The sequence below is a fragment of the Amblyomma mixtum genome, chromosome 10 (assembly GCF_055824585.1).
Source record: "Amblyomma mixtum isolate Tamu chromosome 10, ASM5582458v1, whole genome shotgun sequence".
Classification (NCBI taxonomy): domain Eukaryota; kingdom Metazoa; phylum Arthropoda; class Arachnida; order Ixodida; family Ixodidae; genus Amblyomma; species Amblyomma mixtum.
Window position 1 is genome coordinate 59,297,227 of NC_143021.1, and position 283,048 is coordinate 59,580,274.

At 48.0% G+C, this 283,048-nt stretch overlaps 5 protein-coding genes, 1 non-coding gene and 2 pseudogenes across 6 annotated transcripts in view; 4 read left to right on the forward strand and 4 right to left on the reverse strand.

Annotated features, from left to right (window-relative positions):
• Positions 1 to 37,749, forward strand: part of LOC149325891 (uncharacterized) — a 94,906-nt gene extending 57,157 nt beyond the window's left edge. Inside the window, exons 2-7 of the mRNA XM_089564404.1 lie at positions 19,572 to 19,681; positions 23,487 to 23,552; positions 27,939 to 27,980; positions 28,845 to 28,898; positions 36,327 to 36,459; positions 37,616 to 37,749. Coding sequence (XP_089420530.1) covers positions 19,572 to 19,681; positions 23,487 to 23,552; positions 27,939 to 27,980; positions 28,845 to 28,898; positions 36,327 to 36,459; positions 37,616 to 37,749 — 539 coding nt within the window. The remainder of the gene's footprint in view (positions 1 to 19,571; positions 19,682 to 23,486; positions 23,553 to 27,938; positions 27,981 to 28,844; positions 28,899 to 36,326; positions 36,460 to 37,615) is intronic.
• LOC149325892 (uncharacterized) lies at positions 14,758 to 16,097 on the reverse strand (annotated as a pseudogene).
• A 19,372-nt stretch (positions 37,750 to 57,121) lies between the features above and the next one.
• Positions 57,122 to 57,195, reverse strand: TRNAT-AGU (transfer RNA threonine (anticodon AGU)). The gene has a single exon. It is a non-coding gene; the product is annotated as a tRNA-Thr (tRNA).
• Positions 57,196 to 57,499: 304 nt separating this feature from the next.
• Positions 57,500 to 61,178, reverse strand: LOC149325894 (uncharacterized). Its single transcript, XM_089564405.1, has 4 exons — positions 60,912 to 61,178; positions 59,830 to 60,000; positions 58,516 to 58,820; positions 57,500 to 58,151 (listed from the first exon to the last, which is right to left on the reverse strand). Exons 1-4 carry the CDS (start codon positions 61,176 to 61,178, stop codon positions 57,500 to 57,502), a joined length of 1,395 nt encoding a protein of 464 aa, XP_089420531.1.
• A 2,269-nt stretch (positions 61,179 to 63,447) lies between these two features.
• On the forward strand, positions 63,448 to 240,158 carry LOC149325895 (histone-lysine N-methyltransferase PRDM9-like). Its single transcript, XM_089562818.1, has 11 exons — positions 63,448 to 63,603; positions 69,299 to 69,314; positions 94,966 to 95,013; positions 98,640 to 98,686; positions 117,239 to 117,371; positions 119,090 to 119,191; positions 131,492 to 131,568; positions 152,886 to 153,071; positions 224,715 to 224,985; positions 236,536 to 236,686; positions 239,649 to 240,158. Exons 1-11 carry the CDS (start codon positions 63,448 to 63,450, stop codon positions 240,127 to 240,129), a joined length of 1,668 nt encoding a protein of 555 aa, XP_089418944.1. The 3' UTR covers positions 240,130 to 240,158.
• LOC149325896 (uncharacterized) lies at positions 77,670 to 90,151 on the reverse strand. The gene is made up of 3 exons (XM_089563367.1): positions 90,123 to 90,151; positions 83,581 to 83,785; positions 77,670 to 78,626 (listed from the first exon to the last, which is right to left on the reverse strand). The coding sequence occupies exons 1-3, from the start codon at positions 90,149 to 90,151 to the stop codon at positions 77,670 to 77,672; spliced, it is 1,191 nt and encodes a 396-aa protein (XP_089419493.1).
• Positions 114,120 to 116,103, forward strand: LOC149325897 (uncharacterized; annotated as a pseudogene).
• On the forward strand, positions 160,288 to 205,056 carry LOC149325898 (uncharacterized). Its single transcript, XM_089563368.1, has 4 exons — positions 160,288 to 161,812; positions 202,150 to 202,313; positions 202,683 to 202,822; positions 204,939 to 205,056. The coding sequence occupies exons 1-4, from the start codon at positions 160,288 to 160,290 to the stop codon at positions 205,054 to 205,056; spliced, it is 1,947 nt and encodes a 648-aa protein (XP_089419494.1).
• Positions 240,159 to 283,048: the final 42,890 nt, after the last annotated feature.

Consider the following 283,048-nt stretch of genomic DNA (forward strand, 5'->3'; position numbering starts at 1 on the left):
AAATAAAAAAATCCCCTGTGCCCCTTGGTTTCTGTGGCTGTTGGCTTCATTCATATTTATAACGAGCCCCTCATTCCACTTCCCTTGTTTGCTTAATTGCTTAGCGAGGGCCTCGGTTCTGGCAGCCTTGACTCCATAGGAAGCATAAGAGGGTTCTCACGCAGCTTCCACCCTCTCCGTTCGATGACGTTCCACGTCACTACCTGCGGTAACTCAGGACGTTCTACGTCCACCGCTCATGAACGCGGGTGGCGCTGATGAACACTCTCAAGGTTAGGTTACTTGTAAACATAAATACCCCCGAGAGCAGAAGATTTGACAGCCGTCGCCGTAGCTCAGAGGTAGAGCACCGGACGCGTAATTCGGAGGTCGTGGGTTCGGATCCCACCGGCGGCAGTGGTTGTTTTTTCTTCTGCTTTTCTAATCAATTAGCTTTAAGCGATAACATGTTCAGTAATATTCTAAATTGATCAACACCACAAAATAAATAAATAAATAAAAAAATCCCCTGTGCCCCTTGGTTTCTGTGGCTGTTGGCTTCATTCATATTTATAACGAGCCCCTCATTCCACTTCCCTTGTTTGCTTAATTGCTTAGCGAGGGCCTCGGTTCTGGCAGCCTTGACTCCATAGGAAGCATAAGAGGGTTCTCACGCAGCTTCCACCCTCTCCGTTCGATGACGTTCCACGTCACTACCTGCGGTAACTCAGGACGTTCTACGTCCACCGCTCATGAACGCGGGTGGCGCTGATGAACACTCTCAAGGTTAGGTTACTTGTAAACATAAATACCCCCGAGAGCAGAAGATTTGACAGCCGTCGCCGTAGCTCAGAGGTAGAGCACCGGACGCGTAATTCGGAGGTCGTGGGTTCGGATCCCACCGGCGGCAGTGGTTGTTTTTTCTTCTGCTTTTCTAATCAATTAGCTTTAAGCGATAACATGTTCAGTAATATTCTAAATTGATCAACACCACAAAATAAATAAATAAATAAAAAAATCCCCTGTGCCCCTTGGTTTCTGTGGCTGTTGGCTTCATTCATATTTATAACGAGCCCCTCATTCCACTTCCCTTGTTTGCTTAATTGCTTAGCGAGGGCCTCGGTTCTGGCAGCCTTGACTCCATAGGAAGCATAAGAGGGTTCTCACGCAGCTTCCACCCTCTCCGTTCGATGACGTTCCACGTCACTACCTGCGGTAACTCAGGACGTTCTACGTCCACCGCTCATGAACGCGGGTGGCGCTGATGAACACTCTCAAGGTTAGGTTACTTGTAAACATAAATACCCCCGAGAGCAGAAGATTTGACAGCCGTCGCCGTAGCTCAGAGGTAGAGCACCGGACGCGTTATTCGGAGGTCGTGGGTTCGGATCCCACCGGCGGCAGTGGTTGTTTTTTCTTCTGCTTTTCTAATCAATTAGCTTTAAGCGATAACATGTTCAGTAATATTCTAAATTGATCAACACCACAAAATAAATAAATAAATAAAAAAATCCCCTGTGCCCCTTGGTTTCTGTGGCTGTTGGCTTCATTCATATTTATAACGAGCCCCTCATTCCACTTCCCTTGTTTGCTTAATTGCTTAGCGAGGGCCTCGGTTCTGGCAGCCTTGACTCCATAGGAAGCATAAGAGGGTTCTCACGCAGCTTCCACCCTCTCCGTTCGATGACGTTCCACGTCACTACCTGCGGTAACTCAGGACGTTCTACGTCCACCGCTCATGAACGCGGGTGGCGCTGATGAACACTCTCAAGGTTAGGTTACTTGTAAACATAAATACCCCCGAGAGCAGAAGATTTGACAGCCGTCGCCGTAGCTCAGAGGTAGAGCACCGGACGCGTAATTCGGAGGTCGTGGGTTCGGATCCCACCGGCGGCAGTGGTTGTTTTTTCTTCTGCTTTTCTAATCAATTAGCTTTAAGCGATAACATGTTCAGTAATATTCTAAATTGATCAACACCACAAAATAAATAAATAAATAAAAAAATCCCCTGTGCCCCTTGGTTTCTGTGGCTGTTGGCTTCATTCATATTTATAACGAGCCCCTCATTCCACTTCCCTTGTTTGCTTAATTGCTTAGCGAGGGCCTCGGTTCTGGCAGCCTTGACTCCATAGGAAGCATAAGAGGGTTCTCACGCAGCTTCCACCCTCTCCGTTCGATGACGTTCCACGTCACTACCTGCGGTAACTCAGGACGTTCTACGTCCACCGCTCATGAACGCGGGTGGCGCTGATGAACACTCTCAAGGTTAGGTTACTTGTAAACATAAATACCCCCGAGAGCAGAAGATTTGACAGCCGTCGCCGTAGCTCAGAGGTAGAGCACCGGACGCGTAATTCGGAGGTCGTGGGTTCGGATCCCACCGGCGGCAGTGGTTGTTTTTTCTTCTGCTTTTCTAATCAATTAGCTTTAAGCGATAACATGTTCAGTAATATTCTAAATTGATCAACACCACAAAATAAATAAATAAATAAAAAAATCCCCTGTGCCCCTTGGTTTCTGTGGCTGTTGGCTTCATTCATATTTATAACGAGCCCCTCATTCCACTTCCCTTGTTTGCTTAATTGCTTAGCGAGGGCCTCGGTTCTGGCAGCCTTGACTCCATAGGAAGCATAAGAGGGTTCTCACGCAGCTTCCACCCTCTCCGTTCGATGACGTTCCACGTCACTACCTGCGGTAACTCAGGACGTTCTACGTCCACCGCTCATGAACGCGGGTGGCGCTGATGAACACTCTCAAGGTTAGGTTACTTGTAAACATAAATACCCCCGAGAGCAGAAGATTTGACAGCCGTCGCCGTAGCTCAGAGGTAGAGCACCGGACGCGTAATTCGGAGGTCGTGGGTTCGGATCCCACCGGCGGCAGTGGTTGTTTTTTCTTCTGCTTTTCTAATCTATTAGCTTTAAGCGATAACATGTTCAGTAATATTCTAAATTGATCAACACCACAAAATAAATAAATAAATAAAAAATCCCCTGTGCCCCTTGGTTTCTGTGGCTGTTGGCTTCATTCATATTTATAACGAGCCCCTCATTCCACTTCCCTCGTTTGCTTAATTGCTTAGCGAGGGCCTCGGTTCTGGCAGCCTTGACTCCATAGGAAGCATAAGAGGGTTCTCACGCAGCTTCCACCCTCTCCGTTCGATGATTTTCCACGTCACTACCTGCGGTAACAGGACGTTCTACGTCCACCGCTCATGAACGCGGGTGGCGCTGATGAACACTCTCAAGGTTAGGTTACTTGTAAACATAAATACCCCCGAGAGCAGAAGATTTGACAGCCGTCGCCGTAGCTCAGAGGTAGAGCACCGGACGCGTAATTCGGAGGTCGTGGGTTCGGATCCCACCGGCGGCAGTGGTTGTTTTTTCTTCTGCTTTTCTAATCAATTAGCTTTAAGCGATAACATGTTCAGTAATATTCTAAATTGATCAACACCACAAAATAAATAAATAAATAAAAAAATCCCCTGTGCCCCTTGGTTTCTGTGGCTGTTGGCTTCATTCATATTTATAACGAGCCCCTCATTCCACTTCCCTTGTTTGCTTAATTGCTTAGCGAGGGCCTCGGTTCTGGCAGCCTTGACTCCATAGGAAGCATAAGAGGGTTCTCACGCAGCTTCCACCCTCTCCGTTCGATGACGTTCCACGTCACTACCTGCGGTAACTCAGGACGTTCTACGTCCACCGCTCATGAACGCGGGTGGCGCTGATGAACACTCTCAAGGTTAGGTTACTTGTAAACATAAATACCCCCGAGAGCAGATTTGACAGCCGTCGCCGTAGCTCAGAGGTAGAGCACCGGACGCGTAATTCGGAGGTCGTGGGTTCGGATCCCACCGGCGGCAGTGGTTGTTTTTTCTTCTGCTTTTCTAATCAATTAGCTTTAAGCGATAACATGTTCAGTAATATTCTAAATTGATCAACACCACAAAATAAATAAATAAATAAAAAAATCCCCTGTGCCCCTTGGTTTCTGTGGCTGTTGGCTTCATTCATATTTATAACGAGCCCCTCATTCCACTTCCCTTGTTTGCTTAATTGCTTAGCGAGGGCCTCGGTTCTGGCAGCCTTGACTCCATAGGAAGCATAAGAGGGTTCTCACGCAGCTTCCACCCTCTCCGTTCGATGACGTTCCACGTCACTACCTGCGGTAACTCAGGACGTTCTACGTCCACCGCTCATGAACGCGGGTGGCGCTGATGAACACTCTCAAGGTTAGGTTACTTGTAAACATAAATACCCCCGAGAGCAGAAGATTTGACAGCCGTCGCCGTAGCTCAGAGGTAGAGCACCGGACGCGTAATTCGGAGGTCGTGGGTTCGGATCCCACCGGCGGCAGTGGTTGTTTTTTCTTCTGCTTTTCTAATCAATTAGCTTTAAGCGATAACATGTTCAGTAATATTCTAAATTGATCAACACCACAAAATAAATAAATAAATAAAAAAATCCCCTGTGCCCCTTGGTTTCTGTGGCTGTTGGCTTCATTCATATTTATAACGAGCCCCTCATTCCACTTCCCTTGTTTGCTTAATTGCTTAGCGAGGGCCTCGGTTCTGGCAGCCTTGACTCCATAGGAAGCATAAGAGGGTTCTCACGCAGCTTCCACCCTCTCCGTTCGATGACGTTCCACGTCACTACCTGCGGTAACTCAGGACGTTCTACGTCCACCGCTCATGAACGCGGGTGGCGCTGATGAACACTCTCAAGGTTAGGTTACTTGTAAACATAAATACCCCCGAGAGCAGAAGATTTGACAGCCGTCGCCGTAGCTCAGAGGTAGAGCACCGGACGCGTAATTCGGAGGTCGTGGGTTCGGATCCCACCGGCGGCAGTGGTTGTTTTTTCTTCTGCTTTTCTAATCAATTAGCTTTTTTTCTTCTGCTTTTCTAATCAATTAGCTTTAAGCGATAACATGTTCAGTAATATTCTAAATTGATCAACACCACAAAATAAATAAATAAATAAAAAAATCCCCTGTGCCCCTTGGTTTCTGTGGCTGTTGGCTTCATTCATATATATATATATATATATATAAATTGTAATGTGGAAACTCGCACAGTTAGCGTGGACGGCCACAGTCCTTGTCCCAGCGGTGCTGCTCAGCAGGCGCAGCGTTCGCACGCGCAACACCCGAACTTCGTCGGCTTCGCCTATGTTCTTCCTCGCCTTCGTCGGCGCTAGCGGCTGGGGCATCAAACTCCAACTCTCTTTCTTACAATACCCCCGGGGTGAAGAGGCGCCATCCTGGCGGCCTAAGGGCACGAGACGATGGCTGGGTCGTAGTAGGGCTTCAGGCGGTCTAAGTGCACAATTTCACGACCGCCGCGGCGATGATCAGACGAAGGCGTGATGGGCTCGACCAAATAATTAACTGGGGATGTCTGCTGAATAACTCGATAGGGGCCCTGGTAGTTGCTCAGCAGTTTTGTAGACTGTCCGGAGCTGGAGGAGGGCACCCACAGCCAAACCAAGGATTCAGGGAGGTATGACGGCGGCAGACCGGCAGAAGCGGCGCGGGCGCTTTTCTGGCGGTGCTGATCGTGAGAAGTAAAGGAACGGGCGAGTTGACGGCATTCTTCGGCATGCGCAGCGGCTCGAGAGACGGTTGTAAAGACGGACGAATCGGGGCGGTAAGGGAGTATGGTGTCCATGATGGAGGAAGGCTCGCGTCCGTAGAGAAGAAAATGCGGGGAAAAACCAGTAGTGGCTTGCGTTGCAGAGTTGTAAGCGTATTTATTTATTGGTACATACTGTCAATCCCATATGGGATTATAACAGGAAGGGCATAAGTTGAACAGTCTAAAGCACAATAAGGCAAGCAAGCATAATACAAAGGTAAACACAGCGTTGTGGGGGTAAGATGTTTAACAAGAAACTCAAGAATAGAAGTAAAGGGGTATAAACTTTCAAATGGACGGAACAGAAAACAGTAATCATGGAACAGAACAGACACTGGAAGCCAATGAATCAATATTTTAAAAATAATAGGCAAAAATGGAAGGTAATGCAATGGAAGAACATATAGGAAAGCACACACAATGAACACGATTTGTGCCTGACTGGAAGGCGGGTACATATGAAAAGTACGTCAAGCATTTATTCCGAACCCAGTTGGTGTTCGACGAGGGCTACAAAGGTATTTAATGATGAGCAGCTTGTGATGGTTGGGTCAAGGGTATTCCATTCGCGTATGGTTAGTGGGAAGAATGAGTGTTTAAAGCAGTCGGTCCGGAAAGTGTACTCGTTTAAAGTATGAGAGTGCTTATGGCGTGTGGGCCTGGTATCTGTAAAGGATAAATATTTGGAAGTGTCAATATGCAGCTGAGTATTGAGCAACTGGTGCATGAATCTAAGACGTGCTAGTTTGGCTCTCTTCTGCAAGGTAAGCATACCAGCTTTATGGAGTAGGTCAGTTGGTGAGTCAGTTTGGCTATATTTATTAAAAATGAATCTGATTGCCTTCCTTTGTACTTGTTCTAGTTTAATTACATGTTGTTTAGTAGAGGGTAGAACGCGGTCCCAGTCGGAGTGATCGGTAGAAACGTACTTGGCCATCATGTCGCCGAGGGTCCGGTTAAAGCGTTCGGTCATGCCGTTCGTCTGTGGGTGGTACGAAGACGTCGTGCGATGAACGATATGACACTCCCGAAGAAGGGCTTCCACTAGGCCGGACAAGAAGACGCGACCCCGATCGCTGAGCAATTTCTGGGGCGCACCGTGACGAAGAATGATATTCTGTAGTATGAAACCGGCTACGTCAGAGCCCGTCGAATCTGGCAACGAGGCAGTCTCGGCATAGCGCGTGAGGTGATCAATGGCGACGATGATCCAGCGGTGCCCTGCGGCAGTGATGGGAAGAGGGCCGTAAAGGTCAATTCCAACACGGTCGAATGGCCGGGCGGGACACGGTAAAGGTTGCAGAAGAGCAGGGGAGTGCGGTGGTGGATTCTTGCGACGCTGACATTCCAGGCAAGAGCGTACGTACTTTCGGACGAAACGGTACATACCCCGCCAATAATACCGAAGGCGCAGGCGGGTAAAAGTTTTCAGCACACCGGCATGAGCACATTGCGGGTCGTCGTGATAACTGGCACAAATTGCAGAGCGGAGATGCCTGGGGATCACGAGCAGCCTTTTGCGACCATCGGGGAGGTAGTTCCGACGGTACAGCAGCTGGTCACGCACGACAAAGTGATGAGCTTGACGACGGAGCGCTCGAGAAGGGAGGCGGGCTGATCGGTTGTCGAAGAAATCCAGAAGAGAAGTAATCCAAGGATCCTTGCGCTGCTCAGAAGCCATATCAATAGTGTCAAGAGAAGGTGTGAGGCCGGAAATAGATGGCGGCTCTGGCTCAGAGGTCACAGGGGAGCGCGAGAGAGCGTCGGCGTCGGAGTGTTTACGACCGGAACGATAAATGACCCGAATGTCGTAATCTTGTAAACGCAGAGCCCAACGAGCGAGGCGGCCAGATGGATCTTTGAGTGACGACAGCCAACAAAGGGCATGGTGATCTGTAATGACATCGAACGGGCGCCCATATAAGTAAGGACGAAATTTTGTGATCGCCCAAATAATCGCCAAACATTCTTTTTCTGTGACGGAATAATTAGTCTCCGCTTTTGTGAGCGCACGACTGGCGTAAGCAACGACGTACTCATTGAAACCAGGTTTCCGCTGAGCTAGCACGGCAACGAGACCAATGCCGCTGGCGTCTGTGTGCAGTTCTGTAGGCGCGGAAGGGTCGAAATGGCGCAAGTTCGGAGGAGAGGTGAGGAGCTGGCGCAGCGTTGCAAAAGCTTCGTCACATGCAGGGGACCAAGCCGACAAGTCGTGGCTACCAGCGAGAAGTTGCGTCAGCGGGGCGATAACGGCAGCAAAATTCTTGAAGAACCGGCCAAAGTAAGAGCAAAGGCCAAGAAAGCTTCTGAGTTATTTCAGGGATGTGGGCTTCGGGAAATCAGCAACTGCACGGAGGTTGGCAGGGTCCGGGAGTACACCATTTTTGGACACGACGTAGCCTTGGATAGTCAGCTGGCGAGCGCCGAAGCGACACTTTTTCAAGTTCAGCTGCAGGCCAGCGTCACTGAGACAGCGAAGAACACTCTCCAGGCGAAGAAAATGAGACGGAAAATTCTGGGAAAAGATGACAACATCGTTCAAGTAGCAGAGGCATGTCTGCCATTTAAGCCCACGGAGGACGTTGTCCATCATACGCTCAAAAGTGGCAGGCGCGTTGCACAGACCGAAGGGCATCACATTAAATTCATACAGCCCATCAGGCGTGATGAAAGCTGTTTTCGGGCGATCGACGTCGGCCATCGGCACCTGCCAGTACCCAGAGCGCAGATCCAACGAAGAAAAGTAATCCGCTCCCTGCAGGCAATCCAGCGCGTCATCTATACGAGGCAGGGGGTAGACGTCCTTCCGAGTAATTTTGTTTAGCCGGCGGTAGTCTACGCAGAATCTAATGGAGCCGTCCATTTTCTTGACGAGCACGACTGGAGAAGCCCACGGGCTGTGAGAGGGCTGGATCACGCCGCGGTTTAGCATATCGTTCACCTGTTCATCAATGATGCTGCGCTCGGCGGAGGAGACGCGATAGGGGCGTTGACGCAAGGGTCCATGGGTTCCAGTGTCGATATGGTGGCGAACCGCTGTTGCACGACCCAACGGTGCTTGAGGAGAGTCGAAGGATGCGCGGAAGCGCTGCAGCAAAGCGATGAGCTGGGCGCGTTGGTGAGGTGGTAGAGCGGCATCGACAGAATGGGAAAACATATCCGAGGAGGACGGGTCGGCGACGTCGGCGGGAGGGGTGAGGGCGTTGATGTCATGGGCATCAGGGTAATCAAGGACAGGAGAAGCGTTGTCGAGATCAATGACATCAAACGTGCCAATCGATTCTCCCCGAAGTAAAGTGGTGGGGAAAGGTAACGGGTTCGCGACGTACAGAGCGCCACAACCACCAGAAAGGGTGAGCACGGCATGAGGGAGCAAAACAGACTTGCGGTGCGCACAAAGAGGAGAGGGTGAATAAAGGACAGTAGCGTCAGAGAGGGCAGCACAAGTCAGCGGCACAAGAACAGAAGAGACAGCTGGCACGTCGACGTCGTCAGCGACGAGAATAGGCGCGGCGGTAACAGGGGAGGCGTCCACAAGAACATCACACAGCGGCGACAAATCAATTTCAGCACGTGCACAGTCAATGATGGCGCGATGCGCGGACAGAAAGTCCCACCCGAGGATGATGTCATGAGAGGAGCGGGCGAAAACGAAGAACTCAATGGTGTAAGAGAGACCTTGGATGACGAGGCGGGCAGTGCACGCTGCGAGAGGGCGAATGGGGTCAGCGCTGGCGGTGTGAAGCGAAAGGTCAGAAAGCGGCGTCATCACTTTTTTTTAATTTGTGGCACAAGTTGCGACTAATGATGGACACGGCAGCACCAGTGTCAATAAGTGCGTCAACAGTAAAACCTTCAACGATCACTTCAATAACGTTCATAGGAGCGGCGATAGGGCTTGAGACGGTCGTTGACGGCGCAGTTCTTGCCTCCGGAACTGCGGCGCTAGTTTTCCGCTTGAAGTGGTGGAGACCGGCGGCGCATAGGAGAGATCGAACGGCGTCGATGAGACGGTGACCGATGGCTTCAGTTGTAGGAGTCGGAGCGAGGCAGTGAGGGATTCGGAGGCGGCAGAGGAGAAGAGACAGGGACGGAGGGCAATGGAGCGTCGTACGTTGGCGAGCGCCCGTAGTCGTTAGGACCGGATCCGCGCGTTCGGCACCAGCGGGCCACATTGCCAGCGTGACCGCAGGCGTAGCACATCGGGCGGTTATCTGGGGTGCGCCACGGATTCAGAGGGCGGGGACCGGTGCGAGACAAAGGATGGTGAGGGCGTGGCAGCGCAGGGGCGAGCTGCTGCTGAGAGTACACGTTGACAGGTGGAGCATAAGTGGGAACAACCGGCTGAGGTCGTGGCCGGATGACCGCTTCCGCATATGTCAGCGGTGCAGTCACCAGAGGGGCTGGATTAGTAGGCGGCAGGACCTCAGCTACCTGCTCCTGGATGACACGCTGAATAGAAGGCGACAGCGATGGCGTTGGAGCGGGTTGGGAGGTAACCAGCGATAACTGACGAGCCACCTCCTCCCGCACAAACTGCTTGATGTGCTGAAGAAGTGTCGGCTGATCGTGGGCAGGACTGCCTGTTGCCAAGCTCGAAATGGTGGCATCTGAGCAAGTGGTATGGCCGGTGACATGTCGCTGTTTGCGGAGCTCGTCGTAGCTCTGGCACAAAGACACGACGTCGGAGAGGGTTTGGGGATCTTTAGACACCAACATTTGAAAAGCATCATCCTCAATCCCTGTCTCGGATTTTTTCAGCCTCGCTCATAGATGGATTGAGCCGCTTACACAAATCAACGACGTCCTTGATATAACTCGTGAAGTTCTCGCCGTTCTGCTGGGCACGACTGCGCAACCATTGTTCAGCACGAAGTTCTCGGACAGCGGGGCGGCTGAAAACGTCAGTCAGGCTGGTTTTTAGAGCCGCCCAGGTAGTAAAATCCGCCTCGTGGTTGCGGAACCATAAGTTGGCGATGTCGGTTAAGTAGAAGATGACGTTCGTGAGCTTAACGACGTCATCCCATTTGTTGTATGCGCTGACGCGTTCGTAGGAGGCGAGCCAATCTTCTACGTCGGTGTCGTCAGTGCCGCTGAAGATCGTCGGGACGCGCTGACGGACGGCGCCGGAACAGATGACAGGCTGGGCAGGTTGGACCGAGGTGTCGGACGTCGTGGTAGAGCTTGGTAGCCTGGGCATCGTGACGTAGATCCACGGGGAGAACAAGCAGCACCTCCACCAAGTGCAATGTGGAAACTCGCACAGTTAGCGTGGACGGCCACAGTCCTTGTCCCAGCGGTGCTGCGCAGCAGGCCAGCGTTCGGACGCGCAAAACCCGAACTTCGTCGGCTTCGCCTATCTTCTTCCTCGCCTTCGTCGGCGCTAGCGGCTGGGGCATCAAACTCCAACTCTATTTCTTACAATATATATATATATATATATATATATATATATATATATATATATATATATATATATATATATATATATATATTGTTACGCCCAGTGGTTTATTAAGACTGGGACGGAGGATCGAAAAACAGCTGGGTCCGCTTGCCGAGCACGAGACGCCACCAACTTCGTTCTCCTCATCTTCGGCTTATCCAGCAACGCCGACCACGCAGAATGGGTACTGCCTTTTCATGGGCGTCACACTTCCCCCTACGCAGCCGAAGCCCGCTGGGCGAGATAAGAAGCGCCGCGCGAATGGTAGGGCTTCAGCCGGGCAACGTGGGTGACTTCGGTTCGCGCTGAACGACGGCCGCTTGCCGTGAGACGAGCTATGCGGTAATTGAGTTCGCTAATTTGGTCAATAATGACGTAGGGTCCATCGTAGTGGCACAGCAGCTTCTGAGACAACCCTCGCTTTCTGATAGGCCGCCACAACAAGACTAAATCACCGGCACTGTAAGTAACGCGACGGCGGTGGCCATCGTAGCGCGCTTTTGACCGATCTTGGGAGGCGAGAACACGAAGGCGAGCAAGGCGCCGGGCTTCTTCGGCGAGACAGAGTGTCTCAGCGATAGTGGGATCTTCATGAAGCTCGTCAGAAAATGGTAGTGTGGTGTCCAGGGTGTAGCGTTGGGGGCGTGCATACAGTAAAAAGAAGGGGCTGTAGCCAGTAGTCTCATGGCGCGTGGTATTGAACGCATACGTGATGAACGGCAGGACGCTATCCCAGTTCTTGTGCCTTGAATGAACATACATTGACAGCATGTTAGTGAGCGTGCGGTTCGTGCGCTCAGTGAGCCCATTCGTCTGGGGATGGTAAGGTGAGGAATGGCGAAAATGTGATGCGCAGGAACGGAGAAGCTGCTCCACGACGTCAGCGGTGAACTGCCGACCACGGTCACTAATGATAACTTTTGGAGGTCCATGACGGAGAACTATGAATCGGCGCAGAAAAGAGGACACATGATACGCTGTAGCCGAGGGTAGAGCTGCCGTTTCACAATACCGGGTAAGGTAATCGACGCAAACCACTATCCAGCGGTTCCCATGATAGGACTTTGGAAACGGGCCCAGCAGATCTATGCCCACTTGCTCAAACGGTGCTGCAGACGGTGTCACAGGGTGAAGCTGACCAGATGCAAGGCTAGTAGGTCGCTTGTATCGTTGACACTGAGTGCAGCTGGCGACGTACCGCTCAGTCGTGGCCCGCATTTTCGGCCAATAGAAGCGCGCCTGGGTACGATGCAGCGTCCATGCCGAACCAAGATGTCCAGATGTAGGGTCATCGTGCATGGCCTGCAAGACAGAGGAGTACAGGCTCTTCGGAACTACTAGCAGAAAGCGCTGGCCCGTAGACGAATAGTTTTTCTTCCACAAAAGTGGCTGACGTTGGAAGGGTCTGCAGCCTCCGCAAGGAGAGACTGTAGGGTTAAGTCTTCCTGCTGTTCCGCTTTGAACGTTGCGACATCAGGAAAAACAGGTGACACTGACGCGACGCAGTGGTCCAACGTACCGATGTTAGACTCCGACTCAGGAAGGGGCAGCCTCGAAAGACAGTCCGCGTCAGCGTGACGGCGACCACTCTTGTAGACGACTGTGTAGTCGAACTCTTGTAGCAGGAGAGCCCACCGTGCAAGGCGTCCGCACGGGTCGCGAAGGTTAACGAGCCTGCAGAGGGCATGATGGTCGGTGACGATGGTGAACGGGCGTCCGTACAGATAGGAACGGAAACGCTGCGTGGCAAAGACGACGGCTAAGCATTCTTGCTCAGTGACTGTATAATTGCGCTCCGGCTTGCTGAGCGAGCGACTCGCATACGCAACAACGTGCTCTTTGTTGTCCCACCGCTGGACGAGAACAGCGCCGAGGCCAACACCGCTGGCGTCGGTGTGAATCTCTGTGGGAGCGGAGGGATCGAAGTGGCGAAGTACAGGGTGAGGCGTCAAAAGGGATTTTAGTTGGCGAAAGGCGGAGTCGCACTCAGGTGTCCACTCGAAAGCCACATCTTTCTGAAGTAGACCTGTCAGAGGGTAAGCTACATCCGCAAAGCGATGAATAAAGCGGCGAAAGTAAGAGCATAAGCCCAAGAAACTCCGCAGCTCTTTAACAGACTGTGGTGGCTTGAACGACTCGACAGCTGCAGTCTTGGCTGGATCAGGCCTGACGCCGTCTTTATCAACGAGGTGTCCAAGCACTAACGCTTGACGCGCACCAAAGTGGCACTTTTTAGAGTTAAGCACAAGGCCAGCTTGGTGCATACAGTCGAGGACGAGAGCTAAACGGTCGTTGTGCTCACTGAACGTCGTTCCGAAAATGACAACGTCGTCGAGGTAGCACATGCAGATTTCCCATTTCAAACCGCGGAGTATAGTGTCCATAAATCTCTCGAAGGTGGCGGGTGCATTGCAAAGGCCAAATGGCATCACATTAAACTCATACAGGCCATCAGGCGCAATAAAGGCTGTTTTTTCTTTGTCTGCGGGATGCATGGGGATTTGCCAATACCCCGACCGAAGATCAATAGAAGAGAAGTAGGACGCTGAAAAAAGACAGTCGATGGCATCGTCGATTCGAGGTAGGGGGTATACATCTTTTCTCGTGACGGCATTCAGACGACGGTAATCCACGCAAAAACGCCATGATCCATCTTTCTTCCGAACAAGAATTACTGGAGCAGCCCAGGGACTTGAGGACTCTTGTATAACGCCTTTGGTTAGCATCTCCTGCACTTGGTCATTGATTACCTTGCGTTCAGACGGTGACACTCGGTAGGGCTTTTGGCGGATCGGATGTGACGTACCAGTGTCAACCCTATGCAGGGTTCGAGACGAGGGGATGGAAGATGGGCCGCCGGGCTGCAAAAAGTCAAACACAGTGGAGTATCGCTGGAGGATGGTCAACAGTGCACGGCGCTCATGCCTGGAAAGCGAGTTGTCGATCATTCGGAGCAACTGCGACTCGTCGTAAAACTCTGGTGCTGCTGCGCCCAAGGCATCGGTAACCAAGGCAACGGATACCGGCGTGTATTGGCTGCATGACGCAAGCTTCAGGCCTTCAGGCAGAACAACAGATTCCGTCGAACTGTTCACTGTCCACAGTTCAGTTCTTCCGTTGATGACGGAAACCATGGCATGAGGAACCAAGATGTTCTTCTTCATGCAGTTCAAGTGGTTCGGTTCCACAGCCGCATCAAACACGTCGAGAGCGGTATCGGGGCAGGAAACCGGTACGCACACAGCCGAAGAAGGAGGCACGACAGTATCTCGGGCAACACAAAACACTCTCTCTCCACTGCACGAGCCTTCTAGAAGATCAGTGGTGGAACATTTGCCGACGTTGAGCTCACCTGTGTGACAGTCGACGTTAGCGCCACACATTTGCAAAAATTCTAGGCCAAGAATAACGTCGTGCGTCGACCGGCTGAGCACCACCATTTCCGTGCTGAAGACTTCACCACCCAAAGAAACCTTAACACTACACACTCCAGCTGTTGGCAACGGTTCACCACTCACGCCACAAAACTGGACATTTTTGTCCCATCGAAACAAAACTTTTCTTCCTAGGAGGCACTTAAACGCAGAACTCATAACCGTAACAGTAGCACCGGTATCCACTAAAGCCATCACAGGTACACCATCCACTAGCACATGTACTTTGTTCTTTAACATAACTAGAGGCAGGGGTATCACTTCCGGCGGCAGACTTCCAGCGACCTCACCCCCATCGGTCGCGGCGACTAGTTTTCCGGCGGAGGCGAGGAGGAGCGGCGTCGGGGTGATGGAGATCGACGTGTACGGAAGGCTGGAGGCGGCGTCACACTTCTATCAGATGCCGGCGAATGATTCCGCATTTGTGCAGGCCATGAATTGCCGGAATCAGGCGGGCAGGACGGCTATCGAGAAGGACCGCGTTGGTAATCCGAACGCCGAGGATAGGTCGAGGAGCCGTAACGGGATGGTTGTCGGCGGGGACAAAATCGGGAGATGTGTCCGGGTTGACCACAGCGGTAACACACAAGAGAGAGACCGGGAGCAGGCTGCGCCGGCAAGTAGTCACCATACGAAGGACTGGGCCGAAAGTTCTCGTCGTATGTGGCCGGCACAGGCTGGTAAAAGCCGGACCGTTGCTCCGGGGGCAATCGCGGTGTGTTGTTCGGCCGCAGCCCTCGGGGTACCCGGTGATCCTCAAAGTCCGCTGCGTTAACGTCGGATGGCGGAGTAGGACGCGTGAGATACACAGGAGGGAGCTCTGATGAATTTCGAGTGAGTTCCAGTGACCTGGTTAACTCTTCGCGAACGATCTGGCGGATTGTGGAAGCCAGATCGCATGATGATGGTGCGTCTACAGCTGCCACCGTCGTCACCCCGGCCAAACGTCCAAATGTCGGTGTGATGCGACGCATTTTCAACGTCTCGAACGTCCGGCCGTGCTTGATGACGTCAGACACGGACTCGAGACTTTCTTTTCCGATAAAAAAATTGTAGACGTCTTCGGCGAATCCTTTGAGCAAATGGCCAACTTTGTCGTCCTCTGTCATGGCAGGAGAGACGATCTTGCATAGCTTCACGATTTCCTCAATATACTTTGTGCATGTTTCACCGGGGAGCTGAGCCCTTTGCGCAAGTGTTTGTTCATCCCGCTTCTTCTTTACGACTGAATCACCGAAACACTTCTTCAGCTCCTCTACAAAGCCGTCCCAAGTCGTGAGAGAATCCTCGTGGTTGTCAAACCATGTTAGGGCTGTGTCGGTTAGTGAAAACACGACGTTCGCAAGCCGGGCGGAGGAGTTCCACTTGTTGTAGCGACTCACCCGTAGGTAGTGGGTGAGCCATTCATCGACGTCGTCGCTAGATGAACCCGCGAATGACCGTGGCTCCCGGTAATGCTGCCACGAATTGCTGGGCACAGACCTCGAAGCGTCGCCGTCCAGGGACATCATTGGCACAGAAGGCGGCAGACCAACAATGCGACGACTGCGGCGAATGTGAATCTGGGGATCCGTCTTCGGAGGAACCTGAATACCCGGCACCTTCCACCAAGATGTTACGCCCAGTGGTTTATTAAGACTGGGACGGAGGATCGAAAAACAGCTGGGTCCGCTTGCCGAGCACGAGACGCCACCAACTTCGTTCTCCTCATCTTCGGCTTATCCAGCAACGCCGACCACGCAGAATGGGTATTGCCTTTTCATGGGCGTCACAATATATATCTTAATTTAATACCGACAGTTTCGGACGGAGGACCGTCCTTCCTCAGGGTATACACAAGCATTCTTGTGTATACCCTGAGGAAGGACGGTCCTCCGTCCGAAACTGTCGGTATTAAATTAAGATAATTGCAAGGTTGTGACCCCTTCTTCTACAAGTCTTCCTGGCCCATTGAACGACAAGACCTATATATATATATATATATATATATATATATATATATATATATATATATATATATATATATATATACATGTAGAAGAAAAAAGAAAAAAAAACGCTACTACAAAGAATTTTTCATATTCTTGTGTAGTAGCGTTTTTTTTCTTTTTTCTTTTTTTTTTGACATTCCTGCGGAATCCATGCCTAGAACTTTCTCCTGGAACGTTCCCTTCTCGTTGTGCGGCTGCCAGGAGCGTCGCGCGTGTCGCCACAATGCGTCTTGAGAGCAATTTTGGAAAGTCTTGTGCAGTAAAGTTTTTTTTTTGTCACAGCCCTGTGGCAGCTGTACGCTGTAGAGGTTCGCGCTTGTCATCGACTTTTCTGTCGTTACCTGCCTCCGAACACCTGCCGCCGTTTCAAGTTGTAACCAACATTTTTTATTTTTTTATTTTTTATTATTTTTTTTTTCTAAACCTCTCCCCTCACCACTGTTTGTGTTTTTGTTTTGACACTTTTTCTGTGCCTCGCGGATGCTATAAAAGCTTGTTTCAAATACTGTAATGCACTCGAAAAAGGCTGGTCCTCCAGCCGAAACGTCATGAATTAAATCTTGTCATGTTTTTCAAGTTCTGGTGACTTTATCTTATATACGAGGGGGGACCCAAAAGAAACCGAACTGAGAGCGCGCTGCCATTCGTAGACGTAGTAGAGAGTTCTACCGCTAGATGGGGTTAGTTGAGACCTTCACAAAACAGCTGTGCAGACGACATAAATTTATAGGCAAACATTTGAGCGCAGTGTTGTGTTTCGCTTGCAGTTATTTTGTTCCGCCTGCGAAATCTTTATGGCAAACATAAAAGAACAGAGAGTGTTTTTGAAGTTTTTTTTCCTGCTTGAAAAATCGGCAACGGAAGCTTACCAAATGTTGCAACAGGCTTTTAAAGAGGATGCTATGAGCCGCACACAAGTTTTCGAGTGGTTTGGGCGCTTCAAACGTGGTGAGATGAGTGTCGAAGACCATGCTCCTTCTGGGCGGCCTTCAACGTCTCGAAACGATGAAAGTGTTGAAAAAAATCCATCAAAAAATGAACAAAGATCATCATTTCACGATCGACCAAATTTTAGAAGAGACAGGGGTTAGTTGGAGCTCCTGTCAGCGAATTTTGACTGAGCAGTTGCAAATGAGACGTGTTTGCGCTAAATTTCTTCCTCGCATTCTCACACAGGATGAAAAGAACATTCGATTAAATTTGAGTACGGATTTAAAAAATAGATTGAAAGTGATCCAAACTTCTTGACCAAAGTCATTACAGGTGATGAGAGTTCGTGTTACGGGTATGACCCAGAAACTAAGCAAGCGTAAAGCCAGTGGAGGTCTCCCTACTCTCCGAGGCCAAAAAAAGCACGATAGTTGAAGTCGAATGTGAAGGCAATGATCATTGTCTTTTTGATGTTCGCGCAATTGTGCACGAATAATTTGTTCCCTCTGGCCAGACTGGTAACCAGCACTTTTATTTGGAAGTTTTAAGACGTCTGCGAGAGGATGTGCGAAGGAAACGCCCGGAACTTTGGCAATCAGGTGTCTGGTTCCTTCATCACGACAACGCCCCCGCACACACGACCTTACGAGTGACCCACTATTTGGCCTCTCGGGGATGGACTGTCGTTCCCCACCCTCCATGTTCACCAGACCTAGCCCCGGGGGACTTTTTCTCATTCCGAGAATGAAGAAAAGTCTAAAAGGGGAGCGTTTTGGTGATTTGGAGGCCGTACAAACAGCTTCGCAAACGGCACTGGACGATATCAAAGTTGAAGAGTTCCAGAGATGCTTCAAACAGTGGGAAAAAAGACATGACAAGTGCATCGCATTTCATGGAAAGTACTTTAGAGGTAACTGAAGGAATTTCGAGCAGGAGTTAATAAATAAAGTCTTTATACAAAAAATCCGGTTTCTTTTGGGTCCCCCCTCGTATATATATATATATATATATATATATATATATATATATATATATATATATATATATATATATATATATATATATATATAGAGAGAGAGAGAGAGAGAGAGAGAGAGAAACGGATAATTTAGGTAAACATTCATTGCGAGCCGTCGTTTCAGAGAGAACCTGTCCGGGTTGGCATATGTACACTCCACCTCCCCCCCCTTGACGGGTCTCCAGCCTTCTTCTTGCCTACCCTCGTATTAAACCCCCTTTCAGTACAATCTGTTTTGTGTTCACTTTGTTCTTTCCCAGCTCCACGTCTTCATATAATCTTTCGATCATCTATCATGATTGCTGGCTGTACACGCATACACTTGTAGCACCTTGAGTTCGTAGATCATATTAAGCATAATTACGACAGCTGCCACCTTCTTGTGAATACTATACAATTCTTCTATGTTATGAGGTATATCATGATGGATGAGTAATCCCAAATCTAGCCCTCATCTTTCGGCTAATGCATGATAGCATAGTACGTGCCCACCCTTTATTCATCTATTCGCCCATCTGACCTCCTAACCTCACTGAGGCATTTGAGAACACATTAGCCGCTAGCCCTACGTACAGAATTGCTAGTCCAGCTCCACTAATTAAGGCGCTGGCATTAAACGTTGCCAGGTTTAATTTCCAATTGCGACCTGGCCGGAGGAAGAGGTTCTTGCCATCCTCAACTGCATCACAGTCCTCACCTCCGCCTTCGTCTGTTGCTCCACAGCTGCTGGGTACTAAGGGTGGACGGTTAATTGGTATATTCTAATAGCAGGCTCTGTCCATGTAAGTGCGGCCAAATGCTAGCAACAGTGATTCACAAAAACATTTTTCTTAACCAGTCACCGCCAATGTTCCTGCGTTTTTTCCTGCGAAATTGAAGGTTTTTTTACTGAGTTAATTTGTCTTGCGGCTAGAAAGAACAAATAGTAACTATACTACTTACGAATACGTACAAAGCCACCCAGTACAGTCTCTTTGCGTCGGGAACTGTAATAAATGCAAGTCTATATTAGCGTGCAGGTAGCTCTTATAAGATGGTCGTAAGCTAGCCCTTCAGCAAAAGCATACTAAGGTTCCATTGCAAATTTTCCTTGGTATGACCTATAAAATCAACGCTTCATTGTCGTTTTCGTTCACAGCTTTCATGTACGCAAATGATGTTGCACGCGCAGTCAATCACTTCATGAAGACCTGCGTGCAGTACTTAAAGTGCATCGAGGCCAGACCAACCGCCACCCAAGTAGCACAGGTGATTCCTTGCTTTTTTCAGTAGAAAACTGCTGCAAATACCATTTTTGCGCGTGTGTTTAACCATGGTAATGCATGGAGCTGCTCTTCTGGGAGATGCTTTCTCGACAGCTTGGGACTTTCGCTGATAGTACTTGTGAGGCTTCAGGATCATGTAAAAAAAATTATGGAGGTTATTAAAGAATTCAATAGCCTCGCTGTATTGAATATTTTAAACATAGCTAGGTATAAAAGACAATTGATCAATGGTTGCATCAGATATATTGGGTAAGCTGATGTGAGCAAAATAACAAATCTAAAGCGTCCGCACCTGCCCACGATATCTTCGGTGAAATTTTTCGCAGTTCTCGTTGAAAGCGCATGACCCCTTCAGTAGCGCTGTGATTCCCAGCCGGGAAGATTCATCTGTTTGTTGCGGCGACGTGCTAAATGTCAGCGTATTCATAAAACAAAAAAAATTGGGTATTCAATAAATAAATGATTAAACAATGTAACATTTCTGGCCGCTTCATTTTCCGTTAAGCTTTGAGATCTGTTGGTAAAATATTTGTATGGGCTAGTTATCCTCCTATTAGCTGATATCTACTATTATCAGGGCTACAAATGACGTATTAACATGTGCTTCAATTTTGTGAATAAAATTAGGTGATCCACGTAAGACGTCAAACACACTTCTTAAATATCACCATGGTTACTTTTAGTCCACTTCTAAACTTCAGTTCCCAAGTCTGGGAGTACACGCATAAGTGCGCGAAAAGGTGAGAGCAGCCAAGATCGTGTCACTTCGTACACACGGCAATTCTCAAGCACAGTGCCCGCACAAACCGCTATCAACATTGGAAATTGATGCATAGCAGAAAATCTCGTATGATTCCTTTTGTCGCGATCACTGCAACCATCGCAACGAATGCGACTACCTGCACACCGCCACTTTGATTTCAGCTCTTATAAAGCACGGTGTGCGTAGTGAGCTTTCGTGGACACTTGTCACTGTGATAGCTCATGAATAGACAGAAAATTCACCGTGAGGTGCTGTTACTCGCCGGTGTCGGTAATGATCCTCGAACGAAATTTAACGCTGGCAACACCACAAAAAGCAAACAGGAGCGCTTGCAGTTAACACAAACCGCTTCAAAGACAGAAACACTTCGAGACACCGCCTCCCCATTAGGTGATTGTGCCGTAGGTCTTGCGTCAGATTGAAGAGGCGCTCTTGCAACTCGATCAGCGTAGATAATTACAGAATTCAATTACAGAATTACAGTCGCAGTCGCTCTGAACACTCGGAATATCGACATATGGCCAACATAATAAGTTTCACGGCAAAGCTACCACCACCTACGCCTCACTCTCCCTTTATCGTAAAGTTCTCAAAAAATACATAAAAGTCTTAAATGAATGCGAGAAGGAGCCTAGCTCCCCAGTTCAATCGACTGGTGGTCTTCTTGCTCTAGCCTGAGCCGTCGACAGGGGCACTATTTCGGTGGAGGCAACGCACAAAGCGCCCGTGTGCTGTGCGATGTCAGTGCACGTTTAAGATCCCCAGGTTGACAAAATTATTCCGGAGACCTCTACTACGGTACCTCCTGCTTCCTTTCTTCTTTCACTCTTCATTTATCCCTTACTAACGGCGCGGGTCGCGTGTCTACCAAGATATGCGAGACAGTTACTGCGCCCTTTCCTTTCCTCAAAACCAATTTTCATTTTCCTGAGACATCACATAAAAAAGGAGCCAATAGCTGCAGTTCTGCGTGCGGGTCCGGCCGGCGACACGATTTCAATTGTCGGCCGACCGGCGTGCGGGTCCCCAGCCGGCTTGCGGGTCCCATCTTTTCCTTAATCGCCGCACCGGTCAGACGCCTTTGTCAGGCTTGTGCGGCGCTCCGTCGACCGCATGGTTCTGTATCCGCACAAAAAGCGATCGTGCTACGGTCTTCATGGCTCTCGCTGCAGGTGCTGCTTCGGGATCCCGAGTGCTGTTCTCTCTTACACGAGTGCAACCTAACGTCTATGGCCCTTGATTGTCGGTATCTTGCTCCTAGCTTTGAGCCAATCTTCAACTCCTAGGTGAGATAGACGCGTCTTCACTTAGCCTTGTCAACAAATTCTTGAGGGCAGGGGGAGGGATAATAGGGGGGCGTACAGAAGCAGTGCTTTCGCACTAAAAATTTCCAAGTGCCAGCGCAGTAGGGTTCAGGGCCAATACCAAAGCATCCTCTCAGACAGACACCAAAGGGCTGCCGTGGGCACTGTTTTCAGCGGTAAGGTTCTCGCTTTTTATTTTGTTTTCTTTATCATTGTTGAAAGCAAAAAATAATCAAAATAACTTGTTTTAAACTGCCGACTATATGTTTCGTACTTGAATATCAACAAGAAATGCTAAAATTCAGTCAATCAAAAGAACAATCTGGTTCTCGAAAGTAGAGTGTACCTTAGACTGTATACATCTGCTGATCTCTCTGTCATGCTGATGCTCTGTCTCTTGGTTTCTGTTGCTGTTGGCTTATCTCATATATATATATATATATATATATATATATATATATATATAAGAACGGGGTGAAGATCGGATGGATCCGGTAGAACATAAACGTAATTCGGTTGACACACGGTAGAAAAACAACTTTATTCATAAAGTTGTTGTTTTTCTACCGTGTGTCAACCGAATTACGTTTATATATATATATATATATATATATATATATATATGAGAGAAGCCAACAGCAACAGAAACCAAGGGACAGAGGGTATGTTTAATTAATTTATTTATTTTATGATTTTGATCAATTTAGAAAATTACTAAATATGTTATCGCTTAAAAGCTAAGTGATTAGAAAAGCAGAAGAAAAAAGCAGCATACTTATAACGAGCCCCTCAATCCCGTTCCCTTGTTTGCTTAATATATATATGGCTACCTTAAACGGGTTATTTCAAGAAAACCCGCTCTTAATTTTCAATTAGGCTTACCTGCGTAAAAAATCCTTTTTGCTACACAGCGATAGCAGCAGCGGCGGACTTCAGAAATTTGTAAATGGCGTTAAGCATTCCTAAACACGAAACTCTTGTCTATTGGTCTTAGGGGACATGCTGTGAAAGGTATTCGTAAGTGGCCATTAAATAATTGCCAAGCCGTTTGGAGAATTCGAAACACGCGATTACGCTGAGCGCTATCTTCGAAGCAATTCTGGTCCCCACGTCGCACGTCATTGGCAAACCGCTCGTCTATGATGCACGCACAGGACTCCAACCAGTACACGTGATTTCTTGGCACACGCGCCACATCACATAATGCGCTGTAGTCGGATACAACTTAAGTCTGCAGTGAAGCTCAGCCCACATTCAGCCTCCGCGCACAGAATTCCTCCACGACAAAAAAGTAGTCCGCTGCTTATACGTTCCTTGTTACCTGAACAAGAAGCTTATCACAACAGGAAAATTATGAGCTCTAGAATTTTAATACGTGGATTGTTTGATATAGTAAAACATTAAAAAGCTGATTTCGTTTGCTGTTGCAAGTGAGCAGCGGAGTAACACAAGACGCCACGGACCGCGGCCCTGCTGTTTTTTAAGTTGTATCGTACTATAGAGCCGCGGACCAGACTGAGCGGAGGAGGTCGCGAGACGCGTGTGCAGCTGGTGACGCGTCCACGTGGGTGTTCCAGGGCACACTCCACAAGCGCGCCTCTTCGAAATGCGTGCCGGAATGCCAGAATTTGTTGCTTCAAGCCGCTCTGTGCTTTCTGTAGAAAACAGAAAATCTGTAACTTTTTTTTAACAATGTTGATGCTTATTCTGGTTTCTTCAAGATTTTCGACATCTTCTGCGACATCATTAATGAATGCAAGCACAAAATGAAGACTACCGACATACCGGTAGGTATACCAATATTTTCTTTAATTGTGCCAGAAGAGAGAGTAGAACAAAAATGAACGTTTCCAGTGACTGAGCGCATCTGCATTAAACACGCCGCAAATGAAGGAGTAGAGGAACCAAGTTTTCGTAGTGTTTTCTATCTTTAGGATGATGCGTAGCCCGTTACAAATCATGGACACACAAATTCAGTTCCGGAGAACTTCACTACGGCGTTCCTCACAGCCTGAGTCGCTTTGGGACGTTAAACCCCCATAAACAACAAACAAACCATTAGATTGATTTGGCTAACTAGCGGTAAATAATTTATAATTGAATTTGTTTCCTCTATGCTGCTCCGGCTTTAACAGCCAAACGACGGCGGTGACGTCAAAGACGGACTCAGGTCACGTGAGGCGCAAGAAATTGCAATATGGCAACTGATTTTTTTTGTTTAATTCATACAAACATTCACGCAAGCTTGCGCAGAAGTTGTAATGAGCCCAAATGAAAAAGCAGCGATTATTTCGCAGTGTGGACATGCCTCAAGAGGCCTCCTATTGTCTTGAACATCTTAACCATCGTTCGAATATTTAAACCTCAACGACATTAGAAAAATTTCAGTTATATTATTATGCAGCTGGTGCAGATGATTCCACGTAGTGTCTGATGCACGCCATTCCCCAGCTCGTCAGTCCAAACAAAACAACAGGCATACAAAGTTTTGTGTGTCTACTACTTCGACGGAGAAGGCCCACTACTCTCACGCATGCACTATCGGGATATCAGATTGTGTATTTTAATAGCCAACTGGGCCAACTGGGCATCGTAGCCAACTGGGCATCGGGTAGCCAACTGGGCATCGCCTGGTTAACCTCCCTGCCTTTCCGTCCTTTTCTCTCTCTCTCTCTCTCTTTACTCCCTCAATGCGCTCAAGTGTGGTTAGATGAATAAAACCTGCTGCACTTCTCTGTATTGTCATGTATGACTCATCTTCGTTCGCGCATAATAAATCCGCAAAACAAAATACGAAAAGAGCAGACTATGACAGAGAGAGCGACGGTCTAAGCATTTGCGGAGAGTAGAGAAAGAGCTGGAAACAGGGTGTGCATTGTAAGCTGTCGAGTCAACATGCAAGAAAGTAAGCGCTCATGAGTTCGTCACCCACAGGAAGTCGGGATGCCACTAATTCTCTCTGTGCGTGGCTGCAACAGGTGCGTCCCCATGATGTCTCTTGCTCATGATCAACATCTGGAATAAAAACGCTCGTGACGAGAACACAGTAGGCGCCCGTCTGCAAGATGTCTGCAAGAGCGCTAAAGGGAAACTTGCACGCTGTCTCGATATTAAGAGTTGAAAGACATTTGCACATTAGCAGAGACTTTCAGCCTAACGCAGCTGCTCACTGACTGACTGACTGGCGTGGCTTGGTATTGATGGGGAAAGCTCTATATTCTGCTGCTCCTTTGTTGGCATCGCTACTGAGAGCCCAGGCTGGGGGAGGGAGATTTGGGAGGGGATGGGGAAAGGAGAAGTCGCTGGACGACGCAACAGTGCGCATTATGCAAATCGCAACTCGCGGCAGCTGGGGACGGGGGGCCGTGAAGTAATCCGGGTTTGTGGAGGGTAGTACAGCCTTAGGTGAGGTTGCTTCTTCACGATAAGAACACGAGTGGGCGCACACATGCACAGTGACGCGCTGGAGCAGATGAAGATAAGAGTTCGTACGTGCAGACTTGAGGGGAGGTCTGGTTGATTATTGTTCTGAGATTGAAAAAAATGATCAGGATATGGAGGCAGATGAAGCGCCGTCGTAGGGCAGCTCTCCGTCTTACGAGTAGACCTGGAGGCGATGAGGTAATAGGAATGCCGCCGCAATCAGTGTCAGCAGAGCCGGCTGCTGGGACGTAGAGAGGAGGTGGGCCGCCGCCGTCGCCTGCTTCGGAATCCTTCATGAGGTAGCACGGAACGACGATGCCAAAGAAGTTGCTGACGGTCTAGGGAAGCCTAGCTAAAGGTGAGGACGCGGCTGCTAGGCGAGAGACGGGCGGAAAAGACTCTGGTTGGTGAGGTGCAAGGGCGCTTTGCGGCACGTGAGGGTTTACGCGTGGGCGTGCCCGTAGTTCTAGAGCCAGGAGCACGATCGGCGAGGCGAGGCGAAGGCAGGAGGATGGGTGCAGAGTCGGACGCATCGCACATTCACGGAAGGAGCAGCGGCAACCATCCGCAATTCTCGCAGGTTAAACATTACAAGCGAAATAATCAAGTGCAGCCATGACAGCGTGCGCAGGCTGGGAGAGGAACACATGAAGTGAGCGTACCGCCTGAGGTAGTCGGAGAGACACGTGGATGAGCCCCCTCTCCCTGGAAGTTCAGCAGCAGCAGCAGCAGCAGCAGCCTGACTATGGCCACTGCAGGACAAAGGCCTCTCCCACGTCTCTCCAATTAACCCTGTCCTTTGTAGTTGCGGCCACCGTATCCCCGCAAACTTCTTAATCTCTTCCGCCCACCTAACTAGAAGTTAGCGAGCGAATAACTAACTGCTTGACAGGGAGCCGGTATTTCGGAAGCGTGAGCGACACATATCCGCTCAAGTGAAGCGCCAAGACACTACCCATGTTCAGATATCGGTCAGGGCACTAGATGGTAATTAAGTAATTAATGGTAATGCTTCAGTAATTTAGTCAAGCATGTTAATGAAATACATTATTTTTAACACACACAAACGCAAACCAGCATGCCACTTATGCATTTCACAGTCACCTCCTAACTTGAAAAGAAAAGTGAAATATTTCGAGGTAGTCATGCACCAATTGTCAAATTAGTTAGCACAAGGTCTACCCAATGCACGCAACAATGCAAGGACAATTTACACTTAAGGCCTACGTATGCAGGTAAATTCCCCAAATTAACTCCTTCCGCATGGTTACGTATGCAGTAATGTGATGTTTAACAAATGCTCCGCCTCAACATGACGCCTGTATTGCATGCGACATTGCTACTACTTGGCTACCCGAGCGTGGACCAGGAACCGTTGTCAGCTTCACTGTCCCGCTACGCTTTTGCCGAATGAGGCACCATGGGTCACATCTCTGTGAAACCATGACGGAGTTTTGCGGCGGCGATCAGCGCGCTCTTGTCTGCCCAGTCACGCGAATTAAACTGGCCTTTTTAGACATGCTTTTGGAACACGGAACTCTAGAATAATTCAATCAAATGCAACATTCGAGGAAGGCAACCGCAATAAACGTGAGAAATAATCAAGCCTGGATACCCTACAGACTATATACAGCACTGAATAATTTAGGTTATGATGAGATTATTCCTTCAGTTCGGATTAATCCTTCCCACTGAGGAGATATCCCCTAACGTTGCGCTCGTGAGGTGGCGTTATCTAGGTGCCAAAATGGCTTTGATGTATTGATTGATTGCTTTTTAAAAATGAGAATAGACTGATTTTGAAGTGCCATTTTTGTTCTCTTCAACTCTTTCATCCTCTTGTTTTCTGTTTATGCCTAAAATGCTCTCGGAAGTGAAGTTTTTTTAATGACCCTGCCGTATACCGAAGACCTTGCCGTATCTGCCTTGACCTTGCCGTATCTGCCTTGACCTTGCCGTATCTCTGGCTCCGTAATTTCTGCTGTTCAATCTTGTAAATACCTTGGTGTCACAATTTCTAATTCCCTGAACTGGGCGTCCCACATTTCTAACATTACTAAAGACGCCAACCGCGTCCTCGGTTTTTTACGTCGTAACCTGCGTCTAGCACCTCCTTCTATAAAACAGCTTACCTACATAACACTCGTCCATCCCAAATTGGAGTACGCATGTGTAGTTTGGGACCCTCATCAGTCAAATCTTTCTCTCGCCCTCGAATCCATTCAAAATCGTGCAGCAAGATTCATTCATTCGAACTACTCCTATCATTCAAGTGTCACTAATATGAAGTTGCAATCTAATCTTCCATCCCTGGATTCGCGACGTAAAATAGCCAGACTATGCCTTTTTCACACGTTTTACCACTCATCACTTGGAAGCTGTGTCATCGTCCCTGCACACCGAGCTTCTCACCGCCTTAACCACGGCAAAGCAGTCTACCCGCCATCAGCACATACCACTGCGCATCTGAACGCTTTTTTCGTTCAGACAGCAAAGGACTGGAATCACCTTCCTGCCGAAGCAGTTCGCCACATTCATCCAGACCGCTTGAAGTCATTCATCGAAAGAATAACATAACGCCTGTAATAAGCCCACCCCTCATGTAATACCTCAACTGGGGCATTTGAGGTACAATAAATAATAAATATATAAATAAATAAATAAATAAATAAATAAATAAATAAGCAGCGCACAGCTGCACTTCTGTATGAAAGGTTGGCGCGCTCGGTCGTACACTTTCACGCTTGCAGATGCTTGTGGATTGCGGCAGGCCACTGACACAAAAGAGGATGGTAAGCGGCCAATATGCATTCATATTTTCCTGTAGTACAATGCTAATCAACCTTGTTTGGTGTAGCGCTTCTTTCGCTGTTTGTCATGTAACACTTCACTCTCTTAAATACAACGAAACGACAAAATATATGACTGCTAGCTGTGTCCAGCTATAGCGCAGTGCTAAGAAAAACTGTATGTCCGGACTGACAAGAAATCTTAGAACAATAAAATTCATCAAGCCACCTGGCTATCTGAGAACGTTAGGCACTACTTGTTTTTATTTTTAGGTAGTCTTGGAGTGTGTGCCTGTGCATCATGGGCGTAGACTTTTTTGGGCATTCCCGAATGAACTAGGTTGCATTCACCGGAAGTGAAAGTTGACAACACGAGGAGTTTTCGTGGCGTATTTTGTACTTTTTCGTCGTGTACATAATGATTAGACTCGACTCCTGAAATTTTGTAACCATTTAAATTTATGACAGTTGCAGTTCGTCAAAATATAGTGGCCAAGTATTACGCGCATTATTGGTTGTATTGTTGACCGGCGATTGCAGATAGATTAATTTATGATGAGAGCACTTACTTTGAAAGGAGGCGGTTGTCGTTGCAAGGAAGCTTGTCTGTTCTATACAGAAGTGAGCGGCTTTAAGGTATCCTCCGGGGGGGGGGGGGGGGGTATAATGATGGACAATGTAGCGCAACGGCACCTTTAAGATCTCAGGACCTGCCACTAAACTTATGGATCAGCTGCGAAGTAACTACAAAAACTTTGCAGTCAAGCTGTAGCCAGTCCTCTTGCAACTCTGCACTGTTTTGTGCTTGATGTCTAACAATCTATTTCTTGTATTTTCCTTTGATACTTAATGCTCTTTCCAATTTAGGCAGAAACCAAAATATTCAAGGAGCAAGAATTGTCTTGCTTGGAAAGGGTAGTGGTGAGTATTTTAATCTTTACGGCATAAAGGGGTTTGCGGGATGGAACCCTCCCCTCGCATCCACCCTGCAATAGAGCCTCCTATGGGTCCAAACTGTCAAAGGATTAGGTTTACGCACGCATGTGCGCTCTAAGAAATTGTACTCTATCAGAGTATACCGGCTACTGTACTCTGTCTAGCAGCTGTTAATTCGCCTCAGACTTCGTAAGGTAGAAAACGCTTCCGTCGGTAACCAGTCGAACTGACTGCCTGTGCTCTCTTTTTGTTACAACAAAGAGTCGGAGGATGTTGAACATCATCCCTTGTGTTATGAAGCTGAGCTTGACCGTCACCTCTAACATGCACCTCATGAAAAAAAAGAAACATCCAGCATTGATTTCCTTGCACTTTAATGAAGAGGTTAGTCTTTAGTGTCTGGAAAAGGAATTAAACACCTGAGCAAGGGTTCACACAAAGGGCTTTTCTGCAAAGGCAGGCACTTGCATACATGAGTACGAGTATTTCGAAGACATTGTCTTGTCACAGGTTTTTCGAAGCATTTATTGCGCTACGGCGGAGTGGAAACATTACACGCCGGTCGGGTGTCCCAAGAAAACCGTCTGGTTCATTTCTTTCAAAACAGAAATCTTCTGAGGAAACACTCTTTGCACAAATGATATACACCTAGGTTCAAGGGCAATGCTTCTGACAGAACTTCGTAAAGATCCGCGATTCTTCACGAACCATCACAAAATAGTTCATATTGCAGCGCTGCTACGTTGTTAATGCTAGATGTGGACACAGGTCAGGCTACACAGTATTTTTAATAAAAATAATTAGCAACAGGATGCCAGTTATCTCCGTGCACAACAGGCGAGCCTGCAGCTCACCGTTGACACGAAATGGTGTCCGAGGGAAGACTTTCTGCGTTATGCAGCTGTTGCCTGTATTGTTCAGGCATTTACTGAGATGCGCAAACTCTACCGTGGCAGCGATTATTAAATACTGGCCAAGTGTGCCACTGTAGTTCGCAGAATGTACGTTGGAATGCGCAATGAGAATCAACATGACGCATATGTGTTCAAAAGGAAAAACGCTTTTTCTAGCTGTAGTAAATACGTAGTGCACCCTTCTAACGCAGGAAAGTTCACCAGTTCGGTTCCCATCTCGCCTGCAGCTTTCGTTTTTCCAAACGTTTTCTTCGAGAAGCAGTATACCTCCTCCAGCTGAAGTTAGGCGCTTTGTTACTGATTTCAAATACGGTCAGCGAAGATTCGAGAAGTCAAAACTAAATTGATCACTATTAATTACTTATGCCTATTAAGTAGGTTTTAGCAATGAGTAAACTGGATTTGACGCGAAGAAACCCGGGTAATAGTCCATTCTATTGATCTCGAGGACCCGCTTTCTTCGAAATACGTAAAGTTCGAAAAGCTGTGATGAATGAGCGTACTCGGCCCATCGGGCACACAGCGAAGATTCGAAAAGTCAGAATTAAATTAATCACTATTAATTACTTATGCCTATTAAGTAGGTTTTAGCAATGAGTAAGCTGGATTCGACGCGAAAAAACCCTGGTGATAGTACATTCTATTGATCTCCAGGACCCGCTTTCTTCGAAATACGTTAAGTTCGAAAAGCTGTGGTGAATGAGCGTACTCGACCCATCGGGCACAAATCTAGTTGGTTGCTTAATGAGATCTTGATATCGGAAACCTATGAAGTAGTTGGAATATTGACTTTAGCCGTGTCCTTCTCTAAATAATAAAAACAATGTCCGCGTTTATGACTACAATTTTATTCTCTGATGACCACGCATTTACGAGTACGTCAAGTGGTGCGAAAATCCCTAATTGTTGAAGATCGAAACCGATTAATGAATCCCAGAGCAAACCTCATTTTACCAGCGAGAAGTTGTGGCTAATTTACTTCACAGAGATTCGCAGTGCAAAACATGAATATCAACAATAGAACTTTCCGTGTAGTTCATAAATGACGTCATGAAAAAAGCGGCACCGTAGTGTAGATTACATAGGCGATAACATTATTCTTAACATAAACTGCAGGAGCTCACAGTGTTTATGGCTTCTGTGGATTAGCTCGTTTCCTTCATGCCAATGAGCGAAAAGGGATCATTAATGGAAGATCATCGTGCGTATATGTTATTATAGTGGTTTTCCAAACTTCTACAATTGAAATATATACCGGACAAGAACGAACGACTAACCAACCGATTAAGGTGATCAGGGTAGAAGTAAGATTTGATGTTAGCAGTCGCGAATAATTTGAGACCAGCTGTATACCATCATTCCGGTCACGCGGGTAAGCAATCAAATCGACTTGGGGCAGTGCAGTAAGCGTTTATTTCGGGTGTCCGTATAGATTCGGCAGTTATCGGCCCAAAAATTTGCACTCACTTTCCTTCTCGAGTTTCAAAGCTGGAGGAGATTTTGTTTTCTGCTTTAAGATGGTCATCGACAAACACTGAAGCAGGGTTTGTACCATGGAAGCCAAGATCACCTTCTGTTAAGTCGCGCGTTCCGCGCCTTGCTCATGAATTCTTTTTTTTTGGTCTTTGTGCAGAAGCAGGCTATTGTGTGCTATTGGCACTCGGTGAATGATGCTGATGTTGGATTCAATGAGGAGACAATCAATTTCGCTCCATTTGCCTTCATTATACGGCGGTGCAGGGAAGACCAGGTTGCAGGGAAGACCTTCAACCTCCACGTTTTTCTGAATACTGCTCTAGCTCGGCTGATTCCCTTAACACAACGCAGTATTCAGTTTCTAAGCCTGTATTGCAGCGACCAGGTTGCTCTGCTCGGCCCGGATTTATTGTCTAGAAGAAATGAGCTTATTTATCTTTTCAGCCAGAAAGAAATTTCCGCTTTCATCGCCTGAATGTATCCTTGGTATGTTTGTATTTCGCCTGAAATCTTTCAGCAAGCTTCGCAGAAAAAATATCCAGTCTGCCACCAGAATCGGCCTTAAGGTTATCAAATCTTAGCTAGCCCAGAATTGCTCGGCATTTTATGTAACACCCAACAACTGCGTAATGAATGTAACAGGCACTGACGACAGAATACGGGAAACAACTCAGCGCAGCAGCCGCAGCTGTACTTATTGCAATGAAATCAAAAAGGGTTAGCTCCAACTTCCGAGAGAGCGAGAGCAAGGAAGGAAAGTGCGAATGAAGGTTGATGATGGCATAATACAATGAGTTTCATGGGTGATGTCCACACACACACAGACACACATATTGGCTGGCACTCGCATCATGGTCAGTAGAAGCATGTGAAATTCATGTCTTGAACACACACACCGACGCATGCCATTAATATATACTGGAGTAGGAGCTCCATGAAAACACAAAATGTGCTCTCTCACGCATGTCAGACAATAAATTAGTAAACCGTGTAAACTGTGTAGACAATGTAGGTAGTACACAGGCGGCCACAGATGGGTATCCAGGCCGGTTTCACATAACTTGAACATGGCTTTCATCACACACCACCAATCAGCACGTTTCGCCCTGGCGCCTACAAAGGTTTCTTCAGAGAGAGGGAGAGAGTCCAGTTGTCTACGGTCCCTTTGAACATTCTGCTTTCATCAGTGTAGTTCGGACGTTCGCAAAGAAGGTGTCCAGTAGTCTCTGAAGTGTAGCACTGTTGGCCAACTTTCGGAGCTAGCAGTCGCTTATGGCATGGCTCATTCTGCTGCAGCTGCCACTAAAAATGAAGCTCTACAGTTTACGCCGTAACTTTTGTATAGTCGAAGTATCCAGCCTGCAGCGCCTGCTGGTAGGTCACACCGATTTTTCAAGGGCAATGCTGAGATCGGCTGCATAGACGAGCTACTCGAGTTATGACACCGAGTGCACAGGCTTGTAAGCTCGACGACCACGCTTTGAACTGCGGCGGCGAAATCTGCGAACGCATCAAACAAGCTTTTCATGTTGTACCTTCAGGTGCGACCGCTGCTGCGAAATTGACGACAGGAAGTCACGCGAAAACCATACGAAAAAAGCTATCTCGGAGTACCGTCTATAGATGCCATCAACAGGAAACGTGTTTAAAATGAAGCAGCGTGGTATCGGGGATAGCCCGCTTGTGTAACATCATTTATTGTAGTGCGGAAGCATGTCAATTCCTCTACGGTGATATCTACGAGAACGGCCCTTGCAGTTTGGCGCTGTGCCTAGCAGAGACTGCAGAGGCGAAACAATTGGGAAGAGTATCCCTTTTTTAGAGCGTATCCGCACTCTTAGTACTAACGCAGGAATCATAGTTGTTGTTCAAAACTTCTCACAACATTGAAACCCTCTTAAACGTGGGCTATGTCCAGCACTACCTAATCACACGAACACAATCTTCACAACCTGGTGTGCAGGGACCCATATAAGGTAACGTTGTGTATGCAATTTTGGTAGATTCGATAGGCTAGGAAGGGAGTGCTGCCTTGTTCGACTTGAGGACACGAAGCTCGTACGCCAAACTGGTGGCTTTGGTGAAGAAAGAAGTTCCGCTCAGAGCGCCCCTCGATGCTTGTGAGGCTTGTCGCAGCTTCTCGTTGTTGGCGTTCGTCTGCCGTATAGGCCTCGAGTGCCCAACCCTAACTAGTGCATGACTATACGAATAAAGCTTAAAATGAAAATCTCCACGGTAGCGCCTTGAAGACACCGGTCATGTTTAGTAATCTATAGCTGGGCAGCTGGACTATAAGCGAGACACAAAAGTGTGAGAGCTGAAGGCCACCACAGATCTAACAAGGGCACCGTCTTACCTGCAGTTCGCCAGCGTCCCTTGCTTCTTCCCCTGCTTAGCGTGAGCCGCGTTCGCAGATTCCTTTTTGGTCTCATCTGAGCGATCTACCTTATCACCTCCAAGCGTGGCAGCATAAAGCTGACACCATCGACACAGCTGTGCCCGTGTATCCTTTTTCGAGCACTACTAACAATTTCAAGTTGGGAACGAAACAATGAAGCGCAACGAATACAATGACAGTTATGAAACCCGCTTCTATGCCAGTTCATAGGGGTGAACTGCCTGTTCTCAGCTCAATAAATATACTAACAGGGATTCCGTGCGTTACGCGCACTCTCACGTGGATATGTTTTTCATAGAAACAAGCGAAAAGATAGTTGAAGGTTTAACGAGTTACCAGTAACATCTTATCGTTGCAAAAGGGAAAACACAACAGACAGAGAAAAAGTCAAGATAAAAGACCGCTAGCTGTTGCTGAATCATTTTTTCATAAGCCTGCGCATATAACGGAACGCTAGGAAAAACAAGAGGAATAACACAGAGAGGTAAAAATAAACACTTATCGCGTGGACGGAAACATGACACAGTCAGTCACGACACTGACCCAATCTTAACGTCTGTCAGGAGCAGCCAGCACAGAATGACTAAATGGTAAAGACCTGTGTGGGCCCCGTCTCCTTGTCCTTGACTTCTTTTCGAACGTAGAGATTCTCATTTTCGGCTCTATTCGTACTGTCGTGCAGAAGTTCGGGTTGGGGACTCGAGGACTATACGGCAGACGAACGCCCACAACGAGAAGCATTGAGAAGCGGCAAAAGCATCAAGGGGCGCCCGGAGCGGAACTTGTTTCTTCACCGAAGCCATCAGCCTCGTACACGAGCCTCGGGTACACCAGTCGAACAAGGCAGCACTCCGTTCTTAGCCTGTTGAATCTACCAAAATTGCACACCCTTACCGTATATGACCCCCTGCTGATCAGCGGTTGGCAGGAAACGAGGCAGCAGACGCAGCCACCCGCACGCTCTCTCTTACTGTGCTCTTTTCTCCTCGCCACGCTATCAGGAAACCGATTTTGATCCGGTCGGTACCTTCAAAGATATTAGAGCCTACTATTAAGATAGTCGTTGCCTTTACCGTTACCCTTGTAAGGCCTCAAGAAGGCGGATGAGCGGCTCGTTCACCGCATTCTCACCAATACATGCTGTCCTAGGCAGCATTAAAACATCTTAACCCCTCCTTTAACGGCAGCCCCCGCACTGTAGAGCGGTGTCTTCGGACACCTATCACATGGTGTGGGCTTGCACCTCCAACCCAGCTGTTCCCCAACGCCAACCCAGGAGGACTGGGAAGCGATCCTGCTCTGCTGCCACGACTTACAGGCCCAACAAGTCTTAGTCGGGCACGCCCGGGCGGCGGCCACCGCCAGTGGGGTCCGAAAGTAGGGCCTCCACCTAGTGCTTGTAAGGATCGGTCCCTTAAGGGCTGATCCAAGCATACCACCTATCCATTCCCAATAAATGTTTTCACCACCACCACCAAGTGGCTGTTGCTGCAGACGCGGCATTATGTCTTCCCTTTGTTGTGCTCATACAGCTGTTGAAGAAACTAAAGCGCACCACACAGGATGAAGGGGGAATAAGTAACACAAAGCGCTTTGCGTCTCGCTTCTTGCCGGTTCTTCTCTTGCGCGCTGTTGTTTCTGCTATCATGCATCCGTACCGACTAGTCCAGCTTACTATTGGTTTAAGTGTATTCAGTCATTGAGTTCACAATCATAGCTGCCCTATATTGCCTTTTATCTTACCCCCATGCGTTGCGCTGTTGCACCATCACACACAGATTGAACTGAGGTGCTGGCGGCATTGTCTCAGGCGTCGGGAAACGAAGCTGCTTGGTTTGCATCGGCAGGGCTTCACAACTCATTTATAACACTTCGTAACATTGGTGTCCATGCGCTGCGGCCATCTCTTTCCCTCAGTTTCGGGAAGATGTTCGACTTAGTCGAGAATGGAAGGTAAAGGGATTTCATGTTCAAAACTCAATAGCCGGAAATTTGTTCTCCGATGGAGGCAAATCATGACAGAATTTTTATACTACTCTTCTGCCTATGTTTCAAGGAATGCCGGAAAGCGCTATTTTTGCTCGTCTGTCATCCCGTACCACCAGCTCAATGGGTTGAGAAGACCCGCTCAAGACTAATAGATTCATCATTGAGGCTACATGGAGAATTTTCGCAGTTACAGTGAGCCAGCATTTCGGGCGTTATTGCTTTAAGAAAGCTTGTTTGGCAATTTTACTCGTTTGTTGATGTTCGTGCATTCTACAACTACATTGTGAATGTTAGGTTTCGGTCGTCCATAGCATTTTTTTTTCTTTCTTCCTACTCAGGACTGCTCCATGGAAGGAGTACCAAGCTTTCAAGTCGCAAGTCTTCTTCGTGCCTACGTTCGCAAGCTGGTCGGATAAAGCACACAAGTTGGCAGCTGGACTTCCAGTCCCTAAGATTTCTATGATATACCACGTGGCACACACTGACGGCAGAAAATAACATGGCTACACAATAAACCGTAGCGTCTGCCTGATATTGGCAGAAAATACGGTTTACAGCTGGATTAGGCTGCTCATCTGAGAAAAAGCTGTATTTTAATCTCCACCCTGTCCTGGACCCTTTTCCCAAACATTTCAGCACTACAAAGACAAGAACAAGGCTAGGGAGAAAACTTTCACCCTTTCCATCCCCTGTGAGTACCCGGCAGCACTATCAGCCCCGCACCACCTGCTTGCGAAGCAAGTGCTCAAAGCGCAAGGCCAACCGTGTGGTAAACAAGGGCTATAAATGTGTTTTAGCGCGCATGATAGATTTAGAACTTTTGCCCGCAAGCGATTCCTCTTTGGTTTTTAAAAAGGTGGTCACCCCCAGTCAAAGGTGCAGTTTCCGAGGGCTAGTTGGGTCATGTACGCGGCTTTTTCAGCCTGCACTACGCCGGAAGCACACTCGCACCTATTTTAGGTTTGGGCACAGGCAACCCCAAAGTTTGGGCACAGGGAACCCCATGCCCTTTGGGGTTGCCCCCAAAGGCAACCCCAAAAGGCATTCGCGGTGAAACCGGGAGCCCGACAAAACCCGTAAGACAGTAACACAGTAATCAAAGCGCGGGAAGAACGCAGACAAAGACGAGACGCGACAAGCGCTAACTCTCAACGCAGCGGATTTATGGCAGATCCGGAGCATATCTACGCAACTGATATAGCCGATAGAAAGATGAAAAACCAACATGCCACATGCCGTCATGCCATGACATCGAGCTCTTTCCTTCATAATGCCTCAGACAGCCTGCTGACGCTGGATCACATGCCTGTGCTATCTCACACACTTCCTTGATTTGTCTAGTCAAGTCCTTATGGTGCCGATACAAAATGACGATCTTATCGAACAGGGGATGGCAAGGTGGTACTGCCTCACATTTTTTGCAACGGGCCGCCAGATGGCTGTCTGTGGTGATGTTTCCGACTTTATTGTTGGGCTCTAGGAGGCGCCCGTTCAAACACCTGTCCGTTTGCCCTATGTAGTGCCGACCACATGAAAGTGAAATTTCGTACACCACTCCCTTCCTCCAAAGCACGTAGGCATTCCTGTGCTTAATTCTGCACTAAGGTTTCCGCGTTCGGGTCTGGAAGGTCTTCTTGACCGCTCTGAAAAGCTTTTTAAGTGCCGTGATAACTGCTTTTAGTCCAGAACGTTGCCCTACTTTCTATAGATTGAGCGAGACCTCATGGTGGTAGGCAACCATGACTACCTTTTCTTTCTTTCTTTTTCTTCTATTTTCCTTCTTTCCTCCGTTCTCAGTCCATCGTTAATGTGTCACACAACTTTTCTTCGGCGATGCAGGCCTTCGGCAACGGAGACAATGTCGTGTTTGGGATAACACGCCGCCCCCAAAAGTTCTACCTGCTTTGTTACACTTTCTTTCACAGCATGTTCGCATGACGTGCGGAGAGCCCTCGACAAGAAGGCAATAACAATGCTTCTCTTTAGCGACGTTGAATCAGCAGAGCTGTATGTCAAAGAAGGCTTGTTGGCTCTTGGCTCATACATCCAGCAAGTATGACCGTGGTTGAAACACAGCCGCGGATCGAAAAACCCAATTCTATCCTGCGCGCGCAACTCATGAGAAAACGTTAGGGGCCTCAAGCACGCATCACAAGATTCTAAAATACGCGATACATTGTGTACAGCAAAAGCAGGTCCACCTAAAACAATGAAAAAATCACCAACGTACCTAAAATTTTTAAAATCCTAAGGTCATCTAGCCGCTCAAAAAGGGCCTTGTCACTATAAGCTACAAAATGGCTGAGGCTTAACTTGGTTAAGCCTGGAGAATGCGAAGCATCATCGTGTCGCGTAATCTGGAGGCGCACAACCACAGCGACGGCGCGAGGTGGGCCCCCGTTTCTCCACTGTCGTGACGTCATCGTGTCACGTGGTGTGACGTCATGTATCACGTGATTTGGAGGCGCACAACCACAGCGACGGCGCGAGGTGGGCCCCCGTTTCTCCACTGTCGTGACGTCATCGTGTCACGTGGTGTGACGTCATGTATCACGTGATTTGGAGGCGCACAACCACAGCGACGGCGCGAGGTGGGCCCCCGTTTCTCCACTGCCGTGACGTCATCGTGTCACGTGGTGTGGCATAATCGTGTCACGTGATTTGGAGGCGCACAACCATAACGACGGCGCGAGGTGGGCCCCCGTTTCTCCACTGTCGTGACGTCATCGCGTCACGTGGTGTGACGTCATGTATCACGTGATTTGGAGGCGCACAACCACAGCGACGGCGCGAGGTGGGCCCCCGTTTCTCTACTGTCGTGACGTCATCGTGTCACGTGGTGTGACGTCATGTATCACGTGATTTGGAGGCGCATAACCACGGTGAAGGACTGAAGTGGTAGCTAAAGTAGTATGCTTCGCATAAAACAGATCGCTCAAAATAGGCGCAATACGGGATCCAATGGAAACACTCTGCTTTTGCAGGTAAGTGTTGCTGTCAAAGGCAACAAACGTTGACGTCAAATACAAAGATAAAAACTCTAAGAAAACCCGTACTCATGCCACAGCCGTTCTGGAAACCAACGACACCACACTCGTCAATTATAGTCTCGAAGCAGGACAGAAGACCACTATGCGAAAACGAAAAGGGAGCTACATAGACATGTCTTGAAGATAATGCCTCCCAAGAGGCCAAGCGCAGGGCACCTGTATCCAATATGCCGATGTCCCTTTTACACTTCTCACTCATCCAGTAGGGTGCTTTGAGACTTAGAGGCCTCCTATGGTATTGGCTAAAGGAGATTCCGAGCGTTGCAGCCCCAAGCGAAGGGACCAGTGCAAGGCCGGCGGATTTACTCGTATCTATTCTACCGATGGGTAGTCGGAGACATCAGTGATAGAAGTCTACCAGGGCCGCTAGAGAGGCTCCACAGTGATGCTGTCCACGCTATAGATGGGGCGTCCGCGGTATCTTCTGGCAGAAACCATGCAGACAAGCACTATAGGCCCCCTTTTTAGACGCAACGTCCCTAAAAGGTTGAGTACGAAGCCAGTGCATGTCTGAAACTGTTAGATCACCGGCGGCACTGAGATCCGAGCCCAATGCCTCTTATGTGCGACGCGCATGCTTTATTTCAAGAAAACCGCCTCGGTAGCCGTGTGGTAGAGTATCTGCCTCGCATTCGGAACGTGCTCTTTTCGAGCCTGAGTGCCGCAAAACACTTGCGGTTTTCTGAAATGTACAAGCGGTGGCATGCTACTCGCATTTTCAGGAGTGAAGTAGTTGGAAAAAGGATGTTTCGTTTGCTTCTGTTTCGACGGATCGCTGTCGCATCGAAAGTCTAAATTTGCCATAGGCGGTAAAGCTTGTTTGTTGCTCTTTTTAGTGGTCAGAACATTCCCTTTGTGTGCGGAGGTGCTCGGTTTGATCCCCACTGAATTGCTGGAACCCGCCGGTTCTTAAATGGGTACAAGACTTTCTATGGCCTGGGGCTACAGTTTTCATGGCACTTGGGACGAAGGTTTTCATGGCCCGCTCCACTAGTCCTCCCGAAGAGATCAAAGGTCTGCCGAGGACGGAGCTGGTTTAAAATCTACCATGTTCGGCAAAAGTTCATTTATAGACTACATCATAAATACTCACTATAAACAGTTTATCATGAAAACTAGTCGTGGTGACAGCCATGCAGTGCTTTTTAAAATTCGAAAATGGAATTGAAAAGCGAGGAGTCACTGTAAACATCAAAATTTATTTTAAAGACTTGTGCTGGTCGCCGAATGAAAGTGTTGCTCGGATGATGACACAAAATATGGCATTCAGAGCAACACTTGAATACAAAAAAGCGGTGAAATTTTACCGCAGCTAAATGCGAGTGGACGTGCGAAAGCGTACGTTTAGCCTGATTTACTCATGGCTTTGCTTTACTGGGTTTCACGTCTGGCGGCGTCATTACACTCAGCTTCAGCTCTGATCGAGGCTAAGCTGATATGACCTGTTCCTGCCGCAGATGCAGCTTGATGAGGACGAGGATGTGCAATGCACAGCGGGAGAGTGCGTTCGAGCTTAGCACGTGGCGTGATCTGCTGCGGCGGTAGCATAGTGTCCTCGTGTAGTGGCCAGCGCAGCCGATCTGTTCATGCTGATGCGGTTTCAAACCCCCGTCACGGCAGTATTTACATTACTTCTGCATTATTTCTACATTATTTCTACGCTAGGTTTCGCCTAGATCAATTTGAGATCAATCTTCACACGAACTCGGTGAGACGGTTGGACCTTGTCAAGTAGTGCTGTCGTGCTAAAATATTTTCAATAAGAACAAGTGCCCTCAGCTTGGTTGAGAAGCCGTAGGATGAGCCCAGACTTCCTTGGAGAAGCCAACCGGATAAACGCTAGCGAAGCTGCAGGACGGAAGATTTTCCGCGAAGGAGTCGCCGTCTCAAAGTGGTGTCAGCTTAGTCCAGATCGCTACCAGACCACGCACGGCTGCGAGAACACGGCGCAGCATCTACCTCAGACTTCAGCATCTGCCCTAATCATGATTGAGAAGCATGTGGTGCATATTTCCACATTTAACCTGAGCAGCCCACAAAAATTGTACCATCAGTTTCAAGGTGTTGCTACGCTTCAGCGGTGAGAGGATATCATGCTGCGATAGGTATTATTGCACTACATAGTCTGGCAAGGACGTAACATGAAAACCATGAGTCTTCTTTTACACATTGGAATTTATTGAAGAGGTAGCTCCTCCAGAATTTCACCAGCGCTGCGACTAGGAACAGGAACAGAGAAGGAAGACAAGGACAAGCGCTACTAACAACTGAAAGTTTATTTGAAAAAACACAGATTATGAGCACACAACTGACAACCCAAAGCGCCTGCGCTTCCCGCAAAAAGCACGCAAAAGAAAGTTAAGAATCTAGATACAAAATTTCACACTCATGTAAGTGTACAGATGGTGTGCTAACGCACGTGTCGCTGTTCTTGTCAATGTGATAGGCTTCACACAACTCCCTAGTCAGCTGATCTGGATGTCTGAATTTAATCTTAGCCCTGTTAAGCAGTGGAAAGCATGCTTTTTTTTATTAGACACACCGGGTTTGTTCAGATGACAATCTCTGTAATGAAGGGACAGATTTGATGAAGGAGCACCATTCAAAGAGGTTTTATGCTGACGTAAGCGTGTATTTATGCATTTACCGGTTTGCCCAATGTAATTCTTGCCGCATTTAAAAGGTATGTCATATACCACTCCCTCTGCACATGGCACAAAGGGTGACTCATGATCCACCTGGCATGCATTTTTTCTTTGGCCTCTTATTTGCTTCTGTTCCCGGGCTCTTTTGTCAACAATAGCACAAACCTTGCCTAGTTTATTAGGGACCGAAAAACGCACTTTAACCCCATATCTAGTGCCAACCTGCTTAGCCTATGGGATAACTGATGAATGTAGGGTATTACCGCATACTTCGTTCTGTCATTGCCGGAATTTTCCTGTGCTTCATGCCTACCAAACGACTTCATCTTCTTCAGGATCTTGTTGCTAGCAAGCGCTATCACATCTTTGGGGAAGCCCGCTGAGCTTAGCCTTTGAACCTGCTTATCGAAACTGCTGCCTAAAGTATGAATACATGACTTAGTAAGTGCAGATCCTAAGCAAGACACTGCTATGCCGCAGTGTTTAGTACCTGCACTCACTAAGTCATGTATTCATACTTTAGGCAGCAGTTTCGATAAGCAGGTTCAAAGTCTTGCAACACGTGCCTCGGAGCATATGCGCTAATTAACCGTCGTAGCCTGACAAAGAGCGGGTACGCAGGTCTGGAAGTAACTCCCCTTTTTCTTCCTATCTGTGGCCTGCGTCTCTCCGAGGCTGCGCGCCATGGCAGACGCTGGAGACCCAAGAGCAAGAAAGTTTCCTCCAGCTACAAGTTTGGGCCAATCAGCTACCGGGCTGCTCCCAATGATAACGTCCAAAAAGGCAGTCCTTCATGATTGGACGAAAAGGGCGGAAATCTACGCTAACGACGGCATTTAAGAGCTCCCGCCTTCTTTGCTCCGAGCATTCCTCATTTTGACGTAAATATGTAAATACGATGTAAATATGTGTAAATACAATGTAAATACGATTTAACTATGTGAATACATTTTTCTTGCCTTTTTTCCTTCAAACTCCCGGTCTCCACCTCATTGCTCCAGCCGGTCGGCGACTGCGGATCTGCGTCCCAACAAACACTGCGGACCCGCGTCCCAACATGACTCATGAAATGCCTACTGACAGAGAGATCCGATTTGATTACATCCGTTCTAAAATTCTTGGAAAACCTCGTTAGCTAGAGCTGTTCACGTCGCTGTAATTAACCATGTCTACCCTACAAATCCGCTCAATAGAAACCCGTAAAACGAGGCATTAGCAATCTACGCCTGAAAGATGAGCTCGAAAACTCATGCTCCCCGCCCCTCTCTCCCGTAATCAGGGTCAGATTTTATGAGCAGCTTGAAAATTCCTCAAAGCAGGCGATCCAGCTGATATAGGTGTTTCTGTCCCTGAAAACTTGCTGAAAAAGAGACATCAGATAGAACGACAGTCGACCCAATCAAAAGGCAAACCGGAAAGCAAGACAGCTCTCATTCTTTATTTTCAGTGTATATCCGACAAACTAAAGATAACAGGAGAGAAGGCGAATGTTAGCATCGTTTTTTCACCCCTAGAGAAAGTAAGGGTTCTGTGTAAAGGAACCTTGCCTGCCGATAACAACGACCGAAAAAGCGGCAATGTACCAAAAACCACAAGGAAAAAATTGTAAAATGTATGGAGAGAATTGTGTATAATATCCTGCTTTCTTGTGGCAAGCATTAAAACTTCCTCTTGGGCGAGTTGGTAGTTCATCTTGAATTAGAAATGTTATAGCGCCAACAAAGAAACGGAGAAAAAAGAGAGGAAACACACTCACAAGCTGTCAACTGTCAACTAAATTTATTTGGCGAAAGCCACACCTTTTATAGGCCGAAGGATCGTGAGAGAAAAAATGACAAAAACAAAACAAGGGTTGAGTCAGAGCCATCAAATCGCGAGCGCATGCGCGGGTAGACAAGGGCATCACACTTCCGTTTATCTTCCATCTAATCAACAAGTAGCTGCATTAAAATAGTCAATCAGCCTGGAAGAGAGATAAAGAAGGTTCGCTGATGCACTCGCTGCCAAGTTTCTGTATGTGGTAGGCTTCTAGGCTTATCCGTGCTGTCCTGTCTTTACTTTTACCAAGAACATTTGTCTCCTCAAACCGGGCCACACATGCTCCACGCTTACTTACCTCTGCAACAAGATGCTTGTATTTATCGCTTTTGTTTTCTAAATTTAGGGCGTCTTGGATCTTGAACAAGTTGCTATTGTGTTTGGGACAGAACAAAGAGGCACAAGGAAAAAGAAATGTAGTAGTTCTGGGGGATGCTTCTGTGCCCGAGAAAATACTGCATCTTTTGCACAAGGGTCCCAAATATGGTTTCCAACCTGGTGTTCCAGCACATGAACTGATTGCAGTGAACCGCAAAGTGGCCCTTAAGGCGAAAGACGAAGACCGCGACCGCCGCCTTCTTGAACTTAGAAAAGCGCAATAAAAAGACAGGGACAAGAAGAAGAAGAAGCACGCAGGACAAGCGTTTGTCCTGCGTGCTTCTTCTTCTTCTTGTCCCTGTCTTTTTATTGCGCTTTTCTAAGTTCAACATGTATTAGCAACTCGCCCAACTTTCTGCATTGCTTGAAGGCCTTCTTGAAGGCGTGGACTGCCTGCGGAAGTTTGCTCCAGAACATTCTGACTTACGTACACACAGTGCCTTTAATGGCGTGGTGTCATTCTTCAAGAGCAAGAACCTGATGCTTGTACAAGGTGATAAGGAGGGCGGGTTTGTTGTTTTACCCCAAGAAATTTACAGTCAGAAAGCGCAGGCAGCTGTGAACAAGAATTTTGTACCTGTTAAGAAAATGCAAGTTAGGATTAAGACAAGGTTCGTTGAATTTTGCAAGAGGTTAAGCCTGAATTCACTCGCCGCGGACATCACTAATAGCAGGCGTAACAGCCTGACCCCTTTTTTCACGGCTAAGACGCACAAAGCGAAAATTCCGTTTAGGACCATTGTCAGTGAGCAAGAGTCGTAGCAGATAAACGTCAGCCAATTCTTGTTAAAGAAGCTTAAAAGCCTTGTCTTGGACGATCCCTTTCTCACCAAAAAGTCAATCGATGTCGCACAGTTTATTAAGTCTAATGAAGACATTGGCTTTGGTTTTTCTGTAGATATTCAAGACCTTTTTTATTCCGTGCCCAAATAACAGATTTTACTTTCTGTTAGGGAATGCATTGAGGAAAACGGCGACGTGTCATTCCAGAACTTAGCAGGATTGTCTATGGATAATTTTTTAGCCTTATTGCAGTTTTACTTGAATGCTACTTTTATTGTTTTTAACGACCAGCCTTTTTTGCAGCGAAACGGCATTTGCATAGGGTCATGTGTAGCCCCTATTCTCTGCGAGATTTTTTTAGGTAAGGTACATAAGCGGCTGGATGACAATTTCAAGGCGGGGGGGGGGGGGACAGTTTTAAAAGTTTTTAGATATGTAGATGATTTTTTGGTAATTTTAACAAAGCAGGAGACCATCACCTACCCCTCTACAATAGGTGATGTTTTAGATACTTTTCACAAACACGGTCTTGGTTTGTCTTTTAGCCATGAACTGCCCGAAGCTTCGGTTTTACAGTTTTAGACCTTAAGTTAACGTTCTGTGAAGGACACGTCTGCTGGGGCTATTACCCACGGGCAAAGAAGGAGTTGTTGCCGTATGACTCGGCGCACTCCAAGACTATCAAGAGAGGAATAGCGTCGCTATGCTTGGAATCTTCTCTCCAAAAATCGTGCCCACATCAGATGTTCCAGAGCTTTAATTATCAGATAAGCAGGCTTGTGGCTGCAGGGTTTCCCTGGTCGGTTCTGACAGCAGTCTCTGAGGCCATCCTTCAGAAGTTCAAACGTGGAACGAGACAAAAAACGGCTGATGCTCTTCAAAAGGCCCCTAGGCCAGAAGTTGTGCCCTACCTCCACAGTCTCGCACAACCTCAAAAAAGTTGCTGGCAGGCATGGACTACCAGTCTTGTTCTCGGCTCCCAACAAGTTGGGAAAGCTCTGTCCGCGCATTTGCAGTGCAAAAAAGCGCGAGTGCCTGAAAAAGCATCAGCAGCCATTTGTAAGGTGTTCCACTGGAGTGGTTTATTCCATCTCCTGTCTTGTGGAAAGTTTTATGAAGGCCAAACTGGAGAGAGAGAGAGATAACTTTTATTTTTCAGCTCAAGTCCGAGCCTTCTTAGTTGCCCGTTTGGTGGGCGCTATTTATCGGCGGTGGCGGAGTAGGGCCACGTATCCCTTGGATGCGTCGGATGTGGGCGGCGAGGAGCGGCCAGAGGGTGGGCTGCAGAGAGGTTGGTGGAGCGGTCCATCGGGCCCACGTGAGGTGAAAGGGGGGAGGCAAGGTATGCGAGGAAGGTATGGTGGGAGAGTTAGTTGCGCGGGGGCATAACCAATATGTATGAATGTTGGAGGGATGCTCTCCGCACACGAGACAGGCGGGTTTGCCCGGTTTATGAAGGATATAGTGGGAATACAGTTCGCAGGGAAGGGAGTTAGTCTGTGCCTGTCTAATTAGAGTGGCGTCAGCACGGCAAAGGAAATGGGAGGGTGACGGAAGGGTTCGTCGCATGTGCCGCAAATTGCGAAGGTGTTCGCGGCGGTCCTGTCGGTGTGTAGCGCGGTCTGCCTTGGGATTATAATGAGCTGGCCAGGCAGTCGGAGGGCCCGGTGGTATTTTTTCACGGGCCAGAGCATGAGCAAGCTCATTCTTCGGTATACCTTGATGACCAGGAATCCATTCAAGGCGGACATGGAGCGTAGGGTGGGCTGTTAGGTATTGCAGCAAAGTGTCTAGGATATGGGGAGGGAGTTTTTGAGATTCGAATGAGCGTATGGCAGCCTGAGAGTCTGCACGTATGGTGATGGTGGAGGACAGGTGGTCGTGAAGCGTAATCGCCACTGCTATGGCCAGAGTTTCTGCGTCGGTTGAGGAGGGCACTCCTGTGTGGAGATGTGTGGAGGTGCTTCGAGGGCCGACTACTGCAGTAACTACTTGGTGCTCGAGGATATGGGCATCGGTATAGTAAGTGTCGTGGCCCAGTACGGGTAAATGGTTCGCCAGTGCTTCACGCCGCCCGGGATTTATCGTTGGAGACATGTGGCGTGGAATGGGTTTTACAGTAAGACGCGGGAGGCTTTTCCACGGGGGAGCAGATGGTTGAAGCGGGGGTAGTTGGGAAATGGTGTGTCCGAAAAGGCTGAGGAGGTCTCTGCCTTGCTCGGAGGTAGAGAGACGGTGTATCTGGGCTCGGTGGTGTGCTGCTGCGCGTTCTTCGAGGGAGTTGAAAATGGCGGCGTCTGCGATCAGAGCATTTGCGGCGTAGATGGGAACTCCCATGGCTAATCGAGTGAAGCGACGCAGAGAGGCTTCCAGTTTGCTTACTTGAGAGGATGTGAGGCGTTGATAGGGGTAGGCGTACATGACCCTCGAATAAACGAGTGCTTCTATAACTCGACGGAGTTCGTGTTCTCTGAGTCCATGCTTTTGACGAGATATGTGGGACAGCATGTGGCGAATTTGGTTCAGTTGTTGCAGGAGTTGGCTAAGCCACACGTTGCACTTGCCATCTTGTTGAAAAGTGAAGCCAAGGATCTTGATGTGGCTCCGTCGGGGAATAGGGGTTTGCGCGAGAGAGAGTTGAATGAGTTCGCGGTAGGAAGAAGCGGTTTTTTGAGGAGCGTTAGAAACCACGATGTACTCCGACTTTTCGGCGGAACAACTCATACCTATGCGGCGTGCATGCTCCTGAACGACGTCGAGGCCTTGCTGCAAAGTGGATTCTAGTTCCCCGGCGTTTCCTGTGGTAGACCAGAGAGAGATATCATCCGCATATATAGAGTGGCGTAGGCCGGGAATTTCAGCGAGTTTTCGGGGCAGTTCTTTCATTGCCAAGTTGAAAAGCATAGGTGAAAGAATGGATCCCTGTGGTGTACCTGCGGTGAGGGGAAAGGGGGCGGAAGGTGTGCCGTCGGGGCCAATGATTCGGAGGGTCCTGTCTGTAAGAAAGTCTTTGATGTAGTTGAACATGCGGACCCCAGGGTGAGTGTCTGCCAGGTTGGTGAGAATTGCGGAGTGGGCGACATTATCAAAAGCCTTTTTGATATCCATGCCGGTCAAAATTCGAAGCTGTGCGCTGCTTGGAAAGGCGTACAAATCCTCATAGATTTGCCGTCCAATGTCTTGTGTGCATACGTGGGCGCGGAATCCGACCATAGTGGGAGCAAGACAGCGATTGGTATGCAGGTGCCATTCGAGGCGGGTAAGGGCCATCTTCTCCATCAGCTTCCCTAGGCAAGAAGTCATGGATATAGGTCGGAGGTTAGTGATGAGCGCAGAGGATTTTCCTGGTTTCGGAATCATAATTACGTGTGCCTCTTTCCATGCAGCGGGAATTTTCCCGGAGCGCCAAACAGTATTAATAATCTGAATAAGTTCGTCTAGTTTTGAATCGGGGAGATTACGGAGTATACCATAGGTAATTTTATCTGGGCCGGGTGCTGTGTTTCGCTTAAGGGAGCGTAGAGCAGCCTGAAGTTCGGCGAATGTAAAGTCGGAATTCATTCCTTGTTCGTCTGCTTCTTCTTCGGTGTAAGGGTATGACGGGGAGCTGGCAGGAGAAGTAGAGGATGGGTAAAATTGATTTCGGATTTGCTCAGCCAGCTCTTCTTGTGAGACGGAGAGGGCCAACTGTAGCTTTTGAAGTGTGTTACGAGGTTTACCCTGTCCAAGTAGGGTGCGCATAATGTGCCAGACTTTTGGAGTGTGGAGTCTCTCGACCATGTCATCACAGAGCTGAAGCCAGTTGTTCGTGGCTAGTTGGTCAGCGTATTCTTGGGCTGCTTGCGTTAGTTCAGCAACTTTTCTTTTCAATGCGTGGCTAGATCTACAGTTGCGCCAAGCTTTTATGGCCCGGCGACGTTGTTTCCATAGCCCAAGTATGTGTGTGTCAATGTATGGATAGTCGGGAGATCGGTGGATATGTTTGGTGTGTTGGGAGACGGTCTCCATAATGGCGCTACACCATTTTTCGGGGTCCTCGAGTGAGACTGATAAGGAGTCGAGGGCCGGCCGAGCCTTTGGCCAGTCTACGAGCATAGTGGGAGGTAGATGTGTTCCGGGTGGTCTGGAGGGTCGCTGGGACGTGAGCGTTATCTGAAGAATACAGCGATCACTCCCCATCGTGTCACCCGTATTACTCCAAGAAGCGCGGAGGTCGCTGCGTATCCATGCGAGGTCGGGGTTTGTGTCGGATTGTGCTCCACATCCGAGACGTGTAGGCATGAACGTGTCATTCAGGAGGGTGAGGTGATGAATACTGGCGAAGCGGTCGAGTTTTCGTCCGGAGGCTGAAGTACGGTCGTATCCCCATGCAGGGTGTGGGCAGTTGAAGTCACCAAGAAGGACGAAAGTAGTAGGGACATTAGAGGCAGGAAAGGCCGTATGCAAAGGTGGGATGCTGGTTTTGGAGTCGGAGGGAGTCCAGTAGCAGTTTAAAATCGTGATACGGTGACCCTGATAGGTGGAGTGTGTCAGGACATGCTCTTTCGTCCCGGAGTTGAGGTGGGATGTATCTTCTTGAATGGTGGGTATCGTGCGCCGTATGTATGTAACCGTCAAAATCTGCGGAGGAGGGGGCGTTTGATGTCCTTTTCTCTTCATGACTATACTTGGCTGAGTAAAATGGTCGTAACCTGGCAGAGAAAAGGCACCGTGCGTTTCCTGCAGTGCGATGACGTCTGGGTTAACGCCAGTAATCCGCATGTGTTGCAAGAGGGCATTTTTCTTGCGACGAAAACCGCGGCAGTTCCACTGCCAAATAATTAGAGGGTTTTGGGGTGGGGATGTGTGTCGCATGATATCACTCATCATGCCGGTCTTCCTCCATTGTGTCGAGGTTAGGCACTAGAGGGGCGCTTGCGCGCTTTCGAGGGGGAGCATTGGAGTCTGCGTCGGGAGAGGGTGGGGCAGAGGACGCGAGGGAGAGGAGATGGTGCTCTAGTTGCTCGACGCGAGCCGTCAGTTGTTGTAAGGCCAATAGGACGGGAGCAAGGGATTGCTGTATGAGAGCAATAGCGTTGTCGGTAGGGAGGGGTGAAAGTGGAGTAGGTGTGGAGGGACGTGAGTAAAACCGGTTTTGGAAGGACGGGGGAGGGGTGCGATGGATGTGGGAGATGGACCGCTCACCTGGTGACTTGGTGGAGTCTGTGACTGCATCACGGAAGCTTGCAGTTTAGTAGAGGAGGTGGAGGTGCTGGTTGCCGCACCAGAAGTGGTGGACGGTGGCCGCTTGGCAGAGGGCTTGGTTCGAGATTGACTTCTTTGCGTGGTCTCGTGCCCCGGGCTGTTGCTGCTGCTGCTGCTGCTGCTGGAGAGCTCAAGGGCCTCGTAGCGGTTCGAGGTAGGCAGGGGCGGCCAGATGGTCGCGTCGGCTTTAGGGGGTGGAGGGGCGGCGCGGGCGCGATGGCGTCGTTGGGCGCGGTGCCACTTTAGGACTGCAGCGTCGGCGTCTTTCCTTGCGGGGCATTCAGGATGAGACGGTGTGTGGTCGCCCTTGCAGTTCCAGCAGTGTGGTTCACATTCGTGTGGGGTAGTCGTTGGGTCTTCGTCAGGAGGAAACGGTTGGCTGCAAATCGAGCACCGAACAAGGCTAGGCTTGTTAGGACAGACGTCGGCACGGTGTCCTATGGCGTGACAATGCGTGCATTGTTTGCTGTGCGGCTTTTGCGGGTAGACGCGGTACACTCCGCTGTAGAAGACGGCATAGCGTGGTAGACGGGGCCCTTCGACGGTGAGCAGAAGTGTGTTGGTACGTCCGAGACGGCGGGCGCTTAGGAGTCGGGTGCCGTCAACACGAAGGTTAGCGGCAAAGTCTTCTTCGGTAAAGTCCATGGTGATGCCGTGTATAACACCACGGGCATTAAGGGGGTCGTTAGCTACGTACGAGGTGACTTCGTACTGTGTGTTGTTCAGTGAAACTTGCTTGAGTTAGAGCAGCTTGTCAGCAGCGGCTGGGCGGTGGGTATCGATGGCCAGGATGTTTTGCGAGGTGCGGAGTTTGATGTAGGTATTGTCACGTTCAGTCTTGGTTAGGCGGGCGGAATCCATGACGGACCGACAGAGCACAGGGAATAAAGTGTTGCCGAGGTTGAGGTGGTTCGCAAATTTCATGACGATCGTGGCTGCGGTGGCTTGCCGGGGCGCCGCGGGAGCACAGTGCTTGTGATTCAGCGCCTGGGCTGCTGACTGGCTAGGCGAGCTCCCCGCCATTCCGGCTGCGAGCATGCTGGCGAGCGCGGGGGGCGTTGCCCCGGCGGTGCAGATGTAGGCTTGGCTTAGCGCGCCCGGCGTGGGCGGCCAGCCAGATGCTGATGTGCCAAAAAACGGCGCAGAACGCTTGGAATTTTGATTACCAGGCGTACAGGCGATGAAGTAGCGCTCCTGTAGAACGGTTGGTGGCGATCCGAGGTCAGGAACCTGGACGTAGACGTGATTTTGCTGGAGCTCGGTGTGCGCACAGCCGATCACGGTGGCGCTGGTGGCGCACTCCCGCCAAACTGGACGTTGTGTCAACGACCGTCTAGGGGAACACGCCCTAAATTTAGAAAACAAAAACAATAAATACAAGCATCTTGTTGCGCATGTAAGTAAGTGTGGAGCATGCGTGGCCCGGTTTGAGGAGACAAAGGTTCTTGGTAAAAGTAAAGACAGGACAGCACGGATAAGCCTAGAAGCCCACCACATGCAGAAACTTGGCAGCGAGTGCATCAGCGAACCTTCTTTATCTCTGTTCCAGGCTGAGATTGACTATTTTAATGCAGCTACCTGTTGATTAGATGGAAGATAAACGGAAGTGTGATGTCCTTGTCTACCCGCGCATGCGCTCGCGATTTGATGGCTCTGTCTCAACCCTTGTTTTTTTTGTCATTTTTTCTCTCACAATCCTTCGGCCTATAAAAGGTGTGGCTTTCGGCGAATAAATTCAGTTGACAGCGCTTGTGTGTGTGTTTCCTCTCTTTTTTGTCCGTGTCTTTGTTTGCGCTATAACATTTCTAATCCAAGTTGTGGCAAGCAGTAAGACGGTCCGTCCTAAAGGTGCCTCAATGAAAGGCTTGGTGAACACTAAACAGCACAAGAAAGCATACACTGGCGGTAATCGAGATTTGCGTTGTGAGAAGTTTGGCTGTGTGCCCTTCCTGGTCAAATGTTCTACCCTGACCAAAAGCATAGATAAGGTTACTCGTGAAATAAGGGACGCAGCTCAAATCGCTGCTTTGCAAGATGATTGTGTTAGCACACCTTCTATATATATGTGGGATGTTGCGAGCGACGCCTTCCTAAGTTCCGAAAACTGGTTATTCAACATTACATTGCCTTGTTTTATTTTACGTCTTCTTATGGCGCATGCGCTGTTAGCAATTAATGTTCGCCTTCGTCGCCTGGAAATATTTCAGTCTGTAGTTAGCGCCTGCTGTGTGTACATTTGTTCGTTGCTCGTTGTCTTTGTCTGCGCTACCCACCATGCCATGGTTGACGGATGCCTGCTCGCCCATGTTTCCACCCCTGGCATTTATTAATGTTTGAAAAAATAAACAAAGAGAAATCTCTGTTCTTAAATCCGTGCCGCGTCTTGTTCCGATGTCCCCTAATACTTATTACTGAAATGAAGAGCCCACTGGCTTTTATTGATCAATTCCTGTGCAGGCATTGAAAGGTCCTAGCTCATATACGCTAGTAAAACACGTTGTTGGGCTTGTTGGTGCATAACGCTGATGGAAGAAAACACCAGCCAAAAACCAGACGAATACGAAAAAGAGACTATCCCAGTCTCTTTCCTAACTTCTTCTCGCTCTCCTGTGTTCGTCTGTTTTTTGGCTGGAGCTTTTTTTTTTTTCATCAAATACGCGAATGTCCGGCGTCGCGAAGAAGAAAGGCCGAAAATGAAAACGCAATCTTCACATATAAGAAAGCGTCTTACCCGCGGTAGCCCAAAATTGGAAACTGACGCTACATACAAGGCTACAGCACTCATGAGCGCGACTACGAGTATAACTGAGATCCGTAAGTTTTATAAAAACTACAGTTTAAAGCATTACAGCGCTTTGAAAATCTATTTCGGAAAAGAGATGGCGCTGATATCTATCCCTTATATCACAACCACTTTTTGCTGCTACCTGCTATCCCGTTAAAACAGATGCTTGGGCAAGTTGGTAACTCATCTTCACCGGAACAGCGCGCACTAAGACACGGACACGAAGGGAGACACGACACACACGAGCGCTCGTGTGTGTTGTGTCTCCCTTCGTGTCCGTGTCTTAGTGCGCGCTGTTCCGGTGAAAACTGCTATCCCGAGCGTATTCGCATGCCTGTCTTTTTAGAAGAGTTTATTAAATGTGGAAAAAACAGGACTTACCTGTGTAACGGTCCACAGTGCAGATGAAAAAGTATACATCACGCCTTGAGTGTCCAGGGCCTACAAGAATCCTGCGTATGACGCTTAGCTTTGTACGTAGTATATCAGGATGATCAAGTTAAACTTCACGCATTTTTAAAATCTAGGAGAAATTCACCACTGCACATGAGCTTTTTGTCGAGGACGACATTAAATAAGGTGAGCATTGTCACCATTAGGCACTCAATTAATTAAAACTGATCAAGAAGCTTATTTTTACCTGCAGTAAGCTGGCATGTTTATGCTGGAAGAAGCAGTAGCATTTCTACATACTCGTAATTCTATTTGGTATAAATCTCCTAGCACGCATGTGTTCCGAGTTATTGACTTCGAAATATTTAGCTTTGTCTGGCTAATTGTACATGCATGGCCTCGACAATAGTTGCGCAATTCCTCCCGCCGTGACGCGTATTTCCTCTGACAAAGGCAAAGAGCGACGGAGAAGCTGGTAACGGTTCTCGTTTCAATATCGGCTATCGAAACTAAACAAACGCCCCACACAAGAGCTGCTTCACATTAGGGAGGAGTCTCTCGCCAACTAAAACCGCCTTAACATGTGTAATTGTGCGAAATCAACGAAATATTTACGGGCGAATGTATCGGAGCAAGCGCGGCCTGGAAGAATTCTACTATAAGAAGTTGCCTATAGAAATTCGACGGCCTCTATTTTTTTCAGCAAAACAGTGCCGCTAGCGGCAGCGGTGAACAAGTTCACTTCCAAATATTATTAATTATGTGCATGACAGTGATAATTATCACCTCACTATGTGTACTCCTGGCTATATAACTTCACTGTAGAGATGGATTTCACACACCGCTCAGCGCCTAATTTTAGAAAAGATTTTGATCATCATGCAGTACACCACTCTATTCCGCTGTATGGAGAGCTGGCAGGTTTGAAAGGAGCATAGTGCTGCTGTCAGCACTCAACTGAGCATCTTTGCTAAACTGAAATAAAACTTCCTGCCAGAAAAACGAGGTCTCCTCTCGCCATAGTCATCACACAGGAATATATACCAGCAAATGAACGGCAGTCACCAATTTTTAAGCACTGATCATTAAAGAGAGCAAATCAAACGGCGATAGAAGAAGAACGAAACATCTTGATTGAAGGACAGCGCAGAAAAAGACGACACACTTGAAGGAACAAACGACGAGCGTTTACTAACAACAAATGCGTTTATTCATAGCACTCGGAATAAATACGGGGTAGGAAAAAGCAAGACACAGAAGCTAAGGAATAAAAACACATCAAAGATTATCTGTGACACTCTAGAAAAAAAATTCCTTTCTCCGTCAGGGGAAGGGATGGCTCACTGATACAGTGATCAGTCTTGGCAAAGTGGTATGCTTCAGCAATCTCTCGTGTCTTTTTATCCCGATTAGTAAAGATTAGTGATGTTTGGACCACGAGGTCTTCACAGGTTTTATCAGTTTTCCGGTGTTTTCGCACATAAAATGCGAGATGAGTGCCTGTGCCAGTCTTTATATCTCTTTACGGTGTTCAGTGAGGCGCGTATTGATCAACGGCCTGTTTGGCCGATGTACACCGCACCTCATGACACAGGAATCTTGCAGACAATATTTTTCTTGCAGGCTACCATCGGCTTTACATGTCTGTTGTCGCATTCTCTGCGCGTGCTCGCGCTTTTCTTTTCGGTGGACTTTTGTTCTTCCGCACGACAAATTCGCCTAAGTTTTTTCGGAGGAGAAAACAAAATGTCAACGTTGTAACGGGCAGCCACCTTTTTAAGACCATTAGCCGTGCAATGAATATAAGGGACGACTGCAAATTTCCTCCGTTGTCTATCCTCTTGGGGATGCACGGATTGTCCACCGACATTTTTCACCAATTGCGCCATCTTGTCGCACGCTCAGGAAATGGTTTACTGTGGATTGCCAGTGGTGTACAGCAGGGAGACCTATGCTTCGACGCTGGTAAGAGGACTTTAATAAGGCTTCTCTAATGCATGACTTAACAATACCGTTCTTCACAAGTTTCGAGTGTCCTGAGGAGAAGTGCAGGAGTGGTTTGTGCGACCTTGGGCTGTATTCCCAGCAAACATGGTGTTCCAGAAGTTTAAGGCACAGGTCTAGAAACTGTAGCGAATTGCCCTTGGGGACTTCAAAAGGGAAGTTGAGACGAGACCGAATGCTCGTTCCTTTTAGTACACTTTTAGTACGCCTACAAGGAGGCCGTCGAAGGTTCCCTTTTCAGTGAATACAATATAGTCGTCGACGAACCAACAAACCTTCAGCACCATTACACTTAAGTCAAGATCAATAAATCTGTCAACCCTAGACAAGAAGATGTCACTTAGTACCGCAGGGACGCACGAGCCAGTGCACACACCCGACTTTTGTCGATACACGCTTCCCTCCCATTCCGCATGAGCTGAAGAGAGGCAAAATGCGAGTAGTTTAAAAGAAAGCATCGACCGTGATTCCGCATATTGTGATGAAGGCCACTTCGTCATTATCGGTGATGTGCGTACGGACTGTGCGCATGAGCTCGGCTTGAGGCAACGAATAAAACAAGTTTTCAACGTCATTGCTGAAGGCGCTCCAGTGGCTCGGATTCATGCTCTTCAAAAATTCAACGACTTCAGAGTTCGCCACGCGGTAAGGATCAGAAAGAGGCAAGGATGAGAGGTGGTTGAGTAAGTAGGTAGACACCACCTTGTGTCAGGAATCAGTTTCAGACTCAGTGTTGCGAAAAGAAATATCCAATTTATGTGTCTACGCTGAAAATAAAACCTGAAGGTTTTTCTTCATTGCTTTCTCAATAGAATTAGCGAACGTGCCATGTTGAGGCAATAAATACACGTCGAGCCAAATAAAACAATAATCACCGCAGCAACTCCTAACATCCCCTAATCAAGGACGACCCTAAATGCAAATTAAAAAAACCAGAAGGGACAACTATATAAAAAGGAAACGGAAGAAATCAGTCGTATAAACGAGGTGAGGGTTATGCTGTACCAAGAACTCTAGTTTAAGTTCAGGTTAGTGTCACAGAAGGAACAATTATACATGTACCCCCTTTGTCAAAAGTAAGCGGTCACAGGTGGTTTGTTTCTCAGCCGCGTAGCGAAGCACTTACGGCAGGCCTTAAGCTATGAATCTGTATAGACTGAGGTGAGCCCTTGTCCTCAAGCTCTCACACCTTCCGGTCCTGAGGGGTGCCATAAAGGCTCCTTTATACGGTTTAGAAGGAATAACCTGCTCCTCGATTGCTTTTGACAAAGGAGGTACGTGTTACTTCAATTGGCAATTTAATACGCTTCACTTAAATCACGCAAGACATCATTTCTTTATGTTAACAGAATATGCATGTTCCTCAATATTTGCGCCCCGCGCTGACCAAGGCAGAGGTCAATCCCGGTCATGTCCCTAGGAATTGTCATATTTCATGATCCTTATTAAGTCGGAACAACGAGTATTTTGGCCAATGGGCACTTGCTCAGGGCCCATCGGAGTATATTAAGCCACATTTCTGCAGCACTTATTGTACTCACACGCCTAAAGCCGCACACTTTGATGACGGCACTACCAAGTTCTCCACACGCTCGTTTCTGGACGCCAATGACACAGGCGGAACGCTTGGCCAAGGCGGGAAACCGGACATCCACATCTTTTTTTTTTTATGCGCAGCATACTACTTTAGCTACCACTTCAGCCCTTCACCGTGGTTATGTGTATCGTTATGTGTGTCGCACTAAGGATAGAGGCAACTACATGGTGGCAGGAACAAGAAGAACAGGAAGGGTTTATTAGCACGCCCTTTTATAGGCGATGGAGGGGGGCGGGGCAGTAGCAGTGCCAAGCGTACAGTTTGCGGTAGCACTGATAAGACAATGCGCTGACACGATAAGGCAGACAGCGCATGCGCGATACATCTTCCGAGGGGTAATGAAAACGACAAATGTTCAAGCTATTTGATTAAAAGCAGCGTCGTACTGAAGACGTTGAGGTGGCTTTGCTGTCCGTGCCGACCTTCTTGGAACCGGTGTGGGCCCAGGCAGAGTTAGTGGCATATGGTTCCCACAGCCTCCGAGCGCCGAGCTGTCGGTGGCGGACTGTTGCCGAGGGAAGTCAGCAGATGTTCGTGCTGTGGCACCAGGCGAGATATTCGGAGCAGATTGGCCGGAGTTATCTGGCTCACGCTCGGACGAACTGCTGTCGTCATCACTAGTGTCTTTGTAATAAGGGAGTAATTACTCATTGGCATCCACCCGAGCGCAGCCATACGGCTACAAAGGAAAGCTATACAGCTTTCTCAGAAACTTCGTAGTTAAAGAAAAATTCGTCCTGGTCCGGGGTTCGAACCCAGGACCACCGCTACACTGGAGCAGTCGCTCTACCAATTGAGCTAACCAGGACGGCAAGCTTATGGTAGGACGAGAGCGAATTGATCAAAAACTCGAAGTGGGAACTGTGTTGGTCAAATGTTTAGGGGAATCCCCCAGGGTGGAGTGTAAATTTGTAATAAGGGAGTAATTACTCATTGGCATCCACCCGAGCGCAGCCATACGGCTACAAAGTGTGGTCCTGGGTTCGAACCCCGGACCAGGACGAATTTTTCTTTAACTACGAAGTTTCTGAGAAAGCTGTATAGCTTTCCTTTGTAGCCGTATGGCTGCGCTCGGGTGGATGCCAATGAGTAATTACTCCCTTATTACAAATTTACACTCCACCCTGGGGGATTCCCCTAAACATTTGACCATCACTAGTGTCTTCTGCACACTTCTCACGGGTTTGCAGAAGATGCCGCCTATTGCGCCTAAACACCCGCCGATCCTCGGTTTGCACTTTGTAGGACCTGGGAGCCGCAGTCCCAACAACAGTGCCTTTTTTTGACCATGTTTTGTCCTGGATCCTCACGACAGAACCTTCAGCCAAAGGTGGCAGAGGCTTTCCGCCACACTTATGATGGTGCTTCTTGACCACAGTTGTCTGCACAGCGCCAGAATCTGGAAGGTTAGCTCTCAAGCACCTGCCTTGAAGAAGTTCCCCAGGTGATCGGCCGTCCTCCAGTGGCGTACAGCGGTAGGCCAGCAGACCTAGCCAGAAGTCTTCCTGTGATTGTTCACATTTCTTCGTGATCCGCTTTACCACCTGGACATCTTTCTCTGCCAGTCCGTTGGATTGTGGGTAGCGGGGGCTGTATGTGACGTGAGTGAAGTCGTATGCTCTTGCAAAGGCTGCAAACTCGTGACTGGCAAATTGTGGCCCGTTATCGGTGCACACTTCAAGTGGTACGCCGTACCTCGCGAACATGGCACTGAGTGCAGCGATTGCCGTCCTTGCAGTAGTGTCGACAAGTTTCTCGACTTCTGGGAAGTTAGAAAACGCGTCAAATGCCAGGATGTACGAACTTCCCCCAAAAGAAAAAATATCAACACCAACGCGATACCACGCACATCGAGGAACTGGGCGCATCAGCATTGGTTCTTGCGCTTACTTGTAAGCAAATTCGCGGCAAGTCGGGCAACCCTTGATATACACTGATGTCACTGCTGAGACCGGGCCAAAAAACAAGACGACGGGCTCTTTCTTTGCATTTCTGTAGACCCAAATGCCCGGCATGAATTCTCGCTAAAATGCCACGCCGCATGGATTTTGGTACCACCACCTTCGTGCCTTTTAACAATATCCCATTTACGACGGAAAGCTCAGACGAAAATGGTTTAAGTTCCCCGTCGACATTCTTGCCAGTTGCCAGGCAAAAAATGACTGCCTGGAGGTAGTCATCGCGGGCAGTTTCATTTACCAGCTGTTGACATGTTGCCTCCGTGACCATGTAGCCCAAGGCGGCAACTGCATGTACCTCAACGTCGTCAGTTGCGCCAGTGGTGTCGTCTCGAGCAACCGGCGATGATCGTGACAGCATGTCTGCCAAGATGAGGTGCTTTCCTGGGACATACTGCAATACAAAGTCGTATTTCAGGAGTTTCAAAAAAAAACCTTTGGAGGCGGGGGGGCATGTCACAAATTCCTTTTGCAGCTATAGATAGTAGAGGTTTATGATCTGTCTCGATGAGAATCTTCTGTCCGTAAATGAACTGGTAAAACTTGTCGCAGCCAAAAGAAATGCTAAGCGCCTCTTTTTCAATCTGAGCATAACGCTGCTCAGCTTGCGTTAGCACACGAGATGCATAAGCCACTGGCCGCCATTGGCCGTTGTGGCTCTGCAAAAGGGCGGAGCCCACGCCGTCTTTCGATGCGTCGCAAGTTATCTTAGATTCTTCTCGGGGATCAAAGATGGCTAACACGGGAGTCGTGATTAAAATCTGGACGACACTTTTCCACTCCCTCGTGTGGTTTTCAGTCGACTCGAATTCTGAGTGAGACTTGATAAGGGCTCGCAGCAACACGGTTCGCTCAGACAGGCGCGGAACGTATTTGCTAAAATAGTTCAACAAACCGAGCATGCGCTGAACATCGGATTTGTTCTTGGGCACTGGCGTTTGCAGCAAACTTTCCACAAGCTTTGGGTTTGGCGAGATGCTCTTGCGTGTGATGATATCGCCTAGGAACTGCACTTTGGTGACGCAAAACTTGCATTTCTCTGCGTTGAACGTTAGGCCGGCTTTTTCAGCTGCTTTCATTACTGCCACTAGTCTCTGGTCATGTTCTTGCTTGGTTTCGCCCCACACCAAAATATCATCGATGTAACCGTGTAGACCGTGAATGCCATCGAAGACTTCACTCATCCGCTGCTGAAAAACTTCGGGAGCAGATGAGATACCGAAAGGCAACCGGAGATAACGGTATCTTCCAAAGGGTGTAGAAAAAGTGCATATTTTGGACGTCTTTTCGTCAAGTGGTATCTGGTGAAAACCAGAATTTGCGTCCAAACAGCTGAAATAGGCTGCGCCGGCCAATTCCCCTTCCATGTCCTCGCGCTTTGGGAGCTGGTAGTGCTGCCTTTATACGTGCTCGTTTATTTTCCTTGGGTCCATGCAAACCCTAAGTTTGCCATCCTTTTTCTTAACCAAAACCAATGGGCTTACCCAGTCTGTCGGGCCATCCTGTTTGACGATGACGCCTGCACGCTCCATTCTACGCAGCTCCTCCCGAAGTGGTTGTCGCAGGGACAGGGGTACCCGTCGAGCTGGTTGAACAACTGGAATCGCGGATGGTTGCATGACCATGCTGTATGGTTGCTTCAGGCAGCCTAGCCCCTGAAAGACATGTTTGAAATCCTTGTGAGCTTGGTACTCCGAAGCATTTACAGTAGCCACCGTGCGATGGACAAGTCCCAGAGCTTCGCTTGCATCTAGTCCCACAATGGCTTGACGGCCATTCTTTACAACAAAGAACTTCACAGTGGCGGAAGCGTTACCGATAGTACTTCCTGTGTCGTTCCGAAGTGACTTATGACACCCCCGGTGTAAGCTCTCAGAACCGCACTTGTGGGCGTTAACTGCTGTGACTCCCGAGTCTTGCGGTACATACAGAATGGTAACAGACTGGCCTGGGGCCCGGTGTCTACTTTGAAGCAAATATTTTTTCCGGCAACTTGTGCTTCCACTATCCAGTCTTTGCTGCTTCCTTTTTCAGTTCCTGCTTCTAGAATGTCAAAGTCGTCATCGCTGCTGTCTTTACTAACTTGTTCAACTTTAGATAGGCCTTCACAGCAAACCGCGAAGTGGTGAAGTTTTCGACATTCATAGCACTTTTTCCCGTAGGCTGGGCACTGTGTGGGCCTGTGCCGCCGGTTGCACTTTTTGCAACGGTACTGCTTCTTGCAGTCATCACTTTTGCTTCGCGATGGTGGCGCGTGCCTTGAAACAGCATCGACCCTGTCATCCGCGGCTTTCCAGACCTCGTTTCATTGTGCGAGAGACTCTGCTACCTTGCACAATTCTTCAGCTTTCAGCAACGTTAAAGATTTCTCTCGAAGCATTTTCTCGCGCAGCTTTGAGTTATTCGTGCCAAACACGATCTGATCCCTGATCACCGAATCATGCTGATCGCCGAAATTGCATTGCGCGGCTTGCTTTTTGAGGTCCCGGACAAACTTCTCGAAAGGTTCTCCATCTGCCTGCTTCCTTGAGCGAAACACATAACGTTCGTGAACTTCGTTGCTCACCTCGGCACAGTAGGACTCGAATTTTGCAACCACTGTTGCGTAATCGTCTTTGCTTTCGGCTGCCTCGAACTTGAATGTGTTGAACACGTCGAGCGCTTCATCACCGGCTATGCTCAGCAGGAGTGCGGCTTTTTCAGAATCGCTGCGAGGTTGCTCCTTCGTTGCGGTCGCCTGCAGGAACAGGTCGAATTTCGGCTTGAAACGTTTCCAATTTTCAGAGAGGTTGCCGGTCAGTTGCAAAGGTGGCGGGGCCTTTAGAAGTTCCATAGCTGTCGCAGAATCCTACTTCTGACACCATGTATCGTGATGTGTGTCGCACTAAGGATAGAGGCAACTACATGGAGGCAGGAACAAGAAGAACAGGAAGGGTTTATTAGCACGTCCTTTTATAGGCGATGGAGGGGGGCGGGGCAGTAGCAGTGCCAAGCGTACAGTTTGCGGTAGCACTGATAAGACAATGCGCTGACACGATAAAGCAGACAGCGCATGCCCAATACAGTTATGCGCCTCCAAATCACGTGATACATGACGCCACACCACGTGACACGATGACGTCACGGCAGTGGAGAAACGGGGGCGCACCTCGCGCTGTGACTGTGGTTTTGCGCCTCCAAATCACGTGATACATGACGTCACACCACGTGACTTGATGACGTCACGACAGTGGAGAAACGGGGCCCACCTCGCGCCGTCGCTTTGGTTGTGCGCCTCCAAAATTACGCGACACGATGATGCTTCGCACTCTCCAGGCTTAACCAAGTTAAACCTGAGCCATTTTTTTGCTTTTTCTCTTTTAAGGCGGAAGCCTTTAATGTCTCATCGTTGTAAGCGGCAGTTGTCGACAGAAAATGTCACGCTTTTCAATTGGTGGAACCGGTCGTGACGTCACAATGCGCGAATTTCAAACGGGGCCAATTGTACTTTGGCTGGTAACCATGCAACCAATTGAAGGGATCGTATAGTGATGCTCCAAGTAAGTGGGACTGAGCTTAGTTAATTGCTTAATTAGCCAATTAGCCTAATTAGCTCTACTAGTCAGGCCATATAAATAAATAAAACCGATTAAGAAATTGGTCGAGCTCAGGAATCGAACCCAGGTCTTCGGCGTGAGAGACGAGCATGCTATCCACTCCGCCATGCCAGCGCAATGGTTTGGAATGAACAAAGGCGCGTCTAGTGAATACGGTGTCTTCACTCACTCTCATCCTCCTCCATTCCCTTCCGGCGAGGTTTAGGTGTCCACCGACAAATGAGAGACAGATACATTTCCTTTCCTCAAAAACCAATTTACCGACGAGCGAGGCGTAGAACCGAATGGGAGATGGCGTTCTGTGGACTCCTTGGCAGCGTTGCAAGACGCTGTCGCGTTCCACTCTTAGGGGCGAAGCTTAACATCTTAACCACACATCAGTGAGCACACTTTAGGTGAAAAAAGTGCCCCCCTGAATTTTGTGAGACAGTTACTGCGTAATTTCCTTTCCTCAAATACAATTTTCATTTTCTTCATTACGGCTCCTCTTTATCTATCTTCTTTCACTCCAACTTCCTCCCTTCCTCTACGGTGCGGTTTAGGTGTCCACGGAGATGACAGAGAATTACTGCGCCATTTCCTTTCCTCAAAAAGTGTTGCGTTCAAAGGGCAAGGCAGCGCGCCGAACGGGTGGTGGCGTTCCGTGGACTCCCTGGCAGTGCTACAACGCGCTTTCGCGTTCCACTCCTAAAGGCGAAGCTTAAGCGTCATTAATTACCAGTTAATTAGTATTCAGGCATTAATCAGTAATTAACCATTAATTAGTGATTTGTCATCACTTAGTAATTAGTACTCAATTATATGTGACGCCACCAGTGCCACAGAAACAGCGAAGGTGGTGCGGAAAACGCTTCCGCCTCTGCCCACTTTAGACAGTCAAAGTGCCCCCTGAATTTTTAACCCATCCTAATCAGCGTACCTTGGGTACTGAAGCTCTGATGTGTGTGTGTTATTTTGTCACAACGTTTATGTTATATTGCTTTTTTTCGCAACAAACGTTCCGTTGCAACAGAGCGCGTTTCTGATGGCTTCTTCCTCTCTCCTCGCCTTGTGTTCACTCTAAAACGATGAATAGAAGCAAATGTTAATGTCTTCATGAATGTTTCCGAAAATAGGATGTCCCTTTAAATAAACTGTATTTTTATTAGCGATGTCTTCTGAAATCTCTTTCAAAATCTGGAACCGCTTGAAAGATTCGCGAAACACTAGGACGCACGATCAAGGACTAAATAACACGACAGGACACACGAACCCAACGCAGGAAACGCGCAACGTGAATTTTTGTTGTACTGAAGAAGATAATGGCGCGTACCCACGGGGGATTGGTCAATACGCTGGCGGCGTTTGACAGGTGCTCAAACCGTCCAACTCATCCAGCTTTGGGCCTCACAACAGAGCCAATGCCTCATAACAGAGGTGGGAGAGGAAGAAGAAGACTGGCATGTTACTCAGGGGTGTGCGCGGTGGCTCCGCGTTTTGACGCCTGCTGAAGCGTTGGCGGTAGAAATGGATGCTAAGAAAGGTACCGGCCTCATTCGAGAGTACCTCAATTTGGAGGAATGCAGCAATATGCCCGAAACGACGAAGCAGCGCAGTGCCAATATAACGGAAAACTACGATCTGATGTTGAAGCATGGTAAGCGGCCTCCACATTTTCGTGCTGTGCTAGAGATCAATGCACTGTCTACACGTAGTAATGTGCACAAAACCACCGGCTGAACCAGCCAGTCATGTAACTATGAAACGGCTGGATAAAATACTTGTAACAGTGGCTCGCGGGCTGTTAGCCAAACATAAACAATGTCAGCGCTAATCGCAGTAGAAACTACGCAAAAGAGGTGGGCCCCGGATATTGAAAGCCATTACCTGTGCCTTTTTTAAGCGTGATTATGGACTCCGCATTGCAATTAGGATGCGCTGTAGTTAGCAAAAAAATATTTGAAATTAAGGAGGAGCAAACCTACAATGAATCATTCACTGACACTGCTTACTTCATTTTTCTGTTATTGTTTTGAGCTATCTTATAACAAAATATCTTGCCTTAAAACAATTAACAATAAAAAGACGTCCAAACTATGAAGTAAAAGCCATCCTATAAGACTAATTAGGCAAAACGACGCTCTATTCTGGCATTTTTTTTAACAAAGAGTCCTGATGAGTTTCGCATCTTTAGAGCTTTCAGAAACAAAGTCACTCGCTTTTTAAAACAGGACAGAATTACCTTTACAGCGTGTTGAATACTGAAGTAATTAAATTTACCGACGTTCCGTAGGGAAGAATTAACATGGTTCTTGGACGCGAGTGTCGAAATCCGCTTAACCTAGATGGCTTTTTATTAAATGGCGCACCGACATCGTGTTCATCGCTCGCTAACTCTTTTAATGATTTCTTCGTCGCCCTGGTGACCAGTTCCAACAATTCACACAGCCTAAAATACAGGAAATATTCTTTTCGTGACCGTGCACTGTTTAAAACCAATTAACGCAGCCGTAATTCACGCTATGTTTCTCACCTTCAACAACACCAAGTCTTGCGACACAGATGGGTTATAGTTACGCCCCATAAAATACGTCATAGACATTATCAGCCCCATTCTTGAGCACGTGTACAACCTCTCCATTACTCATGGCCAGTTTCTCAAATTTATGCTATAGCGGAACTAGGCGTTCTATTTAAAAGACTGCAATAAACATAGCCTAACCAATTACAGACCACTTTCTATTGTTTCAGTTTTTTTCAAAAGATTTAGAGATGCTAATGAACAGCAGAATTGGCGATTTTTGTGAAAAGACTAAAACACTGACTTAATCTCAGTCACGGCTTAGAAAGGGTCGATCAACTGAATCAGCAGTTCTCACAAAAAAAAACTCATTTTGCAAGCACTAGAAAACAAATCGTAGCAGTAGGCCTATCTACTCACATCTCGAAACTATTTGACCTCATACATCGCGCTAAGTTGCAAAATAAACTAAAAATTCAAGCACTTATAAGACTATTCCTTAGTTTTCTGGAAAGCTATCTGCATCATGGGCACCAAAATGTGCTTATAAACGATCACATGCCCGAAATTAGACAAATTAACTTCGCGGTGTCCCGCGACAGTATCTTCATCCTATCGGTGTTTAATGTATAGACGCTAACTACATTGCCAGCATTGCCAGCATACATTGCCAGCATAGATAAAGAACTTGAGTATGTAATGTATGCAGTTGACACCAGCTTCTTTTTGACTGGCGTAGATGTAAATGGCTTAGTGGCAAAAGGAAATGAAGTCTTAGGTAAACTGCATCTGTGGTCTATCAAACATGCTCTCTTAATTAACTCAAACAAATCAAACGCTGTATTTACCAGAGCCAAAACACGAATTATTACCTAGAAAATGCTTTGATATTGGTTGTGAATCAAATACAAATAGCTGAGGCAGTGAAATCCCATGGCGTTTACTTTAAGAATACATGCTTCAGGATGCTCATATGGGGCATCTACAGACCAAACTGTCTCGTACAGTCGGAATTCTTAGAGAACTGCAATATAATGTTGCCTGACAGAGCCAAGCTTCTTTTGTATCTCGCGCTATTCGAATCCAATATAAGATATTGTACGTTAATCTGGTGTAGCACTACAGCCACTAAGAGTAACAAACTCTTAAAGCTACAAAATAAAGCGCGCTGAAAGCAAGCAAATGTGACTTCTTTTTTGTGTACTCAAAATATCAAAATACTCAAAATATCACAGAATCAAACTTTCATCGTTTTTTAATTTCACCTCTTCCAACTGTACAAATCCTTGTCTGAACGTCAAAAGCTGTTCTTAAAAGACACTACGAACTTGCGTGAAAACACACACGCTCTTAAAACTCGCTATCATGAACTCTCGTATGTTGCATGTCCTCGCACTAATTACGGATTTCAAACATTAAATCATGCTTTGTATACTTTGCTTAACCAAATTGGCCCACTCAATTTTTGCGTTTTTTTCTCTTCGTACCAACAGATAAAAGCTTTATTTTATAACAGCGATTTTCACCGTATGTAATATTTCTTTTTGTGCTCATTAATATGCCTCTGTACCTTCTAGCTTTGCCATTGCGACGCCTTGATTGCTCTTTGCGTTGGAAACTCTGTGTTGAAAAATATTTGTGTTGAAAAGTCTCTGCGTAGGAATGTTTTTGCTTGGGGGTGCGATGTAAAATATATTGTTTTTATTAGTAGTAGTAGTAGAAGACCTTTATTCGGCCAAAATTTACAGGCCGACCATGTCGACCGCCTGGACGACCAGAAGTCGCTGTTCTTCCTCCCCTTCAGCGCCAAGCCAGTCGAGCCAGGTGGTGATGGATAAAGAAGGTGGGGGGTAGGAACCCGACTGCTGAGCAGCCGGGCAATAGAAGAGGCAATGAGCAAGATCTGCATAGGTACAGGGGCAGTTGGGACAGGAAGGGTCCGATCGATAACGATAGAGAAAGAGGCGAGACGGGGTGATGACTGCATTCATTTGAACGTGCCGAAGAACGCGAGCCTCCGGCACCGTGAGTGATGATTGAGGGGGAGGGTAAAGGCGTTTGTCGAGGCGGAGCTCGAGGTAGACCTCTTTTATGGTGCGGCGAAGGGTGTCTCCCACCGTCCTCCGAGGGCTTGGGCCAGGGGATCAACGGTGCCCGGAAAAGTGTGTCGCGGGCGAGCTGATGACCCAGCTCATTTCCGGCAGTCCCTGAATGCCCAGGGACCCAGCGGAGGAAAACGGCTGCAACAGGAGGAAAACAGCGGAGGAAGGCTGCAATGCGGAGACCGCTCGTTCCACCTCCTCTTGAAGAGAGGGAAGGAGCGCAAATGACTGGAGGGCACGCGCAATGGCGAGGACCTCGAGGGACAATGCATCCGGAGGGCGTAGAAACGGCCCGCTGGTGTGAGTTTCAGGAGCGGGGAGGTGGGGGTGGTACAGGGCATAGCCGCAGGAACCTCCAGGAGCCACGAAGGAGTCATCCGTGTAAGCTACACCCTGAGTATCAAAGAGAGGGGAATGGTGCTGTGCGGCCGCATGACGACGGCCGGCGTGCAGAACGGGGGACATGTTAGACGGAAGGGGGAGGATACGAAGATTCGGAGCCGGGGTGCGAATAGGAGAGGTAAACGGGGCGCAGGGTATGGGCGAGATACCCGCTTGAGTCAGTAACCACTGGCCCTGACGCGTAAGGGAAAGGCGGGCAAGCTTCGAGTCATGATGGAGAGAGAGCAGAGATATCCTTTCGGTTGCGCATAAGCTGTGTATTCGTATTGTTCAATTTTCCTTTTGTTCAAATTGTGAACAAAGTGCTTTGTACGAAACTACATACCTCTTCATTATACCTGCCGCCGATGCAGCCTACGGGAAGGGAGCGTCGTCAAGCCGCTATATTGCGGCTTTTAAGCATGAAATGCTTTTAGCCCCCGTTGTCGGCAGTGTGGTGACGTCACGCCGAGACCGAGAGCCATCATCCGGGCACTGAATTCCAGTCATCCGGGCTCTGAAACGAGAACATCCGGGCACTGAAATCCACTCATCCGGGCACTGAATTCCAGTCATCCGGGCTCTGAAACGAGAACATCCGGGCACCGTACGAGACTTAACGAGATTTAACGAGACTCTCTAAGCCCTCCTACGCAACCGGCATGCAAGCGCCGGTTGGTCTCTAAAGGAGTCACAAAAAATAACTGCTGCCAGTGCCTTCTCAATGTTTATCAAGATATCAGTCGCTGTGCGTTTGATAATGCACCATATTATAATTTCCGATTTCTAATAACGCGTGCAAAAAGCACATAAATGCCACGATACACTTCGTTGTCATACGTGATCTCTTAGGGGCTTCGCGCATCGAAGCAAAGCCGCGCAGGGGCCCGGGGGAGAAGCGCTGCGTTCAAATGGCAACGCATCGCGCTGAACGGGTGGTGGCGTTCCTCCCTTCCTGTACGTAGAGTACTCTACCTGTACGGTGCGGTTCGGGTGTACACCGAGATGACATCAGGCTCGTAAACATTTCGTGCTTACTCTTCTCTCGGTTACGGGAGAGGCAGAGATTTTTTTTGCCTTCTCCTCAGCCATGTGATGTCTACATGCCTGAAATAAAGTTGACGACTTGATGATTCAAATAAGTTTGCTATTTAGGCGGACGATACTAGCATATTATTAAGGCGAAAGCCTTTAATGTCTCATCGTTGTAAGCAGCAGTTGTCGACAGAAATGTCACGCTTTTCAATTGGTCGAAACGGCCGTGACGTCACAGTGCGCGAATTTCAAACGGGGCCAATTGTACTTTGGCTACTAAGGCTACTAACCATGCAACCAATTAAAGGGATCGTATAGTGATGCTGCAAGTAAGTTTGACTGAGTTTAGTTAATTGCTTGCTAAACCAATTAGTCTAATTAACCTTTCTAGTCAGACCAGATAATGAAATAAAAATGAGTAAGAAATTGGCCGAGCTTGGGAATAGAACCCCGGTCTCCAGAGCGCGAGTCGAGCACGCTACCACTCCGCCATGCCAGCTTTTTTTTGTCTTTATTGCTACTCCGCCATGCCAGCTCGATGGTTTGGAATGAACAAAGGTGCGTCTAGTGAATATGGTGTCTTCGTTCACTCCCATCTTCCTCTCTCCCGTTACGGCGAGGTTTAGGTGTCCACCGAGATATGAGAGACAGATACATTTCCTTTCCCCAAAACCAATTTACCGACGAGCAAGGCGTATTTGTCCACGTTTCAGATTGGTCCAAATTGTCGTGACGTCACCGCGCGCGAATTTTGACGGGTGTCCACCGAAATATGTGAGACTGTTACTGCGCAACTTCCTTTCCTCAAATACAATTTTCGACCAGTGTCTACTGAGATATGTGAGACAGTTAACGCGCAATTTCCTTTCCTCAAATACAATTTTCATTTTCTTCATTACGGCCCCTCTTTCTTCTTTCACTCACACTTCCTCCCTTCCTGTACAGTGCGGCTCAGGTGTTCACCGAGATGACCGAGAATTACAGCCCCATTTCTTTTCCTCAAAAAGCGTTGCGTTCAAAGGGCAACGCATCGCGCCGAACGGGTGGTGGCGTTCCTTGGACTCCGTGGCAGCACTACAACACGCTGTCGCGTTCAACTCCTTAAGGCGAAGCTTAAGTGTCATTAATTGGCAGTTAATTAATGCACCAACAAAATGTGCACTGAACAATCGCGTAGCAGATTGCAGCACTCACGCTTTCGCCTTTCACCACTTTAGCCGCTAAAGTTCCTCCTAATTTTTTTACTCCCATACTCCTGTGGGTTTAATAGACTGCGCCAATCAGACGCTATAACACTTACTAAAACCAGCGCTAATAAAACAAAAGCCGTCTCTTTTAGGTAAAAAAATCAAAACGTCGCTCATACCGATAAACTAGTGGTGAGAACATCAGTAATTGGCATATTTCCTTTGCTTGGCTTTATATTCGAGTAATATTCAATCGGGAATTTACATGTGCACATGGCGACTAACAAAATTGTCAAAGCACTGGGAGCAGCCTGTAGATAAGAGTCCTCTTACCAACCAGAATGGGATTAGTTGTTTATACTTCCGTCATTTCTTGGCACCTTAAATATTGTCACCCGATCTGTGACAGTACCTTTGTCTCTAACGTAAATAGGCTACAGCTGCCCATACAATTCGGTCCACATCATGTCCGACTCAGTATTAAGCCGGAAGCCTTTAATGGGTCATCGTTGTAAGCAGAAGCTGAAGGCAGAAATGTCACGCTTTTCAATTGGTCGAAATGGTCATTACGTCACAGTGCGCGAATTCCAAATGGGGCCAATTGTACTTTGGCTAGTAACATGCAACCGATAAAGGGATAGTATAGTTATGCTCCAAGCAAGTGGGACTGAGTTTAGTTAATTACTAAATTATTCAATTAGCCTAATTAACCTTTCTAGTCACACCAGACAAATAAAACCGAATAGGAAGTTGGTCGAGTAGGGGAATCGAACCAGGGTCTCCGGAGTGCGAGACGAGCACGCTACCACTCCGCCTTGCCAGCTTTTTTTTTCTTTATTGCCTTAAAAGGCGTGGGAATACAGTGCATTACAACATATGTGACTATTTACATGGCTACAGCACTCCTCGCTTCCAGCGACCATTCCAACTTCTTCAGTTGCAATAGGTTCTGGAAAAGGGATACAATTTCTTCGTCAAAACCTCGGTCTTTTAACAGATAGTAAATTTTCAGGACACTCTCAACAAAATATTCATACACAGATCTGGCTCCAGGATCGCAATGGCGATATGCCATGGCACTACGCCACACTGCATGCAAGCCAAGCAGAAAAATGGCGTCATATGGAGCTGCACCGTCTTCTACAGGAAGAAACCTAATGCCGTGCGGAGTGAGCGGCAAATTATTCTTTATGGTTAGCTGCAACACGTCCCAAAAGAAGATTGCATTATTACAGTCAACAAAAACATGGTCACTTGTTTCCTCCTTCCTACACAGAGGGCAATGGGTGCCCCACGGGACGTATATGTCTCTTTCATGTAACCAGCTTTTAACAGGTAAGGTACCTCTGCGCAGCTGAAAGAAGAAAGTTTTCGCTGAAGGCGTTACCCACATTCTTCTTACCCTCTTTAACACATTTTGTCCCGGTGAGGCCCGAAAGGCCGACCGATATAAGGGAGCGGGAAAAAAGGACCTGTAATAAGTCTTTCTTAAGTTGCCTTTCCTTCACAGTTGCCAAATATTCTCTGGAAAAACGGGTGACAAGGAATCGACAAGATGCGACAACCTCACGGAGGTAACGGGACACACTGTAGCGATCACCTCCGGCAGAGGAGATTACAAAGTCTGGGAGTGCATTTGGCAACATAAACTGAACAAAACACTGGAGGAAAGGGTTTCTTCTTTCGCGGAGAAACATGAAGCGCAGGACCACTTGGCTTAAAACAATTGAGAGAGGGACAGACCCCCTTCGGCGACTCGCCGAAAAAGATTCGTTCGGGAGCTTCTCTCCCAACTGGACTGCCATATAAATGTCGCAAAGATGCGATGGAACTTCTGTATATTCACCCGTGTACAGTACAACACCTGCAAGATGTACATTATCTTTGCTGCTAGAGTGAGTGAGTGAAAACTTTATTGTATCTTTCAAGGGATTCGCGGTTGTGAAGTCTCCGTCGTCTTCTCTGGCGCTGGCGACTTGAAGCTTCTCGTCAGCAAGGGTGGGCCCCTATTCCAAGGCTCCACTGAGTCGTGCCGCATCAGTCGCGTGCTGCACTAAGGCCCTTTGGGTCGCGAGCTCGCCGCTGGTGAGCCGACTCTCCCATTGCTCCGCACTCGGATGTTCGTGTTGGTGGAATGCCTTGTTGCGTTCGCATTCCCACATGATATGATAAAGTGTAGGTGTGGCATCGCACCAAGGGCAGGTGGCTCTGTATTGTGTCGGGAACATCTTATTAAGTATGTGTAGGTTAGGAAAGGAGTTGGTCTGTAATCTGCGCCAGCCGGTCGCTTCCTCCTTTGTTAGGGCTTTGTGTGGTGGTGGATATCTAATTCTAGCTCCCCTATGCAAGTGCAAGGTCTCTGCGTATCCCCTCTCGCAAGCCTGTAGGCGGAGCTCCGGAGCATTTGACTGCCCTGCTCGGAATGCGTTACCTCGAGCTAGGCTGTCTGCCCTTTCGTTCCCCACTATGCCCGCGTGGCCCGGGATCCAGATTAGGTTATGCCTGGGTTTCTCCTCGGCGGAGGTTACCCCGCTGAGTATTTTAAGGGCTGTTCTGCTGATCCTGCCCCTCGTGTAGTTCCTAAACTTCTCCTTCGAGTCCGTCAGTATGTTGAGAGATCGGCCCGTTCTGTAGCCTTCTGCTGCCGCCAGCGCAACGGCAATCTCTTCGGCCTCCGCTGTGCCGGCGACCTTTGCCGTGGCACGCGTGATCATGTTTCCTTCCTTGTTTACCACTACCGTCGCGGCTAGGCGTTCTCTCTCGCGCAGATATACGGCAGCGTCCGTGTATACGGTGTTGTCTAACTAGGCTAGCGTTCTCTCCAAGTACTCGGCCCTCGCTTTACGTCTGTTTTCGTGAAGATTGGGGTCCATGTTTTTCGGCAATGGTCCTACGTTAATGGCTTTCCTAAGGTGGTCCGGTACGTCGGCGTATCTGTCTACCTTTCCGCTCGTGTCCCGACCCAACCTTCTTAGGAGCGCTCGTCCCGTGGGGGTGCCTCTGAGTCTCGTGGTTTGCGTTCCCAGCAGAGCTTCGGTGAGCTCGCTGAAGGTGTTGCTGATGCCTAGCTGGAGCAACATTTCGTTCGACGTGTACTTGGGTAGGTGAAGAGCAGTCCTGTACGCCTTCCTGAGAATGATGTCGGCTTGCTCTCTTTCCGCCTTGGTCGTCGCGTCGTACGGCAGGGTGTACGTGAGTCGGCTGACAATTAGGCTGTTAACTAGCTTGAGAGTGTCTTCTTCTCTCATTCCATATCTCTTTTGGGAGACTCTGTTGATCATACGGCCCACCTGCTCTGCCGCCTTACTCAGCAGGCTGATGGTGTGGCTGCATTTCTGGCTTCCTTGCAACCACATGCCCAGGATCCTTATCATGTTCTTTTCCGGGATGTTCTGTCCCTCAAGAACGACCTCCAATATCGCTTGGAGAGTAGGAGCGCCGAGGCGGAGACTGCTGCCACTCCCCAGAGACGACCTTAAAATAGTGCTTCGGCCGAGGGGACTCGCTGTTAAAAACCTGCAGACGCACCAAGTGGCGCGGGCGGTAGTCGCGGCTATCGAACAAGGATGTAAGGCGGAGGACCTCATCATCCGACTGCGCAACGGATCGAACATCATCATCATCAGCACCAACAACGAAGAAGCGGCCCAGAAGATTAGGCGCATCATGCAGCTGAGCTTCGGGGGCAAGAGCTACGCCGTCAACGCACACGTGGCAGCACCGGAAGGAACGCTGCGCGGGGTCGTCCACGGCGTGGACCCGGGAACCTCACCGGAAGAACTCAAGACCAACCTCAGAGTCCGCACGCAAGGCGTGAAGATCCTGGCAGCCAGAATGCTCGGGAAATCCAGCACGGCCGTCATCACCTTCGACGGCCCCATTCTCCCGAAGCAGGTGCTGTACTACGGCGGGGAGATGTGGTGCTACCCGTACCGGCCCAAGAGACAGGTGTGCTACGCCTGCGGCCAACAGGGGCACCGAATGGACGTCTGCCCGAACCCGGACACCAGGACCTGCAGGCAGTGCGGATGCCAGAATCCGGCGGCAGGGCACCAATGCACACCCAAGTGCCTGCTGTGTGGCGGCGATCACGCGGTGGGCACGAGAGACTGCAAACAACGCCTCAAGTCAGCGAGCGAGCTGCGGTGGGGACCCCAGCAGCAGCAGCGGCGCAGCCGAGGCCGCAGCCGGGGAAGAAGACCAAGATGGTTCCGGGACGAGAGCCAGGACCCGGGCCGGAGCAGCCGGGGCAGCAGCCGGAGCCAGAGCCGAGGGTCCAACCGGGACGGGTCCTACCCACCCCTGGGCAACGCCGGCAAGCAACAGCCGCAGCAAAAGTAGCAGCCGGGCCAACAGAAGAAGAAGAGCGGCGGAGGTGTTAAGGTGAGCTGGGGAGACGGCCCTCCCAAATAACTTTTTGCTCCGCACTCTAACACTAACAACATACAAGCCACACAAGACAAACAACTATTAGAAGAGATTACGAGCCTCAGGCGCGAACTCGAGCAAAGTCGCGAGGAAGCGAGGCAACTAAAGAAACAACTAAATAACATTATCAGAGAGAAACAAGAAATGAGGGCGGGTTATTCGCCGGCTAGAACGCCAACTCCACCACCTCAGGCGATGGACATGGCGCAACAAAACCACGAAGGGGGAAACCCAATTGATATAAAAAACCTCATAATGGCTCTACACGGACAGATGCAGAAAATGCAAAGTGAACTGCAACAGACACAACAAAAGTTTGCCCTGCAAAAACAGAACTTTAGAACTTATGTTAAAAACCAGACCACGCAAAGAACCACCAACGACGTCAGAGACAGACTATTCAACGAACGCAGGTTCGGCGCAGAGACCCCCAACACAAACAACAATAACAAAACATGGCAGAACGCCACCAACAACTAGAACTTTGGCAATGGAACTGCAGGGGGTACAAGCGTAAGCAAGGCCTCCTGCAGCAATTCATATACACCAGAGGAACCCCACCGGATGTAATTATGTTACAAGAAACAAACAACACCCCAACACTCAGGGGCTACACATGTCAGGAAAGCGGTCGCACTGCGACCCTCATAAGCAAACAAGTAGTAGCCATAGCACACAAGAAATAGAGGACACCCAGGTCGAACACGTAATTACAGAGATAATTCCCAAAAAGAAAACAAATTCCAAAAGCACCTATATCGTAAATCTATACAGCCCACCCAAGCAAACAAATGGGAACTTTATTAGGCTCTTTGCGGAGGCGAAAAAGTTGGCGGGATAAAACACCTTAATCATAGCGGGCGACTTTAACGCCAAGAGTCCGAGATGGGGCTATAACAGAGAGGACAAAAAGGGGCGCGGCATCTGCACGGCGGCAGAGAACGTACGATGCGAGCTGCGAACCGACGAGAATCAACCGACTAGGCAGGGGAACAGCGTCAGTCCAGACACGAGTCCCGACCTAACCTTCATAAGGGGCGCCAAACAAGCGGAGTGGGAAAACCTACTCGAGAACCTTGGAAGCGACCACCACATAATAAGGATCTGCACGGTGGCGGACAACGTCAGGAGGAAGATCGGCGCGGCTCGGCTGACGGACTGGGACGCCTTCAGAGCGCACTGCGAGCAACTCGAGGGCGACATCGGTTCTGCGGAAGAGTGGAGCCAACAACTCAGACGAATCCAAGACCTATACACAAAAAAAGTAGACAGAACGGAATAAACGCCGGAGGTAGAAAAGCGGCTCCTCAACCTATGGGAGGCGAGACGCGGGCTCACCAAGCGGTGGAAGAGACAAAAACTCAACAGGAAGCTAAAGAGGAAAATTGCCGATATAACCAAGCAAACGGAGCAGTACGCGACGCAGCTGGCCAGGCAGGGGTGGCAGCAATCAGCAACTCGCTGAACGGCACCCTCAGCACAGCCAGAACGTGGCAGATCCTCAAGGCCCTCATGGACCCGAGCAAAAACAAATCCGAAGGCAGCAAGTCGATACAGAGGCTGGTGCACCAATACGAAGGCACGGACGAACAACTACTCGAGGAGGTCCGGATCAAGTTGCTGCTAGAAAAACATTGCATACCGTGGCACGCGCGAACACTCAAAGGCCGCGCCCACGCCATTTAGATGTCATCTCTCTCATTTCACCGGCCTTCTTGCTACAGACCGAATCGCTTTCACGATAGCAATTAAGAGGCACCCCAAGATATGTGCTAGGTGTAGTGGACCAGTGAACATTTTCAAATACTTCTGGCGTCATGTCCCATGCGCCATGCCACAAACCAATGCACTTATCTATGTTTAACATGCTCCCACTCTGGGCACAAAAATCCTGTGTTGTTTTCAGTATAGCCGTAATGCTTTCCCTGTCCGATGCAAAAAAGGCAACGTCATCAGCGTAAGCAAGCACATGAACTTCACACGTGTGGAAGCCGAAACCGCGTATTTCTTCATTCTGCAAAATTTTCTGGCAGAGTGGTTCAAGGAACAGTGAGAACAACAGCGGCGACAATGGACAACCTTGGCGTACAGATGAGCGTACATCTATACGGCGCGACAGTTGGCCATTTATGACAAGATTTGTGGTGCAGTTTCTGTACGCCATTTTTACACCATCGCGTATAACTTTACCAACACCAACATAGTCCAACAAATCAAAGAGGATGTCATGTGGCACCCTGTCAAATGCCTTAGCAAGATCGATCTGCAAATGGCTACCTGTAGGTATTCGCTATCGCAAAGTTCTAAAACACTCCTGGCCACATGGATATTCGTGTGTATCGTCCTGTTTTTAATACCACATGTTTGATGGGGGCCGATTAAATCCTGGATTACAGCCTGTAGTCGTCTCGCAAACACCTTCACCAGCACCTTGTAGTCTACGTTTGTTAGTGTGATTGGTCTGTATCCGGTTACCGTGCGAACTTTGACTTCCTCTTTGCTTTTCGGAATCAAAACTGTGTGAGCGCGTGTAATAGAGGGCGGCAATAATCCGCACTCGAATGACTCCACGAATACCCCATGCAAGGCCACAGCGACACCAGTTTTAAACTCTTTGTAAAAAGCGGCATTCAGTCCATCTGGACCTGGCGATTTTCTAAGGTTTAGTTCGTCGATGGCTCTTTCGACTTCACCAACGGTGATATCTCTTCCGAGTGTCGTTGTAGTATCAAGGTCCAGTCTAGGCATTACTGTGAAAAATCCTTCTTCAATCCCCGGTTTATCCGGTAATCTGTGGCCGAACAGTTCCGTGTAGTAATCCTCAAAGTCGTTCTTAATACCAGCTTGGTCGTGCGTCGTTTTCCCCTTGTAATCTATCTCTAATATCTCTTTAGCTCTAGCGTATGCTTTTTCGTCTGATAAGGCACGCTTAGTTTGAGCTTCACCCGCCAGTAGCTTTCCTCCCCGTGCACGTATTATTGCTCCTCTATACTTATTTTCGTCTAGTTTCTCAAGCTTTCTTTTTATTGCTAGTATTTCCTGTCCGAACCCGCCGGGGTGTTGGGCTTCTATTTGAAGCATCGCTTCTAGCTCCTGTCTAAGGCTTTTCTCTTCCTTCTGCACAGTACGCTTCAACTCGCCCCCTCTTTCTATTGGTTTGATTTTAACCTTTTGTTTAAAAGTTTCCCATCGTTCAGTTATGGACCTTTCGTCTGAAGTTAAAAGCACGTGTAATTCTTCCTTCGTTCCCAAAACAAACGCGTCATCTTTCAACAAATCCGCGTTGAGTTTCCACAAGCCCTATTCAACCTTCTTCCTTTTCTTTCTACCTAACGATACCATAACCAAACTGTGGTCACTAAAGGAAACTGGCACCACCACATAGTCCTCACAGTTAGGAGCACGTGGTGACGATATGTAAAAACGATCCAATCTAGCATGGCTAGATCCTTGATAATGAGTGAAATGTTGACGCTTGCCACCTGTTGCCAAATAGGCCCCATCCAGCAAGTCTACCTCATTTATAAGGTCTGTCAGATGTACCGCACTTGCATCTCTGCAGGTGTTGCCTGGCGTTCTGTCCTCCATTTCGCATACAAAGTTGAAGTCGCCCATAAAAAGGAGATGCCTGCTGCATTTAAACAAGTCAGCAACGTTTTCAAAAAAACCCAGTCTCTCTTTAGCTTTTGTCGGCGCATAGATGCACAAAGTGCGAACATATAAATCTCCGTGTTTAAAGTCACACATGACATAACGTCCCTCCAAACAACTAGTGACACTTTCTACCACAAACCCAGCCGATTTCCTCAAAACCAAACAGCAACCGGCCGATGTCCCAACAGCGTGGCTGACGCGCACATCATAAAGTCCACAGAACGGGCTCACCATGCAGTTAGTGCTGCCCTCGCTTTCCACTTTTGTCTCCTGTACCGCGACTACATCCAGCTCCCTTTCCACCATTAGCCTTTTCAGTTGGTACTGATTCCTCTTACTTCTGAGGCCGCGCACGTTCAGTGTGGCTAGCCGGAGAGGCGCGAGCACAGGAGCCATTTTGAAAGCGAGGGCTCACCCAAAGCAAGGCGATTACTCGCCTGCTCAACTCCTGCTCGGTTCCAGGGAAGGGTCGCCGTCGACGCGCGACAGCGATGACGCACGGGAAGGGCGCACATATTTCCCTTTCTTCCCTCTTGCAACCTTCCATTCCTTCTCGAGCTGGTTGAGCCGCTGCTCCCCCACTGCACCCTCCGCTTTCTCCAGGCGCCTCTTTGTCGACGCTGGCTGGGCGTCCATGACGTCTGCGGTGTCGGTGTCGTTTTTCCCGGAATCCTGTTCTTTGGGTCCTTGAATTCCGCTGCTCGAAGCTTCGTTTCGTGGGGAAGCTGCGGCGCTCCCCGGCTGTTGACCTTGGCTCGGTGCTGGCTCTTTCACCGCAGCCGTGCTTGCCTGAATTTTCCCTTCCTCGTTAGGCAAGACTTCGGCTGGCGCTTTATCCTCGCCGCTCGCTGTTTGCACTGTACTGCCTTTTGCCCTGTCTTCCCAGGAAGCTGCCTTCTCAGCCTCCTCTTCGTCCATCAGGTGGCTGGTCTCCTCAGCCACCCTGGTTGCCCCAGCTACGACGGCGTACGTACGAACGCAATCCATGCGTTCATGTCCAAACGCGCGACATTTGCTGCATCTTGGCGTCTGGCACTCCCGGCGAATGTGGCCCTTGAGTTTGCACTGCAGACAAGTCGGCGCCCGCCCGGGCACGACGACGAGTGCGGTGCCATCGGCTAGTTTGAAAAGGTCCGGGAGGGAATCCGGGGTGACGCCTTCCTTGAGGACAATGCGAGCAACACGGGTCGTCGATTCCGCAAGCTCGAGCCCACTCGCACGCCATTCTTCCAAGCGGATGTCGATCACGTCCCCAAACTCGCCCAGGACCTTTTGAAGGGTCTCATCCGGCACGTGGAAAGGAACCAAATTGATCTTCGCGGTTATCTCTCTACGCACCGGATCGATGACGGCACAGTACCGTCCCTTCACTTCGAAACCACCGGCTTGCACCAGTGCGTCTTTGTCCAATATCATTATCGTTAGCACTCCGCACGAGCAAACGGCTCAGCTAGTGCGGCACATTACCCGTCTCAAATTCGACGGAAAGCCTTATGATGTAAACGCTTACGTGGCAGCACCGGAAGACGTCCTGCGCGGCGTGATCCACGGTGTAGAGCCAGGTACCCCTCCCGAAGAACTTAAAGCACACCTACGGGTCAAAACTCAAGGAGTGACCATACTTCAGGCAAGGATGCTCGGAAAATCCAAGACGGCAGTGCTCACGTTCGACGACCCAGTCTTGCCGAAATTCATCATTTATTACGGAGGTGAAGTACCATGCTACCAGTACCGCCCCACTAGGCAAGTGTGTTACGTCTGCTTCCAGCAAGGACACCGTTCCGACGTGTGCCCCACACCGAACATTATTGTGTGCGGACTGTGTGGAGTTTCAAACCCGCCCGCCGACCACGAGTGCACGCCCAAGTGCACAATCTGTGGCGAGGCACACCGGACCGGATCCAAGGAGTGCCGAGAGAGATTGAAAAAAGCCAGGCCAAAACCCACAGGAGAAAGAGGACGCAGCGACCAACGCGGGCGACAACCCAAGCGATGGCTCAGCTCAGAGGGAGAGACATCGAGGAGCCGATCGAGGTCCAACTCCTTCCCGCCTCTACCACCAGCCGGCCCACAGGAGGGGGAGAAGCAAGAGAAAAAGAAAAAGAAGAAGGTTTCCCAGACAAGCGGCAGCAAGGTGAGCTGGGCTTCTGCCACTGCTTCGCACTCGGTAGGAAAGGGTAGTAACATAGACAACACAAACAACAAAGACAGTCGCGTCACAGAACCGAAGGACGCGAACAGCGATGCGCTCAGACGCGAGCTAGAACTCGCTCGAATCAAACAAAACGAGCTCGAACGCAAAGTTGAGGAACTCACAAAAACACTAAAGGACCAACAGCGGGAACTCGACACGACTAGAGCCCTTCCAAAACAACAACCACAGGCATCGAATGAAGGAGACCTTGAAACACGAATGCAACAGATGATGCAGCAGATGATGCAGGGTATCATGCAGCAAATCCAATCGCAAATGCAACAGATGCAAGTACAATTCCAAGGGCAGATCGCAGAGATCAGAAGCGCTTTTCGAAAACAAAAACATACCGAAAACATTAGGGACAAAGCGTACAACCGTCCAGCGCTAACAGCTTTCGCAAGCGAACAAGGCAACAGCAGTGACGCGTAAACATGATCAATACGTATCGGCAAGAACAAGAACACAGATATTTGGCAATGGAACTGCAGAGGCTACCGCAAAAAGCAGGCCCTTTTAAAACTATATATAAACACACAACTGACACCTCCTGATGTAATTGCGCTCCAAGAGACTGGAATCAAGCCGACCTTACAAGGGTACGAGGTTTACGAGAGTCAAAACGAAGGTAAAGCGGCCGTCCTAGTCAGCAAAACCATTACCGCCATCAGGCACGATACCATCGCCGACACCGACATCGAGCACGCGCTTGTTGAAATTATTCCGAAAAAGCGACAGGGAAGCAGCACGTTCTTACTTAACGTGTACAGCCCGCCGAGACAAAGAAAAGCCAAACTCTTCGAACTGTTCTATGGAGCGCACAAGCTGGCCAAAAAAATGCACTCATCATCGTAGGAGATTTCAACGCCATGGACAGGAGTTGGGGATACCAGAAACAAGACATCAAGGGAAGAACATTAGTGGAAGTAGCGGAGTACTTTGGCTGCAGTCTAATCACAGATCCTGCGACCCCCACGAGAATCGGAAATAGCGTGAGCACGGACACATGCCCGGACCTCACCTTCGTAAGGAAGAGCAGGGAGTCACAGTGGGAAAACATGATGGAAAATCTAGGCAGCGATCACTTTATCCTCCGGACACGAATAGCATCCGACACCATAAGACGCCAGATTGGACAGGCGAAAATCACTGACTGGAACGCGTTTCGCGGGGCTTGCAACAAATCTGAAGGCGGTATCCAATCACTGGAGGAATGGAGCGGCATGCTGAGAGAAACGCGACAACGATGCACAAAAAGTCTAAGGAGAACGACAGCAACGCCTGAAGTAGACGCCCACCTCCTCAGACTATGGGAAGCGAGACGCAGTCTCACCAAAAGATGGCGGAAGCAAAAACACAACAGGAAACTAAAACTAAAGATAGCAGAAATTACGGCAAAGGCGGAAGAATATGCGATGCAACTCGCGAAACAAAATTGGGAACAACTCAGCGACTCGCTTAGGGGAACTCTAGGCACGGCCAGAACCTGGAATCTCTTAAGAGCACTAATCGATCCGACCAAAATAAAATCAGAAAACAATAAAGCCATCCACAGGTTCATCCACTCCTTCGAGGGATCAGACATCACCCTACTGGAGAAGGCACGAGAAAAATGTTTCGGCGATCACAACCCCCCGCGATACCAAGGAACGTATCGAGGAGCCGAAAACGAGAAACTCGACCGCCCCATAACTGTGGAAGAGGTTTACGCGGCCATAAGAAACACCACCAGAAACACGGCAGCCGGAGCGGACAGAATCGACAACGCCCTAATCCGCAACCTGAGCGACGACCTCATACAAGAGCTCGTCAGCTTTCTTAACAAACATTGGGAGGCGGAGACGGTTCCCGAAGATTGGAAACACGCCGAAGTAATAATGATACCTAAACCTGGTAAAAAGCTACAAATTGAAAACCTCAGGCCCATATCACTCACGTCGTGCCTTGGCAAACTTTACGAACGGGTGGTAACTTTAAGACTGCAAAATTACATGGAAGACAACGACTGTGTACCACATACCATGTTCGGCTTCAGAGCGAAGCTCTCGACGCAGGACGTTCTCCTCCAAATACAAGAAGATGTCCTGCGAAACGTACCTCGGACGGGAGGAAATGTCATAATGGCCCTGGACATCAAAGGGGCATTCGATAACGTCAGCCACGAAGCGATCCTTACGGGCCTAGACAAGCTGGATTGCGGGCGCAGAATCCACGGCTTCGTCAAAGCCTTCCTGTCCGACAGAACTGCCACCATCGGCATAGGAGACCTTCGATCGGACAAAATTCGCACTCCAAATAAGGGAACACCCCAAGGGTCAGTTATCTCCCCCTTACTTTTCAACATAGCTATGATAGGCCTAGCTCGAAAACTAGAGAACATCGAAGGCATCAGGCATGCAATGTATGCTGACGATATAACAGTCTGGACAAACACGGGTTGTCTCGGAGAGAAGGAAGAAAGGCTACAGCAAGCGGCCTCTTGTGTAGAGCAATACCTCGCAGAAAGAGGACTCGCATGCTCGACCGAGAAATCGGAACTGCTGAGAGTCTGGAGAGGCAAGCAAAACCGGACCGTCCCAACCAACGAGGACCTAAAACTCAACGTCTACCTTGACGGGACACCCATACCCGAAAAGACAACAATAAGAATTTTAGGCATGTGGGTTCAATCCAACCAGCGCAGTACTCACACTTTTACCCTGCTCAAAGCAACAACACTACAAGTCTCACGCATGATCACCCGCATCACCAACAGGCGACATGGCATGCGTGAAGAGGACACACTCAAACTAGTCAGAAGCCTTGTAGTTAGTAGAATCACGTACAGCCTACCCTACCATGCCTCAACAAAAACGAAATACAACAAGCGGATGCCCTGCTACGCAAAGCGTATAAGACAGCGCTCCGACTTCCGCGCAACACGTCAACCGAAAAACTCATGGCCCTGGGATTACATAACACCTTTGAGGAGCTACGAGAGGCGCAGCTTGAGTCGCAAAAACTCAGGCTGTTGCAGACAACGACTGGAAGAGCGCTTCTGCAGAGGCTCGGATACCGCGAGCAGATGCGAGAAATGACGAGGACGGCAACGATCCCCGACGAGCTTCGCAAGACCCTCAAGGTAGCGCCAATACCAAAAAACATGGATCCCAACCTCCATCGAGGCAGAAGAGAAGCGAGGGCCGACTTCATCGAAAGAACATACGCTCCTCAAGCCACGACCGTGTATGCAGACGCGTCTTGGAGAGGAGGAGACACCAAAATCGCTGTGGCGGCGGTGGTCGATTCGTCTTTACGCGAAATGACCAGCGCGTCTCTCCGAGGCTGCACAGCTGCAGAGTCCGAGGAAGTAGCCGTTGCTCTAGCGGTGGCGGAGGGCTATAGAACCGGGCGGTCGCTAACAATACTCACCGACTCTCAAACAGCCTGCCGAAATTACATGAATGGCAGGATAGGTCGTCACGCGCTCCGTATACTCCTCGCAGCGAGCGACAGAATTAAAAACCAGGAAGAACAAAGCGACAAGATCCCACACAAAATTGTGTGGGTACCGGGGCACACGGGGGTGGCAGGGAACCAAGAGGCCGACAGGATAGCTCGAGGATACATTACTTTCCGAGCATCCGATGAGCCCGCGGAACTCGCGCCAGCACCCAGGGATTACTCGGCCATACTACAAAACTACAGAGGCAGAAGATTGCGGTATCCCCCACCGCACAAATCTCTCAGCAGAGAGGAAGCTGTCACTTGGAGACAATTACAAACAGGCTCTTTCCCAAACCTACATATACTAAACAAAATGCACCCTACCATATACGCGGACAAATGTCCCTGGTGCGACGGAAAACCTACTCTCTATCACATCACATGGGCCTGCCAAAAGATAGACGTGGTCCCCAAAATACAAAACCCGAGTGCGGAGCAGTGGGAGACTCTGCTGTCCAGCGACCGCTGTGAAGACCAAGAAGGTCTGGTACAGCGAGCTCAACGGGCGGCAGTGGCCAGCGGAGCCCTGGACTGAGGGCAACCGACCACTGATTAGAGGCGGAATACTTCGACAGAGAAGCCTCCTGGGGGTAAAATCAAGGAGAAAACGTCTCTGAAGATGCTCCCAAACCGCAGGAAAAAGGACTAGAGTAAAATAAAGTTTTTCCTTCCTTCCTTGTCCTTTTGAGTGCGGAGTTTGAGCAGCCACACGTGTCCCATCTGGTACGGGCCGATCCCTGTCACAGCCTTCAAAACTCCAATTGCTTCGAGCGGCGTTCGAAAATCCTCAATCTTGTAAGGCCTCCCATCCACGTCGAAATGTAGAAACACGCAATCCTTCAGGCCGTCGTGCGACGGCAGCGACGGTAGCACGAACCTGTACCCCTCGGGGGCGGGGGATTCACGCGCGCACCCAGGCCGTCGCCGGTGAAAGGACCTCGCACGGAGAGAGCCATGTCGCGTCCGCTTCCCTCGAAAGCCAGCTCGATGGTTTGGAGTGAACAAAGGCGCGTCTAATTAATACAGTGTCTTCGTTCACTCCCATCTTCCTCCCTTCCCATTACGCCGAAGTTCAGGTGTCCACCGAGATATGCGAGCCAAATACATTTCCTTTCCTCAAAAACTAATTTACCGACGGGCAAGGCGTAGAGCCGAACGGGCGATGGCGTTCTATGGACTCCCTGGCAGCGTTGCAAGGCGCTGTCGCGTTCCACTCTTAGAGGCAAAGCTTAACATCTTAACCCCACCTCAGTGACACAAGCAGCAACATCGCGTTTAAGGCTTTCGCCTCACCGCACTTTAGGTCAGTAAAGTGCCCCCCCCCCCCCCCCCCAGAATTTTTTATCACGTAGTTGTAACTACAGTGCGGAGATCAAGAAGGCAGCAAAAAAGGCTTCTAGCTAAAACTCTTTATTTGGCCTCACTTGCACCTGCAAAGATCTGATTGAATCCGCGGCGGCGTAGCGACAAGCGTGTTCGGCGGTCGTCGAACCGAATGCCCGCCGCTCTGGGGCATTAAACCAGCGTAAGCCTTAAATTTTTCCCGTAGCAGGACATCTGCACACTACAGTGAGGTTCGCCTTGAAAGCGGTCTACCTGGAGAATTCTGCTTCTTGGGTTCGAAACTAGGGCTTGGCAACACCAGTAAAATAAAAGGTGACGATGTTCAATTTCGTAGAAGCGATCCTATTGTAGGTGCTCACCTGCTCGTATGATGTTATACAACTCTTCAGTGTCACGGTCGTTATTACCGCTGAAGAGGGCGGGGTCACGCTGGCGGGGGGATCCGGAACAGAGGACTGCGGAGCCCACTTGAACGGCTCGGTGCTTGGCGTCTTCGGGCGTAACGGGGGTCGATAGCGTGCGGCTGCGGAGTTCCAGGACTGCACGACGATGGAAAACCGAACCTCCACCGAATGTTACGAGGCTTAGGTCAGCGCTTAGGTGAAGGGTCGTACCACGGCGGCGAAACACAGTCCCTAGTCTGTCATGCTCAGCGGGCTCTTGCTGAGCGATGGCTGTGTTGCTAGGCTAGTGCCTTTCTTTTTCAGTTTTTGATGGGGACCAGATGCCGTAAAGCTGTTTATTCTTCAGTTTTTTTTTTGTCTGCAATCATCTCCTCCCCAGTGATGCCGAATGAAATGGAATGAATGCCGTTTTTTTTACAGAAGAATGCTTGTGTCGAGCAAAATTTGTCTTGGAACAATTATTCCGTTGATCCATTTTTTTTATTTATATCTTACGTTGAAGCCCGCTTGCACTTTAATCTTGTAATGCATGCTGTGAAAATGATAAAAGTAAAGCTGATGCTTTCGATTCGTGTTAGTACTTTTGTAACGTTCAGATAACAGTTGTATCCTCGAATTACCAATACTTATTGAATTCTGGTAACGAAACATGACGTCCTCTGAGCAAGTAGAAGAATTGCAGTGATATGCCTTGAATTCTCCGTACTGTGACAGCGTGGCATGTTCTCTCTATACGTCGTTGTTCAGGTAAAAACTGTTATTAAAGAGCCGTAGAAGAGCCCGCTCAGCGGAAAGCCCGGCCTTCCGGCGAGACTCGAAAATCTTATTGGTCGAGAGCGTCATGATTTTAGAGCCATGATGTTTGACAGAAGAGAAAAACTGATTGGCTAAGTGCTGAAAATATGAACAACCCGAGCAATCTGAAACTACAACTTCAATGTCGTCCCTGATTATCCTGCTGCAGCAAGTGCCTCAGATGATTGCATCTGTTTTGCAAGCGAATGGACACTAACGCTAATTCCCATGTGATACAATGGAACTGTCGGGGTCTTACTAACAAGCTCCCTGAATTGAAGCTGCGTATTCAAGAGGGCAAACTCTCTGCCTGGGCATTCCTTCTACAGGAACATAATGCCATCCTTCTTCTGTCTTGTTATTGTGCATATCACTGTCGATCCATACCCGACCGCCTAAGTGGTCTTGCTCCTGGAAAAGCAGCTATATATGTTCATTGTTCGACACCACATTCTCCCGTCGACTTATCTCGTTGGCGCAATACCCGTCAAGAAGTAATTGCCTTTATCACTAAGCGGCAGCGTACTCCAGTATTATTGGTCTCTTTTCATGGTTGGCCCCAGACCTCTGCACTCAACTTTGGGTGCCTTCCACATCTACGCACCTCCTACCCACGTGTACCCATACTAGTTGGAGGAGATATTTATGGAGTTTAACAGAGTACACTGTGGGGCCATTTGGACATACATAATCTGAACGAACAAACGTAGCGTTGAAACAGGACACAGAAAGATGAGGACAGGACGGGGCTACAACTTACAACTGAATGAAATACGAAAGACACATCCCTTCTCGAGCAAAGACACGCATGCGCAAACTTGAAAGAATGGCAAAACTGTGATAATGTAGAAAAATCCGGTAAAAGAAAAAGAGACGAAAAGGGGAGGAATAGCCACCGCTCATGAAACTGTTTACAAACATTAAGTGCGTCTTAGAAAGTTTCTTTCTTTTTCCATTAGATAAATAGATGGTGTGCTAATGCACGTGTAACTACCGCGTTGTGATATTTCATGGGCTTCCAAGATTTCCCTCGCCAATTGATATTTACCCCTTCCTAAGACCTTCGTGCGGTTCAAAGAGGGAAAGCAACCTGGGCAGCTCTTGCTTTTTTGGAGGAACCTGCCTAGACGTGCCTGCCAGCTGTGTCGCTCTGTTATAATGGCTCTGAAGGGACATTCGGGCTTCTGAGTTTTTCCGTTGAAGAAAACTTTCAGTGCATCTCCTTTGCAGTTGCTCACCTCCTTCCCCAGCCTGTCTAGCTTGCACTCAGTTGTAAATTGTAGCCCCGTCCTGTCCTCATCTTTCTTTGTCTTGTTTCAACGCTACGTTTGTTCGTTCAGACTTTAATCGGCCACATGATACACTCATAACTCTAAACGTGGAGATCAGATTTACGACACGTTTTCCGACCAGTCCTTTACACTTCCGAAAAACTCCTCAAATTATACCCAACCGTGTGCTCCTCCATCAACGCCGGGCCTCACCTGGTGGCTGTGTCCCGGAAATCTTCACTGGATAACTACGCCCACTCATTGCGCGGTCACGTGCGCATATAAGAAGCGGCAGATTCCGTCCATCTTTCTTTGTGAACAAGCGACCCGTAGGGGTCCCGAAACGTCATGTTTTAAAAATCGTGTTTGCCGAGTGTATGTTTTATTTTACCACTATGCCTCTCCCTCGCCAGACAGGATTTGTCGAACCCTTGACTACTAAATCCTCACTGGCTCACACCTGAGGCAGTGATTACACCCCCATTCTAAATCACTTTGTCTCAAGTACATTACATAAAATTCGCCGCAAGATCCATGCCACTTCTTGGGACAGTCTTCGTATGGATGGTCGCCATGCGATCATCCATACGATGGATGGTCTCAATAACGCCTGCCTCGGACCTTTCTACATTAACGCTGGTCTTAAGTCAGAACACAATTTCTTCCACTGTCAACGAAGACCAACAGAATCCTGACTTTCACCGGCTTAATCTCTGGGAAAGGCGCAAGCAGCTGGACGTATACGTCACTCACCATCCGTCAGATCAACACGCACGAACGGAACATCATAGAGTCACAGCTAAAGCCCGTCGGTATTCTAAACGCCTTCTGCACAAGTGCTGGACAGAGTGGTGTTCTGAACTCAACCCCCCTGTCGGCAACCGCCACTTGTGCCGTGTATTTCTTTCCACGGAACCCAAGCCATCCGTCAAAGAGTATGCCAAGAGTATTCGCCTTGCCCTTCGTCTTTCTCCAGTCTAATTCGCTTCGCAAGCTTTTTCAATTTCAATTTCAATTTATTTCTCATGTACACATGGTGAGGGCCGAGGAAAAAAGCCAGAAATTTTGGCCTGACGTGCCCCTCGGCCCCTGCATTGCAGGGCAGGAGGTAACATAAATGTTTTAAACAAATAGCATCTCAAAATGCAAACAAAAATGGTTGTGCGTATTATTAGAAAAATGACAAGGAATGAAGTGTGCAACAAAAATGGTAACAAAAAAAGGAAAAGAAAAATACACGTCAACGAACAACAGGAATTCGGTTACTAAAATTAGGTCAACATTATACGGAAACGAAAGAGATAAAGAAGCAGTGAAGGGACAAAGAAGCAATGAATCTAAAAGCGGCACATACATCGGTGTATAACTTGGCGGCATGCACGTGAAAGATCAACTTGTGCAGTTTGAAACTTATTTAGAAGACGGGGCAACGTGTTTGCTAGACTATGCGTACCATTGTTGTGTTTCTACCCCCCCCCCCCCCCCCCCCCCTAACTCTCTTCGTGTGTTCCCGTCACACCTGTCTCCACTTAGGTGATGCCCAGATGCAGTGCGTGATTCTGCGAAAGGGGTCTTTTTTCATGCACGCGCTCCCGTGCAACCTCATGACAGGTGGAACCGAACACGAGGGACGTATTCAACTCCTTGATTCCTGGTACCACCACTTCTGCCCAACTGCCACGACGTGTTTTCCGGAGTTCCCCTTAGTCGGCACCCAACGCAGCAGTATTGACCCTTCGACTTTGTGTGTGCATCTGTCAGGGTAACAATGACTCAAACGCCTGCTGCCACCTGCGGAGACGAGCGTCTGCCATTCAACCGCGCCTCGCTCTCTTGTCAACAGCGGGGTGACGACGCTGCAGGTGTTCGCCTTTGGGCCATTTCCTTGGAACAAGATATGGAATCCACCTGGCCGGAAACGACTAGCCCATCAACACGCTCTTCTGGACATTTCCGAGTATCCAAGGGCCTCAGCGGATGAAGCGAGGTGACGACGCTTCAGGTGTTCGCCCTTGGCGTTTCCTCGAAACAAGATATGGAATCCACCTGGCCTGACAGGCCACTTCAGGATATCCAGGGGCCTCAGGCGAGGAAGACGACGAAGCGGTGAACGACCTCGGAGCACCCGGACGAAGTCTCTACGATTGGTTGAAAAAGGCGGGAAGATCTCGGGAGGGTCTATTTAAAGCGCTCGACACGTTCATCGAGGAGCCATTCCCGGAGCGACTCCCTGAGCGATTCCCTCAACGTTTCCTGAGACTTCTCAGCTTTTACCATGTTTGTCTCTTTTTGTAAGCAATCATCTAAATATGTGAATACAGTTTTTCCTTCACTTCCCCTACTCCCCGGTTCCGGCCCACGTTCCTTCCTCCTTCGGCACTGCGGAGGTGCTCCTGGATCCGATGCCTGGTGGAACACGCTACTAGCCCGGCAAAATATATCACCATATATTGTGCGGCAGGTTGGAATATGCCACAGTTCGCTTTGTCTGATAGGATAAACTTGTACATTTAGTGAAAGGAGTGCCGTGTCACGCAAGTAATTCATATTTTGTTTTATGTCCTTCTTGTATCTTTCAGCTAGCCTAACATTATACATTTCAGATACTTTTATGGCATTGAACTGGTGGAATAATTCGCATGTGTTTATATGAGAACCGACGTTAAGTACTACACGCAGAGCCTTCTTCTGTAAAACATAAATCTTATTTTTATTGGTACCTGTAGTTGTTCCCCAAACTAAATGCGCATAGTTCGCTTTGGACATAAAGAGCGAATTATATAGAAGTTTAACTTTGCATGGAAGTAAGTGACGATGCCGGTTAATGATACCTGTGACACGAGAAAGCCTACTGACAACAGCGTTAATATGATTGTCCCAGCTTAGCTGGCTGTTGAAATGAACCCCTAATATCTTACTATTATCTACAACCTCTATCGTTTCCAAACCTAGCTTAAGATCGCATGGTAGAATAACGTTTTTATTTTTTGGTTTAAACATAATTGCCTTAGTTTTAGTTACATTAATTTTCAACAGATTTTCAACAGGGACAGGGACAGGAATTTTCAACAGGGACCACTGATGGAGTGTACTTAGTGTCCTATTGGCCTCGTTTATCACATCTTCACATGCGCTTGATGAGAAAAACAGTGAGACGTCATCTGCATACATAACGCACTTCACATGCAGGCACTGATTAACGATATCGTTGATATATAAGTTAAAAAGAAGCGGTCCAAGGATACTTCCCTGAGGTACGCCAGCAGGTACTTTTTTACTGAGGATCAACAGCTATTAATATCAACAAACTGAAAGCGATGTGCAAGATATGACGTAAGAACCGCGTGAACACGACCCCTGAAAGCTGCCCTTCAGTTCTTTCCGAATTATGATTGCTCACCTGCGCCTGTTCCAGTCAGTCCCAAACATGAGGCAGAGGATGAGATCACCTGCCCATTCACCATGGCTGAGCTTATAGCTGCCATTGAAGACATCCGCCCTAACACTGCACCTGTTGATGACGGTGTACCTTATGCCTTATTCCGGAATCTGGAAGGTGAAGCATTGACTTCACTTCTCAGAATTTTTAACGAAATCTGGACATCCCGTGAAATTCCATCCGATTGGAAACATTCAGTGGTAGTTCCGATACCAAAGCCCGGAAAACCACCCACAACTCTTGGAGACCTACGACCGGATTCTCTTACCCCAACTATTTGCAAATTCTATGAAAAACTGCTTGCCACTCGATCTTCCTGGTGGCTCGACCATCGTCAGAAATATTCGTCTGCTCAAATTGGTTTCCGACCAGAATATGGAGCTGAGGATGGTATTAACCGCTTTGCCAAGGACGTGATACGCCGCTCACCTCACAGCCGTCTCGTTCGCACAGTCCTAGTAACAGACATCACGAAGGCCTACGACCACATTCTCCACGCAGCCATTCTCAACAGCATGGCATCAGTCGGCATGCCCTTGCAGCTTTGTCGAGCAACTCATGCCTTTCTTTGGCAACGAACATTAGCTATCCGCGTCAATGGTAAACTCACAGGCCACTTCATTTCTAATCGCGGTGTACCGCAGGGCTCAGTTTTAGGCGCAATTGTGTTTAGCATCGCATTTATTCCTCTGATACACATTCTCTCCACCCTTCCTGATATTCAGGTTCTAGCACATACAGACGATATTGTGGCGTTATCAATCCTCGTGTGATAGTATCTATCGTAGCAAGTGCACGTGTACTCTTGTGATGCTCGGCGCATGCGTGACGTACTCCGTGTCTGTATATATACTTGTCAGGTTACAATAAACGGGGCTTTTTCCTTTGGGCGTGAGCCTGGGGGCCACGCACTAGTCTTCATCGTTGTGTCGTCCTGCGAAACACCACATGGTGTCAGAAGTGGTTGCCCAGGTTATACGGGACCCGCGGCAGACGTAAGGTTACCGCCTGTGGCCGGCCGCCAGCAGCATCGTATACCAGCCGGATCACAGCCCAGAAAATGTCGGAAGAAACGAAGGTTTCGTCTCAGCCTTTTTTGGTGCAGCCGCCAGCTAGCTTCAACTTCGACAAGACGTCCGACTGGCCTGGGTGGATACAAGAATTCGATGACTACCGATTCGCCTCAGGACTTAATGAGCGAACTCAAGAGGCTCAGGTGCGTACGTTGCTGTACACGATGGGACGACAGGCACGCAACATTTTCAAGACTTTCAACTTGTCCGAGGAAGACACGAAGAAATACGACGTGGTGAAGAATCAGTTCGACACCCATTTTGTCGCCACAAGGAACTTAGTCTACGAAAGTGCGTGCTTCCATCGCCGCCACCAAAAACCAGGCGAGTCTGTAGATCAGTATGTTACGAAGTTACATACGCTCGCTGATAGATGCGACTACGGGGAGATGAAAGAGCGGATGATTCTCGACCGGTTTGTAGTTGGACTACGGGACGCAAAGTTGTCAGGAGCTCTTCAAATGGATGCGGCGCTGACTCTAAAAAGTGCTCTCACCAAGGCACGCCTGAAAGAAGATGTGCAGCGACAGCAGCAGGATCTTCGGAGCGTTGTGGACCGCGAAGAGCATGAATTCCTGACGAGGGCTGAAGTCGACACTGTTCATAGGCGGACATCGAACCAGAGACGTCCGGATCACTAGACGTGTGCCGCTTGCGGTAGGGGCCCTCATTCGAGGTCGTCGTGCCCTGCCAGAGGAGCACTGTGCCAGCGCCGGGGACATTTCGCAGCTGTCTGCTCACGGACACAAAGGACCACGGAACCTGAAGCATGGCCTTCAGAGGTAGGCATCCGCAGTCCTCGGGGTGAGCAACCGAACATGAACTGTGTGACATTTTCCGTGGGAGATTTGGCTGTGTCATCTGCAAAGGCTCGCTTTGTTCAGATTGCTATTAATGGTGCAGTTGTTTCGGCGAAAGTTGATACGGGAGCCGAGGCAAATGTTGTCCCTGGGTCGTTTCCAGCGCTGCCGAAGGTACTACAGCCTAATGATGCTATTCTGATGGGACCAGGCGGTGACAGGTTCAACTTGAAGGGAAAGTTTACTGCCGACATTCTGTGGAAGCGTGCTTCGGTTAGACAGGATGTGTTTGTTGTCGATTCGGTGAGCAATGCGATTCTTGGCTTACCGGCAATAGAAGCCCTGGGAATAGTTAAATTTGTGGATGAAGCATTAGTTCATCAGGTAGTGCAGACGCTATTTGGTTCCTTGTTCCGCGGTCTGGGGACCATGAAAGGCGAATACTGCATTCGTCTTAAACCAGATGCCGTGCCCTATGCCATTCACACTGCTCGTTGCATACCCATCCCGCTGCGAGATGGCGTGAAACAAGAGCTGGAAGAGATGGAACAGAATGGGGTCATTCGTAAAGTTCAAGGGCCTACGGAGTGGTGTGCTGGCATAGTGCCCGTCTTGAAGCCGTCAGGACAAGTGCGAATATGCGTTGACCTGACTCAACTAAACAAATCGGTGCAACGCGAAAGGTTTGTGCTCCCCACTGTTGATGAGACACTCGGGTTGCTCAGCGGTGCCGTCAAGTTTTCCAAACTCGACGCAAACTCTGGTTTCCATCAAGTGAGGTTAGCAAAGGAATGTCAGCCGCTCACAACCTTCATTACTCCGTTTGGCCGTTATTGCTTTGAGCGGCTACCCTTTGGCATAAGTTCGGCTCCGGAGTATTTCCAAAACCAAATGTGCAAGATTCTTGAGGGAATTCCGGGCGTAGTGAACCTAATGGACGATGTCCTTGTCTTTGGCTCTACTGAGAAGGAACACGACGAACGGTTGTTTCGCACCTTGGAACGCTTGGCCGAAAATGGTGTGACCCTAAACAAAGAAAAGTGCCAGTTCAGTGTAAAAGAGCTTTGTTTTCTTGGGTGCCGCGTGAGCCAAGATGGCATACGCCCGGATCCAGCGAAGGTTCGTGCAATTGCAGACCTAAAGCCGCCATCGAACGTTGCAGAAATGCGCAGATTTTTAGGTCTTGCTAATCATTGTTCACGATTCATTCCAGACTTGGCTGAGCAAACGACACCTTTGCGTCAACTGCTGCAACAGAACACTGAGTGGGTCTGGGCAGCGCCTCAGCAGATAGCTTTTGATAGTGTGAAGAGTGCTATCTGTTCAAATAGGTGTATGGCTAAGTTTGATGCACAACGTCCAGCGATAATTTCTGCAGATGCTTCGTCGTACGGCCTAGGAGCAGTTTTACTGCAAGTACAACCGAATAAAGAAAAGCAGCCAGTTGTTTTTGTATCAAGGTGATTGACAGCAACTGAAATGCGCTATGCGCAAATCGAAAAGGAGACTTTAGCTATAACATGGGCGGCGGAACGTCTCGAAAGCTATGTGCGTGGACTGCATATTACTGTAGAAACAGACCACAAACCGTTGGTTACTTTGCTAGGAAAGACGCCACTCGATCTGGTTACGGCTCGCATTCAAAGGTTCAGAATGCGGCTAATGCGGTTCAGCTTTGAGGTGCAGTATGTCCCGGGCAAAAATCTCGAAATAGCTGATGCACTCTCCAGAGCACCAGTGGCAGGCCAAAAGACCAAGAACTTTCTTTCGGTCGATGAAGTCAACTGTTACGTTGCCGGCGTGTTATCTGAGTTGAGCGAGTCGCAGCACTTCGGGCTAGTAGCCGAAGAACAGGCGAAGGACGAGACTTGTCGTACGTTGTGTCGCTACGTCCGTGAGGGGTGGCCTAGTCTACCTTCTTTATCGGCCGTTTTGAGGCCCTATTGGCAGGATCGCGCCGTTCTGAGCGTATGTAAAGGTATCCTAATGCACGGAACTCGCATTGTTGTGCCACACTGCCTTAGAAGCAGAATGTTAAAACTGCTTCATGAGGGCCACCAGGGTGTTTTAAGGTGTAGAGCAAGGGCAAGGGAGTCTGTGTGGTGGCCAGGTTTAAGCGCTGAGCTTGCGCTATTCATTGCAGACTGCCGCACGTGTTCCCAATTTCGCTTCCAGCCGTGTGAGCCAATGATCCCGACCTAGACACCTTCTCGGCCATGGCAAAGGGTTGTCGCGTATATCTGCCATGTGAAAGGCTGTAACTACTTGCTCATAGTTGATTACTTATCTCGATTTCCAGAATTGTGCCCGATGACCTCTCTTGGCAGCACAGAAGTTATTTATCATCTCAAGGTGTTTTCGACTCACGGTATACCGGAAACGCTGGTAACCGATAACGGTGCTCAATTTGTCAGCCAGGAGTTCAGCCAGTTCGCGAACTGTTATGGATTCAAACGTGTGACGTGTAGCCCTAGGTACCCGCAGGCAAATGGGGAGGTAGAAAGAATGGTAAAAACTGTGAAAGAGCTGTTGCTAAAATCTGGTGACCTACATCTGGCTTTGTTAGCATACAGGGACACGCTGGGACCCCCCTAGGAAAAACTCCAGCAGAGCTACTCATGGGACGGCGCCTTCACACTACCTTGCCTCTCCACCCAAAGAAGCTGGCACCAAAAACCCCCAATCTCAAAGAAGCACGGGAAAAAGACGCAGCTTTCAGGGAGACTCAGCAGCAAAATTATGATCGCCGGCATGCTGCCCGACATATGTTCCCGTTGGTGCCAGGTGATTCTGTTTGGGTCAAGGACTACAGACGAAAAGGTGTTGTGCTTCAGCGCGCAAAACGGCCACGCTCGTATATTGTGGTTTTGGAGAGCGGGGGCCAGATTGAACGAAACCGGCGAGCGCTAATCAAGCAGGCGCCAAAGAGAGGCTCGGATTCCAGGGACGGGGAGTATGAATTTCTGTCTAGGCTAGATGGTACAGAGGAGAATGGGAACTCTGTTTCCATTGCACAAACTGTCCCAGACGGTCCCGAGGAGAACGGGACGGAAGCTCTCCCAAGTGATCCGTTGCAGCCGCCGCCGGAAACCTCTTCGCCTGCGGTACAGGGTGAACATGTCACACGCTTTGGTCGAAAAGTGAGAAAGCCGGAACGGTACGGTATTTGTTAATACCATTCATGGAACCGCTTCCATTGAATAGTTGTTGTATTTTGTTTTGAAAGTTGCTGCTTTAGTTTTCTCAAAGGGAAAGGGAAGATGTGGCGTTATCGATCCTCGTGTGATAGTATCTATCGTAGCAAGTGCACGTGTACTCTTGTGATGCTCGGCGCATGCGTGACGTACTCCGTGTCTGTATATATACTTGTCAGGTTACAATAAACGGGGCTTTTTCCTTCAGGCGTGAGCCTGGGGGCGACGCACTAGTCTTCATCGTTGTGTCGTCCTGCGAAACACCGCAGATATCACTCTCTGGTCTACATATCCCTCAGCTCAGGTGCAGCAAGATTCCCTGCAAAATGCCCTCAGTCTTCTTCACAACTTTCTTGCTGACACTGGCCACTACCTCAACCTCTCCAAATCCTGCTATGTCCATGTAGGCTATAAAGCTGGCCGCCGTATTTTCAAACCCACTCCATTCGTGCTCACTATTGACAATGCCCCACTTCCTGTGGTGGAACATATCAATGTTTTGGGCCTGCACGTTCATGCTTCAGGCAAAGGCACGGCTTGGTTGTCAGCTATGCGCAAGAGTGCTATAAACACGCTTGGCCTCATCTGCAGAATAGCCAGTCCCTCTGAAGGTGCCCGTTCAGATACAGCTCGTCGACTTGTTCGTACTGTATTCCTGTATCAAGCTCAGTTTCAACAACTTACGAAATGGCAGTGGTCCACACTTGAAGCACTCAACCACGAAGCCTTGCGAGTCATCACTGGCCTACCCCAAGCAACTCCTATTTGTCTGCTGCAGGAGTATGCGCAACTCAACACACTGGAAGATTTAATTACTCAACGACAAACCAATAGAGCACGGAAAGTTTGTCTTCGTCCCATGTTCGTGCCTCAACCACTTCCATGGAACTACTGTGACATTACATCAAAGAAGCCTGCTCGTCATAAGAATTCGGAGTTCTCACCACCGTTACCACAAGCTTTTTCTACGCAACATCATAGCTGTATTCTTTACACAGATGTCGCCATAACCCCAACAGGAGGATCAACTGCTTTTATAAGCCCGACACACCCTCGACCCTACGGTCGACAAACCTACTGCACTGACACTTCATCTCTTCCTTTGGAGCTGCAAGTGATATAAATGCCATAGCAGCTTTACCTGACGACCGTCCTTATAACCAAGTGCACCTATCTACACAGTCACAAGTAGCTCTGAAGCATTTAAAGAAAGTACGTGGTACCCTTTCAGTTTCCAAGGCCATAAATGCTGCTTGTAAATATTACCCGGTGCCTATACTCATCCACTTGGTTCAAGCTCGCACAGATGCCCATAGCATTGAAGAAACTGAGCTCTAGGTAGTCGAGATATATAACGCGAGTTACAACGGCGATAAAGAACAGGTGAGGTAAATAAAATATGTTTGGTAAGCTCTTGAGAAGCATGTTAGAGGTGTGCCGTTGGGCAAGGGGGAGGGGGGTGACTGGCAAGTCAGTTTTGAGATGAGGGAAAGGTGTCGTGTTCGTTTTAGACCTGCATATGCAGAACAGCTTCCTCTCTCACAGGGGGAGCATGAGGGGGTCATGACGGCGGCCGCGTAAGAACTCTGCACAGGAGAAACTCCTTACTGACACGAGCTTCAGCAGACATCTATTACTCGCGCGACGCGGTGTCTGAAACTGCTCAACCTGAAGCGTTTTGTAGATGCGAAATCCGTCAGCTTTTCTCCTTGCGTACCTCAGATAGATGTCAGCATATACATAGCCGATGTACACCAATTTTGAGTTCATTTGATTTCTCGGATCTCGTCTTCAATTTATATCTTTTTGCAGCTGGCAACTAGTAAATAAAAGTGGGTAAAGTGAAAACATTTTGCATTTAGCAAGTTTTGCAGTTTGGATTTTATATATTTATATCACGCAGAAAAGTAAAGAGCATAAGGTTGATTGAAAATTACCCATGTTTGGAATTTTCTTACGGTCTGAACCCGTTTGAACCGGTTCGAATCGGAACGGAATGTCGCTCCGGAGCCGAACGCGGAACAGAACCCGAAAAGCGTGAACCCGAACCCCGAACCGAACCCGAAAAAATTCCGGTTCGACACCCCGGTGGCACCACATTTTTCATCCGCATAGGATTTCTCGGCGTTGTGAGCTTAGTTTGCTTGATTTCTTCGTGCTGCCATGTATTTTGCACAGCTCAAATCTTAAATTGAACCGCTCTCAGCGATCGCTCGAAAGGCTGTTGGGTTTTCAGCGTACTTTGAGACGTGTTATCAAAGTGGTCATTGCTAACAGCCATTTTTGTTGTCATTTCACGCGCACGAAAATATTTTCACGGTACGTTTTGTGAGGTAACCTTCACTCCACCGCCGGAACTATCGTTTTTCTATCGTTTTTTTCGTCCGTCATAAAATACGTGAGATAGCGCTCTAGTCTAGCAGGAGGGCAATAGTACTGCGTCGACTGCGAGTAAGTTTGGATAATATGCACAGCCGTCGGGAATAGGGCATGTTGATCTACCCTTTCCTTCATTCGAGTGAAGATCGTTTATATTCTTTAAATCTCTTTTGTGCCCCTATTGTTGTAACGTTTTTACCTGCTTTTTTCCTATTTAAAACTTTAACTGTGTCAAATGACTCTTATAAAGGCAAGATTTTCTTAGAACTGACCGCGTTGCCAGGAAAGTGTTGCCACCAATAAGCGCAACATGAAACACCGATCTGCGGACTACCAATGATTCTTGACACGCAATTATACATACAGATGAGTCTGGTGTGTAGTGCAATGAGTACACGACACCCTTATACTGCATGTTCTTGCTCGACAGGTCTCTCAATGCCGTACACAGATAAGGAGGCAGCTTTGGAGCCTCTTGGTCTCGCGCGTTGCTTGGAGGAAATAAGCAGAATATAACTGAAAAAAAAACTAGGTCACAGCTGGTCGCTCTTCGATCTCCAGTGGTGTCTAAATCGGCCTGTTTTGTCTACAAACAAAATTTCTGGAGGAGTTCTCTTGGTAGTAGAATATAGAACGGTTCTGGCAGTAACCTTCTAGAGATATTGCAAGGACTTTTCTCCCATGTGCCACTTACCAGACCACTTCAGGGTGAAGTCTAATTTATGTTAAGGCTTTGGCGTCGTAACGATGGAACTGTACGCGATTTGACTTCGTTTCAATGTTCGTTGTAAACGCCTGGACGCCTGCAAAAAATTAGCACACTGGTATAACGGCTCCTTGTGGAATGCAAGGTATTACGCCGTTAAGAGGTGATTAATGTTCCCGTCGTAAGCGTGGTTATCTTTCTAATATTTGTTCAGCGATACGCTACATATTAACGAAAAACCATTTATTTATTTGCAATTGCCTTCATTGCGCCCTGCATAAATGCTCCATCTTGATTTGCTTGATTCACAGTGTCGTCCATGGGAGCAGAGACGCATGACATGGAACTAGGATGCGACCCCATAGAAATTGTGGTAAGATGCTTTTCACAACGAATATTTTCTAGATCTTGGCCACAATGTGCAGCTGTCGCAGCCTGCCACACTGAGCGAAAGTGCCGTGACTACACGATGCACCCTAAAAGCGGTTCCTCAGCGGCTTCAATATGGCGGCGCTACGAACGGCTGCTGTGGAGGTCAGCCTATGTGGAATCACACTTCTTTTAAAATTGCAATGCAGAGTTGCTCTTGTTTGTTTATGGAAGCAACCTCGTGTGCGTGAAACAGTCTCATTTTTTAAGAGCGTAAGGAATGAACGCGAGATAGCGAGTTGACTGTCTGCAGTTGAAAGTCGTTGGCGTGAATGTGCAACTGTAGAAGGTCAATGCACTCTTTGGAAATCACTTAAAAGCGCTAATAGCTAGAATGAAGCGTTTTGTACAGTGATTGCATTACTAAGCTTGAAGATCAAGAAATTAAGACCCAGCGATTGTCAGTGCGCCATGCTTTTCCACAAAAATCATGCTAGAAAGCTTCAGCACTTCCGGTTACTAGGATTTTGTCTGAGCTAGATCCTCTTTTTTATTTTGCTGGAAGATGATCATTTATTAACAGTGAGCTAGATTATACTAGTAAAGGCTTATCATCACATGTACAGGTGAAAAGCGAGGTCAATGAGGTGGCCTTTTTCTGCGAGGTGTCTTATTGGAGCAATCAAGTGGGGGAAAGGCAGCTAAAGCGACAGCAAGGCATTTTCACCGTACGCGCCGAAAAGAGAAGGCAGAAAGAACTTTGCCGTGCATTTCCGAAGGCGCACGCGACTGCAAGTGCATCCCAGCGGAAGGGCCAGGCCCTCCTCCTCTCCCGCACCTTGGCGAAGCGGGGCGCGTGCGGGCGAACGTTCAAGAGAATTCTCTGGAGAACACGGGGGGGGGGGGAGGGTAGCATAGTTTAACGTAAAGCTTCATTGAGAGGCTGTAATTTAACTCATCCTGCGATGCCTCCTTTCTCTCTGAAGCCCTTGCCCTTTTCTGGAAATTTCCTACTAGGTTATTTAAGAGCGCGTTGCATCTTGTTATGCGGTTCGGGTCAGTCTTCGCGCAGCGGCGTAGACAAGCCCCAGTTTTCGGAGAGCCATGCAGAGTGAGCTTGGAGCTCGAGCGTACATTTGTGTCAGCTTTGGTAAATGAGTGCGTAGCTTCTGAATTATTCTCTCTGTCTATGTGCTTCTGTTCGGCTTTATTTTAGTGTTATAAAAGTCCAGTTCTTCTGTTCGTATGTGTGTCATCGTTCGTCCATCGTACGGCTGCCTGCTACGAGTCCATCGCCAAATCGAGCACCTCGTAGGAAGCGAGTTGTGAAGAAGGAAGAACTTGACATCTTTACTGGGGGCACGCGGGATTTAAGGGACAAATTTGTTTATTTTACGCGTAGACCAATGACACCTGGCCTGCTTTTTTGAAAGTCCACTGAATGCTTAAATACAAAAGTTATCTGACAATATCTGTTCTAGTTCTGACATTCTCAATTTTTTATCCTTCACTCATATACCAAACTGGCAGAAAGCTCTCTTGACAAAACATGATAACAGTCTGCAGTTATAGTGAGTTTCGCACAAAGGAATGGTTGATGCAGTTGAGTTCTCCTAATATCTTTACCAGCATTTTTTTACACAATCTACGGTTGCAAAATGTACACATCATTCTCATCTCAAATCAGTGCCGGGTCAAAAAAGTGAGAATGTAATTAAAATATACAGGATTGTCAGTGCATAAAGAATTTATCAAGGAACACAATGCAATAAACCGCATGAAAATCCGTGAATCCAGCGATGGTATGAAGTTGCCGCAGGGAGCCCAAGCAACGCGCCAGGCGGACTAGCGCAGCGTTCTACTGTCGAGCTATCTGGCGGAAGGAGAGTTACGAACTCTCCGACCCTGCACCTTCACCTCATGTTAAAGACAAGTTGTCTCCGTTGATAGTGTTTCGCAATTCTTTCGCCAGAAATTGATGCAACACATCTTATGCAGGGTAATTTAACCAGGTTATGAATGAATATTTAACAATAGGAATCTTTTTGAAATGGCAGGAGCGGTGTTTGAGAGATTTATTGAAACAATCTAATCATTTTTTTCAAATGGGAAGTCAGCTATGGAAGTGAGATACTAAAGATTAGCATGAATAGAGAACCATTACAATTGTTGCATTGTTCCATGTGGTCTTCTGACAGTCTTGTGTCACTATTATGGTTATTATGCTGTCCAACTGTCAGTGACTCCATTCTGCCTGCGCTTGGACTGATGTCAGGTGTCACCTGTTTGCTCTTGTTACTATGTTTAGAGTGGTGTATTTCCTGTATGACCGTCTCTCCTTTAAGTATTTGGCATGCCCCTGCTCAAAGTTAAGCATTCAATGTGAGTGCTCAGCAATATTCGATCTTGGCGCCTTGGTGGTCGTAGTTGCTTACTTATTTTTCAATTCTTATAAAATTCTCACTAAACGCCGCCATGCTACAGGGCATGTATAACCTGTGATTTAATTGGTGCAGGTTGCACAGAAAATTCGTAGCTTTTGGTTTTAACAATACACTTTGCCCTAGGTTTCTTTCATTCTGTGTGATCTGCTACACTCGGGGTATGACAAAACGGTATTTTCATAATAAGAAACACGTGTCGTCACTGCACTTGTGAACCTTAACTGCTCGGAATGGTTAAATAAGTTCTTTTTACTTTCCTAACAAGGAATTTTAAGCCCATCTGCAAAGTTAAATCTTTTTCATTGTTGATTATTTGATGTCTACTTTGTTGGCAGGTGCCTAGGTTTTTAACATTTCTCTGAATTCCGATTACAAAACGCGAGTATTTTTCTAGGCTCGTAATCAAGCAGAAATCCAAATTTGAATGGAGTGCGCTCATGAATTTTGAAATTATATTTGTTATATTTATGTTATACTTACTATATTTATTATTATTTTATTATCAAATAGATTATAATTTTTCAACGCGTGCCACACAACGTGACCACACACACAAGAAGTCCGGAAAACAGCGCGTGCTCGGGCGCTGGGTGCGCAACATAGGGTGGTATCCTCCCGGTGTCGCCTTTTGCGACACTTTCACTTGGCTCTTCGGTGATTGGCTTGAGCCGCGATGACGGTGTCGTGACGACCAACGTTCTTAGTTTCAGTTTTGCAGGTGCTCTCGGGAAGTGGCTAAAGTGGCGGTCACGGGAACTAGTTCCGCTGCGGGCGCGGGAGTTTCGCTCGCTGCAGTTACATTAGGCTAGTCAGATTTTCAAGCTGGTTTTTCGTGTGATGGTGCTGTTAATTTTGCGAAAACGTGTTTGTTTTGTGGTGAAATTTTTGCACTTGGTGACTTCAAGTGAGGGGTACACATGCCATCCTGCTTTGCGCCCGGCTTCACAAGTGGCAACAGAAGCGGTGCTACCGACCATCATTTTTTCAAACCGCCGCGCGATAAAAGCGAATTTAAAAGGTGGGAGCAGATGTTGCATCGCAAAGACAGACGGCTCTCTCACACGTCTAGGATATGTGAGCGTCATTTTGAGCATGAAGATATTATCACGGAGTACAAGCACGTTGTAAACGGGCAAGAGGTCCAAATTCTCCGTGAGAACTGGGCCCTAGGGCACGGTGCCGGCCCTCGACTCCTTCCCAGCATTCTAGATCGATTCTCAAAGCCAAAAATTGTGAAATGCAGACGAATATGACCAAAAACGCGTGCTGTCATGCATACTGTTAATTAAATGTGAAGATCTTTGAAGCGACAGTATACGTCCTCCTCAGGCGAGCCTTGCGTAGAGGCAGTCAGCCCGAACGAGCTGATACCTCTTTCCCTCCCGGCGGAAACCAGTATTACATCGACTGCACTGACGATTGGTGACCTGGCGACTGCGACTGTACTAGCTACGGAGTGGCAACAAGCAGGACGAAATAGCTGGGAAGGTGTCTGCAGTTTTATACTGCAGAAAGATAGCGGCAAGCCGTCAACTGATTCCCAAGGCTGTTGTCGTGGAGGAAGATGGTGGCTGCTTCGTGAACGGCTACAATAAGCTGCACAAGCAGCTGTTCAAAACTGTAGCTTCTGTCACTGACCTTGAAAACTGTCTGATGGAAACATCTAGATGGCTTATAAAGATCTGTGCAGGAGTAAATAAAACTCTTGATGAACAGCCTACGAAGTCGGAACCTGTTCATCGCAAACACTGTTAAGTTTTTTTTTTTTCGAAGCAGCTAATCTGTGCGCGTTGCATGCGTTTGCGAAGACATGTTCGAGCGAAGAAGAAAACGGCAGCGTGCCTCGTGCAGTGCCTCGTTCATATATCGTTCGCGCCAACCCCAGTGGTTGTACCTTTGTGCCCTCCAAGCGGTACAGCTTTTCGCCATGTACCAACTGCAGTTATGCCATATTTTTGTTTGCTCACGCCGGAAAAAATTCATTTACCTGCAGTTATGGGTGCGGCGCCGCCCCTCTTTAGGAGTGTAGCGGACGACACGCGAGATGTGTAGAAAAGCGCGACTGCAGCGCCGTTAGTTCCAGCGACGTCCACGTTAGGCACGCCAGCAAGCGGCGAGTATAGGGAGCTGCGAAACTGAAACTATCTAAGAACGTTGATGACAACAACAGATCCGCTTTCCTTTTACGTCATCGTGACGTCGCCTCCATTTCCTACACTTTGTCGAACAACGCAATACGCTGAAGAGGTTCGCGCGGGTGATGGGCTACGAAACTGATACCAGACGTCATGAATCCCATTCTCCTCGCCTGGTTTTTGAGCCGCAAAGAAGAGTGCTGTACCCGCGGGCATCGCGACCCGTTTGCCTTGCCCGAAGAATCTTTTCAGCGGCATTAGCGGCTGCCGAAGAGCACAGCACTGTGGCTACCGTCCGCTGAGCCGGGTGCAGCTTGCCATGCGAACTTACTTTGCACTGTCGTAAACAGATGACGAAGCAGACGTTGCCCGCTGCGACCAGATGGCCTTTGCAGCGTTTGCGCTCGCGGCTACATCACCCTTCAAGGAATTGTAATGCACCTTAGCGCCACGAAACAGTGTCCGCACGAGCCAAGGAGGATTTAAAGCAATGCGACAACTTTTACAAATATACAACTGAACATTAAACACCTCCGTGCTGTCGTTCACATGTTTCAACCACCGATGTGGCTGGAAAGAGCTGTGGACGAGGCCATAAGCCGTGCTAGTGCCCATGAATAGTTGCCTCTCTAGCAAAGCAGACATAAAACGTACAGAGGGCAAAACGCTTGACTAGAAAACGCTATGGGCGTGTTTTTGGCTGAATACGCGCTACCTGGCGACAGCATTTGGTTAAAAATGGTCTGGATGTAATCGTGTGCAGTTAAACTCATTGTATTTCATCGCCATTTATTGCCTTCCTGCCTCAGCTGCTTTGGGAGCTGTGGAAATCACAGTTCTCTCGTTCTAGAGATGTGTTTTGCCCTCTGTACATGACAGCATTCGTACACGCATTATTGAGGAGTAATGCCATTTGATTGGTCGACATTATGTTTCAGAAACCGACATGACAAGCGCCATTTTCATCACGTTTTAAACCGCAATCGCACTCGTAAATCTAATGATAAATTTAAATAAGAGCCATCAGTATTGCATTATAAATACTGATTCTAGTACCTACATTATATTGCGTGAAAAAAAATAAACATATCTGCAATAATTTACAACTATTAATCAAAGATGCGAAACTACTACTGCTTGTTAATCAACAGTGGTATTTGTCGCTTTTTGGAGTGAGCGAAAGCACCGCCGACGAAAGTGTCGGGAGCATTTTCGGTTTCTTCGAGCAACTGTGCGCACTTTTTTAGGCGCCGCCCTAATGCGACCTGTCGCAAAAGGCGACACCGGGAGAGTGCACCCGTGGTTCTAAAAACGGCGTGTTCTACGTCGACGTCGCAGGTCCGACTCCATCGGGCCACTACAAGGCCGCCGCAGTGCACCAGAACATGTAAACTTATGGGCTCGCCTTCCGCGCCGAAAGTGCCCACCGGGCTGAAGAAGTCTCTATCGCCCTCGCGATCGCATTCTCCCAATGCAAGGTTCTTATTTCTGACTCGCGTTTCGCTCACAAGAGCTATGTTAAAAGTGAGGTATGTGCTCTAGCCTGTGATATACTCCGAACCCACACTTAGACACACCGTGTGGCACCGGCCCATAGGGACTCCCTGGAAACAGGGTGTCGAACCGGAATTTTTTCGGGTTCGGTTCAGGTTCGGGTTCACGCCTTTCGGGTTCAGTTCCGGGTTCGGCTCCGGAGCGACATTCCGTTCCGGTTCGAACCGCTCCGGATAGCGTCGAACCGGTTCAAACGGGTTCAAACGAGTTCAGGCTATAAAAAAATTCTGAACGTAGGTTTTTGTTCAACCTTGTTTTGCTGTTTACTTTTCTTTGTGATATCAGCATGTAAAACAGCAGTGCAAAATTTGCTCAATGCGAGATGTTTTACTGTCCGCGGCAAAAAATTTAAATTTACGCAAGAGCCGCGAAATCAAATGAACTCAGAATTAGTGTACACCGGCTATGCATATATACTAGACTCTATCTGATGAGATACATAAAAAGAAAAGCTGATGGATTTTTCATCTACAAAACCTTTCAGCTTCAGCAGTTTGGGAGTCCCCGTCAGGCGAATAATAAGTCTCTCTTGAAGCCTGCGTCAATCGGGAATTTCTCCAGCGAAAAATGCTTAAGCGGGCGCCATCAGGACCGCCTCATGCGCCCACTATGAGCGGAAGTTGTCTTGTATTTGCAGGTATATACAGCCAAGACATCTTTCTGTTACCCCAAAAGCGGCTTGCCAGTCACCCCCCTCTGGCACACCTGCAGCATACATCTAGAGAGTTTACCAAAAATATTTTATTTTCATTTCCTGCTCTACATCGTCTTTGTAACACGCATTATATGTCTCAATCACCTATAGCTCAGTTTCTTGAAAAACACAGCTAATCGTGGCTTGTCGCTAGGACAGTGTAAAATTAAAATTTTGTCCTATGCTGATGTCGTCTCCGTCTCTTGCTCTGATGAAAACAATATGATAAAAAAGCAGGCTTGCATTGGTTGGGGGCTCTTCGTGTCTGTACGGACACAAACTTTCGACGTCTTCGATGCGACGTTGCGCTGTGAATATGTTGCAATTGGTGCATTGCATGAGGACAATCGTAAATTCGTTAAATAGAATCTTTTTTACTTTTCTGGGTCGCTTTCAAAGGGAGCCCATGCGTGGACAGAATTTAATGCTACCTTGATACAGTATGCTGAGTCATTCGTGCAGTTTTTGTCCAGTAACCTGTTTCATGATTTTTATTTTTCGAAACCGAAAACCACCGTTTCCTGACAGCTTCGCTTAATAAGTGACTAAATGCTATCTGTATTTTATGTTCATGGTCGTGAGGGAATTTTGTGCTGATACACTTGATTTCCTAAGTATTCGCTTTTCCTGAGAATACCTGTACGGCTTCTCCAGAAGGCAGCTGACAAAGGTTCTGATCGGTCATTACTTCCTCTACGTGTAGCCTTACCTAGCCTTTCTTGGCGGCCTTATATTAAGGCGAGTTCAGAGGATGTACATTCAATAGGCCCCAAAAACCTTTCTTAGACTTCAAAAGTAGACCTTACGTTTTAGGACATGCCATCGAGCCAAGCGGACGTTTGTGCCATGATCAGTGAATTGCAACATCTCCAAGCAAGGAGGAACTATTGAACAACGAAATTATTTGTGACGCTATGTTCGCTTGAGACATAGCTCACTTCAGCAGTCTCTTAAAAAGGATATTGAGGTCATGGCTTACACTGTAAGATTTGTGCCAGTAATGAAGGACACCGGAATTCCGTGTGAACTTTTCCTGTTAATAAGACTGCTTAGCGTGTGAAGAAGCCGTATGCTTTATAAACACGCACAATCGCCACTTTCGGCGAGGTCACTGTTCAGAGAACAGTTCATTTTAGCTCAGAACTTATATGCTGCGAAAGTTCAACCTCCTGACTGATCGCCCTTTCTTGACGTGTGCGCCTTCAGGAATTTTTATGTGCGGGTAGAGCAAGGGAGTGATAGTGGCATGAGGCCGTATGCCGAGGTCGCGGAATTCGACCCAGTCAAGTAAGGCAAGACGAGGTCAGAGAGTTTCCTGATATTCCATGCATGCGGCAACAATAAAAACAATCTTCGAAGATGGCCGAGTAGCCCAAGGCTTCAGTGAACGAAGCTTCTCTGTTGCGCCCGCCGCCACTGGCTCGATTCCCACTCAGGGTTAGAGTATTGTAGTAGGTTTGTTTACTGCGTTAGCAGCTTAGTCCCCTTTCTCAAAAATTCAAAAATTTCCGTGGTGTATGCGTGTGCATGTGCGTGCGCGTGCGCGTGTGCGTGCGTGCATGCGTGCGTGCGCTTAAGCATGTGTATGCAAACGCGTGCATAATCTGATGGGCGCACATCCGGGCACTCACTGGCAAAAAAATTGACAGATGGTTGCAATTGTCGTAATGCGACGTTTAAGCGCAACTGATCACACGCTACCTGGCATGTGGCGTATTATGCTGCTAGCCGCTCTGGGGGTCTTCCCGTGGAAGCCACCTTCCAGGTGGCGTTTAATTCGCTCTGCTACTTGGCCAACCGGTTACGCCGACTACTACGCGGAACGCTGGAACGGGCGCATAATAGCTTCGGTCTAAAATGCCCCATCTACCTGCAGCCGCTTTACCTGAGATGGAATGCTGTGAATGCTGCACGTGTGCCATTGCAAAGCGTTCCACTAAATAACGCGTAAATGCTAGCGAATCCTGACGCCGCTTTGCAATAACTTGTATTTGAATCGTCGCGGTGGTGAACGGCGAGGCGCCGCTCAGTCGGCCATTCGCTTGCATGTGAACCAACCATAAGCCTCTCGCCTAAGACACAAACAACCCGAAGCGAGGGTTCTCGCACAGCTTCTGCCCTCACCGTTCGACCACGTTTTTCATGTGGCACTCTCGGTAAAAGAAGACGCATTACGTTCGCTGCTATTGACGAGGGTGGCGCTGGTGAACACTCTGATGGTTCGGTTACACTACACCCCGGTTGCACCCCCGAAAGCCAAAAAGATTAGACAGCCGTCACCGCAGCGCGGAAGTAGCGGAGATTTTAAATTTCCTCACTGTGCGCTTTTCTTTAGATTATACCTATATAGTCTCTCCAGAAGGCAGACGACTCAGGTACTTACAGGGCATTTGTATCCTGTACTGTTGTATCGGCAACCTTTTCTGGAGTTCCTTAAAAAACGTGTAAAGCAAATGTACATTTATTTCGTCTGCTGCAAAAGCGTTCTTCTCTAAAATTCACACACCGACGCTGCCTGTCAAGGCATTACTTCATGCTGAGAAGATGTTTGTGTCATGGACGGTAAATTGCCGCGTATGCAATGCGCCAAAGACCGTTGACCATTGTTTTATTCTTTGCAATGATGCTACGTTCTTCTGCGACATAATTTCGGCGAAAGTGCACTCTAGAAGGGCATTGAAATCACACGGATTTATACCCGTTTCTTTCCGGTGTAGAAAAACTGTGTTGTGCCGTGTGATCTATTTATGTTGCTGTGAATCTTTACTGTCAAGAGCCGTATGATGGACCGCCGCCGAATCACCGGGGTCATCGAAATCTTTGTTCCGTGAGCAGTGCGCTTTGGTGAGGGAAGTATGCGTTGCCCTGGAAGGGCCGCCTTGCTGGCTCACCTATCTAGATGCATGGGTGGGCCTCACAGACTTCTGATGTTTAGGGAGTTGGGGATTTGCATTGGTATGGTGGGCTCGTATTGCACAGCCTGGTGTTTTATGGCATGGGCTTACTCCGATTTTCCTTTTCGGCACTATTTCCATGCAATAAAGAAGAAAATCGTCGCTATAGCTCAGTTGGTAGAGCACCGGACGCAAAATTCGAACAAGGGTTCGGATCCTATTTTCGCAGTGTTTTTTTTTCAGTTTAATCAATTATCGTTAAAAGTAATTACTCTTTAAGCTCCTATTGATGAGCACCACCAATTACTTTTAAAAATGTACATCCCCTATGCTCCTTGATTTCGGTTATTGTTGGCTTCCCTCATGTGCGGCAGAGAGGCAGATATAAGCCGCCCGTCAGAGAATTCAAGATACAGCAATCTGAGAACAGCGTGACGAAGCTGCCCGCTAGCGATTGGCATTTTTTTTATATAAGCAGAACAATTTCAGTGCATCGACATTATCGAAAATCACTTCATCGCAGTTACGTTTCATTTCAGTATTTATTTATTTAGTATTTATTTAGTAAGGAACCCACAGCGCCATGGCATTACAGTGTGGGGGGGGGGGGGGGGGCAATGTACAACAAAGAAGCACACATGACACCTCCGCTCGCAGGCAGAGTTACAAGCATAAAACTTTCACCATGTACATCTCACTTCAAAAGAACACATCACAATCACATCACATCATTAAAGAACGAAAGAACGCATCATTTGATGTCACACTCACAACATCGCTCGGTAGTCTGTTCCATTCTCTAATGGTTTTCGGAAAGAAAGACATTTTAAACAATTCAGTTTTTGCCGCGAATTCGCGGACTTTAAAAACATGGCACCTTTCTAGGCGTTTTTCACATCTCAGCGAGCGCATGTATTTCCGCATTGCCTCTTTGTGTAATCACTATTTTTTTTCTGAGTATCGTACCGCTGCTACATGCCCGCCTTTCATTGTTTATTTCCGTCACGTGCAACAAATAATGTTCAGATTCTTTAAAAAGAAAACACATATGTATATTTCTTTGTTTTGTAATAATAGTATTATGTGTGTTCTAACGCGTCGAAGCGGCGCGGAGTCTATCAGGAACGCTGTAGTGGAGAACTCTAGATTAGCGTAGACCAGCTAAGGTTCTTCAGAATGCACTCACATCGCACAGTACACACGCATTTTTGCATTTCATCGCTATAAAAATGCGACCTCGCCACCGGTATCAAACCCGCGACCTTGGCATTAGCAGCCGAGCACCACAGCCACTGAGCCATCATGAGGGGTCTTATTTATTATCTGCTATCTGAGGCAAGGAATACCTCAGAAAGTAAACGTTGCACAACGTGATTGGATCATTGCACCTGTGATTCACATATTTATGGTACTCCACACCAAGAAAAGGAAACCATTCTCACTCAGTGCTTTACGAGTTAAAGCAGTGCTAACAATACGAGTAAAGCTGTGCGTAAGCACGTGAAATGGGGATACTATAAAATCCAACATTTCACGTAATCTGATTTAAAATACTTTACAATTACCAAAAGCACATTGAGGAAACGCCAATTAGCTTTCTTCCTAGACACGAGACTTCTTTCAGTTTTGTTGTTGACCTGGATGCCATTTCGACTGGATGACAATTTCGCACTCTATAGCGCCGACAGCTTTCGCTGAGTAAATCTAAGCCCTGACATATGCCATTTGTTCTGAAAAAAAGAAAAAAAGTATGCCGTGTTGCACAAAATGGGCGGCTGAACCGAGTCCCGAACCGGTTCGGAACGGTTCCTTTGAATCCTTCCGGTTCGGGTTCAGTTCCAAGATGGCGAAAAAAATTTGGGTTCGGTTCGGTTCCAGTTCCGGGCGAAAATTCGGGTTCGGTTCCGGTTTCGGGTTCGGGTTCGGTTCCGGTTCGACACCCTGCCTGCAAACGAAGCTGCGAATGCGGCTGCTCGAGCACTTATCCCCCGGGCACATACTTACGCGTCCTCCCCAGCCGATGAGCCAAGCCGACCGCTCCTGCTGTTTCGAGAAATCATCAACGATTGCCAAAACAGGCATCACCAGTTCCCTCCCTTGGCAAAGGGGCTGTCCAAAGCAGACGAACACATTCTGCGACAGCTATAGACGAACGCCTACCGGTGCTAGCTATGACCCGAAAATTAATGCTTTGTGCCCACACGAAGGGGAACTCTGTTCTCTGGCCTACATGGTCTGGGCCTGTCAACACAGTACCCACTTTTCTCCCCACCCCAACCCACTAAAAAGGTTTCGTTTGGTTTTATGGGGTTTAACGTCCCAAAGTGACTCAGGCTATGAGAGACGCCGTAGTGGAGGGCTCCAGAAATTTAGACCACCTGGGGTTCTTCAACGTGCACTGACATCGCACAGCACACGGGCCTCTAGAATTTCTCCTCCAAAGAAATTCAACCGCCGCGGCCGAAATCAGCCCCCCCCCCCCCCCCCCCCCACCCCACTAAAAAGGCTTGGGAGACCTTCCCCTGAAATGCTTGAGCGCGACGGCGCAAGCTGCCCTCGCAGATCGGGCTCGCGAGGAAGCGGGATCTTGCGGAATCCCAGACTAGGGACGCGGACCGGGAGATTGCCGGCATTCACTAGATGTGCCGGCTCATCCTCTATATTTGTTTATTAATGATTTTACTCTCTCTCTATACGCTTAAATTTCGGGATTTTCCGACGTTCCGAGGAGAAATGTGTTCAGAAATGTGTTCGCTTCACTGTGGCGCACAACATGAACTCTTCTTTCTTAGAGTAATATATTAGAACACCTGCAAATACAGGTTACACAACGAAGCAGTTTACGAAGTTATGTTATTGTTTTCTCATTTTATAGAGTTATTCAGTCGGGCACATTAAAGCTCCTCGTAATCTACATTTCTTTGTCTCACAATCAAAAATCGTTTTGCGTGTACACTATAGCATGCAATAATAGAGCGGGCGTTTGAAATAAGCAACAGTGCTTGAGCAGGAAGACGTTAGTTCAGCTTGGGTTTCAAAAAAAGATCTGGACAGAGTTCTGTTCCTGGATCCTGGCCGCTTGTGTTCAAACAGTACTTTCTTAACTTGCCCTGTTTGAAAGGACCGCTACGGAATCAACGTGGTAACTGAAAGTTACCAAAATACAGTAATCTGAAACTAATGCAAAACACCGCTGTAAATGAGCACCAGAGGGCGCTAGTTTACTTGTCGGGCCTTCTTGTTTCGCGTTGGCAATTCGCGTTTGTGAAACACGTCTGTCTTTTATTTATTATATCTGCGTGGGGTGCGAAATTCGGGTAAAATCATGTTTTATGTGAAAAAAGTTTTTCCTCACAATAAGCTTTGTGAAGGAAATCTATGTTCGCATCTCCTCCGCTTTCTACAGGCGTACAGAGTCACTCACACCTAAAGGCATACAGACACAACATTCTAAATGCAAACGAGCGATACGATTTGCTTGACTGCCGTTCCAGAATGACATCTGGCTTGTTTCAATCGCAGGTGTGAATTGAAGCATCAGAATTTTAATGCTGTCCGAGTAGCCGCTCTGCATTTCCATCCTCATCGAGTGACGTCGAGTGTACTTACCCTATTTGCTCTGATGTTACCAAACGCAGTGGTTGTTCACAGGAGCAACAAGTGCTTTCGGGAGACGCCGACGTCATTAGTGTAGCATTATCAAGCACGCGTGATGCAGTGTTATCAAGCACGCGTGCTGATGTATAGCAAGAGCAGGATGGCTCACACGTGTCGCACTCTTGCTTATCAGGGCCAGTCATGTGACCTTTGCAGTGTCGTTATCAAGCCAGAAACACCAAGCAATAAACGTTCATTCTTCGTTCCACCCACCGGCTACGTTCCGTTACTTCAGTGGCAACGAGAATGACAGCTGCACGATGATAGCCAGGCCACCCGAGTTCGAGGACACGACCAGTAGCTGGAGCACTTACCGTGTTCGCTTGGAGGCCTTCTTTGAGGGTCACGGCATCACATATTCAGGGAAACAGCGTGCGCTTCTGGTGTCGGCACTGAGTGACAACGTGGTTCGCGTGCTTCAAGGCCAGTGGCAGTCGGAATCGGTGAACAGCCCGAGCTACGAGGCCGCCGTACAGCACCTGGATAACCACTTCGATCCCCAAGCCAATGAGATAGCAGCGAGCTACGCTTTTTTCATGAGGAACCAAGCGGAAGGCGAAAAGGTACGGGACTACATCACCGATCTGAGACACCTCGCAAAGGATTGCAGTTTTCAGTAGTTTTTGGACAGCATGTTGCGGGATCGGATTGTCTGCGGAATACGTGATGAACAAGCTCGACGATACATGTTGTCGCAAAATAAGTTGAACCTGGCGGAGGCAGCAGCTTTTGCTCTAGCAGCGGAAACCGCAGAAGCGAATGTCCGGGCAGTGCAAGAAAGGAGCTTCAACTAAAGGCTGGAGATGTGGCTCGAACCATGCTTCGGAAGTATAGACACAAGAAAGCGACGTGTCACAAGTGTGGCAGGAAGGCACACCTGGCAAGGATGTGCTCCATTAGTCGCGCTAACATCTCGGGAACTTACGCGGCGAAGGAGCTAGACGCCATTGACGCAAGCGGAGATGAAATGCTCTACGCTTTGGTGGCTCACAGCTACAGTAGTAACCAGTCCGCACGCCCATTCGAAAGGGATTTCATCTGGGAAGGCCGGAACCTGCGCATGCTGATGGATATAGGGTCCACTGTCAGCGTCATTCCAAGGAGGGTATTCGAGAACCATCGATAAGGGTGGCCGGCACTGCAGAAGACTTCACTACGCCTGTCGTGCTTCCTGGGGCCGCTGCCGGTCTTAGGCCTGGTGGCCATGAAAGTCGAATGCGGTAACACTCAAGTGGACAGCTCGCTCGTAGTAGTGCATTGCGACGAATCCCTATTGTGCGGCCGGAACACCATCCAAGCCTTCCGGAATGCTGGCATGGCACTAGTGGAAGAATGCAAGTCGCAGAACGTACATGTGGTTCACGGTGACACAGAGACAGCGAAACTTCTGGCTGAATTTTCGGACATTTTCGAGGAGAAGTTGGGTTGTTGTAAGGGACCGCCCGTGAAACTCCACAAAAAGGAGGCCGCTGTACCACGCTTTTTCAAGGCTCGACCAGTGTCCTATGCGCTTCGGGAAAAAGTGTCTGCAGAAATCGACCGCCAAGTACAGGAAGGAGTGCTGGCACCAGTGAGAGTTTCCGAGTGGGCTACGCCCGTCGTGCACGCACTGAAACGAAACGGTGATATTAGGCTCTGGCCGCCGCGGTGGCTCAGCGGTTACGGTGCTCGGCTGCTGTCCCGAAAGACGCGGGTTCGATCCCGGCCGCGGCGGCTAGAATTTCTTTGGAGGAGAAATTCTAGAGGCCCGTGTACTGTGCGATGTCAGTGCACGTTAAAGAACCCCAGGTGGTCCAAATTTCCGGAGCCCTCCACTACGGCGTCTCTCATAGCCTTAGTCGCTTTGGGACGTTAAACCCCAGAAACCAAACCAAACCAAACCGATATTAGGCTCTGCGGTGACTTCAAGCTAATCGTGAATTCAGCGACACATCTGGAGGAGTACCCGTTGCCGGAAATTGAGGACATCTTCGCATCTCTGTACGGGGGCGAGGTGTTCACCACTTTGGATTTACGACACGCGTATAATCAACTTCCACTGGACGATGAGGCACGAACAATGGCCGTGTTGAACACACACAAAGTGTTGTTTGCGTACAACCGCCTCGCTTTCGGAATTGCATCGGCTCCAGCATTGTTCCAGCGCCACCTCGAATCTGTTCTGCAAGGCCTCCCTCGCGTCAAGGTGTACTTGGACGACATCATTATTGCCGAAAAACAGAATGACGCCTCAACTCTCCGGCAAGTCTTCAAGCGGCTGGGCGAAAACGGACTGAAGTTGAACCGTGATAAATGCAGGTTCCGCGAGAAGGAAGTTTCGTTCTTGGGGCACAAGATCGATGCAACTAGTCTACACCCTCCTGAGAATATGGAAGCCATCACCGCCGCACTAAGACCGGAGACTGTGAGCCAGCTAAAATGGTTTTTGGGATTGATCACATATTACGCCAATTTTTACCCAACCTTTCAACCACGCTGGTTCTACTCTACAGGCTGTTGGCTAAAGGAGCGCTGAGCGGCTGAGCGGAGTTATTCGCAGTTGGAGAAAGAAGCGTTGGCCTTGGTGTTCGACGTCAGCAAGTTTAGGGACTACTTGTTGGCGAAGCATTTTACTCTGGTAACGGATCACAAGCCACTGACAGGACTGTTCCATCCGGATAGGCCAATTCCGCACATGGCCACAGGAAGAATTCAGCGGTGGGCATTGCTACCATCGGCTTACCATTATGATCTCGAGTACCGCCCAGGACAGCTAAATGCTAACGCAGACGCGCTTAGTCGCCTACCATTGCCGTGCTTGGGTGACGGAGGAGTCCAAGAGCTCATGGAATACGTGCTGTATACGCGGAGTCTAGATTCCATGGTCCTTTCCGCTAAGCAAATAGCATAGCTAAGCCGCTCGGACGAGGCGCTTCCTCAGATCAGGGAGTGGATCTCACGCGGCTGGCCGCGGCACTTACCGGCAGCACAGCAACACCTGATGCCGTACTTTTCTCGCCGGAAGGAGCTCGCGGCCAGTCATGATCTGATTTACTGGGGCCATCGCGTAGTGTTGCCGGATGCGGCGCGACGATGCATGCTAAAGGAACTGCACGACAGTCACCCCGGTATCAGTGTCATGAAGCGCACAGCGCGAGCGTTGTTTTGGTATCCCGTATTAGATAAAGACATCGAAGTGCTGGTTCATGGTTGCCCTCAATGTATACAATGCTGGCCCATGCCGGCTGCTGCAGTGCCGTCTCCATGGCCGGCGAGCAACAAACCATGGTACCGGTTGCATATGGATTTTGCGGGCCCCATCAGTGGCTGGCAAGTTTTCGTGTTCGTTGATGCCGAGACGAAGTGGATTCAGGCCATACCTTTGAAGACCATCACAGTGGAGACCACCATTCAGGTACTTCAAGGGATTTTCGCACGTATTGGCCTACCACACTGCTTAGTATCTGATAACAGACAAACAGTTTTCAAGTGCCACCATATCCAGTTTCTTGCAAGAAAGCCACGTGATGGACATAAGAACAGCCCCATACCATCCTCAGTCAAATGGTTTGGCGGAACGGGCCGTGCGGACACTAAAAGAAGGGCTTCGAAAGAATCCGGCAGGCACGTTGGAAGAACGACTAATCAAGTTTTTATTCCATTATAGAATGACACCGTTGGAAGGAGGAAAATCGCCAGCGGAACTAGTGTTGGGCTTCCGTCCCCGAACCCGGCTGACAGCTTCACTCACAGACACCAAGGTCACAGGAAATGATGGCTCTTTCGAACCTGTGCCTGAAGCAGCAAAAGCAGCGACACAGTTTCAACCGGGAAGGCATGTATGGTCGCGCCAGTTTCAGTCTGGTCGAAAGTGGGTGCCGGCGACAGTAGTGTCCACGACGAGAGCACGTATGGTTACACGGGAAACACCGGAGGGACAGCAGCGGCGCCACGTGGACAAACTCGGGCCACGGCTCGACACAGGGGCGTCACCTAGCAAGCCGAGCCAAGTCCGGACCCACGAAGAAGCTCAGCGTAGCTCCGAGCAGGCAGAAGCTGATTAAGGCCCGCAGGCACGGGAAGTCAGCTCTCAAGCCGAAGACCAACAACCACCACGTCGTTCGACTCGCATACGGAAGCCTCCAGATCGTCTCGCTTACTCCGGCTTAGGGGGAAGGGATCTAGCATTATCAAGCACGCGCGGTGATGTATAGCATGAGCAGGATGGCTCTTACGTGTCGCACTCTTGCTTATCAGGACCAGTCATGTGACCTTTGCTGTGTCGTTATAAAGCCAGTAAAACCAAGCAATAAACGTTCATTCTTTGTTCCACCCACCGGCTACGTTCCGTTACTTCAATTAGAACGTACCAGTTCAGGGTCGCCGATCGACCTTGACGTCAAGGTGCACTTCAGAGTTGACACGACCGAGACCAGAACTGCTTTTACAAAATCGCTTGAGATAAATTATTCACGCTGCGCAATGGTGTTTTAAGCTCATTTTTGTGGTAATTAGCCCCGTCGGCCTTTTCAAAGAAAAATACGGACACGCAAAAATATTGAGTCTGTACCGCTTTTAAGATTGTCGATAAAATTAAGAGGTGCAACAGTATACTTAACGAAATGATGTGCGGGGTTGAGCCACCGAATTCGTATAAACTCACTGATATGTAAAAATGCAAACACCAAGAAGAAAACAGGCTAGAGACATTAGCGTGCTCACTGCCCTCTGTATCTTCCACCCCTGTTTGTTGTCCTTAAATCATGAAGTGAACGGTGACCGGGAAATCACACCATAAAAAAAACTCACGCACACAAACACAAGTACAGCCAGTCAGACGCCCCTAAAACCAAATAAAATTGTCTTCTATATTGGTGATGTCTACCTTCAGTGCAATAGAAGTTGAAGTGTTAGCCCATAAATCAAGATTTGCTAGGTTTGTTAATCAAGAAGACAACAGCAAAAAGAGGTTGTGAATGATGTACCATCTTCCCAGAAATCGCAGTCGTGTCATACGCCGCTTCATATTCAATGTTCTGCATATTTTATGTAAAAAAAATTGTAGGGTTTTAATATGGTTAAACCGATAAAGACGAGTATACGAACTTCAGGCAAATTTGCCTCAAAGGCCCCACATTTTGCATGCATTTTTCAGCAGTGAGCAGCAGTCAGCTGCTTGCATTTTTCTCTCTGGCACAGGCATCCTCAAAATTCCTGCAGGATGGGCATCCGACGCATCAGGCAACCGCAGGATTGACAATCTTGCCCGCACACGTTCAGACGCTTTCGATCCCCTCGCAGGAGGCTTCGCGCGATATGTCGTCAATGAAAAGTACGTATCCTTGAGAAACACCATGAACAAGCCGCACGGGCACTGAGATTTCCGTCTGACAAAATATACAATGACTTTTCAGTCGTTGAGACTTCAGTCTGAATTCCTTGTTTCCTATAGAGGTCCCTAAAGTTATTTCGCGCTCTTTTTTTTCTATGCTCACACAGTTCGTACCTATACGCAGAAGCTTCTTTCGCAGACTGAGATAGTGCCTTGGTAATAGGATCCCTCATGCATACAGAAATAGAAAAGGCGAGATGCCTTCTAAAGCAAAATCCCAAATTCAAGAACTTTATGGTGATGAGACTGGTGCCCGAAGGGAACATTCTGTACTCAAACTTTGAAACTTTAAAGAAAATGCCTTAATCATAAACCAACTAGGCAAGCAATCCACGATTTTAAAACTTAAGTTTGCAGCTGTGAAGAACTTACAAAGTACAGAGGTTTACAAATAGGCAAAAAGTTGCTGAACCAAATCCCTGTCGAGCATTGCATGGAGACGTCTTTGTATTAAAAGGAAAATGGTAAAATCATTCGGTTAAACACACCAAGCCAGAAATTTTATTCTCCGAAAGTTCAATATCCATGTAATATTAAACAAAATTATTGAAAGCATAACAACATCAGTGACACAGGAAAGACGCGGGTTCGATCCCGACCGCGGCGGCTGAATTTCTATGGAGAAGAAATTCTAGAGGCCCCTGTGTTGTGCGATGTCAGTGCACGTTAAAAAGAACCCCAGGTGGTCAGAATTTCCGGAGCCCTTCACTACGGCGTCTCTCATAGCCTGAGTCGCTTTGAGACGTTCGACCCAATAAACCAAACCAAACAAAGCTAACGGCGGCAAGGTATAGTAGAGCTAAAATATGTTGTCCAATGACATGAAGAGTTGGAAACGAAGAAGTGAAGTTCGCGTTTAACCGAAACTGGGATTTTGGGGTTTTATGCGAGAGAAAACCTTCCGCAGCTTGAATTAAGATATCGCAACCTTTGGAATTCAGTAGTTAAGAGCAGCGTTTGAGAGAAGGTATTAGGAGTGTGGTGGATCGGCTGTGTGGGAGCTTAAGTGTTGCCAATTCACATAATATTATATTAGCATTAAACAACGTTCCGAATTCACAATATGGTTATATAGGATTCCAGCGCAGCGTATTGGGGCTAGTACGGGCAACTTTGCAAATGGGGCTAGTACGGCCAACTTTGCAAAAAGTAACTCAAGGCAAGTGGGATTATAAGGACTTCCTCGTAAATGCGTTCCCGAGAGTGCAAATTGAAAAAAAAGGTTTTATGCAACAGGAAGCCAGTAAATATTTTTGAATTTTGCTCTCAGTGCATTGCAAAAAAGTTGGAGAACACAAAGCTGCAGCGCCATGAAAAGCACAAAGTGCACCACAAAGTTTACTTTTTTTTAAAGCGTGCACAATGTGCACCAGAAAGTGCATTTTTTTAAAGCAATATAACCTTCAACACCGTTGGCTACGCAGTGTCTGTCAGCTCATGTGCATTATTATATTTAAACGAGCCGCGGCAGAATCCTTGCCCCAATAATTTTCATTTCTGGTGCTTTTTGATTTTTCTATTCTCCGAGGAAGCTCTTTACTTAAGTCACCAATTTATTTGTCTGCTTAAGAGTAAAACATATCTAATCCAATGACACGACATCGTTGCTGCAAAACAGAGCTCGCGTGCACTACAGTACACATTTCCACATGGTGCAGTTTCGAATGAAGCCTCGCCCAGTGATCCATGCACCTCAACACGGATACAAGGTTACGTCAATCAGGAGAGGTTCGAGCTGGCATCTGACTGTGACCGCCTGTGTAAGTGTTCTTTGCTGTGTCTTGAGCGCAAACGTTGTGGGTCCTGCAGGTAAACAACATGAACCGTGGTTTTTCACAGCGTAAGGAGCAGTAATGTTTATTTATTTATAAATACGCGATCTTTAAAATAAGACTATGGGAGATGGTGCCATGCGTCTGCATAATAACAAGAAATGACAAAAATACAAATACAGCAAGCTAGCTGTCACCACCGTCAAAATTACTGCATCATTCTACATCATGACTAGAACATTTACAAAGGACAGCAGCGTGTTGTCACCGCGCACAAGCCTATAATCGAAATTAAGGAATCGAGGGAACAAATTTCAATTTCCAAGTAGATGTGCATTCAGGAAGCGCAAACTGTTGCAGGTGTGACTCAAACAGTGATAACGAATTCAGTGCTGCTGATCATCAGCACGGTTGTTCCGTTCGTTAATGGTTCTAAAAAAACAGGAATAAATACAGCAGTTAGTTGTTGTTAATAAAGGTTTTATTGAAAGAGAACCTCACATGCATGTAGCGTAGCCACTAGAATAACAAATTATTTTTGCGATGTTAGTATTATAATGCTCATTGATTAGTCCGGAAAAGAATTTCAAGCAACACAAACGATTCCTTTTAGTTACAGGCGGTTAGCCACTTTATCTGAGAAGGCCAGCAATGGAGGTGTCGCCATGTAGGAATCTGACCGGTTGTTTTCTAGGGGGTATCCCTTATTTGCCCCGTTTTTCGCAAACCCTTCTCTGTGTACATGCTAATACTCTATCTACTAGTAAAAAATGCCGTCTTCATGCACCCTGGCAGGTGGTGGTTAAATTAATGATTGGTCGGCAAGGTTGCTCTGGACAACCTGGATTGCACAAATCGCGCTAGCGGCATCACATGCGATCCTAGGGCTCTGCCGCACCAATTAACCTTAACAGCTTTACAGCAGGAGTGGTATGAGGACCCTCAGGGATCTATGAATATTAAGTAGCAAAAGACCATTTCTGCATATGTGGTTATTAACCCATTTGCTATCGTGCGATACCTTTAAGTCGGAGCGCGGGCCGCAGTACGGTGGCGACTGCTTCAAGAAGTTGGCGCAGGTACCAAAAGCGGTACGACGGCGTCGTGGCGACTGCTACGTAAAGCCATGCAGAGGTAGAATTGGCAGCTGCGTGGCATGGGGTTTAAGAACGCCGCTCTGCGCGGCGACTGCGTTTTCAAACTGAACGGGCAGGCTCAGCGCTTTTCACACGTAACCAGTCTTAAGTGGCCCTGCCGACTTTGTTGTAACGCTTTTTGAGTTGTGCATATTGGTCATAGTGGAAGGGTACCAGATTATTGCAGCGTACCATGAGATCGGTCGGACATTCATTGCTACCTTTTCTACCCTCCACATGGCGAACTAGTCGCGAATATTTGTATGCCTGCGCTGTCGGCTCCTCGCCCCACAACGAAGTGCAATAAAAGTGCTGCGGTGTGAGAATTCCGGCGTCGAACTTATTATATACAAGTGACATGCCGTGACATCACACGTCTAACACACAGGCGGTCTCCATTTGTTTAGACAATAGACAAAAAAGGTCGCAAAAGCACAACGTATAAGATAAATAAAGAACGATGCCTGGTTGGTTGCTGTCACGGGTTCGGTGATCACGTGTGGTCATCACCGAGTCATGACAATGACGGAGTGGCCGTTCGATGCCCGGCGTAGCCGGTAGTAAACGTAATGAATGAGACAGCGGCGTGTCGAGAGGTAACAACAACAAAAGAACGTTTATAACTTCGATACGAATAATACGACAGCTTTCCCAGAGGCGTATTGTGCATCCTACAAAACAAATGAGGGAAAACACATCGCATTAAATACACTGAATTAAGTTATACATTAGAGTAAGCACTTCTCTGCAAAGATCAGACCGAAGGCGAGAGCCCAATTAGCGACAGTAGAAGAGAAAGTTCAAAAGGCGAACGAACATATAGTTGACCGGGGAGCGCGGCGGCAGTCCATACACAAACACGCAAGTGGGGCGGCCCTCGAAGGCTCCGCTCTTTCTGGAGCAGTTCGCGGTTTCGAGAATGCGGTGCGGCGGCTCTGAGTGCCAGGAGTACGCGGCGGCTGCCTTTCCATCTGGGAGCGGACTGAAGTTCGTGCCCATACGGCCCCTTTTTAAAGTCCTCGGGCGCTAGCTGAAGAGACACTCGGGGCACGCACAGAGTCGGTGTCCAAATAGCACTCACCAAAAAGCATACCAAGTAGTTCACGCACAAAAGGGACAACACGTAGGCACCTACACTTTGACACTGCATTGCCGCCATCTCGGAGGCGGCAAAAATCAGCGGATAACTAAAAAGAAGCCCTGGGCTTCGACTCTGAATTCGGTGACCTAGGAACAGAAAAAATAAAACACAACCAAAAAGGGAGACACGTACGCCCACAACTTCTGTCCTTCTAGCGGTCGCCCCGTAGATGAGAAATATTTACGAATACACAAAAGCCGCTCAACACTTCGGCAGTATTAGGGGCGACCTTCTGCCGGGAAAAAGTGAGACGTACACAAAACAAGCAGCACGTGCACCCCCCCCCCCCCCTTGCGCAAGCGAGGGGGTTGTCTAACTGAAACAGCGTTCAGGTGTTTGTGCTCTTCCATAGAGACATACAAGCTACATGGCCACACCATGTTTAAGAAGCACTGACGCATTAGTTTTATGCATCAGTTTTATATACACGTCAGTCATTTACAGGATGCCGCCGCTTCTGTGACAGTTGCTCTCTGGGCAGGAAACGGAGTGATATTGGACTGAAAAAAAAACTAAAACGAAAAAAAGCACAACAGATGATTCAGGCAAGACTCACCACTACATGACAGAAGAATAAAAAATCTTTCTTGTTTAAAACAAGGAACATAGTGAAGAACAGGAGACCTGTGACCACACAGACAAAGGACAAACTTCCGGCTTCGACTTTGATACATCCACATAATTCGCGCAAGCAAAACAAAGAACCGAAAGGGAGGAATACGTGTGAAAACAGAAGCAATATTACGCCCCGCTGCGGTGTCTGTGTGGTTACGGCGCTCGGCTGCTGACCCGAAAGACGCGGATTCGATCCCGGCCGCGGCGGCTGAATTTCGATGGAAGTGAAATTCAAGAGGCCCGTGTACTGTGCGATGTCAGTGCACGTTAAAGAACCCTAGGTGGTCGAAATTTCCGGAGCCCTTCACTACGGCGTCTCTCATAGCCTTGAGTCGCTTTGGTATGTTAAACCCCCATAAACCATAAACCAAACCAGAAGCAATATTACAAAGTATGAAAGCAAGGCGTAATAAACAGTAGGAACCGTAATTTGCCACGTATAAAGGAACAAAGAATAACTGTAACTTTTGAATTCAGGAGCGTTGAAACTCCGCTATAACATGGAAGCGAATTCACCGACCAAGTCAACAGAAAACAGTGAAAATAAATGTCAATATAGCTTTGTAGGGGGCTAGTTGGTGGTGCATACTGAGACTGGGGAGTGCTAGGTTCTAGACCAGGGAAGGTTTGAAGGTTTGAAGGTTTGAAGGTTTATTTCCGCAACTGGGTGTTGCGAGGACAGCCAGGGAAAAAGCTGTACACACACACACAACACGCACAAAGGAACAACACGAGACACGAGCGCAAATTAGCAACTGTATTTATTCTCGACATGGCGTATATTCATACGCATCTAAACATGGGACACACACAAATAAAAGGATTAAAACCAGCCAACATAGTCAAACAATCGTAATCCATGCAAGATACAAACTACCCTCGCAAGTCGTGAATTTTAGAATTGACCAGCTAAAAACAATCTTTCTTTTTTTGTTAAAACCACTGTTGCGATCGTGTCTCATATTGTTCCTTTGTGTGTGTTGTTCCTTTGTGTAGAGCTTAGCACTCCCCAGTCTAAGCGAAAATAAAAATGCAGAAATGATGATAACACAAGACGCAATCAAGACATGTTCTGTGTGCAAAAATGGGGAAGTATGCTCAAGGTTGAAAAGAAAACACTCGACAGAGGTCTGTTTAGTTGGGAAATATAATTATGTTAACTGAGGCAAAAACGCCAACCAAAAAATGAAATAACACGAGGTTCCAGAGTCTTCTTGGTCCTTTCATCAGGTGTCACCTCGGACGACTTGCGGTTTGCTTGCCTTTTAGGCTCTCGTTCATTCAGCCGCCGTATCACTGACCATAGAACGTGGATGTCAGAGGGGTAAACAGTCTCAATGAAGAATCCCCTGCGCGGGCGCGGTTTAAGCACAATGGTTCTCTGGTAGTCAATATTGTGGTCACATGCTTGCAGAGTTTTCGTTTCCATCAATGTTCATTTGTCTGACATCCGCTTTGTGCTGCTTCATCCTTTCAAGTAAATTCTTGGCTGCGCCAATGTACGCCGCCGAGCTTTTTGAGCAGGGTGTCTTGTATAGCACTCTTGATTCAGAAACCGAATAGGTTCTGGTACGTCGTGTGATTTCATTTGCGTGAGAAAGCTTTACTATAATCGTATAAAACTTAATAACGAAGCATCTTTTCTTTGACAAAGGACCTCCTCCCGTCTAATGGCACCGGCCGATTCTCACCAAGCAGCTAGCGTCAAAATGCAGTGAGGGGACTATTCCCTTTTATCTGCCGCTTCTTGGCATTGTCACACTAGCAGGCTCACGAAAAACGGCCGACGCTATTGGCTGGAAAAGGGCTCTTTGACGTGGAAAAGCCGCCTCGTTCTGGTGTTGATCCGACTATAGTCCCATAAAGAAAGATGCTGGCGTCGGGTGTGTGCGTCTGTAATCGCAGATGATGCAGAAAATCCCCGAAATCCCAAGAAAAAACGGTGTCGTCATCAAGCGGCAATATCACGCCCACAGGAAGCCGAAAACCGCCAGTTCAGCTAATCATATACACGTACTTCGTTTATTTATATATGCCTGCCACTGACAGAATTCAATGTGAAGCAAGGCTGTATGGGGGGGCCCGTTGAATGTGAATGTATTAGCCAAACGTTTACAGTCAGTTATGGACATCTTCGGTGGCCTCCACCAGACGTGTAGTATTCAAGGGCGGACCATGTTCACGAATGTTCTTGTCACTCGGAGTATACTGGAATGCTGTGACGCTGACTTTAGGCGAGTCGCAATGTTGCAAATTGATTTAGAGAAGGTCTTTGACCGGGTATATCGTGACATTCTTTTTAAAATCTTCGAGCATGTCTGTGTTCGAGAAGTTCTTTTAAAGGGGTTGAAATGGCTTATAGTAACTGTAAAACGAATATGGTTGTTAACCGAGAGCTCAGAGGCAGATTTGCCGTTAAAGCATCGGTGTGACAAGGCTACCCATTGTCACCGTTACTTTTCGTTCTGTGCCTAGAGCCACTTTGTAGGAATGTAATAAATAACAGCTGTATTCCCGGTTTCGAACTCCAAGCATGTGAAACTAAAGTATTGACAGCCGATGATGTCGCATTTTTTGTAGCGACCACCACAGCATAGAACATGCGATGTCGGTTGTTCGCAGGTTTTGTGATGTAAGCAATAGCGGTGTGAATCTGGACAAATGTGCGCGCCTTTGGCATGGGAACTTCAGCATCAGTGCCTTTGTTTCATGCAAATCTAAAATGGCCACATGTCCCTTCCCAATACCTGGGCCTTTCATTTGACAAGTATCGAGATAACGAGGACTTTCGGAAGGGGAAAATTCAAGAACTCTCCACGCGTACACAGAAATGGTCAGGAAAGGAACTGTCTGTATTCGCGCGCGCAAATTTATGTAAGGTATGACTGGTTTCAAAAGTGTGCTATTTGTTGTAGTTCCTTTCATGCTCTGGACTTAGTCTTCAAAAGTTTGATTATCTGGTCGCAGTTTTTGTTTGGTAGTCCTCATGGGATAGGACTGTACGTGAGAATTTATTTCTGCGTTTGAGAAAAGGGAGTCGTTCCTTCCCACACTTGTACCTGAGGCAGGTGATGTCCAAATTTATGCTTCTTCGAGACCAACGCGATCCTTTCCGGCGGACATTTATTCAAGTGAGGCTTTCTTCAGCTTTCCGAAACTATGTTATTTCCACTTAGACGGGATGAGATACAGTGCAAGTAGATTTTGAAAGCAGTGATATTTGCTTTCCGGTTTCTTAATGCTCGCTTCAGTTTGCAATATTTTTCAGATGTCACGGGTAGGAAATTGTTAAAAGATTTGGTTGACTGTGCCTTCTCCGAGCCAATATATCGGTCTCTCTATAGTGGAAGCCAAGGAGGAAATGTTTTAAAAAGAGTGCGGAAAATGATGGTTCCGGCAGGTGTGAAGACGTTTTTCTTGAAGTTGCACTTTGGTACGCTGCCGGTTACAACATGGATTGAGGAGAAGGGATTCTTTTTACCATGAGGTGCTGACTGCTTGTTGCGTCACAAGCCAGTCAATAGAACACATCTTTATTGATTGCTGGGATGCGCTGCTTTTTTGGGATGTACTCTAGCGTACAATAAAGAAATGCTTACCCTTGGCGCCGTATCGGATACGATTCCTGGGCGTTGAGATGGATCATTATAAAGACGATGTTAGTTTCCTTCTTGGCCTGCAGAGTTTTGGCGAAGCAGGATGGCTGTAGGGCACTGCGTTGAAGATGCGCGGTGTGTCTGAGATTACTCCAAGTTACTAGCAAGTTTTTACGGTGTAACGGATCACCTCCCTAGTTTCTTTCATTTGTATTTTTACTGCTCTCTGTGTACTGTGACATGTGACATTAGAATTAGAAACTGTCTCTTAGGTTGTAATCATTCATCCTGTTGTATGCCCGCACACTCTACACTGTTACACTTATATTACAGACATTCGCGTTATTTGTGACATTCACGTTATTTCTGAAATTATCGCTGTGTTTAGCGATATCGTTGTATTAACTCACTCTCCTCTTTAATGTTGCCACCCTGAGGATATCAGTAAATAAGAAGTAAATAATAAAAAGGAAGCTTATTTAAGGTACGTGAAGTGCACAGGGAGCTATGTTTTGGAGGTGAACTTATCGAGTGGATGGGAGAGTTGTACTCCTTGAAACAGGTCTGATTTGCTCACGTGAGCGAAACACAGGTCGGGTCTTGATGTCTGAGAGTGCAGCGCAGAACACATGTTTGTGGTCTGTTGTAATCTCTCAAAACAGGCAATAAAGACCAAAAAAAGAAGTCTCCTGGAAGACTGGCAGCGTCCCCGTCTCGTATGCCGGCGGCCCGGGTTCGATTCCCACTTAGACGCCAAATTTCTTTTCTTTTCTTGTGATTGACAGTCCGGGTGGCGCCATGGCTGCCATAGTACTGGTTCCAATCGTAACGCCGCATGCGCAATAGTGGCCTTTGGTAGGCACCGCGAAATGCGCTTCTGCTAGCCTAGTGTAGCGTTCGCTACAAAGCGGTTGAAAGATTTACAGCTCAAAAGCAGAGAGGTGACGTATAAGGTTAGATGTGTGGTACTGAAAGTGTTTTTCAGGAAAATGGCGATTCTTTGACGAATTTATGAGTTTGCTGGTAACTGCCACTACATCGTTTCAAAGGCGATGCTCTTATCCCGTCGGTCTGCCCGTCCGTACGTGCATCCATCCATTCCTACCAGAATATTGACGCACCCGTTTGTCGTACAGTGTTCTTGGTTGTGCCATGCGTTTTCTCGTTGCATATAGCTTACAGGTGCCAGTATAGCTGCACGCTAGTTGCAACAGAGTTTGAACTGACGACATATGCACCTTCCAATGCATTCATTCCCTAAATTCATATCAAAATTGTGATGCTTGATTTATTGGTTTGGTTTATTAGGGATTAACGTCCCAAAACGACTTAGTCTATGAGGGACGTCGTAGTGAAGGCTCCGGAAATTTCGACCACCTGGGGCTCTTTAACGAGCACTGACATCGCACAGTACACGGGCCTCTAGAATTTCGCCTCCATCGAAATTGAGCAGCACCGACCGGGATCGAACACACGGCTTTTGGGCCAGCAGCCGAGCGCCATAACCACTCAGCCACCGCGGTGGGGAAAATTGCGATGCAGCGGGGCGATTGGGGTGTCCGCCAAGAAGCGAGACAGTTACTGCGCCATTTTCTTTCCTACAAAAAACTAGATAGTTCGTCCTACACTGTTCCGAGTAGCGTCTTGCTGCGGTCGCGCGCCCCCGTGTGTTTGTGTTTGGTTTGGTTTATTTGGGTACAACGTCCCAAAGCAACTAAAGCTACGGGGGCGCTGTAGTGAAGGGCTCCAGTAATTTAGACCACCTCCGGGTCTTTAACGTGCACTGACATCGCACAGCACACAGGCCTCTGCAATTTCGCTTTCATCGAATTTCAGCCGCCGCGGCCGGAATCGAACCCACGTCTGCATGCGCGTGCGTGCGTGCGTGCGTGCGTGCTTGCGTGCGTGCGTGTGTGTGTGTGTGTGTGTGTGTGCGTGTGCGTGTGCGTGTGCGTGTGCGTGTGCGTGTGTAAGACCATTCGCCTGAAGCAAACTCAATTCGAAAACCGCAACGACACTTCAACGTCAACATGTAGAGAGACGGTAGGCAGATCGTTTCCTGACGCTCACAAAGTGAACAATGGATGGGAAGCCTCAGGGTGCTTGCTAATGGTTTCGACAAAACGACTTCTCTTCGTCTGGGCAAAGTGCTGGTCATTGGTGGGGTTTAAATAGGGACTTCACTCTGAGCAGGAAACCTCAGTGAGAAGAGGAGGGCGTGAAGTGGGAAGGGTGTTAGGATAGGGAGGGTGAATCTTGACCCACGGCCTCTTTAAGTGTTTGTAAATTTTATGCTAATGATTGAAGTTTTGGAAATTGCCTCTAGCATTCCTGCTACAGCTCACAATTCGCTTTATACAGGTCATGCTTGATTGAACCTAGTTATATACCCTAGCATGTTTGGTTCACCTAAGAAACATTGTTGGCCTTTCAGAGTTATTCCAGTGTATTGACTCCTTTTGAGTGCAAATAACAAATGGTTGTGTTGCTTCTGATTTCGAAATGTGGCGGTCGTGTACATGACGGCCAACAACATAAGCGGTCTGGATGGCTTTGGTCATGCATCTATAACATATCTGTAACTTTCAGTGCTGGTCAAAGGAAGAACTAAAGGATGCTGTATGAGTCACTAGCAGCTTGCTTTGTATACATTATTTTATAATGAACTTGCAATGTTAAAGAAGGCCCATCTCAGTGTGCATGTTTTCATGTACAGGTCCCTGCAGTATCAAAGGGAACAACTATTTAGCGCTAAAAGATAATTTTTTGGTTATTTCTCTGCTGACGTTGATAAAGATTAAGGGGTACTATGCGCCAAGATGAAAATTATAAAACAGCAAAACGTGTGCTTGTTGCTCATTATTGAGAAGTAACCATTAACTGAATGCCTAAACTTTGTATGCTTTCATATTTAACGGGCCTGTACAGTCTTGGCAAGTTGCTACAAAGCACGAAAACACACACATGGCCACGCACAACCTATGTGAGCTTGCTCAGCACGCACAGCTTCGGCAAGCCCTCCCTCAGCTTGCAGATGTCCACGCAGAGTCTCTGTGTGGAGAGATGTCCACACAGAGTCAATGCTTGTATGACGCGTATGTCCCCGATGGGGTGTGCGTGGATATGTATCCACGCTGAATACACGCGCATGTCCAAGCTGAACACAAGCAACAAGCTTATGTTCACGCACAACTTCTGAGAGTTATTGTGCAAAATATACGTGATCGCACACAAATCACACTTCGTGTGCAAATTCACGCTCACTTTCTTTCAATAGGGCCGGCTGCTAAGTGGATTAACCGGTTGACTGGCAAACCTGTGAAAAGAAAAAGTCCAGCTCGCCTGAAAAGAATCCTCGGGTGTGCAGTGGAGAGACAGTGAACGTGGGCTTAAAAGGCTGTGGGTCCGGCTGCGGCAGGTGGCATGGTATGACTGGCTGCTTTGAGCTGAAAAACTCGGATGAAGGAATTAAGCAGCATGGCAGAACAAAATACATGGGGGCAAAAAAATAACATAAATTAAAGGAACAAGCGAAAAGGGGGGCGGATGGGGTGAAAACGTGAAAGGAGGTGTGGCGAGGGGGAGAAATGCGGAAGTCAACGGTTCCTGAGAATATATAGCAGGATTTGGAGGGCAAAAAAGGAAGAACTATAAGCTAACGGTCAAGGGAGAACGAAAAATTAAGCATAGTGAAAAAAATTGCGGGTGGTTTAGCATTTCTAATTACGAAATATTGTGCGAAAGCATATTTTTTGCAGGTGAACACCACAGCCTCGCATCTGAAAGCCTGATTGCGCTGTCCACTGGAGCAGAGAGCCAATTTAAGCGCGTCTTGAACTTTTTCATCCTCAGTGCCAAAATAGGCCGGCGACCTATGCTCCAGTGCGACGTTTCTGCAGCGATGTTGCCAATGCCAACGTGCATTTCTGTAGTTCCGTGCTCCTGCCAAAGCGTTGTTCATGCTAACGTATGCAGTGCACATCTTTCTGTCAGTACCACCAGAAAGCTGAAATCACGAATTTTAGTTTGATAGTAATATAGATTGATAAAGAACACGATGTGCAATGCACAGTGAGAGATAGCCTAGTGCTCCCGCGCAGTGGCCAGCGAAGATGATCTGTCCGCGCTGCCGCGGGTTTGAATTCCAGTTACCGCAATATTTATTTTATTTATGGTTTGCCCAACGTAACCCTCAGTGTCAAGCTTCACACAAACCGGTGAGACTGTTTCACCTCATGAAGAAGTGCTTTCGCACTCAAAAAATGATTGATGGTTTATTGGGGTTTGAAGTCTTAAATCCGCTCACGCTCTAAGGGACGTCGTAGTGGAGGGGTCTGCATAATTTCGACCACTCGGGGTCCTCCATCGTGCACTGATATCGCACAGCACACAGGCCTCTAGCATTGTGCCTCCTCCGAAATGCGAATGCTGCGGCGGGTTTTGAACCCGCGTTTCCTGGGCCAGCAGCCGAGCACCATAACCACTGAGGCACCGCGGCGGCGTACTTAAGAATGAAAGGAGGGGAAAGAGTAGATTCAGGGAGGAAAGTACGAGTCAAGGTGGAGGGTTAGGATGAAAGAAACGACAAAGAGGCGATCTGAAGTTCTGCGAAAACCTCCGACCATGCGCAAGACCTTTTTAAAGAATTTTTAAAGAAGATAAATTGTTTATTCGTCTGCAGGCTTCAAATCTGCAAGGGATAGGAAATACAAAGCAGCATTCTTAATCCTCAAATTTATAACCTTAAAACATCCTGGAGTGAAGATGTCCATAGGAAACTATAATCTCTCAGGTACGTTCCGTCACTGGCTTAATTCTTCAACAGGATTCTTTTAGCACGGAACAGAAGACTCTCAAGGGCATCGAATTTCGCTTTTGCGGGGTGAAAAGGGCCCCGCAAGCGCATTTCACACTATAAAATCGCGCTCAGATTCGCTGCATCTGAGGATGGGCGTTGGTCGGTTGTTTTTATTTGTGCTTAGTTCTTGGTCGTGTACTTTACTTGGTCTTAGTTTATGCAACACTGCTTTTTCGCACCAAATTTTGTCTATACAATTTTTGTATTTGTAAAGCGTGTGAACTTACCGGACTAAACGCAGAAGTGGAGTGCTGTGCGCTCGTTCTTTCCTGAACCGGCGTTCTCTGTAAAGACTTATGCACCTCACCTACTTTCAAAAGCCTTCAATTCTCAGCCGTTCAGCAGAGTATATAAGACGCCCGTTAGGCTCTTAACCCCTGCATAGCGAGAACTCTTTTTCCTAGGCTTTTAAGGCCCTTTGGGCTTTAAGGGTGCTTGCTGTCAGAGGCCTACTTTGCTGTTCAACAGCAGATTGTGAGGCCTGAGAGATTATAGCCAAGACTGTGTTTGGAATATGGTGCGTGGCGCGGAGGCTCAGAGCGGAGTAGAAACCTAGCGTACAAAAACTTTAATGTAGCTAGCACATACATGAAGCATCACTTCGTATTCGCGCCATTTACTTGCGCTTAGAGGTTTTAGGGGGGATGTAGTGAAGTAAGCGTATCAAGCACGTTTATTTGTCCCCCTTTTTTACACTCTCGGCAGACTCATCTCCTTCGCTTAAAGTACTACTTTCCTCAGATGATGAAAATGAAACGCCAACAAGCCGGGAGTAAAGCGCGAACTGTGTGTTGTTTATTCATGGCGTTTATGTGGCACTCTATTACAATCAAGTGCTGAGCTGTGCACAAGCATGTGGAACGAATATTTATTTTTACACTTTTAGCAGCTGTGTTCTCGGCTCTTCCTTCTAAGAAAGAATATTGTATTTTCCTTGTCCAGATTGTGATGACTGCCAGAAGGATTACCCAGGAGATTGCCCACTACATGGACCTCTCATCCACATCAAGAACACGCCGGTAAGCGTGCAACTTGCTCAAAGTCGTCTTTGGAGAAAAGGTTGAAGAAATGCACTTCATCAACTGATGACCCAGGTCTATTGAATATGTTTACAGGGTTCGTGTGAACATTGAAGGAAGACGAGCGCGTAACTCTAAAGCTTCAATTATATTAGATGGCCATTTCAGAGAGCTCTCACGATCTGAAATGGTTTGTTCTGAGCTTGCAAAAAAGTTGAAATACAATACCACATCGCATGATGCGCTGTGTGGAAAATAATATGCATAACAAAACTTGTTTCCCCTCCACTACGGCAACAACCGCTTTGGATTAAAGCGCGGGTAACGGTGGAAAAACGCTGCGATATCGGAATAATGACGATACCCTCAATCGGCCTCACAAAGAAGTCTTCCCCCAATACACAGATCGACTCCAAACGGTGCTCATGAGTGTTCTGCCAGAAAGGACGCATGGTTAGATTCTCACGTGGGTCGGGTAGCGCTAGAAAGACAGAGTTTGAAAGAATATAGGCTCCCAATTTTTTCCTGCGTGTTTCATTCTTTCGAATGATGCGTTAGAGAATAATATACATATAACTTCATGACATTCGGCAGCGACAGATCGACCATTTCAGGGGCAAAAGGGAGAAAGACGGGGACGAAATTGAGAGGAAGCACAGGATGAGTGTTGACGGGTGTTTCTCCTCCATTTCGTCCACGCTTTTCGCGCTCTTGCCCCTAAAAAAATGTTAACCAACTCGGCTGTTTAGGTGCTGTTATAAGCAACTTATATAAACGCGATAGCCTGCTGTCGATATGCAGAAAATCGGCGTCATCGTCGTTAGCGGGGTGGTTGGCACTGTGACCGAAAAATGGGGCAGGGTAGCGAGGCCACCGCTGGGTGCCAGGTTGCCCACCTTGGTCATGTAAATGGTCATATATAAGAATCTGATGTGGAAGTTAGCAAAAAGTGATTGGAGGTTTGCTGGCTAAAAAGCAGAGAGGTGACATAAAGTTAGAAGTGTAGGAAACCGTAGTGAAAGAAGATGGCGAACTATAATTAGAATTAACAAGTCGGTTAAACAAAAATAAGGAAAAAAACCCGAGCATGGTGGCAGTTGCCACCACCCCGTTTCAAAGGGTGCGCTCCTATCCATCCATCCATCCATCCATCCATCCATCCGTCCGTCCGTGCGTCCGTCTGTCCGTCCATTTATCCATCCATCCATCCATCCATCCATCCATCCGTCCGTCCGTCCGTCCGTCCGTCCGTCCATCCATCCATCCATCCATCCGTCCGTGCATACACACACACACACACACACACACACACACGCGCGCGCCCACCCACACACACACACACACACACACACACACACACACACACACACACACACACACACACACACACACACACACACACACACACACACACACACACACACACACACACACACACACACACACACACACACACACACACACACACACACACACACACACACACACACACACACACACACACACACACACACACACACACACACACACACACACACACACACACACACACACACACACACACACACACACACACACACACACACACACACACACACACACACACACACACACACACACACACACACACACACACACACACACACACACACACACACACACACACACACACACACACACACACACACACACACACACACACACACACACACACACACACACACACACACACACACACACACACACACACACACACACACACACACACACACACACACACACACACACACACACACACACACACACACACACACACACACACACACACACACACACACACACACACACACACACACACACACACACACACACACACACACACACACACACACACACACACACACACACACACACACACACACACACACACACACACACACACACACACACACACACACACACACACACACACACACACACACACACACACACACACACACACACACACACACACACACACACACACACACACACACACACACACACACACACACACACACACACACACACACACACACACACACACACACACACACACACACACACACACACATATATATATATACATACATACATACATACATACATACTGCCACGTATCATTGCAGTGTTTGTTCGTTCACGCTCAAGGCAGCAGGAAAGGGTCGTTATCACTTTTGTTCGTGGCGCGAGAAGCGACCAGACTAATCTCGATTGTTCGCAGCCATGAAAGGCTGCATCTAGGTTTTTCCAGATTACCCTAGATGATCTTGAGCTGTTATCTGGAAGTTTCCTTGCCGGCTTTAAATTGAGCGATGCCGCGAGCGGCGGACATTCGTAGTTCGACGATTGACGAGCACGCTTGTTGCTTACGCCGCCACCGAGTGAGTCAGTTCTTTTGCGGGCGCAAGTCAGCCCAAATAAAGAGCTTCGTTTGCAAGTATTTCTGGTGTCTTCCTGACCGCTGGACTGCCGTCACTACAACGTGACATCTGGTGGAGGTGTGGGGTAGCCTTCCATGTACCGGACACCCCCTACAAGCCGTGACGCCAGCCCTCTGAGTCATCAGCCGCAGGACCTGAGTCCAGTCCACCGCGCTAGCCGACGCCTGCAAGGGGACGCACCAGAGTTCGGGAATCTGCCGGACCCTACCCGGAAGCGGAAGCCAGCCGCAACGTCTACCATGAGCTTGCCCCAGACGACTCCAATCATTCTTCACCAGCCCCGGGTGCCACCAACCTTCGACGCTTCGCCTGGCGCCGACCCCGAAGAATGGCTGGAGCAGTTCGACCGTGTGGCTATCTTCAACAACTGGGACGATGCCACGAAACTTAGATACGTCTTCTTCGCCTTGGAGGGACCAGCAAAAGTCTGGTTTGAGAATGAGGAAGCTAACCTCACGAACTGGGAAACCTTCAAACAGCAGCTTCTAAAGACCTTCACGAACGTCGTGCGAAAGGAGAGAGCCCAGCAGCTGCTACAGTCTCGCATACAACACCCAAACGAGACAGTTGCTGTGTACACTGAGGAAATGAAGCGTCTCTTCCGGCGTGCCGACGCGAGCATGAAGGAAGAAGAGAAGGTGAAGTTGCTGATGCGAGGAGTTAAAGAGCAACTATTTGCCGACCTCGTTCGCAACCCACCGAAAACCGTCTCGGAATTCGTAGAAGAGGCGTCCACAATGGAGAAAACTCTTGACGCCCGAGCCCGCCAATATGACCGCCAGCAGCGCTTTTTGTCAGCAAGCTGCATGGACACCGCTAACAACGATAACCTGCGGGAGTTTATACGTGAAGTTGTGCGAGAGGAGCTCCGACGATTGCTGCCAACGGGAACGCAGCCGCAACTTTCATCGCTCACTGACGACATCCGGGACGAGGTTCAACAGGCCTTGGGTGTGACGCCGACACCCACGCAGCCTCCGCAGCCCCCAGCCATGACTTACGCCGCAGCTGTGCGCCGTCCTGAACCTCGACGACGGGACCCAAGCCCCTACCGCCCTCAGCCAGCTGCGTTGGATCGCCGCCCACTCGCCCCAACCCGCCCGTCCTACGAGCGACGCGCGCAGCCGAGGAAATGCGACGCGTGGAGAACTCCCGACCAGCGCCGCCCACTATGCTTCCACTGTGGCGAAGCCGGTCACGTCCTCCGGCACTGCCCATACAGGAGACTGGGCATCCGAGGGTTCTCTTACGACGCTCCACGACCCCGACCCGGCCAGCGACCAGCCGAAATCGAGGAGTTTTTGCGTCGGGAAGAATACTCATCGCCGAGCCGCCTATCACGTTCCCCGTCGCCATCGTCCCCGCGCTTTGTATCTCCTAGCCGAGGCTAAGCAGTGCGTGGACGCTCCCCCAGCCCCCGAAGGTTAAACTAAATAAAGCAGCCTCTGGAGGTGAGGCTGCTTCTATGCGCAATGACACAGATCCTCCATCGACGAGTACTCAAGACCATGCCTCAACTACGACGACGACCCCGACGACGACTACACCGACGACGACGACACCGACGACGACGACGAGGACAGCGACGACGACGACACCGACGACGACGACGACGACGACGCGGCCAGACTTGAAGCTTTTACCGCTGCCCAGTGAAGTAACGTCGCAGTACGCCCACCGCAGCCTCACTGCTCGACGAAGCCGGGATCGGACACCGAAGACAACGTACAATACGAGAACGCGAACAAGTGACCTTGAAGTTGTGGTGGACGGTCACGCGGTTACTGCCTTGGTGGACACGGGAGCTGACTACTCTGTCATGAGTGGCCCACTCGCTGTCCGACTCAGGAAGGTAACAACAACCTGGGATGGCCCGCTGATCCGCACCGCAGGTGGCAACCTGATTACGCCGTCAGGACGCTGCACCGCGAGAGTTACTGTAAATGGGAGAACCTATGCGACAACCTTCCTGATCCTACAGCAATGCTCAAGAGACGTGATTTTGGGAATGGACTTCCTGAACGAACATCGGGCGATCATCGACCTTCGTTCTAAGTCGATCAAGCTTTCCACGGAAAAAGCCATACCTGTTGCGACGGGCGCGACTCATCACGTTGCCTTAAACGTCCTCGATGAAGCATTGAGCGTGCCGCCCCGATCAAGTGTTCTCGTCGGCATAGGTACTGGAGACATCGAAAGTGCCGAAGGCGTTATCGAGGGGAACACCCAGTTACTGCTGGATCGAGGATTGGGCGTCGCGAGGTGAGTTGCCGAAATCCGAAATGGCCAAACCCAGGTGTTGCTAACCAACTTCACGGAAGAATACCGGCATCTAAACAAAGGTACGACGATCGCTTTCCTCGACGAGCTGGCAGGCATCAGAGGCGTATTTGCCCTACCCGACCAACCCGCAGAACTATCTGACCAAGGCCATCAACCCACGTTCGACATCTACCCGGCATTACCCCGAAGCAGACAAGACCAAATACGCAGTCTTCTTCAAAGGTACACCGATTGCTTCTCATCAGCATCGAATGTGCGACGAACCCGGCTTGCCAAGCACCGCATTGTCATAGACGAACACGCACGACCACTGCGACAGAGCCCCTACCGCGTATCGCCGCTAGAACGCCAAGCTATCCGCAAGCAAGTTGAGGAAATGCTTCGTGACGACGTCATACAGCCATCGAGGAGCCCCTGGGCAGCACCGGTCGTTCTAGTGAAAAAGAAAGACGGCACCCTTCGCTTTTGCGTCGATTACCGCCGCCTGAACAACATTACGAAGAAGGATGTCTACCCCCTCCCCCGCATCGCCGATACACTGGACCGGCTGTGCAACGCTAAGTACTTCTCATCGATGGACCTGAAGAGCGGCTACTGGCAAATTGAAGTCGACGAAAGAGATCGCGAGAAGACTGCGTTCATCACGCCAGACGGACTCTTCGAGTTCAAGGTGATGCCATTCGGCCTCTGCTCTGCCCCAGCGACGTTCCAGCGAGTAATGGATATGGTGCTCGCAGGCTTGAAGTGGCAGATTTGCCTAGTCTACTTAGATGACGTTGTTGTCTTCTCCTCAAACTTTGAAGACCACCTCAGAAGGCTTCGGATAGTGCTGGAAACGATCAAGTCTTCAGGCCTGACACTGAAACCAGAGAAGTGCCACTTCGCCTACGAGGAGCTGCTGTTCCTTGGTCACGTCGTAAGCAAGGATGGAGTTCGCCCAGACCCCTAGAAGACGGCTGCGATCGCAGAGTTTCCACAGCCTAATGACAAGAAGGCTATACGCAGATTCCTTGGATTGTGCGCTTATTACCGACGATTCGTCAAGAACTTTTCGCGCATCGCTGAACCTTTGACTCAACTTACCAAGGCTGACGGGCCTTTTAAATGGGAAAGGCCACAAGAGGAAGCTTTCAACGAGCTGAAGCGCCGCTTACAGTCCCCTCCTGTGCTCGTGCACTTTGATGAAAACGCCGAAACCGAAGTTCATACCGATGCAAGCGGGGTGGGCTTAGGAGCGGTCCTCGTTCAGAAAAATGGCAGACATGAGAAAGTTATCGCGTACGCTAGCCGTCACTGTCGAGAGCCGAAGTCAACTATTCGACGACAGAGAAGGAATGTCTCGCCATTATTTGGGCCACGTCCAAATTTCGCCCCTACCTATACGGACGACCATTCAAGGTCGTGAGCGATCACCATGCTCTGTGCTGGCTGGCGAATTTGAAAGATCCCTCCGGCCGCCTTGCTCGTTGGAGCCTGCGTCTTCAAGAATTCGACATAACTGTAGTCTGCAAATCTGGCCGCAAGCATTCCGATGCAGACTGCTTGTCACGAGCTCCTGTCGACGCAGCACCCGAAGAGGAAGACGACGACGCTTTCTTAGGACCGGTAAGCGCCAGCAGTTTCGCGCAGCAGCAGCACTCGGATCCTGACTTGCAAAGCCTAGTTGATTATCTGAAAGGCAAGACCGGATCGCCTCCCCGAGCGTTCAAGCGGCAACTGTCGTCCTTCGTCCTTCACAATAATGTCCTCCTGAAGAAGAACTTCGCGCCGATCAGGAGAGTGCATCTTCTTGTCGTGCCCAAAAATCTCAGGCAAGAAATTATGCAGGCATGCCATGATGAGCCGACTGCAGGACATCTCGGGATTGCTCGCACGTTGCACCGCATCCAGGAGAAGTACTATTGGCCACGGCTAGCTACCGACGTTTCCCATTACGTGAAAACGTGCCGTGAGTGTCAGCGACGCAAAACGCCTCCGACTAGACCAGCCGGGCTCCTGAACCCCATACCACCGCCAACTAAGCCCTTTCAGCAAATAGGGATGGACCACCTCGGCCCCTTTCCGACCTCTTCATCAGGAAACAAGTGGATCATCGTGGCCACCGACTACATGACCCGCTACGCAGAAGCAAAAGCGTTGCCTAATGGTACCGCAACAGAAGTCGCAAAATTTTTTGTCGAACAAATTCTCCTGCGACACGGCGCCCCGGAAGTGCTTATCACAGACAGAGGAACGGCGTTTACAGCGGAGCTGACGCAAGCCATTTTAAACTACAGCCAGACAAGTCATCGGAGGACCACTGCCTATCATCCACAAACCAACGGACTCACAGAGCGTCTGAACAAGACCAGCGCAGACATGCTCTCCATGTACATCGACGCCGAACACAAGACGTGGGACTCCATTCTGCCCTACGTGATCTTCGCTTATAATACTGCCGTCCAGGAGACAACCAGGTTTACCCCATTCCAGCTGGTATACGGCAGGAAGCCCACGACAACACTCGACGCAATGCTCCCGCACGTTTCCGACGAAGACAACCTCGACGTCGCCGCCTACCTTCATCGCGCCGAGGAAGCCCGAAGACTTGCGCGGCTTCGCATTCAAGACCAGCAGCACACCGACGCCCGACGCTACAATCTGCGCCGACGAGACACGCATTACAAGCCAGGTGATCGTGTTTGGATATGGACGCCAGTTCGCCGCCGTGGATTGAGTGAAAAGTAGCTGCGACGCTACTTTGGCCCGTACAAGGTTCTCCGTCGCATCGGTGACCTCGACTACGAAGTCATCCCCGACGGCACGACAGCATCTCAGCGACGCCGCACACGCCCGGAAGTCGTACATGTCGTACGCCTGAAGCCATATTATGAACGCTAAAGGACTGGAAGTTTTCATTGTCCGTGTTTATTTTCATTTTAAAGCATCGAGACGATTCTTCTTTGGAAGGGGGATAATGCCACGTATCATTGCAGTGTTTGTTCGTTCACGCTCAAGGCAGCAGGAAAGGGTCGTTATCACTTTTGTTCGTGGCGCGATAAGCGACCAGACTAATCTCGATTGTTCGCAGCCATGAAAGGCTGCGTCTAGGGTTTTCCAGATTACCGTAGATGATCTTGAGCTGTTATCTGGAAGTTTCCTTGCCGGCTTTAAATTGAGCGATGCCGCGAGCGGCGCACATTCGTAGTTCGACGATTGATGAGCACGCTTGTTGCTTACGCCGCCACCGAGTGAGTCAGTTCTTTTGCGGGCGCAAGTCAGCCCAAATAAAGAGCTTCGTTTGCAAGTATTTCTGGTGTCTTCCTGACCGCTGGACTGCCGTCACTACAACGTGACAATACATACATCCATCCATCCATCCATCCATCCATAGATCTATCGATCCATCGATCCATCCATCCATCGACCCATCCATCCATCCATCCATCCATCCATCCATCCATCCATCCATCCATCGATCCATCCATCCATCGATCCATCGATCCATCCATCCATCCATCCATCCATCCATTTATCCATCCATCCATCCACCCACCCACCCACCCACCCACCCACCCACCCATCCATCCATCCATCCATCCATCCATCCATCCATCCATCCATCCATCCATCCATCCATCCATCCATCCATCCATCCATCCATCCATCCATCCATCCATCCACCCATCAATCCATCCGTCCGTCCGTCCGTCCGTCCATCCATCCGTCCGTCCGTCCGTCCATTTATCCATCCATCCATCCATCCATCTATCCGTCCGTCCGTCCGTCCGTCCGTGCGTCCGTCCGTCCGTCCGTCCATCCATCCATCCATCCATCCATCCATCCATCCATCCATCCATCCATAGATCCATCGATCGATCCATCCATCCATCCATCCGTCGATCCATCGATCCACCCATCCGTCCATCCATCCAACCATCCATCGATCTATCGATCCACCCATCCATCGATCCATCCATCCATCGATCCATCCATCCATCCATCCATCCATCCATCCATCCATCCATCCATCCATCCATCCATCCATCCATCCATCCATCCATCCATCCATCCATCCATCCATCCATCCATAGATCCATCGATCGATCCATCCATCCATCCATCCGTCGATCCATCGATCCACCCATCCGTCCATCCATCCAACCATCCATCGATCTATCGATCCACCCATCCATCGATCCATCCATCCATCCATCCATCCATCCATCCATCCATCCATCCATCCATCCATCCATCCATCCATCCATCCATCCATCCATCCTTCCATCCATCGATCCATCCATCCATCCATCCATCCATCGATCCATCCATCCATCCATCCATCCATCCATCCATCGATCCATCCATCCATCCATCGATCCATCTATCCATCCATCCATCCATCCATCCATCCATCCATCCATCCATCCATCCATCCATCCATCCATCCATCCATCCATCCATCCATCCATCCATCCATCCATCCATCCATCCATCCATCCGTCCGTCCGTCCGTCGTTCCATCGAATGATTCATTCATTCATTCATGCATTCATTCATTCATTCATTCATCAATCCATACACAATCCATCCATTCACCCATCCATTCATCCATTAAATCATTCATCCATTAAATCATTCATTCGGCTCTGTCTCTCTCCGTCTGACGTGAGGTCATCAGAGCGAGCGCTTCCTCGCGGCATCGGCGCGCAGCTGCTGCTTGGCGCACCGTGGTTACGCTGGGACGACCGCGACTCTGTCTCTCTCCGTCTGTCGTGATAGATGGATGGATGGATGGATGGATAGGAGCGCCCCCTTTGAAACGGGGTGGTGGCAATTGGCACCATGTTCAGCTTTTCTTTATTATTTTTTTGTTTACTGTGTTTGCAATTCTTTTTAAGAATCGCCATCATCTTTACCTACAGTTTCCTACAATTCTAACCTTATGCCACATCTCTGCTTTTCAGCCACCAATCCTCCAATCGCTTTTTGCTAACTTCCACTGCAGATTTATTTACATGACCATTGTTATCTTTAAACCCTAGGGCCTCAGGAAGAGTGACTGCGCCTGCATCGACATGCGGATGGATGCCATCACATTTGATAATGAGGTGTTCATTTGTTTCCACAGAACTACCACACACGGCACATGTGTCATCTTCTTCGTTAAATTTTTTTGTAGCTGCGCGTTCTGAGACACCCTGACCTAGCTTCAAAAAGTAGGGCACTGCCTCTTGAGTTATCATAGAAAAATTCTTTCCTGATCTGGCTTTTCTAGTATCGATATAGTTCTACACTATGTTTCTTTGCCCCTGAATTCATCCAATTTTTAACTTCCGCGTTTTTAACCTGTCGTTTAATGCTCTTTCTTTCTCCGTCCTCATGACCGGCATACTTACTGGTTAGTTTGCTAGTTCTTTTCCGCCACTGTGAGTCAACGCTCTTTCTGTATAAATATTCAAATACCTTAGCTGCCCACCTGTTATCGTCCAATTTCCTGAGGCGTTCTTCATATAGCATCTTACTCTTAGCTTCCCGTGCTTCGAACGATGCCCAGCCCATATCCCCTTGTACTGCCTGGTTTGTGTTTTTGCCGTGGACACCTAGTGCTAATCTTCCAACAGCTCTCTGATTTACGTCTAATCTCGACTGCACTTCTGCCCTTGAGCACAGAACCGCATTGCCGAAAGTAAGTCCCTGCACCATTATTCCTTTCCAAATACCTCTTAGTACTTCATATTTGTTGCACCCCCATAATGCCGTATGTTTCATTATCCCGGCGTCTCTTCGTCCTTTTGCCCTAAGAGCCTGTTCATGCTTTTTCATGTAGATCTGCCCTTTTTTTTTGAAAAATTTAGCGCGACACACAAGGACCGAAAGAGTAGACGACACGAGCGCTGACTAACAACTGGAAGTTTATTCGAAAACACGTAGAATTATAAAGGAAGAAAATGCGATAAAATCGTTGGTCAAAAACCAAAAGAAGAAAACTAAACACAACAGTCACCGCCAGCTCCTGCTATCAAGACGCAAAGCACTTGTCCAGATAAGCTACCTCTTTTTCCCGTATAGTAACGGACGGTTTGGCCACGCACGTGTTATGAGCCTTGGCGATACTATATGCCTCGTAAATTTCCCTACACAACACGTTGTCATTCTTGTACTCAATCGTAGTGTTGTCAAGGATCGGCGAGCACTTGCTGGTCCCGAGATCCTTGCACTCACGGCAGTGCAAAACAAGGTTCGAAGACACCGGTTTCCTGCAGTCCAGTGAATTCTTGTGCTCCTGCAGCCGCACATTGATGCACCTGCCCGTTTGGCCGTAATACACCTTCCCGCAGGCCAATGGCACCTTGTACACAACCCCCTTTTCGCAGGCGGTGAAATCGCTGGCATGACTGGCAGTACACTCCCGCGGGGATTTTCGAGGCAGTGTCTTGTCTAGCCTGTTCCGAACTGCCGCGCACACTCTCCCGACCTTGTTATCAGCTGAAAAGACCAGCTGCACATCATGCTTAGCTGCAATCTTCCGTAGTCGATGAGACAGCCCGTGTATGTATGGCATACATACACGGTTGTATCCGGTTTTTGGACCTGGAGTTGAAGTTAACCAATCAGCATGTTTGCTGGGTGTATGCTCCAAAGGCGGGGAAGCCCCTTCTAAACTTCCAGTCCCAGCATTCAAGACTTGTCAAGGACGGCATAGCCATGTCCGGTATGACCACAGCCCTGAGGCAGTCGTGTCCCCACCGACTTGAGGAAGGTTTTTTGAGGCAAGTGGCCAGACTACAAGAAGCTGGTTACCCTCAAAAGCATCTTTCCCGGCTTACGGAGCGACTATTGCTAAAACTGAAGCGCGAGGCTTTCCCCTCGGTTCAGGAACCAGCGGACCGGCCACGCCAGAAGGTTGCATGTATGCCATACATACACGGGCTGTCTCATCGACTACGGAAGATTGCAGCTAAGCATGATGTGCAGCTGGTCTTTTCAGCTGATAACAAGGTCGGGAGAGTGTGCGCGGCAGTTCGGAACAGGCTAGACAAGACACTGTCTCGAAAATCCCCGCGGGAGTGTACTGCCAGTCATGCCAGCGATTTCACCGCCTGCGAAAAGGGGGTTGTGTACAAGGTGCCATTGGCCTGCGGGAAGGTGTATTACGGCCAAACGGGCAGGTGCATCAATGTGCGGCTGCAGGAGCACAAGAATTCACTGGACTGCAGGAAACCGGTGTCTTCGAACCTTGTTTTGCACTGCCGTGAGTGCAAGGATCTCGGGACCAGCAAGTGCTCGCCGATCCTTGACAACACTACGATTGAGTACAAGAATGACAACGTGTTGTGTAGGGAAATTTACGAGGCATATAGCATCGCCAAGGCTCATAACACGTGCGTGGCCAAACCGTCCGTTACTATACGGGAAAAAGAGGTAGCTTATCTGGACAAGTGCTTTGCGTCTTGATAGCAGGAGCTGGCGGTGACTGTTGTGTTTAGTTTTCTTCTTTTGGTTTTTGACCAACGATTTTATCCCACTTTCTTCCTTTATAATTCTACGTGTTTTCGAATAAACTTCCAGTTGTTAGTCAGCGCTCGTGTCGTCTACTCTTTCGGTCCTTGTGTGTCGCGCTAAATTTTTCAAGATGTATGTTAACCAACTCGCCCAGTCTGCAGTATTGTTAAATCTGCCCTTTGTTTAGCCATACCCCGAGGTATTTGTATTCGGCCACTGCGGGTATTTCGTGGCCTTGTATTGTAAGCACCTGATCAGTTGTATCGTTAAAAATCATCACACGTGATTTAGTTGCGCTAAAACTGAATCCTAGAGCGTCTCCTTCGTCTCCACAGCAATTAACCAAAGTCTGTAAATCTTCCTGGCTATCTGCTAACAGTACAATATCGTCCGCATACATTAAACCCGGGAGTCGCTGCTCAACTACATCCCCGCTAATCTGTACGACAGATTATAACCCAGATTACTTTCTTCTAGCCTTCTTTCCATATTTATCACGTAGAGCATGAACAGCAGCGGTGATAGAGGACAACCTTGCCTTAATTCTTTGTGCACCCCCTCAGTTCTGGTGCTTTTTTTCCCTTCCCATATGATTCAACTTCATTATCTCGGTAGATTTGCTGTAGAAAATTAATTACAACATGACCGATACCTAAATCTTTCAATAAGCTCCACAGGAGTTCCCTGTTCACGTTATCGTATGCACCGCTCATGTACAGAAAGGCTGAAAACAGAGGTCTGTTTTTCGTCTTAGCTATTTCTATGCATTGGGTAAGCACGAACAGGCTATCATCTATCCGTGACGTCATCACAGCGAGCGCCTTCTCGCGGCAGCGGAGCGCAGCTGCTGCTCGGCGCACCGTGGTTACGCTGGGACGACCCCGACGAGACGAGTTGGGGCTCTGTGTCTCTCCGTCTGGCGTGAGATCACAGCGGAGGTCATGGTAAAGGTCAAACGTGGTAACACCGCCGGGACGACGCTGAACGGCTCTAACTGCGAGCAGTATTGCTTTCGCAATAAAACGTGGTCAAAAGAGTGACAAACACGACAGGACCAGCGTGTGATTACACGGATGTTACGGCGTGTTGGCTTACATAAAGACGGGCTTGGCGCGAAATAAAATTCTGTTGCAAGTCGGAGCTGGTCCTGTCGTTTTTGTCTCCCTTTTGTCCACGTTTTTTTGCGCCGTTTTTCTCCTGGATACTTGGATGTCACCCGTTTGGGGTCATTTTTTCCTTCTTCCTAAATCAGGACGTTTTTTCCGGGGATGTATGTTCCGGGGACATTTTTTTTTGTACGGACATTTTTGCCGCCTCCTATTTCCATCTTAACTGCCATATTTAGGTGAATGACTGGCTGAGGTTGACGCGATGCCTCAAGACACGTATATTGGGTGCATCAGGAAGCAAGGTCACAAAGGTGCAGGGTGCTGCCTGCTAGACCTCCTCATTTCGTTCCCCCATCCCTCACCACGCCTTTGGCCAGATATTGCACATGCCTGCAGTAAAGATGTCAAACACACAACTTCTAGCTAAGGTTCGGGATCACTCAATGGACATAATCGTCGGGCCTTGGCTTACTACAGACTCGAAGACCCATATCCCCTTTCTGATTAGTTAGCTCTTCCACGAAAACTAGACCACTATTCTCATTCCTTACTCCGAATGCCTCTCTGTCTGATGCATGCCCTTTCTTCTATCTAAGCAACACTCATGAGATCAGAAAAAAATTACCGACGATTACGTTACTTCCTAATGCGAAATTTGAGCGCAGCAAATAAGCTGTTTCACCTTTTCGATAGTGAGTCAACCCCAGCTGCGGAGTTGGTTTCAGGGACAACGCCGCCGATGCCGACACAAACAATATGATACCCTCGCTTCCGCAGCGCTAAGAACCAGGTCTAGCCGTGGGAAGGTGGTCACGTATTCGTCGACGTGCCGGGGCCTACGTGAAATAACCGGCGCGTCGGCAACTGAAGAGCACCCTATCCGCCACACAAGAACAGGGGGGGGGGGGGGGGACCCTTTCCTCCTCTTTCTGCATGGCGGCGACGGTGTTCTATGCAGTCACGTTATCTTGACTCTCTAGCGGCGTCAGCGGCATCCAGCGGTATCAGTCGGTCGTTATCAGTCGGTCCCTGCTAGCGCTGGGGGGATGAAAGGGGGGCGGAGCTGGTTACGAGGCCGACGCCGACGACGACGCGAAACCCAGGAACGGACGGCAAAGAGCTGCGCTCTAAAATTAGGAGTCACTTTGGCGACTAAAGTGGTGCAAGGCGAAAGCCTTAGTACAGCATTCTGTCACGAATGTGGTTGTGAATGATGAATCAAGTGCTGCCAGCGAATGACGCGTCCATTGGCTGTCTGCGTGTGTTACTGATGTGTGGTTAACATGTTAAGCTTCGCCTGTAAGAGTGGAACGCGACAGCGTCTTGCAACGCTGCCAGGGAGTCCACAGAACGCCATCGCCAATTCGGCTGTACGCCTTGCTGGACGGTAAATTTATTTTTTGAGGAAAGGAAATGTATCTCTCTCGCATATCTGGGTGGACACCTGCACCTCGCCGTAAGGGAAAGGGGGAAGATGAGAGTGAACGAAGACGCCGTATTAGCTAGACGCGCCTTTGTTCATTCCAAACCATTCAGCTGGCATTACGGAGTGGCTAGCGTGCTCGTATCGCACTCCGGAGACCCTGGTTCGATTCCCCAACTCGACCAATTTCGTTCTCGGTTTTATTGATTTATGCGGTCTAACTAGAAAGGTTAATTAGGCTATTTCATATTTATATTATTGTATTTCTATCCATCGTGTTCTGTCATTAACCTGTCAATTGTTGGAACTGTCTAGGATGTTCGACACAACGTATATGAAACGAACAACGTCTTACTGTGTGGGGAAGTGCGTGGTGGTTGAGGGAACGCGGCTTCGTACTTATCTGTTTTTTTCAGCAGCGTCTCCTTCCGCGGACGCTGTTGTCGCTGCGGCGCGCGTCTTTCTTTCTTTTCTTTTCTTCGGACCTCTTCATTCTTCTCTATATTAATTAGGCTAATTGATTAATTAAGCAATTAACTAAACTCAGTCCAACTTAGTTGCAGCATCACTATACGATCCCTTTGATTGGTTGCATGGTTACTAGCCAAAGTACAATTGGCCCCATTTGAAATTCGCGCACTGTGACGTCACGAGCATTTCGACCAATTGAAAAGCGTGACATTGGGGGCGGAGCTGGTTCCGAGGCCGACGCCGACGCGAAACCCAGGAACGGACGCCAAAGAGCTGCGCTCTAAAACGTGTTTTCTGACCAGGGGATGACGTGCTACGCACAATGAATTTATCGGGAAGTCCACTGGAATGTGTGCATGTATGTTCCAGCGTTTTGTGCTGTGCGTGTGTGTTTTCCGGCATCTTGTGCTATGCCCGATGTACTTCTACTGGACACCCTTCTGAACTATGGCTCATCATGCGCCAGGCGCGTAGATGCCATTTTTGTGAAGATTTTTTTTTTTTTTGGGGGGGGGGGAGAGGGAGTAGGGGTTACCGCGGGCGCATTGTGGTATCCGTTTTTCAACCCTACAAATTCTGGTCTGGAACAATCATGTGGCATTCTGAAGAAGACTGGTCTCCAGTCGAGACGTCATTAAACTTAGGTTTTCAAACCTGTTTTAGACTAATTTATAAGTATATCTTATATAAGCTGGTCCATAGTGCCTTCCTCGGAACAGATATATATATATATATATATATATATATATATATATATATATATATATATATATATATAGACCTTTCGCGTTTTCCGCACACATGTATTAACTTTTGTATAACTTCTTGTGCTCAAAATTTTTTATTCTCCAGCCGCCGCGGTGGCTCAGTGGCTATGGTGCTCGGCTGCTGACCCGAAAGACGCGGGTTCGATCCCGGCCGCGGCGGCTGGAATTTCTTTGGAGGAGAAATTCTAGAGGCCCGTGTACTGTGCGATGTCAGTGCACGTTAAAGAACCCCAGGTGGTCGAAATTTCCGGAGCCCTTCACTACGGCGTCTCTCATAGCCTCAGTCGCTTTGGGACGTTAAACCCCATAAACTAAACTAAACTATTTTTATTCTCCGTGCCATTTTTATTTTCATTTTTCTACATATTTCTTGTCATTTGTTATTTACTTACACCAAAATCGACTCAAGTCGATAATCTCAGAATGATTTAACCTGCGTGTGCATGCAGATCTCGAAACCACATGCACTGCGCCAAACTTTATCAAAGTGCTATCACCATGTCATACTTGTTTGGCGCCACATTTAATCAGAAGCTTTTCTTTTTCGCTTTTCTCTTCCTGTGTGTGCGTTAACATTTTCTGTGTTACATTTTCTTTAAACATTTCTAGAGCTAATTTTTTTTTTTCTGCTCTTCCCTTTTTTTGTTTTGTTCCCCCCAAATTCATCTTTGCGTTCCCATTACGCGCTCGGGCTAGCTCAGTATTTTACCTGACGGACGCCGTTTTTTCACGGGAAGCTCACTGCGGGACACGGTTTTGGACCGCCTAGTATATTTATGGGAAAAGGGGCGCCAGATTGTCTGGTAGAAAGGCCCGACAGCAGAGCAAAGCGACGAAATGAAGCAAAAATACGCAGAGGGCACAGTCGCAAGTTGCCGTTGCAGCGGTTAACAAGTGTGTGTTGGCCGTCTCTCGAACGCGTCCCTTGCAAGCGTCTCAGGATACCTGATACGGGCCGCCCGCTCGGACCCGGCGGCGTCTTGCGGGGGTGTGCGCGTATTTGGAGGGGGGGGGGGGGGCGGAAGGGGGGGGTAGCGGCTTCCGTGTGCGCCGAGAGCCGGGTCTAACGCTCTTTTGCCCCTTCTATCGCTGTGCTGTTCAGGCTCGTTCTTTGCTACTACTTTACCATTTCCACCTCCCCGTTTGTTTTTCCTGGTTGTTGTTCAGCCGCGGCCCGTTTGAGACTTGTCGTACTGCCTATTATACGGTCCCCTGCCCTCATTCTCAAGTTTGTTTAGAGGGCGGAGATTATACCTCCTCGCTTGTTCTGTGTCCTTATATTGACGAAACGGATTCATTGTAAGCCTGCCCTGACGAAGGGAATACCATTCCCGAAACTGTTGGCAAAATAAACGTTAAAAGAACAGTCGCGGTTGTCGTAATACTGTACCTATATATATATATATATATATATATATATATATATATATATATATATATATACTTCCGACACATGCCCCAGAACAAGCAAACGATACGGAAAATAGAAATGGCTCAAAAGAGAACAGAAAATAAAAAAAAACGGGAAAGGAGAGGGGGAATAAGCGTCGTCGCTCGCCGCCCACGTCTAAGGTCGCAGGGAAAAAGGATAGATACCATAAGAATGGTGGATAAAAAAAGCCGGAGGGAAGAATGGATGGAGGCCTGATTCGCAAGACAGCGCCAGCTAGTAAACTCTGTAGAAACAGACAGTGGCCGAAGCACAAGATAGATTTGAGATGAACTTGCGTGTGCTCAACCTAAACGAGTAAACAAAATACAGTGAAACAAATCTGGAAAGTGCGGAGGCGGGCACTTTGAGATTTAACTAGGCACACGTGGGCTTTAAACGCACATACACGCACACACGCCCAGAAAAAAAAAACGGAAACACATGCGACTTTCGGGAGGGAATATGAATGGTACGTTGACGGACTGGACGGAAGAAGAAGAGACAGAGTATTCCGACTGTCCGTCTTCCGTCCCGTCCGTCATCGCTCTTTCGTCATACCATTCAACATGAACCAACCAGCCCGACGCAGCCCTCTCCAAGGGATGTGAATGCCGGGATTGCTCAAGCGAGGGTTCTTTGACTGTGCCGCACTCGTTAAGGTGGTTAAGGGGGGCGGCGGGGGGGGGGGGGGGGGGGGGAGGGAAGAGCGCGGTGTGAGATGAAGAGATCTGCGTAAGCGCATGGGGGGGAAGCTTGAAAAGGATTCGAATAGGTAGGAACAGCCGAGGCACTTCAAGCCGGGACTCAGGAGGTCTGCACGGGCTTTGCAAGGGGCGGATGGAATACAACACGCCCTAGAACACACAATGAGGAAAAACACGCATTTGACGCATTTAAATTAACTGTCTTGATGGGTGGTTTCAACAACTACTTGGAACTAGAGAAACGGGACTCCTACTTTATTTATGAGTTCGGAACAATCGCTTAACGCATTAACGAACGCCTGGGCGTATGGGTCACCCACACACTTCCTGCCTGCTAATAAACCAGGACAAATGTTTGCAAATAAAGCAGAGATGAACTTACGGTTAACCACGTCTTATTCTCTTGTGTGAAGCCGGAAAAAATTAGGAAAAGTAGTTTAATCACCTTTATCACGAATACATTCGTTTCAGCCAACACTGTTTTAAGAGATCATGCAGTGTGTTAATAAGTCTTGTGTTTTTAGCTTCTTCAGGGAAGCCGCATTTTCGGAGAAACTAACTTCTGACCATTTGCTTTGCTGGTTTTTTTTTGGTAGACCTCAGCCAACTGTCGCCCCCAGCCTTGAATGTGAAGCTAGAAAGGGAGTAACAGTAATTTCTTACATTTATAAAATCTGACATGATTTCTACAGAGTTGGAGAAAGGCTTGGAGTGAACGCTGTTTTTCCTGCTCCGGGGAAGCTAGCAAGTTTGTTTATGCGCGCCAACCCTTGGAAAACAATACCCGAGTAAAAAAAAAAAGCTTGAACAGAAATTTGTTAAGTGTCAAGCAAATCTTCTTTATTCCGTTCAGCTCCTACACAACAGTATTTATATTGGTCATTCGGGGCAGTCCGTAAATGTTAGGCTCGGGCTGCACCGCAGCAATGTAGAAAATGGCATTCCCGTAACCTTAGCGTCCATTATCATGACTGCAAGTGCATCTCGCAGTTCGAAAGTTGTCGAGTTGATGCAAGAAATAAACATCGGCTGTGTTGAAAAATGATTCAGGTCACAAAGATCAAGAAGCAGTGTTATAGCTGGATGAGTGCCCCGTCGATTTCTTTGTCGGGAAAACAATTTTGTTTCTTGAACTGTATGACATAGCCGATGATGTTTTGCAAGGTTCCTGGTGCATGAGTGTGCCCATTGAAGTGGTTTTCATTAATTTTTTTCGATTGCCTTCCGCGTATTTGTGTGTACAGAAAGCCAAATAAATACCAGTTGTTAGTTCTGTGCTATGTCATGTCCGTTTCTACGCTTCCGTCTGCCATCTTTTTAGACCTTGTGCCGCGGCGCTCTTTCAAGTCCACCACGCAAAACCAACACGAAGGACACTTGGTGCTGGGAAGGACTTTTGTTGTAACCCTTTGATGCTCGGGGGCGTCTACAATTCTGTCCGCGTTTGAAATATTTTTCGAAGTGCAACGTATGTTTTACACGAAGCCTGTCATTTTGGGTATACATGGTCTGTTCTGAAAGTAGTAGGACTCAATTTTTAAACAAAATTTATTGAAGAGAATAGTACAAACGATTACAATTTTTCAAGGTAGCACCCTTCCGCACCTACACGCTTCTGCCAATGAGTTTTCCAGTTTTCGTACGCCTCCAGGAACGCCTGGACCGGAATGCTGTTTAGCTCCCTCGTCACGGCCTGTTCAACCACCTCTACCAATTCGTGATGGTCCCCCTTGAGCGTCGATTTTATTCTCAGGAATAGAAAAAATCTGGCGGGGCCAAGTCGAGGCTGTAGGGGGGCTGAGGAAGCGTTGCCGCCTTGTGCTGGGCAAACAATCGGAGTCCTTATTCACATGATGAAGAAGATCCTACCGGTTGGCCTTTTCCTCCTCTGACAACACTCCCGGCACCAACTTCGCGCACGCTTTCCTCATGGATCAGTTTTCTGTCACGATCTCAAAAACTTGGGTTTGAGGAATGCTCAAGTCATCAGCAATCATTCTGGTACTCATTCTACGATCACTGTTAAGTAAATGTTTTACTCGCTGCACATTTTCGTTGGTCTTGCTGGTCGAAGGGCGTCTGGAGCGGTCGTCTTTCTCCACTCCTTCCTTACCTTCTCGGAACAGCTTGTGCCACTCAAAAAACACCTGATCTACCCAAGGAAGCTTCACCGTAGGCCTCCTTAATCATGTTGTGAATCTCTTTGCCCGTTTTACCAAGATTTACTCAAAATTTGATCGCGCATCGCTGATCCAGTAAACGCTCGATGATTCTGCGTGACGAGATGTTTCGACAGGGGTTCACAGTACAAACGACCTCCTCTCTTCAATGGCCGAGAGCCGACTGCCAATTTTCCTCAGCATTCCCAATATCCCCCTTCAACGAACCTGCACGCGCAGACCACCTCTCGTCCGCCCGTTCGCCCAGGAAAAAACCAGTCCTACTACTTTCAGAACAGACCCTGTATTCCAGATTTCCACTGGAAAGGATGGCAATGCCAATTCGTTTCCAGGAAAAAAAAATCTCTTTTTTGAAAAGACCGACTTGAGAAAGTTCAACAGCGCGCTTGGGTTACTTTCTTTGCGCTTGCTGTCAATTCTCTCTTCTCCAACGCGTTTTAATGATTTATAAACGGACATTGTAGCTGTGCTTTCATCGCCGGAACAGCTTCGAGTGACCTGAATAATAATGGATCATAAACGTGTTTGGCTGAACATTACGGCAGGAATTCCGTGCGCATGGAACTGTACAGCATGCGTGAATTCCTAAAGATTTTGACCCATTGATGTTTTCCTCGCGTGAAAGAAGGGCTCTCAATATAAAGGCAAATTTTCAGTCGTTTAACAATAGCAGGGCATATTACGTGTCTGATCAGGTTAAGCACGACATAGTTCTCACATGCGTCTGCAAGTTGCAGTACAACGTATTCTTTCGCATGCACTCCCTGGGGATTAACTACCTTATAGTCTGAATCCAAATGCGAAAGTATTCCGTTGCAATAATATATGAGCCCCTTTGCCATTTAAAAATCTCTCCCATCGTCTGTGGTTTCTATTCTAGAGGGAGCCAGTTTTGTGCTTCATGACCGAAACAGGTTACGCTCAATGAAGAGGGTGCAGCAGGTCCAGTAGAGGTAGTCAGCCATCATATTTGTTCTCAGGTTCCTCCCGGAGACGAGCAGAAGGCAAAGAAGAGCTTGCCGGACGGCCTCGTCATTCGCCGCACAACATTCAGGGGCACTGGGTACGGTGTCTATGCGACGAAGCCGCTGCCCAAGAGACTCTGCTTCGGGCCTTACGAAGGCATGCTTGCTGGCGCCACATCAACAGACCTTTCTTCCCAACAGGTACATAATTGCCTCGTCATTTCACTCCCGAAAGCTCATGATCCGGGATATTAGTACGAACGCCAGGAAGGCTCCCTCTCTTGAAATTGCATGTGCCAGAAGGTAATGTGGTGGGAAGCTCTTCCTTCTTTAGGTTTGAGGCACCTATTCGTGCTCCCGAAAGAAATAATGGCCAATTTCGATCGAACCACATTAATTTAAAAACACTGCTGAAACTAAGGTATTTAAGATCGTGGGATATTTCGCTCAGAAGTGCAACATTGTCCAGCCTGCTAGTTGTTCCAAATGGAAGCTCAGCGTTTTTTTCTCCTTTATTTAAGGAAGTACATGCAACGTGCTGCTGAGAATCGTAACTTTTCATATTGTAAGCATTGTTTGCGAACTTCATCTTCATTAGTCTATATTCATCATCATCTCCCATCATCGTCTTGGCGGCATGCGCCATTCCTGCTGGTGGCAATAAAGCCTGCTCCGGGCGTTACCAATCGTGCTCCGGGCGTTACACGTGGTGGAGGTGGCTCTTGGTCCCCCTTTGCCTCTCCCTAGCCCCCTGGAGCCTCGTTCCGGTCGTCGTCTGGTTGGCTCACCTGCCCCAGTGGAACACATTGACTGAAGTCGCTCACAACTATCCACCGTCCTTCCTCCTCCGGCATGTTTCCTCTAGGCCCCGATCCTTCCACCGGCCGACCGGGCCCCACGAGGTTAATGGGGCGCGTGAAGGAGGCCGGCTCATTCTTGATCACGTCACGCAAACTTGAGGCAGGAGGAGGAATTGGGAAACTGTCAACAGAAGTAGGAACGGCACCACGGAGTTCTTCGCAAATTATAGAGCGAATTAGCGTGCGCCAGTCTGCATCAGTAGAGGGGCCGGAATCCCATGTGTCTTGAACCCGGGCCGACCGTCGGTCGTCAAGCCGCTGGCAAGTGGTGCACGATCGCCTGGACAACACTGAAAACCGAGCACGAAGAAATAATCTAATGTTTGATGTGGAAGATTCGAGTAATGAATTATGTCAGGGTACCGAAAAAATAATTCTCCAGCACTGCAGCCAGCACCTTGATGTATCCATCGAACCTCCTGGCATCCAGCGCGCCCATCGTCTTGGCGCTTATTCTTCAGAAAAAAACGACCTATTATAGTTGAACTGGCTGACTTTAAAGACAAACAGCGTGTGCTATCATTAAGCAGTAAATTTAAAGATACTGGCTACAGCGCCTCCGAAGATTATTGCCCCAACATTCGTCTTTCGCGCAAACGCCTGTATAAACATGGTAAACGTAATAAGCTCACCTTTAAAGTGCGATATGACAGGCTGATATCCGGAAATAAGTCATACGTATTCGACCCTGCCACTAACAACGTAATTGAGTCAAGCCGTAGCAATTATCTCTACACAATCGCGCAGTAAAAGCAGTCTCCTCGCTTCCAGTAATCTTTCTTGGTCAGAAACCTTTGTAGTGTAAACCCAAAACACGACTCATTTTGTAACCTGGTTGAATCATGCTCCGCTAATATAGTTTTATTAACAGAAACTTGGCTAGCCCCAGCAATTATTCACATGGAGATATTGCTCTCTCTTCCTAATTTTGATATATTTCGAAAGGGCCGTACTGACATGTGAGGTGGAGGAGTTCTTATTGCTACTGATCGCTTATTACATTGCTCACGTGTGCACACTGCTACCCCTTTAAAAATGATATGGCTTCGCTGTGATGCATCCTATCCACTTCTTTTTGTTACTGTTATCGTCCCACAAACTATGAATCTTCATTTAATTCATTTCACGATGCCTTGAGCAGAAGAGCAATCCCCTATTCCAACATCCCAATTTTACTTTTTGGCGACTTCTACTTGCCATCTATTATATGATCTGATCATGCTTCCACACTTTCGAAATCTAACCCTGCCAGCGATTTTTATACAGCTGTCTTACTTTCGGGCTGGGTCAGTTAGTGGACAGTCCCACACGAGTGACTGACCATTCTGTTAACTTTCTGGGCCTTGTGATGACGTCACAACTTGATAGCTTCTCACCGATCACTTATCTAGACGGCCTTAGCGGTCACTTGGGCACTCATGCTACATTTTCTTGCCACTTAAAAAATAGCAAAAGGATAAAGAAAATGTTTACTCCTTATGACAAAGATAATTATATAGGTTTCAAACCCGACCTCACTGCTTTGTCTGACATGTTTACATGTCGTTTTTGGACCACTCTCTCGAAGCTAACTGGTTACTCCTCAACTCCGAAATGCAACACCTAATCAGCATATATATTCCGACCATCATCATAACAGACTGCCCTAGTTCCCCATGGTATGACAAAACACTTAAAAGACTAGACAACAAAAGGAAGCGATTACTTCGTACAGCTAAAGCTATAAGCACGGCCCAGGCCTGGAATAGATATCACACTGCCGCTACTAAATATGACACCGATGTAGCCCGAAATAAGACTATCTTCTTCCCTAGCACCTTGACTAACATGCTGCATGATAATCCCAATCGCTTCTGGAAAACAATAAGCCCCTCTACTTTTATTGTAATTTCACTGACTGATAATTCTGGAGTTTCCATTCCCGAATCAGACGCTGCCAATATCCTAAACCGCACATTTTCCTTCGTATTCACACATGAACCTCTTGAAAATCCCCCTGAAGCCCCATACTTTCTCCATCCGCTTATGGAAAACATTATCTTCGAATCTTGCGGCATTGCTAAAAACTTAGACACAGTAAAGAATTATTCTTCCGTAGGTGTTGAAGGCATAAACGCTAAGGTTCTCGAAAACACTAAAGGCCTTTGTAGTGTCATCTTATCTTTAATATTACAGCACGAGCTTTCGTCGTGCTCATTACCACGTGACTGGCGGATCGGGAAGGTCATTCCGGTCTTCAAGAAAGGTACCGAATCTTCACCACTTAACTATGGGCCAATTTAATTGACAAGTGTTTGTTGTAAAATCATGGAGCACATGATTATGAAGCAACACAATATATTCACACACTTCCCAGTTGTTCCCATTGAATAACTCACCCTAACCAACACGGCTTCCGTAAAGGTCGCCTCTGTGACTCCCAACTTGTTCTAATTCTTCATGATATACATGCATGCCTCGATCGTAACGTTCTCACGTATTCCATATCCTAGATTTAAAAAAAAACATTTCATAAAGTCGCCCGCATGCGCCTAACACATGAACTCTCTCGCCTAAATCTGCACCCCTCGGTTCTGGATTTGATTACACCTTTCCTAACTGTCCGCTATCAGTTCGTCCACGCTAATTCACACTGGTCATCCCTCTCTTCTGTCTTCTCTGGCGTTCCCCAGGGTACCGTTTTAGGACTTCTATTTTTTATATACATAAGTGATTTACCCTCTAACATCAGGTCTAATGTTCGACTATTTGCTTACGATTGTGTTATTTACCACCCAATTTATAATCAGACTGACATCAACATCCTTCAATAAGACCTTGTTCGTATCGAAGATTGGTGCCGCACTTGGCTCATGACACTATATGGTACTAAAACGTCCCTTCTTTCTTTCCATCGCCGGCGCAACAACCAGGATAATACTTACACAGAACTTTTCTTATCATATCAACTGACTCCTACAAGTAGCTTGGCATCAACTTAAGTAAAGATTTAGCCTGGTCCCATCACATTCATCATGTTACTAATTCAGAATGAAGTTCTCGGGTACTTATGGCGTAATATATCATTTGCTCCCCGTTCCATAAAACTTGTTGCTTACTTAACTTTTATACGTCCAAAACATGAGTTTGCATGTGAAGCGTATGATCTTTTCTATGCTAACCTTATCACTATGCTTGAATCTGTCCAGAACCGTGGTGTCAGATTCGTTTGTTCCGACTACTCTTATCACACTAGCGTTTCCCAGCTTAATCTTCCCAGGCTAGCCTACCGTCGCAGTATTGCCCGTCTTTCCTTGTATCATAGGTTTATCACAACTTAAACTGCGATGCCCACCGTATCACACTCGCTCATCGGATATCCCGTACCTCCCAAACTAACGCCGCCTACCCCGAGCAACCTCGCACTGTAACATATCAGCAGCCTTTCTTCCTTAGAACAGCCAACGACTGGAATGACCTTCCATCCGAGGTGGCGACCATCACAATCCAGTTCTTTTCGAATCCGCCGTCGAAGTTCATCTGTGTCCAAAATAATGTAATTTTTCACCACACTTCATCATCATCATTTTTATTCCAACATCAACATTACAGATGCTGAGGACCGTGAACAAAAAGCCTCTAACTGGGCTTGACGGGGTCCACGACCCCTAAATCATGGCATTGGCAACAAAACTAGAATACAAGCGCAACGCATCAGACATCGGAGGATCTGGTAGGAAATGAAGAAATAAGCAAGGACAATTACAAGATTAGGAGAGTGTTTAATGAATTATACAGTGTACGATGGTGCAATGCAGAAAAAGGTAGAAAGTGCAATTATTGGGGCTATGATGTATTTACAAAAAAAATGTGCTCATGTAATAAGCTCCTGGACCTTTGAAAAATAATAAATAAATAAATAAATAAATATCCAGAATCAATGAGGGGTTCTGGTCAGCAAGTGCACTGAAGGCGAATGAGCCGGTGCCTTTCAGGACATCGCGAACGGGGTCGGCGACAGGCATGGCTTTGTTCACACGATGGCACATAGCAAGCATGTCCTCAATGTAGAATGTGTAAGACTCGCCTAGAAGCTGAACGCGAGTGTCCAGTTTTTTTTTTTTTTTTTGTAGACTTAAGGGCCAGCGCTGACGGTCCCAAAGATCTGTCGAATCTGCGATGTGAAGTGGGACCAGTCAGGAATAGAACCTTTATGGCTGAGAAGTCAAGTCTTGGCCGCATAAAACATATAAAATGAGACATTAATAAGCTTCATGGAAGCGTCCCAGTGGTTGCAAATTTTCACTCCGTCATATTGCTGCAACCAGTTTTCAACGTCGTCGCCACGAAGGCCCGCGAAAACCGGAGGGTCGCACTGGAGGGAGCTGACCGCCCAAGCAGGCTGGGCCGGCGGTGGTGTTGTAAAGGCTCCTCATCTGCTTCCTTTAGTGAGACACTTTCCGCTACCATGAATGAGAGATGGTTCGGCACGTTTGCGCGTCGATTATCGTGCTCTGAACAAGATAACTCACAAGGATGTATACCCACTTTCTCGTATTGACGACGCCCTTGACTGCTTACAAGGACCCGAGTTTTTCTCCAGCCTCGATCTGTTGTCGGGTTACTGGCAAATCCCCATTCACGAAGACGACAAAGAGAGGACTACCTTTAGCACCCCAGATTGGTTATACGAATTCAACGTTATTCCTTTTGGGTTGTGCAAAGCTCCCGCTACGTTCCAGTGCATTATTGATAGAGTTCTCCTGGGCTTCAAACGGACAACTTGCCTTTGTTACCTGTATGATATCGTCATGTTTCCATTGACCTTTAAAGACCACCTTAAATGCCTAGATAAGTTTTAACCACGATTGCAGGGGCTGACCTTCAGATTAGTGCTAAAAATGGCGCTTTGCCTAAAAACTCATTAAAATTGTTGGCCACGTCGTCAGTATTGATAGAATACGACCTGAACTCGATGCAGAATCTTCACATCACACATCCTGCGTCCAGTCCGTGGTCCTCACCAGTCGTGTTATTGCCGAAGAGTGATTGTTCGGTACGTTCCTGCGTTTATTATCGTGCTCTGGCCAACATAACTCGCAGGGATGTATACCCACTTCCTAGCATTGACGCCGTCTTCGACTGCTTACAAGGAGAGGAATATTTCTCCAGCTCCGACCTGCAATCCGGTTACTGGCATATCCGTATGCATGAAGGTTACAACAAAAAAGAGAGACTTTAACACCCCAGATGGGTTATACGAATTCAACGTTAGGTTTTTTGGGTTGTGTAACGCTCCCACTACGTTCGAGCGCATGATTGATACAGTTCTCCGGGTGTCACAAAATTCAGCGCATTTTAGAAACAAACAAAGAAAAACCGCCGCGCGCACGGCGTCTCGCCGGCGCGAGCCCAACGGGAGAGAGGGAAAGCCCCGCCGAGCGCGTGCCTCTCTCTCCACCGCCACGGCGTGTGCCGAGGGGATGAGTCATCCACGCCGATCTCTCTAGAACATCCGAGTCGCTTCTCCGGCTGACCGGGGGAAGAGGGGGAAGCCTTGCGTGCGCTAAGACATGTCCCCCTCTTCTGCACTCCGACGTCGGCGACGCCGCCACGACGGCGCCACGCTAGAACACGCTGGAACCTTCGCGAAACGACTCCTGACTCTGACCAATGGGGACGCGCGGCCGGCGAGAGAAAGGAAGGGAGACAGCACGGGAGATGCTAAGCGTATGTGCGCGCCTACTTTGGCGCGTAGAAAAAACAGACGTGAGAGCGAGCCTATAAAAGAGGACGTTGACCGCTATCAGTCAGTCCGGACCGCCGTTTAAGCTTCATCGAAGCGCGCCCGTTCGACTCCCGGGAAAACACCACTCGGCCAGCATCGGACCAACGAGGCAACGTTCGCCAGTCTGCGGGACGGCATCGTCATGGAACTCTGGTCGTCGGACTGCCGCAGTGCCCGGTGAACAAATTGTGTTTTGCTTGTTTACTTCTCTCTCCTGTTTTAGTGCACTTTAGGTGTAATATTTCCTTTGAATTGTATTCTCTCTCGAGTTTAACTTTGCACGAGTTGCATTGTTCTGTTAATCACTTTGTATGTGTCTGTACTAGTGATTGTGTATCCTCTGTATCGTCTCTTTGCTGTATAAACTTTGTTTTGTTTGTGAACCTTTGGCTCCGACCCATTCTCTGGCTTGCGACCAGCGAAAGCTGGGCACCGAACGCCCAAAAACCTCTTGTCACTTGGTAGCTGGTCTCCGCTGAGTTTGCCACGCTGAGTCGAGGGCATCTCCTTCGAGTCCGAGACCGCTACCCCCACACGCTCTAAGGGTATGTGGGAGCTTCCCACGTAAAAGTGCGCGAAGTCTGGGTGACAATATAATCTGGCGTCCGCGGCAGGACGTTTGGTGTTTGCAAGCACAGAGAACGGAGAAAAGAGTCGGAAGGAGTTTACGAAGAGGTCGTAAACGAGTGGTAGCAGCAGAGCGATATTGTAGGGTGCCGCTCCGAAGCGGTTAGTGATGTTCACCGTGGAGAGGTATTAGTTGCCTTGATGTAGAGTTCGGCCTCCAACTATGAATTTAAAGGAGCTTGTAGAGGTGGGCACCCAGATGGGGATGACCGGAGCCGAACTGCGTAAATGGGTGGACCAGGAAAGAGAGAAGGCCGAGAAAGAAAGAGAGAGGGCTCGGGAAGAAGTCGAAAAAGAAAGAGAGAGGGCTCGGGAAGAAGCCGAAAAAGAGAGAGAGAGAATTGAAAAGGAAAGGCAGAAGGCTCGAGAAGAAGCGGAGAAAGAAAAAGAAAGAGAATTTGAACGCGAAATGAAGCTGCTTGCCGCGAAACTGGAACTGCAACGTGGTGCGAATCAGTCAGCTGTAGATCAGAGCACTAGAGAGGAAGGTAGCAGCTTGCGTATAGATGCCAGCAGGTTGCTTCCAAAATTTGATGAAAGAAGGGACGATCTCGACGCATTCCTTAAGCGATTCGAAGGGATCGCAGTGAGCCAGAATTGGTCAGACAGTGAGCGCGCCACCGTTCTAAGCACGTGTCTGAGTGGCGAAGCACTAGGTGTATTCGGGCGACTGTCTCCTGAAGACGCAGCAAGTTATAGCAAGGTGAAAGCCGCTTTGCTTAAAAGATTCCGACTCACCACCGAGGGATTTCGGGACAAATTCCGGACAGGAAAGCCCACAGACGGAGAAACGGCAACCCAATATGTGGCGCGATTAAACCACTATTTTGATCGGTGGACGGAACTGTCGGAAATCGCACAGGAATATAGTGCACTCCGCGAGCTGCTGATCAAGGAACAATTCCTGAGCAGTTGTCACCCGAACTTGGCGCTATACCTCAAGGAGAGAAGGGCCAAGACCCTCTCCGAAATGCTAGAACTTGCCGACCAATTTCTTGAAGCCCAAGGGGGAACGAATCTGACCAAAATTAAGAATGCAAATTCAGAAAGCGCTCAGAAATCCGACAGCCGCGATACTCGATCCAGCCCAAAGCCTCCACCGAAGTGCTACCTGTGCAACAAGACCGGCCACTACGCATCTAACTGCCGCAACAGCGCCACGAACAGTAACCTTGCAGCTTGTTTTAAGTGCGGCCAGAAGGGGCACAAAGCCGCGGCTTGTTCCAACCCGGGCAAGTCCGTTTCCCAGGTATCGTGCGTGCGAGCCTCCTCAGGTGATCACCTGGAGGAAGAAGACGAAAACGGCTTTGTCGAGCTGAAAAACGGCAAGAAGGTGCCCGTTGTGAACGCGGTAGTGAACGCGCGACCCGAAGCCGGTATGCACAGGATGCCTGTCTCGGAAGGGAAAGTAGGGCCGCGAAGAATTTCAGTGCTGCGAGACACAGGAAGCAGCGCGGTCATCATAAAGCGAGGCTTGGTGCGAGATAAGGATCTCACCGGAACGAAAAGCCTTGTGCGGCTAGTAGACGGATCCTTTAAGCGCTTACCAGAAGCTAGAGTGCAGGTGCAGACTCCGTACTACAGCGGAAAACTTACTGCACTTTGCATGGAACACCCCATATACGACCTCATATTGCGTAACATCAACGGGGCAAAATTTCCCAAGGACCCAGGCGGTCGCCGCGAGGGCGAAAAATCGGAATCCTGCACGCCAGAGCGTCGCAGCGATCGACAGGGAAAAAGGCGGCGAAGGAAGCGCGAGCGAGCTAGCGCAAGAAAGGAAGAAATGAAAGAATCACCGAAGAAGGAAGAACGGCAAAATGTAGCAAAGGAACGTTCCGCGCAAGAGAAGCCTTCTTCGCAAGAAACATGCGGAAACAAAGGAAACAGCTGTGAGAAGCTAGAGGATAAGCCAGTGAGTGGCCGCAGCGGAGCACGAACGCCGAAGGAAGGAACGAAAAACCAGAGAAGGACACGCGAAAACAATGTGTCAGGAGTTTCTGCCAAACTCAGCGCAATACACACTCTGGAAATGATTCTCGTGCTGATCGGCACATTGCTTCGGCTGTTTGCTTGCCGCACCGTCGAATTCGGGAAGGATACCAGGAGAGTGTTCACACCGGTCCTTATTGTGAGTCTCTGCGTTCCGATGCAAGTGCCTTGGAACATGTCGATTGTCTTGTTCGCATGTGCATGCCGCCCCGAAAACTTTTTGTATGCTTGGGAGATGAAAGAATTTCCCAGGGCAGAAAGCCAAGAGGCAGACATTGACAGAGCGAAAGAATCGCTTAGGAAAGAGAGCCAGGAGTGCTCCCGAATTTTTGAACAGGGCCAGTCTGTTCGCCGTTAACTGTGTAGACCAAACTTGGAAGTATAGGAGAAAGTATGGCCTCATACTTGTGTGCTTCCTGTTTGCAATGTTGTGTTAATGTACTGCCCAATCGCGGTGTGTTTTTATGTACATTGTGAACATTGCATTGAGTTACGTATGTGGAAACATCATTGTATTGGTGTATGTATTTTCACAGTGTGTTTGTGAGCGCATGCATGTGTGCGTGAATTGAACCGCCAAACTGAGGCGTGCTTTGAAGTGCAACCTGTCTATTGCACTGTTTTATGTATGTGAAAGCATCAAGGTATTGATGTGTGTACTTTGGCATTCGCCGTTGACTGTGTGAGCGCATGCATGTGCGCGCGAATTTTGTGGTTTGTGAATATTGTTACACAATATTCTTAAAGGAAGGGGCAGTGTCACAAAATTCAGCGCATTTTAGAAACAAACAAAGAAAAACCGCCGCGCGCACGGCGTCTCGCCGGCGCGAGCCCAACGGGAGAGAGGGAAAGCCCCGCCGAGCGCGTGCCTCTCTCTCCACCGCCACGGCGTGTGCCGAGGGGATGAGTCATCCACGCCGATCTCTCTAGAACATCCGAGTCGCTTCTCCGGCTGACCGGGGGAACAGGGGGAAGCCTTGCGTGCGCTAAGACATGTCCCCCTCTTCTGCACTCCGACGTCGGCGACGCCGCCACGACGGCGCCACGCTAGAACACGCTGGAACCTTCGCGAAACGACTCCTGACTATGACCAATGGGGACGCGCGGCCGGCGAGAGAAAGGAAGGGAGACAGCACGGGAGATGCTAAGCGTATGTGCGCGCCTACTTTGGCGCGTAGAACAAACAGACGTGAGAGCGAGCCTATAAAAGAGGACGTTGACCGCTATCAGTCAGTCCGGACCGCCGTTTAAGCTTCATCGAAGCGCGTCCGTTCGACTCCCGGAAAACACCACTCGGCCAGCATCGGACCAACGAGGCAACGTTCGCCAGTCTGCGGGACGGCATCGTCATGGAACTCTGGTCGTCGGACTGCCGCAGTGCCCGGTGAACAAATTGTGTTTTGCTTGTTTACTTCTCTCTCCTGTTTTAGTGCACTTTAGGTGTAATATTTCCTTTGAATTGTATTCTCTCTCGAGTTTAACTTTGCACGAGTTGCATTGTTCTGTTAATCACTTTGTATGTGTCTGTACTAGTGATTGTGTATCCTCTGTATCGTCTCTTTGCTGTATAAACTTTTTTTTTGTTTGTGAACCTTTGGCTCCGACCCATTCTCTGGCTTGCGACCAGCGAAAGCTGGGCACCGAACGCCCAAAAACCTCTTGTCACTTGGTAGCTGGTCTCCGCTGAGTTTGCCACGTTGAGTCGAGGGCATCTCCTTCGAGTCCGAGACCGCTACCCCCACACGCTCTAAGGGTATGTGGGAGCTTCCCACGTAAAAGTGCGCGAAGTGGGGGTGACACCGGGTCTTCAAATAGAAAACTTGCCTTTGTTGCCTGGATGGCATCATCTTTTCTTCGATCTTAAGAGACATCCTTAAACGCCTAGATGAAGTCTGAACCGCGCTTGCAGTGGCTGGCATCGAGACTAGTGCTCAAAAATGTCCCTTGGCCTCCATATCCATTAAAGTGTATGGCCACGACGTCAACAAGTTTTGAATACGACCTGACCCCGATACATTTGCGGCTGCTCTCTATTTCTCACGTCCGTCCAGTGCCAACGAGCTTCGTAGTTTCTTCGACCGGCATTTTACTTTCGTCCATTCATCCGCAACTTCGCGTCTATCGCGTCGCCTCTAAACATGCTTCTGACTGCCGGAGCAACTTTCGTCTGCTCTACCGACTGCGAAGCACCGTTTGGAAAACTTAAACAAGCGCTAAAGTCCGATCCTGTCCTCTGCCACTTTGATAAATCTACTTCAACAATTTTTCACACCGGCGGCAGCGGGCACGACCTTGGCGCTCTGTTTTGAAGTGACAAGCTTCTTCGACCGAAAAAGTCGTTGCCTACGCGAGTCGTACACTAACTCCAGCCCAGTGCAAATGCACCATAACCGAACAGGAGTGCCTCGCCGTAGTCTGGCCCATTCAAAAGTTTCGCCCCTATCTATACGGCCACCCCGTCGCTGTCGTAACAAACCACCATGCTCTGTTCTGTGTGTCCTCCTTAAAGAACCTCTTTGGACAGCTCGGGCGCTGAATTCTCCGCCTCGATAAACTCGATTTTACAGTCACATACAAATCTTGGAAACAACATCAGGACACCGACGCTCTTCCTTGTTGTCCACTCACTTCACCACCACCCTAACCCACGTCGCCTCCACCGTATGGGGGTTATTCTTGTAGTAACGCTCAAAGGGCTAGAAGCAGTTGTCGCTTTCTAGCACCAGCGTGCCAGCCCTAGCAGTCAGAGCTGTGACCCCCAACCCGCGGTGCGGTGAGTCGCAACCACGGCGGGTGCGGGCCAGAGGGGACAAACACGAGTATGCTACTCGGAGGAGCGTTTATTGCTCCCAAGGAATACAGTGCAGCAGCAACAATACAACCGCCGTAACGAGGGAGAGTGTTCCGCTCGCGTACGGGGGTTAAAACCACAAAGGAAAGAACGCAGGCAAAAATGTGGGGGAAGAAGGTTCCGCTCACTTCACGTGGTTCCTCGCTCACGGCCCGCGGCGGTCGAGTCACACGCGGTGGCCGGGCGATAAGGGCAGCGGTCTCCGTGGCAGATCTCTGATCCGTGCGTGTGCACGGCTCCCGCCAGAAGACAAGCGAGCCTCGGGAGAAACGCGTCTCTTCCCGGGCCGTGAAGAGGAGGTCTCTCCTTTCTAAGAGGGGAAAGAGGGAAAGTCTCCGCGGCGGCGTCGCGGCGGGGAGCGAAAGGAAGCGGGGGTGGCGAGAGTGCCCTCCCTCGCGAAACCTCCCGAACGGCGCCCGCATAGCATCGCGTGATAATTACACGCGGCCGTTAAAATGGGGCAGGGGATTCATGTGTATCCCCACAGCCGTCACCAGGCCATCCTGACGACGCGCCGTCTCATGCAGTGAAAACAGCCTCCGTTGATTTCGTCTCTCCAACCATGCCCAGATATCTTGTATCTGCTCAGGAGTCCGATACTTACTGCCGCACGCTGATCGACCGGCTCACTGGTGCCGCCAGTCACCAATTTCACCATTACACAACTACAACCCTTTTGGCCACTTGGTTCCTGTCCTTCCCCGCTGCCTCCGCCGTCACTTGTTGCAAGAATTCCACAATGATCCCACCCTGTTCACTTGGTTCCCAGAAGAAAAACGATCGCCATAAAAGGCGCTACTTCTGGCCGCGCCTTTCGACCAGCGTTGCAAAATACGTCGCCTCCTGTGTTCCCTGCCAAAACCGTAAACGGTCAAATTGACAATTCACCCCGTTTGCAGTCGGAATAGGGATTGACGGACTTCTGCCGTTAACACCCCCGCGCAATTGTTGGGTTATCACCGCCACGGAGCACCTTACCAGATACGCAGAAGCAGCTGCTGTCCCTTCAGGCTCCGCTGCAGATATAGCCCATTGTATTCTGCACGCCAACTCGTTGATAGCCTTTCTCTTCACTAGTTTCCTCCGTTCCCTCTTCAAATCTAAGCTATTACGAGACCTTACCATTCTGTGGTCGCTACAACGGACCTTACCGAGGACCTCCACATCCTCTACGATGCCAGGGTGTGCACACAGTATGAAGTCTATTTCATTTTTAGTCTCACCATTGGGGCTCTTCCACGTCCACTTCCTGTTTGCTCGTTTGCTGAAGAAGGTATCCACAATCCGTAAATTATTTCTATCTGCGAACTCTACTAATAACTCTCCCCTACTGTTCCTAGAACCTATGCCATAGTCACCTACCGCCTTGCCATAGTCACCTACCGCCTTAACGAGTTAGCATTAAGAGGGAAGGTAGAGGAACTCAGAATGTCGCTGCAAAACAGATTTTCCGCTTTAACTGAAGAAGAAGACCCTAGTGTTGAAAGAATGAATGATACTCTTACAGCTATCGTTACAGAGTGCGCCGCAGAAGTAGGTGGTAGGATTGTTCGACAGGATACCAGCAAGCTATCTCAGGAGACTAAAGATCTGATTAAGAAACGTCAAAGCATGAGGACGTCTAACTCCACAGACAGGATAGAACTAGCAGAGCTATCGAAGCTAATAAATAAGCGCTAGGTAGCCGACATAAGAAAGTTTAACATGGAGAAAATCGAGCATGCTCAAAGGAACGGAGGTAGCCTGAAATCAGTGAGGAGAAAACTGGGCATAGGTAAAAACCAGATGTATGCGCTCAAAGACAAACAGGGCAATGTCATCAGCAATATGGATAAGATAGTTGAATTAGCCGAAGATTTCTACAAAAATCTATACAGTAGCGAATCTAATCAAGTTACTGAGGGAGGCAGTCGAGCACAGCAATGTGACATCCTGCCAATAACGAAGGAGGAAGTAAAGAAAGCCTTAGGAGCAATGCAAAGAGGGAAAGCAGCTGGTGAGGATCAGGTAACAGCAGATTTGTTGAAGGACGGAGGAGAGATTGTGCTACAAAAACTAGCCACCCTGTATACGCAATGCCTTGTGACCTCGAGAGTACCAGAAGCTTGGAAGAACGCTAACATTATCTTAATTCATAAGAAAGGAGACGTCAAGGACATGAAGAATTACAGACCAATCAGCTTATTGTCCGTTGCCTACAAGGTATTTACTAAGGTAATCGTTAATAGAGTCAGGACAACCTTGGACTTTAGTCAACCAAATGATCAGGCAGGCTTTCGTAAAGGATACTCGACAATAGATCACATTCACACTATCAATCAGGTGATAGAGAAATGTGCAGAATATAACCAACCCCTATATATAGCCTTTATTGATTACGAGAAAGCATTTGACTCAGTGGAAACCTCAGCTGTCATGCAGGCATTGCGGAATCAGGTTGTAGAAGAGTGCTATGTGAAAATATTGGAAGATATTTATAACGATTGCACAGCTACTATAGTTCTCCATAAAGTCAGCAATAAAATTCCATTTTTTATTTTGAAACGAATTCAAGCGCACAACAACACGCACACAAGAGAGAGAGGCGCTGCGGTGTTGTTATCAACCTCTTGAGTTCTTTTGAACGTTACAAAGCCAACCTTTCTTTTTTCCTCTAAACAGAGAATGTAAAGGAAAGTGGCTGCCGGTTGTTTCTCACAAGCGATTTTTGCCAGAAAATCTTCACTTAAAATTTTCTTGGTCTTGGTCACTTGAAATTTTCTAGTGGTCACGCTCACATGCTCTGACTAGACTGAGTCAGCAGTACAGCAATCCCTAGAGGAAATTGTTGAGGCCCCGTGGGGCCGTCTGCTACATGCAGAAGTTTGTGATTTGCGACACCACTGGTTCCTGAGCATCCGCATGGTCATCCTCGCAGGAGGGTGATAGTGAGCAGTTCGTCACCATGGTCGAGCGCAACCCCACTTTGCCGTGCGTGGCTCAGGCGTGTCCGGGGAAAAGGGAATCGTGGTGGTTGAGCTGATGCTGAGCGCTTAGAACTTTCAAGCCCCTAGGCGAAGGTAACACTCCACTATGGCCCCAGCTTCCTATAGACGGCACCTCCGGCATGACCCGACCGGGGGAAATCGGCAGTCGCCTTTTCCTGTCCTCTCCTCCATATTTCACTTTCCTATCATCGTTCGCACCACTTTCCAGTCTTCTCCTCTTTTATTCACTTTTCTTTTTGCAAGCGGCGAGGGTTAACCCTCTGTGAGTAAATATCCTGAGTTACTTCATATGGGTTCATAATGGCGAAGTAGAGCGGACGGTGGCAGGGATTTTTCGGTTTCTATGTCCCGTCCCCTTGATGGGTTCCGTGGTGGGTGGCTGGCACCGCGATCACACAAAACGCAGGTATTATGGCTCCCCTTTCTTCACAGAACGATCGCCATGCTAAAAAAGAGGAAGACCGATGTAACCTCTCAAGTTTCCTCCAAGATGAAAGAACCTTTTGCAAAGTTTCACATAATTCATAGTGAATCAAAAGAAAAGGCAACAAGAACTATTTCACTCTTCCTTTTTGAAAAGCCTCTGACAGAAGCTTTGGGCCCTGGCTGCAAGGTAGTGGTGGTGGTGAAAACATTTATTACGAATGAACAGGAGGTATGTTTGGATCAGCCCGTAAGGGACCGATCCTTACAAAAACTAGGTGAAGGTCCCTAGTATGGGACCCCAGTGGCGGTTGCAGCCGCCCGGGCGCGCCCGACTAAGGCTTGTTGGGCCTGTAAGTCGTGGCAGCCGAGCAGGGTCGCGTCCCAGTTCTCCCTGGTTGGGTTGGGGATGGGGGGAATAGCGGGGTTGGAGGTGTAGGCCCACACCATGTGATAAGTGTCAGAAGACACTGCACTACAGTCTGGGCAGCTGCGGTTAAAGGAAGGGTCAAAATGTTTTAGCGCTGCCGGGCACAGCAATGTATTGGTGAGAAGGCGGAGAAGGAGCCGCTCATCCGCCTTCTTCAGGCCTTTACATGGGCTAGGGTAAAGGCGATGACAATTTTGATAATATGTTGTAATATTGTTACGTGCTTAGCACGCACGGGGCGTTATTCACAGAGGGGATCGGTCGGAGCAGGATGGAAGCAGGAAGCCTACCAGCGTCCCTCAGCTCTTTTTCTTCCTTTCTCTCTGCTGGTCCTCCATCTTCTGCTTCTTCCGTCGAGGCTCTGTGCAAGCACGTGACATTTCCCTCCTCGCAGACGAAGCCCGTCGGGCGAGTTAAATAGACCGTCTGGGATAGAATCGCTTGAGGCGGGCTACATGCACCACCTGAGACTGGCGTGACCGTCGACCACTAGCAGTTAGTCGCGATATAACGTAATTAACGTCACTAATGCACTCCAACACAACAAACGGTCCAGTGTAGTGGGATAGCAGTTTCTGACACAGACCACGCTTGCGTAGAGGGGTCCACAACCACACAATGTCACCAGGAACATAAGAAACTTCTTGGTGTTGGACGTCGTAGCGGTTCTTGGAACGCTCTTGCGAAGATAAAATTCGAACGCGGCTAAGCTGGCGAGCTTCTTCAGCTCTGCAGAGTGTGGTCGCAAGAGAAGGTGCGTCGTGGATGAAAAATGGTAGAATGGTGTCAAAGCCACACCGAGGCGACCGGGCATAGAACAGGTAAAAGGGGCTGTAGCCAGTTGTCTCATGTTGCGCTGTGTTGTATGCATGAGTAATGAACGGGAGGACGCCATCCCAGTCCTTATGATCTGCAGCGACGTACATAGCAAGCATGGTGGTGAGCGTCCGATTAGTGCGTTCTACCACACCGTTCGTTTGGGGATGATATGGCGTGGAGTGGCGAAAACTGCAGCTGCTGAGGCGGAGAAGTTCTTCAACAACGTCCGCTGTAAATTGGCGTCCACGGTCGCTAATGAGAACTGCAGGAGGGCCATGCCGAAGAATGACGAAACGAAGTAAGAAGTTAGATACTTCAGACGCAGTAGCAGCTGGTATCGCGGCTGTCTCACAATAACGGGTTAAGTGGTCTACGCACACAAGAATCCATCGATTTCCTTTCGAGGACCGCGGGAAAGGTCCAAGGAGGTCAATGCCAACTTGCTCAAACGGGGCTGTTGGAGGTGTGATTGGCCGCAGTTTGCCAGGTGGACTTGAAGTCGGCAGCTTAAAGCGCTGGCATTGCACACAGCTGGCTACATAGTGCTGGATGGTTGAACGCATGTTAGGCCAGTAAAATCGTTGCTGTGTGCGGTGGAGTGTGCGTGTCACTCCCAAGTGCCCAGACGTGGCGTCGTCGTGCATCATTTCAAGAACTGTGATGCGTAGGTTTTCGGGTACGACAAGAAGCATGCGTGCTCCTCCAGAAGCAAAATTCTTCTTATAAAGCAAACCGTCGCGAATGCAAAAAGTATTCTTTACAGAATCTTGAGCGGCATCAAACAAAGAGGTTAATGTTTGGTCCTTGCGTTGCTCAGTTCGGAAAACTTGAAGATCGGGGAAGGCTTGTGAAAGTGACGCCAAGTATTCATCAAAGTTGTCTGCGTCGTCATCAGTCGTTTGAAGCGGCAAACGGGAAAGACAATCGGCATCTGAGTGTTTACGGCCGCTTTTATGCACCACAGTGAAATTAAATTCTTGTAGGCGCAAAGCCCATCGAGCAAGCCGGCCACAGGGGTCACGAAGACTCACTAGCCAGCAAAGCGAGTGGTGGTCGGTGACGACGGTGAAAGCATTCCCGTACAGATAGGAGCGGAAGCGTTGTACAGCGAAAACAACGGCGAGACATTCTTGCTCAGTAACCGTGTAATTTCTTTCGCTCTTACTCAATGACCGGCTGGCATATGCTACCACGTGCTGATCGTGACCATGGCGTTGTATAAGTACAGCGCCGATACCGATACCACTTGCATCAGGATGCACTTCAATTGGTGCAGATGGGCAGAAGTGGCGTAGGATGGGGCCCGAGGTCAAAATAAATTTCAGATGTCGGAAAGCTGCGTTACATTCGCTGGTCCAATTGAACGGTGCATCTTTATGCAGCAAACACGTCAGTGGGTAAGCGATGTCCGCAAACCTAGCTATAAAACGTCGAAAGTACGAGCAGAGCCCTAAAAAACTCTGCAGCTCTTTCACTGATTGAGGCACCGTAAAACTTTTGACAGCTTCAATTTTCTTTGGATCTGGTCGAACACCTTCTTTATCAACTAAATGACCAAGAACAATTGTTTCACGGTTCCCAAAATGACATTTCTTGGAATTGAGGATAAGGCCAGCTCGTTCCATGCAATCAAGCACAATATCCAGGCGGCTGTTGTGCTCACTAAACGTTTTGCCAAAAATTACAACGTCGTCCAAATAACATAAACAAATTTGCCACTTAAAGGGGTAGAGACACCAAATTTTTGTGTTGTATCTCTGGGTTGAAAATAATGCGTAGCGATTCAGTGAGCATGCAACACCGTCTTAGAAGCATGAACTCGCATTATATAATTAATAATCGTATTATTTGTACCCAGCAGTTTCGGTTTCGGTTCGTAGTTGCCAGGTTTTGCCAGGCTCTTTCATGACGTCAAAAACCAGACAATGCGTTGTCACGTGGGTCCGGAAAGCCGTGACGTCGTGTAGGCATGTCGTCTGCTTGACACGCACGTGGTGCGCGTAAACACGGAGAGCCGGGCGGAGGGCAAGTCGAACAGCTCCGAGTCGGAAAGAAGAGTTTTATTTCGGCGAAGACACCGATTATGAGGAATCGCGGGATGACGCAGACGAGGAAGAAGACGCCGCGGTTCGAACCCCGACAACCACTTCATTTTTGATCCGCTGGCCAGCGATTTCGAAGAGGAGGCAGGCGTCAGGCCCGACGCAGCTCAGATTGTGCCAGCGAACACCAAGCGTGTAGGCAACGTCAAATGGTAAAGGCGCGTTCACACTACGCCGACGATCGGCCGATTTCAGTCTGGCGATGGTCGGCGGCAGCGATTTTCGTGCCGTCGGCGCGTCTGTCACACTGCGCAGACGCCGACCGAGCACCGGTCGTCGCCTGACGAGCGCATCGCCGTCGCGTCGCCGAGATAGCAGCCGTCGGCCGACCCGTGTGTCACACTCTGCCGACAACAGCGCCGACCTCACGCCGACGTTGTCCCATCCCGACAGCTCGACGCTGCTTCTTCGTGCGCGCTGCTCGTCTGCTAGCTCCGTTGATGAAGGCGTCGTGGAAATCGAACTTATCTTCTATTATGGGACGAGTTTGCACTAAAGCGATGTGAAGAGTAGGCCTTTTATTATAGCACAGTCGACTTCCAAAGCGCCGTCAACTGCGGAAGCGAGACCACCTAGGCCTAGCGACGATTAGGGCAGCCTGGGACCAGCGCGCAGTTCAGGCGCGTTCACACAGGCCGACGGGACCCCGAGGTCGACGCGACAGCGACGCCGACGGTCGCGTCGGCCAACATGGTCGTTCCCCGACTAGCCAGTCACGCTGCACCGACGACGACGACGACGCCCCAACGACCAAGCGTCGTCCTAGTGTGACAACGCCGCCGACCAAAACGAGACCCGTTGGCCAACGGCATATCGGTGGCCGAGCGAAAACATTCGCCGACCAAAAACAAGTAGCGAGCTCAGAGCGCGAAGTGCAATCATTATTTAGACAAATAATGCACGCGCAGCAACATTCATCAAGCCATATGGCCACTAGGCCGACGCGCCGCACTGATCGTCGCTTGCGAACTGCCGCCCCACTGCAAGCAGGGACACGGAGCGGTGAGCATCGCTGCGCCGCTCTACCCAAGCTCCGCCCGCAACCGGTGTCGCACTTCGCCGCCGTACAGCAGTCCCCCAGAAAGACTGCTCGAGCAGCGACAAAGCATGCCTGGGCCCGTATTACGGAACTTTGTCAAAAATCTGTCAAAAGTTATTGACAGTGACGTCAAAATGACGAAACGATGTGACGTCGACGCCTGACGCAAAATTGACGCAACGAGGAATCAGCCAATTACAGCAGAGCGGCGCCCCGGAAGCGTTTGCCTGCACGACGAGGGACCGTCTGCTAAATTTTTGCTAAAAGAGTAAAGAAATGCGCAGCAATAAAAATAATTATTATTTTATTTTGCCAAAAAATGATGTTTAAAGCTAAAAAATATTAAGAAAAGCAAGAAGCGCAAGAAGTTAGGCTATTAAATTTCCTGGTGGGTAACTTTTGCTGCCGCGGGGGTGCGCAGACGGCGGTAAAACGTCAACAAGCCGCTTTGCACGTGAACAGCTGTTCCACGCCTTGATAATGTTTTCTTACGTGGCGACGAAAATCAAGGTACTGTGCGGTTGTTCTAAGTGCGGAAAAATCGACGAAGCCAACTTGTTAAGGTCTGTGTTGTTCGGCTCTTACGATCGATGACAAAAGTGTCAAAGCGTGAAGCGTTGTATGTGATGTGTGGTCGTTTCTTTTTCCTCGACCGGTAAACAGAAGACGGCCACGAAGTGCGATTTGCAGGTGAAAATAAAGTTCTTTGCCAGCATAAGCATGTTTTATTTGTATGTAGCTGTGGCACAGAGGTGACGTCGGCTGCCGAAGCTTGCATGAAAGCCGCCGGTCGCAAATAACCGCTGTGCACACAGCACCCGCCGCTGCACCGACAGCGCATTCGCACGCAAACCTCCAAATTCATCGGCGAGTTCGTCGCATAGCCACACCGCAGTCTGCCTCTCCAGTCGAAAAAGACGCCGGAACAGCTCGTCCGGCAAGTCAAACGCGTCTTCGTGCGCCCTCCTTCGCCGTTGCTCGCGTCGCCGCAGCCGCCTCAGCCACATACGACGCCGCTGCTGCCGCCGCCATTTTCTGTCAAAAACGGAACGGTCCAATTTTGACCGCCTCGAAGCCGTCAAAAAAAATCGCCAAAATGCGCCTGCATAATTAGGTGTGCAACGTCACCACTTCTGTCATGTCCGTGACGTAAACGACAGCAACCCATGACGCAAGAAAGCAACATGGCCGCCGGCCACGGCCGACCAATAGGAGCGCGGCTACGGCGGGGCTTTTTGACGAGTTTTTGACGCGTTTTTGACAAGTTTTTGATTTGACAGTTCCGTAATACCGCCCCTGCTTATGTTTCGAGCTTTCGGCAACGGCATCGCTCGCGGGCGCTCCGGGCGACGAACTCTTCTGCTGCCTGGTTGCCGTGGTCGTCGCTAGGCCTATAGCCTCTTCCGCATCGAAGTCGCAGCGGCCGGCGCTTCGGAAGTCGCCTGCGCTATAATAAAAGGCCTACTCTACACATCGCTTTACTGTCAACAGCATCATCTCACAATAAAATAATAGTATGGTAAATCTCCACGACGTCTTCAGCAGCGAAGCGCGCGGGCGCCAGGCGAGCCGGACCGCAACGTCGGGCCAGCGGCAGCTGCGAGGCGGTTGTGGCAAAAAGTTTGCTCGTATCACAGTCGTTACCTTTGCCAGCAGCTCAGTATTCGTCAGCGATCCTCAAAAATGACACATTTTTCACATTTCTTATCCCAGGGTTTATATATTTACGTCAAGAAAACACTTTAGCTCCTTTTTATGACGCCGGCGGACGGGATCCAGGCTGGCCGGCCGGCATGCTCGGCGTACTTCACGTTCGCACAAGAAAATACATAACATCCATGATACTAGAGAATGCTTCCTACATTAGAGCACGGGCAATATGCCTCTGCAAAAGTGGATGTTTTGGCAACGACATCGCCTGCGGAAACGCCGGGCGTAAAGCACCATCGCACTCGCGAGCGTGCAGAAAAAAAAGACTCGTGAGCACTCGTAACCAAGGTTGCTAGGCCGCGAAACCGCAAAACTTGGTCCCGTACGTCAGAAAACTGTGCAATGACGTAGGCAATACTTGCTTGTGTTTTCTTCTCTGTTCCTACGTCACATTGATGCACTAGCGATGGCTCAGACTTCAAGAGTGAGCATTTTCACAAACTTTAAAATGAAATTAAAATATGTTCTAGACCTCCCTTAAATTTAATATTTCGCTCTTATGGTCCTCACATACAAAGGAAACGTATGGCAGTCTTTTGTACAACCTTGGAATTTGATGTCTCTACCCCTTTAAGGCCACGCAGGATTGTATCCATGAACCGCTCGAATGTTGCAGGTGCGTTACTGTTGTGTCCCCTTATTGCTTTTGTGTGTGTGCGCCCCCTCCTAACGACCATTCGCATCCTCCTCCTAACGACCACTCAATCCTCCTCCTAACGACCGCTTGCCCCTCGTCGCACGCTGTCGCCGGATGCCCCCCCACGGTGCGCCCCCGCACCCTCCTCCTGTTCTGGGAAGCCACTCCCTGCCGTGGACGCTTCTCCACTCCCTCCTTTCTTCGGGCGGCCAGTTCGGCTCCTGCCTCGGTCGACGCTGGTCGCACCCTCATCGGCTTTAAATAAACGAAGTCTTAAAGTACCGTGTGCGTCTTTCGCTGCATTCAACACAGCGACCGGACACGACAGTGGCGACGAGAAAGTGGATTCGACCCGCGCTACGCAACGCTATTGACAAGCCATGGCTACGCGAGGGTTTCCCAATCAGATACCAGAATTCAACGGCTCATCGTGGTCATCGTGGGTTGGACGCCTTCAGTTCTACTTTGAAGCTAACAACTTCACAGACCCAGCCTTGAAGAGGGCCAACCTGCTGACGCTGTGCGGGGAGCAGACCTACGATACTGTCTGCGCCCTTATTCAGCCAAGCACACCAGCGCCAGTTTCTTACGACGACATCGTAAAAGCGCTGCAAAAGCACTACGACCCAAGGCCATCCGAGGTCTACAGCCGGGCTCGCTTCCAACGACGAGATCAACTGGGAGGAGAAACTGTGAGCGCCTACGTAGCCGCGCTCAAGAAGCTCGCTGCCGACTGCAATTTTGGAACGCTGTCGACAACAGCTACCGGGCAGGAGGGAGACGCAGCTTCTTCTGCTAACACCACCATGCTTCCCTTGGACGTGATGTTACGCGACAGATTTGTGTGCGGACTGAGTGACGAGTCACTGCAGCAGCGCCTGTTCGCTGAGAAGGACCTCACATTCAGCAAAGCTTACGACATCGCCGTTCGAGCGGAGAGCGCCGGTCACCAGCAGAGAGGGATTCGCCGGAACACCGAGCCGGTACACCAGACAAGCAACCAGGTGCGCAAGCCTTCTGTTGTTGTAAAATCGGTCAAAAAGGCACAACGCTGCTGGCGGTGTGACGACCAACACAACCCCCAGGGATGTCGATTCCAGTCAGCCACGTGTAATTTTTGCCACAAGCGAGGGCATATCGAAAGAGCATGCATTACGAAACGGAGACTTGCCAAGATAAAGTCACCTTCCCAGCCTAATCACAGCGTCAACGCCTCAGAGAATACGCCGCTATCTGATCTCCATGGAACAACATCAGCAACACCATCTGTGTTGTACGACCTGAACACCATGAATCTCGGCACGCGACCGAAGATTTTTACAGAAGTAAGCGTACATCACCAGCTGATTAAGTTCGAGGTGGACTCCGGCGCAGCCTGTACTCTGATCAGTGAGGACACGTTCCGAACTTCATGGCCATCTGACGCACCCGCCCTGCAACAAGACGACACGCACCTGCGAACGTGGTCAGGACAGAATCTGCCACTATTGGGCTCTGCCAACGTGCAGGTTAACTACAACGGCCAGACCCATACGCTACCTCTGCTTGTTGTGAAGGGCACAGGATCAAGCCTTCTAGGGAGAAACTGGTTTTCTCCACTAGGCGTGATGATATGCGGCATACACCAGACGCCGAGCCAGAACATGGTTGAGCAACTGCAAGAGAAATACGAAAGAGTATTCTCGGAAGAGATTCCAGGAAACGAAGGGCCCCCGGTCACACTGGAGTTGTTGGACAACGCGCAACCCAAATTTCTGAAGGCCAGGCCGGTGCCGTTTGCTCTCCGAGATTCAGTTGAAAAAGAGTTGGACAAACTGGAGCAGCAAGGTGTCATCGAGCCGACGCAGCATTCCATCAAACTCTCAGCGTACGACTACGCTCTGGTCTACCGCAATGGGAGTAAACATCAAAACGCCGATGCGCTAAGCCGTCTGCCACTAGACGCAACTGTTGACGAACCATTTCCACCAGGAGACGTTCTGATGTTCGAAGCACTGCCAGAACCTCCGCTTACAGCAGGCACAGTTGCAGCATCTACGCAGAAGTGCGCAGCTCTCCGGCTAGTTTACACAGCTGTTCAACAAGGCAACGTGCATAAACTCAAAGGGGACAACTTCGACGCTTACCGCAGGCGAGCTACAGAGTTGAGCACCCATCGCGGCTGCATCATATTTGGGTCCCGAGTTGTGATGCCGAGAGAACTACGCGCACAAGCTATGTCTCTCATCCACGCCGGACATCGGGGCATCGTTGCAATGAAAAAGTGTGCCAGAAGCTACATGTGGTGGCCTGGCATTGACAACGACATCGAAACAGTGGTGCGAGAATGCAAGCCTTGCCAGAGCAGCCGGAGCGCCCCGCCGAAAGCTCCTGTCCCAGAATGGGAAAAGCCAGACACACCATGGCACACACTGCACATTGATTTTGCAGGACCAATTGAGGGCTGCACTTTCCTTGTGGTCGTAGATGCCTACACAAAGTGGCTTGAGATAAGGCAAATGGGACAGACGACTTCGGCAGCAGTCATTGACAACCTCCGATCACTATTTGCAACGTTCGGCCTGCCGCGCAAGGTAGTGTCGGACAACGGAACACCGTTTGTGTCTGCGGAGATCCTCAAGTTTTATCGCGACAACGGGATCTCATCAGTTACATCGGCCCCCTACCACCCAGCGACAAACGGACAAGCCGAGCGCTACGTAGCCGAGCTAAAACGCGCCCTTGAAAGAGATCAGACAGGCTCGCTGCAGCGCCGCCTTGCGCGCTTTCTCTTCAAGCAGCACACGACGGTTCAGAGCACAACAGGCGAGACCCCCTCGAAAATGATGTTCGAGCGTGAAATGCGAACCCAGCTCACAGCCATCCTCCCCGAGCCAAAGGCAGAGACGTTCCGGGAAGAAAAAGCAATTCCGCGCTGCGGCACGCTTAATGAGGGGCAGCGCGTCCTCGCCCGACAGTTTCTGAAAAAGCCACGCTGGGAGGAAGCTACAATTGTCAGACGCATAGGCCTGCGCTCTTGGCTCGTCAACATACATGGCACAGTAGCACGCCGACATCTCAACCAGCTGCGTAGATTTACGACGCCGTCTGAGAGCTGTCCGCCAGCGGAGAGAACACGTGCACCATTTTCCCACATAGCCTGGCACCTCTTCCCGGAAGAAGAGACTTCGCCCAGGACAGACCTAGGAGACACAGCGAACAACAGCCAGCCTACAAGTGTTTCTCCCCCGAGCGCACAAAGCCAGCGCGCCTCCACGCGTGAGCGCCGACCCCCTGCACGATACCAGGCAACTTTCTAAGGGGGAAGGAAGTGTTGTGTCCCCTTATTGCTTTTGTGTGTGTGCGCCCCCTCCTAACGACCATTCGCATCCTCCTCCTAACGACCACTCAATCCTCCTCCTAACGACCGCTTGCCCCTCGTCGCACGCTGTCGCCGGATGCCCCCCCACGGTGCGCCCCCGCACCCTCCTCCTGTTCTGGGAAGCCACTCCCTGCCGTGGACGCTTCTCCACTCCCTCCTTTCTTCGGGCGGCCAGTTCGGCTCCTGCCTCGGTCGACGCTGGTCGCACCCTCATCGGCTTTAAATAAACGAAGTCTTAAAGTACCGTGTGCGTCTTTCGCTGCATTCAACACAGCGACCGGACACGACAGTTACATAATCCGAAAGGCATAACGTTAAACTCGTAAAGTCCGTCTGGTGTTATGAATGCCGTTTTTTCCCTATCTGCAGCGTGCATGGGGATTTGCCAGTAGCCGGATCTCAAATCAATAGAAGAAAAGTATGAAGCGGAGTGCAGACAATCAATTGCGTCATCTATACGTGGAAGCGGGTAGACGTCCTTCTTCGTGGCCGTATTTAAGCGACGGTAGTCAACACAGAACCTCCATGTGCCATCTTTTTTCTTCACAAGGATAACTGGAGCTGCCCAAGGACTTGAAGACTCTCGAATTATGCCTCGCTTTAGCATCTCTTGAACTTGGTCATCTATTAACTTACGTTCAGTGGCTGAGACTCGATAGGGCTTCTGGCGTATAGGAGGTGCGGAGCCGGTGTTGATCGTGTGATGAATACGACTGGTAGGCGGTGGTGTAGAATCGTCTTTGGCAAAGTCGAACACGAACACGTGCTTCAGAAGGAGTTCCACTAGAGTGCGACGCTCGGTTGTGGGAAGAGCCTGATTAATCATAGCCTTAACTTGGGTCTCCATATCTCTTTTCACGTGCTGCTCACTGACAGAGTTGTTTAACGTCGCGACGGAACCTGACACACCTTCCTCGAAACGGGCGAGTTTGAGGCCCCGGGGCAACACAGCTGGCTCTTCAGAGTGGTTCACTGTCCACAGCTCAGTACGGCCTCTCACCACGGGAACGACGCAACGAGGCACGACGATACTCTTCTTAGAGCAGGCGAGTGTCGTAGGCTCTACCACAGCTTCAAAAGGTTCGCACTGATTGTGAATAGAGGAAACCCGCACGAATGCTGCGGAGAAAGCTAGTACAATAGTGTCTTCTTCCACCGCAAATGCTCCAAAATCCGGTGTCGAGTTATCCACAAGAGCTGAAAGTAGTGAAGAATTCAAAGCAATTTCTCCCGTACGACAGTCTAAAGTTGCACCACACTCTTGCAGAAAATCAATTCCAAGAATCACATCATGCGTTGACCGTGGTAGCACTGCGAATTCTGTTCTAAACGTTAGACCACCAATAACAACATCCGAAGCACACACACCAAGTGGAACCAAAGGTTCACCACCGACACCACGGAATAACGCTGCACGGTCACCACTAAACATCACTTTCCTACCTAAACGGTTCTTAAACCTCAAACTCAACGGATACGGTAGCACCAGTGTCCACAAGAGCCATTGTTTTCACACCATCAATAAACACTTCCAGTTTGTTCTTCAACATAAACACGGGCAGAGGTATATTTGACGTCATCGACTCGCCGGCGGCCTCACCTCCATTGGCCGCGCCTCCTAGTTTCCCGGAGGCGGAGGGGATGCACGACGTCGAGGAGAAGGTGACCGCCGTTGGCGCTGAGGTGGCGGCGTCACACTGCGGTCAGATGCAGGTGATGAACTCCGCACAGTGCTCGGACGGTATGGGTCCCAAGCGGACGTTGAGGGTCGCTGCTGCGCGGTGTGCACTTGTCCGTAAGTAGGCGCCGGGGGTTGGCAGTCTTGAGAAGTCGGGAAACGACGGCGGCAATATCTGGCGATATGCCCTGCAATGCCACACCGGTAGCACGAAGGTTGAAAGCGCCAGCGACCGGCATAAAAGTCCTGGCGAACAAAGTCGCGACGTTGGCTGGAGCCAGGATCTCGCTGCTGACGAACAACGTCTTCTGGGTAGGTGGGCCTCCTTACCGCCGGCTGGTGGCCATAACGTTGGGCAATGTTCCGATCGTCCATGGGCAAAGTGCTGTTAGGTTGAGCCCATGGAGTCGACAGGGCGGCAACATCTTCCTCCGGTGCAGAACTGTGCCGCAGATATTCTGTGCGGCAGAAGGTGTCCCGGGATCTGGACAATTCCTCGCGCACAATCTCTCGAATCATATCAGCCATAGAATTTTGAGGACAGGCTTCAACACTGGCTATAGAGGTGACATTGGCCAATCTTCCGAATTTAGGGGTAATTCGACGCAGCTTAAGAGCTTCAAATGTTCTGCAATGTTTTATAACGTCAGCGGTGGTGCTCAGGCTCTCTTTACTAATCAGGAAATTGTAAACATCTTCCGCAACTCCTTTTAGAAGGTGGCCGACTTTGTCTTCTTCAAGCATACTGGAGTTAACTAGCTTGCATAACTTTAGGATGGCTTCGATGTATGCCGTGCAAGTTTCTCCGGGTACTTGCGCGCGGTGAAGCAATGTCTGTTCCGCACGTTTCTTTGTTGCCGATTCATCCCCAAAATTTTTCTTGATTTCGGTCGTAAAGGTTGCCCATGAACTCAGTGTATCCTCATGATTGTCGAACCAGTCAAGGGCAGTGGCGGCAAGAAAAAACACCACGTTAGCCAGTTTGGTAGCAGCGTTCCAGCGATTGTATTTGCTCACCCGCTCGTAGTGTTTCAGCCACTCGTCAACGTCCTCTTCAGGTTTTCCAAAAAATGTGCGGGGCTCTCGGTAATGTGGCCAGTTGTTCGCTGTTGATGTCCCGGGTTGCTCGGCATTGTCGTCTCCAGGCATGTCCGATGGCAGTGGTGGGAAGCCTGCGAGTCTACGGCTCCTTCGGTAGATGGAATGCTCCGTGGTCGATACCCGGCACCTCTCACCAAACCTCTCTCTTTGAATGTATAGACCGGATTAAAATCAGGTTCCTGATCGGATGGGGAGGAGAAAACAGCCCGGTGAGAGAGCGCGCGGGCGGCTGCGTCTGCTGCCTCGTTTCCTGCCAACCCCTGATGAGCAGGGGCCCATATGAGGTAACGGTGTTCGGGGTCCGTATCCCGTATGCAATTTTGGTATATTCGATAGGCTAGGAAGGGAGTGCAGCCTTGTTCGACGTTCCGACAGGCCCCTCGCGAGTCGGTGATTATGTATTTTGAATTGGAATGTGAGGCCGCGAGAGCAATCGCGACCTCTTCTGCTTGTGTTGCACTGCGGGCTCTGAAAGTTAGGCCGTTAACTGTGTTGCTGGTTTGAACTACCGCGGCCGTGTACCATCCCTCGTGGTGAGGGCCGGAGGCGTCCACGTATTATACACCTGTTTTGTTGCCATAATATCTGGCTAGCAAGGCGACGCAGTTAGGCAGTGATGATCTGTTGCTTGAAATCCGTGACAAACCCCAACTGCCCAAACTCTCGGATATTGCCTCGTTCGGAGAATCAAATCCATGGGAACACACATAACCCACTGGGGTGTCAGCTCAGGAAAAATTACCTGCCTTGATTTAACCTTCCTTTAACCATCAGTTTTAATAATTTCATTTGCTATGTTTTAAATGGTCCTCAGGAAGTGACCACTTACCAACAGTTAAAATTATCACTGTCAATCCAAATTATTCCAACAAGACCTCTTTGTCCATCTAGCTGACTGGTCACAGTTTGCCAGAAATGCCGCATCACATAAATAATTCGATTACGTACAAAAGATAGATCAAATAAATCAAACTTTTACCGCCTGCATTTTTTCTTCACCAAAGATAGCGATTCCACAAGCATCAGGACAAATAAGAAAAAATCGCGAAGGTAGCTGGAGACATTGGAACGGACAAGCAAAAATAAAAAATCTCTGACTCTCCCGTAACCGAGAGTAGAGTAAGCATGAAATGTTTACGGGCATAACACATTGGTTGTAGATGGTACTAATGAAAATCTTGAAGTGGGTCTGGTGTTCAAGATATCACACCACACATACTGTGCACTGGTCCATATGGACGCAATCGTTTCCTGTGTGTGTCTGGGGAATCTCTTCCGCTCTGCCTCGTCAGCTGTATCCGGTTTCTGTTTGCCTTTCATCTTTGTAATCGTTGTTTTCATTCCTCGGTTATTTGTACCACTTTGCCTATGTGACACTGGTGACGTCACCACTGGATTACGTGACACATAATTCATGACCAAGTAATGACAAATTAGTGATTAGTGACTAATTACTTATTAATGACTAAATACTAATTACCTGCTAATTAATGACGCTTAAGCTTCGCCTTTAGGAGAGGAACGCGACTGTGTGTTGTAGCGCTACCAGGCAGAAGCGTACGGGGACACGACGAGACGCGGGCCTGGCAAGAATGTATATGCAGCGCGTTCGAACACTCCGCGAGCGTGTATACATCTGCCCGCCAGAGGGGGAAAGGGCATGAAGGCCCTGCGGCCGGTCTTTTACATGCGTGAGTGAAGGAGCGCAGCGCCATCCTTGTGGAGCACGCGAAAGCAGTTTTTCAGCCGAAAGCCCTTCTCGCCCTGGAGCTCCCCTCTTTCTCTAAGCGGCCTTCTCTCGAAGCCCCTAACAGATCACGTATGACAACGAAGTGTATTGTGGCATGTATGTGCTTTTTGCAAGCGTTATTAGAAATCGGAAATTATAATTCCGTGCATTATGAAATCCACAGCTCGACTGATATCTTGATAAACATTGAGAAGACACTGGCAGTAGTTATTTTTTGTGACTCGTTTGGAGAGCAACCGGCGCTTGTATGCCAGTCCCGTAGGAGGGCTTAGAGAGTCTTGTTGCATCTCGTTAAGTCTCGTACGGTACCCGGATGCTCTCGTTTCAGAGCCCGGATGAGTGGAATTCAGTGCCCGGATGATGGCTCTCGGTCTCGGCGTGACGTCACCACACTGCCGACAACGGGCGCTAAAAGCATTTCATGCTTAATAAAAGAACAAAACAGAGCATGGAGAGTATTTCGCAAAATCCTGACAGCGGAGAATCTATTACTACTTAAAAGCCCGAGTGCCAAAACACGACACATTCACAAAAATTGTGAAAAAATCTACTGGAAGAAATATGCTTCTGCAATGAACAGTTCACTACACTCGACGAAATGGGGGATGAGGTCCACAAACTCAATTCCGACTATTCTACCTACACTTTCCCACTTCAGTCCACTACTGGTACCTAAACAGAAGAACAGGCAAACCCGTGGGGTGAACAGTTCGCTGCTGTTTACAGTCCTTCCAACTACACAGAGACATCTAAAAAATACACAACCACAGCAGAAAAAGAAAACTTCCCAAAAGAACAGGCATGATTGAAGATTACCATAGCAAAATTACAATACAGCCACCAAACATATCTCAAATGAGCAGGCACGAATGAAGACTATAATAGGAAAATTACAATACAGGCACCAAACAGAGTACTATGTGAAGACGAACACAGAAGAGCAGTCCAGAGAAGCAGAGCAGAGAAGAGCATCGACGTCACATTTCTCTAAGGCCGCCGTTGAGGCTCTGCTAATATTCTTGAACAAAATTTGCCTCTCAAGAAACATACCCGAGGCATGGAAGAAAGCCATTATAGTACCCTTCTTGAAACCTGGAAAACCATCATTAAGTACGAATAGCTATAGACCAGTTGCACTTAGCTGCTCCGTACAAAATGAATTGAAAGTATTGTGAACATTCGACTAACAAGTGTCCTTGAATCTCGTCAGCTTCTCGACATACATCAATGTTGTTTCAACAATGCATGCTCCACCATAGATCACCCTGTTCGTCTTGAAAACACAGTGTAGAAGGCTTTCATAGAAGGTCATCGCGTACGCTAGCCGTTCCCTGTCCAAAGCCGAAGCTAATTATTCGACAAATGAGAAGTACTGCCTTGCCATCATCTGTGCTACGTAGAAATTCCGCCCCTACCTGTACGCACAACCGTTCAAGGTGGTCAGCGATCACCACGCACTGTGCTGGCTCGCCAGTTTGAAGGCCCCTTCCGGCCGCCTCACTCGATGGAGCCTGCGGCTCCAGGAGTTTGATGTAACCGTCGTTTACAAGTCCGGACGCAAGCACTCTGACGCAGACTGCCTGTCACGAGCCACTGTAGATGCACCACCGCCGGACGACGATGAGGACGCCTTCCTGGGACCCATAAGCTCCAGCTCTTTTGTACAACAGCAACGCCCGGACCCCGACATAAAATCCTCATCGAATACTTGGAAGGCAAGGTTTCTTCACCCCCCGCCTCGTTCAAGCAAGGATTGTCGTCGTTCTGTTTACAGAACGATGTCCTCTTGAAGAAGAACTTTGCAGCGAACAAGACAGCCTACCTCCATGTTGTACCTGCACATCTCTGCGGAGAAGTTCTTCAGGCCTCACACGACGAGCCTACAGCTGGACATCTCGTGTTTTCTCGCACCCTCCGCCGCATTCAAGACAAGTATTACTGGCCCCGACTCTCTGCCGACGTCGCACTTTATGTGAAAACCTGCCGAGATTGTCAGCGACGAAAGACCGCTGCAACCCGTCCAGCAGGATTTCTGAACCCCATTGAACCCCCCTCAAGGCCCTTTCAGCAGACCGGCATGGACTTGCTTGGCCCTTTCCCGAAATCAACATCTGGAAATAAGTGAATCATTATAGCGACCGACTACCTGACCCGCTACGCCGAGGCAAAGGCCCTACCGACCGGAAAAACAGCAGAAGTCGCCAAATTTTTCCTGGAGAACTTTCTTCTGCGACACGACGCCCACGATGTGCTCATCACTGACAGATGAACAGCATTCACGGCGGAACTGACGCAAGCCATCCTCCATTATAGCCAAACCAGCCACCGGAGAACAACTTCATACCACCCGCAGACCAATGGACTGACCGAGCGCCTCAACAAAACCATCGCCGATATGCTCTCCATGAATGTCGATGCCGAACACAAGACCTGGGACGTCATCTTGCCTTACGTAGTCTTCGCCCACAACACCGCAGTGCAGGAGACCACCCAGATGACGCCTTTTAGGCTCGTCCGCGGCAGAGAGGCCATGACCAAGTTAGACGCCATGCTGCCGAACGTTACCGAGGAAGATAACATCGACGTCACCGCCTACCTTCAACGCGCAAAAGAAGCCCGAAGACTTGCCCGATTAAGGATCAAAGGCCAGCAGCGGGCGGATGCCACACGCTACAACCCACTAAGACGCAACGCGGAGTACAAGCCAGGAGACCGAGTCTGGGTTTGGACGCCCATTCGCCGCCGACGATTGAGCGAAAAGCTTTTGCGCCGCTATTTCGGCCCGTACAAGGTTCTTCGTCGACTAGCTGAATTGGACTGTGAAGTCGTCCCTGCCCAAATGACTGCATCCAAGCGACGCCGCGTACGGCCAGAAGTAATCCATGTCGTATGCCTAAAGCCCTATCATGCACTCTAAAGGACGCTGTATTTCCACATTCGGTGGTTATTTTTACGCAAGCCGTATTTCATCGTTTATAGCCGCATTATCTTCTAAAGAATCGAGTCGATGCTTGTTTGAGAGGGAAGTATTGCCCCGAAATCTTTGTAGCGTTCGTTTGTAGTGTTTGTTCATGCTTCAAGGCTGCCGACACGCCGCTTTATCGCTTCGTTTGTGACGCAAGAAGCGCCTAGAATTATCTCGATTGATCGCATCCAGACGGAGCCGATTCTACTTTGTGCCAGAATGTTCTAGTAACTTCTCAAGCTTTATCTCGAATGTTCTCTATCAGCTTTAAAAAGAGCATGGCCGACAGCGGCGGGGATTCTGTTTGACGGCCGCCGAGCACGCTTGTTGCTACGCCGCCGCTGAGTGATTCAGTTCTTCGCGGGTACAAGTCAGCCCAAATAAAGAGTTGCGTTCCGAAGACATCCTCGCTGTTTTCCTGTTCGCCGGACTGCAGTCACCACTGCGTGACAATATACAAGCAGCATTATCTTGCGATCTCTTTTGACATGGACAAGGCGTACGACACCACTTGAAAGTTCGGCATACTCCGCGACCCCTCCAGATCTAGACATCCATGTCAGTATGTTGAACTGTCTGAGCGACTTTTACAGCAGACCGTTCATTCCAAGTATTTCTAGGCACTTCCCTATCAGTGAATCTCATCCATGAGAACAGTGTACCTCAAGGGTGTATTCTAAGCACTACACTTTTAATAACAGAAATGAACGCCATAGCAAAAATAATCCCCAAATTGATCACGCGGTCAATGTATGTAGATAACCTTCAAAGTGCACGTGCAAGAGAGTGAATCAGGAAAATGGAAAGAAGGCATGTCAGAAGAAACACAGAAACAAATTTGTCAACTGTTGCTGTGGTGTGATCTACAAGGCTCCACTGTCATGCGGCCGATTTTACATCGGGGAGACCGGACGGTGCGGCAATGATCGGCTACGCGAACACGCGAAAGACAGAAAACAAGTCACGCCGAAATAACCTGGTCATTCATTTCGCAGATTGCGACAAATGTGAGGCGTTTTTAGACCAAACCACTATTATCGCCAAGTATAGAGATCACACCTCACGCCTGATATCGGAGGCCTTTCACATTCACACATTAGGCAACTCATGTGTAAGCCAACCATCGGTAGCTCTATTCCCACAGGAGATCGCTTTTCTTAATCATTGATGATATCCCGAATGTATGCCTTGTCATGTTTACACCGCAGTTTTCCCTCCTATGCTTTATATTGCAGCCCTCTTTCGCAATAAACCATTTGGTTGTTAGTTCAGAGCATGTGTTTGCCTCATCTTCTTCCGTCCCGTCCATCAGCGCTGTTTTGCCGTACCAGTCAAATTGCACGTACAGTCTTTGTCCAAAGTTTAGAGCCCAGGGGGTTTGCTTCTAAGCCTTGTAGTGGGACTCCTGAAGCATTAGTGGCAGCCCTACCCATTGCAGGAGGCAGGACCAGAAATCTTTTTACCTTCAGGAAATTTGGAGCGCTGGAGATGCATTACGAACCACACAGTGCGGCTAAGAATCAAACCCCCTGGGCTCCAAACTTTTGACAAAGGCTGTACGTCCTCTAGGGTATCAACATGCGAGAGACAGATACAAGTAACTGTAAATAAACGGATGAATGGGGCATATAAACATAGATTAAAATTTTTCCCACAAAAAGCAGTGATTGGGCTGTTCTCGCTCACACGAGGCGTGCAGAGTGGCCCCACCCTATACCTGAATGAAGTTGCGTTACCAGTAAAACAGAAAAAAATTCGTGGGCATAATATTTGACAAAATGCGCACATTCCTACCTCACGTAAACAATTTAAAGAACGCATCATCTCGAGCACCCAACGTACGTGAGGCACTTTCACAAAAACGCTGAGGTTCCGCTAGAACATGCCTTTTACAGATTTACCCCTCACATGCTCTGCTGTTTAGGTTATGGATCCGTCATATTTGAAACGGCTGGATCGAGTTCGCCACTTAGGTCTTGGTCTTTCAACTGGAGCGCACAGAACATTCCCCATAAATTGCTTTTATGTAGAAACAAATGAACCATCCCTAGTAAATAGAACAACAACGCATATGTAGTGAAAATAACATGTCTGCCAAATCATATCTGCTATCCGATGGTTTTCAAAAGTGTACCTCCACAGCGCTGTTCAACAATAAACCACAATCAATCAAGCTTCTGCTTCTCCGCTTGGAGGATAGTTGCCAAAATATGTAAATACTGGTACAGCCTTCCCATTGTATTCGACTTCCCGCTAACACAGTTCCGAAAAAAAACACGCACGAACACATAGCGCAGGAACAGCGGGCACTACAAGAGAAAGATATTGCTGCGTGTAAAACAATAGCTGCTTGGCGGCTGTCCGGCACGCAGCTCGTGGGCCACGCTGTTCCCTTCTGAAGAAGAAACAGGACGTTCCACTTTGCAAAGGCTAACAACAATAACAACCCTAGCAGTCTCAGTGTGCTGTCGCATCTTCTCGGTGTTGGCGTTCCTCTGTCGTCTAGACGCGGCGCTACCAATACTAACTGCTACGTGACACTGGTGGAGGTTGCGGGCTCGACGTCCCATGTCCAGGACCCCTCCAGACAGCCGCTCATCGAGTCACGACGAGCTACCGCCTGGCTGCACGCCCGTTCACCACAGCAGCCGCCGCCTCCTGGGACTGGTCCCAGAGTTTGGTCTCCTCCACAAAGAAGCAGGCACTCATCGACCTGGTGAGCATACCACCATGGCGCAGGCTAGCGCGTCACACTTGACACTTCAGCAACCCCGCGTGCCAGCCAGCTTCCATGGCGCCTCTTTCGAAGACGTTGAAGACTGGCTTGACCAGATTGAGCGGGTCGCCCATATCAACCAATGGAGCATTGCGCAGAAGCTGCGGAACTTGTATTTCACCCTGGAAGATGGAGTCAACACTTGGTTCGAGAACAGGGAGGCCGATATCCAAAGCTGGGATACCTTCCGCCAGCAGGTCCGGGACACGTTTGCTATCACGGACCGCCGGGATCGTGCGCGGCGCCTCCTGGACGCTCCGTACGAAAGCTTAATGAGAGTGTTGCCGCGTTCGCTGAGGACGTGATCCGTCTTTGTCGGCGCGCTGACCCAGATAAGGCGGAATCCACGAAGCTCCGCCACCTGATGCAAGGTGTGAAGGACCAACTCTTCGCTGGCTTGGTCCGAAATCCCCCGCAGACTGTAGTCGACTTCATCATAGAGGCGACCGCCATTCAGCGGGCATTACAGCAGCGCTGCCTCCGAAATGGCTCCTTGTGTGGTGAGCCAAGCGCCAGTGCGGCTGCATTGAGCCTGTCCATCTACAATTCGTCGTTGCGTGAGCTCATACACGCGGTGGCCGGTGGAGAGCTCCAGAAACTGACCCTCGTCTCGTCTGATCCGACATCTGCGGCTCTTACCGAAGTTGTGCGCGGCGAGATCCGCCAAGCTTTTTCACCCCCTCCTCCAGTCGGGCCGGAGCCACGCCCCATGACCTACGCCGCTGCTCTCCGTTCCGAGTTGCCACCTGTGCAACGTTTGCCGTACCACTCGCCACTGCCAACCGCTCCGCCGCCGTCATTCTACCAGCGGCACCAGCGAGCACCTGCCATATGCGTCCACCGGCGCGGAAGGCGGTTGTTTGGCGCAATTCTGTCCAGCAGCCGCTCTGTTACCATTGCGGGGAAGCCGGCCACTTGTATTGTCGTTGCCCCTACCGTGAAATCGGCCTGCGGGGTTTCCCACGTGACTCTCCCTGTCCCCGTTCCGGTGAGCGACCCCACGAAATAAAGGAATACCTTGCTGCTCATCAGAATACCTCTACCCGCCGACGCGATCTCCGTCTCCCGCACGCATCACGTCACCCAGCCGCCAGGCTTTAGGCAGATGGCCTGGGGGGCGGTCTCCAAGTTCGCGCCGGGCAAGCTGAAAGCGGCGACCTCATGGGGAAGGTTACTGACAGCAGATATAACGAAGATCCCCGAATTCCGCCGGAGCGCGATGCCGAGGTCCGGATACCGCCGTCGCCCGATTCTGTGACACCGAATTTCCCTGACACCGATGCAGTTGTTAGCACTGACCTCCGCATTCACGTTGACTGCTTTAGTCGATACAGGCGCCGACTTTTCAATAATATGCAAACACCTCGCGTTTCGCGTCAGCAAGGTAAAGACAGAATGGGATGGACCTCAAATTTGTACTGCTCACGGTCACCTCATGGCACCTGTCGGAAGGTGCACTGCTCGAGTCACCATTGCCAACAATGCTTTAGTTTGCACTTTTGTAGTTCTGCCGCACTGCTGCAAATACCTGATCCTCGGAATGGACTTCTTGCGCGAACATGGTGCCATATCATAAGCCTTCCTAGCCGTCTGGTAACATTTTCGACCACTGGAACTGTTTCAGCCGGCACCGAAGCACGCACTGCGTCCTTGCGGATAATCTACGCAGACGTGACCGTGCCTCCGCGATCCTGTGGCCTCGTTACCGTCATTTGTAACGACCGGTGCAGTGCTGACGGCATAGCATAACAGAACACTGCGTTTGTGTTCTCTCACGGAGTCTGCATCGCGAAAGGTATCGTCACGCTACGGAACGGCCTGGCAGATGTCCTTGTAACGAATTTTGGGACCGAACAGCAACACACCGCCAAGGCTACTGCGGTCGCATACTTTAAGGGCATCACAGAAATTCACAACTGCCTTGCCCTCCAGAGCGAAACATCCACTTGTCGCACACCCCAGTTAATCATCGACGTGAACCCAGGCTTACCCCCAACCGAGAGGGAAAGCCTAGTCGGACTTCTGCATCAGTTCCAAGAGTGTTTCTTGTCTACGTGGGCAGTTAAACAGACGCCTCTCGCTAAGCACCTCATCATAACGGACTACAGTACCCGACCAATTCGACAAAACCCATACCGTGTCTCAATGCGGGAGCGTGAAGCCATAGCTGAACAAGTCGAAGAGATGCTGCAGGATGGTGTTATCCAGCCATCTAGGAGCTCGTGGGCTTTGCCTGTGGTTTTGGTTAATAAAGATGAAAGTCTGCGATTTTGCGTTGGCTACCGGAAGCTTAACCAGGTTACAAGGACATCTGTCCGTTACGGCGCATTGAGGACTCTCTTGACCGGTTGCGGCACGCGCGCTACTTTTCTTCCTGGACTTTAAGAGTTGTTAATGGCAGATCGAAGTTGACGAGCGGGATTGCGAGAAGACATCTTTCGTGGCGCCGGATGGTCTTTATGAGTTCAAGGTCCTTCCTTTCGGTTTGTGTTCGGCTCCGGCAACATTTCAGAGAATGGAGGCTGTTTTGTCGGGCCTGAAATGGCACACGTGCACGCTTGGTATACCTGGACGACGTTGTATTTTCGCAAACGTTCTAAGAACACCTCCAGCGCCTCTTGACCGTGCTACAGGTTATGAGAACTGTCGGCCTTGGTTACGCCACTTTGGTTATAAGGAGCTCCTTTTCCTGGGCCATGTTGTCAGCCATCATGAAGTCCGGCCGGATCCTGCTACCTTGGTTCTGAGGAGCTCCTTTTCGTGGGCCCTGTGGTCAGCCATCCTGGAGTCCGGCCGGATACTGCTAAAACAGCTGCTGTCACCAACTTTCCCACTCCTTCGGACAAAAAAAACGGTCTGGCGTTTTTTGGGCCTCTGCGCGTATTACCGGCAGTTCATTGCCAACTTTTCCCTACTTGCTGCACTATTGACGCATCTTACAAGAGAAGACGTCCAGTTCACGTGGACAGAACAGCAGCAGCAGGCATTTGATGAATTACGGCGACGCTTGCGAACCACGCCTGTCGTTGATCATTTCTATTCTCGTGCGGAGACTCTGTTCCACACAGATGCCCGCAACGTGGGCCTCAGTGCTGTACTCGCCCAGTGGCAGGACGGCGCTGAGCGCGTGATAGCATACGCCAGCCACACTCTGTCTTCTGCTGAATCTAATTATTTCACGACCGAAAAGAATGCCTTGCCGTGGTATGGGCTGGAACAAAATGTCGACCTTACTTGTACGGCCGGCATTTTCAAGTCGTAATGGACCACCACTCCCTCTGCTGGTTGACGAACTTACAGGATCCCTCCGTGCGCGTTGGAGCTTACGTCTTCAGGAGTTTGACATCTCCATCGTGTATAAATCAGGGCGCCAGCATAACCCTGCCGACTGCTTATCCAGATATTCAGCCGAGGCTGCGCGCTACGACGACGAACCGGACTTTCCTCTCATCGCAGCCGTAGACGCAGCGACTATTTCTAGTCAGCAACGTGAGGTCCCGGCGCTTAAATCTCTCACCGACTTCCTGTAAGCACGTACCACGGAGGTTTCTCTAGCCCTTCGCAAGAACGCAGTCCTCCTTTTGTATGCGCAGGAACGTGCTGTAGAAGCCAACTTTTCTCTAACCGGAAGCGACTACCTCCTCGTCGTTCCAGTGAATCTCCATGAAGAACTCCTGCAGGCGTGTCACGACGAGCCCACCGCCGGTCACCTCGGCTACGCCCGCACTCTGGATCGGTTCAAAAGCGCTGTTACTGGCCTAATCTTGCGGAGACTCTGCGACACTATGTGCGCACGTGCCGCAATTGTCAACGATGAAAAACGCCCCCTGTTAAGCCAGCTAGACTTTTACATCCCGTTCAAGTGCCCAGAGTCCCGTTTGAGCAAGTTGGCATGGACCTCCTCGGCCCTTTTCCAGCTTCTTCTTGGGAAACCGGTGGATTATCGTCGCCACTGACCACCTTACACGCTACGCTGAAACCAAGGCCGTCCAGCGCGGCACAGCAGCTGAGGCTGCGAAATTTTTCGTGAACAACACCCTCCTGAGGCATGGCGCTTCAGCACTAATTATCGCGGATAGAGGCGCAGCTTTCACTGCCAAACTCCTGGAATCTCTCATGCGGCTGAGTGGCACTACTCACAGTAAAACAAATTCCTGCCATCCCCAGACGAATGGCCTGACCGAGCGCCTCAACAAAACTCTCGTCGAGATGCTCTGCATGTACAGTCTTTGCCAAAAGTAAGCCGGCACAGGTGGTTTGTTTCTTAGCCGCGTAGTGAAGCACTCATGGCAGCCCTTAAGCTCTGGTTCTTTTTAAGAAAAGGTGAGACCTTGTTCTTGCATTATGGCACAGCTCGGTCTTTAGGGCTGCTGTAAATGCTCCGTTATACGTTTGAGAAGCAAGAACATGTTGCTCGGTTACTTTTGGCAAAGGGGGTACGTTCACTTTGAGCATCGATTTTGGGACGATATCCGGGCATATATTACTTTCGCGTATAACACGGCTCAAAAGGAAAACACGCGGAAGACGCCTTTCTGTCTGTTGTACGGCCGCGAAGTGTCGACAATGTTGAAAGCAATGCTGCCCCATGATGGCCGGGACCCCGACGCTGGCGCCGAGGAGTTCACACTTCGCGCAGAAGCTCGACAACTTGCGAGAGTGCGCATCGTAAACCAACAAGACCTGACACCCAACGTTACAACCACCGCCACAGACTGATGACGTTCGCCCACGACGAAAAAGTGTGGGTATGGACCCCCATTCGACTCCGCGGTCTCTCCGAAAAACTGCTAAAGCAGTATTTCGGCCCCTACAGAGTTCTCCATCAGCCAAGTGACGTAACCTATGAAGTTCTCCCGGATGGGGCTTCCCGGACTACTCGCCTTCAGCAGAGAACAAAAATTGTTCATGTCGTACGGATGAAGCCTTATTTTTCACGAGACAATATGTGCCTAGGTGCCGCGCATTAATCAGTCTAGTTTTTCTTATTTCGTTCTCTCCATTTTGTTGTTATACCATCGGTCCGATGCTCTTTCTGAGAGGTAGGTTAATGCCGCGTCTACAACAATAGCTCCTCGATGGCTGTACGGCACGCAGCTCGTGCGCCACGCTGTTCGGTTCTGAAGAAGAAGAAACTAAACGTTCCACCCTAACTCTCTAGGTGTGCTGTCGCATCTTCTCGGTGTTGGCGTTCCTGTGCCGTCTAGACGCGGCGCTGCCAGTACCAACTGCTACGTGACAATATGAACTACACAGAATTTTACACTGCCGGATCAGAATATACCGGACGCGGGATAGTTCAAGCAAACTGCAAAAAAAAGAAAAGCTTCCTAAATGTGCATCCATTTTTACTGCCGAATGTTATGCACTTTCTGTAGCTGTTGGTAGAATAATGAGTAAGGGCATTGAAAACAGCATAATCTACACGGATTCACTTAGCCTGCTCTCGGCATTACATTCCATAAATGCAGTCGAACCCTTAGCAGGAAACATATTGCATAGAAAAAAGAAGAACACAGGGAAAAAATAACAAAATAATATTGGGTGCTAAGCCATGTTGGAATAAATGCTAATGAAAGAGCCCGCATATGTGCTGCACAAGCTCGCATTCATGAAATCAAGAAAGTCAGTAATGTGGATTGGTGAACTCGTTCATCATTTTATAATTGAGCAGCAGAAAGGAAGCATACCCTATAGAGACTGCATGAAAGTAATGCACGGTAATCTGATGGATAAATGGCACGAAACCTGGGACAACGAATGTAATAACAAACTTCATTTGATGAAGCCATTACTGGGTGAATAGAAAACCGGTAGTCAGCAGAACCGTTTCGTAGAAGTAATTTTATGCCGTCTCCGTGTTCGACATGCACACCTTACACACAACTTCCTACTAACAAAAGAAGAAAAAACCTATTTGTGAAAAAAGCAGGGACGCAATTACAGTGCATCATGACTTATTCTCATGCCCAAAACGTGAATCACTGAGATACCCGGGAAAAAAAGGAGCGGCCGCGGTCCTTCAGCAATTGACGTGGGGCACCGTGATGAAGGATATTTTGCAATAGGAAACCGGAGACATCGGTAGCGCAACTGGTTGGTAATGCACGCGTGATAGCGTACCTAGTGGCGAAGTCAGTCGCGACAGCGATCCAACGGTTGCCGGAACTGGAAGTCGAAAAAGGTCCGAGGAGGCCTATTCGTATACGATGGAAGGGTTCCAGAGGTACGTAGATAGGCTGCAGAAGGCCAGCAGGCAAAGTGAAGGGCCGCTTCCTGCATTGACAGAGGTCGCAGCTGGCAGCGTAACACCGAACACTACAGTGTAGGCCTGGCCAAAAAAGCGGCGTCGGACCCGATCGTATGTGCAGGAGACACCGAGGTGACCCGCGGTGGCAGGTCGTGGAGTTCCGCTAGGACAGACGAGCGGGGACGCTGAGGTGCGACGAGCAGGAACGGAGGGCCGTCAGGGCGAAGGTTGCGGCCTTATAGGATGTCTTCCTGGAGAACAAAGAGTTGGAGCGAAGGATCGGGGTTGGCACAGGTGAGGCGGTTAATAAAAAGACGCAAGGAGGAACCTTGCTGTTCCTCGGCCGCGATGTTAAGCAGATGAGGGATAGCGAATAAGCATGGGCCGAGGTCATTGTCTCCAAGATCTGGCGTTCCACAGGGCGACGAGACAGGCAGTCAGCGTCTTGAAGTAGGCGCCCCGACTTGTAGACAACAGTGTACTCTTGTAGGCGCAATGCCCAACGACCAAGCCGGCTTGTGAGGTTCTTCAGCGAAGAAAGCCAGCAAAGAGCGTGGTGGTCCGTCACAACCAAGAAAAGATGGCCAAACAGGTAGGGTCGAAATTTAGCGACAGCCCAAACAAGGGGTCGGCACTCGCGCTCTGTTATGGAGTAATTGCGCTCGGCGGTGGAAAGAAGACGGCTGGCATATGCAATGACACGGTCTTCACCTTCGTGACGTTTGGCGAGCACAGCGCCGATACCATATCTGCTGGCCTCTGCGTGAACTTCAGGTGGCGCCGACGGGTCGAAATGGAACAATATAGGTGGGGAAGCGAGCAATTGGATTAAGGAAGAAAGCCCTGTCCTTGGGCAGGGCCCCAGGTAAAAGGGCTGTCTTTCTCAAGAAGGTCGGTGAGGGGACGAGCGATGCCAGCAAAATTTTTGATGAAACGTCGGAAATAAGAGCACAGGCTTACAAAGCTGCGCACACCCTTGGACGATTGAGGAAGAGGGTAGTCCTTGACGGCTTGAACTTTAGCAGGATCCGGGCGGACACCCAAATCATCGACCGGATGTCCAAGGATGGTGAGATGGCGACGACCGTATTGGCATTTCGACGAGTTGAGCTGCACCCCGGCTTTAAGGAAGACAGAAAGAATGCTCGTCAGTCTTTCGAGGTGTGTGGAAAATGAGGGCAAAAAAAATCACAACGTCGTCTAGGTAACACAGGAATGTAACCCATATAAATCCTCGAAGCAAGGAATCCATCATTTGCTCGAAGGTAGCTGGCGCATTGCGGCCACCGAAAGTCATGACTTTAAACTGATATATGGCGTCTGATGTGACGAATGCAGTCTTTTCACGGTCTTGGTCATCTACAGCAATTTGCCAACAGCCGGATCGAAGGTCGATGGAAGAGACAAATTTGGCTCCGTGAAGGCAATCCAAAGGGTCATCAATTCTTGGGAGAAGATACACGTCCTTTTTCGTGGTCCGGTTAAGGTGCCGGTAATCAACGCAGAAGTGCCAGCTCCCGTCCTTCTTTTTAACTAGGACAACTGGTGAGGCCCAAGGGCTCGACGAGGGCTCTATAATGTCTTTAGTAAGAATTTTGCCTTCCTCCTGCTGAATGATGTTCCGTTTTGTACTGGAGAATCTATACGGACGTCTGCAGATAGGAGGGGCGTCAGCTGTGTTTATGCGATGCGTAACCACAGTGGTCCGAGCCGAAGGGCGGTTCTCGAAGTCAAAGATGTCGTGAAAAGAGGAAAGAAGACATCTGAGGTCGTGAGTTTGTGGTGGCAAGAGTTGGGGGGCAATCGTTTCTGCATATTCGTCAGATGGTGGGACGTCTGACTCGCGGCATTTCGGTGAGGGGGGTACGCAGCCGGTAACAGACGATACAACGCAGTCGGAAGCAGGGCACAGCATGGCGAGCGACACGCCTTGGGGAAGCGGCTGAACGTGCGGTGAAAAGTTGAGCACCGGAAGGCACGCTTCATTGGCAAACATAGTGACCACTGTCTGCGCGAGGGCAACGCTCCGTGTTAGAGGCACATGAAGGGCCTGAATAACGATGTATTTTCCATTGGGAACTGGTGGGACGTAAGAGAATGACACGTAAGTGACGGTTTCGGAGTTCAGGCGGAAAAAATCCTCGGTACATAGGCGGTGGACAACTGGAGCCATTGGCTCCTCGGTAAAAGGTAGGGCGAGCTGAACGACATTTGTGGCGCAGTCAATGAGGGCAGAATGTTCGGAAAGAAAGTCAAAGCCAAGAATGAGGTCATGAGGGCAGTGTTCGAGGACAGTGAAGAGAACCGAAGAATGGCGGCCGGCGATTGACATGCGGGCTGTGCACATTCCAACGACAGCTGAAGTACCGCCATCGGCGACACAAACAACAGCGGAGTGGACAGGAGTGAGCACTTTCCTTAGGCGACAGTGTAGATGGGTATTCATAACGGAGACGTGCGCTCCCGTGTCGATGAGAGCGGTAGCAGGGATCCCGTCCACGTCGACGCTAATTATGTTCCGTCGGGCATGGATTGCCAAAGGAAAATTTTCTAGTTCGGTCGTCGGAGCAGCATCACCTCCAGACGCTGCAGCCATCAGTTTTCCGAACGGGATCGAGCATACGGGCCAGGAGATGATCGGCGGCGAGATTGGGGCGATGGAGATCGACGACGGTAAGGCGACGACGAGCGGTTGGTGGGAGGGGCCTGAGTGTCGGAGCTTTCGAGCTGTGGTTCAGTGGGCGACGACGAGCGGCGGGAATAGACAGAATCATGATAGCGGCTGTAGGTCGATGACGGACGGCTTCGGCAGTGTCGAGAGATATGACCAACTCGGAAGCAGTTAAAACAGATGGGTGCGTCGTCAGGTGTTCTCCACTCATCGGGGTTGCGGCTGCGGCGAGTGTGGTACGGTTGTCGGGCACGGAGCACCAGAGACAACCGACGACCATCTGGGCAACTAATGGAGCATACAGATCGGATCCCGAGATTGGCGAATTCTTGTCGGACAACAGTCTGTATAAGGGATACTGCAGGGTCACTATCCGGTACCGATAATTGGGAAACTGTGTGAGACACTGCCTCTAGTTCTCGGCGCACAAGTCGTGTCAGGCTGTCGGATGTTGGCAGGGGGCACGGTTGGGGTGAGTCTACGCAGAACGATGTTGCAGCCGTGTTCGGCAACCGCGTGAACTGGGGGGGAAATACGGCGGCTCTTCGCTTGTTCATACCGGCGGCACTCTTTTAGGATTGCGTCCACCGTTCCACAGTCCTTGTACACCAGCAAATTGAATGCGTCATCTGCAATTCCATTTAGAACGTGACCGACTTTTTCACTCTCTGGCATGGCGGAATCAACTTTCATGCAGAGGGCTAAAATGTCCTGAATGTAAGACACATGGGACTCTGTGGACGATTGTGCGCGGCATGCAAGCTCCTTCTTCGCGGCCAGCTGACGTCCGAATGGCTTACCGAACAAGTCGGTAAGCTTCTGCTTGCGCAGGTCCGAACTGGTAAGTTCTTCCTCGTGGGTCCCGAACCCGATCCTTGCAGTGCCCGTCAAGTAGAAAATGACGTTGGCCAACTTCATCGTCGGGTCCCACTTGTCTGTGCTCACACGCTCTTACATGGCGAGCCGGTGAACATCAGCACCGTCTATTCTATTGAAGATTCCGGATAACCGCCGGGATGGCGGACGCCGATCGTGCAGCCCAGGTACTGAGCATGGCTAAACAGCAGGGGAGGTGAAGACCACTGCGGAGCTCCGTGCTTACTGTAGGCTACCCCGCACCTCACACCAATAATGTGGCGTAAATGTACGCACCCAAGTAATAGGCGTAGTCACAGAGAGATAGCTGACAGCAGCTCAGTCGAACCACTGCAGGTCATTGGCGCACACAACACACTTCGTCCTCATCGTGCTCTATGCACGAGCCGAGCACTGTCTTCGTCGTTGTCCATTGACAATATAAATAGAGCTTGGCACCTCGCGCTACCCCTCTCACCTGTTAGTTTTTGTTACCAAGCAGATGAAAAAGCACCACATGGAGGCTAGGCCAAGCAGCAAGGTGAGGCAACAAAAAAGAAAGGAGGCCTGTAGTAGCAATACCGTACATTCACAACGTTTTCCATCGCCTGAAAAGCATTCGTCGAAAAGCTGGCGGGGTTGTAGCGATGACTGCCCCAAATAAATTTAAAAGTCTCTGGAGGCGAGTCAATTCCAACCCGACCAAAAAGAAATAGGGATTCAAGATAAACCATCGAACCCCCTTTGCAGAGTGTAGCGAAGGCCTCGTTTATTAGTTGCTAGTGACATGTGGGAAACAATACATAAAACAGACTTGAAAGTTCTTGAATGAAAGACTAGTAGAGCACAAAACTAATTTCTAGCAAGCTTGCAGGAACCAAAGAATTCATTGCAGACACTGTCCCTCCAGAACTTGTGCACCTAATTTCGAAAAATGTACAGCACTGGCTAATCAAAAAGAGTAGTTAGTTTGCGAAATGATCGGGGAAGCTTCGATAGCGAGGCGGAACGCTTCACGCCGTCCGTTGCATTAACAAAAGGCCAGAATTGGACATGTTAAAAATGTGATTACAAATCTCTCTGATTACAAACCTTAGGTTGTCATTTTAAAACGCTTCAACAATACGGTTGTGAACCGTGAGTTTTCAGAATGTGATTGAGTTATAAGAAGCCGTGTTTCTTCGAAATCAAAATGAGCTGTAAGTCAGCGCCTCTTTCTTCTCCCGGTGTTTTGCGCTGTTCCATCCCAAATGAGTAACCAACATGGGCAAGCTGCTGTCCCGGCTGATTTCATTTCTAGTACCTTGGGCTCTTTTCAGTGTTTCAGTCTTGACTTCCAAATTCCCGTTTCCCTCATCGGCAACGCTGTGTGCAGAGCACAGACCATGTCATTCTGCATTCGGGAAAAGGTTTTACCGCCAGATGTATTGGCTCTCTTTGGAGAGCGCGCTCCTTTGAGAACCATGGTCAAAGATTCTTGAAGATTCTTAAATCAGAGTGGAACAGTTAAGCCCAACACTACAGGTACTGCCTTCGCCTACGTCTATTCACCGACTGGCGCCAGTGGCGGAATTGGTCCTGCGTTATAGAGAGGACGAGCTAGTTCATGTGGCATTCACTTTGTCAAGGCTGCGCGCTGCCTTCAATGAAAGTAGAAGAGGCATGACCGCACAGTGCCTTGAAAACAAAATCTGCACGCTTGGCGTCGATGCTCTGCTACAATGGGTCCGCGTGGTGCTTAGCCTTGGGCCGAAATATACCATCGAACAGAAGAAGAGAACACCGGAGCTTCTAGCCATGGTGGGGCGCGTTGCCAAGGCAGGCCCTGAATCGGAAAGTGCAAGGTGTATTTCGGGCCGAGCCAACGTCCTTGGCCTCTACCCGCTCTGCGAAACAAATCTGCCAGTGGGCCGTACTATAAGGTACTTGAAAGACAATTCCCTTGCGTTGTTGACGTCTGACAAAGAGGGGGGTTTGCTGTGATTTCCATGAACCTGTACAAAGCTAAGGGGCTAGAAACCGTAATCCCTGTTTTTGACGAACACAAAACATCAGCTGTTTGGAAAGAAAAGTTATCTTCTATGAAGCTCTGCAAAAAACTTAAACTTGACTGCCTGCTTCGAGGGATAAAAACTTCTAAGAAGACGCGTTCCAAGAAGAAGACTTAGACGCGTTTTTCACTGTAAGAACTCGTGAACCGTTCTGGCCCTTGAGGGTAATAATCTTTTACGGAGGCACCTGGAAAAAGCTTCTTGGTGCCTCCTTGCAAGCAAAATTAAAACTTCTAACCAATGACGACCCGTTACAGGTGAAATTTTAAGACAATATAGTTGCGTTTTTAAATGACAATTCTAGCAGCGGCTTTCCCGCACGCTCAGTTGATGTAAAAGATGTGTACTATTGCATACCGCATGACGAGCTCATGGTGTCTGTAGAAGAATGCTTAGATACGCACGCTGCTGTCGCATTTCAAAACGCCTGCCGAATGGCTACTCGGGGGTTTTTGAAACTTTTGGCAGTGTACCTGACGTCGAATGACTTCATCTGGCAGGAAAAACTATCTTCAGAGACGCGGTGTGTGGGCACATTCGTTCATGTATCGCGCCTGTGCTTAGTGATTTGTTGTTGACTCGAAAATACAGGTTCCTTAATGTAACTCTGGCTGTTACAAATGTTAAAAAGTATTTAGGCATGTTGATAAATACCTTGTTCTTTGTGATGGCCAACGCGTGAATATGTGCAAGCTTTGCAACCACTTATTGTCACACACGAGCTTCCTGCTGAAGGGTCTCTTAGATTTTTTGACCTGCGACTTGAGTTCACTAGAGGGCATGCCCGCTGGGGCTATGAGCCCAGAGGAGAGAAAGCGCCAATGCCTTACCAATCGGCTCACTCAAAGCTGACTAAGAGGGCTATTGTAATCTTGTGCCTCACAAATGCCTTGAGGAAATCCTTAGTTCACAAAATGAAGCGAGCTTTCTTCTCCAGACAGAACGGCTAGGCAGCTTGGGCTACCACTTGCACCTGTTGGTATCTGTTGCCAAGCAGATGAAAAAAGCACCTGATGCAGGCTAGGTCCGAGCAACAAGATGGTGCATAGCAACAGAAAGAAAGGAGGCCGGTTGTAGCAGTACCGTATATTCACAACGTTTCCTATCGTCTCGAAAGCATGGGTCGAAAAGCTGGCGTGAATGTAGTGGTGACTGCCCTTAATAAACTGAGAAGTATGTGCAGACGAGTCAGTTCCAACCCGACCAAAAAGAAACAAGGATGCACGGTAAAGAACCGAACCGAAGCGAAGGGGTAGACGTTTTAAGTCGAGCCTCGAAGAAAAGAGCCTTTCCACGGCTTCACAAGACGGCCAAGTCTTTACAGAAGGCGAACCTCAGCCTTCTATTGTCGGATAAAGAAGGAGGATTTGTCGTCATGTCGTCAGCTTCCTTTGGCGAGAAGGCAAGCCAGGCCATCGCAAAGAACTTCCGCAAACTGAACAAGATTAAACCCCAAAAAGTAAGGAACGAAGCCCTAAAACTGTGTGAAGCCAACAACTTGACAAAACTAGGACTAGCTGTGAAGAACAGTGAGGGCTTATGCCTGAATGCCTTCTTCACGGCAAAAACCCACAAAGATGACTGCCCTTTCAGAGTAATTGTGTCTGAAAGAGGAACGTGGCAGCAACCCTTGGGACGATACCTGCAAGAATCGCTCTCCTTCCTCGCCGTCGAAGACCCTTTCCTTGTCAAGAAGGCAGAAGAAGTTTCCGCATTTCTCATGAACGGCTGCCAGGAAAAAGTGAGTGTCTTCTCAGTAGACATCAAAGATCTTTCTTACACTCTGCCACATACTGCCTTGTTTGAGACAGTGAGAGAAGGAATCGATGCCATGGGAACTGTAAGGTTCCAGAATGAATGCGGAATCAATGCGGATAGATTCCTTGAGTTGCTGGCCTTCTATCTACGTTCGACATTTGTAAAGCATAATGATGACCTATACATCCAACGGCAAGGCGTATGCATTGGTTCGTGCGTTGCACAAATTCTCAGTGACCTTCTGCTAGCTCGCCGAGACCGTCAACTACAAGAAACTCTGGCTAATACCACTGTCGTGAGGACATTCCGGTTTGTGGACGACTTCCTTGTTATCCACAAGCTTCCAAACCAGGAGCAGCACAAGGACGTTGTCGACGGCATCTTCAAGATCTTCTGTGAAGGTCTTGGTGACCTTGAACTGACAAAAGAATTACCGACGGGGAATCAGCTTCAGTTCCTTGATCTACGACTATTCATCGAAGAAGCCCATCTGTGCTGGTGTTATGCACCGCGGTCAAAAAAGGCCTGCTACCATATTCATCGGCGCACTCGAAACTGGTAAAAAGAGCTGTGGCCACAGGCGCATTGAGGAGTGCCGTCAATAGATCCTGCATTCACCGTCAGCAGCAAAGCGTCCAGACACAGCTGACACGGTTACGTAAAGCTGGTTTCCCGGACGACCTCATCTGTAGCCTTGGCTTCAAGTTACTGAAAGAGTTCCGGCGACCGAACCCCAAGAAGCCCCAAAAAGTAGAGCGGAAGGTAGCCGTCATGCCATATGTCCACGGTGTCAGCCACGCACTAAAGAAAGTGGTGGCGCGAGCTGGAGTGGACCTAGTTTTCAATGCGCCCAGCAAATTATTCAAGTTGTGCAAAATGGTCAACCAAGGCGCTGAAAAAACAGCACGTTGTAAAACAAAGCACAAAGACAAATTCAGCGAATGCGACAGTGATGTAGTTTATAAGATCCCCTTGTCATGCGGGGCGTCATATGTTGGGCAGTCAGGACGCTGCGTCAACATACGTCTCATGGAACACGTCGGCAACATCGAAAAAGGATATGGCAGCAAGCTAGCGGGACACGTGTCGGACTGCGAATGCATTCCACACTTTCGACGCTGCAAGATTCTGAGAAGATACCCCCGAAAGCTCATGCGAGAGATATACAAAGCGTTCATCATTCAGAAGAATCGTTCCACCTGCGTAAGCACACCATCACTAACGTTGACGAAAAAAGAAATGGGTTATCTGGACAAGAAATGACGACAGAAGTGACAAAATGACGATTTCAAGGCTTTCTTTCTATTTTTAGATGATACTTTCTGTATTTATTGCAAGCAAAGCAGTAGATTCCTCAGTTGTCAGTCAGTGCTGTGTCTGTGTGTTTCTCGACCGTGTCCTGTCCCTGCGCACTGTTTTAAGTTGAAAGAAGCCAAACAGTACTACAGAACATGTGTCGAGTTACAGCGAAGGCGGATGCCCTCGACCTGGCCAGCTGGACAACTTAACCCCATTCACCACCAATGAAGCCCTTCCTACAGGTTGAAATTGGTCTCCTAGGCCTGTTCCCAACCTCATCATTGGGCAACAAATGCATTACCGTGCCGACCGATTGCTTTACCTGCTACGCCCAAGGAAAAGCTAAGTGGTAGTTCTGCGGGAGTCGCAAAAAAAAAAAATTTCCTCGAACAGGTCAGTTTACGCAGCTGCGCACAAGAAGTCTCACCATTGATAGAGGAACAACATACGGCTCTTCTCGCATTGATCATTGTTTTAAGATTTTGGAATATCGTACCAGAACTAACATGTATGCAAATTAATTTTTTGTGTGTTCTATCAATGAATGGAATCGCCTTTCAGGTCAGCAAGTGTGCTGTATGAATGAAGATGTGTTTTTTTCATCATTGTAACCCCCCTGCTGTAGCGCCTTCGGGCTAAGCGGGGTAAAAATTGAATAAAGAATTGATTAAAGAGCTTACTGAACGCCCAACGGAACTGCAACCCACACAAGCCACTGGCTAACATCTGCCTACTGTCTACATAGTACAGACCAGCGTCGGAGGGAAAAAGTGCGGTCATGTGCTCTCCGTCTACCGGGATGTCTACGCAGAGCACGGCCACGTAGAGCACAGCGACGTCTACGTAGAGCACGGCCACGCAACGCCTTGTTTATAGCCTCCTCTTGCTATAAACAAGGCGTTGCGTGGCCGTGTTCTACGTAGCATATGAGCATCCGGCACGCCCACACATCGAGACTAGCGGCGCACGCGCTCCAACGCCTGGAGGTGATTTCCTTCAATGAGCGGCCGCGGTGGGTGCGCTCGCTCTCCTCAGACCGCATCCACGCTGTCCACGCTGCACCGTGTTCGTACCGTGTTCGTACGCCGACGCCGCGCACAAGACCAAGCTTTGTCAACACATCAGTGCACGTTAAGAACCCCAGGTGGTCAAAATATCCGCAGCCCTCCACTACGGCGTCTCTCATAGCCGTAGTTGCTTTGGGACGTTAAACCCCATAAAGCAAACCAAACCACAAGCGTTGTCGTCGCCTACAACATCGCTGTTGGGAGAAAGCCCAGTCAATCCCATTCGACCTTGTGTATTGCAGGGAGGCCACGGCAACGCTCGACGCGATCCTGCTGAACGTCACCGACGAGGAAAATGTTCACGTTACCGGCTGCCAGCAGTGTGCTGAAGCCCAGCGCCTTGTCCGGCTACAGAATTAGTACAAGCGACTTACCGACGTCCTACGCCGACGCTATTATCTACGCTGAGGCCAGACACAAAGCAGGTTAACGTGTGTGGTTCTGCAGGCCAATGCATCACCGTGGGCGCATTTCAGAACTTTCTTTCCACTATTACAGCGCGTATAAGACCCTTCGTGGACCAGGTGAACTATACTAGGAAGTCGTTCCTGACGGAGTGATAACGTCCCAGGGGCTCGAAGCACGACTCGAGAAGGTGCAATTCGTCTGCCTAAAGCCATTTTACGCACGGTAAAGCACAATTTTGGATTTGCAGACCAAACAAATCAACAAGCACAGTCGTTACAGCCATTGTAAATAGTATATATAACAGTTTACAAAATAGAGAAACAGTTATTGGCATATTTCTGGACTTGAAGAAAGCTTTCGATACGGTTGATAATGAATAATTATTGATGAAATTAGCTTGCTATGGGCTCCACGACGTAGCGTTAAACTTCTTTCGAAGCTATCTCACAAACCGATAGCAAAGAGTACACGTAGAAACAGACACGTCCGACTTTTTGCCAGTCTCACATGGGTTACCACAAGGATCGGTATTAGGGCCAATTCTGTTTTCCTTATACATAAATGATCTTCCCAACTGCTTAAAACGTGGTGATGCCGTAATATACGCCGATGATACAGCGGTACTCATTTCCGGTAAAGATATTAATAGACTAGAAGAAATTGCTAATAAAGAATTAAATAATATAGCTTAATAGTGTACTGCTAATAAATTAACGGTGAACTGCACAAAAACAAATTACGTAATTTTCACATCTTCAGGCAGCAAAAACAAAGGTCCTATTAACTTAAGAATTGGTCAGAAAGACATTGATCAAGTCGAATCGTGCCAATACTTAGGTGTCACGCTGGACCCGTCATTGCATTTTAAGGAGCACATCACTAACGTCAGGAAGAAACTAAGCCATGCATGTTTTGTACTTTTTCAAGCCCGACAATACTTTCCCCTAAAAACTCTCGGTGAAATATACTTTACAATTTTTCATTCTCATCTCACATACTGCGTTGAATCATAGGGCTATACCTATCCTTCATATCTAAAGCCACTCATCATTCTGCAGAAACGTGCTCTGCGCATTCTACCCTTTCCATGTTACACAGAACACACTGCAGCACTATTTGGCGAGCTGCAGATTTTGCCATTCACAGTCGCACGGGATTACAAAACAGCTTGTGCTGTGCATAAAATTCTGTCGAGTAATAACCCGTTTCCCTCCACCATCTTTATACCCCAAAAAGGCACACACGAAGTGAGGATCATTATAATTTTAATTTACCCGCCGTTTAGAACACATACAGCAAGCGATTATTAACATATACTGGTACAAAAATCTAGAACGCTCTTCCAGTAATGGTTAAAAGTCCAAATTTCGCTCGCTTGGTAAAGGACATTATCTATAAAAATAACTTTCAATCTCTAGCAGAAATGTAGTCTACTAAAAAGTGTATTACTTGGTTTGTATAGAATGAGCTAATACTCTGTAATCTGTATTTATGTATTATTCAATGCTTGTAACGAACGTCCTCTGTTGTCTTTTCTTTCATTCATTGGTTGCATATGCTTGCTTCAGTTGATTGTAGTTTTGTGTAACGTCTTCTACTCATATAAAATGTACATCTTTTTTTCTTATGTTGACGCCTGGGTACGCTATTTTGTGCACTTATTGCATGGGCCCGAACTAGCACTTTGCTAAGGGCCCAGATGCGTTTATCACTCTGTTTGTATAACCTTCATTCAAAGTGAATAAACTGAAACTGAAACTGAAACTATTCATTGCCGCCAGCCTTTCGTTTCGTTGCAGAGTTACCGGGCCGGTGCTTTCTTTAAAACGGAACTAATGTCGCAAAGCTTTCTAATGTGTTTCTTCATGCTGTCAACGGCAGACTTGGTTTGTGACGAGACTATCTTTAATCTTTGAAGTTGCCCGAAGCTGATTATACGTTGGTCGAAATTATCGAAGGTGCTTGACGCGCCTTATCTCGCCACTTCTTCGCAAGGTTTAAATTGAGCGCGGCCAAGAACAGCGGTGATATTATTCATCGACGATCGCCGAATACATTTGCTGCTACCGCCGCCGCTGTGAGCATAGCATCCCAGTAAAGAGTTTCGTTTCAGTGCTAAGTAAGTTGTCTCGTGTGTTGTGTACGTCGTTGCCACAACCTCGAGGCCGTATATAACCCTAGCTGAAGACTCAGCTTTAAATGTTTGTGGTATTCAAAATAAAAAAAAAATATGGCATTCCCGAACCCTGGAGGGCAAAAGAAGAGGAACCTCCGAAATAAGTGCAAGTAAATTTTACAGGTTCTCTTCCTTCCTTGCTCCAGAGGTGCCCCGCCAGAGACGGTTTGTTCACTTGAAGACTGAAGCGTTTCTTTGCACCAGGGGTGCCCCGTCGGAGACGGTCTTGTGATCAGTTGAGATGCAGGGGTAAGGCGAATACTTGAAGTTTATATACAGCTATTTACATTGCATATACAAGTTAAGGCACTAGAGAGACATTAAGCAGAAAAAAGGACAAACAACAAAAAGGTGGAACTCGCTAACACTAGGGGAGGCCCCTACTCGCCGTAGAAAGAGAAGTTTATTTTTTCTAATGTCAACAAAAGTACAAAACAATACGGCTGAACTCAAAGGTCTGATGTCACAGGCACATGCGCAGTGCCGCTGCACTCAGCACGTCAGTAGGGCAATAAGAAAGCCGATACTCGACCGCCGCGCAGGGGGATGAAGCATGTCGACCACTTGCGCAAAAACTCCGCCTCGCTCATTGACAGTGCGTCCACGCATGCTTGCTCAAAGAGGCGCGTGCGGAGGCGCTGCAACATCGGAAACATTGCTCTTTGCGGACGCCCATTTAAGGAAGCCGCTCCACGCTGCCGCCACATAACGAACATGCCGACACACAAGAGCATATTTGTGAACAGTTCGCGTGAACTAGTGCGCGCTTCGAGGCGGGTTAAAAACATGCGTGACACCAGTATCCAAAAGGTGCGCGCAACTACGCACTCAAACATAGCGCGCCGTAATGTTTCTAAGAGACCGCATTGCGGGGCATCGGGCGGAGGGCGCCACGCCCCAAGCCGCAAGGCGGTCTCTAGAAGGCAAGACCCGCCAGCCTCGCAACCAGCCGCAGTCCCTGATATCTGCAGGAAGTGCAGGTGAGGTGTGCAGGTGTGCAGGTGCAGGTGCAGGGGTGCAGGCCCTACTCGGCGTAGCCGAAGATACATAGCACCTGACCTTAGCGCAGAACCTCGCTTCCGGCTCCGGGGCCCGGTTTTATAACCTCAAAGGCCCAGCCCACATTTGGTAGCTTCCAATCATGTTGCAGTGCTCACATGATTGGTTTACCGAGAGCATGGCCAGCCCTCCAGCTTCCGTAGGGCAAAACGCCCTTTCCACAAACACAAACGTACGGTCGTGCCACCACGTGCGGAGTCGAACATTCTCTCCGCCACAAAATAAAATAAAAACAAACAAAAATATACATTCGTGCCAGCACGTGCGTGAATCGGTACCGCGGGGCGGGGGGAACACCCGTACTTCCCGGCGCGTTCGCGAGCGGCCGCGTTCCAAGAAAAGAGACGCTTCGCTTTGAGCGCCGCCAGCCGCTTTTCGATATCCCCGCGTACACTGCCGATCCCTGACACGCCCTTCCCAAGATTCTACAAAGGGCTCAAATGCCACTTTTAGAATTATAACAAGAAGGGATCGGTACGGTCACAAAACCACGCTGTGGGTGACATACCGCAGCTACACCAGCACTGACACCAACAAAACCAAAAGCGAAATGCACACGGGAACTAACACAACGTAAGCAAATTGCACACTCAAATACATACAGTGGCATGCCTGCCGTGCGCCGTAACACGGCGTCCATGTACGCAGTTCACTTGCATGCAGACCCGCGTCCTGCTCGACACACACACACACACACACCGACACTCGTAACTGGAGCGTTCAGTAGCACTCGTGCGATGTCCTTAAGTGGCCACGTGAGCCTCCTTAGTCGCACCGAGCGTCCCTGTGCGCGTTCGAGCCCACACGTGTCTCATTCGACACGATTAACACCTAATGGCCACTATGCTCATCAGGGTGGTGCCACAGCGGGGCGATAACTAAAAAATCTCTGCCTCTCCCGTAATCGAGAGTAGAGTAAGCATGAAATGTTTACGGGCCTAATGTCATCTCGGTGGACACCCGAACCGCACCGTACAGGAAGGGAGGAACGCCACCACCCGTTCAGCGCGATGCCTTGCCATTTGAACGCAAGGTTTTTTGAGGAAAGGAAATGGCGCAGTAATTCTCTGCCATCTCGGTGGACACCCGAACCACACCGTAATGGAAGCGAGGAACGCCACCACCCGTTCGGCGCGATGCCTTGCCCTTTGAACGCAGCGCTTCTCCCCCGGGCCCTTGTGCGCCTGCGCGGCTTTGCTTCGATGCGCGAAGCCCCTAAGAGATCACGTATGACAACGAAGTGTATCGTGGCATTTATGTGCTTTTTGCACGCGTTATTAGAAATCGGAAATTATAATTCCGTGCATTATCAAACGCACAGTGACTGATATCTTGATAAACATTGAGAAGGCACTGGCAGCAGTTATTTTTACTTACTCCTTTGGAGACCAACCAGCGCTTGCATGCCGGTCGTGTAGGAGGGCTTACAGAGTCTCGTTAAATCTCGCTAAGTCTCGTACGGTGCCCGGATGTTCTCGTTTCAGAGCCCGGATGACTGGAATTCAGTGCCCGGATGACTGGAATTCAGTGCCCGGATAACTGGATTTCAGTGCCCGGATGACTGGATTTCAGTGCCCGGATGAGTGGATTTCAGTGCCCGGATGAGTGGATTTCAGTGCCCGGATGACTGGATTTCAGTGCCCGGATGAGTGGATTTCAGTGCCCGGATGATGGCTCTCGGTCTCGGCGTGACGTCACCACACTGCCGACAACGGGGGCTAAAAGCATTTCATGCTTAAAAACTTGCTGCCCTCCAGGATCGAAAACGTTGTGGTACTCGATGGGTTCAAATCCCTGGCAACGCGACGCCCTTGAGGGCACCCTCTCTTCGGCACACCAATACGAGACGCGTGCTGCGTAAGGAGCATAGCCCCTGTCCAGTGTAATCATATCAGTGCGGCCGCTTCTGCAACAGGGGATTTGGCGTACTGCAGCACGGAACGTACTGCTCCAAGCGCTGACTTTCAACGTGAAGGCCACGCACCTGCCTCCAGCTACTCTGCCTCGCTTGGAGCCATTTGTCCCGTTCCTGCACGGGCAAACCTTTACGTTGCCCTTCCCTGCTTGATAGGCATTGTTTGAGGCTGCATGAGCCCCCTCGCAGTCATTCGACCTGAATTTGCCTTCTGGCAAGTCGCCACGCATTTCCCTGTCCTCTGATGACTTAATCCGACATACATTGGGTGCATTCAACAACTGCGCGGCGCTCTGCCCGGTCGGCCCATCAGGCCCACCTCCGTTCTCTGCCTCGAATGGAACGCTCCTGCCATCACTAACGCTACGAGGCACTTCCTGCCACCTGCCCGACACCGTCTGCCGTTGCGACAACGTTAGACTTCCTCCTGACACTATAGTTCCGTGTCGGAGGTCACAATCTCATTCATAGAGCCTGCAGGAATTATATCGCTGCCCTGATTGCTATCAGACAGCTTGGTCTTGATTGACCCCGGAACATCGGAATTTGGTTCTTCCTTTTCGTTGCTAGCCACTCGCGGTGGCAGAGGAGCTGTGATATTTTCGCGCCCTTCAGGATTCTCGTTTGCGCTCTCTGCGGCCTTTCCTAACAAAGAGGCGTCCGCGCATATCGGCTGATTGCCTACAGCGACCTGACTGCTCTTTCCTCCTCCTGTGCTTGAGAAGCATAAGGCTTTACCTTCAAGCACAGGTGGCCTCACCTCTCGGGACTCGGAGCAGTTCTCCCTGGCTGATTCACTGGCTCTCCTAGACTCATTCAGCTTAGCGAGCTCCAGCGCTAGCTGCTGGCGCTTTGCTTCTAATACCTCCAAGACGCACTTAACATTCTGAGGTTTTTCCTCGCACAGCGGCGCCTTTCCTCCATTTACTTTTGCAAGCCCAGCCTGAAAATAAGCTAAGCGCGCCTTCGCCAATTCCACTCGATATCTCACATCGAGTGAGGGCCGGCATGGATAACCCTGCATACCGCCGTCTGTACCCCTCAACTGTCCTACCGGCTCGAACACATGCACAGGGACGTGAACAATGTGACGAAGGAAACTCACAGTTTCGATGCATCCATCCACATTTCCAGCTCCTTGGCGTCGGAGTCCACCGCCACTTTCACCGGACGCTGCGATGAGTTGTCGCGCGCCCCTGGTCCTGTGCACGTTGTCGTCACTTGCTGCGACCCGCCGGTGACCGTCGAGTTCTAGACGCGCTGCTTTCCTTCACCGGACGCAGTCTCGCGTCGCTGGACTACTGCCGTGGTCCTTGCGTCTTTGGCGCCGTTTCACCGCAGGTCCGTTGTCGAACGCTGACCTGTTGCCTTGTCGTCGCCTTTCTCCCTGCGTTCAGTCTTCTTCCTGCGCCGTCTTCCGATAGCCGCAGGATCCTGTCGACGGCTCCAGTAAATTTCACAGGTTCTTTATCTTTCTCGCACCAGGGGTGCCCTCCAGGATCAAAAACGTCCCGGGAACTGGCTAACACTAGGGGAGGCCCCTACTCGGCGTAGCCGAAGATGCATAGCACCTGACCTTAGCGCAGAACCCCGCTTCCGGCTCCGGGGCCCGGTTTTAAAACCTTAAAGGCCCGGCCCACATTTGATAGCTTCCAATCATGTTGCAGTGCTCACATGATTGGTTTACCGAGAGCATGGCCAGCCTTCCAGCTTCCGTAGGGCAAAACGCCCTTTCCACAAACACAAACGCACGGTCGTGCCACCACGTGCGGAGTCGCACATTCTCTCCGCCACAAAATAAAATAAAAACAAACAAAAATATACATTCGTGCCAGCACGTGCGTGAATCGGTACCACGGGGCGGGGGAACACCCGTACTTCCCGGCGCGTTCGCGAGCGGCCGCGTTCCAAGAAAGGAGACGCTTCGCTTTGAGCGTCCCCAGCCGCGTTCCGATGACCCCCCGTACACTACCGATCCCTTACAGTGCATTACTCAGGCGTTCCAATGACTGCTTGAAGACGACTCCATGGCCACTAAAGCGGTGTTTGTGAGGCCGTTCGCGCAGCAAATTCCTAGCAAATTCCATAAGCCCTATCGCGTCAATTGACACGCTTGAAAATTCGCAGTTGTACGACTCTGCTTTGTCTGAAGCGTTCCTTCGCGTTTCGCTTGGATTTCCTCTCCTCTTCACAACATTTTAAGTTTTAGTGCCACAGGTATGCTCCTGCGTTTCTCCTCTACAGAATGAGGACGCGATATTCTTCGGTTCGCAGTACTTAACCATGCTGTGTTGTACGTGACTGGAGGCCAGACGAAACATAGCTCATTGAAAATGGTTGCAACCAGCATAAACAGACGACAACGTGACCTATCATATTTGTAGACAAAGGCTAGATTAAAACTCTCCTAATGATGCGTCATTGTAGTCTTGAGCTGTTCTCTTTCATGTGAGCATCTTCTTTGGAAGGGCTGAAACGATTCTGAACATACATTTTTTTTTCCGCAAGAACGGCGGTACCAAACTCTGTTAATCTTTTCACACCTGAAGTCAAAAAACTAGTCGTAACTGAGGTCAGATGGTTCCGGGAATGTTTACCTTTTCTGTTCCACACTACCATGAAAAGTGCCATGCGAAATCGCTCCTTCTTGTCTACGTTCTCGTTCAGTTAGGTGCGCGTGGAAATTCTTTTTATGCGAAGCATACTACTTTAGCTACCACTTCAGCCCTTCACCGTGGTTATGCGCCTCCAAATCACGTGATACATGACGTCACACCACGTGACACGATGACGTCACGACAGTAGAGAAACGGGGGCCCACTTCGCGCCGTCGCTGTGGTTGTGCGCCTCCAAATCACGTGATACATGGCGTCACACCACGTGACACGATGACGTCACGACAGTGGAGAAACGGGGGCCCACCTCGCGCCGTCGCTGTGGTTGTGCGCCTCCAAATCACGTGATACATGACGTCACACCACGTGACACGATGACGTCACGACAGTGGAGAAACGGGGGCCCACCTCGCGCCGTCGCTGTGGTTGTGCGCCTCCAAATTACGCGACACGATGATGCTTCGCATTCTCCAGGCTTAACCAAGTTAAGCCTCAGCCATTTTTTCTGCCTGAGAAAGTTGAGTGAGCTTTAGGCGGGCTGAGGCTTTCAAAATGGTTTCACAAATCCGCTCTAGGGTAGCTGCAATTACACTGTAGCTGTCAAATTTCCTAACAGTCTTGTGAATACATGCAGAATACAATAGAGCTCAGGTAGGTAGGTGAAAACTTTATTGATGAACCAAGTAAGGGAAGGAAGTAGGGGAGGTTTGGTTGGCTTGGTTCTTAATCCCGGTTGGCGGCCATCAGTCCATGACATCTGGCGACCTTCTCCGCCCATTCCACCAGCCTCTTCTGTGAGGCCGGCTCGGAGCTAGAGACCGCGATCTCCCAACCGTCTAGGTCTGTGAGGTTCCAGCGAGATGGTGGTTGGAGTTCTCGGCATATGAATAGTATGTGTTCGAAGTTTGCTCTCGGAGCCCCACAAAGAGAGCATTCGGGCTTGTATTGATTCGGGTGTATTAGTGCCAGATAGGCCGGTGAAGGAAACGTTCTGGACTGGAGTTGCCTCCATATAGTCTGTTGTTCCTTCGTGAGGGTGTGGTGTGGTGGTGGATATGTGAGCCTTTCCTCTCTGTAGTGTAGCGTGATTTCATTGTAGGTGATAAGTCTGTCCCGCGCGCAATCCCTCTCCTCTGTTCGGCCTGCTCGGTTGACGTACGCTCGAGCAATAGAGTGCGCCTCCTCGTTTCCGGGGTTGCCTGCGTGGGCTGGCACCCAAACTAATTGAATTGGTCTGGGGTCGTGGGGGTTTGATTGGAGAATTTTGTAGGTGGCAGAATGGATCTGTCCCTTTGCAAAATTCCTGATTGCGCTTTTGGAGTCGCTCATTATGAGTGTGGCAGTAGAAGATGCTATGGCCAGTGCTATGGCCGCCTCTTCCGCTTCAAGAGAGGTGGTTGCCCTTATCGAGGCCGAAGCCTTGTGTTTGAGGTCGTATGACACCACGCTTAAGGCGTACGCTGGGTTGCATGGATATTCTGCCGCGTCTACATAGGCTGCGTCTTCGTTGTCCGCGTGTTTTTTATACAGGGCTTTGGCGCGTGCTTCGCGTCTTTCCCGGTTGTGGGTTGGGTGTACGTTCTTGGGTAGTGGGTGGACGATTAGCTTTTCCTTGATTTGCTTAGGAATGCTGTGGGTGTTGTCCGGAGGGGGACCCGTTGGTTTGATGTTTAATGCGGCTAGAATGTGTCTGCCCGTGTTTGTAGAGGATAGTCTGTCCAATTGTGCTGTGCGGTGGGCTTCAGTCAGTTCTTGTAGAGTGTTGTGGACCCCCATGCGGAGGAGTCTGTTGTTAGAGGTCCCTTGTGGGAGATTTAGGGCCGATTTGTAGGCCTGTCTTATTAGCGAGTTTACTTTGTCCGCTTCCATCTTTGTGAGGTGAAGATAGGGGAGTGTGTATACCATTCTGCTAATCACGAATGCTTGCACTAACCGCCTTAGGTCATGTTCTCGCATGCCTCGGTGCTTGTTTGCTATTCTTTTGATTAGCCTGATGGTTTGATGTGTCATGATCGTGAGTTTGGAGAGTGTCTCTGTATTGAGGCCGTTGCTTTGAATGAAAATTCCCAGAATGCGGAGTTTCTGTACCTCCGGTACTGGGAGGCCGTCGACCTTCACGTGTATAGAGGGGTTTCCCTTTTTGTGACGGTCCGCGGTCGGGTGGAGCAGCAGGATTTCGGATTTGGTCGGCGAGCATGCGAGGCCTATACAGGCCGCGCACTCGGCTACCGCGTCCGCTCCCGCTTGGAGGGTTTCCTCCATTTCGCCGACATTTCCCGTGGTCGTCCACAGGGTAATGTCATCTGCGTAGAAGGAATGGGACAAATGTGGGATGCACTGTAATTTTCGTGCCATCGGTATGAGGGTAATGTTGAAAAGTAGCGGAGATAAAACGGAGCCTTGGGGTGTGCCCCTGCTTCCTAGGGGGAAGGGGGAGGATTCCGCGGACCCAAACCTTATCTCCGCCGTTCTGTTATTCAGAAAGGCGGTTATGTAAGCGTGTGTTCTAGTACCTACGCCTAAGTCAGATAGGGCGCTTAGTATGGCTGTGTGCTGGACGTTGTCAAACGCTTTCGTGAGGTCTAGTGCTAGTAGTGCTCTCGTGCGCTTGGCGTGTCTAGGGTGTAGAATGTCTTCGGAGATCTGAAGCATCACGTCCTGCGTGGACAAGTTGCTTCTAAATCCCAGCATCGTATGGGGGAAGAGATCCTGGTGGTGCATGTGGTTTTGGAGACGGTGGAGAATGACGTGTTCGAGGAGTTTCCCCAGGCATGAGGTGAGCGATATGGGACGGAGGTTCGCCAATTGAAGTGGTTTTCCTGGCTTCGGAATAAAGGTGACCTTAGCGTGGGTCCATTCCGGGGGGAGGGTGCCCTCCCTCCAGTGTTTGTTGAACAGTTTGGTTACGGCTTGGATCGAATTTTCGTCCAGGTTCCGTAATGTTTTGTTCGTGATTTTATCTCCGCCCGGCGCCGACGTGGTGCGCAGTTTGTGCATAGCTGCCCTCACTTCCCACGTCGATATGTCTTCGTCGAGCTCGGGGTTCGGAGGGCCTGAGTATTGGGGGAGTGGGGTCCTAGGTGTGGTTGTGAGATACCTGTCTTTTAAGTTCTGGATCAGGGTGATGTCGTCCACATCTAATTTGTGAGCGATGCGGGTTACGTTACGTTGTTGGATGGCTTTAGTGTTCTCTGGTTCCAAAAGGCAACGTAGAAGTTTCCACGTGTCTTTCAGTCCCAGATTTCCCTCCATGCGGTTGCAAATCTGGCCCCACTGTTGACGGGTTAAGTGTGCTGCATGTGTCTCAATCTTTTTTACTAAGGCCGCTATCCTTAGTTTTAGAGGTCTATTGTGTTTGTTTTTTAGCCACCTTTTTTGCATACTGGAGTGTGCTTCCCACATGTGAAGAAGTCTGCTGTCCACGATGTCCGTTTCCCGATGGCTGGGGACTTGGGATGTGGCACTTCCGACGTCCTTCGTGAGCGCATTCACCCATGTTGAAAGATGTTCTATCTCAGCAGGGGATTCCTTCCGGAGATTCCTGAATTTATCCCAATCTGTGATTGTAAGTTGTCGTTTTACAGAGGGGGTGATTGACTTCAGTACGAAGGTTGTTTGAATGATGTAGTGGTCGCTGCCTAGGGAGATCTGCGTGTTGACCCACTGACATTGTGCGATGTTTTTGGTGATTGTGAGATCTGGGGTGGTGTTTAGCTGCACGCTGTTTCCTATGCGCGTGTGCTGTTGTGTATCGTTAACGAGAGTTAGGCCCTCATTTTGCATTAATGTCCAGAGTTGTGATCCCTTTCTGCAGTTATGCTTGTAGCCCCAGCTTATGTGTCTCGCGTTAAAATCTCCTAGGATTAGTAGCGGGTTTTTCGCGCTGATCTTTAACGCTTTTCTAATGACGGCGAGAAGAGGGGCTCCGCTGCTTTTTGGGGCACTGTACGTGTTGAGGATGAATAAGCTAGAGCTTCTTCTAGTTTTTGGAAGGAGCTCTATCAAGTGGCAGTCTATATTTTCTTGTTCGATTGGGTGATCTGTAGCCGTGTAGGCTCTATGGACAAGGGTGGATATCCGCGGGGTGCTGGATGTGTTTGGTTGGTGAGGGGTGTAGTTGAGGAGTTTTGCAGGGGTTTGCGTCTCCTGCAACGCGATTACCGCTGGGATCTCCGCGTCGGAGAGTGATTGTATGTAGAGCTGCAGGTTGCTGCGTTTAGAGCGGTAACTTCTGCAGTTCCACTGCCACACTCTAAGTTCCTTGCGTGTTGCTTCCATCATGAACTAACTTAGCGGGGGCGATTGGGTTGAATGTGGGTTGGGTGGAGGAGAGTTTGTCTAGGCTGCTTTGATGGTGAGCAATGATAGCATCTTGTGCACTCATCTTTTGCTCGAGCGCTGTCAAGCGGCTGTTGACTGTTGCTGCCCAAGTTTTTGTTTCCTTGGACATGTTTTCTATCTTTTGTTCGATGATATTAATAGCCCTAAAGATTGTCTCGAGGGACATTGCGTTATCGGCTGTGGTAGAGGTCGTTTCCTTAGCCTTGCGTTTTACGGGGAGGCATTGTGTGGGGGAGCTTGGTGTGCTGGCTACTGGTGTAGGAGTAGGTGTATCTCTGGGGATATCCATCTTTTCTGGGGTGGTTGATTTTTGCATTAGTAGTTGAAGCTGTTTGCTAAGGTTCTCGATTTGTTGGCTTTGTTGCTGGATTTGCTTGTTCTGTTTTTCTAGCTGTGTCTTTAGCTGGTTATTCTCCCGGACCAAGGAGGGAGATCGCGGGCCCCAGCTCACCTGTTTTTCGGACGCTTGGCCTCCGCTGCCCAGGGGTGGGAAGGACGGTGATCTGTTCCCTGTTCCTTTCGGTGGAGTAGAGTTGTTCCTTGTTCCAGACTTGGATTTGGAGCGGGAGTTGGCGCGGCCTCTCGAGTTTGACCGCTGCCGGCTTCGTGACTGTCGGTGGGTCGACGACTGCTCCCCCTCCGTTTCTTTGGTAGAGTTGGCGGTGGTGCCTGCTTTCTTGTTGCCCGGGCGGTTGAAGCGAGCCTTGCATTCTTTTGAAGCCGTAAAGTGCGATCCGTTGCACAGGATGCATTTGACGTCGCACGTGGGTGGCTCGGCTGGTGGATGATTCTCCCCACATCTGCGGCAGAGATTTTGGCGAGGATCCGTACACACGTCGCTCCGATGTCCGGGCTTCCGACAGTTGAAGCATGCTTCGGCTTTCGCCAAGAAAGGGTAGCAGTTGTAGATTGCCCCATAGAATTTGAGTTGCCCGGGGACCTTCTTGGTGTTGATGAAAGTGACAAGGATCGACTTCGTCTTGCCCAGTTGCCTCGCGTCGGAAATGGTGTAGGAATCACTCTTGTTGTAGGTTTGAAGGTCGTGGACGATCTCTTCTGCCTGCTGGTCATAGATGGCGTTGTAGAGTACGCCTCGGATGGCGTTGTCGGGTTGGGCTATGTAAGCTTTCACCGGGTACGTCGTGTCCCCGACGAGTAGGGAGGTGATCTGCACGTAGCGTGCCGCGCGCTCTTCTGAAGGCGTACTCACGGTGAACGAGTTGTTGCGGGTATTTATACGGATAATGTCCTGTTGACGTACAGCTTCCACGGGGAGTTTCAATATGGTGCACAGAAGGGAGAGCAGGAAGCCTCCGTTGTGCTGGCGAAGGTCTAGGCCTCCGTTGGGTCGGAATATAACTTTCAGGTCCAGGGTAGGCAATTTCGGTAGCGGAGCCTGGCGCTTGAGTTTAGGTAGAGTGGGCGAAGACGACTTGCCTTTTTGGGGCTGGGCCAGTGTGGCGAGGCCGGCCGGTGGCGAAGACTTGGGTAGCGAGGCCGTGGCAGAGACGGCTTGCTTGGACGAGAACGAAGCTGGGTGGGCTAGCTTGCGGGCCGTAAATGCCCGGGTCCATCTCGGATCGGTAGCAAACTCTTGGGGCGTGATGTCTTCCCCTTCAACTTGGTAAGCCATGCTGCTGCAGGCACGCTCGACGTCGAGAGAGGCCATGGCGTTGCACGAATCGGGTGGTTACGCCTGGGCTCCGCCAAGGCGTTCCGTGGTCGAGCTATGCCTGGCGCGAGGCCAAGCGAGGCGTCCGCCCCGCGTTCGGAGCAATACTGGGAAATTTCACGCAAAGTTCGGGCTCGAAAGTCCCGAGACGTGGATGAAAATGATGTGGAACCACTGTACGAACCGATTGCAGCAGCTTTCAGGTCATGGGTCCTTGAAAAACCGCACAAAAGAGTCGAAAATCCCGGAGCCGACGCGACACACGTTCGCTCGCTCTGGTGGCCACCTGGCGGTCAATAGAGCTCAAACCTATATGAAAAGAATGTCTAGTTTTGTCTTTCTGCGTTTATTTTTCCAACTAATGTACCTATTGTTTAAAAGTACTGCATCCAGAATCCTGAACATTTTTGGGCAGGTGGAAAATATCAGTAGACACGTCTGTTACAATTTTTATGCTTTTTGTGCAAGACATACATTTATTATGTTTTTTTTGGCTCAATATATGGGTCATATATATATATATATATATATATATATATATATATATATATGTGTGTGTGTGTGTGTGTGTGTGTGTGTGTGTGTGTGTGTGTGTGTGTGTGTGTGTGTGTTCGCCCATAATCTGAAACAAGTCGTCTTGAAATAAGCGGATCTTCCAGCGCTATTCTCGACCTAGTGTTTTTAAACCGTTCGATTTCTGGTTCTTCAACCGTAGTATACGATGGCATATCGGACCATAAAATTGTAGTTTTATCTTTGGCTCTATCGAAAGGCCGTCAAACAAAAACAGTCAAACACAAAATCATTAAAGATTATTCAAAAGCAAGAGACGAGTCTGTAGTGGATCACTTAAAACTAGCATTTGAAACGCTCTCAGCCAAGAACGTGCCAGAATTATCGGCAAAACTGAAAGAGATTTGTCAGTATTGCATTAATAACTTTATTCGAGATAAAAAGACACGCTTGAAGAAAACAGATCCATGAATTAGTCGGCACATTATTCATTTGAAGAGGAGGATTAAACACCTATAAAGAAATAAGTGCCCCAAATCGAGTTCCTTAAACGCGTTGATGGTGGATTTGTGCGCTAGCATCCAGTCGGCCAGGCAACGTTATTTCACTGAAACCCTTCCGCAGTTGATGCACAAAAATCCTAGCAAATTCTGGAACCACCTCCGGGATTCCAGTCAGCCTGCTCAGCAGATAATTGTGAATGATGAGGTCATAACATGTCCAGAACAAATAGCAGCACACTTTAACTCGTATTTCCATTCTGTGTTTTCCATTAACGATAATGACGATGATGTTAATAATCTGGACATTGTTCCTAATTCCTCATTCGAGCCTGTTATGTTGGTATCTTATGAGGGCATCGTGGAGATGCTTCTCAGACTTGATCCAAAGTGTTCTACTGGTCCTGATGGTATTCCGAATGCATTCTTAAGACGTTATGCTGAATCCCTAGCCAATTTCTTATGCAAAATCTTCCGTGAATCACTGATAATAGCTTCATTACCTCCTGATTGGCTTACAGCCAGAAAATGCCTATTCACAAGAACGGGGACCGTTTTTCGGTGGGGAACTACCGTCCTATCTCCTTAACTTGTTCTTCATGTAAGCTCATTGAACACATGGTTGCAAATAATATAATGCAGCTTTTAAATACAAATTCAGCCTTTAGTCCATGTCAGCATGGTTTTAGAAAGGGTTTTTCAACTGTTGCGCAATTAGTTACAGCTATTCATACCTTTAGTGCCGTATTAGATAAGCCCGGACAAGTAGACGTCATTTAGCTCGACTTCAGTACAGCATTTGATAAGGTTCCGCACAATGAATTACTACTCAAACTTAAAATAATAGGAGTACCTGCACCACTCATAAAATGAATTGCTGCTTACTTACGGCATAGAAAACAGTATGTGGAGATTGACGGTTTTATTTCCCCTCCTCTCGAGGTCACCTCAGGTGTTCTGCAAGGAAATGTGTAGGGTCCCCTACTGTTTTTGGTGTATATAAACGATTTAGTTCCTGCCATTAATGAAAATGTAAAGGTTAATATGTTTGCTGATGACAGTATGCTATTTAAAAAAATACGTTTTGTTTCGGACCAAGCCCTGCTTGATACTGCTTTAAATGGTGTTTCATTCTGGTGTACGAAATGTGGAATGTCACTAAACCCTAAAAAAACTGTATTTATGCGTACCACAAGGAAGAAAGTGCCTCAAATGTTTAACTACACCCTCAGTTCTACAACTGTAACTCAGGTGACCAAGTACAAGTACTTAGGCGTAATCATTAATGACCACCTCACATGGAGTGACCACATTTGTCATATAACTTCTTGTGCAATGAAAAAACTGGGATATTTAAGACATAAGTTAAGGGGAACACCAAGCAATGTGAAGAAACCAGCTTACGAATCCATTGTTAGGCCGAAACTCGAGTACGCTGCCGTGGTGTGGGACCCTCACACGAAAAAGAACATTGCACAGGTAGAAAAAGTTTAAAGGCGTTCTGTGCGCTTCGTTTACAATAAATATAAAATCTCCGAATCTCCATCCCTCCTTATGCAAACAAACCAGATAAAACCTCTCAGCATCCGAAGAAAGATAGCAAGAATGGAATTTTTGTACTGCTTAATTCAGGGCAAGTTTGGCATCTCGGCAACTCCTTATGTTACTACATCATCAGCTCGAAAAACGCGACACACACACAACTACAGCTTAACTCCTAACTTCTAAAAAAAAGCTCCCATAAGTTTTCATTTTTTCCTAAAACAATCAGTGATTAGAACTCACTACCTGAAGAGGTATTTACATGCGCTAACTTCAACGAGGACATTACCAAAGTCTGTTAACCACTGAAAATGCCCTTCTGAAACTTGCATTTCTGACTTTTTGAGATCTGACGAATATGTATCTCGGAGTGGTTCTATATCTGCATGCATGAATTTTAAACACGTATGTACGTGAGCTGCATTTGTGCAATGCTCTGTAACGATATCTTGTACAATGTGCTTTTGCCCTCCCTGCTTGGACCAAAAAGGTCTGCTGTATCATGTAAATAAATAAAGAAAACTAAAACTTCAAATTTTAGTACTAAAATACAAATTCACTTAGGCTAATGGTTCTAGTTCGAGTGATATAAATGGTATAGAATGAAATTTGGAAAACTTAATTTGCTTACAGCTTACAGCTCGTCAAAAAAGCGGCTGCAAAAATGCTTGGAAATAAAAATAGAGCCAATGCCTCTGAAAGCTCGCACTTTGACACTCGACGCCACGACAATAAATGATCAAAAAAGCATTGTTGAATTCGCGCATAATTAAGTGTTGCATACATTGTCTGAAAGGTCAAGGAATTTTCTAACAGGAGGTTCTAAAATCGAACTAAATTTTTGACAAATCACTCACCAATTTAAACTGAAGGCACAGTGCTCGAAGGACGGTACTAAGAAAGACAAACGCAGCGCTGGGACGCTTTCAGCATGAAGTTGACTATCTTAACAGTTAATTTCGCTAAGTGTAGGATGCGATTATGTGGTTTTGTGTTGAGTTTTTCTATCTGTTGATTGTGCTCCTTTTCGCCTATTTATTGCGTGCGAGCAATAAAGCCTCTTTAGTCGCAAGTAACAGCGCTGTGTTTGTCTCTTTCTTAGTCCTGTCCTTCGTGCGCTGTGGCTTCAGTTTGAACAACGTACCGACTAGCCCAGACAAATACCTTACTGTACTCACCAATGCTTAAGCTGACCTACAGTGCGGACGTAGCAGCTAATTTCAGCTGAATATTTAATTGTATTCAATCACAGAATTGTAAGGGAACTGGTGCCACTTAAGGAATTGACGCATTTTTATGCGAAGCATACTACTTTAGCTACCACTTCAGCCCTTCACCGTGGTTGTGCGCCTCCAAATCACGTGATACATGACGTCACACCACGTGACACGATGACGTCACGACAGTGGAGAAACGGGGGCCCACCTCGCGCCGTCGCTGTGGTTGTGCGCCTCCAAATCACGTGATACATGACGTCCCACCACGTGACACGATGACGTCACGACAGTGGAGAAACGGGGGCCCACCTCGCGCCGTCGCTGTGGTTGTGCGCCTCCAAATCACGTGACACGATGATGCCACACCACGTGACACGATGACGTCACGACAGTGAAGAAACGGGGGCCCACCTCGCGCCGTCGCTGTGGTTGTGCGCCTCCAAATTAGGCGACACGATGATGCTTCGCATTCTCCAGGCTTAACCAAGTTAAGCCTCAGCCATTTTTTTTTTCAATGTGAAGTTTACCTCACTGTCCACTAATGCGTTCTAACAACACTATTTTTTCCTTCTTCTTCGACTCTTCGTATTCCAACTGTTCCACAATTACATGGGTAGCACGGTTAACCCATCCTCCTGCCTACAGAGCTGTGTCTGCAGTGTGCGCTCACAAACATATGCGCGCTCTTCATCATTATCCAGCTGTGCAGACCCCACAAAATTTCCGAAGATCAGTTTTGAACCAAGAGAGTGAGATTAAGCGTCAACCTGTGCAGGTATTCCTTGAAAACCACTCTCGAGCCAAGAAGGGTATGTATATGGAGGGTTCGTGATGAAGTTCATATTAGAGAAGCGAACAGCTATTGAAGCGAAGGGAAATGTAAATGAATGTTTTCGTTGTGTTTTGCTGGTGGCAATTAATGATAAATTAGTAGTGCAATCATCTTATGCCTGAAACTTAATTCATAAGAAAGTGCAAGAAAATGTGCTGTTTTGGATGCCTAAATATCCTGGCTTCATGTAGCCTATATTTAGCCCCGATGCGCAGTAACAAAACATCTTATAAACTGGGGCTATCATCGAAACTCGCGCAGCTGTTGATAGTTCATGTGGGTTGAAATTTAGCGAACATCGCACCTTGCGACTTTCCGTCGAAATTAAGAATATATTTTGCTGTCAACAAGCCGAAGATATCCTGCCCCGAATAAATGCTGCTATCTATAGATACTGACGCCCCGCTGCGGTGGCTCACTGGTTATGGCGCTCGGCTGCTGACTCGAAAGATGCGGGTTCGATCTCGGCCGCGGCGGCTGAATTTCGATGGAGGTAAAATTCTAGAGGCCCGTGTGCTGTGCGATGTCAGTCCACGTTAAAGAACCCCGGGTGGTCGAAATTTCCGGAGCCCTTCACGACGGCGTCCCTCTTAGCCTGACTCGCTTCGGGACGTTAAAGCCCAACAAACCAAACCAAACTAAAAATGCTGATACAATATTTATGCATATATATCTGTTTATATCTGTTTATTTATGTACAATATAGAGACGAGGATTAAATCTAAGCACATCAACGGGAGTAAATTTCATGCACGAGAGTAAATTAAGATGCTTCCAGAGGGCACAAGCAATTGCTCGCTGCTTAGAAACATTACTTAGAAAGTCATTTGGCGCTGAGAGGCGTCCTCGCTTAGTAAAAAAAAAAAAACCACCCAGTTCAAGAGCCGCTGGGAACGATAACTGCTTGATCATCGTTTGAAGCTGTGGTACACTCTGTCCGATCACCTGAAGCAAATGGAGTACCAAGTTTAAATAGTGCGCTGAACGGTGCAGAACAGTTCATGTTTTTTGTCGTGATAGTTTGAAAAAGCCATTATGAAAAAATTACCGCATAGAAAAAGTCCTACTCAACCTGGTCTGTGTAGCAGATTGCAACATACCACAGAGGGTAGCTATTCGGCCTTGACTGTGAAATTTTGCCATGATGTAGAATTGTGTTCTGCCCCGCTTCTCCTAGAATAAGTTTCTCACAAAAATAGATACAGCTGATTGGCACCACGGTTTGCAGGGGAAGTTCGGTCGCATGCAACTTTCGGCGGACAGCCTTTCACTGGACCGGTCCAACTGGATGCGCTTCGTCAACCACTCAACTCGCCCGGCACAGCACAACCTAGTGGCCTTCCAGTGTGGAGGAGCCGTGTACTACAGGACCTGCAAGGCCGTCGGGACGTATGAAGAGCTGCTCGTTTCCTTCAACGCGTCGGAGAACGTCCAGGAGCAGAACACCTATGTCAACGAACAGATGGTCGAGCCAGAAACTCCACAGGAGAGTGATACAGGTACTTTATCGTGTAATACGGACTTCGGGCGCAAAAACGAAAACTGCGGTATTCATTTGTGTTTGGAGGTCGTTGGATATCATTGTTTCGCGTCTGCACGCTGCCACAGCCAGGCTTTAAATTATTTTCACAGCACAGTGATATTCCACTGGTCGCCTTTGTTGCTGAATATGGCATTCTTATTATATTGTTACGAGCTACTAGTTCATTTTCACTGATGACGGGACTTCTGGGGCCACCTGTAAGTCGCTTGACCTGTCCATGTTTGAGGACCACTTAGGTGAGGGCTTCAACTTATTCTCATATGTAATTCTTATATATAATGCATACTTCCCATCATTACCTACTGCATAAGTGTCTGGGGAACCACAACAAAACATAACAAACACAAGATCTTAGTTGCACAGAAACGTGATGTCGCATTGATTGCAAATGTACCCTGGCATTCCCTTGCGTTTCCTTACTTTAATTAATATGGTATTTTGTCTGGTGATATCAGCCGTTCATATTATTATGCGCATACAAAAAGGCAAATAAAACAAATAATCAACTGTTCCTCGCAGCCTTTAATCTACGTCAATTCACACCAGTGTACAATACCCGATGTATTTTACCTTGGCTTCTACCCTTTTGCCGTACTTTCTATCCTTATCCTATAACCTAGAAATTTACCTTAACATATTGGCAGGAAACAATGTTTGTATACAAGACATCTCAAAGAAACAGTTATTAACTGTCATGTGCATTTTTGAATCTATTGTGGCATCATTGTAAATAGGTTTGGTGTCATCATCAACGTCACCATCAGCCTGACTACGCCCACTGCAGGGCAAAGGCCTCTCCCATGTCTCTCCAATTAACCCTGTCCTTTGTCAGTTGCCGCCACTGTATCCCCGCAAACCTCTTAATCTCATCCGTCAACCTAACTTTCTGCCGTCCCCTGCTACGTTTGCTTTCTCTTCGAATCCACTCCGTTACCCTTAAGGACCAGCGGTTATCTTGCCTTCGCATTACATGCCCTGCCCAAGCCCATTTCTTCCCCTTGATTTCAACTAAGATGTCATTAATCCGCGTTTGTTCCCTCACCCACTCCGCCCTCTTCCGATCTGTTAACTTTACATCTATCATTTTCCTTTCCGTAGCTCGCTGCGTTGTTCTTAACTTAAGCTGAACCCTCTTTGTTAGCCTCCACGTTTCTGCCCCACAGGTGAGTACCGGTAGGATACATCTGTTGTATACTTTTCTCTTCAGGGATATTGGCAAGCTACCATTCATGATCTGAGAGAACATGCCATATGCGCTCCACCCCATTCTTATTCTTCTAGCTATTTCCCTCTCATGATCCGGGTCTGCGGTCACTACCTGCCCTAAGTAGACATAGTCTCTTACTACTTCAAGCACCTCGCTACCAATTGCGAACTGCTGTTCCCTTGCTAGGTTAATTCTGCATGTTAATTCTTAGCCCCACCGCTCTGCTCTTCCTGTCTAACTGATTGATCATGCTTTGCAGTTCTTGTCCAGAGTGGCTTAGCAAGGCAATGTCATCAGCGAATCGCAAATTACTCAGGTATTTTTCATTAACTCTTATCCCCAGCTGTTCCCATTCCAGTCCCCGGAATACCTCCTGTAAGCAGGCAGTGAAGAGCATTGGCGAGATCGTGTCTCCCTGCCTGACAGCTTTCCGTACTGGAATTTTATTGCTGACTTTATGGGGAACTATAGTAGCTGTGCAATCGTTATAAATATCTTTCAATATTTTCTCATAACACTCTTCTACACCCTGATTCCGCAATGCCTGCATGACAGCTGAGGTTTGCACTGAGTCAAATGCTTTCTCGTAATCAATGAAGGCTATATATAGGGATTAGTTATATTCTGCGCATTTCTCTATCACCTGATTGATAGTGTGAATGTATGTGTGTGTATGTATGTATGTATGTATGTATGTATGTATGTATGTATGTATGTATGTATGTATGTATGTATGTATGTATGTATGTATGTGTGTGTGTATGTGTGTGTGTGTGTATGTATGTATGTATGTATGTATTTATGTATGTATGTATGTATGTATGTATGTATGTATGTATGTATGTATGTATGTATGTATGTATGTATGTATGTATGTATGCATGTATGTATGTATGTATGTATGTATGTATGTGCATGCATGCATGTATGTATGTATGTATGTATGTATGTACGTACGTATGTTTGTATGTGAATGTATGTGTGTGTATGTATGTAGGTGTGCTGTATTGTATTGTATATTGTTTCTATTATTTATGTGCATCTGTGTTGTTGTGTTCGCGGTCAGGGTTACACTGTTGTCCTTTTTCTTGCTTTTGATAGGGATATTAAGCTCACCTTAAGCATGATGTTCGCGAAACACACTGCTGTCGTTGTATTCATGTGACACTGTGTGCTACTTCAAGCTGCATTAAGAAGCTTTTTTCCCAGTGTCCCCTTTTTCCACTATAATGTGTGGGGAGCAAAAACTTTCAATTTCAGTTTCATCTACAGCACGCGCGTCACACTGTCCATATGTGCCGGCAAAGGCCACACCCGAATCAGGAATCTTCACGAGGCACTTGGTTGACATTTGTAAAAAAGTGCGTACGATTTGGCGTTGTTATGCCACAGACGGATGAGGTGCTCTAGGGCTTCGGCTTCGGTTCGAGGATCGGTTTTCAAGGTCGAGCAGGCTTCAAAGAAAGTTGGGCGGAATCGAACTTAAGCTCCGCCTTAAGGGATTGACGCGATAGCTTTTATGGGTGAGTACCTATATATGCGAAATCGGTAATTTCTGCTCTGCATTCACAGATCGCTGAGAACCCTCACACCACACCTGGCGCAATGATGCAGCGATTGAGCAATGCCCCACTGCCCTGCGACAGCAAGTGCTGCCACCGGTGGAGTTTGTGATTGTTCTCGCGAGGAATTATTAATTGAACTCCCAGGGGCCATGGTGGACGCGGCGGGACCGGACAAACTCTCAGCCGCGAAATCCGCGAGTGAAGGATCTAATTCTTTCCATCAAATACAAAGCAATCTTGAAGAAATATCGTGGAACAAAGTATCTTTGACGAGAAAGAAAATGAGGGTAGCACCATATATATGTCATTTACTTATACATACCACAGCCTAGACGACGCTATTGCATAAGTGGAGGGCATACAAAGAAACAAAGGAAGAAAACATTGAATGACATCAACTCAATTTATTTCCCATCTTAATATACGGGTGGAGGGTTGTAGAAAGAAGCGATCAATCAGCAGCTTGACGAGTCTAGAAACCTAATGTTCAGCACAAAGGCAGAACTGAAAGTTACAAAATTTTAAACCGCAGATATATACACATAGGAATCAACAAATAATATATAAAACATCAATATGTACACATAAGTAAACTTGAGCCATGTTATGTTAATACATAGTGAGAAGTACGCTGCATGAACAGGAAAACAGATCGAAATTAATGAGGAATACCTGTTAAGAAGAGATGGAAGAGCGTAACGAAGGCATTCTTTCCTAGATTCAGTCGAGATATCGGTAGTGTCCCTTTCTCGCCATTCTTTCTGCATAGCCTGATATTTTTGCTCAGTTTAAATATTTTCCTTAGGTTGGTTATATCGCTTCCAATTTGTCATTCAAAAATGACACTATAATGATATTTATGAAGAATACGTGCCTTTTCCGCCTGTAACAACTAAAGAACGCTGCACATGGATGTCGGTACGATGAGTTATATGCATGTCGGAGGCACAATACTTTTATTAAATAATGAATTTCACGGTTAGTGGACGGTGTAGTGCCCCACTCTAACTGGAAATAATTTAAATGTTATTTAAAATGTTGGCTGTAAATCGGCATCAAGTTTGTGTACAAAGGATATATTTTAAACGACCTATAGTACAGTTTTGTTCAACACATATTTAACATGATGGTCCCATGACATACTTATGAAAATATTACCCCCCCCCCCCCCCGCATTTGTACTGTTCCACTGATTCTACAGGACGTAAGTTCAAAAATAAAGCCTTCATGTGGTGGGGCGAGTTTATTTTTCGTCTTAAATATGACAGCTTTAGTGTCTTACACTCGTTTATCTGCATTAAATTAACTTTGGACCAATCATGGGGAGGTTTCATTGTGGCAATAGACTCACCGATAAGCTCATGAATGTAATCACAAGCAAACAATAGACTTGTACCATCCGCACAGATCACAAACTTCGCATTAGGACTGACTTTGACAATATCATTTAAATAAATATTAAAGAGTAAAGCCCCTGGTGTATTCCTTTAAAGTAGACTGCATAAAAGTGGTTTTGGTTCAGACTGTATGCCAATAATAAGTAGCACTTGCTGTCTAATATAAGACTTCCATAATGATAGTGCTTTTCGCCGGACACCCTCTATCTGCAATTTATTTATCAAGCTTTTATGATCTACCAGGTCAAAAGCGTTTGGGAAATCTACAAGAACTCCAATGACAATAGGTTTGTTTTCTTAACTGCATCATTATAATATATCCTTTCTGCAGGAATAAAGCAAGCTAAGTTAAATTTCTTTCACAGAAACCAAATAAAATTAATGTTAGCACGTTAAATTTATGGCGGAAATTTGGCATCCTTGGTTGAAGCATTTTTTTTTCAGAAACTTTCCAGAGCACTGGGAGAATCGACATTGGGCTGTAGTTATGGAGGTGGTTTCAATCGCCTTTTTTTATAAAGGACAATGACTTTCTCTAATTCAATTTTTTTAGAACGACTCCAGTTACTAAACAGAGGTTAACAATGTCAGGAAGTATGGACGCTACTATATCAACTATACGCTTGAGTGGCCGCATTCGAATATCATCAGTGTCACAGCTACTGCTGCTGTTAAGTTTTGTCACTGACACTACGTCGTGTTCCGTGCCTGGATGGAGTAAAAATGTTTCATCACTTTCATTGCGTATATATTTGCAAACATGGCTTTGAGCAAAACAAGAATGCAGGCTCATTAAAAAACTATTTAATGCATTAGCAAATTCCTCATCAGGAACTTCCTTTTCACAAATACTGTGTTTTTTTTTTAATGCGGCGCCTGCACATTACCGCTGTAAAACAATTAGTAACAGTATTTAGGAGCCCAATTTCAAGAATTTGTGCAATGATAATGAGCGGGTGTTGCCTGCGAAGGATTTCTAAACTTCAGTGGTATGGGGGAAAAAGCTGTGCCTAAAGATTTGTTCATAAGGGTTTAATGTCCCAAAGAGACTGAGGCTACGAGGGATGCCGTATTGAAGGGCTCTGGAAATTTCGCCCACCTGGGGTTCTTTAACATGCACTGACATTGCACAGCCCACAGGCCTCTAGAATTTTGCCTGCATTGAAATTCAGTCACCGCGGCCGGGATCAAACCCGCGTCTTCCGGGTCAGTAGGCGAGCGCCGTAACCATTGAGCCACCGCGGCGGGTCCGCTGTGTTTCAAGAAGCGCAAGCATCACAGGCCACATTGTTTTAGATGTGGTACCTCCTTGTAGAGGAAGGTTTGCAAAATGTCAATTAAATTTCGATAGAAGAGGAAAGTGGTGAATTGATTAAAGTGTAGATGAATATGAGGCATTTAGTCAGACGACGCACGACGAATATGTTAGACCTACCTAGGGAAGAAAAGTAGACGGCGAAAAATTCATGCGGAATCTGTTGTAAACAAAACACACTTTATTCTGCACAGATTCCATCTTTTTTTATTATTACACTTTTTAAAAGCGCTTCAAACAAAACACCAGTGTTTGAGGAAGGGCCGATCGTCTGTTTTATATTGCCGCGAATTTTTTCTTCATTCTTCAGAGCTGCCGGCGCACCGCTTTATCGCTTTGCTTGTGATGCAAGACGCGATCAGGATTATCTCGGTTGATCGCATTCAGGCGGAGGTGGTTTTACATTGTTCCAGAATGTTGTAGTAACTGCGCACGCTTTATCTCGAATGTTCGCTATCATCTCTAAATGGAGCACGGCCAAGAGCGGCGGGCATTCTGTTCGACGACCGCCGAGCACGCTTCCAGCTACGCCACTGGCATTTGATTGATTTCATTGTGGGGCAAGTCAGCTGAAAGAAAGACTTTTTTTTTACTCGCTAATTTCGCTTTATTCCTGTTCTCTGGACTGCAATCACCACTACGTGATATCTGGTCCAGGTGCGAAGGAATGTCCCTGTCGCGCTCATCCCCTGGAGCCGCGATGCAGCCAGAACCCTCTCGAAGAAGCAGAAAACGGCAAAGCCTCAAAACCTGTCCCAACCAACGACGAAGTGAAAAGCAGCCGTCGTATGTAGAGGCGTTCTCCTGAATACGGACTACTACCGGACCACACGCGAGCAAAGAAGGGCTGGTCAACGCCGACGTCAGCCGCGCCTACGAAACCAGCTGCCATTATTTTGGACCAGCTCTGACTGCCACCCTCGTTCAATGGTTCGCCGGGCGAGGATCCTGAAGAATGGCTAGAATAGTCTCAAGGTGTCGCCGTAATCAAAAGTGGGGATCACAACACTAAAGTGAGCCAAGTTTTCGAGTAATGGATACAGAGCTGGCAGGCCTGAAGTGGAAAATTAGTCCCTTGTGTATGTATGACGTCGTTTTGTTCGCCTCGAACTTTGAAGATCACCTAGAAATCCTTCCAACAGAGCTATACCCAATAAAGTAGTCCGGTCGCACCTTGAAAGCAGCCAATTGCCACTTTGCGTACGAAGGGCTGCTGTTTTTAGGCCACGTCGTTAGCAAGGAGGGACAAAGCCCAGATCAGCAGAAATCAGCTGGCATCGCACTGTTTCCACCCCCGGCAGATAAGAAAGATTTTCGGAAACAGCTCGGACGGTGCGCTTGTTACCGAAGATTTGTCGAGAACTTTTCACGCATCGCTGAGCCTTTGACCCAACTTACAAAGGGAGACGTGCCATTTAAATGGGAAGCAGCGCAAGCGGAAGCCCTCAAGGAACATCAGCATCGTTTACAGTCACCACCGATCCTTGCGGAAATTAACAAAACACCGAGATTGAAATTCATACCGACGCAAGCAGCGTGTGCCTAGGCGCCATCCTCGTTCAGAAAACTGATGGACTGGAGAACCATATTGCATACGCTAGCCATTCCCTGTCCAAGACCGAGTGTAACTATTCAAAAACAAAGAAGGACTGTCTTGCCATCTTCTGGGCTGCGCCGAAACGGACGACCATTGAAAGTTGTCAACAATCACCACGTACTGTGCTGGCTTTCGAGTTTGAAGGATCCCTCCGGTAGCCTCGTTCGATGGAGCCTTTGCCTCCGGTAGTTTGCCGTCACCCCCCTTAAAAAGTCGGGATGCAAGCACTCAGACGCTGACGGCCTGGCACGAGCCCCTGCACATGCACCGCCTTCAGTCAACAATGAGGACGCCTTCCTAAGACTCATCAGCTACAGCTTTTTTGTACAGCAGCAACGCAGGCACCCCGACCTAAAACGCCTCATCAAGTACTTGGAAAGCAAGGTTCCTTCATCCCCCCCCCCCCCCCCCGCCGCCTAGTTCCGTCCAGGATCGTCTTTGTTCTGTATATAGAATGAAGCCCTCGTGAAGAACTTCGAAGCGAACAAAACAGCCTACCTTCTTGCTGCACCCGCATGTATTTGCGAAGAATTGCATGCTTCACACGACGAGCCGACAGCCGGGCATCTCGGGCTTTCTTGGACCCTCCACCGCATTCGAAACAAGAATTACTGGCTGCGACTTTCTGCCAACGTCGCACAATATGTGAAAACCTGCCGAGACAGTCAGAGACGAAATGCTCCTCCCACCTGACCAGCAGGATTTCTGACCCCTATCGAACCCAAGCCCTTTCAGCAGATCGGCAGGGACTTGCTTGGCCCTTTCACGAAGTGAACGTCTCGAAATACGTGGATCGTCATAGCGTCCGGCCACCTTACCGGGTACGCCGGGGCAAAGCCCTACCGAACGGAACAGCAACAGAAGTCGCGAAATATTTCGTAGAGCGCATTCTTCTGCAACACGGCCCTCACGATGCGCTCATCACGGACAGAGGAACTGCATTAATTTCGGAACTGCCACAAGCCATCAAGCGTTGCAGCCAAACCAACCACTGGAGGACAAGTGCATACCATCCGCAGACCAATAGACTTACCGAGCGCCGGAACAAAGCTATCGCGTATATGCTCGCCGTATATGTCGAAGCCTAATACAAAACCCGGAATGTCATCCTGCCTTACATTGGCTTCGCCTATAACACCGCAGTGCAGGAGACCGCCCAGATGGCGCCTTTTAGGCTCGCCCATGGCAGGAAGGCCACGCCCACGATAGATGCGATGCTGCTCAACGTTACCGTACAAGACGACGTTAACGCCGCCGCCTACCTTCAACTCGCAGAAGAAGCCCGAAGACTTGCCCAATTGCGGATCAAAGACCTGCAGCGGACCGAACCCAGACGCTACAACCTACGAAGACCCAACGCGGAATACAAACCAGGAGACGGAAACTGTGTTTGGATGCCCATTCGCCGCCGCAGATTGCGTGAAAAGCTTGTGCACTTCTAATTTGGCCCCTACAAGATTCTTCGTCGGCTAGGTGAACTGGACCGAATGCTTCGCTAACGAAATGACTGCATCCCAGCGACGCCGCGTATGACCAGATGTTGTGCATGTCCGTCTCAAGCCCTACTGTGCATGCTAAAGGACACCGTGTTTCCACACTCGGTGTTTATTTTTGCACAATACGTTTTATTTGATTTTATTCACCGTATTTATTTTAAAGCATCAGGTCGATGCTTCTTCGAGAGGGGAATAGTGCCGATATCCTGCGTAGTGTTTCTTTTTCATTCTTCAAAAATTGCGGCAGGCCCCTTTATCGCTTTGTTTGTGATGCAAATTGCGACCAGAATTATCTCGTCTGATTGCATCCTGGAGGAGCCGGTTCTAAGTTGTTAAAGAATGTCGTATCTTTCCACACTTTATCTCAAAAGTTCGCAAAAATGCTTTAAATTGAGCATGGCCGAGAGCGCTTGTTCCTACGCTGCCGCCGTGCGGGTGCACATTAGCCTAAATAAAGAGCTTTGGTTTGGTTTGGTTTATTGGGGTTTAACGTCCCAAAGCAGCTGATGGTATGAGAGACGCCGTAGTGAAGGGCTCCGGAAATTTCGACCACCTGGGGTTCTTTAACGTGCACTGACATCGCACAGCACACGGGCCTCTAGAATTTCACCTTCAAGAAATTCAGCCGCCGCAGCCGGGATCGAACCCGCGTCTTTCGGGTCAGTAGCCGAGCGCCGTAACCACTGAGCTGCCACGGCGGGGCAAAGAGCTTTGTTTAGAAGCTTCTTGCGCTGTCTTCCTGTTCTCCGGACCGCAGTCACCACTGTGACAATATTTTCAAAGATTACTGTCTCGAGCAGCAACCATCGAGACACTACCCAAATATCGTATACAGCCTTTTAGGTGCAGACGACATCGGTCTCTTGACGTTATGTAAGGCGTTTAGCAGGAGACTAATATACTTGTATTCCTAACTGTGTGTAAGTTCACTCTACTATTCGAAGATGCGAATAAAAAGTGCACGGACATCGTTACAATAACAAAGACGGCCTTAGAACAGCTGATTTTCGTCTGCCATGTCTCGGACCAATTGCAGACGTCAGCTAATGAACTAAGGAGGACATGATCAATGGATGATTTAATGGTGCGATTTAAAACGTAGTCATCGGCATAAAGCGGTATTTTTACTGAATCGTGAAGAGGCAAATCACTACTGCACAGATAGACAAAAAGGAACCGTGGACTCAACCTTGAGGAACCACACATAAAACATGAACATAAAATGAGTCGGCAGAGTTGAAGTGTTAGCGCTCAGAAAAAAGTTTGATTGTAGTTAGCTCTAACCAGTGACGAGTTTTTTAGTAGAGCGTAGAGTTTCAGCACTTGTTTGCGGTGCGAAGCTGTAGCAAAGGCCTTTTCCAAATATGCAAATATAGTAGCAACTTGATTGCCTGTACTGTGTTTGCTGTTGATTAGTCGTGAAAGAAATTAGTCAAGTGTTATGGTGCTTGCGCCATGACAAAAACTAGGCTGGAAAGCAGGTAATATTTTGTTAGTTTTAACAAATTCTGATCAGTTTATAGACAATGCGCTCTAGCAGTATGCACGAAGAAATAGGTCTGTAGTTAGGTAATAATAGACGAAGCAGACGAAAATTTTTCTAACTTTTGTGGGGTAGGAATATAACGGAGTTATGTGCCAGTGACTACGCTTCTTGTTTGTGAGGTCTGAGGAAATTGGTAATTGTCTTAACATGTGTCTGGGGCGGCTTCTGAAATATATGCCACCTGTTGTCTTGCCCCTTGTGCCTTTCTCAGAGCTGTGGAAAAGAACAGGCACTACTCATGCCCAGGACGTCAGTGCTTAAGTAGATTCACTTATAGATATACACGGTGTCCTCCTAAATGTGACCACGTTTTTAAAAAATACGAAGTGCGCTAGCCCCAGTGAGACCAACTGAGGGTTGTTGACAGTGTGTGTCCTAGTCTGCGGTAGTTTTTCATTATACAAAAGTCAAAAATTAGCTGAGACCAATTAGATACCTACTTAATTATTTCCATCATTAAGAAATTGTCAATGCAGGAATTGTAGATACCATAGAAAAATAACCGTTTGCCGTGTTTTAAACCAAGTACCACTGGTACAGCTTTTTTTAGTTGCCTTGAAAGAAAGCCCGCGAAATACAAGAAGAACCACGCGATAAGGAAGCAGTTTCAGCGCTCCCAGACGACCGGTCAAGCAACGACATTCGCTCATTTTTGCATCGCTGTCCCGATCGGGGTTCGGCGTTTTGCGATGGTTGATAGGTATACGCCAGAAAATCTCGCATGGGCGCTAGGGCGCCCGCTTCTTCAGCGCGTGACGACCCAAGTTCGGTGGCACGGCCACATGCCTATCACTCGAGGCGACGTTTCGCGTGAAAACGCGCTGCATGACAGCCGCGCTTCACTTCCTTGAAAAACGGCACCCGCTTTCTTTCCATGACGCATAAGCAGTTCCTGGCTCATATCTCGCCGCCACCTCAAAACGGCGAACCCAGTTCGGGGCAGCGTTGCAAACATAAGCGGATGTCGTTGCTTGACCGGTCGTTTGCGAGCGCTGAAACTGCTTCTCTATCACGTGGTTCTTTTTGTATTTCGCGGGCTTTCTTTTCAGGCAAATAAAAGAAGCTGTACTTGGTTGCAAGCACGGCGAACGGTTATTATTCTAGGGGATCTACAACTCCTGCATTGACACTTTCTACCTGAAGGTAATAATTAAAGAGTTAGCTAATTAGTCCCTGCTAATTATTTATTTTCGCATAATGAAAAGCTACCGCAGACTACGACACGCGACTGTCAACAAATCTCAGTTGGTCTCACTGGGCTAGGTCACTTCTTTTTAAAAACTCGGTTACATTTTACTGGGATACCCTGCACATATTGCGGAACTTCTCTGAATGCTTTCATATATTTGAAAGTATTTTTCATTGTTTGTATCGATCGTGCAGGTATAGCATCTCTGAGCACTATTTCATGCGAACTGTGCGGAGAGTGCTACTCCTCGGACGAGTACTTCTTGAAGCACCGGCTGCGCAAACATGCGGAGAGGCTACCGGGCAAGTACAAGTGCTCCTATTGCGACTACTCCAACAACTATAAGTGAGTCCAGCACTGCCCTTCGCAAGGTTCTTCCACTGTTTCAGTCAAACACCCACAGGCTAATTTAGGTGGCGCCTTCGCTACCCTAGTGCATGTTTTTTGAGCGCTGCTCGTAAAAGCCCGTTGCTGCATTCCGCGTCGTCGGCGTCGCTGTTGTCGGCATAACCGGTTGCCCAAGTAGCAGACCGAAACGCCACCTGGAATGTGGCTTGCGCGGGGAAATCTAGGAGGGTAGCTAGCAGCCTAACACGCCACCTACCAGCGGTAGCAGATTTACGGTCGCGAACCGAGAAGTGCTTTCTTATCTTTCTCTTTAGTTCTGTTTGGGAGCACATGTAGTGTGCAGGTGAGCGAAAAGTAAAACGGAGCACGTGAGCGGTGGCTAAACTGGCCAAAACTGCATGACAGCGCGCTCTATCAGGAGATGCTGAGCAAAGAGCCACAATGCGTGGTACATCTGGCAGAGCCATTTCGATGATCTGATGCTCGCCTTATCGCCGGGTCGAGCGAAGTCGCGGCGCTACAATCGCTTCTCGCGGAAAGCGGTTTCAGGGCTCCGTCAGGAATGGCAGCATTTTCAATCAGCGTGACCGCTGTGGTTCGCGCTTCACATGGCGGCGGGTTAGTGGCCCTATGGAGCATAAACGCTTCTGCATCGGTTGCGCAAGCTCAGTCAAAATTTTGCTTCCTAAAGAGAACGCGTGAAAAAATGAATGGCATCCATACATTGGCTCCGTTGCCTTAATGATACAAATTGATGGTCAACGGCATAGGAAACGAGGTAATTGAAGACCACTTGCTTCAACACGAATTAGCTTTCTTACAGTGGAGAAAACAAAGTCAAACAAATTTTCATAGAAAATAAGCTTGTCTCTTATTTAGTCACCCACGATCAGTTATATTTTGAACATCTATTTATGTCACAAAGACAACGCAGCCAATACATACATGCTACTAGTTTTTTCAACCCCCTTGACAACTGCATCGTTGCCAAAATAAACTTCAAACTTCATCCAATTCAGTTTTTTGCGGACGACCGCGTTTTTCTGGCGCATTGCTTACCCTACCGATATTTCGTACTAACTAGTTGACAAACAACATAACTCGATAACACTGAGAAGGTGAACAAGAGAGGGGGAAGCCCGAGGGTGCTTGCCATATTTCTGACTAGAGGTCTTGTCTTCGTCTGGGCAAGTATTGAACACTGAAAAAAAATTTGATTTGACTTAAACCCCGCCAATGTTGAACACTTTGTCCAGACGTAGACAAGCACTCTTGCTGAAAGGTTGGCAAGCACCCTGGGGCTTTGCCCTCCTTCGATCATTCTGTGAGCGCCAAGAAAACATCTGTTTACCTTGTTTTTGCCAGAATTTAATGATGTCACACACAGTCCATGAGTTTAAACTGAAAAATGCAATTTAAGAAAGTGTTACCCCCTAATATTACCCTTGCTCGCTATCTAACATAGTATTCCTTTTCATCCCGTTATTTTTAATAGATACTTAGGCATGCATAGAACTAATGAACTCAGCGGGAAGCAACATATTGATTACTTTACTATTTATCACATGCTTGGCTACCTGCGCTGCAACTTTTATAAGGCACCTGTTTCTTCGAAACTTATGTTCTAGACATTAATACGATCTAAATTGCAATATGCTTCTGTACTTTGGGACTTCGGTCTTGCCAACTTAAATCTAACGTCCTCACTCGAGATGGCTCTGAATAATTCGGCGCGTTTTATTCTTTCCAGTTACAACCGCACTACGCATATAAAGTAAACGTCATCAGTTCTATAACTCATGGCCTTTACCATTAATTATCTCCTTATACATCGGCAGGGTGGATACTCTTTCAGTACGCCATCGCATTAATACCAGGTCAGAGCTTATCACTCCCAAAGTATCTTCAAACTGATCCCTAATATTTCTGTTGGAGCACCCAGCTATCTTCTTTTCAGTTCCTTATGTTCTATATGTTCGCTTACTCTGCTTGTAGTTGTTCCATCTACTATGTGGCTGTTCCTTATCCAATAAAGAAAAGAATGTGGCTGTTTCTTATCGCCATTTATGCTCGTTTTCAATTTCTTCTGCTTTTGCATGGATTTTTACCTTTACTCTGCGCTTGTATTTGGTATTCTATATTAGCTTTAGGTGTGCCTTAGGTTTTATTCTCCTTTTGTTTATTCTCGCTGTATACTATGCATGTGTATCATTTGTGCACTAGGTCTTTTAAAAAAATATTCTCCTGCACAAAATAAAAAGATTATCTACAACTCAATCTTCAACTCGCATTTAAATTATTGGCAGTACGTTAGTGCGCGGTACGACAGCATTCAGCTTCTGCGCATCAGGATAATAAAATCAAATGAAAGTGTTATATTTACGATTGGCGGCAAAGACATGTTGAATGATAATTATTGTATCTGGATAGAAATTTTCTTGTCATCTTCAAGTGCATCGAATTTTGCATCTGATCAAAATAAATGAAATTTATTATTTCTAACGGCCGGGTTTACTTAAAATTCACATTTCCCGAGTGGTGCCAGGGCGTTCAGTGAAATACCCTGGCGTACGTCGCTGCACTGCGTTAGCGAGCAGTTGGACCAACCGTATGCATCCGCGCCCAATATCCCAAGGCCGCTGCTCAAACTTGGAACAACGGGAAGGTAGCGCTACCGGGGCACGACACGGTTCCACCACTTCTATTTATCGCCACCTTAACCGCGCAGAATATCTTTGTGCTAGCAGCTGCGTTTATAGCTGCCTAATATCAGGCAAGAAATGTCCCTCAAACAAGGTCACTATCTTATTCCCGCTCTAAAAAAGCCACTGATTTTCCTCAAAATAATCGCATGCTGATTCCTCTCAGGGCCGTTGCTGATCTCTTTGTTGCTCATCTGTTTCACTGCGTGTTGCCTTCTCACAGTTGCACTGTGCTTTCTTATTCCATCTGCGTCCAGGTTCGTCACGGAACAGCACGAATGGACTCATACCGGCGAGAAACCCTTCTCGTGCGAACTCTGCCAGAGGAGCTTCTCGTGGAAGTCCAGTCTGCACAACCACTTGATATCCCACACGCGAGAGAAGCCTTTCGAGTGCGCAGAGTGTGGCGAACGTTTTACCTGCTCTTCCCACTTGCTGCGTCACCAGAAGGCGCACTCGGAAGACGCGCGACCATACGTGTGTCCTGTCTGCGAGAAGGGTTACGCCAGGAAGGACTACCTGAAGATACACATCCGGACCCACACGGCGGAGAAAGAGCACGCGTGCGGCGTCTGTGGCCGCAGGTTCACCGACCGAAGCAACGCGAAGAAGCACGAGATGTCCGTGCACGCCAAGCAGTTCCCGCTCTCCTGTCCGCACTGCGCCAAGGGCTTTGCCAGTCGCCGCGAAGTGCGCAGGCACGTGCTCCGGCGCCATGAGCGCCACGGGGATCAATGATGCGGCGGAACTCTCCTCGGGGCAGCATAGCTACGGGTAGACCGTGTACCACTGAATAAAATTCATTTAAGATTAGCCAGTAAACAGAAGTTGTCTGAAGGGGCCTTTAAAACACAAAAACCTAATAAAGTTTACTTCATTGTAAGAATCAAATTTAACGTAGACATGAGCAGCAGAGAGAAAAAATCATGGTGTTCCCTGTAGTGAACCTCCTTTAAGTGCATGCGTTGCACGTGTGACATAGCGAATGACGTAGTGTGTTTTGCTTTTGACTAAAACATTCCTTCTTGCCGCAGATTGCTTCACTTCTGGTTTCAAAGTTGATTATTTAACACATCAGGAGGAAAGAAGCAGAAGGAAAAAAGAAGAGATCGACCTCTTTAAAATTTCTTGTCATAGTGCTTCTTTCATGTGTTTTGCCGCATCTTCTATTGATTGAGCAGCTGATATCTTCAAATAGGAAAGGCTGCAAAAACATTTTTCTTGAGACTACCTTGATTTTAATGGATTATAGATAGTTTCCCTTATTCTGTCCAATTCTTCTAATTGGCTTCCCCACTAGAAATCAATAACGAAATCTCTGCTTGAAACTGCATCAACTTTTATGAAACTTGCACATATTTTCGGGGCTCTCAAGCGCATAGGTAATGAGCTCCTGCTCCAGTATACCGGGTGTTTCAGCGAACACTTTCAAAAAATTTCATAAATAGGCATTTTGAGGTGAAAATATGGCTTTTGCGGCATTCTGCTACCAGTGTTGGCGCACACCAGAAAACCTGTGAATCGTCTTAGGTAGCAAACTCGTTAACTAATTTCTAATAATTTCCTTTCTAACTAGTAGAGTGAGGCGCGTAGTTGCAATAATATATTTGTAGCTGGTCGTGAGTAATAGCCATATCAGTTTTTAAAATTTCAAAAATAAATCATTACCCTCGCCGTGGCAGCTCGACAAAATTTGGCTGCGATTTCGAAAGCATGCAGGTAAAGCAATCTTTCCAATGCACGTAACTAGTCAAAAAAGCCAAAAGCCAAAATTTGTTGAGTCACAGCTCCAAACGTAATCGCATTTTCGAAATTCTGAAAACTCGTATGGTTATTACTCACAACCGGCTACAAATCTGTCAATACAACTGTGCGCCTAACTCTATTAGTTAAAAAGTTAAATATTAAAGGTTAGTTAATCGTCGCAACATTTAAGAAGATCGCCGGTTTTCTGGTATCCGCCAACTCTAGTAATATTCTACCACAAAAGCCATATTTTTACCCCCCCCCCCCCCCCTCCCCCAACCAAGCCTATCTTTGACAGCTTTTGAAAGTGTTCGCTGAAGCACCCGATAGATCATGCCATTCAAACCTAGTCAAAACAGGTATCCTATTTGTATGCTACAAAAGCTCATTAAGAATTTCAGCTCATTAAGGAAGAGAGTGCAGTGCAACGCGTAGTGCCCGCCGCGTGCTCGGCTTTCGTGTAGCAAAATCGCGCCTGCCGATGTCACCTGGCGCGCCCAGTTAGTACTACTGTTTTATTCCGTAGCTTGCCTTAAGCAATAGCATATGTAGTGTAAGAACACGGATCACATTGAATCGGACACACATCCCAGATGTGTTTCTGTCGCTTTTTCTGTATGCCATTTCGAAGAACCTGAAAAGACTGGAGTAAAAGTGTATGCCGATGTCATGTTACCGGCGCCTGATCGTCTGGGTGGCTTGTGGCGAGCCGCGGAGAGAATGGCATGAATACTAAGCGGACCACATATAGTCGTTCTTCACCACTCTTTCAATTGCACTGCTGCACAATGAGCTGTTACACCTGTGTGGCGCATAACCAGTGTCACATCCTGGGCATTTGTTTTCGTCGATTCGTTTGTGTTCTAGACTTTGTTTGGCGTCTTATGTTTATTTATGCACGATGTCGCAGCAATAAACGATTCTTTGATACTTAGCGCTGTTTTCTCCTGTTACATACTTCTACTGTGTGTGTCTCAAAGCGCGGTCTTCGCTTTATGACGTTTATTATGCACCTGAAAAGCGAGTCGCTCTGCCTGGTTACGGTTGGCAAAGACGGTACCTGTTCATGGGCTCCCATTGCTGCAGCATATGTTGCAAGTCCTAAATGATTGTTTCTCCCCTCGGACACTTAGTAATCTGCATTATAAGAAACTTTCTGGAACCCGTCAGATGCAGCAATAGAACAACAGGCACTGGGGAGTCGGCATGCCAGACGTTGCGCGCTGGATTGTATACTTAGCCCTGATAAAGGTGAAGAAAGACATAGAAAACAAGGAAGGAAATGTACCGTAAAAATTATACGGCGCTGAGAAGAATCTGAACATACAATGTTAGCTAAAAAAGAGCGAAGACCTTGCTCATAGTTAATATTCACGATTTCTGCAGCGAGTGGTTCCATTCTCGTGCAGTAGAGAGTGTACGACCGAGTGAGAGGTTGCGTGATTAACGATTCAGTGCCCAGTTTAGGAGGACGGCCGACGTGGTTGTACATGTACTGAAGTCATGGTGATGGTGCTTTGTGGCCTTATTTAAAATTTGTGACAAATGCTCACATTGAAAGCTTTTCTGCGCAGTGATAGGGATGTTATATCGGGTTCAGGTTTTATTACAGATATGCTAGCTGCCCTCTGATGTTTTGAGAGAATAAAAAGGGTTCATGTGAGTTGATGCGTTTAGCGAGATGGGGATCCACAACTGGCGCCGCGTATTACAAGTTTAGTCAAAATTAGTGGCTTGTAAAATAGTACACTTTAAATGAGCATGGAGCTTGGAAAAGTTACGACATAAGTAACCAAACATGAGGTTAGGATTGCTCTCTTTTGAAAATGCAGCAACCGTGTTAAATTGGCGTTGACACCTGCATTTCTAAGCATTGCCAGATTTACCCACTCTTTCATAAGAACTTATTTCCCAACTGTGTGCCGAACAATGCAATGTAAATTTTGCACCCTCGAACAGGTCAACTGCGCGTTCAGAAAAACTGTGAAAAAATTAGATTAAAAAAATACGTGAATTTGAAGGTTCTTTCTAGTGTGAACCCGCATAATGGAGTAACGTTTTTCCTGTGTGCGCACAAAAAGTGGCCGGCAAGCGAACTGATTTTAACACAGATTCACAACAGCGCTACGGATCGAGGACAGAAGGGACACGAAAAACACAGGACGGGCGCTGCATTCTTCGGGTTCCTTCTGTCCTCGTTCCGCAGCGCTGTTGTGAATCTGTTTATTAAGTATGAACCAACCAGCCCACACCACAATTCTCTTAGAATGATTTTAAAAGAGGTAAGAAGAAGAGAAAAGAACTGTTTGTGGAAGCTTCGCTTCAATAAATAAGCGCTTTGTTGATGCTTCGCTTCAACAAAGTGCTTATTTAAAACATAATTCACCAACATTTCTGATTTAGGGTGCAATGTAAGAGCTGCCGGATCCCCGCCCTTGGCGTAACAGATCGTAAGAGATGGATTCACTGCAAAGAAGTTTGCGCTCTTAATGATATTTTTACGTGTCTATATCTCTAAACCTTGTACGATCAAATATTTGCGCTAGTAGCACCGTCAGATCCACACAGTGGTTCAGATTAGAGCTGCACCCTTTTCCCGACTGTTTCGCAACTTGACAGTTCCACAAGCACCGACTGTTTTAAAACTCAGTGGACATTTACGTGGTGCGTGCAAGCTTAGACGGACGCTTTACAGACATTACGAAAAGCTGCCGATGACCTGTCTCAATATGCGCTATGAATAGCGCAACCCATACTACATTTATAATATCCACGTGTATTTCATGCAGTTTGTGGAACTGTGCAAAATGATAGTTACATTTATGAAGTCATCATGATGGCCATGGCATATGTTGAAGGATCGTAAAACAAAAACAAAAAAAAACATCCAAAGGGTCAGCCTTCAGTGAACTCGCTCGTACAGTAACTCGATGCGGCATGCACAACGTAAGAAATGCCAAAGTAACACAACAAGCTGAAAACGTGCTTAGAATGAGGCATAAAAATACTTAGGCGGCGAAGCTCATCACAAAAGACTCCGTGTGCGCGCTCCCTATACTGGCTCATAACTGCCGAACTTTCTCTGCATTTACATCTGTGGCGCTGAGTAGTTTAGCTAAAATATATATGTGTAGTGCGCCAACTGTGGCGGGTTCCGCTACCGCCATGCACTGCTTTGCGCTGCGCCTGACGACGACGAAGTTGCCCCGCTCTCTTGGTGCAGGCGACGCCTGTCTACGCTGCCAGATCGCACACGGCGGTTCGGTCTCTTGAGGACGCCTAATAAACGCACCCCTACATTTGGTGCAGGTGTTGGGTATCGATACCCGTACAGGCGCCCAAATCTTTAACTGGCGTGCGCGAGCGGCGACTTTTCTGTGCGCCAGCGCCATATGACGGGGCGAAGTTGGAAACAGGATGAGGCTAAGCGCATGCTCACAAAGCACGCTCGGCTGGGCCCGTCGTCTGCCAGGCTGTTCCTTCTTAAGGACGTCACCCCTTATTATCGCGTTTCGACGAGCAGGCAGCGTGAGTAGACGAATGGTTTTGCTCGCATTTTACGTTCCGAAGAACAGCGTTGTAGCAACCAAGCGAGGAAATAAAACTGAAAGATAGGCCGAACACTCCCAATCATGCGATAAGCCGGAGAACATGGATCGTTCATGTGTTACTTGCTGACGCGAAAGCTTTTTTTCATCTGCACGAAGGGCGCTTATCAACACTATGCGTGCTTTACGCTTCAGCGTGGCGACGAAACTAAAAGGCCGCTGTGAAACTGAAGTGAAGCTGCTCTGCAGCCGTGCTCGCACAGTTCGGAACAGTTATCAAGATGCCACTCCGTGTATGTCAAGTGACGAGACTTCGAATTATAGGGATGTCATTGAGCGGCTCATCGCTGAAGGAGATGCTAAAGCAACTGGAGTGGCAGGGGCTTCAGTGGGCAGAATCATACGTGCCTACTGGGACGAAGGTCGGATCGAAGATGCTCCTCGCTACCTCATCAGGAAAACAAAAGAAGAAGACTTGCAGATTGTTGCCTGAGCTAGTGATAACCCTTTCATAACGATAATGACCCATGTTATACATTCATAATGATAACGACCCATGTTCTCCGGCTTATCGCATGATTGGGCATGTTCGACATATCTTTCAGTTTTATTTCCTCGCTTGGTTGCTACAACGCTGTTCTTCTGAACGTAAAATGCGAGCAAAACCATTGGCCTACTCCCGCTGCCTTTTCGTCGGAACGCGATAATAAGGGGTGACGTCCTTAAGAAGGAACAGCCTGGCAGACGACGGCCCCAGCTGAGCGTGCTCTGTGCGCATGCGCTTAACCTCATCCTATTTCCAACTTCGCTCCGTCATATGGCGCTGACGAACAGAAAAGTCGCCGCTCGCGCACGCCAGCTAAAGATTTGGGCGCCTGTACCTCTCGCACCCCTATATATGTTATAATACCCTAGAATGAACGCACCCCTACATATGTTAAATTTAAATTTAAGTGAAACGCATAGCAGTCGGTAGCGCGCATGAAACTTGTGCTTACCATGAATGAGAAAATCTAATAGCTCGCGTTTTAATAAGAGCAAGCTTTATGAGCCGCCGTAAAAGTTTTTCGCATGGCCTGAGAGCACCCGCGCTCTCTTGCACTCCATTCTAATACAACACCCTTACGTTCACCTTTAAATGATGTATGGGTCCAATTCGTCGGCGTGCCCAGCGCACCGTTTTGACAGAAAACGAAAAATTAAGGGTGTGGAAAGGCTGCCCTCATTTGGGTCGCACCCTTCAGGGTAAAAATTTTGGTACTGTTTAGAAGAAGGACTGCGGGGCCCCAGGTATGGATGAGAAGTGCTGCTGCGTACTGCTGCTACAGGGAGCACCGAACTATACAGGTTTGTCGCGGAGAACGAGGTCTCACTGTCACGTGGTGCTGCCTGAGATCTGAGAGCTGAGGCGCTTTACTGCGCTGAGAGCACGCATTTGGGAAAGGGCTTGTATGGCGGTGCACGTGCTACTTCCTTTTTTCTTTCCTCTAGGAAAAACGCCATAAGGTGTTGTGGACATAAAAAAATGCTGGTGTTCTTATTCTTCAATTGCACAACCATCCGAGAAGCAGGAAAAAAACTTAGCTTAGCGCGTAGCTGACGGGAAGCACCGTGCCAGTTCACGGTGCAGGAAGAATTTCTCCCCAATAATGCTCGAGATGGACAAATTTTGATTACAGCTTAGATTTGTCCGCTTTTTTACAAATTACAAATTAAAAACGGAGCATATGCGTCATTTACAACAATTCACCCGCGTGGATAGTAATTACACATACACTTTACGGTTGAATTTTATAAAGTGCACATTACATTTTCTTCATGTTATTCACAAAATAACGGACACCTCATGTGCTTCCCAAACAGAAAGCTCAACCGAATTCTCTATGCGCCATACAGACGGCGCAGTAAGCATCGAATGTAAGTTGAAATCCGTCATGATAAAAAAGATCGAAACAGTAAGTCAGCCCAAAACTTCGAGTTATATTGCTTTCTGTATAATACGATCATTGATCGCCGTATTCAAAAAGGAGTTAACCGACATCCTTGAGGAGGATAGCATAGAAAAGCTATATCTTACGTTTACTCCCCTATGGGGCGAAACATGGAGGTTAACGAGAAGGGTTCAACTCAACGTCAAGACATGGCATTGAGCTATGGAAAGAAAACGTTAAGACATATGAACCGGTCTAAGAGGGCCAAGGATGAAATGCGGGTTAAGGATATCGTAATCAGAATCAAGAAGAATAAATGGGCTTGGCCATGGCATATAAGGCGAAACCAAGCAGCCGAGCGCCGTAACCACTGGTCCACCGCGGCGGGGCGATCTGAAATTTAGATTGCATGGTATGATTCAGGATTACCAGCTCAGCTGACGTAGATAAGTTTGTGAGTTCCTCCTGAAACTTTCTTTTCTTTGTCTTGTGTACCAAAGTCGTCAGGACGCCACCTACAACAGAGCGAACTGTAAAACGCGCCTAGCTGTTTTACTCCTGATCTTTTATCTGACACTAACTCCGACTCGTGATGCGCATTGCAGGGCAGGGTCTCTTCTTCCCAGTTTCAATTGTACGTGTATACTGGCGACCACTCGTTTTATGTTATCAAGCCAAGCAACCAATGCGCAATTTTTATACATGCATTGACACTGGCGCCTTCGTTCTTTGCACCGAAGTAAGCGCTGCAGTACTTCTTTCTTCTCAGTACATCTTACTTTCCAAAGTTGCCACACGCTGTCCCGAGATTACCAAACATGTTTTCATAAGATGCCTGAACTCCCGTCATGTATCAATATATTTACCTCATTATTTAAGGAATTGCAATGATTAAGCAACGAGATTTCGTCTACCCCGTGGATGGCAAGCACATCAATTTTTTTCACTGCAACATGCAGTCAGCCAGGAATAATCATGACGAACTGATAGCCTATCAGCTTTATCTTTTAGGTTCTACGTCCTGATGATGACAGAAACATAGTATACATCCGTGTACGATGTGCTAAACCTGCCGGGGTATTCGAGTTTCTTTTTAAACATACCGAATAGACGTGGTGGTGGTGTGGCGATACTGATTGAAAATTCCCATTCAGCAAGCGTATTTCCAGCTTTTAGCATTTCATGCGTGAACTATGAAGCCTTGTCCCTGCACTGTGGAAATAGTTTGTTCGTTTTTCTTTATCGTATTCCAAATGGCAACGAAGGCAGCTTCTTCCATTTTATGGAAAAACTTTTAAGTTAGGCCAATGAAAACAAACTGGCACTTGTTATAGGAGGTGATCTGAACATCAATATACTACAGCAAGGCGGCCCATCTAGTGAATTATTATTGTTACTAGAATCAAATAACTTTAGATATGTCATTACCGAACCGACACGTATTACAACACACTCTGAGCGTCTCATTGACATGTTCATTACTCAATGCTATGTAGATACAGAGTGTGGTGTTATAAAGACTTCTCCTAGCGACCATTTACCGATATACATGTGGTATAAAACAAACTGCACAAAAAAAAAACTGGCTGCTTCAGACACTTTCTTTATACGAGATATAACCCCAAACACTCGAGAAAAATTTAACTACGAGCTTTCTATGGCAGACTGGGCACCGGCATACAATTGCAACTGCATAAATGACGCTTAGAGGAAGTTTATGTCAATTTTCACTGATATATATTGAAAGTCTTTTCCACTGAAAAGAATAAAAAAGTGCTAAAAGATACGTAAGCCATGGATTACGCGCTAGTGCCTTGAAATGATACGCAAGAAAACCCACATGTACGCCAAATTTATCAAATCTAAAATAAAGGAAGACCTTTTACAGTTTAAAAAAGTTAAGAATACTGTCACAAACGTTTTCCGAAATGCCAAGCGTACGTGCTTCAACAATTTGTTCCCAAGAGCTCACACTGCTCATGCTGATGAACTGTGGAGCACGTTAAACCTGCTTTTAAATCGAAGTAAATCCAGCAAGCCAATTCTAGAAATACAGTGCGACGGCAATACTTTTACAGGAAAGCCTCTAGCAGATGCCTTTAATTACTATTTCGTTAACCTAGCAGATAGCAAACATAATATGTCCTACCTTCCGTACCTATGCGCCTCCAGCACAGACAGCGCTTTCTTCTCTCCAACGACAAAGAGTGAGATTTGCGCAGCGTATTTCGGATTAAAAAAGAGTATAGCTAGAGACATTGACGGTCTCAAAATAAAACCAGCGAAATTCGTTTTAGAACACATTTTGTCGGTTCTTGCCAACATTTTTAACATGCTTATGACATCCGGCATATTTCCAGAAGACATGAAGCGTGCAAAGGTCGTAGTTATATACAAATCAGGTCATAAGAACAACTTTTCCAATTATAGGCCAATTTAGCTCCTCCCTGTCTTTTCCAAAGGACTATAAAAAATTATTTGCACTAGAATGAATTCCTTTTGCGAAAAACACAGTTTAATATCCCCATGCCAGTTTGGTTTTCGAAAAAGAATGTCGACCGAACTTGCTTAATTAGCACAAAAGGAAACCACGATAAAATCTTTAGAAGCAAAGGAGGTAATTATTGGTATTTTGTAGACCTCTCGAAAGCCTTTGACTCTTTGAATCACGAAACACTTTTAGCGAAACTAGAACATTATGGTTTTCGGGGAGTATCAATAAATCTCCTGAAATCTTATCTAACAAACAGGCAACAATCCGTCGTAATAAATGAGAACTGTTCTACTCCAGAATTCTTGAAAGCCGGTATTCCACAGTGTAGTGTCTTAGGACTTTTGTTATTCATTTTATATATAACTGATATTGTAAACATCACAGACCGTGCTTCCTTCATTACCTATGCGGACGACGCTAGCGTATTTAAAAGGTCTGACAGCCTTGATGATCTTCATGATGCAGACAATGCCACTCTTGAGAAGTTACACGATTGGAGCCAAGCAAACTCACTGTATATTAATACTAAGAAGACTAAGGCAATCCTTTTTACTGTGGCCAAAAAACACATAAGTTGCAGATTTGGCCTCTATATCGGGTCAGACAAGATTGGACTCGTACCAGAGACTAAGGTGCTAGGTTTCATATTTAATGAACATTTGGTATGGAACTCGTATGTGAACTATGTCTTTGCTAATTTGGCGAAAGTAGCCTGACTGCTGTGTAACTGTCGTCATGTCTTACCTGGAAGGCTTAAACTTCAGATACATAATTGCCGTTTTCATCCCAAACAGACTACTGTTCTTTAGTTTGGAGCACAACGTCACATGTAAATATTAATAGAATCCACATATTACCAAAAAAAGCCCTCCGGCAAGTTGCGGGAGTTTCTTGGGACGCACCATCAATGCCTCTTTTCAAAGTGTACAACGTTTTGCGGTTCATTGAATTGCACAGCTACCTATTGATAACGCGATATAAGACATGCCTGAAATTCAATAATAAGGCATATCTATGCTGTTTAATCTGAGACGGCCTCCTGACGTGCAATATACTCTTCGGAACCAGGAATCATGGTTGGTTCCGTTTTCTAGGACGTGCCAGGGGTGGAACAGCATTGAAAATCGTGTAATCAGGCTTCTAAATGAGTAAATCTCAAAAGATATAAATGTATACAGCATGTAACCGGCCGAACTTAAAGCGTATCTGCTCAATTTTGAATAAATATGTCTGCAACCGTTCACTCCTCAAGGTCAAAACAACTAAATCTTTGTAGCAGCTCTTTTGTGTACCTAATTTCATTTGTATTGTGGTAATTATAGTCCTGTTGTTTCAGTCCTTAGCGATGCTTTTTGTTCCATTGTACGCCAGCAATATGTAAGGGCACAGGGGCCCTGTCAAGCTGTCTTCTGACAAGCTTTTTTGTCCCTGTGCCTTGCATTTCTTTGTATGGAGTGCAAGAAATAAACCTTTGATTTGATTTGATTTGATTTGATTTGATTTGATTTGATTTGATCTGATTTGATTTGATATTGTATGGTATCGTATTTCACTGAACGGAATGGTAATCGCAGCGTACGGCATGTCATGGTCTACAGTATGGTAGGGCGTGATGTGGTGTGTTCAGTGGTGATGTTTATTAATTATTGAGAAAGCAATACTACTCGCACTTTCAAGCCTTCGCGTGACCCGCCCGCAGTTACGTTTGACCTTTAGCGGAGTGAATATGGGCGACCAACTCGCTCCTCCAGACAGCCCGGCTGCAGTTACTCCGCGCAGCGCACCTGTGGCGCTACTGCCGCTTTGACGTCATACCAGCTGTAGATTATGTTTTCTTTCTCTCAGTCGCAACAACATCAAAAACAAGGTCTAAAAATGCTACCGAAGACGCTTTGAGTCGTCGCGCAGCGGCGGCCGGTAGCCACGCGTGGCCTGTAGACGCGGCGCACTGCGTTCCTTCAATTGGAGGCGCTGCGCTTTTGCTTTCGCAACCAACCAGGCTTAACCAAAACTAAGACCCCGCCAATTTTTTGTTTATTTATTTACACACACTGCTACGTTGATAAGGCTACTGCAGCAGTGAGAGGGGGTATGCTATGGTATGCGGTATTCTGTTGTACGCTGTGGAATATGGACGTTAAAATCCCAAACTGCAGTTACGTTGTGTCTTGCGCCACAGCGGAGGGCTACGAGTTGATATTGACGACGCGTTTTCTGAAGTATTGACATGGTACAGCCCACCGGTGCTTTAGTGTTCCGCTTCAGCCAAAAAAAATCAGGGGGACTTTGACTCTCTAAAGTGCTGCAATGCGAAAGCCTTTCCTGGCGGACTGTTTGACATTAATTGGTTTATTTTTATTTTTAAATTAATTTTGCAGTTTTTAATTTTTTAATTTCTTTTCATTTCTTTACATGTTTCCTCTTTTTTATTTTTCCATTTATTTCTTTTAAATTTTGACTTATCTGTTTTTATTTTTTAATTCTTCCCGTTTTTATTTTTAATTATTTTCATTCTTTTTATGTTTTTATTCTTTTTCTTCTTTTTCCTTAATTTTTTTTATTTCCGTGGGTGACCTCATTACTCCAAGCCCGCGCACTCTGAGATCGTAACCATTTCGACCAACCGAAAAGCGTGACACCTCTGCTGGCAAGCTTCTGCTGATAACCTTTTGTCGACAACAATGAGGCTTTAAAGATTTTCGCCTTAAAATGCTACCACGGCCTTGGCTGGGATTCGATTCACTGACTTTCGATCTAGCAACGAAACGCCGGAGCCATTTAACAAGCTCAGCGGGTGAAATGCAAATACGCTCAAAATTCAATAAATCAATGTTCGGTTGAGCATTCTAGAGCTGTTGTGTATTGTAAAAGAATATCTAATTTTACTCTCAGCGAAGTGACAGCCTCTTGTTTTAAAAGTTAGCACCACAGTGCACTTTCTTCGTGGCCGGCTTTTGCGCCAGCAGATATTTATTTATTTATTTATTTATTTATAGATTTATTTATTTATTTATTTGTACCTCACAGGCCTGGAAGAGCGTTGGGTGAGGGGGGCAAATCGAAAAAAATAATATGCAGAAGGAAAAAAACCATAATATCGGTACAAGAACGCGGTACAAGTCAAATATATGAAAGGAACACGAAATTTATACAAAACGGAGTTAAAATAACATCAGACACGAAAATACAAAGAAAAAAAGCGAAACACGAACATGTGAAAAAAAGGGCAACCAGGGGCAACAGAAGTGGAAAACGGGAAAACAACGTTAAGAACAAATGAAACTGTCGTACATTTTGAACATCACTAGGGCAATAATTGTATACATAGATGTTTCTTTACCTCACTAGGATCAATGAAAGAGATTATGTTGTCAGGAAGATCATTCCAGAGTTTTATTGCTCTAGGTAACGCAGAAGAACTAAATGATATGGTCTTTCCATATATCCGGTTGAAGCTGAGTCGATTATGTAAGCGTTGAGAACAGACAAAATCGCCATGTGTCGATTGGTACAGAACGGTGAAGAATTATTGTGCTCCACGCGATCCATTTTTTTTTTGAATTTTCTCTTTATTTATTCTCAGAAACAGTACACAAACTGTTGTTTGGACCCATAGCCTTTACGGCTAGTGAGGGGTCCAAATACAAAACAAGTACAATATTACTGCAGAACGTGTAAAATAAAAAAACTCCAAGATTAACACACACAATTGAATTCATTCATACATTTCCATGGAAGTTAAATAGTGTTTTAAAGATGCCGAAAAGTTATTTTTTTCTTTAACTTCATTAGGGATTTCATTCCACACATGGGCTCCGCTGTATTCTAGGAGTCTCCGGCCGTACATATTGTAACACGGTGGTAAATTAAATAGATTGTTGGTTGCAGCTCTTGTTTGTTTCATTGGTAATCTAAATAAACTAAGGGGCAGGGGGTTGTTAGATTTTATTACATTGTTTACTATTTCAGCTATCTTCAGTTTATATGCCATTGATAGGGGTAAGATACGAAGCTGCTGAAAGAGTGGCCTGCTGGGGTATGTATTATTTGAATAAGTTATCATACGAATAGCTCGTTTTTGAAGGCGAGAAACAGGATCTAGATATGTTTTATATGTACCACCCCATGCTTCCAGGCAATAAGATAATTGACTGTGCACAAAGGCGAAATACAGAATGCGTAGAATTGGAAGATCAAAGCAGTCCCTGGCCTTTAGTAAAATATGACAACCATAGGCTAATTTGGAGCAAATATTATTAATTTGTTCTTTCCAGTGCATATCAGACGCGAACAGGACACCAAGATACTTGTATTGAGGCACCCTCAGCAGAGTCGTGTTGTCCATAGTTAGAGATATATGTTCGTAGTTCATGTTCTTCCTGCGCGAGTGAAACACGGTGTACTTTATTTTCTCAGTGTTAAGGGTTAGCCGATTACTTTTAAACCACTGGGAAACTTCACTAAGCTCTTCATTAATAATACATTTAAGTGCCTCTAAATTTTCCCCTGTAAAAAGTAATGCAGTGTCATCGGCATATATTACAGCTTTCGAATATTTCAGCATTGATGGAAGGTCATTAATATACAGGGAAAAGAATAGCGGCCCAAGCACGGAGCCCTGAGGCACACCTAGATTAATGCTTTGTGGTAGTGAGGCTAAATTGTTCACGACAACATATTGTTTCCGTCCTGTAAAATAGCTTCTAATTAGATCACAAATTTTCCCTCTTAAACCGTAGGTTTCCAATTTCTGTTGTAGTATTGTGTGATCAACCGTATCGAAAGCTTTTGATATGTCTAAATATACTACTATGGCGAGCTTATTATTATGCAGTGCAGAATTTATAAGTTGTGAAAGAACAAGAACTGCGGTTGACGTTGACCTTTGGGGCCTGAAGCCATGCTGATTATGACATATAATGTTATATTTATTTAGAAAATTTTGTATACGTTTACAAAGAACCTTTTCAAAAACTGTATTAATTGCATTTAATACCGATATTGGTCTGTAGTTTCGCGGATCAGATCGCTCACCGCCTTTATAAATAGGTACAACCCTTGCAACCTTCAGCTCGTCAGGATATATTCCATTTGCCAATGAATGGTTAAAGATGTGTAGTAGATGGATCGCTAGTATATCAATGTTGTTTTTTATCAGTCTAACGGGTATTGCATCAGGTCCTGCCGCCTTGCCGGCTGAAAGGCTACCGACTGCAGTGATTATTTCTTCCATGTCTATGTCAGGCAAAGCAAAACTGTTGTTAACACGTTCCGGCATCTTCGCCGTAGGTGCGTCAGCATGAACCTGCGCGGAAACCGTAGGCCCAATGGAGGTAAAATAGGTATTAAATGATTCTGCTGTGTCTTCGTCAACTGTCTCAGGGAGTGTTGCTGTACTGGATCGCAAGCCGATTGCGTCGTTCACTATATCCCAAATTTTTTTTGTATTTCCATGCGCCTGTTTCACCAGTGATGAATAATATTCCTTTTTTCTTTTTCTCATAAGAGATACAGACAAGTTCCTGCAACGCTTATACTGGCTTAGGTAGTATTCGTTTGATCTCAACTGCTTCCATTTGTGATACCATTTGTCCTTATCTTTTAACACGGCTAATATTTCAGTATTCATCCAAGGACACGTTGGCTGGCTGTATTTATTAGTGTTCGGCAGAGAGCTCTGTTCAATGGCATTTTTAAGGATATCTAAAAAGTTCTTACACTCAGTATTGACGTTTTGATCATATGCCGTAGTGAAGTCGGCTTGTTCTAGTGTTTCACGTAGTGCTACATAGTTTATCTTACTTCGAATTTTACACTGCGTCAGCTGCGCTTGCGGAGGCAGGTCTTTTTCTACTACAAGAAAAATAGGTGAATGGTCAGCTACCACCTCAGCGCAGGTACCGGCCAGTACACCTGGGACAATATTACAGAGGGCGTGATCTATTAGAGTACTTGAAGTACTTGTTACGTGGGTAGGTTCTGTAATAAGGTTGCGTAAGGCAAATGATTCGAGAAGGAAAGTGTAGCTGTTCTGTACTCCATGTGTTAGATCTAAATTGAAATCGCCCATTATGACAATATTAGAGCGACGCCCATGAAAACATTCTGTTAGAATCATTTCGAACTTCTCAAGGAACTGCGTTATCGATGTGTTTGGTGGCCGATAAACCACACCAACCATCAAACCATCTTGAAGTTTTATGAACAGGGTTTCAATGCAGTCAAAACTAACAGACGCAACTCCCATTAGCTGGTAGGAGACACTATCTCTGACAAACATCCCTACCTCACCTCCCCTTGCTCGTGTATCCCGTGGCTGGGATAAAAATTTATAACCCGGGAAAGAGACTACTTCATCACGCTTGAGCCACGTTTCACTCACGGCTATTACATCAAAACAGCGTGCTCAGAAGTTTGACTGTTTTGCACTGCACAGGTCCACAGTCAATGTCGCGAACAAATAGGGGACCACTTGCAAGGCACACGACAAATGGGCCTCTACTCTGCATCTGGCATATTTGTACGGCGACGTATGGATAGTACTCAGCCAGAGCCGAATGCTGAACGCGGATCATAAAGATCCTTTCCTGTCGTTGACGGAAGTTTCTCTGTCAACGTGACCAATTTATCAACTTCAGAAGCGTGCTCGAACTACGATGTTCTGTCGGCTCCTTCCGCTGCATGGTCATCATTTTGAGGGGCGTTTGTTGATTTAAGGGGAGCCTGAAAAGCAAAGCATGGTAGAAAGAAGTATTCATGCAGCGCAAGTTGACTTTCGACCCTGAACGCGTATACAAAAAAGAGGTTTGCACACTTTTATTCTGCATCTCTCCCCAAAACCCCGTATCCCTGCGCGCTAAAACTGCTTCGCTGCATAGATGAAACATAGAAAGCATCCGATATACAGGGGTTTCTTAGAAGGATAGGGCTTGTTGCAAGGTTCAAACTTTTTTTGCCATTCGAAGCAAACATGCAGCATTACTGGGGTCCGATACAAGTGGATTTTTATGCTGAATTTATGGAGAAATGGTACATTATGACCGCTGCTTTATACAATCATACGCGAATAATTATCAGAAGCTCCCTGGAATAATCTGAAACAACGTTTCAATTTAATTGTGTTTTTTTACGTTCTATATGCGAATACGCTACAAAAAAGGGGATTTAGACAAATACAAAATGCAACTTAATAAAAGCCTCAAGGCGTAAAGCAATGCAGTTGAAAAAATTCAAAATATTCAGTACATACTTGTTGATAGCAACACTGTTTTACAAAATATTAAGTGCGTGATGGCGAAATATAAATATGTCATGATATGACGGCGTAGAACATATTTCTAAAGTTTAATGTTAAGGTGTCAAGTATGTGACTGCGATGAAAAAATATCATAGGTTGTTCACGTGGACAAAATTATTATAACATCTAATTACAAAACAGCATTTCAGATTTCTTAGAATATCTAAGCAAGCAACAGGTACATAATCGGGTTTTTGGCTGCGTACTCAAAAACTGTTGAGAATTATATGTCAGCGATAGAAATTATTTTAGTGGACTTTCCGACTTTCACGAATATAAGTTAGCACCATTGACACCGTTAGAATCGGATATATCAACTTCCTGATTATGATCGCGACGAGAAGGAATGAAAGGTGTTTGCCTGATCTAAAGTGTATCCATTCTATTACGATGTTATTAATTTTTTTTCCATCCGCGCAACATTGTTCACTTCATTGCAAGTTGTTTTCGTTCGCGCAGCAGAAAATCATATCATTCTGCGCGGTCCCTCTGAAGGCCCATATTAAAGACGAAAAAGCGCAAAAGCACGTGGACGAGGGCAGACGACACGGCGAGAAGAGCGCTCGTCCACTCCTCTGCTCTTGTCTCTGTGCCTTTGCCGCTTCTAATTTTTTAATTTATTTGTTTAACTGTAAAAAGTTCATTTGTTATTTATTTATGTTACTTATATTTATAATTTACCTACCAACAAGCCTAAATTAGCCCTCCTCTAAGGTCGTAATGGAGGGCCTACGCTTTCGACGCGGTAACCCTCCAAACGACAGCAAAAGAGCGTCAACACTGAGTTCATAATGCGGCGGTCATTATCCGACTGATAAGTGCGTTGCCGTGCGTTGACATGGCCAGAGAGCATTCCGAACTGCAGAAATCATTTCGTTCGAACCACGTTTCCTGATCTGAGGCACAGCTTTTTCGGGACTGTGTGCTCATTAACTTCTTCCCAAGCAATGTACTGCACATTTTTAATGAAACAAGTCGCGTGTAAGTACATTCTCTTCTGCCTAGATGCAACGAAAATGAACTTGTGAGATCCATGAAGCCACGCTTTTGCCCGACGCTATTTTCCTGCATTCCTTCTTTCGTGCACTAAAATGCACATCGCAGAGAAGACAAACCAGCCAGAAGAAGCGGACGCGCGTAGAAGCGGCATTTATTTCAGGGAGGGAAAATTTGAAGTCAATCCAGCAGATTTAAACACCCTGTCGGCACACGGAAGGAAACCTTCAAATAGTGATAACACCTGCGCTCGCAACCTGCCTCTTGATCTGAATAATCGTCGCAGCTCGATGAAAACACCGCTTGGACGCCCGTGCACTGAGGGCTTTCTTCCCTAACGACGCTCTCGTATGTTTGCGGTGTAAACATCCTAGTACGTTTGCCGCCTGTACAGGCTTTGGGGCTGCCATTAAAGATCCGACACGAGGAAGATAAACAGGCACACGATATCTCTTTGATACCTTGACGGCTGTTTTATGTCTTCAGTTAGAAACGAAAATAACAAAGAGTAAGATAAGAGCTAGTGGCATAAATCCCCAACTTATGATTGTGTTTTCCAATTGTTCTTTCATCGACTGATCACAATATTTGCCCGTGTTATGATAAATATGCAATCTAGCCGCATGAAATATACGGCAAGACTTCCCGTCAGGCTTCGAGTAACGCTAATTGGCCAAAACATTACGAACACTTTTTGAAGGAGCTTTATTTGCGCACAATCTGTCAAACCCGTTTCCCTCTTAGAAAGTAGCGACCAATGCTGCGACCGCACATCCTAATGGGCTTCTCACTATAAGGCTGTTCCTTCTGCGCCCAATGAGGATCGGTTTCGCCTCCGGGCAAGCCAATCACAGCTTACAGAGACCTTGCTGAGACCAGTACCTCGGCTTCACTCCAAAGGTAGCGTGCATAGCGTTTAATACTCTGGTCTTCACAATCGCTCTGTGTGTCAAGTAAGAGTGCCTAGAAATGACCAACAGCAGCGAGCCTGTTTTGCGCATCACGACCATGCACGTAAGACTTTCTTTCTGTCAATTTGTTTTATTAAGTAGGCATTAGAAGGGCTAGTTCAAGCTTAAATGTTGACCGCCGTCTAAGTTGGCGCCGGTCTTCCCACAGAGTAGGCCCATTTATGTGCAATACTAAAACATTTTTCCGATTCATTCCTTCCCCGCACATCAGTAGACTGCAATCGCCTTCCCTCCTCTGTCGCGATGATCACCCAACCTTCATTATTTCAGTCGGCCTTACGCAATATATAGTTACTAGCAACTTTTTTTACTGCATAACGGATCACCTTCCTAGTTTTTATTTGTATTTTTGCTGCTCTCTGTGTACTGTGACATATGACATTACAAATAGAAACTGTCTCTTAGATTGCAATCATTCATCCTGCTGTATGCACGCACGCACGCCTAACACTGTTACACTTACATTGCAGACATTCACGTTATTTGTTAGTTATACTGGGAAATTTTTGCTTTGTGTATTGGTGTCTTTGTATTAACCCACTCCCCTCTGTAATGTTCCTACTCTGACGGTATCAATAAAGAAATAAATAAGTAGTGAGTGGCCCACCTTCCACCGGGACAGATGTCGACCTTCGCAACGAGATACGAATGAACTGATTATATTCAATATACAAACTTAGTACAATCATCATCATCATCAGCCTGACTGCGCCCACTGCCGGACAAAAGCCTCTCCCAGTCTTTCCAATTAGCCCTGTCCTGTGCCAGCCGCGGTCGCTTTATCCCTGCAAACTTCTTTATCTCATCCCCCCACTTAACTTTTTGCCGCCCCCTACTAAGCGTGCCTTCTCTTCGTATCTAGTCCGCCACCCTTGACGAACGTCGATCATCTTGGCTTCGTATTACAAGTACACCCTAAGTCTATTTCTTGTTCGATTCCGACCAGGACACCATTAACCGGAGTTTGCTCCATTGCCCACTGCCCTCTTCCTTCCTCTTAAATTTTCCTTTCCAAAGCTCACAGCGCTATCCTCAATTTAAGCTGAACACTTTTCGTTAGCCTACGCAATTGTTCCCCATAGGAGACTGCCAGTAAGATACAGCTTTTTTTACAATTGCGTCTTGAGAAGTATTGGTAAACTGTCGTTCATGAACTAAGAGGATCTACCAATGGGCTCCACCCTATTTATATTTTTATAGTTGTTTTACTCTCGCGATTCGTTTCTCTGGTCACTATCTGCCGTAAATACACATATTCCCTGACCACTTCCAGCGGCTCGCTACCAATGGCTAACCGCTACTCCCTTCCGAGACCATTGGGCACTACTATGTTTTTTGCCTATTAATTTAGCTCCATTGTTGTGCTCTGCCTGTCTAAGTCAGTGATCGTGCTTTGCTATAGATTTCCTGAGTGACTTAGCAAGACAATGTCATCAGCGAATAGCAGATAACTAACGTATTGCCGATTAGGTCTGATCCTCAGCTCCTCCCAATCCAGACCTCTGAATATCTCCTGGGAATACGCGGTGAATACCGTTGCTGAGACTGTGTCTGGCTGTTTGACACTGCATTTATCGATCACCTGATAGACAGTTGTGAATGTAGTAATTTGTCAAGTATTCTTTTGCGAATGCCTGCCTGATCATTTGGTTGATTGAAGTCTAAGGATGCCCTTATTCTATTTACGGTTACGGTATTAAATATCTTCTGGACAACGGAAAGCAAGCTGATGGATCTATATTTTTGAAGTACTTGACGTCCCTTTTCTTATGGATTACAACTATATTAGCTTTCTTCCAAACTTTGCATACTCCATTGGATACGCGAACCTTAGCATGCCACGTCGGATATAACGACCTTTCCTGTGTTAACAGTGGTCTTAACGAATATAAGTTTGGCCCATCGAACGTAACTGTGGTATACGAAACCTAAGTATGTGACCAAGTATATAACTAACTTTTATGTTTTAACCTGATATATTACCATCTTTCGTGTGTCAGCCTATGATGTGAACATCGGTGTTCTTTCGGATATAACGAACCAAAGTGTGCCACCTCGTGCATAGCGAAATTTCGTGATTGAACCTCGGACGTGAAGAAGTTAGTGTGTTGACTTCTGATAACGCGAGCCTCAGTGTGCAACCTAGGATACCCCAAAATTTACTATGTAAACCTTGGATTCAATGGATTTTTGCTACTGGGAAAAAAACAGCGCTAAGACGAAGGACAAAGAAAATAGGACAACAGGACCGGCGCTGACTATACACTGAAAACTTTATTAGAAACAACACGCAATATATACTCCGTCGACAACCAGGAGCGCATGGCAACACCAAAACCTACAATGATACATCAATCACCTGGATCAAGATACTTTAGTTCACAGTCATGAACTGTTACAGAGAGGATGCTCACGCACGAGTCAGTTTTTTTTTGGATATGAAAGGCTTCACTGATTTTCCGTGTTGTTAGTTTATCTTTGTGCTTTTACAGGATCCTAGTTTCATTAAAAAGGGGGGTACATGATTTTTCAGAAGAATCAGGTTGGTTATTCTTGTGGAATAACCATTGTAGATAGAAGGGCCAGGGAAGAGCAAAAGAACCGAAGAAAAACAAAAAAAGATTGCCAGATTAAGCATGACCTGAGGTTTCTTTCTTGTGCTGCAGGGGTTGTGTGTGAAGTGCCGTTCACGTGCGGGAAGATCTATATAGGTCAAACAGGAAGGTGAATGAACACCCGCTTAAGAGACCACAACACTACTTTAAAAGGGGCTCCGTCATCAAACTTGGCCTTGCATTACAGGAACTGTTCCCAGAATAACCAACCTGATTCTTCTGAAAAATCATGTACCCCCATTTTTAATGAAACTAGGATCCTGTACAAGCACAAAAATAAACTAGCACAGGAAATCAGTGAAGCCTTTCATATCCAAAAAACAGTGACTCGTGCGTGAGCATCCCCTGTGTAACAGTTCTTGACTGTGAACTGAAGTATCTTGATCCAGGTGATTGATGTATCATTGTAGCTTCTGGTGTTGCCATGCGCTCTTGGTTGTCGGTGGAGTACATATTGCGTGTTGTTTCTAATAAAGTCTTCAGTTGATAGTCAGCGCCGCTCCTGTTGTACTCTTTTTCTTTGTCCTTCGTCTTAGCGCTGCTTTTTCCCAGCAACATGTACCAACTAGCTCAACTCTACTTTTTATTGAAGTATTTCTGCTAAACTATTGAAACGATCCGCGGAGTATACCCGAAGAGCTTTTATTTTTTCTTGAATGTACAGAGTAGGAAGGGCCATTTTATTTTATATCATATAATTCGCATACATAGTTTCGTGCCTGCCACGAGCACTTAAGCATTCTTCACGTGAATGTCGGAAAGAAGAGCGAGAAGTGCCAGTGACTCTCTCTCACGCTTGACGAACATGGTATAGCCAACTGCGAACATTTGTGGTTGTACGCTTTTGATGCACAACTCGCTAATTTTAATCCTGATATAGCCCCTGAGCTACGTAATACCAGCAGAGTACGGAATGCAATGCAATTAGTATTTCTTTGATGTTCAGCATATTTTCTCATTTCCGCCCGGGAATGTGCTAAGAAGGACGTGAATGCGGCAGTAAGTGTGCGGAGATGCGCAGCCTTGTATGCAGTACCCGGGACTCTTCCGATTGTACAACTGCAACACGAAGGCCACGAGGTTGTCGGGGCTTCATATGTGAAGGCTAAAGCGGCTCCCCTCGTATCTCCCCAACTGCCAGCCTCTAGCTAAGAGTGATATGGCACGTAAATATGACAATACGTTTAATTAACTAGGGAACTACCATTTTATTCTCAGTATTTTGATTGTTCCCTGCCCGTATCGCACTTTCTATTGAGTTCTTCGAACTTATCCACAAATAGTGTAAAGCTGAGCTTACAGGCTTGCTGCATTAATCAGTGAAAGCTGTTGTAATTTTCGTTGAGCCTATTGGGTAAATCACACTCTACCACCGCCTTCCTCTCCTTCGAACTTCCCTCTCCATCTCTCCAAAGCATGGAGACGATTCTCTTACTCCAATTATCCGCCGGCCTCGGTTGGAAAGTGGCGGCCGTTGAATTTAAATGTATTAAATGAAAATACAAAAATAAATTCACCAAAATTAATCGCATTCACAAAATATTTAGGTTCCTGGCGCTGCATATTTTATGTGGCTAAACCAAGGCACTAATTGCTTTCCCTGCAATAGACGGATAGTGGGCGGAAAGAAACACAGAAATTTGCAAGTTATTGTTGGTTTATTTTTGAAAGGTTGGGAAAGTTGTGATCCACACATGTTTTTTATCTTCTTCACAGTTAGTACAAAGTGCAGTAAGGATTAGTATTGCAAAAATGAAATTACTAGATATAGATTTAAGTGATGATCGACACTGTAATTCTATTTACTGTAAAACTTTATGTCCTAACTGCGCTCAGACATTATTTAGAGATGCTGATGCCAGACACTTATTTTTTAAGAAGTACTTGAAGCTAGGCTTGTTGGTGCGTATTCGTGAAAGACATGAGAGCGCAAAACGGCAACACGGACGAGTAAGGGAAGAGGACGAGCGCTGCACTTTCAACAGGATTTATTCAAGGAAAAACTTTTATATAGCCTTTGCCCTTATCCATGCTCTTAATCGCAGACGTCCACCTCTCACAGATATGCATAAAGAAACAGCATTTCACTGTGGCGAAGAACAACTGACGTGTCACTAATACAACTATCACCTCGCTTCTTGATATAGAAGGCTTCCACAAGCTCACGTTCTGTCCTCTCTCGGCTTTTCAATAGCACTTTGCTGCCAGATAGTCGAGGCTTGCAGGCTATGCGCTTCTCTTTCGAGGAGGCTTGGCGGTGGTCTGGTAGATGGCTTTTCTTCTTTAATGAATTGTTGTGTTCAAGCAGGCGCTCATTAATACACCATCCGGTTTGTCCAACGTACACCTTGCCGCATGTGAGCGGGAACTCGTAGACTACTACTTTCTTGCAGCCGACATGTGGCATTCGGTGTCTGATCGGGCACTCATGTACTTTTTTTTTCTTCCAATATGTGAACACATTCCTGCGAGTTTTCGCGGCGCTGAAAATACTACACAAACGCCATACTTATCATTTATTATTTATTTATTTATTCAATACTGCAGACCTTTACGGCCCAAGCAGGAGGGGCATACAAATGGCATCAGTGTACAGAACGAAGACAGCAAATAATTTCAAAACACTTGTTCTTTGGGCAATAGAATATGAGCAAAACAAGGACTAAACGAAATTCAAACCGAGCTCTTCATTTGGGAAAGTCAAACATAAATAAACAGAAGTAAGCCAATTAATGAAATATCCAAAAATGAAATGTCAGACTTCCAGCAAGGCAAAAAGCAAGATCAGTTCGGGCAACCAAAAAGCACACAAGAAAAACATTCAAGAGGAATTCAAGGTTTCAATTGAAACAATGCTGGTTAGAAGAGGCAGAGGTAAGTTTTTCCAATCTGTTATTGCGCGAGGAAAAAAAGAATATTTAAAAACATTAGTACTGGGGCTGTTTGGCGTTAGAGAGTCATCGTGTCGATGTCGTGTTCGGCGTGCCGTAAGTAGTGTTATGTACGGATCAGGAGTTGGAGCAAGAAGGTTATTTTTATGAAGGAACATAAATTTTAAGCGCTGAATTTTTCTCAGTTCCAGTGTCGGTATTCCATGTTGTTTCATTAGTGCTGTCGGGGAATTAGTTGTACGGTGCTTAGAAAAAATAAACCTGACGGCCTTACGCTGGATTCTTTCAAGGGCGTCAATGTTAGTTTTGGTATGAGTACCACACTACGCATGCATATTCAAGTTTTGGTCTTATTAAGGATGTATAAGCTAAAAGTTTAGTTTCGGCGGGGGCGTGCTTCAATTTATGGCGCAGAAGGCAAAGTTTCCGAAAGGTCGTGTCGCATACGTTAGTTATGTGAGTGTTCCAGTTTAGGCTATTTGTCGGTGTGACGCCAAGATATTTATACTCGCTCACTTCGGTTAATGGTTCTGTCCCGAGGGCGTAGGGAAAAGAAAGGTTATTAAGTTTCTTGGTTGTTTTCATATACACTGTTTTGTTAGCGTTCAATTGCGTATCCCAACAGCGACACCAGGAAAGAATATTTTGGAGATTATTATTAAGAGGTATTTGGTCATCCTCGCTTGACACTTCCCTGAACAGCCCAAAGTCGTTTGCAAACAATCGTATTTGGACGGGTTCGGTAATAACGCTCACAATGTCATTGATATATATTAAAAACAAAAATGGTCCTAGCACACTGCCCTCAGGGACGCCGGAAGTAACTGGAAGTTCAAGGGAGTATTATTTATTTGTGACGCTGAGTGTGCCACGCGGCATAAAACGTGGTGTTAGTGACTAACGGTAGAATATGTTACAAAAACGAATGAATCCCGGTTGCGTGTAAAAAGTCACATAAGCTTCGGGCGTAAATATTTTTCGTTATCCACACGTGCAAAGTAGAGTCATTGTTGGCAGACAGGCCTGCCTCTTGATGAACACGAGTGCGCACCAGTAAAGTTCCTGGTCATGTCCACAGAAGGTGGTGGACATTGGTGTTGGAAGCGGGTGCTTCGCAGTGCGGGCATTTTTGCGGCGCAGGAATCTTGTCACTTTGCCACTGGTTGTGAACTGCAGCTGTAAGGGCCACTCGACACGCAGCCGCCTCAGAGAGACTTCCTCCACCCGTGATAGGTTGGGGGGAAGGGGGTAGGTACACGGGGGAATAAGAGCACGTGTACGCTGCCTGAGGGAGGCTGAAGATGTTAGATGCGTCAGAAGTGGATCTGGTGGCAAAGAGGCAGGTGGAGTTTGTGGAATGTCAGTCGCACGAGATCTCATGTCAGGTGCGATGCTGTGGGAATCTGTGCGAGCTTGTGCCCAGTGAATGAGTATAGGCACCGGGTAAGATTTACAAGCAGCATGTATGGCCTGGGAAACCCGAAGGGTACCGCGGACTTTTTTTATATGCTTCGCGACTTCTTGTGAAAGGGTACATAGGTGCACCTGGTTATAAGAAGGGTCGTCAGGTAAGGCTGCGATGGCATTTAATATCGCTTGCAGCTCCAAAGAAAGAGATGATGAAGTGTCAGTAGAGTAAGTTTGTCGGCCGTAGAGTTAGGGAGTAGTAAGCCGTAGGGAGTAGTATCAATATTAACAAACTGTCTAGGATGAGTGACGTACTCAGCAACCCAGTTAATAATGTAAGAAGGAAGGTTAATCATTTTTAAGTTTTTCAATAAGGTTAGAGTTTGAAACAAGGTCAAAGGCTTTCCTGAAGTCTAAAAAATAACGTCCACCTAGCCGGATTTGTCTAAAATTCTAGCAAGGCAATGGTTTACCGTGGTTAATCGTGTCACCGTAGAAAATCCTTTACGAAAACTATGCTGCGCAGGTGAAAGTGTATTGTTATCCTCCAGAAAATCTCTGATGAAGTTGGCTATGACGTGTTCAGGCATCTTAAAACAAGATGATGTTAGCGAAATTGGTCGGTAGTTAGTAATCATTGTAGGGCCTCCCTTCTTAGGCACTGGCACTACACGTGCCGTTCGCCAGTCATGGGGAAGGGCTGCAGTGGACAGTGACCCAGAGAAAATTATTACCAGAAAGTGTGACAGCATATCTGCGTATCGGCACAGAAATACATTCGGTATGTCATCCGGTCCTGGGGTAGATTTTGTTTTTAGATTAAAGATCATAGAAAGCACACCTTGGGCGGATAAAAATTCAGGAGATACATTTGATAAAGGTGAAAAGGGAATTGCAAGCTCTTCTGAGTTAATAAACACACTGTGGAAGAATGCATTAAAGTGTTCAGCGATACTTTGCTTTTCGACAACGGGAATGCCATCTTTTATTATTTGATCCACTGCCTTGATCTTTTTACTCAGAAATTTCCTTAATTTTTCTGGAGCCGTACAAATAAAGTGCGGCAAAGTGTTACTAAAATAATGCCGTTAAGCATGCCCAATTTACGAGCTCAACGTAGCTTGTAAGTTCTGTACTGTAGTTCGTGAGGCATTCCGTCGTCTTAAGCGTTTTACTTTTCTTTTCAAGTGAATTACTTCACGCGTTATCCAAGGGTTTTCATTTCCTGTTTTCTTTGTTTTCGTTGGAACCAAATTTTGGCTGCAATAAGTGCAGATGTTTTTTTAACTTGTTCCAAAGTTCTACTACATTGATTCCGTGAAAGCTGCTTAAGTGTAAATCGAGGTAATCTAACACGCTTTCGTCTCTGACACGTGTGAAGTCCTTCACTAGTACAATTTTTGTCTTCTTAGCGGTACATTTTTTTAAATGACATGAATAGTACACCATCCTATGATCAGATATTCCATGAACAATTGATAGTGAAAAATGCTCGATTGTTTTGCTCACGAAGACAAGATCAAGCACTGATGATGAAGAATCATGCACTCGCGTTGGTAAGCTGACAACTTGCTGCAAATTGTGGCGTATGACTATTTTATGCATATTATAAACATGAGGGCTAAATTCACCAGTAGAAGAACAATGTTCCCAGTTAACTCCTGGAAGATTAAAGTCCCCCCCCAAAAAAAAAAATTATCTACGAATAAACTGACATGCTCACGCAAATCACACAGGAATTGGGGTGGTTAGCCAGGCGCTCGATAAACGGCAAATAGAAAGGATGAATGTCCATGGTAAGAAATCTTTAGGCTAATAGTTTCTGTGTTATCAGCCTGACACAAGAGAGTTGCTGACAAGTTTTGCTTTACCAGCACAGCCACCCCGCCTCCCCTCGTTGATCTGTCACGACGGAAAACACTGTAAGATGGTGGAAAAAGTCTTCATCATCTATGCCGCTGTGTAGCCAAGTTTCGGTCAAAAGAACAATGTGCGTGTTGTAACCTTAGATAATAGCCTCTAACTGATCACTTTTGTTAACAATGGTGCGTACATTTATATTTAGTATGCGCATATCTTTAGTATCAGGCCGGAGAAGTCAGTCTTGATTACCATTGTTATATTTACCAATTTTTTTCCTAGAGTTTTTAGCGTCATCCCAAATGTAAAGGTCGTTGTCGACTCGAAGTTTATCGTTGATTAGTTGAACTTTTCTTTTGTGCTCCCTTTCCTCTGAAGTACTGTCCCACAAAAGTTTACGCTTCCTGAGCGTGTTTCGTGAGTAATCATTTTGAAGAGAAGTACTAGAACCTTTGAGTTTGAAAGCATTTTGCTTGATACTTTTCTTTTCTTAGTAATCTTGAAAATTTAAAGTTACTGGCCGCGTTTTATCGCTCTTGCCGATTCGATGTATTCGGGCTACAGACTTGCACGTGATTTTTAACTTGGTAGAAAATATATCAGTTACAACTTTGCGACGCAGTACAGCCTCTGTCTCTTCTGGTTCCTCTGATACCCCAAAAACCAGTAAATTCGAGCGTCTACTTTTATCCTCCAAATCCGTAATTTCGGCTTCTGAGGCTTTAACCGTGCTTTCAAATGCTTCCACGCGCGCAGCATGTTTTTCAATTTCTTCAAATCGAGTCTCCCAGTCCGCCAGACGTGTTTCCATGCTAGTTTGTTGCATACGAAGTGCTGCAACATCCTTAATTAATTTATTTTGTCCCAAAAGCAGTTTTCAAGCACTTCATTTGTGCTGGAACCCTCCGTGTCAGGTCCGGGATTCAACTCGATATCTCCGCTCAAGAGGAGCAAGCATGCGCAGTACACGTCGTACACCATTAATACAGCTTGCTGTGGGCACGGCAAGACAAAAAGACAAGGTACGTTGCTTGGTTCCGATATTCCATGACTACAGTGCAACGAACGGGACAAGAAGAAGAACACAGGCAGAGACACAACACAGCGCTGACTTACAACTGAAATCTTTATTAGCTGCCAGCCGGAATAAGTACCTAGCAGGCGGTGAAAAATGGAAAGTAATAGACACAAGTCATGCAGCGTAAACAATTCAAAAAATAAAAACAAAATAAAGCACACGCGTGTCAACATTTACATTCAAGGTAGCGTTTTTCTTTTCCTGACAGCAGTACAGATGGTGCGCTTATGCATTCTTCAGGGAGCCTTGCTATCATGTGTGCTTCTATGATTTCTCTTGTCAGCGAATCGCGGTTCCTACCTATCACAACGCACTCGTTGTACAATGGTACGCAGGCATCCTTGTCATCTTCGTCATCAACATCATCACTTTTGCAGTTTCTGCAGTGTTTGGATACGTGGCCTACAATAGGCCCACGTGCGACATTATAATCATGCTCTTTCAATCTTTCGCTGATACATCGGCCGGTTTGGCCGATGTATTGCTTCCCACATGACAATGGCAAAGAGTTGATGACTCCCTCCTGGCAGGGGACAAATTGTTTTGCATGCCTTTTCAAGCAGCCGCGTGGTTCCCAGTTGGCCGAATTTACTTTCTTGACCAGGATGGACAATCAGATAGGTGCCGAAAACACGACGTCGACTCCCACATGCTTCTCAATTCTCTTCAGGTTATGCGAGGCCTTTTGCAGATATGGCACAACAGCGACTTTTTCCTTTTTCTCCTTTTCAGTTTTGTTGTTGGCATCACACCTCAACTTTTTCTGCAGTTTTTCTGCGACGGAGACCAAAACTTGTGAAGGGTAACCGGCCTGTGTCAAACGATCTACTTGGTTGTGGAAACTTTGCTCTAACCTGTGCTCGCATGTTTTCTTTACAACATTGTTAAAAACTGAATGGACAATTGCTCCTTGTCACGAGCTTCGAATGGGCTGATGAATATGGCAGGATGGGTTTCTGACCACGGGGCTCAAAAGCTCAACGTACTTGGGATGAAGTGAACTGACGTGAGAGATCTAAAAACCTGATGCAATCATTAAGGGGTACTTCGTGAGTTAAAATCATGGATTTCAGGCACTCAGAGAACACTGAAGAAACATAGAGGAACTGCTGTTCGAATTCGACGTTGTCACACTCTAAAAACACGAAATAGTCATCTACAAATCTAAAAATGCCACAAACACTGGATTCTTTGAACCGCTCGTTCAATATTTGGTCGCGCAAAGCCAGGAACATGTCACTAAGAATGGGTGCAAGGCATGAACCAATACAGATTCCACCTTTTTGAATATATACATCACCATTCCACTCAGCAAAAGTAGACTCAAGGTAACAAGATCACAATTCGAGAAAGCTGCCGGTGGAAATCCCGCACTCATTCTGGAATGCAATGGCTCCAAACTGGTAAATGAAGTGACTAACAGAAGACATAATTTCAGCCTGAGGAATACTGTAGTAAAGGTCTTTAAGATCAACTGAAAATCCCCGAAGCTTGTTATTGTAACTGCATTTTAGAAACGCTATTACTTCGTCTGAACTTTTTACTCTGAAAGGGTCGTCAAATGTTAATACCTTCAGTTTTTCTTGCAAGAACTTCGCGACATGCCTCTGCCATGTTCTAGTTTCCTTAATAATCACACGAAACGGCCACTCCGGTTTGTGGGTTTTCGCTGTGAAAAACATCCGCAGGCAAACGTTGTGGCTACTGTCTAACGCGCTTGCTAGCTTGGTCAAATTTAGCCTATTCAGAAGTTTTTTCGCTTCAGTTTTCACCTTAGACATCAGAGCATTGTTGCATTTGTCAAACACGGCGTTAACAGCATCTAATGCTTTCGACACATACGCATCCTTGTCCAGGACAACAAAGCCACCATCTTTATCAGCAGGTAACAATGAATACGAGTTATCTTTAAGCCACCTAACGATCTTCTGCAAAGGTAGCTTCTTTCCGGAACGCCTGTACCTAGTTAGAACGTCTACACCGTCAGATATGCAGCGTTCTACCTCAGTTTTGTCGGCCTGCCTAGAGACTTGCCTCACCATGGCCAGGAGCTCCGGCCTGGATTTGTTTTGCTCGACCGCAAACTTGGGTCCCAGGCTCTGGCCTTGTTTGAAGTTCTCAGAGAAAGAAATGTTGCCCGCTGTGTGGATTTGTTGTCCGGTTGGTGCGCTCTTCTTCGGCAGAAGCGCACGAAGTCTGGGAAGAGTTTGCTGCCAAAGCAATTCTGTGGTGCAGTCTATGCACCGTGACACTTGATGCCATTGTTTCCATGGGTGGGACCGGTCCCGAAGATACTTGCACACGAAGCTTGATTGCTCCCTGTGCATACGCACAGGGAGAATACATAAGCGCACCATCTTTACTGCTGTCAGGAAAAGAAAAACGCTACCTTGAATGTGAATGTTGACACGCGTGCGCTTTATTTTTTTTTAATTGTTTCTGCTGTATGACTTCTGTCTATTACTTTTCATTTTTACCGCCTGCTAGGTACTTATTCCGGCTGGCGGCTAATAAAGCTTTCAGTTGTAAGTCAGCGTTGTGTTGTCTCTCTGCCTGTGTCCTTCTTCTTGTAAAATGGCAGTTTGGGCGAGTTGGTTAAGCATCTTGTAGTAAAAACAGCTCAAGGACACAGGACGAGAACGGAGAGTAGACACACACGGCGCTGAACTTGCAACTGCGTTTATTGGAAAAACACGCTACTTTTCAAGGCAGGGCGTCAAGAAAGCGCGCGCATGCGCTTTGTCAAAGATACAGTTATCGGGTAATAAAATGTCTCGTAAAGGCACGTGTGATTATCGGTGCTAACCACTGTTTAGCAACTTCCTTTCCTTAGAGGACAATGCTACTTCTTTTTGTCCCGTTCGTTGCGCTGTAGTCATGGAAGACCAAAAGACAACGGTTGTCGCTTTTAACAGAGCTGTAGTAAGCACTAACCTGCACAAGGCATAAGAATGGTCTGTTAGGCCACATGGTGGCTCTTGGTCCGCCGTGCCCACTGAAGTCGAAGGCTTGAAGTTGCCCTTTTATATCCCAAAGCGATGAGGTCACGTGTCGTTGCGTCACAGAGCAGTAAATATATCGCCAAAGGAAGAAGAGAGCTTCGGTTCCGTGATAACCTTGACGCAGCCGCAGACCGGGGATCAGCAACTGCACCTGGAAGATTTGGAAGGTCGATCTGCCCGTCAACTTGGTTGATTTGCTTTGTTGTTCCGACGAGACCAAAAGCAAGGACCTGCACAAGGCAGAAGAATGGTCTGTTAGGCCACATGGTCACTCTCGGTCCGCCGTGCCCACGCCGTGCCCAGCCACCTTCTTGAGGTTATGAGAAGTGTGGTGTACGTAAGGTACAACTTCCGGCATTGCCTGATTTTTATATTGAGGTCGGTTGTTTTCCTTGCCGCCCTTCAGCATTTTCAGCAAAGACTGCGCCATGGAGAGAACCAGGGAAGCCGGGTAGCCTGCTTTCTGCAGCCTGAACACCTGAGAAGAAAAGCTTGCGTGCATGGCATGGTGGCAAGACTTCTTTAGTGCGGATGCTAAGCACTGGGGGGCGATAGCCCTTTTAATGGTTTTAGAATGGTTCGAATGGAAAGGCAGCTAATCTTTCTTTGCGCGCGGACAGCATTGCCAGCAAACGTGCGAAGGGTGAAACGTTGAAAGCTCCGTGGCGCAGTCCTTGCTGAAAAAGCTCTTGGGCAGCAAGGAAAACAACCGACCTCAAGATAAAAAGCAGGCAAGGCCGGAAGTTGTCCCTTACGTACACCACAGTTCTGATAACCTCAAGAAGTTGGCTGATAAGTATGGTGTCAATGTGGTATTTCCAGCGTCGCGAAAACTCGCCGGAATGTGTCCACATATTGGAAGAAAAAAAGTACATGAGTGCCCGATCAGACACTGAATGCCACATGTTGGCTGCAAGAAAGGAGTAGTCTACGAGTTCCTGCTCACATGCGGCAAGGTGTACGTTGTACAAACCGGACGGTGTCTTAATAAGCGCCTGCTTGAACACAACAATTCATTAAAGAAGAGAAGCCATCTACCAGACCACTACCAAGCCTGCTCGAAAGAGAAGCGCATAGCCTGCAAGCCTCGACTATCTGGCAGCAAAGTGCTATTGAAAAGCCGAGAGAGAACAGAACGTGAGCTTGTGGAAGCCTTCTATATCAAGAGCGAGGTGATAGTTGCATTAGTGACACGTCAGCTGATCTTCGCCACAGTGAAATGCTGTTTCTTGATGCATATCTGTGAGAGGTGGATGTCTGGGATTAAGAGCATGGATAAGGGCAAAGGCTATTTAAACGTTCTTCCCTGAATAAATCCTGTTGAAAGTGTAGCGCTCGTCCTGTTCCCTTACTCGTCCGTGTTGCCGTTTTGCGCTTTTATGTTTCAGAGCTCAAGTGGTAGGTTGCTATAGTGGGCGCACAAAGCTAGACGCATCGTGAAACGCGTATATTTATGTTTACATACCAGTGAAAGAGTAGTGTTTAAGGCCTATATTTCTACTTAATTCAAGCACACTTCGCACTTTGAACCGCTGCACAATACTCGTTTGCCCACTGCGACCATACCAGGCACTGTATGAAGAAGATGGTTTGGTTTATGGGGTTTAACGTCCCAAAGCGACTGAGGCTATGAGAGACGCCGTAGTGGAGGGCTCCGGAAATTTCGACCACCTGGGGTTCTTTAACGTGCAATGACATCGCACAGTACACGGGCCTCTAGAATTTCTCCTCCAAAGAAATTCCAGCCGCCGCGGCCGGGATCGAACCCGCGTCTTTTGGGTCAGCAGCCGAGCACCATAACCGCTGAGCCACCGCGGCGGCTATGAAGAAGAAGCTGGAAGCCACAAATTGCGTGGAGCCACAGTTCAAGAGCAACTTGGAGCATTTCGTCTTGCAGCAAAGTAGCTTTTGCGAATGCAGGAATTTGCTTTTTCTTGAAAGCATTTTCCTTGCATCTGCTCACCTTCTCTTTATTTTGTCATTTTGACACTGAAAATGTAGAGGACAAATGACACGGACTAGAGGACATGACAACTCTAAAAGCGCAGTGACTCGCAAAATTTTAACGCGGTCAGAATCAATAGAACAAACGGAACTATACATGGAATACAACAATGATCTGCACAATGCGTGCAGTGGGCCAGTAAATGTAAAAATTCATTTCATCAGGTTCTATTGCACTGTATGTACCTGCTGCGCCGATTGGTCGACAGCGGCGATAACGGAAGTGCAGAGAAGCAAAACTAATTATAACGGCGGAAATGAATAAAAGTGAAATATAACCGCTATAGCATACCAGGCTTAGTCGACCGTTACCTGAAGCAGCCCTCTGTTTCTACAATCACCCGTTTTTCGCGAGGAGCAGGGCGTCGCGTAGTGTTGCGGTCACCGAGCCCAACCTATCATCTTTGCATGTTGTGCCGAGCATCCGCCCTCAGCACGCCGTCGTCATTTTTTTTATTTGTGCCTTGAAGTCTCGGTTATGGGGCATTAGATGAGTAATGGAAACAGAGCTGCAGAGATAATGGCGAGACCTGACTTTGAATAGCACTTTTGAATTGGTGATAATCCACTTACTTGCGATGTGGGCGGGAAGGACGTTCCGATGGTAGCGCGTAGGGCCGTAAGAAGGAAAATAATGCCTTTTATGTTTCTTTGCCAGCATGCTGGGGTAAATGGTTTCAGGGTGGCTGCTATAATATAAACGATGGGCTGAACGAATGAAGTTGTGGTGTGAAGCAATGCATGAAGAATATTTGACATATAAGCAGGAACGCGCTAGAGTCCTGGACGAAGTTAAGGTGAAGTCAAATGAGACTTTAATTTTGATGAACTAGTCTGATAATAGTAGTCACATATGATTAACCAATACGCACAATTTGGAATAAATTCGAGCGGTTGATTTCGCCTACAGGAGGGGCGTCGATTATAGAGTTTATACCGTCTACTTTGAGATGGACAAGTGTTACATAGCTAGATATTCAAGAGCGCGGCAGCTGTGGCAAGGTTGCTGGGTAAGCAGTCAAGGATGTCATTAGCTAATTTTGTAAAACATGTACTTTTACTAAATGACGATAGATCTCAGGAAATGTTAACTCCACATCCCAAGATGTCACGTTGTAGTGACGGCAGTCCAGCGGTCAGGAAGACACCTACAAGTCTTGTAAACGAAGCTCTTTATTTGGGCTGACTTGCGCCCGCTAAAGAACTGAATCACTCGGCGGCGGCGTAAGCAACAAACGTGCTCGTCAGTCGTCGAACTACGAATGTCCGCCGCTCGCGGCATCACTCAATTTAAAGCCGGCAAGGAAACTTCCAGATAGCAGGACAAGATCCTCTACAGTAATCTGGAAAAGCCTAGATGCAACCGTTCATGCCTGTGATCAATCGAGATTAGACTGGTCGCTTCTCGCGTCACGAACAAAAATGATAACAGCCCTTTCCTGCAGCCTTGAGCGTGAACGAACAAACACTACAATGATACGTGGCGTTACCCCTCCTTCCAAAGAAGCATCGTGTCGATGCTTTAAGATGAAAATAAACACAGAGAATGAAAACTTCGAGTCTTTTAGCGTTCATAATATGGCTCCAGGCGTACGACATGTACGACTTCCGGGCGTGGGCGGCGTCGCTGAGATGCTGTCGTGCCGTCGGGGATGACTTCATAGTCGAGGTCACCGATGCGCCGGAGAACACTGTACGGTCCAAAGTAGCGTCGCAGCAACTTTTGGCTCAATCCACGGCGGCGAACTGGCGTCCATATCCAAACACGATCACCTGGCTTGTAATGCGTGTCTCGTCGGCGCAGATTGTAGCGTCGGGCGTCGGTGTGCTGCTGGTCTTGAATGCGAAGCCGCGCAAGTCTTCGGGCTTCCTCGGCGTGAGGAAGGTAGGCGGCGACGTCGAGATTGTCTTCGTCGCAAACGTGCGGGAGCATTGCGTCGAGTGTTGTCGTAGGCTTCCTGCCGTATCCCAGATGGAATAGAGTAAACCTGGCTGACTCCTGGGCGGCAGTATTATAGGCAAAGATCACGTAGGGCAGAATAGAGTCCCACGTCTTGTGTTCGGCGTCGATGTACATGGAGAGCATGTCTGCGATGGTCTTGTTCAGACGCTCTGTGAGTCCGTTGGTTTGCGGATGATAGGCAGTTGTCCTCCGATGGCTTGTCTGGCTGTACTTTAAAATGGCCTGCGTCAGCTCCGCGGTAAATGCCGTCCCTCTGTCTGTGATGAGCACTTCGGGGGCTCCGTGTCGCAGGAGAATCTGTTCGCCAAAAAATTTTGAGACTTCTGTTGCGGTACCATTAGGCAACGCTTTTGCTTCGGCGTATCGGGTCATGTAGTCGGTGGCGACGATGATCCATTTGTTACCTGATGATGAAGTCGGAAAAAGGCCGAGGAGGTCCATGCCTATTTGCTCAAAGGGCTTAGTTGGAGGTGGTATGGGGTTCAGGAGTCCGGCTGGTCAAATCGGAGGCGTTTTGCGTCGCTGACACTCACGGCACGTTTTCACATAATGCATATTGGGAAACGTCGGCAGCTAGCCGCGGCCAATAGTACTTCTCCTAGATGCGGTGCAACGTGCGAGCAATCCCGAGATGCCCCGCAGTCGGCTCATCATGACATGCCTGCATAATTTCTTGCCTAAGATTCTTGGGCACGACAAGAAGATGTACTGTTCTGTTGGACGCGAAGTTCTTCTTCAGGAGGACATTATTGTGAACGACGAACGACGACAGTTGACGCTTGAATCCACGAGGAGGCGATGCAGTCTTGCCTTTCAGGTAATTAACTATGCTTTGCAACTCAGAATCGGAGCGCTGCTGCTTCGCGAAACTGCTGGCGCTTACCGGTCCTAAGAAAGCGTCGTCGTCTTCTTCTTCGCTTGCTGCGTCGACGGGGGCTCGCGACATGCAGTCTGCGTCGGAATGCTTGCGGCCAGATTTGTAAACTACAGTTATGTCGAACTCTTGAAGACGCAGGCTCCAACGAGCAAGGCGGCCGGAGGGATCTTTCAAATTGGCTAGCCAGCACAGAGCATGGTGATCGCTCACAACCTTGAATGGTCGTCCGTACAGGTAAGGGCGAAATTTCGACGCGGCCCAAATAATGGCGAGACATTCTTTCTCTGTCGTCGAATAGTTGCCTTCGGCTTTCGACAGTGAACGGCTAGCGTACGCGATAACTTTTTCCTCTGCACCATTTTTCTGAACGAAAACCGCTCCTAAGCCCACACCGCTTGCATCGGTATGGATTTCGGTTTCGGCGTTTTCATCAAAGTGCCCGAGCCCAGGAGGGGACTGTAAGCGGCGCTTTAGCTCTTTGAAAGCTTCCTCTTGCGGCATTTCCCCTTTGAAAGACACGTCCGCCTTGGTAAGTTGAGTCAAAGGCTCAGCGATGCGCGAAAAGTTCTTGACGAATCGCCGGTAATAAGCGCACAATCCAAAAAATCTGCGTATAGCTTTCTTGTCATTAGGCTGTGGAAACTCTGCGATCGCAGCCGTCTTCTGAGGGTCTGGGCGAACTCCATCCTTGCTTACGACGTGACCAAGGAACACCAGCTCCTCGTAGGCGAAGTGGCACTTCTCTGGTTTCAGTGTTAGGCCTGAAGACTTGATTGTTTTCAGCGCTGTCCGAAGCCTTCTGAGGTGGTCTTCAAAGCTTGTGGAGAAGACAACAACGTCATATAAGTAGACTAGACAAATTTGCCACTTGAAGCCTGCGAGCACTGTATACATTACTCGCTGGAACGTCGCTGGGGCAGAGCAGAGGCCGAATGGCATCACCTTGAACTCGAATAGTCTGTCTGGTGTGATGAACGCAGTCTTTTCGCGATCTCTTTCGTCGACTTCAATTTGCCAGTAGCCGCTCTTCAGGTCCATCGATGAGAAGTACTTAGCGTCGCACAGCCGGTCCAGTGTATCGTCGATGCGGGGGAGGGGGTAGACATGCTTCTTTGTAATGCTGTTCAGGCGGCGGTAATCGACTCAAAAGCGAAAGGTGCCGTCTTTCTTTTTCACTAGGACGACTGGTGCTGCCCAGGGGCTCAGCGATGGCTGGATGACGTCGTCACGAAGCATTTTTTCATCTTGCTTGCGGATAGCTTGGCGTTGTAGCGGCGATACGCGGTAGGGGCTCTGTCTCAGTGGTCGGGCGTGTTCGTCTGTGATAATGCGGTGCTTGGCAAGCCGGGTTCGTCGCACATTCGATGCTGATGAGAAGCAATCACTGTACTTTTGACGAAGACTGCGTACTTGGTCTTGTCTGCTCCGTGGTAATGCTGGGTTGATGTCAAACGTTGGTTGATGGCGTAGGTCAGATAGTTCTACGGGTTGGTCGGGTAGGGCAAATATGTATCTGATGTCTGCCAGCTCATCGAGGAAAGCGATCGTCGTACCTTTGTTTAGATGCCGGTATTCTTCGGTGAAGTTGATTAGCAACACCTGGGCTTGGCCATGTCGGATTTCAGCGACTCCCCTTGCGACGCCCAATCCTCGATCCAGGAGTAACTGGGTGTTCCCCTCGACAGTTGCAATCACCTTTGGTAACAAAAAGAATCCGCTGCATTTCTCTTACAGTAACAACGGTAACTGCTTGACCCACGTCAGCGAGTTCAGATACCTGGGCGTCATATTTTCGCATAACTTAAAATGGAATGCTCACATAAATAACATATCTGGGAAAGCACTTCGCAAACTTGGTTATCTCAAAGGAACCTTAAAAAATGCCACGAAGGAATGTAAACTAACTGCTTACAAATCACTACTTCGACCCATCCTGGAGTACGCCTCAATTGTCTGGTCCCCTCATTACGCGCGCGACATTGACCGTTTAGAATCAGTTAAAAAAAAAGCAATAAGATTCATCTTCAGCCGGTATGATCGCAAGTTTTCACCTTCTTCCCATATGCACAGTTTATCTTTACAAACTTTAGAACATAGGCGCACACGTGAACGCATCATTATGCTGCACAAGATCGTTCACACATCATCTGGCATTCAGGCGCCCTTCACATTTGTGTCATCAAGCGCACGTGCAATCGGACGGAACCACCCATTAAACATTGTTCCCTTCAAACCACATATAGATTGTTTTAAATTTTCTTTTTTCCCTCTAACCGTTGAAATTTGGAGTGGATTGGACGGCTCACTTCGTTCATTGCCAATTGAAGAGTTTGTTGTTCAGTTGCCTGACAATTTGACCCGTTTATCTGCTTTCAATATTTCTGTGTTATCTATTTCTGTGCTACCCATGTTATTTGTTTTTATTCATGTATTCACCCACTCCTGCTATGTCTCTCCTCAGAGACAGCAGTATTTATAAATAAAAAAAATGACGCTTTCGGCTGTTTCGATGTCTCTTGTACCTATGCAGGCGACGACACTTGACCTGCGTGGCACGCTCAATGCTTCGTCGAGGACGTTTAAGGCAACGTGATGAGTCGCGCTCGTCGCAACAGGTATGGCTTTGTCCGTGGAAAGCTTGATCGACTTAGATCGAAGGTCGATTATCGCTCGATGTTCATTCAGGAAGTCAATTTCCAAAATCACTTCTCGCAAGCACGGCTGTAGGAGCAGGAAGATTGTCGCGTAGGTTCTCCCGTTTACAGTAACTCTCGCGATGCAGCGTCCTGACGGCGTAATCAGGTTGCCACCTGCGCTGCTGATCAGCGGGCCATCCCAAGTTGTTGTTACCTTCCTGAGTCGGACAGCGAGCGGCCCACTCATGACGGAGTAGTCAGCTCCGGTGTCCACCAAGGCAGTAACCGCGTGATCGTCGACCATAACTTCAAGGTCACTTGTTCGCGTTTTCGTATTGCACGTTGTCTTCGGTGTACGGTCTCGGCTTTGTCGGGCAGTGAGACTGCGGTGGGCGTATTCCGACGTTATTCTCTGGGCGGTGGTATAAGGTTCAAGTGTGGCCGCGTCGTCGTCGTCGTGGTCGTCGTCGTCGTCGGTGTAGTCGTCGTAGTTGAGGCATGGTCTTGCGTTTTCGTCGATGGAGGATCCTTGTTCTTGCGCTCAGAAGCAACCTCACCTCCAGAGGCTGCTTTATTTAGTTTAACCTTCGGGGGCTGGGGAAGCGTCCACGCACTGCTTAGCCTCGGCTAGGAGATACATAGCGCGGTGACGATGGCGATGGAGAACGCGATAGGCGGCTCGGCGATGAGTATTCTGCCCGACGCAAAAACTCCTCGATTTCGGCTGGTCGCTGGCCGGGTCGGGGTCGTGGAGCGTCGTAAGAGAACCCTCGGATGCCCAGTCTTCTGTATGGGCAGTGCCGGAGGACGTGGCCGGCTTCGCCACAGTGGAAGCATAGTGGGCGGCGCTGGTCGGGAGTTCTCCACTCGTCGCATTTCCTCGTCTGTGTGCGGCGCTCGTAGGACGGGCGGGTTGGCGCGAGAGGGCGGCGGTCCAGTGCAGCTAGCTGAGGGCGACAGGGGCTTGGGCCCCGTCGTCGAGGTGCAGGACGGCGCACTGCTGCGGCGTAAGTCATGGCTGGGGGCTCCGCAGGCTGCGTGGTCGTCGGCGTCATACCCAAGGCCTGTTGAACCTCGTCCCGGATGACGTCAGTGAGCGATGTAAGCTGCGGCTGCGTTCCTGTTGGCAGCAATCGTCCTAGCTCTTCTCGAACAACTCCACGTATAACCTCCCGCAGGTCATTGTTGTTAGCGGTGTCCAGGCAGCTTGCTGAGAAAGCGCGCTGCTGGCGGTCATACTGGCGGGCTCGGGCATCAAGAGTTTTTTCCATCGTGGATGCCTCTTCTCAAAATTCGGCGATGGTTATCGGTGGGTTCCCGACGAGGCCGGCAAAAAGTTGCTCTTTAACTCCTCGCATAAGCAACTTCACCTTCTCTTCTTCCTTCATGTTCATGTCGGCACGCCGGAAGAGACGCTTCATCTCCTCAGTGTACACTGCAACGGTCTCGTTCGTGTGTTGTATGCGAGACTGTAGCAGCTGCGGGGATCTCTCCTTTCGCACGACGTTTGTGAAGGTCTTCAGAAGCTGCTCCTTGAAGTTTTCCCAGTTGGCAAGGTTAGCTTCCTCATTCTCAAACCAGACTTTTTCTAGTCCCTCCAAGGCGAAGAATACGTACCTAAGTTTCGTGGCATCGTCCCAGTTGTTGAAGATAGCCACACGGTCGAACTGCTCCAGCCATTCTTTGGGGTCGGCGCCAGGCGAAGCGTCGAAGGTTGGTGGCACCCGGCGCTGCTGCAGAATGATTGGAGTGGTCGTCTGGGGCCAGCTCATGGTGGACGTTGCCACTTGCTTTCGCTTCCGGGTAGGGTCCGGCAGAGTCCCGAACTCTGGTGCGTCGCCTAGCAGACGTCGGCTTGCGCGGTGTACTGGAGTCAGGTCCTCCGGTGAATGACTTAGAGGACTGGCCTCACGACTTGCTGGGGGTGTCCCGTACGTAGAAGGCTACCCAGCACCTCCACCACATGTCACGTTGTAGTGACGGCAGTCCAGCGGTCAGGAAGACAGCTACAAGTCTTGTAAACGAAACTCTTTATTTGGGCTCACTTGCGCCCGCTAAAGAACTGAATCACTCGGCGGCGGCGTAAGCAACAAACGTGCTCGTCAGTCGTCGAACTACGAATGTCCGCCGCTCACGGCATCGCTCAATTTAAAGCCGGTAAGGAAACTTCCAGATAGCAGGACAAGATCATTTACAGTAATCTGGAAAAACCTAGATGCAACCTTTCATGGCTGCGATCAATCGAGATTAGACTGGTCGCTTCTCGCGTCACGAACAAAAATGATAATAGCCCTTTCCTGCAGCCTTGAGCGTGAACGAACAAACACTACAATGATACGTGGCAGTATGTACCTGCTGCGCCGATTGGTCGACAGCGGCGATAACGGAAGTGCTGCGATGCAAAACTAATTATAACGGCGGAAATGAATAAAAGTGAAATATAACCGCTATAGCATACCAGGCATAGTTGACCGTTACCTGAAGCAGCCCTCTCTTTCTACAATCACCCGTTTTTGGCGAGGTGCAGGGCGTCGCGTAGTGTTGGGGTCACCGAGCACAAGCTATCATCTTTGCATATTGCGCCGAGCATCCGCCCTGAGCACGCCGTCGTCATTTTTTTTATTTGTGCCTTGAAGTCCCTGTTATGGGGCCTTAGATGAGTAATGGGAACAGAGCTGCAGAGATAATGGCGAGAGCTGACTTTGAATAGCACTTTTGAATTGGTGATAATCCACTTACAAGCGATGTGGGTGGGAAGGACGTTCCGATGGTAGCGCGTTTGGCAGTAAGAAGGAAAATAATGCCTTTTTTGTTTCTTTGCGGCATGCTGGGGTAAATGGTTTCAGGGTGGCTGCCACAATATAAACGATTGGCTGAACGAATGAAGTTGTGCTGTAAAGCAATGCATGAAGAATTTTTGACACATAAGCAGGAACGCGCTAGAGTCCTGCACGAAGTTAAGGTGAAGTCAAACTGAGACTAATTTTGATGAACTAGTCTGATAATAGTAGTCGCACATGATTAACCAATACGCACAATTTGGAATAAATTCGAGAGGTTGATTTCGCCTGCAGGAGGGGCGTCGATTATAGAGTTTATACCGTCTACTTTGAGATGGACAAGTGTTACATAGCTAGACATTCAAGAGCGGGGCAGCTGCGGCAAGGTTGCAGGGTAAGCAGTCTAGGATGTCATTAGCTAATTTTGTAAAACATGTACTTTGCCTAAATGACGATAGATCTCAGAAAATGTTAATCCACATCCCGGTCCGCAAGTCTTAAGGTCACTTTAATACAGCCAGCCAGCTGCTCTAGTTGCAGAAGTATGCATGCAGTTGCCGAACGATGGCGGAAGACCTTTGTTCTTCCACGTGGAACTCATAAATAAGTCACTCGAGTCCACACGCTTGAATATGTTTTAGTGTGAAGGCACTAATTTACGAGCTCTAAGCGGTTCACCGAGTTTGTGCTCAGTATGACCTTGAAGGTGACCTTGGAAAAAATTACCTAGTAAAAGCCCATGAGGAAATGAAACATGCCGCGATTGTGTTTTGGACCTGTGGCGCCGCGAACAGATGAAGTTCTTTGGCCGCTGTAGGAGAGCACTATGCTATCGCCGCAGCAGATAACGCAACGCGTTTATTTCAGCACACTTCCACGACGTGCATTGCATCTCCGGTGTGAACATCACCGGTGAGAACAGATCAGCGTATCCTTGATCATAGCTTAAACTGAGTCTATAGTATCGCCAGACGTGCCGACGGCCCAAAAAAGCAAGAACAGAACCCCAGCCTCGCTAACCACAAGCTTTCGCATGTCTACACAGCTTAGCTACGTCAAAACCCTAGCACTTTTTTTCGTTTTCCGTGCACATTGAATAGTACTTGTGCACCATATATTTATTAATTGCGCCCCTTAATGCCCTACCTGTTCGTTATAGATAAATACTCGTCATTTTGTCCTCATTCACAAACTGAATTGTCGAAGGTCATCTTCATTTACCTACAAATTTTTCTTTGTTCTTATTTCTTAGTTTACAGAGGTCTAGTGCACGTAGCTTCAACCTAACAATATCAGGATGAGTGAGGTCGGAAGTGAACTCGAAAAGTGAGACGAGGGTGGCGCTCGAGACCTCAGCCTTAAATGATGAGGCTGAGCCTGAGTGAAGTCATGAAATTTTATTTGCGCTTTAGTCGAGGTCAACGCATTTTACTTCAGATGCCCACCATCTCTGAAGACAGACCTTTTCAGGGAAAGTGATAAAATACCGATCAGGAATCGTATCATGCAAGCAGAGAGGGTTCATACGGTACTGTTCACTGCGTGTTTACAGGCAGTATAT

Excerpts from the sequence above, each read along its gene's own strand:
- LOC149325895 (XM_089562818.1), top strand. The coding sequence starts at position 63,448 with ATGGATGCTAAGAAAGGTACCGGCCTCATTCGAGAGTACCTCAATTTG. Across the intron at positions 98,687-117,238 it reads GCGACCCCATAGAAATTGTG|GCATCCTCAAAATTCCTGCA; the intron begins GTAAGATGCTTT and ends TCTCTGGCACAG. Across the intron at positions 119,192-131,491 it reads ATCTGACTGTGACCGCCTGT|ATTGTGATGACTGCCAGAAG; the intron begins GTAAGTGTTCTT and ends TTCCTTGTCCAG.
- LOC149325896 (XM_089563367.1), bottom strand. The coding sequence starts at position 90,151 with ATGTTTGGGACTGACTGGAACAGGCGCAG. Across the intron at positions 83,786-90,122 it reads ACTGACTGGAACAGGCGCAG|GTTCGTGCTACCGTCGCTGC; the intron begins GTGAGCAATCAT and ends CGAGGGGTACAG. Across the intron at positions 78,627-83,580 it reads GCACTCAAAAGGACAAGGAA|GCACTGGTGCAAGCCGGTGG; the intron begins GGAAGGAAAAAC and ends TTGGACAAAGAC.
- LOC149325894 (XM_089564405.1), bottom strand. The coding sequence starts at position 61,178 with ATGGAACTTCTAAAGGCCCCGCCACCTTTGCAACTGACCGGCAACCTC. Across the intron at positions 58,821-59,829 it reads AGGATGGCCCGACAGACTGG|CTGCAAAAGGAATTTGTGAC; the intron begins GTAAGCCCATTG and ends TACTATCTATAG. Across the intron at positions 58,152-58,515 it reads GCAACTGGCAAGAATGTCGA|AGAAGTCGAGAAACTTGTCG; the intron begins CGGGGAACTTAA and ends TTCTAACTTCCC.
- LOC149325898 (XM_089563368.1), top strand. The coding sequence starts at position 160,288 with ATGAATTTAAAGGAGCTTGTAGAGGTGGGCACCCAGATGGGGATGACC. Across the intron at positions 161,813-202,149 it reads CCCAGGCGGTCGCCGCGAGG|ATGACTGCCCTTTCAGAGTA; the intron begins GCGAAAAATCGG and ends AAACCCACAAAG. Across the intron at positions 202,314-202,682 it reads TGAACGGCTGCCAGGAAAAA|GAGCAGCACAAGGACGTTGT; the intron begins GTGAGTGTCTTC and ends CTTCCAAACCAG.